At 40.0% G+C, this 288,358-nt stretch overlaps 1 protein-coding gene across 1 annotated transcript; it reads left to right on the top strand.

Moving 5' to 3' along the window:
• The first annotated feature begins 75,405 nt into the window (after positions 1-75,405).
• Positions 75,406-229,969, top strand: MAN1A1 (mannosidase alpha class 1A member 1). The gene is made up of 12 exons (XM_075747971.1): positions 75,406-76,125; positions 114,582-114,678; positions 127,768-127,883; positions 138,935-139,015; positions 166,034-166,128; positions 198,848-198,971; positions 201,287-201,380; positions 204,917-205,032; positions 218,311-218,530; positions 219,335-219,507; positions 224,867-224,982; positions 226,374-229,969. Exons 1-12 carry the CDS (start codon positions 75,529-75,531, stop codon positions 226,498-226,500), a joined length of 1,956 nt encoding a protein of 651 aa, XP_075604086.1. The 5' UTR covers positions 75,406-75,528; the 3' UTR covers positions 226,501-229,969.
• The last annotated feature ends 58,389 nt before the right edge of the window (positions 229,970-288,358 follow it).

Raw genomic sequence — 288,358 nt, 5'->3', positions numbered from 1 at the left:
GTTAAAAGTAAGCATGGCAGAAACACTCCCTGTGAAAGAGGAGGAGAGCTAGGAAATTCCTTGCAGCAGAATGCACAAAGCCAGTAAGTTCACATGGGTTTAGAGAGGGATTGGACAAAGAAGAAAATACCAAAGACATGAAGTGGTTCAGGAAGTTTGTGAACTGGAATATGTTAGAGCTTAATCTAGGGAATTATTACATTGTGCTTGCTCTTCTCTTACACACTTCCCTGCACTTTGATGCTCAAACTACAGCAGTTCTTGCATCCATTTCCATTTTTATAGGGTTGCAGAAAGCAGTTTCTTGGTTTGTCACCTTTGTAGTAATGTCAGAGTGGTTTCCAATGGAAATATTCATTTTCAGGATGCTCAAAAATCCACATATAACAAGCTTCTACTAAATGCAAGAACCTCAAGAAACCAAATGGATTAGTCAGGTTGCCACTGATTATGGGGAAGCATTGGTGAGCACAGTACTTTGCGGACATGCTAATTCCTCATCTTGCAGATCTCCAAAACAGAATGTAGACAAAGATGACAGTTCACGTGAAGCAGAATAATCTAGTGCTTGGCAATGTCTTGCAACTTCCCAGGACACTTTTGTTGTATATCCCAAACTGCAGATATAAGCAGAGTGAACTCCCATGGAGGAAATGATAACCAAAATGGGGAGAGTGTTAAAAGGTTAAGCAAAAAGAGTATCCAAGACACCCCAAGAAAGTTAACAAAAAGCTCCAGGGAAGAATCAGAAGGAGGAATTGTCAACACGTCTGGGTCAAGGAAACACAACTGTTAATGTAAACACAGCTTTCATTTGGGGAGATGAGAGAAAACTGAAAGGAAACTTTTAGCTACTGGTTCTTCCAAAAATACATGAAAGAAACCCACAGCTAAACAAGTGCAAATAAAACCTGTTCCTGGAGGCCTCTCAGTTCAATACCTCTCGAGAAACTGAACTGGCCTATCTAATTTATTAGGCTATTAACCCTGAGAAACTAGCTTTTATGGAGCCCTAGCAACCGGCAACCACTAAGAGAGGGTCTTTGCTTACATACTGCTTTTACGCCCAGGGCCTCCCAGATTTTTAAGACAGGTTTACATTAGACACACTAACGACAATCAACTGCCATCCTCTCGCCAAACCCCAGCTGCAAAAAGCACAGAGAAGAGCCCTCCGTGCAACAGAGAGGCTCTTACCTGGAAGGAAGACCTTTGGAGACAGATGAGAGAAGCAAACCATGACTGCTACTTAATAAACAGTCATCACCCTAAATCACATTAATTAGTTTAATTTAGAGTCTTGCAGAACGCTACACAGTGGCAGGAATGCAGTATTTCAGTGCACAGTAAATGGGAAATTGCAGCTAGGTTCTCGTGGGCATTTTTTCAATTCTGTTCATCATAGATCTGAGTGGATGAAAAGTGTTGGTATTTCCCTGACTGAGTACCAATGCTAATACCTTAAAAAATAAAAGTAGAAGCCATGGCACAGGAAGGCGCATGAATGGAGAAAAAGTAAAATAGGAATGAGGAAAACATTCGATTGGCTTAAACCAAGAGGACTTAGATCCTGTAACCCAGAACAAGCCTGGAGACTGACCATGAGGTAGTGCAAAACGGAGATTCAGATGGGTTTGGAAGTTTGGAGATTTATTTATTTATTCATTGTTTTGATATTGATTCAGACTGTACTTCATATGGAACCTTCTCAATCCGTAAGAACAGTATAAGCACTTGAACACTTGATTTTCTTTGTCCCATCTTTCATCTGATTAAGCTGGAAGACTGTCAAGGCTGGAAGTTAGAGTGAAATAAGTTTGGGTTTGAATTATAGGCACAACAGTTTCTCTAGGCTATTTCTGGGCTTTTCCTACATTGAGAGTATTGGGGGAGTGACAGTTTAGACTGCTCTAAAACCACACAAATGGGCTCTCAGCGTGGGATGAAGCATCCCTCTGGAAAGCTAATTGAAAGAAGCCTTCCACAATAGCTATTCAAGGCCAGATCTCTATTGGAGACAGTTTGGCCAAAACAACTGTTGACAAAGCAGCCAATATCCAAATCAGCTGCCTGAGCCAGCCTCTGGCACGCCCTGCTCTCTGCCTTGCTCAGGCTCGAATAGAGAAATTCAGGGTCCCTATGTGGTACAGTCGTTCCCCGTGCTGCATCCGTGGGGTCCCAGCACACAAACCAGCCGATTCTGGAAATGTGGCACGCTAGGAGTTGTTGTCAGTGTATTGAGAAGTCCTAGAGTGAATCTCAAACCCATAATTCTTATATATCGGGTGACATTGGGATGACTTGAGAGGTAATATCTATTGTTAGATCAAGCTGCATAGGTGGAAATTGTTTTAAAAGGAGGTGTAAACCTACATGTGTTTAGAGATTTAGTTGCTCAACTGGATGCTTGCAAAGCCTACAAATTGGGTGCTGTTTATACTGATCTAAACTTCTCTTATCACATTAGAACTAGGTCTCTGTGGGAGAATGAGGGTCCTCTTCCTTTCAACACAGCCAGCACACTTTAAGTCAAAGCAAAATGATCAGGACTTTTTGTCTGCAAAATTCCTTATTAAAGAATGTTGATGGATAAGCAAAGCAATAATATGGTGGGAAAAGGAAGAATATTAGTCCACGTATGAATTAGAATTCAAGTCCTTCAATTTACAATGATGTGTAATGTCACATCCATCTAAAAATAAATAATATAAACCTACATCTGATTAAGTGGTCTTTAAATTTTCTGTGTAAATTGGATCAGATTTGATCTGGAATTCACTGACACAAGCAGTGAACTCTAAAATGTTCTTTTCATCCAGACATTGTTCGGAGAAAAACTGCACTCAAATTATTTTCACTGTTTGGGCCAACATAAATGTCAAAAGAAGGAAGATGCAAAAGAGCACATGAGGTCATAAGGTCATATAAATTCATTTGTTCTGAGAATTCAAGATACTAATGATATAGGTAACAGCTAATTTAAGAACGAAACATACACATTTCCATCTACGTCTTTCCAAAACTACTTTTTTTACTGCACCTGACAGTCTTTGCAGTGCTCTCCACAAACTATAAAAGTAATTAATTGATTGTGGACTGTATTAAACTACTCCAGCAGGAGACATCATGTGTGCAGCTGTCAGCTGCAAAATTCAGTTCTGTCCCTCAGAGCTTTGTCTTCCACATTTACATTATGCTGCACCTGGAGGACATTTTTCACCATTACCAGACACATATAAACAGTAGCTTGAAAGCATAAATAAGCATACAGAGGAGCTACTCATTAAGACTCAGGCATCGATTACAGACAGTCCTCAGCACCAGACAGCACTAGACATACAGCAAAGGATCACTTTCTCTTCCATTTTATTAATTCTGTGAAAGTTTGCAAGTCTCCTGCCTAAAATCAGTTAAGTCTCAAATTTTCACTTCTATAACTCATTCAATTACAACCAAATGTTACCTAATTGGTGTCTGGACCTATTCCTCATGAGAAAGTCATGATCATTTAATATGTCACGTACAAATACATTGCTCTGCATTCTGCCCAGTGGACTACACCGACACCATTTGCATATGTAAGTTAGCACTGCAGAGTGTTGAAGTTTTCCCATTTGTTCAGCAGCTGAAAACGTATGGCAGTAACTCAGTCAGATTCTGCCTGCTGTCAGAAACAGATGACAATGAATGAATGGGTGACAATGGATGACATAATTTTCCTTTTCTTGCATATTGATGATCATCAAGCATAAAATCACAAGTTTTGGTTAATCTGGGGCTTCTAAAAGTCTGCTGAAACCTGCTTCAAATGAGTGCTCAAGAGACAAGGAGTAACCAACTCTTTATGGACCCAATTGCCTAATAACATGGGACCAAAACTGGTGATAATTAAGCAAGAAAAAAAAATATGTTTAAAACAAATAATAATTTAAACAAAAAACTAAGAAAAGAGTAGAAGTCTGGATTGGAACTTTATTCTACCCTGTTCAGTTAATGCATTTTGGCACTGATTTATAGCCCTGTCTCCTCAGTCAGCACTAATATTTAAACTAATATAATTCATTAAGCTATAGGTAAAGGCTGAAAAATGCTCATTATTTGGACCAGAAGACTGGTTCAAATATTTTTCATACAGAGATTGTTTTGCCCCTGACATAACCTGCCCTGAATCTAAAAACTGTTTTTTCATCAGTTTTGTTATAAATTTGCAATGCCTTCCTCTCTTTATTTCATCATTGTAGTTATTCTTATTCTGGAAGTGTGTTATTTGTTAAAAAAATATTAACCCTAATTTGCTTTTAAAGTAATTTTTATTTTAAACACAGATATTCTTTAGAAGTGGTTATATTTCAAGGTTTCATATCTTAATCCAATCTACTGGTTTAAACATTGTCATGTTCAGCACACCTTGCTCATATTTTTCAAAGTGCTTCAGACACTCTGAGAACTTTTAAGTATGTCATGCTTACTAAAATAGGCACATTTCTTTATATAATTCTTAACCTCTTCATATATCCTACACCACCTTGCTGTCCAAAAGGTACACCTGAGCTCAAACTTTTATACGTGCCTCTGCATTCAGTATAGTAAGAAGCCCTTTTGCAGCTTACCTCAACCCAGTTTTTAAAACAACTCGGCACTGTTATTCCCCTTTAATAGATAGTGAAACATGGTCAGAGAGTGCGGTGTCATAACTCTTTAAGCCAAAATACATTCGTGCTACCCGTGAATAGAGGGCTCCTTCATTTCTTTCTTTACTCCAGGTTGCATATTTCTGGGCTCAGAGGGCCACAGAGAGGCAGAGTAACTAACTCATCTGGCTAAAAAGTAGCCAAGAAAAGAACTGAGAACAAACAAAAAATTGAGACAGGAACTTTTCTTTTTATCTTTTTAGTATATATTAGTGCTTTACACAATGAAACCTCTAAGAGATATAGATTCCCCAAGGGCTGACAACATACAAACCAGATCCCATGATGCACATCCCATGCACACTGCTCCTGCACCTGGGCTTGTATATCAGCTGTACTATGCAAACATGACCACAGCATAAATGTTTAATAATGGAGTGAGATGATGTGATTGATATAACTAGAAAGCATATCCAGTCGTGTATTGACTGCGCTATTCCACTTCCCTTGCAGCCTAACTCTGGGACTTAATGAAACAAAAGGAGTACATTAAATTTGTGCTGACAACAAAAAAAAAAAAAAAAAAAAAAACCTGAAGCAGGGATCTTTTAGCTATTCTAGGAACCATCTGTAAATCTGTAAAGGTTAGTTGGCATAGATCAGCAGTAAGCCAAAATCTTTATGGGGAAAATATGTGATGATGTAATGTGGTCATCTCAAATGCATGGTTATAAAAACTTTATAGCACACCACACTTTGCAAGGCACTATAAAGATTTTATGGCCATGCATTTGGGATGAGTGCTTTGCTCATGAGTGATGGAGCCACCAGTGAGTTATGCAAGTCTTTTGCCAGAGGAGTGGCACAGAACATAACCATTTTTATAGCACTCCACACCATCTCATTACTATTTGGGGATGGACCCTTTCAGTTTCCCTTTTACTTTTTTTTTTTTTGTCCCCGTTGGAAGAGCAGTGATTAGAAGCAATGTTATATGAGGAGTGGCAGAACTCATTTCCATCAATAACACCCTTCAGTAGCCATTTATACAATGAAGTTCTGTCAATTCAGTTTGTACAGTTGAAATGTGACTTTCAGATGTTTGTGCCATTGCCATCACCACAGATGTAATGGGCATGTGATTGGGAGGAGTAAGGAAGACAGCAGTGGCCACTGTCCTGACAGACCTAACATCCCTCTTCCCCTGCAGTCTCTGCACCTCTGTGAGCACGTTGCAGAATGAAGTCTAAACCATTCCTCTGCCTTCCTTTTGCCAAGTTCTGTGCTTTGTGGAGTTTGTGTATATCAATTTATCGAGCTAATATACAGCACAGTCCCCATGATAAAATTGCCCCTGTACAAATTTAGACCCCATAGCTACACAGTGGCCTTGACAGAAGACAATTAATCTCTGTCCCCTTCCCCACCGTTCACTGGGCAATGTTATTCACAGCCACTTCCTCAGAGACCTACTTGAAAGGAAATGCTGCTAAATATACCCAGGAATTCATCTCACGTGTTAAAAGGGAACCTGGACCCACCTTCAAAGAAGTAGTTGGGAAGTTAGCCAGTCTGGAGGCCACCATGGAGAGTCTGCAGCTGATTGATTATTTCAAGCAAACAAAACTAAACCTCTAGAATTCAAAGTGGGTCCAATTTTCTGAAATTACTTCATTTATTCTTTTATGCTTGTATGTTGTATTTATCTCTCTTATGTGCAAGCATACTGGTGGGCTTCTCTGGGGGTCAGAATTCAGGATGCATTTTGCTGTTTCTTCCATGCATCCTTAAGTACAGGCAATTTGGCAAGGAACTAGTCAGTACATATTAGTCAAGCTGGCCATCGTGAACGAGGAAATTCATCAGCCAAACAAGGTCTACCACAGCCTTTTTTCAAAAATCAGGTTTACTTGATTTTTAAGAATTTTGTATTCTTTCTTCTCAACAGTCTGATCAAACTATTCACCAATAAAGAAAGACTATTTTGAATTGCATGCACTTCCTGTCATATCGCTCTCTTTGACTGCTGAAGTACTACTGCTGGGATCTCCTACCAGTTTTATTATTGCTGAATACAGGGGATTTGCTTTGTGAAAATAGTTATTTGAAAAAGACGTTGCAGCAAGCACACTTTTGCTACATCTATAATATATGTGTTGCTGTATGTATATATGTATAAAACATATTTTAGTGTTTCAAGTAAGGAAATAAAGTGCAGAACAGTTTGAACAGCAAATGTTCTTTAACCTACAGAGAGATGGGAGGGTATACTCATCAAATGGGGTGTATATTCTATATCAAGATTAGAGGGGACTACAAAAGAGTACAAAAAGAGTACAAAAGAACAGGAATAACAGGAAAAACAAGGCCAAGTAGTTCATACTGTCCAAGAATGACATGTAAAATATGAAAAAAACTAAAGCAGATTAGTTAATACTGTGTCATATGGGAAGTCGTCTTCTTCTGAAGAGTAAAATTTTGATCTGAAAAATACTACACAAAAAAAATATGACATTTCCCCCCACAGGCCTGCACCCTATGCATTCTGCTTCAGAGAGGAAAAAATAAAAATTTCTGCTTTCCATCTCTGTTTACATACCAAAAGCGGCAAATAAACACAGGGAGCTGATTTGTATTTCCTGTTGTCATGCACCAACAGAGCTGTTTAATAGGTTCCAGTCACCTGAGCAAAACTGCAGAAAACATGGGGCTTTACAGGTGGCAGTGAAGGTCCAGTTCAAAGACTATAGACTTGCTATGGTATAACTGAAGGCTTAGTTTGGCCTGTCGAGCGCTTCATTACTGGCAATTACATGGGAGGAGAAAAGAATCCAGTGTGAACTTCAAGCCCAGGTTATGTTCACGGGGGCTGACAGGCAGGAATAAAATTAAGTGCCTTTTTCATTGCTCACAGAAGATATTTGATATGGAAATAATTTAGAGATGATAGGCATGGAACCCCACAGTGCCATTTTTAGAATCATTTTTCAGCATAGAGCTGCACTTTAAACTACTGCCAGATAATCAAAGGATTTGGGAGCATTAGATGATGCTACTACTACCTGATGCTATTACCAGAGACCATTAATTTATGTCACTGAAGAGGAGGAAAAGCAAACAAACAAGACAGATGAAAAGATGAACCAATGGCTCTCTCGTTTCACCCACTGGCATGATCTAAGGGAGACCCTCAGCATCTGACTTCACAAAATGATATTAGTGGAGTCCAGAGCCACCCATACTGGCAACTTATTGCTCATCAAATTCTTTGGGACGCATTCCTGAAAACTGTGTGTCTTATGCAACACTGAAACCAGTGCTTCTTGCCTCACTTTGGACACTTTCCTGAATGTCTGACCTCCCTCTGTAACAACCTGAAAGCTTCAGCAGTGGGAGACAACTCAATCAGAGATGCAGAAGTAATGCTGGGGAAAACATCCATTAATCACTAGTCATACGGCTTCCAGAGCTACATATGGGCTGTGTATGGGTCTTATTTAGCAGAGCCTGGTATAAAAAGGGGGAGCCTCTTTCATACAGTTCATTATGGCCCTAGCAGCACCAAAGCCAATTCAACAAAGGGAGCCAGCACATGGGTAAATTGAGCAAGTCAATATTTAGAAGCTTAGTTAGAGGGCAAAGGATGGAAGGACACAGAGTCTTTCAGAGGCCTGGGAGAGTCAGTCGGGCTCTTGCATCCATACAGGCACCCTTTCTCAGCAGCTGGCAGTGGGTTCTGCTCTGCCGCTTTGAGGGAAGCTTATCTAGCTTTGTTCGCAGTGAAGCGTGAGATTAGATTAGAAAAAATATTCATACGGCTGTTTCAAAAACCTTTCTCTATTGCTAAATGACAATGGCTCTGTAGGAAGAAGTATGCTGGTCAAATATCACAGTGTTTCAGAAGCAAGGAATTGCAGGTGCCTGAAACCTAATTGGAAATGTAGGAAGTGAGGAACTCCCTGAGTTACAACAGTAACCTTACATGCTTGTTCTGGAGGTGAAAGCAAAGGGCCTGGTTTGAGCTGGATTCTTACCTTAGCATAACTTGAGTGCAAGTTAAAAAAAAACAAATAACTTTTCAGCTGTGCAGAAAAGCCTACAGAAAGGCAACAGAGATCCAACACCGAATTCACAAACATGTCTAAGAGCTCCTTCCACAGTGGTGTGCACAGTAGTAAATCAATCATCTCTAGGTGCCCAAGCATACAATGACAGGAGGTGAGTGCACCAGGTATGCCAATGCCCAGAGACTGGGTGCACACTGACACTTTTTTTAAAAAATGGGCATTTGACATTTAACAAGACTGCTTTTCAAGACCTGTTGGGTATAACACACACACACACACACCCACCCCCACCCATAGCTCATTACCATGCTTTTATCAATACATGACAGAACATGGAGCAGCCCTGACTTGCCACTGGGAGTCTGCAAATACTGTAAAATAGACTGAGCAAATTAAGAACAACACTTAAAGAGATTGATTATTTCTCAAAAAACAAATGTTAAGTGCTTTGATTGTTCAAGCCCCATCTTCTGTCATCAAGCTGTTGGTGAAAACTAAAGTTCCAAGCTCTGCGATGGGATTGGTGGTGCTCAGTGCAAGTCTTCCTTGATGTTCAAGGTGGATGACTTGCTAACCCGCAGTGCAGACCTCTGCCTTTCCACTATCTTTACATATTAGTTTAAACTGATCATTCTTCTGATAACATCCTGCTTACCTTGCCAATTGAAGAGAGATTTGTCTATTGTTATCTTGCCATTCAGAAATATGCACTTAAAAGAAGAAAGAAGATTGTCAGAACAAAAGGGAGAATGTATGGAATCAAAATTTGAAAACTTCTGTAAATATTAATCTCATTATTTAAACCAATGTGTTTTCTTCCCCTATAAAAAAAGTTGAATTAAAATACTGCTAAACTTGCTTGAGCAGGTCTAACATCCTGTGTGTTCTATCTTCTCCTTGTATATGATAAGGAACTGAAAAAAATTAGGAAGATGAGAAAGAGTTAACTATGTGTTGCCAAGCTGAGTGATGGCAGAGTTAGGACAAACTTCAAAGTAGCCTGTGAAATCCGGATCCTGTACTGAATCCAGATTTGAGATGTGGCTGGGTTGGGATCCATTGTCTCCCTTTTGGAGGCTGTGGTGCAGAAAAAGTTATGGAGGATAACACAAAGGCAAATAAGAATATCAAGCTAATATTTTTTAAAAAGATCAAATGAAAGTTACTTCTAAAAATGGAAAAATCTCCTAAAGGGGAGGGGTGAAAGGCCTTTTATTTGAGCCAGTTAATCTGCTCAGGACTGATGTTCAAGAGTTATAATCTGGCATTGACAGGGCAATGGGCTACATGACCCAAAGCTTTTCTATTTGCTATGGGCCAGTTTTTTTCCCTCCATTCACTAGTATAAATGTGCTGAAATTTCAGATTGATGCTGTTGTAACTGAGGAGAAGGGGCCCTGTAATCTGATCATCTGAGACTCTGCTAGACAGGAGTCGTACCTTGAGCTCATATAAGCTTGCCACAGCTCTCCCTCCACTGTGGGATGAACTAGACAAAATGTCACACTCCCTCAGCCCATCCCTCATCAGCTTCCAGCAGCAATGACAAACCCCTCCAGTGCCTCCAGGCAGATGGTCCTGAGTTCCCCCCAGGTTGCTGGGATTGACATGGCTTTCCAAATATCCACATGGTATTACATAAACCAACCCAAATTTGCGGTGGAATGCTAAAGGTGAATTTCAATTTGCCTGCCCCACTTCATCACCATAAATAGTAAAGCTTTCTGCTTGGCCCTGTGATCCCTCCGAGGTACAGAACCAGATATCTCTTCCAGTGTTTCAACAGTATCTCTTTATGAAAAAGAAACTGTCTTCATCTTTTGCTTAACATCAGTAGGTATTGGGCATTAAGAACAGATCTTTCATGAGATCATTCAGAAAAATGGTTGTATTCATTTTGGAATTAAATATCATATGAAAACAACAAACAGTGGGCACAGAATTGAACAAAAGAGAATCAAATAGAATTTTTCATTGGTCTGCCATCCTTCTAATATGGCAAATCGCCCTGAAATGTAGACAACTAAACAGTAATAGCACTGTGATTAAAGAAAAGTAGTTTGCATTTCAAATAGTACCAACTGAGACAGAAAACATAACCTGGGACATGTGGGCTCTTCCTGTTCTTCTATTGAAAGGCATCATGAGATCTTTAGCTTCTACCCAGTTCCAAGTCATAAACGAACAGATAAAGTGATTCATTTTGCTGTCCTATTGGAAGGAAAACATTTCCTAACAAATCACAAAGCCAAAGACGAAAACCCCGAGGCTATATCTATATCTATACTAGTAAAGGAAACATGCCAGGGCCTGTTTTCTGGCTCTCAGATCAGCTGGCACAATGCAGCCATGTCTCTTCTACTAAGTTCTCTTCACCTCCAAAACAGGGTCATCCAAACTGCCATAGCAAGTACGGTCCCTGACATGTGCTAAGGCCCACGATATGCCTGGAAACTGTTTGAGAAAATGCTAGTTATTCTGGGCAAAATGAGTGCCAGGGACTATACCAGCAAGTGCCTGGGAATGTTGTGGTGGTGTTTAATTCAGCAGCATAGGTGCAGCCTAAATCTCAATTATCAGAGCTAGATTTAAATCTGTAGAAGTAATAGCAAGGCAGGGAGCTAGATCTGGGACTTTTATATATGGGAGTATCTTTAAAATGAGTGTCTGACCCATTACAAAAAGGAGACTCACTGTGAAAGTCACAGTAGGATTAAAAATCCTGATGTTTTAGAGATGTTCAGATCTAGGTTATCTGGGTCTGAGATTATGGTTAAAGTACATCTCAAACTGAAACACTATGCTGACATCAGTTTTGAGTAATGAGTATAAGGTACTTTCCCCCTGTAACCACAACTGTAAATATTAATGCTAAAAGACTATTTTTACAATGTTGCTTCGGTACAATGAACTGATGCAGAATTTATTGTACCTGGAGAACTGCCTCTGAAAATCTTAAAAGAAGCGTGAAACTGACCTTAAATAGTTTCTTGCTTATGAATGATAATACCACCAAGTCCTTGTATACTGGCCTGCAAGATTACAGAGGCAGACCGAAGCACATAGCACCAGCACAGAATTATTGCAAACTGCCTCTGATTAGGTAGTCCAGTCTACATCCAAACATTTAATCAAATGCTGAGCAAAAGATCAAAGGGAATTAGATATGTATAGCTCTGAAAGGAAGGCCACATTTCTTTCCTTTTTGCCTCCTGTGATCCCCAATTCTTTTTAAACCAGTAGGAATTCTAGAAGACTCTTGCCAGCAACAAGAGCTGGTTCTGTCTGTGCTGCTGAGCTTCAAAAAGAAGCCGCTCTCAAAGTTCAAAATCTACACAGTCTTTATAAATCTGTATATTCACCGTGTTCTTAACATTAAACCTACTCAATGGGCAAAGTACTTTACCTGACTACTCAAGAGAAAAGCAACTCACATGGGGTAAGTAACCAGGAGCAAAGTGAACAGGGGAGCATGGCAGCTGCTAAGCACAGTCCCAGCCAGGGTGCCAGATTTGGTTCTGTCTCTCCCAAGCTCTGTGGCTCCCCTTAATTCCAGGGACTCAGCTACAGCTCATATTGCTCCCACAGCTGTTGCAGTCATGGGCACTGTCCCTGCGGCTCCTTCTACGTCTGCAAAAGGTTATGTATGAGCAAAAGGCCGCAAGGCCATCTGTTTCTCCCTTGGGAAAAATGCAATCTCGCTTCTCCTTAATGCAATAGCATTAGCATAATCTTTTAGAGAGGACTATCAATAAGGGTAGGAGCAAGCACCCTGCCTAAGCCAATATTACACAAGGTAAAAGTAATGTTTGTGTGATAAAAAGCCCAGAGACAGAACACCGGCTGAAGGACAGACCAAGGTCTCAAGAATACAGCAGGTGGAAAGCTTAGAAGTCTCATGAGGTTCTCCTCATTCACTGGGATGTCTGAATTAGGGACACATTGCCTGCCTATTGTTTTTTCCTCTCTGCCTATTTGCACTATAAATTCAAGGTCTGAAATTTAAATGGCTACTTGACATGTCTGTTTTAAGCAATTTCACCTCAATGGACTTCTTTTGGCTTTGGTTGTTTACCAAAGCTCTGACCCTTGAACTTCATTTCCTTATTAATCTTATCTTTTACAGAACTCTGTGAGGCTGACATATGGATCAGTGTCACCAGAGTGACTGAACACAGTAAACTTAATAATCCAGTCTGTGTTTTTACACATTTACATAGAGGGGTGAAGCAAATGTGGGAGATTGATCTATGTTTGATCTTAAAGGACAGAAGAACACATTGTCCTGCTTTTGCTAGATGGAGTCCTACTTTCTCTAACAGTCTCCTTATTGGAAAATCCTCGAAGTGATATAATAAATATTATTTGAAAGATAAATGAATAGTGTGTTCCAAGGCAATAGCTGTATCCTGGGCTAAATATAAACTTGATAACAAAAGGTTGTTAAATTATTTACTCCAAAGTTATTGGCAGGTTCAAGTAAGTATCTTTAAGCTTCTTTCTCTTTATTCTGAAATATTTCTGCCTCTAAATATGCCTCTTCTGCTTCTACTTCACAAATATTGAAATAATCTTGTTTCTGCTCCTGATCACAGCTGACATAAGCAGTGGAAAGAGAGAAAATGTTAGGACTGCTAGAATGAGGCAACGTTAGGCCTCCTTCCTGTCTGTGTTTCTATAGACCTGACTTCTGTTATCTTCCCATTTACTGAAGGTTAAAATGAGAAAGTCAACACTCATCACCAAAAATAAAGTGTCAAAAAACCAGTGGAAGCTCTCTCTACATTCGCAAGAAATTCAGATTAAGAAGTCAAAGTGGGAGGGCAAGGAGGTACTTTCCTCCAAGGCAAAACTTAAATGTCAGTATAGATTATCAGTTAAAGCTGTGTTATTTTGTGCTCATTCCATTGCCAAAAAAAATCCAAGCACAAGCTTAATTATAGTAACAAAAACATGGACAGAGGATAGGTTTCCAGTGTTATTTTCTTCAGGGAATTGGTATAAGCAGTATAAGCAATCTCCCTTTGCTGATAAATCTGCACCTACAGTAGAACATTTTGTCAGTACAGTTATGACAGCAAACCTTTCCCAGTGTTGGGTAAGACCTAGTTTGGAAATCAGAGGACAGAGAAATCCTTATTTATTTGCCAAAGAAAGGGCAGACAAACTACCGTGATCCCTGCTTTTAAGAAATGTTAAGCCCTTAACGCCATGTACATGAGTTATATCTGCAATCATTATTCACATATGTTAACACACAACCTCTGCCTTTTCTCCTGTAGCTGTATTCTCTAAATTCAAGGATAGTCCTGTAATCAGGCAAACACCAAGGCCTAGGTTGTGCAGCTCAGAGTTTTACATACTATGCTATAGGCTTATACTGGAGAAGAATCTGATAATTTCATTTTGCAATAGGCAAAAGCAAGGCTAAAACTTATTAACCGGTCAGACAATGCCAAGGCAACTGATCTGGCCATGTTGGTGTCCATCTGATCTGGGCACGATGCTGTAGGTACAAGGGACTACTGTGAAATACTATGTCACAAAATTACAGACAGGAATGTCCTTGTGCTTCATGTTCACCAAGTCCTCTAATGACTGACATTTCCTGAACCAGGCAGCATGGAAGAACTTGATACCATGTCTAAATCACAACTGGGCACTTATTTTTCTAAATTGTGTCAATCCCTATACTCTCACTGAGAATTAGTATCAAAACAGAAATAAAGGACTTGCATAATCACTACCTGGTTATTTCCAAATAGGCATATAATGGTTGTGCAAATCATTACCATACATTCACTTTTATCATCTCTTTCCTAGAGAATTTCCCCATATCCACTAATATATCTAATTGCTACCAGAAACAGTGCTTCCACTGTCCACCTCCTCAGTTCTTCTCAGTTTTTCTCACCATGTAAGCAAATGTCTCCCAGCCCCAAAACCCACAAACTAATTCCTTGTAAATCTTCCCTAATTTCATAATGAGAGGAATACAGCATAGGAAAGGGAGCTAGAAACCGAAAGCCTGCAAAATGCCAAGCTAAAGTCTTCATCCAAAACTAAAAAAGAGCTTTGAGTTTGGGTTCTATTTTTCAAAAACCTCCTGCCTTCAGCTTTTAATTTCCATTTGATTTCCAGTATTTTCTAGTGTTGGAAAAATACCCAAGGTCAGAGCCAAAATAAAGCAAGAGCTGGTCATAATGATATGCTCAGCACTTTTGGAAACAGGAAGTCCCAAGAATTTGGGCTTGCAGTCAGCTTAGGTGATTTGAAAATATATTCATATTCTTTAGGTGATTATCCAAACTGAAGTTTCAATGCTTTTGGCATTTAAGCTTTACCAAAATAGATACTTTCATGTTTAACTGGAACCCTAATCAACTCATATGCAGCTTTTTTTGTCATTACACGGTATTGTGGTATTCACACCAGCTTTTGCCTTTAGAGACACACAGCCCTCCTATATTTCCATAAGAGAGATTAATGTAAGTGTAAAATTAAATACCCAGCTCTACCAATTTAACACACATTCCATACAATAAATTGTTGGGCTTCAATCCCACAAACTTTTACAGAACTAAAAAAAACAGTTTCCTTGAACTATATGAAAGATATGAGGTACTTTAAAGCTTCCTCCTGCATGTTTTCAGAACCAGGTTGTTAGCCACACACTAACATATGCTCTTTATAGATTTTATAGGTAAGAAGATGGCCATTTATCACTGACTTTTGCAGTGACAGGATGTCACCCATACTATTTCATTTGTAGTAATATCTCCTTTCATGATCTCCCCTCCCCATGGAGGCTTATTTTGCATCTCTCATTAGTTTTAAACTAAAGTTCATGTGTTTTAAACAGAAGAACATCTTCCACTGCACTGCCTGCCCCTCCTTGGCACATCCCTGCCCACGGTGAGGCACGAAGGACCCCAGCACCTTCCCTCCTGGCTGCAGCAGAGCCTGATGTTCCAGTGCAAACTTGTCCATCCTGGGATGTGAACAGCGACAGGCAGGTGCCATCACATATCTGTCCCAGTGCTTGGCCACTGTTGAGAGCAGGATGTGGAGACAGCCAGACCTCTAGCCAGACACAGAGCAACTGCTTTTACCTACATTTGGTGCTCCCATGCCTCAGACAGGTGAGGAACTGCTCTCAGAGCAGAGGAGGACTTGGTGACAGTGATGTCTTAAATCACTGCAATTAGGTCTGCCCCAGCCAATCCATCATGGCACTGAGCTCCCTTTTTGACAGAATATCACTGTTCTGGAGAGTAAAATAAAAGAAAGCCACACAACCCATGGAATTAGAGCTAAAGTTTTCAAATCTGAGTGAATCTCAAAGCAAAATCTATCAAGGATTATTAGTGCCACCTTATTGCAAGGATTTCTCAGTCTCTGCTGTCCTACTTCCTTCTATCCATTGTCCTGTCCTAATATTTTAGTTTCAGAATTATAAAGCTTTGCCTCATTAACCACATCCCACCTATCAAATAATTTTACCTTCCTGGTACAGTATTTCATCATCCTAATTCTATTGTCCTGTATATATTGCTTACCATCTTTTATCAGATTTGATGGTTTTTATCCTAATTCCCTGCCTTTCATTTCTATTATGTTACACTGTTTATGCACTGTGCATGTATTTGCATTGTCCTCTGTAGACTATCATCTTGCATACACAGAATATTTAAATGAGAAAAAATTCAAGGACGAGTGAAGTTTACACAAAGTTACTCTACAGATTCAGTAATTTTCACCGAGTTAATTATACAGCTGTTAATACTTTAGAGAATCAATACAACTCCCATAGAGAACATAAAGGAAGACTTGTCCCTTGCCCTGGAAAGTTTTCTTTTAAATTATTCATCAACATTATATTTAGGATATCCTAAGGATATATTACAATGACATATACTAAAAAAATTGCACTTCAATCAGGTGGTTTCTTAGGATCCTCTTTTACCCAATTGTGCCACTCATATTTCATTCTTCAGTTTTTCTTTTATAAATTTCTAGATGATTAGAAAGTGCTGGTTTTGGCTGGGATAGAGTTAATTTTCTTCATAGTAGCTAGTATGAGGCTATGTTTTGGATTCGTGCTGAAAACAGTGCTGATAACACAGAGATGTTTTCGTTACTGCTGAGCTGTGCTTACACAGAGCCAAGGCCTTTGCTGCTTCTCACAATACCCCACCAGTGAGTAGGCTGGGGGTGTGCAAGAAGTTGCAAGGGGACACAGCCAGGACAGCTGACCAAAGGGATATTCCATACCATATAATGCCATGTTCAGCAGATAAAGCTGCGGGAAGAAGGAGGAAGGGGAGGATGTTTCCAGTGATGGTGTTTGTCTTCCCAAGTAATGGTTACGTGTGATGGAGCCCTGCTTTCCTGGAGATGGCTGAACACCTGCCTGACCATGGGAAGTGGTGAATGAATTCCTTGGTTTGCTTTGCTTGTGTGCACGGCTTTTGCTTTACCTATTGAACTGCCTTTATCTCAACCCATGAGTTTTCTCAGTTTTACTCTTCCAATTCTCTCCCCCATCCCGATGGGGGCAAGTGAGCGAGCAGCTGTGTGGGGCTTAGTTGCCGGCTAGTGTTAAACCACAACAGCAAGAGAATGATTCTTTCCAGAAGCATCTAAAATGTTTCCATACTGCAATGAAATCACGTGGTTTTAAATTATAATCTAAACTAAGTTATTGATGTTGTGTTACAGACTATCTAATCGCAAAGAAGTAGTAGATGAGGCCTTCTTCAGGCTACTGGAAGATGTCTCACACTCACAGGCCCTTGTCCTCATGAGGGACTTGAACCACCCCAACATCTGCTGGAGGGACAGTACAGCAGGAAACAAGCAATCCAGGAGGTTTCCAGAGTGCATTTTCCTGACATAGAAGAGAGGTGTTGCTGGACCGTGGGCATCGGTACATGCTGGGGACCAATTGGGTGGAAAGCAGCTTTGCCAAGAAGGATCTTGGGGTCCTGGCGAACAACAAGCTGAACATGAGCTAGCAAAGTGCCCTCACAGCAAAGGAGGCCAACAGCCTCCCCGGGCTGCATGAGGAAAAGCATCACCAGAAGGTTGAGGGAGGTGATCCTTCCCCTCTGCTAAGCACTGGTGAGATACATCTGGAGTGCTGGGTCCAGTTCTGGGCTGCCCAGTACAAAAGAGACATGGACATGCTGGATCGAGTCCAATGAAGGGCAACAAAGGTGACTAAATGCCTGGACATCTGTCAGACAAGGAGAGGCTCAGAGAGCTGGGACTATTTAGCCTCGAGAAGAGTGATCTTGCAAATTAGATATATAGACATCTGGTGGGCCAGTAAAGACAACAGAGCCAGACTCTTCTGTGGTGCCCAGTAAAAGGATGTGAGGCATAGGCACACACTGAAATACAAGAAAGCCTATTTAAAAATAAGAAAAAAATTCTTAATTGTGAGAGTGAATGAACACGAGAACAGATTACCCAGAGGGGTTGTAGAGTCACCATCCTTGGAGATATTCAAAAGCTGACTGGACACAGCCCTGACCTGCTCTAGGTGACCCTGCCCTGAGCAGCAATTTTGGACTAAGCAATCTCCAGAGGTGCCTTCCAACCACAGCCTTTCTCTGTTTCTGTGAACTATCTTTATTTGAATGCTCAGTGAGTAGGATCCAATCACCCAGCCTTAGGCACCCAATTTGCACTTCCTTCAGTGCTCCAGGTGTAAAGGTCAAAGTTCCTTCTCTAATCAATGGAAGGAAGCTAATGTCTCCAGTGGCAAATTTTATCTGACTAAGCATGAGGGGGCATCTAAATTAAAGGACAAGGTTCTTAGCTGAATTACATAGCCTGGAATTCATCCATTGATTTTTCCACTGACCAAAGGCTGCAACTCCAAATAACCTACTGAACAAGGGAATTTGACCAAAGTTCAAGTGCTGCATTTATCAGAGAGTTATTATTCAAATAACTAGAGCTAGTACAAAGGTCTCATCCATGGTTGAGTTTATTGTATCTTACTGCCATTCAGCTGACGTACTGTAATGTCTTACCCTTAAGTAAATTGTGCATGTGTCTGAGTCAGTTCCAAGTATGGGATTACATGATGCAGATGAGCCCATTTAATATTTTCTGTGATCAAAAAGGAAGTCCAAGTCCCCATGCAAACACACACTCCTGCCTATGTCATCTTTCCTACCCCCACCTTACTACCTCTAGAGCACATATGAACAAGCAGTAACCAACTCACTAATACAGAAGAAAAAAATGTTTGGTTTGGGGCGTTTGTTTTTAATTTTTTTTCCACTAGATATTGATTTTCTACTAGTTGAGCAAGTTTGCATTGACTTGGATCAAGATCAGACGAAGCACAGAGCCAGCTCAACAGAGAGGTCAGGATTGCAAGGCGAGGAGCTGTAGGAAAAAGGGAGGAAAATGGGACAGAGAGTGAGGGGGTCGCACTGCCCTGGAGGCATCACTAAACCTCCAGACTGGCTCAAGCCCTGTCACACAGCTTTACCCTTAACAACCAGCAATAATAATTTATAATGCCCCCAGGCATAAACAGGTGACAAAAATGAGATTCTCAGTCATGGATGAAGAATATGGCATTGAAAAAATGAAACTACAATGTGAGTTTTCTTCTTTAAGCACACGGACAGTGCAGCTCAGCGTACACAGGTATTCGCACCCAGGGGGACGCAGGAGAGCAAATGATCAAGGCTAACATCACTAACAGAACAGGGCAGGGACCCATGTCACATTGACAGCAGAAAAAGGCTGAGCAGGACTAAACGTGAGAGAACTTTTTTGATCTGCACAAATGGGTTGGCTTGCTATACCACAAGAGGAAGAGCCAAAAGCAGGGGAAGAAGATGTTCTAATAGCAGGTGCTTCATTTCAGGTTTGCACTCATTTCCACCAATATTGTTAAACTTTAGGCAAAGTCCCACATAATCAAAATAACTGCTGAGAACAGAATGCTGCACCAGGCAATACGTAGCTCTGGTCTATATCTCCCAGGCCCTCTCACAACAAAAGATTGTCCTTCTGGTGGTATCATGGCAAAAAAATTAAATAACATATGTAAAATAAAGAAATAAAATTTTTCAAGCTAAAAATATGAAATGCTGAATAAATTTAAAAAACAAACAGAAAAATACCCTGTCTGTTAATTTAATTCTACACAAATTTTTTTTATCCCAGATATTACAGTTGAATCACTAAAGTCAAAGAGATAGAAATGCAAAGTTTAATATATCATTTTTGTTTCACTGCCTTGCTTAAAAAGAACAGGATATTTTTTAGTGGTTTGTCTACTCTCATTTAAAACATGGCCTGGGAAGAAGCTGACAGTTCTCTCCATTTTTTTCTTGATATTCAGCTGTTGTTCTAAACATAAATCGTTCTTTGAACACTTATTTGTCCACTGTGATGAAATACTCAATTGTTACTGTTGAATTTTATTTAAAAAATAGCAACTTGTCATTACATTTTTTACTCTTCTAGGAAAATCATTGTCTTCCAATTATATGTTAGGTAAAACTTTTGGAAAACCAGAGCTTTAAAAGTAATTTAAAATAAAGTTTTCATTTGTAACAATGAAAGCAGCTTTCCCATTCAACGAGGATGTCACTGAACAGCTAACAGCGTCTTGATGAGATACATTTTCTTGGGTTTGTATATGCAAAAAAGCAGTGGCTATAGAAGTAGTTTCCTAGCCCATATGTTTGTTTTGTTTAACTATTTGAGTGCCCCTGGCATGCCTTCGTTTCATGCCAGCCAGTTCTCTCCTAGGTAATACACAGGCATGATTTGGAGGATGATACATGCTTAGGACTAGTCCACATAGATACTATGAACACAACAAACTCATCTTGGGGCAGAAGTGAGGTTAGATATGATGAGAAGAACCACGCTGTGAGGGACAGAGAACAGTCCTTGGCCTGTTTCATTAAATACATTAGAAGTGACCATAGTGTCCCTGCAAAACTACCAGCCTGCTCAGTGATGGTTGTTTGAAACCTATATAAAACAAATCACTTCACTGCAGTGACTCTTGCAGATCAGTCAGTACCTGTGCCCTATGGCAGACAGTGCAGACATAGAACAAAAAGACTATCCCTAGCTAAAATGTATGGGTTTTTTGGTCTTGACCTTCATGTTGTTATAATTTATTTAAGCATTTAGTCTAGCATCTGTTGGGGAGAGGGGGTTCCAGCTAAAGTTCACTTTCCTGAATTTATGATTAGCAAACAAGAAAACAATCAAGGCAGACAGATAAGACAACTAGAAGTAAGAAAACACCACATAGCTATAATTATATTTGTTTGCTTGATTAGATTGCAAATAGGTGTTTTTCTCTCACACAGTAATTCTGTGAAGTGAGTGAATCAATAAAAAAAAATAAATGATGGTACGGTAGAAAGGCATTATCTGCAGCATGAGCGTGGGAGGGGTGAAATGAACTTATTTAGATAGATGACATCAAACAAGTGATAACAAAACTTTTAATACCTCTCCTGCATCTTTAACTATTGGTAATTATGTGCTGCTAGACAGCAGAATCTCAGAATTTTAAAAACATGTTCACAATTTTTAGCGTCCTTTGGCAATGTATGTTTTAGTTTTCTATAGTTGTAAATCTAGGTACTCTCATTACAGCCTCAGAGAGCCACTGAGAGTTCAGTGCAGTTCTCACCAGGGTAGTAGGTTTCTTAGACGCTTGGTCATGTCATTTCATGGAAATCTCACCTTGCATTAGGAACAAGGCTGTGCGATTCACATTTGTGAAGAGCAAAGAAACACTGTGCCATGCTCCTTTCCAAAGAAAAGGGGGCAAAAAGAAAGGACTTCACAGCTGTAATAACACTTATGAACAAGTATTTCATAAAGTAATCAGATGAAGGGCTCATGATTTAGGGAACAGTTTTATTCATAATGAAACTATGAGGAATGAGTTTTGATGTCCATACAGTAATACAGAATAAGCAGGAGAAGGAATTCTTAAAGTGATTACACTTCTGATTTAATTGCTGCAAAAGACCTAGTGAACTAGTTCACTTGGCTATAACATAAACATGGACAAGTGATTAAGAGCAGCCCTGCAGAGAAGGACTTGGGGGTACTGGTGGATGAAAAGCTTGACATGAGCCAGCAAAGCCAACCATGTTCTGGGCTGCATCAAAAGAAGCATGACCAGCAGGTTGAGGGAGGTGATTCTGCCCCTCTACTCTGCTCTTGTGAGACCCCACCTGGAGTACTGCGTCCAGATCTGGGGGCCCCAACATTAAAAGGACATGGAGCTGTTGGAGAGAGTCCAGAGGAGGGCCACAAAAGTGATCAGAGGGCTGGAGCACCTCTCCTATGAAGACAAGCTGAGAGAGTTGGGGTTGTTCGGCCTGGAGAAGAGAAGGCTTCGGGGACACCTTATTGCAGCCTTTCAATACTTAAAAGGGGCTTATAAGAAAGATTGGGACAGACTTTTTAGTAGGGCTTGTAGCGATAGGACAAAGGGTAATGGTTTTAAGCTAAAAGAGGGTAGATTCAGAGTAAATATAAGGAAGAAAATTTTTTACACTGAGGATGGTGAAACACTGGAATAGGTTGCCCAGAGAGGTGGTAGATGCCCCATCCCTGGAAATATTCAAGGTCAGGTTGGACGGGGCTCTGAGCAACCTGATCTAGTTGAAGATGTCCCTGGTCATTGCAAGAGGATGGGACTAGATGGCCTTTAAAGGTCCCTTCCAACCCAAACCATTCTATGATTCTGTGATTCTAAGTACAGCTTCTACAGGAGAAGTGTGCAGAGAAAAAGAGCAGTAGATATCACTTTGTATTTGAAATGCAATTTGGGTGACAGTATATACAAAATAATAGACAAGCAGAACTGTCCAGCTAATTAAGGACAACAGGCCTGAAAAAGGTGAATTTTAAGAAATTCTGAGAGCTGATAGCTAAGATCCAATAAATCTAAAGTTCCTTAAAGAAAAGGAAACTATCTCAGTGCAGAAAATAGATTAAACCTAACAAGGGTAGGTGGGTAAATGATCAGTCCTTCAGTGATCTTAAAATCAAATCACATAGAAACTGTAAATTAGGCAGAACTGGTACAGAGGAGTTTGAAAGAGCATACACAGACAAAAGAAAAAAAGTGCAAAGACCATGGTCCAAAATGAGATACCACAAGCAAGGGAAAACAAGCATAAAATGGCGGCACAGGGAAGGGTTCCCTGCTATGTTGTAAGTAGGCATTTATGGTCCAATGTTGCCAAGAAAGAAAAAAATGCCACTCTCATGTCAGGCAGTTAGTATAACTAGCACCAGTGAAAAAGGAGTAAGAACTCAGATGCAGCAGAGGAATAACAGACTAGAATATGCTTTGATAAATTAACTGTTTTCACACCAGTTAGGCCTAATGAATTCACTCTCATGTGTGAAAAAGAAGTATCTGAACAACCTCAGAAACATTAGCAGTTGTCACTGAGAGTTCATGGAGGATGGCAAATGCAATGCTGACATTCTTCTTTCTTAGAAAAAAACTGAAGGAAATAATCGGTGTGTGTAAGCCCCTAGAAAATAACAATGAGATAAATAGCAGCCAAGAACAAATCAAGTCAAGATAATCTCCTCTCTCCCTGTGACAGAGTAATGGTTCTCACAGACAGGGGAGAAGCACTACCTTTGAAATGCTTTGATTTCAGTACGGCTTTTGACACTGCCTCGCATGACTCTCATGAGCAAGCACGGATTAGAACGTGCACTACTACACCGAAGAGTAGCATCTAATGGATTGCCTAGGGGTCTGCTCTGGGTCTTACACTTGCACAACTTAATGTTTGCACCAATGGTTTAGATGAAGGAATACATACTAGGTGTCCCACAGGAAGGGTTGCAAACACACCAGCGGACAGGATTAGAATTCTAATCTAAAGCTTCTTACCAAATACAAAAACTGGTAGGAAGAAAAAAGATGCACTGCAGTCAGGACAAATAAATAAAGGTCTGTGCTTAAGTAGGAGTAATCCACTACATAAATACAGAATGTACAATAAAAACTTCAGCAGTCACCATGGAAAAAAGGATTTGGCGTTATGAATTACCATCTGAACTTGAGTCAACAATGTCACAAATTCACCAAAATAGGCAAATAGCATGTATAAACTAAAGGCAAATAAGATCTATAAGCATGAGTATCAGCTATCGGCACAGAGACATGCTTCTTTTAAGCCAGTAGTAGTATAGTAAAGCACAAGTAGAGCATAGGGGAGGACCTTGTCATATCTTCCCATTGGAGGCTTTAAGCATAAGTTAGACAAGCACTTGTTGGGAACTGTACAGCTATTACTGATCCTGCCTTTGGGCAGGTGACCAGATGCCATGGCCTTTCAAGGTCCTCCCAACCTTACCACGTATGAGTTCTGTCATCAGTGAAACTCTCCAGAACAGCTTAAAATTGCAGCAGCACTGCTTTCACCAATACTTTGGCGATGTTAGGAAAGGTGGACAAAAGAGGTCATGAGAGTGGTGGGAAGTCCTGGGGGGTACAGATGAAGGCTTTTCTCTTTCTCTCTCTGCCTCCCCCACTTCCCATCCCACTCCAGCAGACCTCCTTCTTCCTTCCCCAGGAGGGACTAAACCCTGTCATCACCTACATTTCACCCACCCTCCAAAATCCAGTCATGTCAAATGACTCTTCATCTTCCTCTTCCCTCAGAAGCTTCGCTCCCTCTCCCAGTTACACAGCCCTTCTACCTCCACCCCCAGCTTTCCGGATGGGTCCCCCTCGCACCTCCCTGGGATGGGTTGGAAGGGGCTGGCATGGCCCCTGTTGGAAGCATGAGGCAGGGAAGGGAGCAGGGCACCAGGGCAATCTGTGCTGCCCGCAGGGGCTCCCCCTTGCACTATCCCAGCAGCAGCAATGGCAGCAGCGGAGGTCTTTTCAGGTGAAGAAAGAAATGAGGAAAGATGTTGTTCCCTTCAGCACTCTGCTTCTGCAGGCAGCTGCCCACACTGAATTTATAGAAAGCCCGTCCTGACTTGTCTGTGGGGGTGACGTACAGCAGTGCCTGCTGCCTAAATAATCTGCATTGTAACAGCTTTGCACCCTTCCCTTTGGTCTCGGGAGCAGCTGATCCCTGCCATCCCCAACCTCTTGGTTAGGATTTGCTTGGGTTTTTATCATAAAAGAGTTTTAGTCTGTAGCAAAGCCTGTATAATGGACCTCCTGATGCTGTAGACATCTTCATTGTACAGAGCAAAACAAACAGAAAGAATCTGAACAAAATCATCAAGATTATGATGCTTCTTTGAAATTATTACTGAAGAAAATCCCAAGGAAAATAAATTTAAACTTCCCAAATTCCTGTTTAATGAAATTACATAAATAGTACCTGAAGCAACAGGTACTAGAACAGAGCCGTTACAGCTAAAATAAACAGCTTACATGCGTTTTATATACAGAAATTAGAATTCTTTCCATCATTGCATTCTTGAGTCTTACACACTAATTTAGCTACAATGCAGCAGACCTCACGCTGCAGTAATAGAATATTGATTGTACAACTTTCAGAGACAAAGAACTCATGTTGCTGAACTTTATACACATGCATGTTGTTGCAGCAAGAAATCCGCATCAATATTGCTTGCCAAATATATCCAAACACCACTGTGCCTGCTGGTGATTTAATTACAAAATATAGAATTTTTGGTGGGACACAGTCAATTTCACATTAAACTAAAATGTCAGTAATGGAAATGACCTTGAGAAAAGAAAAAGATTAAATGTTTGAACCCAGGAAAGTGTGATGTTCATTTAGTTCTATTTCTTTGCTAGTTTATTAATATATAGGAATATACTTCAGAGTTGCCAGGAACTTTTGTAAAGATGAGTAATGTCCCTCATTGTGCATGTAGAGCAGATTTCACATCCCAAATCAAAATAACTTCCATTTTTGTAGGTCTTCATTGGTTTGAAGCCCACTGCTAAATGAGGGATAATGCACCAGTGGTCACTATGCATGCATTATTCCTCAGAACAGCTTCCGGATACACTTCTTCAAAACAAATCAATCATCACACAGGAGTAATCTGAACATAACACAGGCTGCTTGCCTTACACTCCTTGCTCCCACCTCTCCTACAGGCCACACATCCCACCCCACAGCTGGGGGGCAGCTCCAGCATCCACCGTTGCTCAGTTCCCTGCTTCTGTTTCACTGCTGAATCTAATCATCCTCCAAAAGATCCTCTCTTAACTCCTCTGTGGGATTTCCTGACAGTGACATGAATATAATGCCAATATCACATGTATTTTAAGGCAATTTCTATGTAACGGTAGTTACACAAAAATGTATGCATAGTCAAGAGATTTTTTTTGAGGTTTTGTTTCATTGGTGGTGGTGGAGAGAGGATTAGGCATTTATTCAGCTAGCACTGACAGCTCCTAGACAAAATACTGGACTGATGGTCTGATCCTCTAAGGCAATTTCCGTAATTTTGTTTTCTCATTTGGAAGAGAATAACATTATTCTATTTTGTTCACTGAGCAATATCCTACCAATGATGTATTATGAACATACATATCCATTGAGCATAGTCTGGGATTGTAAGTTCCTTGAAAAAGTCTTTACACTGTTAAAATCACCGGAAATAAATTCAATATGTGCAGAATACTTGCAGTAAGTTTTTAACTGTGCAATGCACAGAACTTTATAAGCAAACAACTTGCATAGTCTCACACTTTTGACTCCAGATGTATTTCAGTACCCCATGGAATAGTGTCTGCTGGCAAAATAATAGTATAGAAATAGAGTGAGATCCTGCCCCCATCCATTTATTTCTCCTCTCCAGTTATGTTTTTAATGCCCTTTCATCCTGCAGAGACAAATGTTGACTTCTAGGTCATGTGTACTGCTCCCCACCAATTACTATTTCCCACTACAATATACAGCACAGGAGCAAAAAATATTACAACCTATGTATTTGAAGTCTCCCCTGTGTTCCCATTTACTGTTAACTACAAAATTTGACTTATAATTACTGTTAATCCTTTAGAGGAGGAGAGCTCAGTACCATTAGCTGTTCAACTTCAACCTTCCACCAATAAAAAATATTTCCTTTAAAATGCTTATAGTTATTTAGAACCTAAACATGTCTTAATCTTACCTAAGAGGAAAAAACATAGTATCTGTCTTTTTGATTGGTATTCATTATGGTCTGCTATGTAATTACCTTAAAAATGTTTACAGAAGATACTGCTTGCAACCAGCTTTGTATCCTTTTGTATTGTCCCTTCAAGGCATTAGTTTCATATACTATAAAGCACAAGAAAGATACCTTTATTACCATAATTCATTAGAATGTGCTAAACAGTGCCAGATGAAGAAGCATTTTTTCATAGACAGTTATTGTTATTACCTAGTGCAATTTACATTTTGCTGAATAGAAAAAAAAAAGTTATCTTTTAAAATTAAGCCTTTGTGAAAAATAAGTTTGATTCTAAACCACAATACAGAAAAAGGCTGAAGGCTCTTTAAATTTGCTACTTAGTATTTGAAATCCATTAACCTGCACCAGGACAAGATTAACTAATCTTGAACATTTTACAAAAGTGCACCAGCCTTATCTATCATCTAAGACACCTGCATACAAAAATAAAAGGACTTCTGCTGGAAGAGCTAATTTCCAAAAAATTATCTTCCTGCACTTGGAAATATTTTTTTAGTGGATGAACAAAGGACACTTTTTAATAGAGTTTTCATTCTGTATCTCACATTTTAATAGCTGACAGGATTCAAAAGACAAATGGATTAACTCCCTCCTAAATTGTTGTTGAGCTACTTCTGAGGGAAGAAAAAGCAGTAGAAGGGCCTATCTGGAGTAGTCCACTTAGGATTTTGGCTAGTGGAAGAGGAAGTCCTGCTGCAACACAGAGAGGTAAGGAGGCTTCACATAGGATAGTGTTCTTAAACCCACTGAGCCAGATTCTCCAGCACTTGGCTAAGTGAGGGGATGATACCTTCTTTCACTGATCCAAACCCTTGTACCTGAGGAAAATTACTTCTGATAAACAGCAAGCTATCTCCTTTCATATCTCCCTGTGCGGAGTACAGAAAGAAGAAGTTGTAGGACAAGAGATTTAGTCTCAACATGGTGTATTGAGTTTGCATGACAAGGTTTTGGGGGGCTACAGGGGTGACTTCTGTGAGAAGCTGCTAGAAGCTTCCCTCATGTTTGACAAAGCCGATGCCAGCCGGCTCCAAGATGGACCAACTGCTGGCCAAGGCCAAGCCCATCAGCAACAGTGGGAGCACCTCTGGGGTAACATAGTTAAGAAGCGGGGGAAAAAAACAGCAGCAATTGCAGCCAGGGAGAGGAGTGAGAAGATGTGAGAGGAACAACTCTGCAGATACCAAGGTCAGGGAAGAAGGAGGGGGAGGAGGTGCTACAGGCGCTGGAGCAGAGATCCCCCTGCAGCCCCTGGTGAAGACCATGGTGAGGCAGACTGTCCCCCTGCAGCCTGTGGAGGTCCATGGTGGAGTGGCTATCTACGTGCAGCCCATGCAAGACCCCACACCAGAGCAAGCAGAGGCACCCAAAGGAGGCTGTGACCCCATGGGAAGCCGGTGCTGGAGCAGGGTCCTGGCAGGACCTGTGGCCCCATGGAGAGAGGACCCCAGGCTGGAGCAGGTTTGCTAGCAGGACTTGTGACCCCGTGGGGGACCCACGCTGGAGCAGTCTGTTCCTGAAGGTCTGCACCCCATGGGAGGTACCCATGCTGGAGGAGTTCATGAAGAACTGTAGCCCGTGGGAAGGACTCACACTGAAGAAGTTCATGGAAGACTGTCTCCTGTGGGAAGGACCCCATGCTGGAGCAGAGAAAGAGTGTGGGGAGTCCTCCCCCTGAGGAGGAAGGAGTGGCAGAGACAACATGTGATGAACTGACCACAACCTCCATTCCCCATTCCCCTGTGCTGCGCAGGGGGGAGGAGGCAGAAAAAATTGGGAGTGAAGTTAAGCCCATGAAGAAGGGAGGGGTGGGAGTAAGGTGTTTTTAAGTTTGATTTTATTTCTTATTACCCTACTCTGATTTGATTGGTAATAAATTAAATTAATTTTCCCCAAATTGAGTCTGGTTTGCCTATGATGGTAATTGGTGGGTGATCTCTCCCTGTCCTTATCTCGACCCACGAGCCTTTCATTATATTTTCTCTCCCCTGACCAGCTGAGGAGGGGAGTGATAGAGCAGCTCTGGTGGGCACCTGGCCTCCAGCCAGGGTCAACCCACAACACATGGCCAGATTTCTGAGCCATTTACCCCACATGCATATGGTCCACTGAGCCCAGCATTTGTTGCCTGGTCTCTTCTCCAGCACAGAGAAAGACTTTCCAGTCTGAAAGATTCTGTGTTTGCATAGGCAGAGTTCAGGGGTTGAGAGATGAGCATCATAAGACTTCAGTAAAAGGAACAGAGCAAAGTCACCATCCTTGCATTTTGCATGTGAAATCAATGAACTTTGTCCCAATAAGAATGACAAAAGCTGTAGAAGTCTCTGGAAACACTCTGAGTCAAGGAGTTCTGCAAAAATATAAAATAAGTAATGAAAACAGCTTTCTGTGTCACAGAAACAACGGCTGCAGTAAAGATGATAGAAGAACCAGACAGATTAAATTTCAGAACTTTTTAGGTTCAGTAAAAAACAACAATTCACAAATAAAAATAGCACATACCCAAGGAGCTGAGATGCTGTGACAGGATGCTTCTTGAGGACTTCCAAAGCAGGGAGATGTTATTCACACTGCGAAACAGTTGCTTTTAGCTACATCTCAAACAAAAGAAATGAAAATTATGAATCTGCAGTGTTAAATATCAAGTCAGCTATGATGGCATCATCAGAACTGAAAGTCCAGTGAACTGACAATATTCTTCAACATATGCTCAGTTGTAAGGGTCTTTTGTCGAACGTCTGAGATCAAAACCAATGGGGCGTGGAAATTATTGTGTTCAGAGAGCACTGGCTCATCCCTACAGATGCTCTTCCTGCACTAAGGTATCTGAAAAGTTGCTTACGTTTTCCAGTGTGGTTTCTCCCAGAGCCACATTGATCCTTTTTGTATTGGATGGACATCTGTATCATCTCCAGAAGGTCAGAGAAAAGAGAAACTCTGACATTAGAGGAGACCGCAATTTATGTGAGGGAAGACAGAAAAAGAAGACCAAAGAAACATGCACTAAGAGATGCCTGTGTCTGGTGAGGTATTACTGTCTTTTCAGTGACAAAGCCTTCTGCAGTTAGTTTATGAATAGAACCAAGAAAGTAACTGAGGTAAACCTAAGAGATGAGCAGGCTGGATTTAGACCCAAAAGATTATGTGTCAATCACATTTTTGCTCTAAAAATAAATACAGGAGAGAATGTCCAATAGCAATAACCACATGCCACAAATGTCAAAGTTTTAAAAAAATATTTGGCAGCCTGTTCTGTGATTGACTCTGGACCATTTTAAAGTAACATAGGGTGTCAATAAAAACAATTACCATCATCAGGGTTTTATGTTAAGGTGCAGTTTCTGTAGTCAAAGAAAATGCAGACTTGATCATTTTTTAAAATGGTGTTGAACAAGGGTGTGTTTCAGGGTTGCACTGACGCTAGATGCACTGATTGAACAAGCATGTACACAGGGTAGGCATATACAAGACTAGCACTGCCTATCTTAACTGCACATTAGAAGAATTAGATTTTAAATAAAAACATTGTTCTTCCCACTAAGAGAGGAGCTGATTTCCAAGCTTCAGCAAAAAAAAAAAAAAAAAAAAGTTAGGGTCAAAGCTATGACAAAATTTAATTTAAAATGTCCACAAAGATTTACGAGAGCACATTTTCCCCTCTCGTCTTTCCCCGAGTGGACATTTTGCCAGGCCCCTAACAGTTTAACCCAAATTAGCCTCCTCCCTCATTTGGTGCAGGAGAGGGCAGCTCCCTTGCCCTAAGTCCCCTCACCTGGAAGAGAGGCCTACTCCTCACCCAGCTCTTTCACTGCAACATCCTCTCCCAAGATAAAGTGCTCCATTAAGACAAACCCATATAACAGAAGAAATCAGATTGCATACTTTGAAAGTGACAGGATTTTTTTTTCTTTTTCCCCCAGAAGGGAAAATCATTACTAACTGGTAAGGCCAAACTACAGGCCCTCAGTCCTACTTCCAATTTAACATACTGGTGTGAAGCCTGGAAATCTACCCGTGCACAAGAAGGCATCAAAATGCCTTCAGAAGCACATAAATCAGGAAAATACCAGGCAAGTAGGAAATTAATTTTTAATGAATGTTATAGGTGGCCACAGAGTTCAACAGCTATTTCCAAAGGTATCTAGAAGGAAAACACCTGGGACATGTTAAAAAAAACACAGAGTCTGTCAATGTCAGTTTATCACTGGGCAGATAAAGGGACGTTGAGGAGGTTGATGGACAGTCATCTGTTAAACAGGGCATTGAGAGGAAACACAACTGTTTTAACAACAGATAACAGCAAAAGGATGCAGACGAGCGAACTAGCCTCAACAGCATAGGCAGAGCTCTGCCTGTGCTTAAAACAATGTTTGGCCATGCAGGAAAGATTCAGAACTGCCTATTGGCATTTAGGATAAATGAAGATTTAATTCATCACATTGCAGTAATTGATGCAATACACTGACTTGTAGTCAATTCTAGGAAGCTTCTGGGTGTAGTTTGTAACGAAACCACTGAAAAAATGGAACTCAGGAGTAGTCAAAGGGAGAACACTTGAGCAGACAATCTACTCTTGTGTCTGAGGAGATTGGAGCAAACGGATTCCAGCCTCATGAGATGTAACAGAAATTCCATTAATTTCAAAAGCATCCAATTGTCTTACAGTTGCAAAGAGGTCCCCTAGGGACAGAAACAGAAATAGGGCTCTGAACAAACAACTCAAGATCATTTTTCCTCTTTTTTTTTTTCTTTTTTTATTTTAAGCACCAAATCCTTTAGTCATGCAAAATACCACTTGCAACTTAACACAATTCCTTACTAAGGAAAGCAGTCCTCACTCTTTAAATATTTTCAAACATAGCACTCTAAAATAATCAAGAGTCACTTTTGAAGCAAATCTCTTCATATTATCTGATATATACTGACATTAAATTAATGATATTGCAGTTCTTAATTATTTGGAACAATTTTAGAAAAAGTATTTTCTATGCAATGCTATCCTTCCTACTTTTGTGTGTTTTTTCTGTAGGTCTGAATTAAAAAAGGACTGTAAATAGAACACTAAACTGACATCTTTACTGAACAATTATTTTCATGTGTTCTTGCAAATGTTGTAGATGTATATTTTTATTATGGATTTCAGTAGGTTTTGATCTCTTTTTATTAGCAACTTATTTGAATGACACATTCATAAAAAAACCATTTTTTTCTAGTTTTGCAGATTGCGCAAATTTAAAGATAATGTATTCTGTACCAACTCCCCAATAAGATAAAACATATAATGACATTATACAATAATTTGGCAGTGTGTTTCATGCCTCATTTGGTAGAAAACTCATTAGACTAGTGCAAACCATGTTTTAATGCAATAGGTTGAGACTTCTTTCCCAACTATCTCGAGTCCCTGTCTATTTTCTGTACTTTCATGCTCGAGTTAATAAATTGCACACTTTTAACTCTTCGGTTTGCTCTGGTCTCCATTACATACCATTTATTGATAGCTCTATATTTTGAGAGAGAAGGAAGAGATGAAAAGCAAATTATCCCCTTGGGCTCATGGAGTGAATTTTGCCTTCATGTAATCTTTATTCTTACAGGGCATTATATTTTATTGAGCTCTCAATTTGTGGCAGAGCATTCACTGAAACAGGGATATATGAATAGAGAAGAACACTGAAGAGCAAACATTGAAGTTTGAAACCCAAACAGAATTTTAGCCATGTTTTTAGATTTGATTGATGAAATCACTTGGAAGATCTGCTGCTAGGATCTAGTGTGTTCTAACATCAGATGTAAGTAGATTGCTAAAATGCTTGCTTTTAATGTATAAAATTACATTATCGCTGATTAATTATGTGGTCCATATGCAAGCATATGTGTGCATGTGCAGCACTATCTGTCCTACACTAGGTTTCTTGGTTAACTGAGTGACTATCCAACGAGTGGCAACTCAGGATTGGGTCCTTCAGCAACACTGTGTTGCAAGCTCCAGGACACCTAAGATACAAGTATGCCATGGCCCTGGCTCCAATGTTCAGAGAACTTACTGAGTCTAGACCTGAAAGTACATACAGTAATCAGCATAACAACGTTGAAATCTTATTTAGGTCATCCACGAAGAGTGCAGTCAGCAACATATTATTTGTGATGACAAAGCAAGAGCTGACAGGACTGTGGTTGCATCATGCACATAATAAGAGGTGGAAAACACCAATTCTAATCTTGCAGTGTAATTATTTGGGAAGAAATTTTGAAATTTTTGGAAGAGGATAAATTTACAGTCTCAAGAACTCAGCTTGGGTTAGGATCTAGAACACACAGAATAAAAACCTCTCTAAGATTACATTTTTTTCTAAAACTACATCCCTTGATAGGGTCACAGGATCAGATAATCACAGAATATTTGAGATTGGAAGGGACTTCTGGAGGTCATGTGGTCTAACACCCTGCTACGGCAGGGTTACCTAAAGCAGGCTGCCCACATCCATGTCCAGATGGCTTCTGAATATCTCCAAGGATGAAGACTCCACAACCTCTCGAGGAAACCTGTGCCAGTGCTCAGTCAATTATCACAGGATAACTTGCGCTGGATGGGGGTGTTGTCCCACTGGCTCAATGGCGATATTTTTTCTCATATCCCATCTGAACCTCTCTTGCTTCTTTCAGCCAATGCCCCTTGTCTAACTCCCTCTTCTCAACAACCTCCCCATAGGTACTAGGGGCTGCTGTTAGTCCACCAAGAGCTGTCTCCCCCTGAGGCCAAGTCAGGCCCAGTCCCTCAGCCTCTCCTCGCAGAGCAACCCATTTCCAGGAGTTATTGACTATGCATTTGTTCCCACTGAATTTCATAAAGGTCCTGTTGGCCTGTTCCTCCAGCCTGTCTTGGTCCCTGTGAATGGCAGCCCTGCCCTTGAGGTCATCAGCTGATCCCCCCATTTGCTGTCACCTGCAGACTTGGTGAAAGTTGATTCCATCATCTCCAGATAAAGATATCACTGATAAAAATATTACATGGCACAGGTCCCAGGACAGACCCCATTTGTTACCAGCCTCCAGGCAAAGTACAATCCATTAACCACTGCCCTCCAGTTGTGCAAATTGTCCCACCACATCTCAGCTACACCAACAACATTGTAGGTGTGTGACAGCATATGGTGCTCAAGATCCTCCTGCTTGTTTCCCTGGCTATGTGCATTTGTGTACATACAGTTAAGGGGGTGTTCCCCTACATAAATTCTGGAACAACCACCAGACCCCTACAGCCACTGGAATCTCTCTTATTGCAACTTTTTGACAAGGGAGGAGCAAGTAATCCACATCTCACTCCATCCCAGAGAAGTACTGAGAAAGATTTATGAGGATAAGTATATGTAATTATCTCCACTGATTTTACCAGGATTTGATATGTCACCACTTCTGATGCAAGTCGTACTTTTGCCTTGGGTTCACATGTACACAATACACATTACTGTCAACTATTAGTGAGATTATTGTAAACAAAAGGTGCTGTCACAACAGCAGAACTAGACAAACAAAATTATAGGAGAAATTTATAGGTCAACAAATATCAGAGTTGAAGGAAAAGGAAAATGACCTTGTCTATAAAAATTAGAGTTCAAGCAATAAAGTAAACATGCATAGAGGTGATGGCCAGGAGATAATTTCACTTTGTGCCTGTGATACCACCTGCACTCTTTTTGTTAATCATTTCAGAATAAAAGCACACAGCTACATGAAAAAAAAAAAATTAAAATTATCTGAGAATGCAATACTTCCTTCGTCTTTCCTTGAAGAATATGTGTCTCCCAGAACAGAATCATTCAGTTCTGGATCAGTTACAAATTTCTGAGATATACAGATATCTAATGATCCAAAAATCTAGTGGTTCTGCTAGGCATTGTTTTTCCACCTCACTCGCAGAGAATTCGTCTGGCTCCTTTGTCTTCAAATTCCAATATTCTGGTTCTCCTGCATCATGAATTATAGAATCACAGAATCACAGAATCATAGAATCATAGAATGGTTTGGGTTGGAAGGAATCTTAAAGATCACGCAGTCCCACCCCCCTGCCATGGGCAGGGACACCCTCCACTAGACCACATTGCCCAAAGCCTCATCCAACCTGGTCTTAAACACTTCCAGGGATGGGACATCCACAACCTCTCTGGGCAACCTGTTCCAGTGCCTCACCACTCTAACAGGAAAGAATTTCTTCTTAACATCTAATCTAAATCTACCCTCTTTCAGCTTGAACCCATTACCCCTTGTCCTGTCACTACACTCCCTGATAAACTGTCCCTCCCCATCTTTCCTGTAGGCCCCCTTTAGGTACTGGAAGGCCGCAATTAGGTCTCCCTGGAGCCTTCTTTTCTCCAGGCAATCCCAACTCTCTCAGCCTGTCCTCATAGGAGAGGTGCTCCATCCCTCAGATCAGCTTCGTGGCCCTCCTCTGGACTCTCTCCAACAGCTCCATGTCTCTCCTGTACTGGTGCCCCCAGAGCTGGACGCAGTACTCCAGGTGGGGTCTCACAAGAGCAGAGTAGAGGGGCAGGATCACCTCCCTCGACCTGCTGGTCATGCCTCTTTTGATGCAGCCCAGGACACGGCTTTCTGGGCTGCTAGCACACATAGCTGCCTCACGTTGAGCGTTTTATCAGTCAACACCCCGAGTCCTTCTCCTCAGGGCTGTTTTCAATCCATTCTCTGCCCAGCCTGTAGTTGTTCTGGGATTTCCCCAATCCACATGCAGGACCTTGCACTTGGCCTTGTTGAACTTCATGCAGTTCACACGGTCCCACCTTTCCAGCCTGCCAAGGTCCCTCTGGATGGCATCCCTTCCCTCCAGTGTGTCAACTGCACCACACAGCTTGGTGTCGTCAGCAAACTTGCTGAGGGTGCACTCGATCCCACTGTCCATGTCGCTGACAAAGATATTAAACAGTGCCGGTCACAGTACCGGCCCCTGAGGAATGCCGTTCGTCACTGTTCTCCACTTGGACATTGAGCCGTTGACCACAAGTCTTTAAGACCATCCATCATGGCATATGGTTTGTTTGGATCTACGTCTACATCATTGCTTATGTGGACCTAAAAAGAAATTCAGGTTGCATCTAGAGATAAACCTTATTATAAATAAAATAGCAACCTGTATGTACAAGTAGAAAAAAAAGTCTCAATAATGAATATAAATAATTTTTCTGTATCACATAACAAAGGACAGTGTCTGCTTAAGGTTTGTTTGGTATTTGTTGGGATGACCTACATAATTTAGCTTTGGCTTTTGCTTCTCAGAGTAATGCAGACATCACATACTCATGCTGATAAATTCTTTATATTACACCGTCATTTTTTCTCTTTACATAATGCATCATGCACAATTTTGGGGGGTTTTTTGTCGTGTGTTGCATACACAGTCCCATGAACTTCTGTTTTCCTGAGGGTGACGGATTGAAGAAAATACGTGAACAGAAAATAGAAAGTGTTAGCACAGCATAGCACTTACTTCTGCAGGCACACACAGCACGTGTTCTCTTTAACTTAAGCTGTGCAACAGTTGAATAATTCTGGCCCAGCACATCTGGTTTAAAACATTGGAACCACTTAAAAAGGTATACATAAAGCAGGAGAGGGAGAAACAAAAACAATATTTACTCCAGGGTCTTCAAACACTGCACATATTTTTTTTTGAGAACTACATATTCTACCAACCTGATTCTCCTTAACTTACTTTTACTTTTTCAAATTCAAAAGTTACAGGTGAAGGTCACATCTGTAACATCCTATCAGGATTTTGGAGTGAAAAGTCATCAAAGAGAAATTGTCTCCCCAGAATATGACAATATGAAGAGCAAAATTTATTTGCTTTTCTCAGTGTCCCTCCTGTGTACTCACTTTGCTTCCCTATCATGGAAAATGTTTTTCAAGAGCCTTTAAAGTACTGTGACCAAGCTGCAGTATTCTGAAACTAATTAATCTGTGGCGCATTTGTAAGAAGCAACTGCATCTCATTATAGGTATATATTGCTGTAGTGAAAGAGCAGTTTAATCTTTCTAATATCTTGTCTTACAGGGTTTATTACACAGCTTCTGGCATGCTAATTTTTCACTTTTTTGTTTCTCTAATGATTGATAATAAACATTCTTACATAGGTGCTCAGGTGAGCTCATTACTCAGTTTTAAGCTATTTAAATTGTGATTATTAATACCTGTGAAGTATAACTGAGACTAATGCGCAGGTGTGAGGCCTGGGTCAGAATCAGAGGACGTGGCACTACCGGGTGTCCTGCTGCGATGCCCCACAGCTTACTGAGTGCTCACCAGCTACGCTGAAACGTTGCAAGTGAGCGCACCAAAAATAATAAGAAAGGGAGAGATAGGACTGGTAATAAACATTATGTGACTGAGAGAAATATTAAAACAGTATCACAAATTACTCTGATTTAAGGTAAGACAACCAGCTATTTGTGACTATTGCACGGATCAGGTGCTAAAATCTGGTGTTACAGAACAATAAAACAGTACTGAGTTGTACTCCATTAATCTCACTGAAGATGAATTCTTCTCTTTCCCATATCCTCTCTTCCATGCACTAGTATTTTTCCAGTGGTACACATTAGCAACTACAGAACAGACTTCTTTGCAGATGAAGTGGAAATCTTAATTTAAAAAATGGGAGTCTACGGTTAGGTTCTGAAATCTCATTTTTTTAAAATGTTGACCTTTCAGTATTGGTGTGAAAACCCAAAGCTCAATGCAAGCACTGCCTGTATAATTCAGATTTTATATTTGTGTTCATCTCTTCATAATTTAAACAGTTTTTATAAGTGACTCATGCTGCCTATGGTACCATTTTCACAAAAAAAATCCTGAAAATAATTCTTGGTAGACTTGAATGTTTGGAAAGTGGCTGCTTTACACACAAATACCTACAACTCTCTGCACGCCTGACTATCAGTGTGTGAACAATATTTGTTTTGCACTTCTCATAATCTTGTTGTTTGAATTTTGTTGGGGTTTTTTCCCCTCTACTTGCTTTGTTTCAGTTGCTCTATTAAATGCCAGATCCAATACCATATCACAGAAATTTTTGCACATCATAAATATTCATTGCAAGGAATTGCAAACAACCATTGTACCTAACAACTATTCAACCAATTTGGCAACTAATTCTAACTGCTAAATACTTGCACAGAAATGAATGCACAAATCATACACAGAAAAGACGACTTGTTTTAGCCATAACATATTTGCAAGGAGTACAATACCCAGCTCCAATCCCTACACAAATATTTGCCCCAAATATAGTTCCCCCAAGATAGTTGTTCTTATTATTTCTTAAGTTATTTTTGTTTTGCTATCAGCAATAGCAGTATTCACAATGCATAGCAGAAAATAGCTAATTTAGGAGAATGAATCACCAAACCATTTCACAGCCTGTCAATATAATATCAATACTTATAATTGCTATTGTTTATGCCATTAACAACCCATTCAGATAAAGCTGCCTAACAAAGATACGTTATCAGGTGGGGTATGTTGCCATCGCACATTCATTCTGGATTCCAGGAGAGATGCAGACTTCAGAGGGAAATCTCTCCTTACTCACTTATCAAGCAGAGCTGTTGAAACCTTGACACTTCCAATTTGCAGAGATCTATGCAAACCTTTCCCTTGGCACGGATTCAAGCCTCCTGAATTTCACTGTGAGCTTTAGGTTTGAATTAGTCCAAACCCCACAGTAACACTCAGCCAAAATTGTTAATTTCTGCCAAATTCACAGAGCTTTGAATGGTTTCCATTTCTTGTTAAATCAGTGCTGTACAGCTGGCTTAAAAATTGGTTCAGGTTTGGCAGTGAACTCGCAAATTAAATCTGACTCAGTTCTGTACCCACACTAAATCATGCCTAGTAAGTGCAAGTCCGCATGGGAAGGGGGGGAGCAAAACTCCAACTGTGGGGAAACTCTCAGAAGAACAGCCCAGGGGCAGGTATAAGGAGCACATACCCCCTTCGGTGCAGCAAGCATCCCCTTCCAGCCTGTTCTGTACTGAAATGACTTACTGGATGCTACTAAGAGGCACTCGTCATGGCAAGCATACCCTGCTTTCTGCCACGGAGATTCCTCCTCCCCAGGCACTGTCACGTTTTCAATTCTTACATTTCACGTAGCTGTTCTGTCCTCGCTGTGATAGCAATCAATATATCCCTATCATCTAGCACTGACTACATTTCAAGGACAAAAACCTCCAGATACCATTTTTCATCGGGATTAGAACTGCCTGAGGCAGATCCATAGCTGTGCCAACTACCTGGGATTCAGGGCTCTGATCGGCAAATGAGGACTCTCTACCCTGGGACAGCAAACGCAGTTCCCACTTCCAGCTCTCTGCTCCCCCTCTCTTCCTCCACTGTAGGGGTGACAGAGACCTTCGTGTTGAGGTTATGTACCACGTACCAAGGTGATCTGGTACTCATTTCACATTGCCTCAGTACAACAGGCTACAAGCCATGGGAGCCAAACAGCTGAGCCATCCAACAGAATGGGTGAGATGATGCTCTAAAAAAGAGTGGGCTGAGCAGAAGGAGCCAAGAATGACTGTGGCTTCCCCTTACTGTAAAACTGCATAATTTCTGAAGGCAGCAAGTCAAGTGTCAGGGTTTTTTTTTCCACAAAACTTAAGATGGGTTTTGCTAAAACTCGGACACAATTTTGAAAAGTGAAGATTTTTCCAATTTTCCAATAATATTCTCCAGTATAAAACAAAGTACACCCAACTAACAAATTTAGTTTTCTGATCCCAAATAAAGCCTTTGTCTTGCTCTCAATGGGCTCTAACTGAGGTGTATAAGTTTCACCATCATGAAGAAAGAAGATATATTAAAATCTTTGCTTGTGGATTCCTAAAACCATTTCAAAAGCACTCTAGCTATAATTTCTATTTACATTATATCACAAAAAGACCCCATTGCAATAAATATATCTCCTATTTTACCCAAACTCATTTGTAAAATATTCCCTTATTTCCCCTTAATTCACAGTTCCTAAAAAACAAACCATATTTAACTTTATCATAAAGTTAGGTGGTTTAGAAAATTCCAGCTAATGCTTTGATTAAATCTAGTGTCAGTGGCAACCAACTTGAACACAGTGTGCACCCAAATCTAAGGTACAAAATCATTTGACTCGAAACAGCAGCAAAGTAATACAAAAGGAAAACAAACATTAAAAAACCTTTAATCTTTGCGTTTCCTTTAAGGGATTGCATGCGCAAAGCACATTTGGAAAACAAATTGGAAGAGGTAACGGGCAAAACATTGACTGAACGTAACTTGAGAGTGATATAGTGGTGAAGGGACTAGAGGTAGATTTTGTGTGTAGATTGTCCACTCTTGTTTGGTGTTGTGATAGTGTTGTTTTGATTTTGGTGTGGGGAATTCTTTTTCTTTTTCTTTGTTGATGTGATTAGCGTTTGTGAAGTTTTGTGTTGAATGTATATTTTAATGATAATGTTTCCAGATGTGCTTACAGTAAGCAGTGCACCTGCTTGTTGCTTCAGAGAGGTGCAATGCAGATGAACATCAGCCACTGGTCTGAAAATAGAGGGTCTTCACATATTTTTTATCATTTTTAATAAAAAGAAAAGCCAAATCTTTTCTTCATAATGGATGCCTTTTAGCAAGCTCAGCAGGCAAATCAGTGAGGAAACAGCCCTGGAAGGAGACCTGCCCTCCACCCCAGGAGGAGTGCGCTTTGCTTCACAGGGCAGACACCCCGAGTGGGTCTGGCAGGGGCACCTGCAGAACCAGCCTTGTGTGGCCTCCACATGACAACAGCTTCTGAGCAGGCAGGTGTCAGAAGACAATTTCTATCATAGGACACCTCAAGCTCTGTATGCCTGCTAAGTGCCACCTTAGTCAAAAGAGATATGGCTGATAATGCTAATAGTGATGAGGAGAACGATAAATTTTACAAGTGAAAAAGTAGACTACATTTAGGAAAAGGGTGGGGAGGAAAGAAAAGCCACGTGGCAGGGAGCTGGTGGAAGATGAAGGATCTCTTCACAGGAGGGACCATCCTCATATCTTTGTCAGGAGAAAGGGGACCAGCGAAGACACTTCATTCCCATGCTCCTTTGCTTTATGCTTATCCTCCCCCCTTTCCCATATCTATCTTACCAGCCCTCTCCTCTTCCTTCCTCTCACGCTCTGCTCTGGTACTCCACGCTTCGTCCTCAACTCTCTTGTCTTCTTTGTTCCTTTTTTCCTTCCCAGTTTCCATGTCTTGGAAACCTAATATTCTTCACAGTGGGAAAGCCTATCTTCTTCTCCATGCTGAGGATGTATGCAAGTTCCCTACCTGAGCTGCCCCATTACTCCCCCAAATCTGCCTGCACAGCTCCAGAGGGACTGAGTCCCAGAGCAGGAGCGTCCTGCTCCTGCAGAAGAGCTCCCCCAGAGACTGCCTTGCAGGTGCTGTCAGCAGATGACTGGCTTGTCGGGTGACAATGGGCTGCCGGGGGGCTGTGCTCACAGCCCACTGGAAGGATGGGCAGCAGCCCCTGAGGAGCCTCAGCTTGTCAGATTTTCAGATGTTAGAGCAAAACACTGGTCTGTGTCACTGGGATGAAAGCTGATGGAGATGCAGTGATGGGCCCTGAAACCAACACCCATTCCCAGTTACTAGAGATACGTGTTCTCCTTTGTTGTGTCTCCACGCACATCCCCTTGGGGATGGTACCAAAGGAACTTCACAGAGAGAGCCCAGCAGGGAGCATGGATCTCACGGGAACGAGCACCGAGGAGGAGAAGTGCGATGGTTTCTAAAGGGATGCTGTGTGCCTCAGCCTGCCTGCTTTTGCTGCTTACAAGTACTCCTTAATCAAATGCTTGTATCGAATGGCTCCAGATCGTCGTAACAGTAAAGTAGTGCGTTTAATATGTTCTTGGCATGCTAGGGTGGTTTCCATTAATCCTTCACATAGCATTAAGATTTCAGCAAGCAGCCATTCATTGTATTAACACATCCTGGATTTTCTAGTCATTACTTTATCTCATACTGTTTAACACACCACCAAGCATTTACCAGTTCTGCCCTAGGATCTGTTTCCTGCTTTACGCTAAACTTAAACCTTTTTCAAATTCATTTTATACATTCTTATTTCTTTTATAGAACTATTATGCTAATTTCAAGTCAATATATGATCATTTAAGGATGCAGTTGTGATAGTATAACAAAATGTTATTGTTTTCACTGAGTTGCAGTATTTACAACATAGCTACTTTTATGAGAGATTAAACACCTCCAAATTTATGAAGACTATTATGTTTTTAATGGCAAAATTAAACGATAGTGAGAAGAGATAGAAATCGATACATTCAGACCAGGAGTAGACAAAGTCTGAAATAATTGGGATGATCCTTTTGACAGAGAGAAACAGGGAACTAATTTTCTACAGTGTTGCACAAGCTTTACATCAGGATAAGCAATGCATGTCATCCAACAGAGACATTTCTGAGTTTCCCTGTTATTAAACTGGAGACAAATCAATGAGAATCTGGCCCAAGAATTTTCTTTGAGATTTGAGGACATAGTGTGTAGCTTTGGAAAAAGGACAATTGTTCTGTAATACTCTGGAAGGCTGTTCGCGCCGGAAGTTATTCAGAATAGCTTGGTTTTCTATACACTTATGTTGGTCATGTACATGTTGTATGACTGTCACTTACAGGAAAAAAAAAGAGGAAAAGAGCACAAAGGGAAGAGACACATGGATCTGTGAAACTGAGGGGTTTTAAGAAAAGTAAATATGACATTAAAAATGATGAGCAAAATCATCTGATCATGCAGGAGAGATTATGACCATCTGTGCATACGTGCAAAGGGATGTACCATTCCATGTATGCTGCAATATGGAAAATCACAGAAAAGGGGAGACGGTAATGTCTAACCGTTTATAGAGGACATTAACTAGTGCATTGCTCTTTGCACAGTCACTAATACCAGTATGCTCCCAGCAGGAAAGACAAATGGGATGAGTTGAGCAAGAGTTGTGTTACAAGTAAAAATGAAAACCCTAACTTAAAAACTCAACAGGAGCAGCAAGACCTTGCCAGTCACACAGGTGATGTCTTGCTTCAAGGAGGGGTGAGGGGGCAGCCCCTGAGCTCTGAGCGTGGCCGAGGCCGGGGACCCTGCGCATGCAGAGGCGGGGCCAGGCAGTGGGATCCCCCGGGGCTTTCTGCCACGAGCCCCAAGGCTTCATCCCTCAAAGAGAGAAGAGGATATACTACAGGCACAAAGCTCTTGGAGGCAGTCGAAGGGGGGTTTTCTTCCTTCCAAAAGGCAGGTGAGGCCATCCTACAGAAATCAAAGGATTTGTTGATTTTTCATACTTCAGCAAGAGATAGTGTGTTTTGTTTTCCCTCCAGCACTGGATGTATGAGCTATCCTAACAGAAATTCCCTTGCATCTCTTCCCTTTTTTTCCTGCTGTTTTTCTTACTCTGGTCACACGAAAGTAAATTAGTATGCAAGGTGGAAGGCAGAGGGGAATTAGGCAGTCATAGCAGATTTATAAGAGGAGACTTTGGCATCTGGGATAACGTGATGCAAACAAGAATTCTGAAGCACAGAAGGAAACTAGAGACCTACCCTGCCCAAGAAGAGCACAAAGATAACTAGTCAAAGGGGAAATGAGTTTTCTCAACACCAACCAAAGGCAAAGATACGGACAAAAAGACCTTTACATCTTCTTACAGATGGTACTATGAGTGTACAGTTGAGAATCATCAGCATTAAAGCATGAGATATGAAGGTCACTTATCTAAACTTCCATCCAGCCCTAAGCAATGTAGATGTTAATATACGCTCATTACTTTGAAAGCTCAGATGACTCATAAAATGGGAGCTAAAATCTTCATTTCCCAGCATTATTGTGGCATTTTATTAGTTAAGACTGTAATATGGAGCAAATTCTCCCCATCATCACCATACCTTTTTTTGGTTTTCACACTATTTAAGAAACAAGGAGTTAGCAACAAAAGCTCCATTTCATTATTGCTTTTTTTTTTATTAGCTGCCATGGTTTTACACTGCCCCATCACCCTGCCTCTCAATTTCCAACAGTTTATTAATAAAGAACCACCCAACTACAGTTGCTTTCTAAAATATCACAACTGTTACTTGGAACTTTTTAGGAATACCGGGGATCAAGCTTCGATTGCTTTGTCTCAGAGCCAAAGAGGCAGGACTTGTCTCCAGGTTAAGACACCTAAATGTAGTTATTTTACCTAGCAAGTTCACATGTTGACATCTTCAGTTATGTATCTTACTCTGGAGCTGAATCCCACTCTAAACCTTCACCAGTGGGATGACATGGGAGTCTGTTAATATTTCAACAGTATGCATGCCAAATTCCAGCAATTCTTATTTTTTCTAGGAGAAGGTAGTTGTACACAAGTGCATACGAGGGTCCACATGTTGATTCTGCACAAACATATGCACCCTAGAGGGTAGCAGTTCTTCTCTCTGTAATGATAAAATTAAAGGAGTTTGTACAAGTGTTTTTCTTATTTCCCCCCATGAGAGCAAAATGATAGTAGTTGCTACCTTTGCTATGGCATTACAGCTTTTTCTCTCTAGTTGCCACATTCTGCCTGTGCTGTTTTATCCTTGTCATGGACATCTGTTGCCACCTCTCTTGCAAAAAGCCACTGGCACCACTAGAAGCAAGGTTGTAACAGGTTGATTTATCACTGTCAGAGGTATTTTATTTCATTCTATCTAAAATGACTGTTATTATTAAAGCACTTTTCTGATTACAAACTATTTACATGTTCACTATTTGATACTAAGGAAATAATTTGTGGTCTTGCAAGAGAAAATTACAAGGGTCATGTAACTTTTTCATATCTTATTTTGTATTGTTAGATGGAAACACAGCACTCTCTTTCTCCATACGGAGTAATTGCCGCCTGTAAAAGGGAACATTTGCTACTCCCACTGCAAAGGTTTTCATATTGATTTATCATTTTCTATGGGCCAATTACCTCAGTCACTAGGAACTCCTGTCATTCTTTTAATGTGACCCAGCAAAGCAGGTAACCCTCTCAAGGTGCCCCTTGACTGAAAACCCACCAATGCACCTCCATTTCCCGACACTGAGCACTCGGTCCTCCCACAGGAGATGTCTGTCAAATCACTCTGGATTGCACTGACAGCTTACTTTCAAGCTTTTATATCCTCAGGGGATTCCTATAGTTCCATCTCCCCATATACAACAAAACCTCACCTACACACAGATCTCTGTGGAACTCCCTTAGTATCTTGCTTCATCGTCAAACGTATGAACTAGAGATATGTAAAGTATATACGAGTTATCAACAGAGATTGATTTAAACACAAACAAAACCAAATAAAATAATTCAGTATCACTGAGACTACAGCTTACCTGATCATCCAATGCAGCTAATGTCCAAATGATGTTTGTCTGGCTTTGAATACAAAGTCCTTTGAATGGAGACAGTCTTTGTGAATAAGGTAGACTATGTCTTGGCAACAAAGGGAGAAAGACATTTTTCCCCTACTACCAAGATTAGAACTGCATAAATCAAACACCCAGCCCTCTTGGTGAGCAAACTAACGGACTTTTTTCCACAGGTCTTTCCACCAAACTGACTTGCTTTTGATGTGCTAGGGGAAAGGTTTCCTCAATTCCCTCCCTTCCTAGGCCCTCTGTGCAAGGTGAAAGTGATGGGAGCACCAACACAACCACAGCAAATATTGACACAGTCGAAGCTCACAGCCCCCTCCCACCCCTCTCCATGCCCAGGCAGAGGACTACCAAGGTCCATAAATTTAAGTCTGGCTCCTGACAGTTTTATTAGGTCAGGACCACAGTGCTTAGTACTGCACTGGATTCAGCTGCAAGCCTGGCTGATCTCCCTGGCTTGACTCTCACCTTGAGCAAGGATGCCTCCAGGAAGTTTCAGCTCCACTTCACACTCATGCCAAGGAAATGGGCTGAACATTCAAGCTGAATTATTTTGCCTCTAACATTCATCTTCTGACTACAAAGTTGCTTTGATGTTGTTCTGCTTTTTTCTGATTTGACCCTCCCTCTCAAAAGTAGTCTTCTACCAGTATATAACCTTGCACCTGCTGACAACTCAACAACAATTAAAGCTGGCTCAGTACTGTCATTAAACTGTCATCTAGTATAGCCAAATTTGAGGACACACTCTGCATCTACAATACATTGGCTTATCTGTACCAACCAGAGGCTCCTCATAACACTTTATTCTTCATGTCAAGCCTCAGGTGGCAATCCCCCTAGCCCTGCCTTCCACCCTGGGCACTCCCTGCAAACACAGTGAGTGTCTGTCACATCTTGTAGCATAACAGGGGTTCTGAATTTCCATTTAATTTTAATTGTTTTTGTTAAACAAAGCCTACACAGGCCTATCACAAGTAATCCACAATCTAAGAAAGTATAACATAAGAACTCTGACAGAGTAGACCTGCGAATCAAAGTATTTCTTTGAGCCATATCTGTCTACACTGGTAGGTGATGGGAACATTGCACTTAGCACATGTAAGAATAGTGACTGAATCAGTCTCTCAGTGCAGAGATGGTCTTTCAAGGCCTGAAACTGTGGAACAATATTTACACACCTGAAAAAATAAATAGCATTAAGGTGATGAGTAATGGCAACAACCTAAAAGGAAAGCATTGTGATCTCCATTCCTTGATGTCTTCTGGAAATTATGCACCAATCAAAGATCTTAGCCTGGCTAAAGAACTGGAAGAAACTCATGCCTTGACTTTAATAAAAGGTGCAACTAAATGACCTACTGGTTTACTTTTGGCCTTAAAATCTAAGATTGCATGTCCATCTAAAGCCTTGTACAAGATAAAATTCCTATTGAGTGCCTTTCATATGTCAAGATGCAAAAAAGTAAGCAAAGTCCTTAACCTGCCCTTGTGCTCTGAAAGAGCGGCAGAGTCCAGTTTGATGCCTCCCAGTAACTCATTGGCTCACTCTGCAAGTAAAAGTGAAAGCACAGAGCAGACGGATTTCCTGCCTGCCAGTCCAGCACAATTTTGTCCTTTCCATCACACGCAGCAGTAGCAATGCAAAGGTTAGCAGGCCAAAGTGTGCACATGCAGGAAAAAGCAGGATCTGGTCCTTTTGCCAGGTGTCCTATCACAGCAGGGGGAACAGATGGGAAAATCAGCAAAATTTGGATGCACAGAAAAGCTGCTCCATTGGGTGGCATGCTACATATTTGATTGAAAATATGACCTTCTAGAAGGGAGCTTCCCACTAAAATCACTAGCTTAAGATTGATTTTCATCAAAAATAAGTGTCAATAAAAGAATTTGAGGTAAGCAACAAGGCTGAGACTTCTGGGTTTGTTATTGAAAAGGCAAATTTACAACTGAATCAGTCATTAGAAAGCCAATTTGCAACTGTGGCAAACAAGGGAAGAGCTATTCAAGTCGCTGTATCACCAGTAGTAGTAATGATCTTAGTAAGGAAAAGCTGATGACTTTTAACAAATGCTATCTGACACACAAGATAAATACTATTAAATATGAAAAGTCCCTTTAATTATATATGGAGTTTAGAGGTTTGCAAAAACCAAGCAAATTAGTATGCCGCCATCTCATTTACTTGTCACGGGGCAGAATAATGCCATCGCTCAGTTACTGCCAGCACCACCGATGCCTGAGCCCAGGCTTCCCGCCACACGTGGAGGCATGGGCTTCTGTTCTGGATCTTTCCATCAGGAAACTGTAGGTTCAAGGCAATTGCAAAATGAGTGTTGCGTAGTTCTGTACAACTGGGTAGTAGAGGTGCTGCAGGTTCCCAGCTAACAAAAATGTTGTCACGTTGAGACGGTTTTCACTCTGTATTTGTTTTTCCTGTGCAAGAACCTTACAGAGCTGCCTACATCATGTTTTTCTCTGAGACACTGATAGTCACAAAGGCATATTGTGTCTCTTGAAGGAGAGTTAAAAAGACAGTCTGACAGTCAATTCCTAACCAGGTTTGTAATTTAGAATTCAGCAGGCCTTTGTTTCAGTGCCCGTTATAAACACTCTGCTTAAATGCTTTTAAATGCCCGTCCTGCTTTTAACTAAGATGACAAATCTCTATTTAAGAAAAAAAAATCCTTTCCAGCCTTCACACTTCTTTAAATCTGATTTTTATACCAAAATTTAAAACGGCAAATAAAAGATGATTCTTATTCATTTTAATAGATCATATGCTTTCTTAATATTTCCAGTGATTCTATTAAGTTCTTTTGGTGAATAAAGTTTAACCTGCCCTCGTGAATAACAGAGCCACTTCCTACTATTTCTACTCTACAGCAGAAGCACAGGAGAGAAACAATTTTACAAAATTGCACCTCTAGTTACATACTCTACTCTGTCCTATCAAAAATCCCTTGTAAGAAGTCTCATCTTTGACCTAAAAAAGCTAAGCCATGTCACCCTAGTTTGGAGCGTAGGCCTGGGCTGCAAGGCTTCTCTCACAGGGAATGGGAGGAACACTCCAGCCACAGAAGGATTAAAATCTCAGATGAATAATTTTCTAGGCAGCATTTTCTTAAATAAATCAAATTTCAGTTTTGATTAAATCGGACCCTTGGCCCATTTATGTCTGAAAGACCTGTAATAATGTGATTTGTCAAAAATATGACACATAAATTAAATTTCAATAGCATATAAACAGTTATCATTAACATATTAAAAACCTCACAGTTTCATTTAACAGAGAACTAAAGTAAAAATACTCCTAAGGCAAGTTCCTCTGGACACTTGCTATCCAACCTTCTTCTTCTGTTTTCTGAGGAAGAACAAATGAGCTCCTAGCATGTATGTATATAAGATGCATATACAAATGTTTGGGGTGAGACTGTATGTATGTCCTCCCAAACTTCCTGGATTCACTCAAGTAGGAAATAATATTTCCTGATTTATTTATTTATTTATTTTATTAAAAGATGAATTCATACTTGATTGAAAACAAATTCTAGTCATGTCTAGAAGAATGAGGAAGAGAAGGGAGGGACTGGGGTAGAGAATGAATTCATGAATTATCTTCACTTCACTTACCAGTTGTTTGAAAACAAAAGTAAAACCCACTTCTCCCTGGCTTCTTGAATAGCACTTTAGCTGTATTTCCTATCCTGCTCATTTTCAGTTCTCTGCCACCAGCATTGGAATGCTTTTGTGGGGATCATTCAGCAGTGCTTTGATCAGCAATTTGGATGTCATACGGGTAAGCACCTAAGCTGACAAGCACTAACTGTGCAAACTCCAGTAGGAGCCGAGACTGTTGTAGCTCACATGTGTGATGTTTTACATGTGGTGCTGCCACTTGCTGTGGAGTCACATCTGGTTGCTTTTAATAGGATTACACAGCACCGTACAACAGACTCTTCTAATTGGCAAAAGTTGCAAGACCTGACCCTGCAAAATGCAGCGGTTTTCCTTTGAGATGTTCCTCTCTATTGCTGCTGGGAGCTGAGGACCCTCAGTACTTCCAGAAGTTGCTCAGCTCACTGCAGAATCCAGTCTAAGCCTGTTACCGTTCCCTGTGTATTAATTATCATCGCCATAGAAACAGACATAAAGTGCATTTGACTTAAGGAGGAAGCACGATTAATATTTTGTAGTTCCAATTTAAAATGTTATTAACCTTTCATAATCAGAACCAGATACTCTCAAATTTTGAAATGGTACAGTATTTTATTAAGTTTTGCAGCTGCCTCCATTAAAAACATTGGAGGTGTTAAAGACATGCCTTTGACTTTTAATGGGAACAAGGTAAACTCCTAAGTACCTGAACTAACCACAAGAATTTGCTATGAATTATGGGGTATGATGCCCCCATGAGAACATGAAGGAGTTTCACATCTTTACAATGCTAAAGAGCCTTGCCATGTTTATTACTCACTTTCTCCTCGCCTAAGCATTTGAGGCCAAAAGGGGATGCTAAGAGGAGGAGGGTTAGCAAAAAAATTCAGTATGAAAAGGGTGTGAGGATTGTCAGATAATCAAAAGGAGACAAAAAGTTTAACATATTTAATTATGGAATTTTTATGGAATTTGTAATACAAACCATTGGCCACCTTTATTTTGCCAAGCAGAATGATTGCTGCAATTCATGATACCTCTGGGACCAATCACGCTGCAGCAACTTGTTAAAAACATAGCACATAACAGTGTGTCCAAACTGGCCAACTGTATGGTAAAACCTGTCTGCCCATACCCACCTGGGTCTATCCAAGGAAGCAATTCATTGCATTACCAGAACTGTCTTTGCATAATGCTTCTGGGTGGGAACATGGATCAAACCTTTTTTCATCAATACGCAGCTCACGAGCAGCTCAGAAGCACTGTGGGAAGGACACAAGCCACCAAACTGGACAATGAGTAGGTACAGCTACGATGGCTTTAGCATCTCATTCTGAGCTCACTGTCTTCCTTGGGGAAAAATCACAGCATAAAGGCAATATGCTCTGTGGTATGTTACCGTGCATCACATCTTTGGGTGCCTTCAGCTGCCTGTCAGTGTAAATCACCAGCATGAACACACACGCACACATGGGATACGCAACATGTGAGTTGTCCTGAGACCTCTGCAGCAGCTCGGCTGACATCCTCAATGCAGTGAGTAAAGCCGGGGAAAATGTGATAATATCCCAGCATCTCAGTTCCCTTCACCTGTTGTAAAGCTACACCCCATGAGTTTAGGCAGCTCTTGCCTTGCCCAGAAGGCACTGTTGGAGGACCAGTGGAGCACAGTCTGCGCTTATTGCCACCTCCATGCCTAAATTTCTTCAAAGGCAAAACTCCTGCTGACTCCGATGGTGCAGTACCAGAGGGAAGGTGCTCCTCAATATCATCTGGTGATCTGGCCACCCTCATTACACGTAATACCACAGATGATGCACAGACTTCTGAAACAGAAACATTTTCTCTCTCAGGAAATGGAACTGTGAAAACAAAGTATTAATGGTTCATCTGGTAAAAGCTTCACAACATGTTTGATCACACAGCAGTCAGAAACTGCCTTAACTTTCTCGCTGCTTTTAGTGCAAAGTACAACATAAAGACTCCAAATGCAACAAAACCCCATGAACAGAGAAATACCTCATGCCCATATACATTTACATAGATGCATTGTCATTTACACAGACTTTGTTATGGTTTACTTTTTGTACAACCCTGCCTTAAAAATCACACCTTCAAGTCATGTGTAGATTTATAACTATGAATAAATGACACAAATATTTGTAAGCTGCATTGCAAACACAGTGAGAAAAATCAACCAAAACTTGATACCTAAAGTTATAAACTGCAGGAATATTAAGACCTTATGTGGTAACACCTTCATAGTATGCCACCCAGGAAATAAACACAAATGATTGTGAGTGTTTATTTTTCCCAGTCTAAAATAATCCATTGCGCTGTTTTTGCCTTTTTTTTTTTTTTTTTTTTTTTGGTGAAAAAACCAACTGCTCCAACAACTCTGCAAGGAAACATCAAAAGTTTAGCATACACACAAATATATACATGAATCAATCAATCAACCAGTCTCTCTCTCTCTCTCTACCTGCATGATATACAGTGTAGTTGTACCATCTTCGCTCCACTATAGAAAGCAAAGTCCCAAAAAGCAATAAATACATGCTTATTCAAAATGGAATTAAATTCAGCCCAGAACCTGTTGGCATACCTCTAGCTATACTCTTAATTTGATTAATATAGTAATATTTAGCATTCTTCCATCTATTTACATATTTACATCAAAATACATCTATTGCAATAATTGTAAAGCATCCCAGGGAAACTGAGGATATCTTACCCCTGTTTTATAAGCAGTTGGGCAGCAGAGGTGGAAATATATCAAGGAACAGTCCACGGGCACAAGATGAACCAATACTGGAGACAGAAACCAAATTCAGAGACCTGATTGGGAGGGAAATTAACCATAAAATCTTGATTAATCAAAACTGCATAATTGTTGTAGAAACATATTGGGAAAGATCTCCCAGTGTCTCCGCGGGGCAAGGGGAGAATTGGGGTTTTCATTGTCAAATTCAGAGACAGAAGAGAGCTCTGCTCCGTAATGGCTGAGCAGTTCTGTACTCATATCAGATGTGGGAAGGAAAGGGTCTTGTCCTTGAGCTAAGGTAGATTTATTGGGTTTTCAGTATCAAGTGTGAATGCCCCAAATACTCAGCTACTACTCACTGCTAGTGTCTTCACTCAAAATATATAAATAAACAAAATTAACACTAAAAGGTCTCATTTTCTTCTCAGTATGAACCAGGAAAAAAGAAGAAATCTCAAAAAATTTCATGGGCAGTAAAATACCCAGGGAAGTGTAAACTCTCAAACAGGTATTTCTTTCTCCAAACCGTGATACTTCTGTACGCTATTACTTCCATATCTTTCTGTCAGAGAAACACAGAAGCAGTAGGGCTGGGAGACGCAGCCAAGCACAGCCACCTGCAGATATTAGGAAAACCAGAAAATATTTCCTAGAACAGCAGATGCCAATGTTTATCTTGCTGCAGAGATTGAGGAGAAACAGGAGCGGGAAGGCTCAAGTAGGAGAAAAAACATGAGGAAAGCTTCTGTGCTTAACTTCTTGAAGGATGGAGAGATTAAATTAAGAGATGGCTAAATAAAAATGTAAATCTGGGTTCACATGTCTTTTCTGGGAGCTATAAAATGTGCAGAATAAGCAGGAATGTCTAGATTGTTTTTTTCCCTGTGATTCAGGTCCATATTAATATTTCTGGTCTCAGAAATCTTCTCTGTCATTGAAAATGAGGTGCTCCCTATAGAAGGAGTTTCACATTTTACAAGTGTTTAGCCTAAGGGTCAGAGCTGAAGTGAATATGAATCAATAATGCGAAGTGAAACAAGGTAAATAATGAAATCAATGGAAAAACTCCCACCAAGTCTAGCTCCCAGTGGACTACAGATCAGGCCATAAAGCAGTAGGAATATACCCAGTGGAACAGAAATCCTGAGAGGAAAATGTATTTAGGAAAAAATGTTTCTACATTCCTTTTAATGCAATTAAGAGCTATGGAAGGAATTCAACCATTTGGCACTACAATGCCCCTTGTGATGATGCAAAGACCTACCTCACCAAGGGCCCAGGCACTGCCAAGGCTAGTAGGAACGTGAGACATTTGTGCAAATTGTTACTATATTCCTTGATTGTTGTACATATTGGCAATAAACCCATATTTTCCGTCAATAAAGACTTTTAAATTTAGTTTTCAAGGTAAAAGGAAAAGAAAACACGTTCAGCACGAAAAAATACACTAGGAGGAATGAACAGATAGTACTGTAAGTAGGAAGAGGTCAGACCTTTTCTTCTACTTGCTGATTCCTTCTCAAAGGCTTCATTAGAGCAATGCCTAAAAAAGCTGAACAATTTGTAAAGGCTGATTAAAAAGCAATACGGAGTTGTCTGAGAGAAGTTGGGTTACATGTGACCACAATAAGGGAAATGAAATGTACTAGGAGTGTAAAAATATTTCTGCCTGTCATTTAAAAAAATACATCTGATTACCTCCTTTTTTTATCACTTGCCTTTTCCTGCTTTCCAGTTCAGTAGAATTAAAGGAGCTTAGTGGGTCACTTCAGCGCCATTGTTTTCTGTTTGGCCACAGCTTTTAGAGGATCCAAAAGTGCCATGTATTTTTCTGGACAAGAACTATGACCTGGGGGCTGTTTACCATCCAGGTTTCTTAGACAAAAAAAGTAAAGCACAGACTGATTAAATGACTTGCACAAGGCAATACAGGAAATCTGGAGCAGAACTGAGAAAGAAACCCACGTCTCCCCAGCCAGGGTTCAGCACCATAACACCTAGACCACACTTTTGTCACTACCTTAGTGTTATCACAAAAACAGGACAGGAATTAAATTCTGGCAAATAATCAATTATATAAGCAACGCAATTTGTCCTGGGGAAGGTACGTTTTAATCATCATTTTCCCTCAGTTTTCCCAAAGGCCTGATGGCTATGGTACCACGAATCAAGAGCTCAGATCTGGCAGAATAAAATGCAGAAAAAGATAAAAGTTCTTCAGTGCTGTGACTTACCTGCACTTCATTGAGGGTAAAAAATTGCAATAATTGTCCTCTGCACAACTGAAAGGCTAAGGCTCATTGGAAATTCAGGGGATGATTTCTGATTTCTAACTGCTTGTTGCTTCCCAGTTCCTGGTATCCTCTTAAGGAGAAACACTGCTGGCTGGTCACTTTTTTGAAATGATAATGAAAAAGTTAATTCTCTTGGAAGTAATCAGATGCTACACTCAATTCTACAATTACTCTATCGAACAAAGGTCTATCTAAAGCAAAATTACTCTAACACCTCTAAATGAATGAGTCACATGTATTTTCAGTTGTTCACAAATAAGAGATCTAGTCACCCTCTTAGCATCAACTTTTGCTGTATGGTTATGTGGAAATAGTTCTTTTCAAAACTCATAAGATCTCTGTGTCCATTTAATTTCATACTTTCTGAAGAAAGATATTAATAAAGAAAACGCAAAGATACAGAGCTCATATTGTTTCCAATGAGGACTGCCCAATAGCTGGATGAGTTCAAAGGATCCCTGTCTTTTTTAATTCAAGACTGAGTAACATTATATCTTCTTCTGAATGTGGGGCTATAAAACCATCTGCCCATACAGTTGTTCTAGATTTCTCATTATTTTAGACTGCATACTATGTGTTTGTTATTTTAAATTACAGTGCTGTAATTCACACCCACTGGCATGAGAGACAGAAACTGAAAAATCTTAATGCCTACTACAGGCTGATGCACTCAAGGGAGAGCAAGAAGCATAAGTTGGCATTAATGCCCTTGTCAGTGGTTTTGTGGTTTGGTTTTTTTTTATAGCAGGTGGGTTGAAAGTTGTGCTTGCTGATAGATATATTAAATCATGATGTCTGGAAGCATTGACTCAACACCTCCCAGTTGTAAGGCTATGCTGGCCCATCTTGTGGCTCTAACACAGTGTGCAGAGAACTTGCGCTGTGCTGTGATGCACCTGAAGATGAAGCAGCTGCTACCAAACACTGTCCCTGTGATGGACACCAGCCTAGGCACTTTGTGAATTGAGCTCCCAGAATTTTCCAGACTGATCACAATAATGCAACAACTGATATATATATACAAAAAAGCAGACATTGTGTGATCTTTCTGTTAATATCTCCTTCAGAAAGTCCCACCACATTCCTGAACTGGTATGAAATGGCCCTGGAAGGGGAGGAAAGGAAACACATATTAAAAGACAAACTCCTTGCTGGCAATCCCAGAGGTCCAGAACTGGTATAGTGATTTCCTCTGAGATTTCCAGCACAGGCGAAGGACCACTGCCTTTTTCTTTCTCACCTGCATCCTACCAAGACCCATGAAAGCATCTGCCTACAACCTTGTCACAAGTTGCTAAGAATTTTCCATAAATCTAGTGAATTAAGATATCCTACAGCAGAAACCTGATAGCCTGCTCCAACTTTCTACTGCCCCTTCCTACGTATAGTGCTGAATGTCCACACAGGGCATCTAGGCAAAATAGCTATTACATTTTTAAAGGGGCAGCTTAAATTGTTCTATACGTATTTCCTTGTGTGGGCAAGCCTCTAATTCAGGAACGTTTATACAGCGTCCCTAAATAATTGTCTCCCTACATAACTTTAAAATTACACTTCTGACAAGTGGCTAATAAGCCACTAGGGTTAGCATAAACTTTTTCCTAACAAGAATAAGCTAAGTGTGACAGAGATATGGGAACTGGTTTAATTAAATCATAGAATACCAGCTCTATTTAAACAAAGTTAATGCTGTCTGTAAAAAGTTTTCAGTGTTTAAAAGCTGGAGAGATAGGTGAAGGGTTCAATAAACTACTTGTTGCTTCCATTACTAGGCTCACAAGGGAGAAATCTGGAAAAAAACCCAAAACCCACATCTATGCAACACGCCACTACACTCAATCGACAGTAAGCTCTGCTTTAAAAATGGTGTGGAAGAACTCAGCTGGAAATTGAGTGTCGGTGTTCTCTCGCATTGACCACAACAACATATTTGTCTTAGTGCTCTGACAATCGAACAAGCAGGCATGCATGAATGATGCTCAGGGATGGCACTTGTGTATGTAACGCTTCCTAAAACCTGGTCAAGGACATGTCATCCTTGGAACACGCAATTCCTAATTCTGTCAAGTTTGGTGCCTCCATGGGTTATCTGCCAAGTAATTGTCAGTTCTTTAACCTGAAAGCGTCTGGGGGCAACTTCAGAGATCAATGGGAACACAGATATTTTGGCTTTCTCCTCTCTGCATACTCACCTCTCTTCAGCTGCAGGTTTTTTCCACATCACACCCTGCTCTCTCACATCTACATCCTCACCAAATGGTGATCCAGCCGTAACAGGGAGCAGTACAGGGCAGACCTGAGCCAGCTTACACTGAGCACTGCACAGCCAAAGTGACCGCGGTGCAAGACCTGTTACAACAAGCAAACGCTTGCGAGCACTCCTGGCCCTTGCCCTTGTCACCTCTGCACTCCTGCCTCCCTGTTGTCACACTTCCACTACTGCTTTCACCACCAGCTGCAAATCATCTGCCTGCACACATCCCTGCTCAGCCTCCTCCATCCCATCCCGCTTTGCTTGGAGGGCTCCTGGCTTCACCCCTACATGGTGCTCAATGCTGTGCCACAGCTCCCAGCAGCCCATCCTGTGGCCACCTTGCCCAAGGCTCAGACCCGGTTCTCGCTACAGCTTTGGGAAGAGGTATGCAAAAAGCACCAATTACATCCTTGGAGTACAGCAGCGCATCTCGCTAACTACTGCCTGATCACAGGACTGGACAGACCAGAAAACACGAAGCATGCCCACTGAGGGCATGGGAGGCCAACAGCAAAAAAATGGGGACCCAAAGCTGCCCTGACATCCGTAAATTGACTCCACTTCTGAGCAATGCCCTGGGCACATACACACGAACTCATCATTGGGGTCAGGAGCACATGTGCAGATCCCAGGGGTGAGCAGACATGCTCCATCCCCTTTTCAGTCCAGAAAGGGATGACACTTATCTCAGAGGGACCCGTAGCCCTGAATCACCACCTCTTCTCCGTGGTCTGACTCAGAGCACAGCAGGGTGAATGTGATCTGCATCAGAGAATGAAGAGAGACCTAAATGTATCAGCAGGGCAAGGTATTATTATGAAAGATTTGGGTGACATTTTACCCTCTAATTTCAGCTGTGACTTCCTGAGTGCTCAAATGGTATATTGTCAGTTCACTTCTAGTTGTCTGCTTCACTTACCTCACCCCTGCTTTGAAGATGCAGACGAACAGAGGTAAAAATGCTGTGCCACAACTGTAGTCTTACAGTGTTCAAACAGAATGTCATTTTTCTTATGGTAGAGAAGCAAAAATAACAAGCTTTATGCTTGTTATAAAAAACAATATGCCATAAAATGTTATTAAATGGACCTCCACCTAAATACCATTTCATCTAAGTTTCCCTCTCCCAAAAAGAAACTGAGATGAGTTTGATCCATTACTGGAAAGTGATAAAATAGCATGTGTTTTGTTCAGTAAAATTATACATGATCTCTGCAATTTCTTGTTAAGACTAGTCTCCCTGTACTGTCCCTGTAATTTGTCATTTTTACCCTGTCACTAACCCAGCTACTTGCTAAAGATGCAGAAAAAATTCCCTTTACATAGACAGAAGAGAGTTTCTCTTCACAGCCCTGGTTCTGCTTCACTGCCAGGGTGAGAGAAGAAGGGGAATGCCATCCTGGTGATGGAAATCAAGTGGTTCATAGCCAATTTCTGCACAACCCTTTTGATGAGGAGGAGGCTGCAGGAGCAAAAGATGTACCACTTTGCCTGCCTCTGGTCACTTGGGCAAAGGGGACCTACTCCTGCCGCACCTTCCCGTTTCCTCCCGCTGCCTGCATGCACACAGACTGACATGCTGTCGGGCGAACCACAGGGTGCCCCATACTGTTTATCCCACAATCATATACAGGACAAGGTGTCGATACAACGGAGTAGCTATGCCATAGGACACTGACAAATGCATTCACCGCCATGCTGTTGCTGACCTGTGGGCAGACAGGAATAAAGATGTGGCTTTCTGCCTTATTTTCTGATCTGTGGCTACAAGAGAAAAATCATTTGATCTACTTCATTCAGGAAAGGAGATTCTGTTCTTCCCAGTGGTGCTGCTGGAAATAAAGCATTTATTGGAAAGTAGAGTTATGTCATATAGCTAAAAGCATATGGGTTCTTTTAGAGAAAAAAGGCATAGTGTCCCTTCAACCTGCAAAAATAAAACATAATTGCTCATTAGTCTCAATTATTAAGGCCTTCTTATATCAAAACCTTGAGACTCAGGAGAGAGGAACATGACTACGCTCTTTATGGAACATGCCCATAGTGGATATGAGTGTGCCACCTACAAGGCCCTCCAGATCGTGTCCCTTCATGCACTGGAAGCAACCGAATATAAAGGAAAGCTGCTCTGAATGAAAATCTCTCCAAAGTTTGGGTTAAAAAGCAGATGGAAAATCCAGAGGGCATTCTATAATCTCACTCAAGTTTGCTATTAAATGCTATATATTCCAATTTCTGTCTCTTTCCAAAAAGGCTATAAAGTCATTCTGCCATCTTCCATTGTTCTCTAGAATTTTTACCTTTAAATTTATGGCAGATTGGAAAGGTTGAAAAATTAATTTAGCAGCAGATTTTACTTTGATAAAAATAAAAAATGCATTCAAAACAAGTTAGGAAGACAAGAAATGTGGGGTTTTTTTTATAAATTGGTATTTTCTGACTTGAGGGGAGTTGTGCTAATACTGGGGGCTTTTGTACAGTGGCAACACAGTAAACAAAATCCATGAAACATAGGCGAAAAAAATCTGTAGTTGGGACTGGAATTGCGGTCTCAGATAAAAAAACATTAACTAAGAAAGATAAACTCTCATGAGACATTTAGAGAAACACTTTTGCTTATCCCTTTTTTGGAAATATATCCACACAGACCTCTATTTTACCTGTGTCAAAGGCAGAAAACAATTCCACTCTACAGCTTCTAGATCAGCAAGTGCCTTCTCATTTCACTTCTGGTGCCATCTTGTTTCCCTTGTGCTCTGCTTGTTTGAAGTATCTCTTTTTTAGCCATTTGGCCAAACATCTTTTTTCTGGTTAAGGAACCCATGTGAAAAAAAAAAATGAATGCCCAGTGATTTTTAAACTGTGCAAATGAGGCATCCATCACTTTATTTTCTAGCTATTCTATATATGCTGACACAAAGTCAGCTCTTGTAGAATATAAGTTATTCATTAAGACAGTCTCATTTGCCCTAAACAATGCTCTGCTTTTAATTACATTGTCACAGAACAGCTGAACAACTCTCAGGAGTCCACTCTGAAATTAAAAAAAAAAAATAATGACTTGGTTCAGACAGGACTTCTGTTTACTGCAAGGTTGTATTTATTTAAACTATGTATCTCTATATGCAGATAGATATGTAGTTAAAGATACAGATAATAGCTCTGGTAGTGGTGTCGCTTCTTGGCTGGTGTTGCATCAAAGATGCAGTTGCCTCTGCGTACTTCTTCCTGCAAAGCAGAAACACAAGAACAGGGTACAGTTGAACAAAAAATCCCCCAAACTTAGACCTTACTCCTTCCCATGTACTTCAACACCAAATCGTATTCACTTGGACCATATAAGCCCCACTGCTATAAAAGGTGTTCAAATCTTCTGCTTCTCTGTGTCAGTTTATTTTCTCCCAGATCTTTATTTGGATATGTAAATGATGTACCTTAATGATACAATGATCCATCCTGGCTTTACCTGTACAGCATGGCAGAGGTCTTTGCTCTGTACTTCATAGTCCTGTTTCCCTAATAATGCAAATATGTTAGAGCTGTGATTTCCTTGGAAACTAAACCACAGGAAAGAGGGGTGAAGTGTGGGCATGAGGATTGTGTCCCTGCAGCTCACACCTGAATCAGCCAGCTGGGAAGAGCTCCTGGGAAGAGCATGCTCTTTCCACATGTTTCACAGTTATTTAGGATAACAAGGAACAATAATTTATTAGGTAAAGGTTTTTTTAACCTCTGTGAGACTGTGATACTGTTCAGGCTACATTAAGCTTGACAGTGAAAAATCTGTTCCCTGTAATTGCAGATATGTAAACTGTAAAAGATCTAACTTAAATTACTTTCCTCAGCTGAAAGTTGTGACCTAAGTCTTACTAGAATACTTTCATAACAAGAAGCTTCCTTATAATTCATTCAGAATGGCAATGTAATGAACAGAAAAACAAAACAGAAGACCGAGCTGTTGGACTCTTAAAGTAAAACACCCATCAACAGCCCTTCTAAAAAAGTCTATTTTCTTCCCACAAACCTATAATGCAAGAGAAAAACAGATTGGTCAGTTAGTTAAAAGTTTAAAAACTGACACTGAAACTGCCCTTAAGTTTTGCTCCCGGTGCATCACCTCAGCTGTAGAATCAGCTCTGCAAAGCTGTCTTCTGGTTAGAACCTGCCAGGATGAAATTAAGTTAGTTTCCATTAATATACTACCTAGAAACTTCACACAAGGCCCAACGTTTATTCCTAAAGAATTTCTGAGGTTTAAAAGTCTTCTTTTTAAATAGTGTTTTTAAATACATTGCTTCACAAACATTGCATGCATTAAAATATTGAAAAATCACACTATAAAATAAAGATTTTGTTAAAGAGTACAATTGTGCTGAACTTTATCAATGAAATGTTTACATGGGATTGCAATTCATTCCTCAGAGATTTAGCTGTCTGATTCTTTCAGTCACTGTTGATAAAGAGAAGAAGGAATTGTGTAGTTCTAGTTACCTACTTTTAACCTCCAAATAATATTTTCCAATTACTTAGGCCACTGACATTTGGATGCTTGAGCTTCCTTATCATAACATAGGTGGGGTTATTTACTCTTAAATCCAATTCTCAGCCCAAACCTCTTTAGTTGTTCACCAGTTTCCAGTGAAACGGCATCAGATTTTCTCACAGCTAGCAATTTCCCATGGTTTGAGTATCTCATGTGTAGGAAAAACAATTTCTTCCACTGTAACACTATCCTTTGTGTTTCATATAAAGCTGTTATAGTTGCAAATAAGCAAAGACATATTTTACTAATAACTATTCTACCTTTTCACACCTAATAAAAAAACCAGCATTACAGCACTTGCCCAAGGAAAGCCTTGGGAGGCAGAGCTTAGCCTGATAAATTCCTGCCTCAGCACAGGCTTTAGGGATATACTTTGGGTTTAAAAAGAAGAACGAGACTGAAGGTTTGCAGGAATCAGGACCAAGAAGACCAGTGCCCATCACTGCAAAGTGATGAATAAGTATACTAAGTTTGCTCTGCAATAAATGGTAGTTTTCAAATCACAAAAGACATGTGAAAATCACCTTTGTGAAACGAAAGAAGAAAGTATCTGAGTCCGGGTACTAAATAATAAATCCTTCAGGGATTCAAATGACTCCGTTAATTAGTAACAGAGTCTGAAATTTTAATCTCTAGGTCACCCATTCAAATCCAGCTAAATTCAGTAATAAAAGGTTATTGCTGTTTAATGACAGCTTCCTGAACAAGCAAAATGCCTGTGTTTAAAAGCAGCCTTAAAGAAAGCCCAAGGACAGAGGGAGTCCTTCGATTGCCAATCCAGCGACTTGAAAGAAAAGACACATTAATGCCAGCCACAACACATCAGTATTTTCCCCCACACTAAGGGGAAAACTACAGCAATATTATATTTGAGTAAGCTGGGAAGTTTTTCTCTTTGATGCCATTACATTACGTCAGTTCTTTGCGGTGATCCATAAGGAAGGATCTTCCCCCCGCGTCCAATGCTTCTGTTTGCCCGAGTCACTGCACAGGAGAGGGTTTACATGGAGATGGATTTTATAAGAGAGAAATTATTTTGTGAGGGTAATATAACAAGCAGTGACTCCAGGGAAAAGGAAAACATCCAGTGTATTGAGGGCCTGACTATTCTTTCCTACATCAGTTTTAAAAGAGCTTAACTGCACAGCCTTTCAGTACCTCACGTGAATATTTCAGAGCGCATGGGCACTGCCAGAGCAGACTATGGACCGGAGTACGGATACTCTGTTACCTCTTCACAGGGTAAAAAGCCTTGCAAAGGTAAAGGGCAGAGGATGGTCAGGACTATAGGATTCATCCCGAATAAGGGATAGATGTATACCCTTGGGGGGAAGAAAAAGATCAGCTATCAGCATTACAGTCAAGAACACTGATAATGAACTGCAGCTCAGTGCATCTCACCAAAGCTTTTGAACCAGCTCTGTGATGGGAACCTGTCAGAGTGCAATTCAGTTACTTTTCATTAAAGCAGTGACTGGAAACTGCATACAAGACCTTAAGTTTTACTCAGTGCTTGTGAGAGGACTGTAGGAGAGGAAAGCCTGCTTTCACTAATAGTTCATGCTTTATGAACAAGGATACAGAGCTACTAGCACATATTGTTGTCAGGCAAGAGTGGTCTTTCTCTTGATATTCTATTCCACCTCATTCACTTGCCTGGCTCCCCATCTTATTCAGAAGACAAAATCTCCAGAGCTTTCCTACACCTCTTGAAGAAACCACTGGTGCTTGTCAGCTGCTTCTGGACAATTATCACAGGCATTACTCCGTGAGCTCCTGGAGTTTTCTCTGTTGCTGATGGAGAGAGATCATCTCTTCCAGAAGAGATTCAGAACAAAACCCAAAGCAGCTGTACTTTATCACATCTGAAAGGGCTTTTCTTTCTCCGCTGACTACAGAGGCTGCCAAGTAAATGGCCCTTACAGGACTAAAGGTAGCCTTACACAATACTCCCCTTGTCTGCCAGAGTGTATCCTTCCCCATTACTTTGGCTTTGTTTACAAGCAGCCAGAAAAGGAAAGGGAAAACGTGACTACCTACAATTTATCTTGCTTTGTAGGCTTTGGCTTGGTTTTTTGGTCAGGGTTTTGGGGGGTTTTTTAACGTTTATTAATAAAAAATTATGTTGACAAAATATTTTTAACATATATTTACTGGACTATTTAGTGTCTTGACCTCCTAAATCATAGGCAAGAAGAACAACAACCAATAGAAGAAAAGAAACATCAACTGATTTTAATGTCCATATTAAAAACTAGTAATATTGCCTTTGGAGAGAGACTTTTCTAAGATACCAAGACCCAGAACATTTATGGAATCAGGGGGTCTATACCAATATTTTACATTTCATCCAAAAATAGCTAGAAGCTATTTCAGATCATGGAGTACAATAGAATACTTTCTGATACCTAGATTTGATTGCATCCCACATTGACTAAAGTTTATCAGTAACCTTTTAGTGTATTTTAGTCTAACATGGACAATAATTAGGGTGAGGTAAAAGAGAGGAGGGAGCAGTGTTCTTGACTACCCATACCTGGGCACAAGGGAGAAGCTGGAGATTCAGTGGGATCACAGATCAGGACTTGGTTAAGAACCACAGAAAAAAGGGTCAAGCATATATTTTCCTCTTCTTGATGTCTTTCTTCACTTATCAACATTATTTCAGTTCTGTATTGCACCATATCCTGAAAATTCATCTTAACCAAGGCCCAAAAGGAGCCAAACTCCTCTGACTCAGTAGTTGAGATTAAGTGAAACTGAGACACATTTTATCAGTCTACAGAGCACTACAGCCTGACCTCATGATCCCTTCTGATGACTACAATCAACCTGAGTATAACTGATTGCAGGATTAGATTTATGTTTGTAAACGTATGAGTTCTGCACTTAAAAAACCCAAAAAACAACAAAACACCAAAAACAAAACCAACAAGCATATTGGCTTTTCCAATCATTGCAGTTTTACGCCTTTGAAGAATGTCAACAGCAGAGTTTTTAGTGACAAGTTATAACTAATAGATTTTGATATAGTATAAGACAACTTACTTTATTAAGTCAGTTAAATTATTTATTAAATCCTTTTTTCCTTTTTTTTTTTAATTAAAAGCAAACAAAACCAAATGAAAACAAATTTTTGTGGCTTTTTGCTTTATTGTTGGACATGTGGGAGGAGATAAAAAAAAGTGAGTAAAAAGGACACCTTATGAGGGCCCAGTACCCTACCCGGAGACAAAGCAGTCTGGTGTAGTTTACTCACAGTCATGCAAGATTTGCTTAGTGAATACTACAAAGAAAAAGCCTAAACTGAACCAAAACTCATTCAAGTCTCTTTCGTGATACCTTGCTGAGCAAATATTTCAGTCAGGGAACTATGTTCTTTCCTACTACTTTTGTTTTGTTCCTATGGGAAACATTTAGGCAGGACATATTGTGTCTGTCAGGTTTGTACAGATAGTATGAGGAAGAAATTTTAGTACTGGCCAGTTGCCACCTCATAAGTCTTTCACTAGTATCAATCTAACCTACAGTAAAGGGAAAAATACTGGCAATGGAGTGGTGAACATTGGAAATATCATATGACTGGCTTAGTAATAGTCCTTCACGTGAAATTTATTTTTGTATTTTTTTAAGATTATTCATATATTATTACTATTATAAAAATATCTGGCTAGTATTTTTTAAATTTTAAACTGGTTACTTCCCATATTCCCAAATGCTTAGACTCTCTTTGGTACCTTGTCTAGTTCTCCATCTCAATGACGGGCAGCTCAGATTAAATCTCCACAGCTAAGAATTGAAGGAAAACAAAGAATAAGGAGCACTGGACAGGCCTGACACAGGACACAACTCAGCAACTTCTATTTATGGATCCACTTTCGATATCCACCCATCCTGTTTTGGGAAGGACAGTAGAGTAACCCATTTTAGACTAATGCATTAAACTAAAGCAACCCCTTCAGATTTCCTAGTTCTTAATATTATCTCCGCTTTACTTATGTATTTAGGCATTCATCTTAGTATTTAGTTCACTGCATTAACCATTCATGAGCCACTTCACAGACGAACATGGTAGCAACCCTGTTGCCCTGGTGGCTTAACCTCCAAGACATACTTATAAACAGATTCAGCTGCAGGGAACAGCACTGCTCCTGTGCAGAACTGCATAAAATGGTCAAGGCTTCAGAGCATGTGGTTGACACTTCATTACACAGATTATTTCCACATCGCAGTAAGTAATCCAATTTACTAAAATAGGATAGAATTAGGCAGTATCTAACAGCAGTAACGGTAACATAACTGGCTCTAAGAAAGACCTCACCCATAATTTTGAAAGGCTTATCCCATGTCTGCATTTTCCCTGGTCACTCACTGTGCACCATCCTGGTGAACGTCTGGATGATCACAGGTCAGTAAGGCCAAGAAATGCTGATGTATAGAGGAGGTGAGGGATAGCTGTTTTAAGGTCTCCTTCTTGCCTCTGGCTAGTGCAAGAGACGGCTACAAAGATATCCATATTCCATGGATGAATCATCCATTTGATGATGACCGTGTTGTCAGTCTTGACAGGTCAGGCCTCTGGTTTCCCCTGGTGGAAGAGAGCTGCTGGGCCAATGACCCATGCAGGACAGGCCAATGAGGCTGGCTGCAGGTTGGCAGGGGACGCAGGCTGCAAAAGGATGGGAGACTGCCAGTTGGTTGGTCTTTCAGGACGACTGGATATAGGGGTACACTGTAGGAAAGTCTGTAGCCTAAAGTCTGGCACCAGTCCATGTTCCTAATGTTCCATTTTAGCTATGAGATGCTGCTGGCCAATGGCTGAAATGAAACTATTGCCATTCTACAAGACCACAGGATGGCTGCAAGTTGCACAAACACATCAGTGATGGAATGACCAGCCAAAGGTACAAAAAGACCTTGGCGGTAAAGGTGTGGTCCCTGAGATACCTCATGGAGGCCTCTCTACAGCCCCAGTAGGACTGTTAATAGGACAGGACTGGTGCGAGGACAAGTCTTCCTCGTGCAAGCATGAGCCTTTCCCGGTGCAACAACCCTTTTGAGAAACCGAACAGAGCAGCACAGCATTGGTCAGGAAGTAGTTTCTCAAGTTTCTTTCCACTATATGCAAAGCTCTCTGCATTTTTTTCAAACATTCTGATACAACTTTGGCAAATAGGGTGTTAGGTTTTAGTACTGTTGTACAAATGGTTTTCCACTAACATTCCAAGGCAAACACTGGACTACTAATTTTTCCAGTCACCTGATTTCTGCACTATCAACTTGTCACTATGAACTGCAACAGAGGAGTAAGTGTGAGGCAACACAAGACAGAAAATCTTTCTCTGAAGAGAGATGGCAAGGTTGTAGTAAAAGACAGCATGACACCAAACCATTTCTGATAAAGATCTTTAAAGACAACTCCATCTGTTTTTCCAAAAGCAGTATGTTCCAGCTCTCGCAGAAGGCATGGGATAGGTCATGCCAGCCCAAACCATTAGAGAAACACTACTTTCCCCTGCCTGCTTGTTTGGATGGATTTATTCTTTCTTCCATTCCAACTAGAGAGAAGAATAAATTACTTGCAGCTGCTTAAATGCTACGTGGTGAACCTTGTTATCTATCAGGAAACACTCCTTACTGAAAAAGAAAAAAAAAAAAAAAAAAAATCCTAATTTTAAAGATCTGTTCCAGACCAGTTTGCAAATCAATGTCTTCCTAAAATAGATCAAACAATAAGCTGTGTACCCATGAAAAGAAAGTGCCTCTGCGCTAACCTTGGGGGGAAAAAAGGTGGAACAAGGTAAACCTGTATTTAATGGGTGATTCTAGGAGCATGACAACCTTACCCAGATGCCTTATTCTGCTCTGTTTGGAATTTGTCCTCTTTGTTCGTGTACATATGTTAACAATTAACTTATTTTTGCCGTCTCTCATCTGTTGATTCAAATACACAAGGGGAAAGACACACCAAATTGTTTTCATTTGAGCAAACTAGCTGATGCCAATGATGAGCCAAAAATAAGGAACAGACCATGAATATTTTTCAAATGTAGCCAGTTACTGGTTAACTTGAGAAAATACCAGATATTACCTCTTACAGTAGACATAATATCTAAATATATTGATGTTTAACCGGTGTTACAAAAGCTAACTATTCACTTTCCACGTTTGCAACTGCCCTGTAGGTTTATTCAAGACAAAGGCAGGTTCCCACCCTGCTGGCAGGGATGTTAAAGGAACAGACTGGATAAAAGAGAACTAGAGAAGCAGACAAAGAAGCATGAAACTATAAAAAGCTTAGAGGACATTCTCCCACTTGTACCCCACTTTGTCAATTTAATTTACATATAAATATTTACCTTTTTCTCAAGACAATACTCTACATGCATGAAGACCTTCATGCCACAGATACCAGTCCAAAAGTGAAAAATACATTCCTCAGTCTTCAGCATCTTCTTTGAGTCAGGAGGGTTTCCCTATGAAACACTTGCTTCTGACTCAATAATTTTGTTTCCTTTTCAGCCTTGGCTATTTTCCGAGTCTCATTTTAAATAGAAATCTGCCTGTCCAAAAGCTGTTTGCTGCCAATTCACTCTTGTCATTCTGGAGCCTGGGATCTCATACTGCCTGGTGCTTTTGGGGGACATAAAACACTCAGAGATGCCTTGAATTCAGAAAACCATCACACACTGCAAGCTCAGGGTTGCAGCAATGGACCAGAGCATCAAACGACATTGAAGCAATACAGCTGTCAATAAAGTAGAAGGATCAGGGACAATTGGACATATGTGGAGGAGAAAGGAGACCTGTGTTTCAGGAAGAGAGCCAAAAAAGTGAAATGAACCAGAACTGGTCTAGGATGGATTGTCAGTGGTGTACTACAAGTCCTTGGATTAGTAATTGAGCATTGAAAAGTAGGAAGATTTTAATTTCTAAGGAAAACAAAGCAAAACTTTGCACCCCAAAACAGCATTTCATTTAAGGATATCAAAGCAAAGTCCATACATTAGGTCTCACTATGAAATAGGTTAGCTCTTATTTTAGAGCTGAGGAAACTAAGGCTCGCTATCACACAGACAAAAAATGGCAAAGCCATTTTTCTTATCTAGGTTTTCAATAAGAAGCCAAACAGCAAGAGCAAAGGTCAGATTAGCTCCGATTTTTTTCTGCATCATTTAGCCCAAGCAGTAAATCAAACAAGGGAGTTTCAGTAGGATAAAAGATCAGATTTGAACTGAGGCTGAAACTCTTGGATTTCATTTAGAGAAGACAAATAATGCACAACTATGTAAGATCTGAGCAGACACGTGTGTGCTGCGTGCACACACACCAGCTGGCAGTATGCAGCTGAGAGCCACTACTCTGGGAGTGATTTTACTGAAAAAAAAATTCACACAGCTTGTCAGGTGGTGGCTGGACACATCAGATGCATTTTCACTACGTGTCAAGGTGAGTCAGAACACACGTGGCACAGACAGGAAAATTAAAAAGATTAACTCTCCATCACCAAAAGGCTTCTGCGGCTCGGGGTAAGAGAATCCATCAAGGCCATAACATTTTTGAGCAAAAGTCTGTGAAGAGGAAATGTGTAGTGGTCCTAATTAGAACCACTGGAAAAAGGTGCATCACTTTTTTTCCAGATGACAGAGCCAGTAAACAGTGGAATATTTTCAATAGGAAAGATTAACTAAGAGAATAACTAAATACATAACCTCTGCTGCTTATAGCTCCATAGCTATGTAAGACATGCAGAAAGAGAAAGTGGCTTTGAAATAGATTTGAAAATAAAGCTAAGTTGGAATAATGCCTCAGTCAATCAGGGTATAGTCAGTAAGCCACGTCTGTACTTGTTCTATTAAAATGTGCTTTTGAGCAGAATTAACTCATCTAGTTAGGGGAAAAAAAAAAACATTGGGAAGAGAGGCACAAGGACACCTCTTCAACTATTACATGAGGGCAATTTACATAATCCATGTGGCATCACACGTGGTTGGGGTGATAATAGCTCAGGAATATTTTCAGCTTTGTTTTTTTATGAAATAGCCAAGGAGCCATTAAATATGGAATTAAAATCTTGTACAAATCAAGTACTCCTAATTTAAAGAAATAAATGAATAGTTCACACTGTCCTTTGGTTTTAAGATCTCTTGTTCATACTTTCAGTCATCTATTATAGTATACTTTTTTCCTTACTACAGTTATTGAGTTAGTTATTGGGGCTATATACTGAAAGAGCCAACTTTGGTTTGCAACCAAGATGTCCAGTTATCCCCATCATCTGGCTGCTAAATACAGCTGTTGAATGGCTGCAAACCTCAGCTCCAATGGCCATGTCTTGTTCTCTGCCAACACTTCTCCCCTCTGCATCAGGAAAATGATGCCACCTTGGAAAAGAAAGTAGGTCTGTTTTCCAAGGATCCTCTCACAACTTTTTTCCCTCCTCATCTTGATTTAATCTCGTCAGAATAAACTCTAAGTTCATACCTGTAGATGTGATACATAAACTTGATGACAACCAAGAAAGCGCTGCTGGGAGAAAACAGTTGCTGCAGTCATAGTGCTGGCGTACGATATTTTAGTGCTGTTGGAGATAATTAAGACTAAAGAAAAGCACAGTAGTAAATTGTTTTCAGTCATTCACAATCCACTGAGCTTTGTCGCTTAAATATATGCCATAGCTGGTGGCCTGCTACCTTTGCTGGGGATTCTGGGTACCGAAATGGGAGACTGGAAGTAAAAGAACATATCAACCTCTGTATAACAGCAGTCTCTTCAACGTTGAGATACAAGAGAAAAGAACAGAGGGGCCTGTCATGACTGTTAATAATCTCTTAAAGATCTAAGGTCCAGATGATAGAATTTCATGGAACCTCTCAAAACAACTTCATCCTTAATTGCTATGAGAATGATTATAAGAGATGCCTATCTGAATCTTAAATGGTGAAATACCATAAACGTTAACTTCCATTTCTTAGCTCAGTAGCTAAAATTCGCTTCAAGGATGTGAGCATTGATAAACTGGTCTGGAAAGAAGGACAAAAGTTTGTAGCTCTTTTGCTTTCCTTTATTTTTCTGCGTCTCCCTTGCATACATAACACCATGGCCTCGTTTGCTTGCTCTGAGGGACTGCAAAGAGTCTATAACAGAAGCAATAAAAAAAAAAGATGAAAAGCAAGGAGTAACTTAAGTGAGATATTCTCAAAGATACCATCTGGGGTTGAGTATGATAGCTTCATGCTAGTACTGAACATGATCCTGCAAGTGGTCAGAGTTCAAATTCTAGACTCAGGCTTCCTGTGATGTTGAAGAAAATGCTTTTAATCTTTCAAGTTTTTATAGAATGAGAGTCAAATATTTTCTTCAGCCAGCATTTCTTGCAGTTCATCTTCTGTGCTTTCTGAAATCTTGGGGAAGAGAGAAAGGGCAGAGCTTTTCTGCCCTTAGCTGGACGCTTAGCTGGAGACTTTCAGCAAATGCTCCCAATAAGCACTGAAAGCTGCATGCACTATGGAGCGTTCATTTTGAGAAACGAATGATCCTGTCCCTCAGGTGAGGATGGAAGGAGTTACAGAGGATAATTCCAAAGATACTGGTAGAAAACAGACCTTTCATAGTATTGATGGGCCATGCCAAAAAAGAGTTGAAGGAGTAGAGTAAGAAGTTCTGCGAGCTTACAGCTTCATATTACTGGTACATTTCTACAGTATTTATAATGTTTGGATGTTAGCCACATTCATCTCATGTGTTTAACTAGAGGAAATGTCTGAGAAAGTCTGTCATACATTTTAATTTTCTTTCTTCTGTTTTTCTTTCTCAAATAGGAGACCAATCTTCAACACCTGTCTCACTGGGAAGGGAATAAACTGGTGTCTCCCATCTCTCAGATTACTGCCCTAGCTGTTAGGCTGTAGGCTTCTCTGGGAGTGGAGCGTTCTCACTTCGGGGCTATTGAGCAACAGTCCTTATGGAAAACTTTTCTCCTCTTTGCTCTCAGAGTCCTGCACTCCTCTCTGAGTCATAGCACTGCTTCAAAAAGAAAGGTGGGGAATGTACACGTTCTCCAGGACATTACTGCAAGGAAAAAGAGGAAAATTTGAGTCCCCTGAGACTACAAAATGTGTTGAACAGAATCTCCAACTTCATGAGCAAGTGCTCTAACCACAGGACTCCTAAATAAATGGTCAACACTTCTCCTGTCTGAGCTCTTAAAGAAAAGCATGAGGCAGTCCCTTATTCTCAAAGCACTGAAGATCAAGCAAAGTTTTGCGGCTGTGAATCACACTTGCCTCACACACTGAACTCAGAACTGCAGCACAGCGCCAAAATTGGAGAGACAGAGAGCATTTCATGCACATCTGGTCCTCAAATGGCCGAAGCCTCCTTCCAAACAACATGCTGGGTGTTATGAATCCAGCTTGTGAGCCCTGGGAACTCTAAGTCTATGTCACGCTACTTATTTACTCTATGAAAGCTGAATGTCTAACTTGGGTTTGTGAATAACATTCCCAAAGGCAAGCCTGGTAAAAGTATCTCTGAAGAGCTTGGCAAAAGTATTGTATTTCAGGAGAAAGCTCTCAAGTAATTTTTTACAGTAGTCTTAACCAGAACATAACACTGGGAACCCCTTGTAAGGGAGCGGTACTGTTACAAGCTCGCTATCCAAAAAGATACATCAGTCAGTATCTCTGCCTCAGCTCAATGTGCCTGAAAATGGGCCAACTTCCAATACCCTTCTAATCTGTTACATGTATCTTTTAGACCATGCAGGCTAATTTCCTATCGCTAGGCAAGATCTAAGGCTAGAACCATAACAAATTATGTGTAGCTGAATAAAAAAACCCAACCAACCAAAAAAAAACCCGGAAAGAAACAGTAGAGTTATTTTTTTCCAGGTCTTTCAGTCAATATGCAGCAAATTTGCCCATTCAGAACACTTATTATAGAAAAGTGTCTTGTCTCTTGATTATGCAAATCTCCCTCTCACCATCTCTCATGTATCCGTTCTACCTTTCTATAAATGTCTGACCTGTGCATGACTGTTGGAAAATGATTCCTGATCCTCCAGCTGAACCCACAGAAGAGGCATCTCCCTCCGCAAGACAGATGCAGTCCAGTGTTTTGTTGGTATCCGATCCAAACTGGATCGGACCCAGCCTTACCCAGTATAGCAAAACAACTGCCTTGGTTTGTTTTGGGTTTTTTTTTTTTTTTCCCCTTTAGCTAATGCCATCCAGGAGGTAATGCAGCTCAGTTAGGGGGAAAAAAAACCCCAAACCCAAACAAAACCAACAAACACAAACAAAAAAACCACAACGCAAAGTGTCAGCCAGCTCAATGTTTCCACTAGGTGGATATGCTGACAAAGCTGTATCCAAAGAGGCTCTTCCAGTGCAAGCCCCGGTGCAGGTGGGTGAGCTTTCCACTGCTGCCAGTAGATTCTTGCAAACACCAGGCTTCCTTTGTTCATGCTTTATTTGGATTTTTTGATACTATGTAAGCACCTATCAATGTGGTTTAACTTTAAAGCTGCATTGCCTGTTGGACCCAGCCAGCTGAAACCGAGCACGTGCAACCCTTGGTTCTACTACTTGCATTTGAGGTACTTTTCTCTGAGATACTGCCTCTATTTTCATGTTCTTTGGAATATCTTGTACAGTTCTGTATTGTGCCTGAAGTAAATTATTGACAAGAAAACAAGGGACTTGTATAGCGATGTTGGGTTGAGGCAGGTTTTTTTTTCCTTTCAATCTCCATTGCCCTCATCTTGTGAACAGCTCTGTACGCCAGTAACTTTACATACATCAATAGTCCCACTGAATAGTTCCCACGTGATTTTGCTGGTAACTGTAACATTAGGTGCTAACAGTAAGAATGCTTTGCATACAAAATTTAGGGTTCTACTCAGAGTCCGATTTTAGGGTCTAGATTATTGTTGTCTTTGAAATAATCATCTCGTCCCAGAGGCTAGAGAATTTAACAACTTCTATCTTTGCATAGAAAATATTGGTTGTTGCTTCCCACACACTCAGAAAAGGAGCAGGATGTCCCAAAGATAGTGATGAGGGTGGCAGTGAAACCCCTGGCGTGGATTTACATTTAACCCCTGGCACTTAGGATGGACACCAAAAGAAGGCAAGAGGCTGGTGAGTTCAGAGAGCTTCAGTTCAGGAAGATGAGACACAGAAGCAGAACTCCATGTGATGGTATTTCCAACTCTTTCTTCGTTAAGTTCTATAGAAATATGGCAACCTAAGGAATTACTTCAGAATACTGAAGAAAGGCAATTCTTCCAGCACTAAATTCTGCCCCCAAATATTATCATATAAGTAGTGATGAGTTTTGAGGGCAATCTGTGAAAAATATTATACACCCACATACACAGCGACTGAAACAGAATATGCTTGCTGAAGCCGAGAATGGCATTTCACCATTTAGGAAGCTTTTTCATTAGTCAACTGTCTTTCAATAGCTAAACTCCATATTCGCTACAGTAAATGTTGCTTTAAAAAAAAAAAAAAGAAAAAGAAAAAAAAAAGGCATAGATTCTTATCTCCTTTTCCAAGCAGGCTGAATTCTTCAATCCTAACCAGTTTTATCTGGGCACAGCTATCAGGCTATGTTACACATTTCTGGGAAATGTGTATCAAAATCAGAGTGCTTATTGTTTAGTTTAAGGAATAGTTTCACATCTAAATGTGGGGAAATGCAACTCGGGAAAAAAAAAAAAAAAAAAAAAAGTGGATTTAAAAGAAAACCAGAGTAAAAACTAAAGGAAATTACTGATTTCACTGGATGCAAAATTGGGCACCTGGTCCTTCAGTTTCATGTATAATCTTGGAATTTTACAGAAGCATTTGCTCGTATACTTATGGGAGCTTTGCAGGACTCAGTCCAACTTTTCTATGTAACTGTCTTCTCTAAACCTGTTTTTAATTAATCTATTACATATTCTAACTTCTAAAGAATGGGATTTAGCGAAGCACTGGGCATCAGCCTTACTTTATTCCTATTAAGTCAATGGTAAAACTCCCCTTAATCCCACTGGGAGCAGAATTAGCCCCATGCCAAGCCCATTTTCAAAATCACGTCTTCACAGCTTATGCAATGCCTTCTCCCTGCCCTTGTTTAAAGCACAGGCTTCCCTCTACCGTTTTGGTTTTTTTTTCCCCTTGCAAAACAAAGTCATGCAAATGCACAAACAAACCAACCTCAGCATCCTAACTTCTGGGAAGAACCTACCTCACTGTTTTCTTTCTGACTCTGTGGTTCACATTTTGGAGGAAACATTTAAGTTTACGGCGGTGAACCTGCTGTGAAAGTCTAGGTAGGCTCCAAGTATGATCCAAAAAAGTTGGAGATAAAGCTCTCTCTGGGTGTTGGCTGGATTCCCTTTTTCACTTAAAGTGACCCAGCATTTTATTGTGTTTCCCTGCTTCTCACATCCCCACTTTTTATTGCATTGCTCTGAAACATGAGCAAAATCATAAATCTGTATCTCTTTTTTTTTTTTTTTTTGGAAACTTTTCCTCTCACGGGAGGCTTGGAGAACTCGATGCAGCAATTTGATCAGCTATCAAATACATTTCCTTGTGCCAATACATGTTGTTTTTTCATTTGCACTAGCTTAGACGAACAGTCGACTTTTCACACTCATCTAGATATATTCCCCCTACTTCCTTACCCAAGATGTATTTTACCTGCAGAAAAATAAAATAAAATTAAAAAGCTGGTTTTCTTACAAAGAATACGGCTCCTCCTGGAACAGCCATTCTACCGCCTGGCCTGCCCGCCCGGGTAGGTGCGGTGTTGCTGCCTCCCCTCGCGTTGCCCCTAGCTCTGTGCACGTGTGAGTGTGTGTACACGCGTGCGCATGTGTGCCCGTGAGCGTGCAAGCACCCGCGCGCACCGCGGTGGGGGCACACGCGCGTCTGCACGTGTGTCGCTGTGTGTGCATGTGTGCCTCTGTGTGCACGCACATCCGTGGCGGGGGGAGGGCATGCGTGTGTGTGCACAAGTATGCACGTGGGTGCGTGTGCCTGCCTGCCGGCACGTGCGGCCACCGCCGCCGCCGCCCGCGGGGACGAAGCGGCCGCCGGAGCTGCCCCGGTCGGGCGGACCCGCCGCCGCGCCCCCCTCGGAGCGCAGGCAGCGCCTGGGAAGCCTTCCCCGGGTCTGACCCCCGGGACCCGCGGGGTCCGGCACCGCGGGAGGGCGGCGGAGCGGCGGCACCCGCGCCCCGCCCCCGGCTCGGCCCGCCCCGCCCGCGTCCCGCCCCCCCCGCCATTGGGTCGGCGGCCGCCCCGTCCCGCCCCGCCCCGCCCCCGGCTGCCCGACAGTTCCGCGCGGGCGGAGCGGGGAGCGGCACCCGCGGCGGCGGCCCGGCAGCATGGGCTGGAGCTGACAGCGCCCGCCCCGCAGACGCCGAGCGCTGCCGGCGGGGAAGGGAAAAGTTGCCGCGTCCGCCCGGGGAAACTTTCTGCCGCCGAGGCGGGGAGAGGGCGGCGGAGCTGAGCCGAGCCGAGCCGTCCGGTGCGGTGCCGTGCTGTGTGGTCCCTGCGCGGCGGCGGCGGCGGCGGGTCGCGCTGCGCTGCGTTGAGGTGGCGCGGGGGCCATGCCCGCCGCCAGCCTGCTGCCGCTTTTCGGTAGCGCGGCGGGGCCGGGGGCGCTGGGCGGCCCCGCGGGCGGCGGCGCGGGCGGCGGGGGCAGGAAGGCGGCGGGCCCCGGCGCGTTCCGGCTGACGGAGAAGTTCGTGCTGCTGCTGGTGTTCAGCGCCTTCATCACTCTCTGCTTCGGGGCCATCTTCTTCCTGCCCGACTCCTCCAAGCTCCTCAGCGGCGTCTTTTTCCACTCGGCCGCCCTGCAGCCGCCGCCGCCGCCGCCCGGCGGGCAGCCCCGCGCCCCGCCGCAACCCGGGGGCGGCCCGGCGGCGGGAGCGGCGGCGACCGCGGGCGGGGCGGGCAGCCTGGAGCGGATCCGCGCGGACCACGAGCGGGCTCTGCGGGAGGCCAAGGAGACGCTGCAGAAGCTGCCCGAGGAGATCCGCAGGGACATCCGCCAGGACAAGGAGAAACTTCTGCAGGACGCCCGCGGCAGGAAGGAGGCGGGCGAACCCGGGCTCCCCCAGCGCCTCTTCCGCCAGCCCGTCGGCGCCGTGGGGCAGGAGCCCGCCGACCCCGCCGTCCGGCAGAGGAGGGCCAAAATCAAAGAGGTGGGTGGCGGCGGCCGGTCCCGCTCCCGGGAACACCCCCGCGCGGGGCAACAGGTCGCTGCCGGGGCTGGCAGCGGGGTTGGGGGGAGTCCCGAGCCCTCCTGCCTCCTCCTCCTCCCTGCGGGAGGGGGTCTTTCTGGCCGGGCCTCGCTTGGCAGCCGCCGCGGAGGTCGGTTTCGTCGTCCGCGGTTGCACCCTCGCAGCCCGCGGTGCGTTCCGCGCCCCTGCGCGGCCGCAGAGCGGGCGCTGCCTGCGGACTCGGCGATGCTGGCGCCGGGCGCGCTCCGTGCCGGCTGCGGTCCCTCCTCTCCCCCCCCCCCCCCCCGCCTCCTCCCGATGTTACCGGTCTCCCCCAGCTGTTGCACCGAAACCCGGGGAGGAAGCAAAGCCCGGCGAGCGCCGGCTGGCTGCGGGGCGCCTCTGGGGGAGCCGGGCAAGGGCTGGGGGCAGCGGCGCCGGGGAGGAAAAGCGACCCCCCGGTAACCCCATCGCGACGCGGGTCCGCCTGCGCGCCCCGTGGGGCATCCCGGGCTCGGCCGCCGGTTCCCCCCAGGGTGCGGGGGAAGGCGGCCTCCCCGTGCCGCACCGGTGGCAGAGGAGGAGGGAGGTAGCCGTGCTGTCCTGCGCTGGCCCAGCCGGTGCGTGTCGGGATGCGAGGTGCGGCTGTTGTCCAGCGCTTCAGAGATGTCGCGATCTGTCTCGGGTTCGTGCGGTTCACTGTTCTGTGATACCGGCTGTCTAAAGAGTTGAGGGTATTTGGCAAAATGCAGTCAATTTCGGTTATAGCGGTAAAGCATCTGAGCTGTAATGTGTTTTGACAAATTCTCTTAACCGTCTTGTTCGTTCGTGCTGCTTGGTTGGTTCAGGTACTATTTTAAAGTCCGTCCTTACAGAAATTCTCCAAACTGTGTACAGGTTCAGACTGTCGTGAGCACAGCTTGACAGGGTGCTCTGACAGAAGAATTTCCTTGATAATATAGTTCAACTTCCCGTCATTACTGGCTGGTTTATTTATCGAACTGACAATTTCAGCTGCCTGCAGAGATTAAGGTTTATGAATTAATTAGTAGTATATGTTTCCTGTGCTGTGGTGATGGAAATGAGATAGGAGTGAGACTGTAACTACTGAGTATTTCTGTGTTTGTGAAACATCATTAGCCTTATTTGGACTGATTTATTTTTATTGCATGTTTGTATGGAGCTGTCTGAAAAGTGAGCGCTGGCATCACACGGAGCACCAGATAATAAGCTCTCACAAATCTCAAGTCGTGTTCTGTGCTGTGGCGTCCTTGCATCAGTTTAACTATTTTAGCAAATTGTGCAGCAGTCACCAGCACTAAGTACCAATGCACAGGTATTCTGAGGGACGAGACTCTCAGAACTGCATGGTATAGACTGCATCTGGGTGCGCAGAGGCTGTGTTCTCTTCTGTTTTAGTCACATAGCCTCCCTGAGGCATACAGAACAATTCCAAACACCAGCAAACTCTTTTCCCAGTTATTTTGAATTGCCACGTAGAAGTATTTAGAAGTAATGAGGCACCAGATCTGATGTATGCGATTCTGTAGTATAGAAGACTGCAACAAGTAAATAAGCAGGAGGAAGAAGATAAAACTTAAGTATACTGCTTTTGCTGATCCTGCTCTGTGCCAGCTAGTCCAAGTTAACTTTTAATATATATGGATACACGTGTGTATGTGTGCATATATTTGTGTGCTTGAGTATATATGTTTGTGTCCATACCTACTACCCCGGTATTTCCTAAATTTTTCTTTCTCCCTTTCCATTCCATCAGTCTTCTTTCTCCTCCCCTGCTACACACCACCGACAGCTCAGTCACTTCCCAAAGCAGATTGTTGGCTGTGTAAGCATAGGAGGTGACAGAGAGACTGCAGTTAGTTTCCAGATCTTTGTTTTTCCTTCGTATCTCAGTATAATTCCTCAATACATACTATGTGTTGTTTCTGGGAGTTTCCTTTTCTCTCGATTCAGTATGTGACCGTAACATCTTGTTTACTTAATCGCTCTTGCATTTTTGCAGTGCCTTGACTGGTTTGATTTTTCTTTTCTGAAGAATACTTCCTTTCCCCCTCCCTTCCCATTGTAAAACAATGTTCCCTATTCTGTGTTCACTTGTTTCACATTGTTTTACATGTTGGCCTTTATGTTGCTTTTCTCTCTCTATTTGAAAGCTCTTGTCCACTTTTTTTATGTTGATACTTTACTGTCAAGTGGGAATTCTCATCTGCAGTGTTTTTGGAAATAGTTTTAAATTGTAACTTTTTAAAGTGGGAGCTTTTGTACTACACTGTGTGTGCACAGAACCTGGAATTATGCTGTAAAGCTCCTCTCCTTGTGCCTGGTGGTTGCATACTGGAGGTGCAAATGTAAAGCATCTTTCTGCTTTCATACCCTTTTGAGCCTGGAATTTGCGTCTGCATTGTATGATGCACATCATATACCTAGAACGCAAAATTTGAAGCTATTCCTGTGGATATTCCGGACAGAAGGAAGCGGGCTACATTAAAGGAAAAGAATGTCAAGAAATAAGGTTGTTCTTCCCTGCATTTCTGTCCTGGAAGCGCTCTGTATCATCAACATGCTGAGGGGGGAGAGAGAGCTTAGGGATGTTTTGTTCATTTACTGTTTTAAATTTTAAGTTGAAATAAGTGTTTAGAAGTCTAGCCAGTACTAATACGGTTTGTGATTGCAAAATGATAAAACTCTATGGCTTTATAGCTTTTCTTAACAAAGTTTTGTTATAGAAATTTAAACCAATTTTTTCTATGGTGTACTTTTTTGTATTTGAACAGTGAAACTTAAAAAAGGTGGGAATGTAAAGATTCTTGAACTTTATTTAGCATCAAAACCAACATAGTATGAGAAATAACTAGAAACATGAGTTGTTAGGAGTTTATCGAGCAGGTAGAAAACTCGTGGAAACATAGAGAAGCGGCGATCATGTTGCTGTCTCTGCCTTCCGCTCCACCAGAACGGTACTGTTGCTCTCAAGATCTGTGTGCGGTGACAGTCCCACCCTGTTACACCCGCAGTGCCTGCCTGTGCGCAGGTGTGCCCCTACACGTAAGAGGTGTGGCCAAAGACCAGAGATACTAATGGGTACTGTGATATTCCTCTGCTTCTCTTCTGATGATGAGTTACAGGCAAACTCAAAAGGGTCTGACGCTACTGCCGGCAGCGGCATTTGCCCAGAACTTCCTGTTGTCAAACTGTCGTTTGCTTGTGGTTGCTGAATCTTTTAGTGGCTGACCTAACATTGCCCACTCTAAGGGTCTTCCTCATGCTGGATCCTTCAGGAAGGCTTGAGCAAAGAGGCAACGCTGCTTTTGAGTATACCAGCACGCTTGTATATTGTCAGAACTTGAGTTCTTCAGGCTGTTTCACTGATGCTCTGGTGTCTCTATGACCTGGGGCAGAGCATGGTTACTCAGTACACCTCACACTGGTCTCTGTTTTGATGTCCTGATAGGAGTCGCAGACTGTGAATGAGGAGGCTGTGGTTTGTATTCCTGCTCTTCCATTCATTGATTTGAGAGGTGGCCCTTCTTTTGAGCAAGTACCTCCTGTGGTATTTGTTCCCCATCTGTAAAAAAGGGGGAGTGGAAGGCAATGATGATTCTGTTCCATTCAAATAAGCTGAAAGTCTTCCAGTCTCTGCTCTTGTCACTGTTGGTTGTGACTGGACATCTTGATTTCTGATATCCAGGGAAGACTTGCAAGTGCATAGGCAGTTTGGAAAAGGTGATGGCTTGATATGAACAAAAAAGTGATTAGAAGAGGGTGGTGATAGTGGGAACAGGCTATGGAGGCAGGAGATGCATTGTTTAAATTAGGGAAATCTGACTTCGAGTCTTTTCCAAGTCTCATTCCTCTCTCTTACAAAAAAAAAAAAAAAAAAAAAAAAGGTTAATTATTTAGGTGTTAAGAAAATAGCAAAACCCGAACTCTTCTTATTTCAGAGGAAAGGAATAGAAAACAATGAATGAGCTAGCTCAGGTACTAGAAGCAATATAATCACATTAGTGCGGTGCTCTGCCCAGGCTAATTAATCCTGCTGAACAGCAAGCTATTGGTGTTAGTGGAGCACCATACTAATGCAGCTGTGCTGCTTTCGTACAAAGTAGCTAGCTTGGAAACTGTACGCGTTGTTGTTCAGAGCTGTTTGGACAGCTTTTCAGGATAAAAAGCCTCCTTGGTAAACTGTAATTGATGTCCGAAGAGCATGATCATGCAGTGCTCCCAATACTTGCACAGCTCTCAACTGTTGCAGTCATCTAGTAGAAGTCCCTGGAGCAGAGAATTTTATTCGCTGATTCTACAGTCATTCCTGAGCACTAGTCCTTTGGGCTCAACAAGGCAGTTGTTGCAGGTCAGCAAAACAGACTCTGCAGCTGAAAATTACTTCACGCTGTCTTTCTATAAAGAACTGAATTGAGGTTGTATTGGCAGTGTGAATTCTGGCTCTTCCTAGGTCCTCAGCACTCACTTTGTTTGTTTAATTGTTTTCTGTGGTGGCTTTTATGCAGTTTAGTTGGAAGTTAAGCAAGTTAGACTTCAGTTAAGCAAGAAGACTCAGTAATGCTGCAGAGAAGTTCAGAAGTATCTGGAGGAAAGAAAGCTTGTGAGCATGGAAATAAAGCACTAATCAGAGATCTAATACACACTTGACATAGCAGCACTTGGGCATAATCAGAACTCTCCGGTAACAAGCAGGAGTGATGGCAAAATTATAGGAGGTGGCTCACTGCTGAAGAAGGGCGGTCGGCCCCTTGTGCCTTCCTGCATGCTTCTGCCACTTGCTTTCCTACTGCCTGGTATCCTGGTGCTGCTGCTCTGGAGGGGTCCAGGACCAGGTTGGGGGGGGAGATTTCTTTTCTTTGGTGAGACTAGGTGAGCTCACTAATACTTGTTGCTGTCAAAAGAGGAGGAGAAGTCTTCTTCTTACCACTTTTGACTGCCTTCTCCCACTGTCCACGTTGTGTTAATTCCCCTGTAGCCCTTCCATAAGCTGCTTCAGCTTGCTAAACCAGCAGAAAACTGCCAGAGCAAGAGAGTTGGATAGTTTTCTGCGTTTAAGGCCTTAACGGAAGGGTTGTCTTGGTGCTAGTTTTGGCTGTGGTGAGGGAACTGCTATGTGGATGAAAAAGGTGCAAAACCTCTGTCAGTAGCCTTGTTTTACGAGCTGGTATCTGATCTTCTGGCCTAGCTTCTCCATTAAAATTGAATCTCCACAATGTGACATTTGCAGAGCAAAGGTTCAATCTACTGTAATAACCTTCCGCAGCAGGCTGAAGTGCTGTTTCAGGAGACTGTTACCTCCCAACCCCTTTTCTCAGAACAGAAAAAAGGAAAAGAAACACAGTGGCAGGAATTACTGAAGCCCCAGCTCCTGTAGATGAAAACCCAGAGTGCTTTAACTGGGAGGAAGGTTGTGGGGGCCTTTGTAGGAGGATGAGGGAAAGGGGGTTGAAATGCAGCTGTGGAAGTATTGAGTGGTTTGGGTTTCAAACAGAAAAAGCCACCTTCCCTGATGGTATGTTTCTTTGAGAAAAAGATACAGTGAAAGGCAAGGAATTGACATGTAATGAGTAAGCAATGTGGCGATTCCTGGCAACATGCTGATGATGCAATGTATTTTGAAAGAAGTTTTCATAATAGTACTTTGTGTCCTTAATGCTGACATCTTGTAGCTGTCATTCAGTCTGTCAAAGGAGTTTGAAAAGGGTCTTGTCTTCCCCCCCCCCCCCCAAGTTTTATTTTACCTTTCTATATTCTTCAGTATTTTTGTATCTGCTAGTTCTTTTTGAGTGTTTTGCAGTCCCTTCCTTCCTGATAAATACTGTTTATTGTAGTTCTTTTAAAACGGTTTTATAAAAGACACTAAGGAGGTGAATTAAGTGCCTAAATTCAGGGAATCAAATGTGGTGGGTAGGTAGGTACCTTATACCCCTAACTTAAGGGCATCTTCATGGGGCTTGTGGACACTTTCCCTGGGTTTGTGGGCAGATTTGTGCTCTTGTGAAGTGGCAGCTGGAGGTGGCAAGGGTTATCTTATGGCATCCAGAATGCCACAAAACAGTAAGTTAAATTGCTTGCTTAGGGATAATGGCACACTACAAGAGGCAGAGAAGTTTCATCTGAGTTACAAAGAGTATGATTCAGTGACTCCATTGAGCAACCTCTTGGTTCTGTCACTTGGCAGACCCTATGCAGAGCTGGTTCAACCTGCCAACCAGACAGCAAGCTACCCCCACTTTTGTTGGGTTCGTGGCCTGATGGGGTAGGGAGCCAAAATGGCTTAGTGGAGGTGTAAGCACAGTGGAACCCCACTAAGCCCATGCATTTGAAAGGAGAGCAAAGTGGAGGAGAATGGGACTGTGGCATCTTTTTGTCCATAAGACGTGAAATAGGGTATGACTTTGCCAAATTAATGTTCTTTCTGCTGGGAGCCCTTAAGGTCTTTTTAGGGGAGGACGTTGTTTCAGGTGAGCTGCTGCAGCTGCCTGTCTGTCTTAAAGTTTCTGCCATGCAGGTAAATGCCTGTCTGACTGAACATCAGTCATGAGATGGAGGGATGTCTCATTGTGTGACAATGCATTTTTGACCAGAATAGGGTGCGTTCCATTGCTAGTTCATGTTTTTCAGCCTTAAACCTGTTTTCTGTGAGCTGAGAACAATATTTAATTTTTTATGCTCAAACTTGGTCTATGTTCTCAACAGGTAAATTTACCAAAACTGACTGACTGAATGCCCTATGTAACTGGATCATGAGAACTGTGGGAAAATGAAAAGGCTTTAAATGTTCAGTGGAAAACATCTGGCTTTCACAAAAAAAATCAAGCACATGATTAATTCTTTAACTGAAAACCCACGTGTGTATTTTATATAAAAGGCAAAACCTAAATTCCAGACACATAGGACTCTTTGTTAAAGCTAAATAAGGTGATGTAAAGATGTGAGGTAAGGTTTAAAATGGAGTGTTTCCTGCATTTTGGCAGAAGTTATATTCTCATGGTGGTGATTTCATATTCAATGTTAGTATGGCAGCCGATGTCAGCCATTTAATATAAAGAAATAGAGTAAATCATAATGTTGGTGAGTACAGTTGCTTAAGGCTGTAGTTCTGTGCTGTGGGCAAACTGAAGCAGAAAAATTCCACCTGTTTATTAAAATCTACCGTTAAGGCTGAAAAATGTCCTATCTTATTCACTCATAAGAGTGGTAGACAGCCAGGCTTTGATAGCTTCTTTGAATGTTAATGAAACCACAGGACTATGAAGAGGAAATCATGGACAGATAGGAGACAGCACTTCTTGTGGTAGGTAATTAATGTCATTATGGAAGCACTTCCGTGACTGTTGGGCAGACAGGCCTTTTCTTAAAGCTATCTGAAACATACTGCTGAAAGAATTGTTGAGGGTGTTAACTTTGGTTGGTTGGTTTAGGGTGGGGTTTTTTTTTTCCCCTAGCTTGGGGAGCCAGCATAGGTGTCAATTTCTGTGGTTTTCATCTTAAATAGAATATTTTAACAAGTAGTTCTTTTATTTACAAATAATAAATTTGTCTTCCTAACTTCCTTGGCAGAATAAGAGTAATACTTCAGGAAAGTGGCTTTGATTCAGTGTTTGCTACTGTCTAACGGTGCAGCACTTCTCTGGCAAGAGGCTGCTGCCCGAGATGGTACAGAGATGATGAAACACTGCTTGTATGCTTTTTTGGTAACAAACTCAACTATTCAGATGTGTAAAGTATGTTTTAGACATTCTGTTTTGAAGGATTTTGTGGTTTGTTTCAGAATTATTTCTAGAATTGTCATTCTACAAATGAAGAAAATACTTGTTTAGGTGGGCCTATGAATGAAGCAATATGGGCAACGTACCAGGTACTCAATATACTGGTTCCTTCTTTTGTGTGAAAATTTCCTTTATCCACAAAATTTGTTTAGGGTTTTTCTTCGTTTGTTTTTTGTTTGGTTGGTTTTTTTTAAAGCATGTGATATAAAGAATGTGTGCACACTTCTAAGAAGCATCTCTGCTTTTATAATCGGGTCTGCAAGTCTGTCATGCAAACAGAATTGGTGAGTAGTACAGTGTATGCTTGATCGAACCAGATTAAATGAAACCTTTTACAGAATTGTGGTTAAGTTGCTGTTGTATTGCAGTGCTCGGCAGCCTTGCCTGCAGAGTCGTTGTGAGAAAGCAGTTCGGTTTTCCAGGGGTGAGAGGAGTCTAGTGACTTGCACAAGATTGTGCAGTGTGACGGTAAAGAGCAGCAGAGCTGCGCTACCTGGCTCCAGTCTTGTTTCTCCCCACTAAAGCAGGGGCTGTTGCCGCGTGCTGGGCGAAGGCTGTCTTTGCTCCTACCCGTGCTGCAGGTCTCTAGGCTGGGCGTGTTAGCTCACCAGGGTTAGTTTAAACCTGGGTTTTGGAACCTGGTTCATGGCTGCATGTGAGCAGCTGTGGTTTGCCACGGAACTGCTGTTTATTACAGCGGAGGCTAAACCTGAGACTCTCTGGGTCCGTGTTTAGGTCGCTAGCTGTAAGCTTTTTAAGCAATACTTGAAATCAAATGCTCTGGTCCGGTGCTGTTTTGAAGGAAGACAAATAATAAACCTCCCAGTTTGCCTTTCTCGCATCTTGAAATCTTCAGTTTGAACTCTGTTGTAGCCAAGAAATGCTTGCACGAAATAATACGACAACTTGCAATAACTCTCGGCAGTAAGCTGATTGGATTTTATAGCTGGTGTTTATGAAGACACAGGTATTGCTCATTCTGATGCCTCTAATTTTAAAAGCTTTTCAGACAGATTGGATGAGCACATAACCTGCTGTTACATTCTTATAACTGTTAAAGTTAAACATTCACAGCCCTTGTGGGAACACTGAGATATGTAGTCTCTTATGCAAAGGTAACTACAAGTGTAAAATCCACTTTCATTTGTCCTCCCACTCCCTCTTGGAAACTCTATGTACCTTGGCTTTTAAATTGTCTTAGGAATAAAGCAAGTGAATGGAAGTCTGGCTTCTAAGAAACTTGGGTTTTTTTTTTTTTTAAATGCAAATCCCTAATAAGGAGAGATGAAAGCCAATATTGAGCAGAGGACCAAAATGATGCTGTGCAATGGATGAGCTGATGACCATGGAACATCTGGCTGTTACAAGACTTCTGTGCGCATCTCAAAAATTATTTCAGAAGAATCAACTTTTTTCTCTGATGCTGGGCTGAAACAGAAATTGCAATTTTAATGTAAAAACATGCAGCTTTGCACTTATCATGTGAAGATACATATTGCTGGCATTCAGGTTAGAGGCAGTACTGTGCACTGTTTATATGAATAACACAGAAAGAAAAGAATGTCTGATACTTTTTTCCAGAATTTTACATCATCTGACTTTTGTGTAGAGGTGATCTTATTGCTTGGCAACATAAAACCTCTTTTTCAATTATTTATTCAAAGTCAGTATGTGCTTTTAAAATATTGCAATAAAATTGCATTAGATCAGTGCGGCTTGTTTCTTTAATTAGTATTCAGACCACTGTGAAGCTATTTTTTTTTAAAGTATCTGCATATTTTTCTTTCACTTAGTCCACTGCATAATAAACATCTCTGTGCCTTTTGAAATTTCTTTTGTTCAGGGACTGCTTTCTTCCAAGGAAATAGGAAGTAGCTTGTGTAAAATAATACCAAGCTAAAAACCATTTTGCTTTCAAAGTCTAGTGCTTAAGGAGATAGTAATTTTACTATTCACTGATACACATACACAGATGCAGACGCAGTCTTTAACTTCACTGTCAGATTTCTCACTGCCTTTGAGCACTGACATCTGTTGGTGCACTGAATGGTGATACTAATGATAAAGCTTTGCCCATACTGCTGTCTGTAGGGAAGTCTGCTGCTTGTTACTGTGGTTATAGTTCTCCACCCATCTGTGACTTTGTGAATTGCACTTTAAATTTTGTGTTGAACCTAAATAGTAATACTAGATTCCTTAAACTAAAGAAGAGAAATAGATGTTAATTATTTGCAGCGATGGATTTCCGCTCCCCCTCTCCCCCCATCATACAACAGAAAACCTGATTACTATTTAGAGAGTAGATGAGTTATATACATTACATATTTAAAAAGTGATAATACTTCAAAGCTGCATGCTTCTTTCTTTGTTCTGGTGAGATCATGTGAAGAATCACCATGGGGAAAAACTATGCTATGTAAAGACAAACTGCAAGTTGACTAATATTCTTGTCTTATTCAGTAAAGCTCTAGAGGAAGCATGGCACTGAACCCGAACTAACTCTTCATAGAAATGTGTGTGATCTTGTCAAGGGCTGAAGTGACATCACAGATCAAGAAGGGCATTTCAAACAAATGACCTTTCTGAAGAAAAGCCCAGAAGTCTCTTCATGCAGTTTCTTTAAAAAAAATCACTGCCTTCATATGTTGAGACAGAGATGTATTTGTATCTCTCCCCACATGTATGTTTTACATAAGAGCCAAATGTATTGTACAGTTGGTAAATGATAAATTCTGTTGTCTGTAACTGAAGATATATTTGTTTCGGGGCAAGCTCTGATCTGAATAAACACATTGAAAAAAGTAAAAGGCATAGGGTTTTTTGGTGGGGTTTTTTTTTTTTAAGTTTTTGGTTTTGTTTTTTTTTTTTTTTACATAGTCATCTAAATTGAAAAGATAATTATACATATACTGCAAGCAAAATCCAGAACATTAGGGTGGAGTAAGTAAATCCTTGTATTTCAATAATCAGTTTTGCTGAAGTTATTTTTTTTATTATATAAATCTAAACCTTGCAGAAAGTAGATGCTCTGTGAGAAAGTTTTCAGACTTCATGGAAACAGTTTTCATATGCAGCCAGATCATCTGAAAGAATTACAGAGACATGGTTGGTCTGCATTTATGCACACTGTAGTCCTGTTCTTTCTCCCAGCCTTCTGCTTACCATGTGATTTTGCTATTGAGGAGGAGAGGGATTCAGACTCACCACTGGACCTCTGGAGGCCTGATCTCTTGCTTAGAGCAGGGCTGACTTCAAAATTAAATCGGGTTGCTCAGAGTCTTGTGTACTCAAGTATGGAAAATCTCTGCAGAGGAAGATTCTGCAGCCCCTCTGGACAAACATGTTCCAGTGTCTGAAGACCCTTATTGTAACTTTTTTTAAATTATTATTGTATCTAGTTAGAATTTCTCTTGCTGAAACTTGTGATTGCTGCCTTTTCTCCTTTCGTTGTGAACCACTGAGAAGAGCTTGGCTTTTTCTCTGTGGGCATCCACTATGTCATTGAGAAGCCGCCTTCTCTAGTCTGAACAAAAACCCAGCTCTTCTTGTATGTCATGTGCTCTTTTGCTTTTTTAAATCTCTGATCGGTGCAAGGGAGCTGAAAACCAAGAACAGGGTGCCCATTTGATGAGGCATCAGGAATGTTGCATAGAAAGCGTTAACTGCTTTCCATCACTAGCAAGCACGCTTGCTAACACAGCCTGCTATATGGGTTAGCCTTCATCCCTGCAAGGATGCCTGGCTTACTTGTGTTCACCAGGACACCCAGGACATTTGTTGCAGAGCTGTTTTCTAGCTTTTAAGTTCCCATTGTGTACTGCGGCATGGGATTGTTCCACATTAGATATAAGATTTTTGTATTCGCTTTTATTGGGCTTCAGGAGGCTTGTCAGCTCACTCCTCCAGCTTGTTGAGGCCCTTCAGGTGGGAGCCCTACCCTCCAGCTTCTTGATTGCTGGAGTCCAGTGTTACCCATGAAGTTGGTGAGGGTGTGCTCTGCTTTGTTGTTAAGATTAACCCCAGAGAAATGTCACTCGTAGCTAGCCGCTAGGTAGACTTTGATGTGTTTACTGCTCTCTTGAGCTTGTCAGTCCAGCCACTTTTTTCATCAGCATTGTTGACCAGCCGTCTAGTTTATGCCTTTTTGGCTGCTATAGTGCTAAGGGGAACTGCATCAAAAAGCATGCTAAAGTCAAGGTAAATGATGTCTGCTGCTCTGTCCTCATCCACAGAGCCAATGGTTTTATCATAATAAGTAACTGGGTTGGTTGAGCACATTTTGCCTTTGGGAAATTATGCTTGCTGTTCACAAAGGTGTTTCTGTCCTTCATGTTCCTGGAAATAGATTCAAGGAGGACTTGCTCCATTTTCTTCCCAGAGTTTGGAATAAGGCTGACTGCCCTGTAGTTCCCTGAATCTTCCTTCTTGCTTTTTCCTCAGTTACCAGACCTCACTTGATCACTACAGCCTTTCAAAGGTGATCTAGAGAGGCCTTGCAATGACATCAGCCAACTCCCTCAGCACCGTCAGAAACATCTCATCTGGTCCTATGGATTTGTGTATGTCCATTTTGCTTAAGTACTCCGTCCCAAACTTCATCTTCCTTTACCCGACACCTTTCCCCAGGCGTGCGTATGCCTGGCTGGTAAAGACCAAAGCAAAAAAGACAGAGTGCTTCAGCCTTTTAATGTCCCGTGCCACAAGTTTTTTCAACCTGTTGAGCAGCAGGTCCCTGTTCTGTTTGGTCCTTCTTTTGCTGCTGATGTACCTGAGGAGGCCATTCCTGGCCTGTGGCAGTTTCTAGCTGAGCTTTGGCCTTTTCTTCCCTCCTGCCTGGGCAGCACTTCTGTACTGCTGTGGGGCTCCCCCTGCCTGCTCCTCCTCCTTGGCGAGCTTCCCTGGGTGCTTGGGCTCAGCTGGGTGCTCCCCATGCAGCCACCCTGGTCGTCTGCCATGGGCTGTTCTCATGCTTGATGATCAACAAGGTCTCTTGGGCACCTTTGCTCTGTGGGGAACTCTCCCATGGGATCCTGCAGATCAGGTCCCTGAACAAACTGAGCTTGTTCCCCTGAAGTCCGGGGTTTTATTACTTGTGGTCCTGAGTTCATTCAGGATCTTAAATTTTCCTGTCTAGCATTTAAATAGGCTTGGGGTTTAGACATTTCTCATTCATGCATTAACTGTTTTGAAGTGAGCATTTATTATGGGAGGTGGGGTGATGGAGGAAAAGGACACGTAGCCTTTCCTAGCTAATTTTCCTCTGTGTTACCCCTCAGTTCATTAGGGAAGCCCAACAGGCAACTGTATGTTAGCTCAGCAGGTATTTTGAAATTGTTAAAAAAGAGGAATGTTTACTGGACATGGTTATGGTTATGGATATGGTTAATATAGGGAATTCCCATTGAATTTTTGAAATACAAGCCATTGATGGAAAACAAAACTCTTAGTTGCAGCTTTTGTCACTTTTGTGAGTGTAAATGGGTTACTAGCATACTGACACGGGCTGGGAGACATGCCATCAAAGAACTGTTTACTGTTTTGAAGTGTCTTTCCTCTGCATATTTCTGATCAGAATATCAGTCATCTGATGTTTATACATTGCAAATACATAACTAAGGATGTGAAAGCTAATATAGTGTCAGTTAAAGATGAGAAGTTCAAAGTCTGAATTGTAACTGAAATGGATACCACCGAATTAGATTCAAATCACGGATCTGTTTGATTTCTTAAGGGTTTAACTTCATTGGTAGGCACTTAAAATTAGAAAATACTTATTGCTTACAAGCTTGTGGTTTTTTGATTAAATTTTCGTCTGTTTTGTGTGACTTACTGCATGGTTTACAGCAGGCGCTGTAAATATTTTTACAGTAGGCTTGTACTATTGCACTGCACTACCAATTCATGCGAGTCCAGCTCTTCAGCATATGATTTTCTGTCACTTTTGACATCACAAAGAGGTCTGGCTTTACAGAAGCTCGATTTTGAAAATGAAGTCTTTCTTTATACTGCCTCATGCTCAGCATCTAAGCTCACTAGTCACTTCTAAAAGGGTAGGTTTACAGCATTATAGCAATACATGAGCATCCCTTCAATTTGACATGCCTATTCTGATTTTGTGATGTGAGAAGCAAAGCTTTTTCCAGCTATAGCAGGGACTATATTATAACCTTCCTTTTGCCCCAACTTTATGATCCCTTGTTATGGGAACAGTGATCACCCATAGTTTTATTTGGCACTTAAAGCAAAAGTGTGAGAAGGGAGCTGTAAAACCTACATGAGTACTTTTGGTGGGAATAAGTTTGAGGAAAGGGCCTCTGAGTTTTGGAAAGGAGTTAAGCTTATTTTAACTTTCCTTAGACTTTTTTTCCTTAAGTTTTCTACTAAGTCTGTGCATGGAGGTTTCGTTTCATCAGGAAAATAATCATAGAATCACAGAATGGTTTGGGTTGGAAGGGACCTTAAAGATCATCTAGTTCCAACCCCCCTGCCATGGGCAGGGACACCCTCCACTAGACTACGTCGCCCAAAGCCCCGTCCAACCTGGCCTTGAACACTTCCAGGGATGGGGCCTCCACAACCTCTCTGGGCAACCTGTTCCAGTGCCTCACCACTCTAACAGGAAAGAATTTCTTCCTAACATCTAATCTAAATCAACCCTCCTTCAGCTTAAACCCATTACCCCTTGTCCTGTCACTACAGGCCCTGATAAACAGTCCCTCACCATCTTTCCTGTAGGCCCCTTCAGGTACTGGAAGGCTGCTGTAAGATCTCCCCGGAGCCTTCTCTTCTCCAGGCTGAACAACCCCAACTCTCTCAGCCTGTCCTCACAGGAGAGGTGCTCCAGCCCTCTGATCAGCTTCGTGGCCCTCCTCTGGACTCTCTCCAACAGCTCCATGTCTCTCCTGTACTGGGGCCCCCAGAGCTGGACGCAGTACTCCAGGTGGGGTCTCACAAGAGCAGAGTAGAGGGGCAGGATCACCTCCCTCGACCTGCTGGTCACACTTCTTTTGATGCAACCCAGGACACGGTTGGCTTTCTGGGCTGCAGGCACACACTGCCGGCTCATGTTGAGCTAAGTTATTTTGAATCTTGTTTAACAGTGTAAAGCATGACCAGTGGCTGCATCTCCACTTTTACATTTTTGATCTGTGACTTGAAGTAAAAATTCAGCATTTCATTTTCCAATGTAAAGCAGGTCCTGTAGTCTAAGCTATTGAAGGTCACACCACTTGGGTCTCTTGCATGTAAACAGAAACTTTAGATGAATGGTCTTCTAATCGGTATGTGCTGGACATTGAAAAAAAAAAAAATTTTTTTTTTTTTTGGTTATCTGTAGTCTCGATCATGAGAACTGAGAAGGACACGTCTATTACAAAGTTATTTTAAACACATAAATGTGAACTGCAAGATGTTACACATGTTTGTTTCAGAGTGACTTCACGGTAGCTTCCTGGTGTGCTAATTACCCATTGTGTTCTATGATAGGGGGGATTTTGTGGAGTTTTTTTCTTCCCTTCTGTTTGAACACAGTATTTTTGTGATGCCTATATTATTCTTTATTTGCCATAAGGACTTTTATCCACTTCAGATTCATGCCACTGTTTGAAAAATGTGTATGTTTTATTTTCAGAGGGAGGAGCAAGGCCAGTGGCCAATGCCAAAGGTGAATCTCAAAAACAGCTTTAAAAGTCTTCTGTGTTCCTGTGAACACTGCAGTGCAAATAAATGGGGAGGTGATCTACTACCTCAATGCCAGACACACCTACTGTCTGTTTTACCAGCCCTACCTTATGTCCACGTGGAGAAACATTTCCCTAAAAACTCTGTGGCTGGTTTTACTGCAGCTTCACCAGTAATGATTCTCTTGTACTTGGTAACTTCATGTTGCTGTTATGCCTGTATTATGTGGGGAACTTCTGCAGACTGTAAAACAAGCTGTGAATGTGCTATAATCAGAAGGAAAATTACTTATTCATAATTTCTCTTGGATATTCCTGCTGTGCTTTAATATCCAGTTTCAAATATGCTGTTTATAGGAAACATCCTGGGTGGCATTGCACATGTTGTAATGAAAACACTGAGAATTTGTTACGTGTTATCTTTTCTACCACCATCCAAAAATGCCCCATTCAAATTTCAACTCCTGTCTTTTCAGTCAAGTCCTTAACTATTTTAAGGAATTCCCCAAAGATGTTATATAGAAGGAGGAGAGAAACTTTGTGCCTTTTCTGATGGGATAAGGAACAACGAACGTATGTGAAGGAAAACTTGCTTGTCTTTCATTTGAAAACTGGGAACATCATGGATGTGCCACGTTTTACCAAAGAAACTAGCATATAAAAGAGTGTTTGGAGTGAAGTGGAGGAAGCTTTGTGTGTGTGTATGTATGTGTATGTATATATAAATACATATGTGTGTTAATGAGAAAAGACAAAAGAAAAAGCTCATACATTAATATGTGGAATTATTGCCAAAGAAGTAGAGTCATACTATAATTTTTATGATCTTTTTAAACATGGTTAAGATAGAAAAATGTGCTACAACTCCATCTGTATTTGCTGTTACTGTGATCAGCATGAATGTTTCACAGCCGTTACGGCTTGTATATGAGACGGAAACCTGGGAAAGGCTCTCATTTTGGCTGGTGAGTAGGGAGGAAGTGTTTGGCAGCTCAGATGATGAAAGGTAGTGCTTGAAACTTACTGTATAGCTATATATGAAGGTGTACTAATTACTTTATTGTATGAAGTCTAGTTAAATGTTTTATTATTCATATTATTTTATGTTTTGCCCTTTGGACTGCTGGGGAGAAATAATATTTTTGATTTTCTGAAGTGCTACTACTAACTAAATATAGACCTCTCTGGATAAGAACAGTATTTGCTTGCAAGTCACAACATGTTTAAAAATAAATTTCATTTACTGTTTTATAGCTTACCGAAAATCCTAGTCAACTGTTCTCGATCAGATTTTTATACAAGGAATTTCATAACAATTAATTTGTACAGTTAATCCATGTAGTTAATCCCTCTCACTTTGGGACATCGCTCAGCTTCATTCATGCTCTCCAGCTTTTGTGGTATGGTTAGTGTTACTGAAGTAGCCATGATCTCAGTAATACCTCTAGGTGAATTTAGAAATATTTTGGGGTTTTTCTAGCAGAATTTTCATTTCTTTTAGCATCTATCCCTAAACCTACCTTTGATTCTGTTTCTACAGACAAATACTGAAAATACACATTTTGAGGAAAACCAAATAATTTTTACATCTTCATAACCTTTTGAGATCTATACAATCAACCATTTTCCCCAAATCAGCACAAACCCATGTTCCTTTCATTCTCCCTTGGGCTTTGGGAGTACACTTAAAAAATCTAACCAGCTGTGGCTCTGTCAGATCAGAGCTGGAGGCAAATTCACCAAAACCCCAGTGTTTTTTTGGCACACACCTTGCCACTGAAAACCCCTCTTCCTTGAGGGCAGAGTGCATGTGCTGGTGTTGATCATAGACGAGATGTATGTGGACTTGATGCCAAGCCTTTTGGACTGCAGGGGCCAAATGTTTTTGAATTGAATGCGAATTGTGGAATATTTGTACTTTTTCTTGAAGCTTTGGTCATATGATGAACATGTATTCCTTTATTTGCTTTATAATGTAGACAAAAGCCAAGCTAACAAAAACTATAGTTCACTTTGATCTGTGAAAACCATAGCTTGCATGAACAAATTGATTACAGCAGTTTGCTCCCAAGAAGAATATTAGCGTACGCATATGGGATCACCAGCAGATCCCTCCAGCTGGGGCAAGGGATTAAACTCTCCCACCACCTACCTTTTAAGGACAGCTGTGACATGATGGCACGAAACTGGCTTTTCCCAATGCTTTCTTAAAGCTTTCTAATATCCCTTCCTCAATATTGAGAATGGAAACAGATAAGAACTGAGGCATTGCAGGGGGCGAGTGCTTCCTTTCTTCATGGCTGTACCTGGCAGTTTCAAACAAGGCAAATGCTACTCCACAGGGACCGGCATTCTCGAGAAAGAAAGCAGTAAGCAACTTCTAAACTTCTCTTAAAATCAATTAAAAAAAACACCAGACTGCAAACATTAAACAAGTTTTTTCAGGGCATGTGTTTTGGAGGACTGTAGTTTTTTAATTTGAGTTTATTTAATACTGTCAGGAAACTTCAAATGCAGATGTATTTCTGATGTGTTGCCTCTCTTGCAGACCCGTCTTTTTCCGTTCTGCTTGACACCCCTTTGTGTTTAGTTTGCAGTCTGATTACAGCACTAGCTTGCACCAGCCGGCATTATTGACTTTTAGAAACAGGTATGTACATTTAATGCTGGCTTTAAAACTTCCTCAAAAAATGTAAAATATTTTCTCAGTCTTTAAACTTGATAACTTCTTGCTGTGACTTCTGGTTGTTACCTACTAGCAAGTATCAGTAGCATCATATATGAGGTAGGCATGGAGTCAGCTAGAGAAATTGAAAGTCTGAGCTGTTGCATATTTTAATTACACTGATGTGTTTGTGGTACCAACAACAGGCATACTCTCTGGCTTTCAGTCATTGGCCAGAGGCCCTGCTACGAGACCATCTCCAGCAGTACCACGCAGCAGAGCAAAGCCTTCTCTCCTGTATTGCACAGCCAAAAGGCTTTCCTGCCACGTCTCGCTGCTCTTGGATGGGATGTGAAAAGCTCCAGGCTTCAGCACTTCAGCTGTGGCCTCTGACTGGTGTGACACTTCTGGAGGGGTCCGCTTTGATTAAGCTGGAGCAATGGTTAGTGACCTGTTTCAGAGTCAGTAGCAGATGAACACGCTGCCTAGTAGCTTTTGTCAAAGCTACTAGGACAGTACATGTAAAAGGACTAGACTCAAAGCTGAGTTCTCCTCAAAGAAATGACAGCCTTAAAAGAATATAGGCTATTAATGGGTACAAGTAGAATACTAGGAAATGAGTCTTTTCTGTTCAGCAGGGTAAGGCAGCGATAGAGTTGGCTTGTTTGTCTTTATGACTGACAGATGGGACAATAAGATTTCCCCTTCAGTATCCGCATCAGCATTTCATTGCCTGCCTTATCTAGTGCAGGTAAGTTTTTTAACTCTCGGTTAACTATGCCAGCTAAAGGTTTGTAAATAAGCTTTACCTGGCCTGATTGTAACTAAAAATAAATCTTCTTGAGACCTAGCCATTACTGTTAAGAGCTCTTACTGTGGCAGCAAAATCAGTGGTAGTACACTAGTGTGGGGCACAGTGTTGAGTTTCCAGGTGTGGAGTTCTGTTGTTGTAGATACAAAGCGTATCTTCCCATCCTTGGGTATGAGGCTCACTCATAACTTAATGAAAAATTTCCACCTTTAGTGATAGGCTTAACTTTTACTTAACAGACTCACAGAACTGATTTTTTTTTTTTTAAATGATGCTTTAGACCTTTAGGTTTTTAATTAAGTGACAAGCCAATTCTGTCAAGTCTGAATCTCCTGGCCGCTCAACATCCTGTGTTTTGACTGCTATTTTAGAAGATAAATTACTTGTTAGGACAAGTTCCACTTCTCTCTTAGAGAGTAGCACCTTAATTGTATAGAGGAGTCAAATTTTGATTTTGACACATGTCATTGTATTAGTCCTCAGCTCATATTTCAAATACATACAGGTTTGCTATTTCATTAAATACTTACAAGATAAGTGTATGAAAAAGGTAGAAGTGAAAGTCAGTGGACTCTTGAATTAAGTCTCCTACTGTCTGTTCACAGTAGACTAAGTTGCTTGGGTTCTGAATTAATACCATACCTCTTGATGGTAAAAAAGAAAAATACTTCCTTTACTTCTCAAAAATGGTGTATATATAGATATGTCCCAGCAATACTGCATTGCTAAAAATTAAGAGCAATGAGATATTTTAAGGTATTCTGAAGCAGTTCCTAACAACGTGCTCGAAATCAAGAGAGGACTGTTAAAATGAACTTGGATATGCCAGAACAGAGGTCTCCAGGTTGCCTTTGTAAGCCTCCACGGTCACAGAGTCCTGAAATGTTCCATGTGCTTGGCAGACCTAGATCACTGGATGCTGAGGGTGATGGGGCTTGCTTTTTTATGATTAACAGGAAACAACTAGGATACATTGTGTTCTACTGTAAACAAGTGATGCCAGACCTTCCAAAGTGTCTTGGTTTTAAAACAAACAAAAAAATTACTGTTACGGATCCAAGTTTGACATGCAGATGAGCTCGCTATGTGTGGTCAGTCATCTCCTGTACATGTGGAAAATATAATTCAGCATTTTGTGAAAGTGGGCAGACAAGACAGACTTACAGATGTGTCAGGAGGTTTTTTTGTAATAGTTTTCTTTTCAAGTGGTCATTACGGGATGGAAACCTTGGAATGAGAAACCAACGTAGCTTTTCTGTGTTAGTCTCAAGCACAGCAGCAGGGGAGCATTTGGAAGAAATAAAAAGGTCTCTCTCAAATTCTTTGATGTCAGAGTGAAACATTTCACATTTTTGTGAAAATGTAGTTTTAGAATAACAACTATTTCTTCCCCTTTCATTTTTGAAGGGAGAAGTTACGAAAGAATAAGTTCTAGGAATGAAACATATTGCAGTTTTGAGAAGACTGGAAGAAGCTGTCTAAATACCTTGATGTTTGACTTCTGTGCTCAAGAAAGGAGCTTTGTATAGTTCTGGAAAAATATAATATGGTTAGGAGGACTGAAACCTCTGTTGTCCTAAATTGTCATCTCTAAGGTATGTTAATGTGCTAAATGTTATATTTGTACCCTTAAAAGTTAAAAGCTCTGGATTTCTGTAATTTGATTCTGAAATCAATAAGGGTATGGAGACAGGGAGATGATAGGCAGGTGACCTGCACATCAGTAGGAGTAAAAGGGTGCTGCTCATGAACATGATGTAGAAACTGGATGCTATGATAACACATGGCTTTTTTATGTAAGTTCTTTATGGATGGATCTTATGAAGCATTTCAGAGGAGATGAGAACTACTTCCCCATTTTAGAATGCAGGAACTAAAAAAAGATTTAAAGCACTTTAGCTCCTTCTAATACACAAATGGTGGATAATTAGAAAGAAGCTAAATTACACATCTCTGACAGTCAGTCTGTTCTCCACTACAACAGTCTTTACCAAAATACATAATAAAAGCATGCTTTGTTTCAAAATTTTAAGATTAAATAGATTCAATGTTTTCCAGGAAAGTAATGTAATTGGGAGAAAGGTTATAAGACTACATCGATTTTTATGGTGCATTTAGTGGTGTTATTTAAGCCTATTCTGAGAAATACTCCTCTTTGTCAAATGTAGGACACATCAAATGAAACTACTAGGTGACAAAATCAGAACAAACCTGTTCTTTACACATTTACACATTATGTTGTAGAGCCCTTTCTACAGGATGTTGTGAGTATCGAAAATATACACAAGTTCAGAAAACAGTTGAGTAATTCATGAAAGAAAACTACTGGGGACTATTAATCATACAAGCATCACATCTGTCTGAAAGTCCCCGACACTTAAGCTCTGAACACTCGTATTAGTCATAGGAAGTATTTCTGTTTGCTTGTCCTGTTGCTAAACATTTGTTAGGGATAGGAAGCTGTAGTAGGTCCACCTTTTAGACTCTCATCTAGCCGTCATTTTTTGTGTTAGAGATCTTCCAAGAACTGGAATGGTTGTTGTCTGGCTTGTACTGAGAGAAATCTATTTTTGAGAGGGGAACAACAACCGAAAAAAGGCCCTGAAGACAGATGCTGGAATTATTTCAGAATGGCACAGAGTTCCTGCCTGTCTTAAATAGAATTACATTAGTATTACCCAAATGCTCAGTTAATGAGCTATAAACATGGGGAAAGGTCTGTTCCACCCTGTACGTTGTTAGGATGTCAGGAGGTCCCCTCTAGCTGTTCCCTCACCCGGGTTCCCCCTCACTGCATAAGTCAGATGCAGATATGACCAGACCATCAACAGATTTATTGTCCTGTTCTAAGATGCATTGATAATGTGCCCTCAAACACCTGATTTGTTTCCCCTTGTATTCCCTTTTCCCATTTTCCCCTTTCCAAGTTCTTTCAATTTATCATCCTCATCGCTTCCCAATTCAACATCTCGGCCCTGTTTTCCTTTCCCCACTGGCCTCAGTTCTGTTGACTAGTAAATTCTGTTAAGCTGGCACTCCCCTTCTGTTATCTCTAGTGCCTGCCTGCCCTTTCTTGTGTTGCTGTATTGTTAGTGGTGCCACAGGACAGGGTGAGCCATCTGCATATACACTACTCCCTGCTCCTCTGTTATCTGTAGCATCTGGCACTTGGTGGTGGTGTTATCTTGTTGGAGGCACCACAAGCCTGGGTGTACCGTTTCCACACTTCCCTGACATGCAGAAAGTCTTGTAGTTTGTAATTCTTTGTTCCCCAGAAAAGATTGCAGAATAATATAGTTTACATATACCTCAATGTTTACATAACTATAGATGTGGCTGGGATTTCCTAAAGTCTTTATATTGAAATAACCACAGCTATTTGCATTGGAAATCAGGGGACTTGGTAGACTTGGAAAAGGGTAGATTTGGAAAAGGGATCAAGCCCAGAGCTGGAGAGAGAACAATTCTTGTGGAAAAATTTGAGATTTAAGGAAGAAATGCGAGACAGAAGAAAATTTATTTATTTTCCAAAAATGTTTCACCTAAAAATAGAATCTTCAGAATTGACAAAATTTGCTCTTGGGCAGCCAGTAAACCAGAAATGAAAACTGATGGGACCTGTCAAGCATGCTGCTGGTGGGTAAGCTCAGTCCCTGCCTGCTCTGCCTCTCGCCCATCAGCCTGCCTGGAAGGGACTTGTCAAATTCAGCTTCCTATCCACAGCGAGTGAAGTTGATGTGGTTTTGGGTTTTTTGCTTATTTGTTTGGTTTTGGTGAGGCAAGGAGGAGCTGGTTTTTAAACACAGACAGTTCGATTTTCAACAGGGAACTTCTCCACCAGATCTACTCTACCAGCCACTTGTTTGTAGCTCAATGACTTGACATAGGTATTGTTTTTTGGAAATTATTATGATGATTTGGATGTTTTGTTTTCACTTTTGCTACATAATTGGGTTTATCTTTGAAGTATTTCTTGGGAACAGCTGCAGCAAACTCCCTAGATTATTTTGGATAGTTTAGGCTGAACTATTCAAAACAGTTTGAGGGAGAGCAAAGACTTTGTTTCTTCTGTATTTAGTTTTTGATCTCCTTTGGGGAACTTCAAATAAAGTGTGGAATCAACAGAGCTCATCTGGAAAACTTGTGTAGTTTTACTTACCTGCCTGAAAAAAGCAAGAGAATGAAGAGAAAGAGGTAGGGTGTGCTGGAAAACAAGTCCCATCCATGGTCTTTCCTTTCTCCAAGCTTGCAGGTCTGTTAACTCTATAGCTGGCTTCCCCATTCCTGCTTAGGAAGGAACAGAAATTTCAGGTAGTTGCTTGACTGCATTGTATTATGGAGGAGCAGCCCATCTTCTATATTTTTTTATGATACCTTATGTATTTGTGTGAGGCACCATATATGCTGAGAAACTGGTAAGTTTAGATGGCAGTGCAAAGCCAAAATTTTTGCCCATTGTGGGAGTAAGTCTCTACTGGGTGGGTGAGGTGGAAGATGTCTCCTCCTAATAACACTACACTGCATGAAAGTCATCGTGCCATTAGCTGTGTTACAGATAGCACAAACTGGAATTATTCTCAGTTTGTGCTGTGAAAGCTATAAGGCATTTGAAGCACTTTTTGTTAACAGCTTAGGAAATGCAGTATGAAATTTGGGCCACTATGACCATCTGCTCTCTCAAATCCTTCAGTATCCCATTAAGTTGTCACCGTCTGTATCTTCTAGGAATGATTCCTGAGTGTTTACTTTTTCAGTAACAAACCTAATGTTTGTGTGCTTCATTTTCTCCTTTTCTCTCATACAAAGATGTTCAGGAGCAGCCCTTACTTTCTGTATGCCTTTACTTTTACCTTGTTCTCTTTTTGTCCATTTACAAATTAGTAGAGCTATTTTTTCAGCCTTTCCATTGAGGAAAATATCTCCATGCCTCTTAATTGAATTCTTTCTTTTTCTTCTGTATCCTCTTCTACCAGGAAGTGATTGGAACAAACCACAAGTATTCATCTTGACTGTTTTAATTGCGTATCAGTTTTATTGGTTTTCCATTCATCTCCTTGTACAACTGAGCATCTGATTTCTTTTGCCTGCCATGAAAGCATGAGCAGAGACATTCTCTGTAAGCCTGTGACAGTTCTTCTCAAATCCATGTAGAGCTGATGATTAACAGTACTATAATTTGCTATCTCATTTATAAAGGCTTCTTTCTTAGGAACATTTGGATATATAAGAAAAATATTGTGTAAAGCATTAATATGCTATGTATAGCACTGGAAGAGATGCTACCTAAAGGTTAAATTACCTTAGTACATAAAAGCAAATTTGTGTAGAGTTTTAAGGTTGTTTTTAAATTGTACCTTTCCACAAAAGGATTCGCTGTATATATATACTTTTCAGTATAAAGCTGTCATTTCCAAGCTGTCATCCTTAACTCCAGCTTGAATGAAGGAAATTACAGAAACCAGTAGGTACATTTCATATGTTGGGCATGAGGGCAAGAGTCTTATTACTTTTTTGCAGATGTGTTTATCTGAACTGGAAAGCTAACTTACAAATCTGGTCACTGTTCTGCAACATGTACATACTATGGTAGGGGAATTAAGCAAAAGGTGTAACATCTGAGTGCCATGTATTTTGGGAACTTCACCAGCACTGGTTTTATCAGGATCCAGAGGCCAGGTAATCACATAAATGTTTCAAGAGGAAAGTAAATGCCACACAAAGAACAGTAACATTTAGCTTTACAATATCAATTTCGAATGCTGTGATAAAACTGCTTAAAGGAAAATAACTGATACACGTTTTCTGTTGTGGTGGTTCTTTCACTGTTCATACAGAGAGTGATGACTAATTTACAACAACAAATTTTCACCTTAGAAAATTTGCTACAATACAGCCCATGTTTCCTGGAGATAGTTTGAGGACTGCAGAAATAAATCTTTCTTAAAACAATTTTCTTCTGAAATCAAATGCAGCCTTGGGTAAGCTGTTTGATCAGTCCTGACCAAGACAAGTAGATGTAAATGTGAAATGGGCAGAAATCATGAATTCGTACATGAAACTGGATCTTCATCATGTTTCGCCAGGATCTGATTATCTTAATTGTTCTTCTTGAATCTTTCTGTACTAAGGCAATAAGTAGATAGCTCTTAACTTCCTGTCAGAAATGAGCTGGCAGTGTTTTGCATAGCTGAAGTAGTTTATTCAATATAGAAAATACCTTGAAATATTTCTGAAGGCTGGGAAAAACATTTAACAACTCATAATTCTCATCTGGAATATTTTGAACAGCCACAATCATGGGCTGGAATTTGACTTGTTCCCTTGTTGTTGATGGGGAGAAGCAGGTCAATTTATTTCCTCTGTAAAATTTAGGTAAATCTGTGGAATCCATACTGAATTTAATCGGATCGCAGGATAACTCAGTCTGGAGGTCCAAGGAGGTCCCTGGTCCATCCCTGCCGCAGCAGGCTCAGCGCTGAGGTTGGACCGGGCTGCTCAGGGCTGTACCCCCTCGGGGCTGGGGACACCCCAGGACGGAGCTGACACAGCCTCCAAGGGCAGCCTGCGCCTCTGCTCCGCTGGCTCCTGGGAAAAACCTTTTCCTCAGGTCCCTTCTCAACCTCTCTTGCCTGGTTGAGCTGATGCCCCTTGTCTCTCTGGCTCTCTCTTCTCGACCCCCTCTCTGCAGGTATGGGGGGTTGCTGCCAGCCCACCTGGATCCATCTCTCCCCAGGCTGAGCCAGCCCCATCCCTCAGCCTCTCCTCATGGGGCAACTGCTCCAGCCCTGACCAGCTTGGGGGCCTCTGCTGAACTCACACCAGTTTATTCATGTCTTTCCTGTACTGGGAGGCCCAGGACTGGATGCAGTATCTAGATGTGGTCTCCTGTGTGCTGAGACCAGCGAGATAATCCCATCCCTTGACGGACAGGCCATGGTCCTGCTGCCCAGGCACTGCTGGCATGTGCACGGCTCCCTGTGCACCAGAGTCCCAGCACCTTACCCACAGAGCTGCTCCCCAGCCTGCACCGTTGCCAGGGGTTATGGACTTTGCATTTGTCCCTGCTGAATTTCATAAAGTTCCCCTTAGACTGTTCCTCCAGCCTGTCTTAGCCCCTGTGAATGGCAACCTTGACTGCCAGATGGGATTTCTCTTCCCCACCCCAACTTGGTGTCACCTGTGAACTTAGTAAGGGTGCACTGCATCACATCCTCCAGGTCACTGATAAAGATGTTAAAAGTAGGAGAAAAAAAAACCAATGACCCTCATAAATTAGTATCATCTGCTTTTGACCTCTGTGTAACTGTTTTTCAGCTGTTGGGAAACAGTCCAATCCTTTTGCTCTAATTTCAGGCTATTAGGCTGAAGATAGTTCTCTGAGGGTTGTGGTAGTGATGCGGACTTAGCCCTTGATCAGTGCAGCAACTGCGTCTCAGATTAATCTATGTAAATACTTTTCAGTGAACAGGCTCTCTGACTTCTGAGAGTGCAGTTTCACCATGGCCACAATGATGATGAGCTTTAGCAGTGGCGTACTTCAGCTTCTGTAAGTGGCTGCTGGAGAGAGGAGAGGGGAGGGAGAACTCATTTGGGGCAGGGCAAGAGGAGAAAAATACTTACAGCTGGCAATTAGTGGCACATGGATAAGGATTTGATATGGTCTGGGCTGGGCTCTGGTCGAAAGCTGATGGCCTAAGGATGGGGAAAGTATTTATTGCCAGTACCCTGTATTTTGGAGAGCTCAGAGTGCTCTGTACTTTGTGAATTCAGTAGCAATGTCAAGCTTAGTAAGTTTCTTGTTAACTGATATCTAATAGTTATAACTAGTTTGTGTTTTTACTTACTGTTATTAGCTATGTAACTAGGGTGGTGATAGTCCCAAGTCTACTAATAAAGCAAGGCTCACTGTTTATTTTTTTCCTTGAGAAAAAAAACCACAAACTATGACAATTTTTTTTTTTAAATAATTGTTTCAAAAGAAAGCAATTAAATACAAGAAAATACAACTAAAGAAAAATTGCACCTAGAAAATGCATCTGAAATTTTGCCTTTCAGTGCCAGCCTGGCATTCCTATCACAGCTAACACTTCTTACCAGCAAAGGTAATTACTTTCTTGTTCTGTCCAATTTCTGATATGTACCCTGGTGGGGAAGCAGGGTTGTGGGAGGAATATAGACTCATTCTGCAAGGAGGAGAAACTTCTAGTGGGTGGTTGTTGGTGGTTTTTTTGGTTGTTGTTCCTGTTTGTTTTTGTTTTGAAAGACATCCTGGATAGGCCTGGATATACCAACACTTTATATAGAATGTGGTGGACAAGAGTTGGTTACTTACTGACTTTAGCGGCAGATTAGAACTTACAAGCATGGGAGGGGAGATGGCGAGTTCAGAATGTGGGAAATAAAAACAAACAGGTTCTTTAAATCCACCTTATTTCCTTTTTGTGGATTTTAATTGTGCTCTGAAACAGCAGCTTGAATCACCTTGATGTTAAATCACTTCATCTGGATGTGTTGTACTGCACAGCACTGTGCTTGTTTTTTATTTGCATTACCTCTGCTGAGATTGGGAACTTCAGTAGCAGCACGGCTATGTAGTACCAGGTACCTAAGGAACAAGTAGAAGATACAGTCCATGCCATGAATAATTTATAATCTAATTAGAAGCAAACCTTATCAAATAACTGTTTAAAGAACAGTAGGAAAAATAGAGAACAAAAGCATGATTGTATCATGTAGTTGTGGGAGCCTAGCTGTTCACACCGTTCAGCTTGGGAGTTTTTGGAAACTGTAGCAAGTCATCTGTAGACCAGGAAAAAAACCTCCACAATGACACTGAGTGGGATGAGTCTATGTATACCACTATTCTTCATAACGGTAGTATTTTCACAAATTGCTTTCTTTTTTTTCTTTTCCTTTTATGACATTAGTCAAATTATGCATGAACTTCAGAGGCTGCTACTAATTCTGCATAAGATCAAATACATACATGAGTGTTTTGTGCGACTCTGCAATGCTTTTCTGCTTTAAATGAAAATACTTCAGCTTTCTTTCTGGTTATTGTCAGTAATGAACAATTACCGTTCTTGCACGTTCAATTAACGTTCTTGCACGTTATCTTACAATGTGATTTTTCTCTTTTAACGAATGTTTCGCTAATGCAAAACATCCGTGTGATTTGTTTCTTTAAAAATTACCCATCAGTGACTCTCCTTAGAAAAAAACATGTTGGAGCATTGCTGATTTGTCCATCACAGAGATTAAAAAAAAAAATAAAATAGCCAAACTGCTGAAATCCTAGATTGTCTGAAGAAACATCATCTACCTCTTATGCTAGTAACAAGGAGTTAATTTTTCAGTCTATCTGTTAAAGAGTCCATCTGATTATTTTTTTTTTGTTTTGTTTTTTGTTAAGTGTTTGAAGAGGACTTAGCTTTGGAGAAAATCAATGGTCTTGAGTGACAAGCTGTAGGCTTCAGGTTTTTTTCTGAAATGCAGATCTTGGTAACAGTTGCTAAGTTGTAAGATAAGGACTGTATGGCTTATTCTTTAGACTGCTCTTTTGTTTGTAACTGGATGACTTGGATGGTTCATTTAAGATTTCCATGTTGTGTATGTATACAGATGTAAATGGCAACTGAAACAAGTTGAAAATAGAACATCTTCAACATTAATGTCAGCTGTGCTCAATTTCATAATGCTACACTTTCATAATGGTATATTGTCATTTCTTTTTCCACTGGTGTAGTTGCTGAGAGCATGTCATTGATTCCCCCACCAGTAATTGCGAGTTGGAGGCCAAAGCATTTTGAGAGCATCTTAACTGATGCTTTCAAGGCAGATGTTTTCAGGAAAAACTCATAAAATGCCTACAGAACATATTCAAATCCTGGCTTACCCAGGGGTGGGGGGGAACAAACAAACACATCATCTAAACCCCTGATTTTTAAAAGGAAAGAATTATTTCTTTCATATCTCTTTTCTTTCTATACCTTGGGCAGAAGACAGCTGAAGTTGAAGAAATGAATCTAAAATTGAGTTAAAACTTTTCTATTTTTGATCATTCAAGGTAGGATGAATGCTGTTATAACAGATTTGGGTAATGATATGGGCAAGTTTTTTGAACCACACTATTTTTCTTTCCCTGAAATTGATAATTTCATTTGACTGAAATTAGCCAGACCTTCGGCTTCAGAAAGTGCAAGGACAAGGTTCTTTGTGGGGAGGGTCGCGCATTGCTCTTGCCTTCCTATTTTTTGTTTAGCCAGGGAAAAGGTTTCAGCTAGGATGCTTCTGTGCTGCACCAAAGTTTGGTTTTTCTTGTATCTGTGGTGTTGGGATGGCCAGGTAAGAAGCAAACTGTAGATAACAGCTTGTACTGAATGTATTTGGAATATGGAGGTGGGCTCTGGTCTTCCTTCAAGTTTCTCTGACTTACCACCCTGTGACTTCTGCTAAAATGAGCTGTGCAATAGTTAAAGCACTATGGCCCAGCTCTCACTTAGAAACTAACTGTAAAACATTCTGGTATCTTCAGGTTTTCAGTAAATTTGTACTTTTAGATGTGCTTTACTGTTCAGCAAAGAGATATGCCAGTCAAACAAGCAAAACGTAGATTGTTATCATTGAGTAGTTTGGTATGTTGCACAATCATTTTCAGATGAGCTCCTTTTTTAATTATTTTTTTTATTCAGACATATCAAAGCGTCAGGGCTGCAGTTATTAATTATTTCTTACACAAAACAGTTTCATTTTTCCTGTGTGCTTGTGCATTAAATAAAATATGCGGTAACAGAATAAGTGTAGAAAAGACCTTACCTGCAAATTTCCTGTTCTCTCTACCTTTTAATTAGAATTCTTGTTACAGAATTAATAGGATAATTTATTCCTTTTAAAATGTGTAACAGAATGAAGCACTATGCAACGTCTGTCCCTGGTTAACAAATGATGCCCAGAACAGCATATGATGAATATTAGTTGGATAGTTTAATATGCTACTAAAGAGGCTTACAAGCTACTGTGAGGAGTAGAAAATACAAGAATGGAAGCTTATCTGTAACTTAACATAACACATGTGGGAATAATACTTAGCATTTCTGTCAGGCTTTCCATTTGAGGATTTTGAAGTGCTTTGCAATACAAATGATGAATTAATCCTCAGAATAGTCCTTAATGTTTTTATTTTCCCTCTTAGTTCCCTTTTTTATATGCAGATCTTAGATTTCTTGTTTTAATTTGTTTTCACAAGGAAGAAATGAATTATATGTAGGATCCTGAAATGCTGAGGAGTAGCAGGAATTTGCTCATGTATCCCTCTAATACAGAGCATTAAATACAGAACCATACAAAATATTTCATGATATGATGTGTCCGTTTAATATTAAATGGCAAATTAGTTTGGCTACCTTAGCTCTAAGAGTTGTAGGTATTTCCCCCACTCGGTGTGTGGCAGTGCCCTATGCTGTGGGTAGCGCTTTCGGACAAAGTTCTGATTTGTTATGAGTGCTTTGTTCCTATGGCAACGCGAAATAAAGCCGTGAGCTAAATGGTAAGTGCCTTAATGTTCCCAAAATCTCTAGCTGCTGCTTAGTGGAAAACAGCAACTGGGAATTCTTGTTACTGGCCCATTAACTAATACAAAAGTCTCCATGGAGGATTTGCTTGGCTAAAGTGGAAGTCCCATCAGGAAGCACTTGCCGGAACTCCTCCAGCCTGCATGGGCTTCAGAGCATGGTTGTCATCCACCTGCTAAATTAGAAATAGTGTCACTTTGGCAGTGACGGTTAAACAAACATTGACAGCGTGTAGCTTGCTTTTAACTCAGGATGATGCCATTAGGAAATGAGGTTATAAACACCAGAAACCTGTCAAGGTCCTGATTTGCAATAATCTTCCTGCTGACAGATAAGAACTGGTTTTATATATATATATATATATATGAAGGTTCATAGTGACAGGATTTATTTTACATGTCTTGAAGGAGAAAAACAAATTTCTGTTGCTAGTAGAGAAAGGGAGTATGTTGTTGTCTGTATCTTCTGTCAGATTCAAGGAAAAAAAGTAAACAGTATCCAATGAGATGAACCTTCTTTGGATATTTGAGATGGTGGTTTGTTTTGATTTTGGGGGTGGGTTTTGTTTTGGTTTTTTTTTTTTTTTACAGCTTTGTTTCTGGAATAAGAAATAGTAACTAAAAATGAAGTGCTTTAAATAAAATTATTTTGACTATAAGTGCTAATTTTTAATTTGAAATTAAACTCTAGACACAATGTTACCTACAGAAAACCTATGAATATAACCAGTTTTATAGTGAATCTTGGCCTTCAGTCAAGAAGCTAACTTTGAGTTAAATGAGCATCGAAAAGTTACTTAAAACTAATGTTGTTGGTAGTCTAGCATAACAGTAGACAGTATAACTGTAAAAAAAAAAAAACCCTAAACAAACAAACCCAACAAACCAGGTATGTGTCACTCTTACTTATATCTGTGAGTCTGCTTGGATAAGGTTATGAACTTATTAGCAAAGAAGTAACTGCAGCAAAACTGCTGTAGGGTGTTCACCCTACATCTTCACCTAGAATTTCCACTATAGAGCAATTCTGAGCAGGATAAAAAGCTGCAAATACCAGTAAGTATTACTTTAAAAATCCAATTTAATTTTTTAAGGCAATTCAAGGCAGTTACTAGTGATCGAAACACTTCCAGATGGAAAAGACATTGGAATGTGTTATGATTATATGCAGAACTGCAAGAAAAGATTGATATAAAGGATTTGAAGTACTACCAAAGCAATAATAGTGAATAATGACAAAAGTAACAAAGATCACGCTCTGAAAGAAGGGAAGTTGTCAAATGATTACAAAATGTGCTTCCTAATCTTAAAAAAAAAAAAATGTTATGTATTGAGATCTAGAGAAAAATTCTCTCATTACTTTGTGTTTCCAAGATGCAAATTATTCAAGAAAAAAATCAATAACCTCAGTTAATAACGTATGTTACTTTAGAAATACAATATTGTACTAAACATCATTATGAAGATGGTGAAACACAAATGTAATAACTGATAACTTAAAAAAGACAGACTGTATATTGCCAAAAATTACTCATTTTGATAAACAGTAGATTCTGTAAGAGTGTATGAAATTGAGCTTTTGTATATGCAGTACGATTTTATGAAAACTGATAGTGAATCAGCTCAAGGAGGTCATGCAATTTTTCACAGAGAAATCCTGATTGGTCACAGTACCTTCAAAGGTACTGTGACATTTATTAATACCAGATTTCTGGAATGATTGTGAAGTTTTTCAGCTGTACTGCAATTTGGCTGGTACTTGGAGACTGTGGAAACAGTTGGGAATAGATCTTTTGGTGGGGGTTGGGCAAGATGACCTTCAGAGGTCCCTTCCAACCTCAACTCTTCTGTGATTCTGATTCACCGATTCTCATTTAGGTTCAGTTGTTGGTTAATGGTAAAGGGAATGGAAAGTGAGAAAGTAAGGCTTTCTAAAGCTTGAGTTTTTGCTAATGGTTAATGTAATATTGGCATTAGAACGAAGAAACCAGCTGGGAGACTGTGTTGTGGTCACAAACTTCCTGCACTGGAGATACTTTGAGACATTGTGGTGGTTTCACCTGGGCCAGCAGCCCAGCACCCACACAGCTGTTGGCCCACCTGGTGGGCTTGGGGAGGGAACAGGAAGAACAGAAAACTGATGGGTCAAGATAAAGACCGTTTATTAGATGAAGGAAGGATGGGGCAGGGACAAATGATGCAAAGGCAATCGCTCACCACCTCCCACAAGCAGACTGATGCCCTGTGTCTGAGCAACAACCACCTTGGAAACCCCCCCACCTGCTTCCTCTGCCCCAGTTTTTATTGCTGAACATGATGTTACATGGTATGGAATATCCCTTTGGCCAGCTGGGGTCAGCTGTCCTGGCTGTGTCCCCTCCCGACCTCTTGGCCAGTCCTCACCCTACTTGTCGGGGGGGAGTGGGAAAGGGGCAGTAGTTGGAAAAAGAGACAGCCTTGATGTTGTACAAGCACTGTTCAGCAATATCCAAAACATTGCTGTGTTATCAACATTATTTCGGCTACAAATTCAAAACACCGTATGGGCTGCTGTGAAGGATGCTAACTCCATCCCAACCAGACCCAGTACAGCCATCAGCCACGCAAGCTGATTTGTACAGGAGGAAAGTTTAAGTGGAACGTGTATAGAGGTTTCTTACTGATTCTAAGGGCTTCATTTCCCTTGCTGATACTACGAAAGAATGAAGTTTTAGTTACAGCAACAGGAAGGAGAGAAGATTCAGGGAGACCAGACTGGGTGAACATGTAGTTCTGGTAAGGAGAAGTTTAAAAGGTGAGAGTAACTGAAATGTGTAAAAAGTTCAGTGTAAACTGAGAAAGAGAAGATTATTTAATCTAGCAATGAAAGTTTAGTGGAGATTAGACAAGCAAACTGTTACATTTTCTTCAGAGTTTGTTTGTTTGTTTTTTAACTTGTCTCTTCATTTCTTGGGTTTCCAGTACCTTAGTCACCTGCTTTACTCCCTTGTCTTGGCATGGTTTAAATGGCTCCATTGAAGGTCAGGATGGTACTATTTCATGCAATGATTTTTTTTTTTTTACTTACTTTATTATCCCAGTTCTAGAGGGTACTTGAATTATTTTCCTGATATCCTTTTTGACATCTCCCCAGCACGTATGTAACTGCTAAAAATAAATCATATTAAGTTCTTATTATTTTCACTCCACCTGGTACTGCAGTAGTTTGCATCTAAATACCACTATTATTGTGCTGATTCAGCATCGGTCTTGTTTTCTGACAATGTTTTGTGCCTGAACTCTTGGGTACTCCTGTTTGAATAGAACTGTATTTTGCACATTTCAAGTGGCTTGTGTGTCCTCTGTATACATTGTGTTAGAGTGCTTTGGAAGATTACAGAAACTAAAGTACTAACAAGTAGGAGTGCGGTATCATTATCTTTTGGTTGGCCAGCATTATAGCTGTAGAAAAGGTCTTTGCTTCTGGAGAACAATTTTTTTTTTTTTTAAATGTTCAGTGGGTTGAGAAGGATTTTAAAATCATATTTCAAAATGCTTCCTTTAGAGTTAAAGAAATGTACAGGTCCTTTTGTGCATAATGTCAGGTCTTCACCTTTTTCTTCTAAGTGACTTTGTTGGTATCAATTACAATAGCACACTTCGTTACTCTTCAACAGAGGTGGGGTAGTAAGTAGTTTGGCATTTTCTGGCTTCATAAGTAAAAATCAGTGCCCCACTTTTTTCTGCAGATGTAAAAGGAGCCAGCTTACTAGTGAGACAACAGTGTGAGCTAGTCAACCTTCGGCTGCTGCTTCTGACTGTGAGTGACCTGAGGTAGAGCTCCGTTGAAAATGGACTTTGCTAATGTAGACACGAGGCTTCCTGGTGAACTGTCAGGCTCTTCTAGAGTTTGAGGTTCAATGAACATATCTTACTAAAACTGGAAGGACTGAGAAATATGTTTATGCAAATGCTACTCTGCCTATTGACATCCTGGAGGACTAATAAGGAATTATTTGAAAGCACTCGGGTGAAATAATTTTATTAGTTATACTGTAGAGGAGTTTGAGAGTATCTGGAATCATCTGGTCAAAAGCTGTTAGACTCTTCTTCATCAAGAATTTATCTTTTTAACAAGATCTATAATGTTGTGCTGCGATACAGATGTTCTCAGTAATGGTGATGTTTGCTTAGACATTTCAAGTAATTGACAGGACTTTTACAAGTAGTCAGAGACATGATCAGAAGGGACTTTGTGAATTAAAAAAAAAGTCTGGAGATACTGATTTGGGGAAGTCTCATGCAAACATAAAGGTGAAGACTGCAAAGATAGATGGATTTCTGAAAAAAACCTATTAAAATTCATTCCTGAACTACCAGTGCTAGGAGTTTTGCCTAAGTAAAGGCTTAATTATCAGTGGGCTGGGTCTATTCAAATTGCTACTCAATATTTTAGAACTTTTTCATTCTTAAGTAGAAAAAAAAGTTATTAACAAATAGGAAATTCATTTAGTGGGAAATTTAATAGGGTTTTGTAATTTCTATGGGGAGGGAAAGTGTGAAGAGTATTTCTGATGTATTGAATTCTAGAAATTGAGACTTCTTGCTAGGTTAGAAGTGCAAACTTACTTGTCCAGCAGGCAAGTGTTGATTAAGGTGGGGTTTGTTAGATGACCATTTCTATGGGCTATTTGGACAATAAGTACAGTAACACTGAGTCCTAGTAACTTTTTGCTAGATAGATTTTAACGCTTGTTTCCTGTTGGAATAACTGCTGTCCTTTTGAAACACTAGAGGGCCCACTGATTGCTTTTGAAGTTGCATTTTGCTTTCAATGTTATGTCCATAAACCTCCAAATTTCTAAAGCAAGGATGTTCTAAAGGTGCATTTTCTTAGGAGGAAACTTACTAAGCTTGGTATTTTTAACTAAATCTAGAGTTTCTGGAAGATTTCTAAATTAACACTTTGATTAGCCAAAAGAGATGAATTAGATCTCTTGCTCAATAGGTTCTGGTGGTAGTGGTGATGGGGGTTTCCATGGAAATATTTCTTAAAGTTTTGGGGTTTTTTTCAGATTACTGGTTTCGTCTGTCTGCTTAGCTTTTTGGATTAATCGATTATAATTTCCTAAGAAGCAATTAGACAAATGTACCTGAGTAGTTAGACTTAGCAAAATGGGAGGACATTTTGGAAAAAAACCCTACAATTGTTCATTAACATGCAATAATAAATATTAGAAGGTAGTGTCTACTGTGTGGGTTAGTTTCCAGTCTTACTGACTAGGAGTTGACTAACAATAGGGTAATTGGAGTGGTTTCTGTTACAAACTCACACGTGCCTTTACAATGCAGTATGATCAAAATGTCAATCAGTTGGAAAAACTAAAGGCAACTCAGTACGTATGGGACATCTTGTAGCGTCATGCACTTTGTGACTGTATTAGTTGAACTGAACTGGGTCTGGAGCTGTTCCTGCCTTGCCCGCTTGGCAGCTCTGATACTCATGGCAATCTGACTTGGGGAATGAAACAGAACAAAAATGATCCTCAAACCAAAAATGTCATTTGCAGAAGTTTCTATTTTCCTGAAATGACTTGGTGTGGGGACAGACAAGCACTGCATCTCTTATGCAAGAGAAGGAGCAGTGTTGTGCACGGAGGGGAAAAGGAAAGGACCATGGCAGTACTGGCTTGAGCGATTTTAATTTTGTTATAATACTGCATCTTTAGGCACTTTGATTCAGATCACTTAATTACAAGTTCAAAAAAAAAAAATCCCTTCTGTGTTGTGCTCCCAGATTAAGACTAAACAAATTAAAAGATTCTGATGTGGTTTCGTGAGAAAGTAACCTTTGACAAAGCATAGAAAATGTCAAGTTCAGTGCAGGGCAGGATTTAGCCTGCTGAAATTTTTGAGAATTTGTACGTTAATATCTAAAGCTGCGCTTGCAGCTCTGGCACATGATGGCAGGGCAGAATAAATCTTTCTTGTTAATAGGCAAAATTACTGGAAAACTTGAATTGGTAAATGAGAAAACATGCCATGGCCAAATGATTGGTTTCATATGGTCTTGATCCCTGTAGCCAGGGATTGGGAATGCCCCATAGACATAAAGTCTAGCACTTGGCTGCCTATTACCATTTCTGTGTTGGGACAAAATGCGCCGTCCTTGGCGAGCTCCTAAGCTGTTTTGCAATGAAATCAAGCAAGGGACATGGCTCCTACCATCTGGCATATTGGCGCCATCCGTGGCCTGAGACCATTTCCACAGAGCCTCTTGCTGCCTTTCAGCTGAGATCTGACACCAGGCTAACCTTCTGGTTGAAAATGATCAGGTATTAAATGCAGATGCCAATTTTTGCATCTCTAAAGCTGGGCCTGTAAGGGCTTTAGGGTGAATTAACATCCCTGAATTTTCCCACAGGATAGATGCGCATTTATGCATCCACAAAAATAGCAAAGAAATGCTTATTCTTACAAGTGTAGCAGTATTCTAGAAAATCGGTTGTAATTTATTATAGTCTGGCTTAATGCAGATTTTTAATTGACATAATTTCTCTATGTGATTTGAGCAAAGGAAAGAGGAAGGAAGAAAATGCAGGATTACTATTATCAGTGTGTCCCAAGGCTGTTGCTTTTAAATTTAGGATTATAACTGTTACTTAACAGGATTATCCTTGACATGCATGGCCTCAAGAAGAGGTCTGAAAGCAAGGGCAGAGCAGTGTTGTCAGCTGACAGCCTGAAGCGGTATCTTTGAAAAGGTCTGAAATTGTCACTTTTTGTCTAGAAGATGACCTCTGGCATTCCTAAGGCTGCTTTGCCTTGTGGAAGAGGGGAGGAGGGACAACACGGAGGCAAAAATCTTTCCTTCTGTTACATAAAGTCAGGCTGCTTGTGGTGGCCCTTAAAGACGACTCTTCCTGAGCATGCATTAAGGTGGTGGTTGGTAAAGGGAGATGTTGGACCTGCTGGAGTGACGGTGGTTCTTCACCAGGCCTGCAGGGCTGTGAGCATTGTCCTCAATGCATGTTTGAGGAGGGACAGGTGGGTTCCTGGCTCTGCACCTGGACCACCCCCAAATAGGACAGTTTGGGCTAGGTCTGGCTGACTGTGGTAGTAGGGAGTGTGAGGTGTCCTTGAGTGAACCCACTGCTCCGGCTTCTGATGTAATGTCCTCTGCTCTTACCGCAGAGCTGCTGTGCTGGGTTCCCTGAGGGAGTTTACCAAAGCAGTATTTATTTGTGGTGCACCTCTTTATGGAAAACACATTTTTGTAGTGATATATTTAGTTGTGAAAGTTCTTGGCTATTTGTGCAAAATGACATGTGAAAATAGCCATAGATACATACAGTAGCATTTATAATCATAAAGATTACATCATAATAACCTCAAAACCTTTTCTAGGTGTTCTGCCTGCCCGCCTTAGATTTCTTCTTCTGTTATTAGCCATACTGAGTTTGAGCCAGCTAGTTTTATGCAAGAAAATCTCTGCCAGAATCTGAAAACTACTGTGAGCTTAGTTTTGACCTTAAAAATTCCTGCTCTAGGAGAAAAAACTTTTTAAAAAAATTTACTCCCCTTGGTTTCAGAGGTGTATGCCTAAGGGAAATTAAATCTTATTTGAATTCATATATAACACAATAAATTCCCTTCCTAAAAATTACGGTTTTTTGAGCGTGTATTGACCATAAGCGTGCAGATAACAGTAGAGGTGGATGGGACATACATGGCATTCTTACGGTAAACATCCCACTGCTACCCAGAAAACAGTGCCACTGTTACTCTGTATTGAATATTTCATAGTTCTAATGCATACAACATGAATTTAATTAAGCATTGAATTAAATGTGTTTAATATTGAGAATATTATCAAGTCAGTATTTGCTGTGGCTTCTTGCTAAATCAACATTATAATCCTGCTTTCGTTTCCCTACAGATGATGAAACATGCCTGGGATAATTATAAGCGTTACGCATGGGGATTAAATGAACTGAAACCCATATCTAAGCAAGGACATTCAAGCAATTTATTTGGTGAGTAGAGTGTATTTTTGTGCTTAGTGACGTTAGCATAAAACAGTAAATCAGCTGAAAAGCTTATAGGTGATAAATGTGTTCTTTCTACCCTCTGTCATGCAGTGTGGTGTTTCCTGCTTATGTTGTGTATAAAAAGTAACAGCAAATCAAGGTGATGCTTTCTATGACTTTTATAGATTCCCTTCTGAATGAGAATAAATGAAGCATGTCATCGCTGCATGATAAAGATATAGTTTTGTTGCTTTAAATACTGCCCTGCCTTAAACTTTTCCTGTGAAGTGGAACTCATTGACACCACATTCAATAAGCAGGAAACCAAAACTGTAAGGGGAGGGGGAAATAAAATCCTGGACAAGGAACAAAAGATACTCTCTACAGTCATGAAGGTAACTGAAGCTGTCTACGTTTCTCAGGAATTTATTTCCATTCCTTAGAAAAAACTTATTAATCTATATCAGTCGGGCTGCCTTATCAGGCTTTCTCTTCTATGAATATAATTATTATTTGCACCTCTAAATGTGGCACAGGAGATGCTTAAATAATGCTCAAGTTGTTATCATTGTAGAACAAATATGGGGCTGAAAAGTTTTAGTAGGAGAGGCACGCTGCAGAAATCCAGTGTATTGAGGCAAGACTTCTTCAATGTCCAAGTGGGACATAGGCTGGATAAATAGCAGCTGAAGAGCAACAGCATTCTGAAGAAGCATGAGAGAGCAGTCCTATGAGCTGTCATCTTCAGTTTTGCAGAAAAATGAAGAATTAAACTGTTTGACAGCAATCTTTGTATTCAAATAGCTTCTGTTTTCCAAACAGAAAGCTGAAAAATGAACTAATTTCTATAGCTGAGACAAAATCAATACATTATTTTGATTTTAACAGGAACTTATTTTGTTGAATGTTTGGAAAAGAAAGTTTGAAGTAGACACAGTTCCTAAAACAGCCTAAATACAGCACTTATCAAATCCTCAACTATACTTGGAAGTTGCTAAGAGACAGCAGTTGTGATTACAAAAATAATTTTGTAAATTCACATCTACATTGATCTTGCTGCACTGCTTGTCTACCCAAGGTAACATCAAAAATGTTACTAGGTAGTTATTATATAGTTAATTATTGGACTTTAAACATGAATTGGGTGCTTGAAACCAAAGTAGTTTGGGTGCACTTCAAGGTTAAGTCAGGCTTCTGTTTTCTTCTCTTTTCTTGAAAACTAGATTTTTTTATTATCTTCATTCATATGACTGATAGTTGTGCAATTTAATATATTTGAAGAATTCTTTAATGCAATACTGTTTTCTTTGCTCGGAGGACAACAAAATGGCACATGATGCCTTGAAAATTAAAATAGTTAATGTAGTTTCATGTGGAATCAGAAGTGGTATAAAAATTTATGAGGTTTGAGTTCTTAATGATACTGCATGGATTCACAGAAAAACCTGTAGATATATTGACTTGAAAAAACTCCTGCTGAAGAATTTCACATCAGTCCCCCTGGTCAAGGGGAAGGGGTTTGAAAGGGCCAGTCAAATCTGGCGAATCAACAAATGGTTACAGGACTGGTGCCACAGCCAGGGGTTCAGCTACTTAGACCATAGGACTTGCTTTGAGAAACCTGGTCTGCTGGGGGCTGATGGGGTCCATCTGTCAGAGAGGGAAGACCGTCCTCAGTCATAGGCTTGCCAAGCTGGTGAAGAGGGCTTTGAACTAAAGCTGCTGGGGGAGGGGAACCTCAATCCATCCCACTCCTACCAGTTTGATGCCAGTGCCAGCAATAGATTCCCAGAGCCTGGAGAAGGATCCCAAGTCAGCAGGAGAGCATCTGGAGTGCAGCACAAAGGAATTCCAGCCACTCCAGCCAGTCAGTCAGTCTCATCAGGAGCCCAGCTGAAATGCCTCTATGCAAATGCACATAGCATGGGGAATAAACAAGAGGAGCTAGGGACATGTGTGTGCCTGCAGGGCTGTGATCTTGTTGGCATCATGGAGACATGGTGGGATGGCTCCTATGACTGGAGTGTTGGGATGGAAAGGTACAGGCTTTTTAGGAAGGACAAGCAGGGGAGACAAGGAGGGAGTGTTGCCCTCTGTGATCAGCTGAAGTGCATGGAGCTCAGCCTGGGGATGGTTGAGGAGTCAACTGAGAGCTTATGGTTCAGGATTAAAGGGAGGGCAGGGACAGGGGACACTATAGTGGAGGTCTGCTGCAGGCCACCTGATCAGGAAGACCGAGTGGATGAGGCCCTCTATTAACAGATAGGAGCAGCCTCATGTTCACAAGCCCTGGTCCTCATGGAGGGCTTCAACAATCCTGATGTCTGTTGTAGGGGCAACACAGCAGGGCATAAGCAATCTAGGAGGTTCCTGGAAGGCATTGATGATAACTTCCTCCTCCAAGTGAGAGAGGAGCCAATGAGGAGAGGTGCTATGCTGGACCTTGTTCTCACCAACAAGGAGGGGTTGGTGGGGAGTGTGAAGCTCAAGGGCAGCCTTGGCTGCAGTGACCATGAAACAGTGGAGTTTAAGATCCATAAGGCAGTGAGGAGGGTGCACAGCAAGCTCACCGCCTTGGACTTCAGGAGAGCAGACTCTGGTCTCTTCAGGGACCTGTTTGGTAGAGTACCCTGGGACAAAGCCCTGGGAGGGAAGAGGGGCCCAAGAAAGCTGGTTAGTATTCAAGGATCACCTCCTCCAAGCTCAGGAGTGATGCATCCCAACAAAGAGGAAGTCAGAAAAAACACTGAGGCGCCTGCATAGATGAACAGTGAGCTCTTGGACAAAATCAAACACAAAAAAGGAAGCCTACCGGAGGTGGAAGCAAGGGCAGGTAGCTTGAGAAGAATACAGAGAAATTATCCGAGCAGCCAGGGATCAAGTTAGGAAAGCTGAAGCCCTGATAGAATTAAATCTGGCAAGGGATGTCAAGGGCAACAAGAAAAGCTTCTGTAGGTATGTTAGTGATAAAAGGAAGACTGGGGGAAATATGGGCCCTCTCCAGAAGAAAATGGAAAACCTGGTTACCTGGGATATGGAGAAAGCTGAGGTGCTCAACAACTTTTTTGCCTCAGTCTTCACCAGCAAGTGCTCTAGCCACACTGCCCAAGTCGCAGAAGGCAAAGGCAGGGACTGGGAGAATGAAGAACCATCCCCTGTAGGAGAAGATCAGGTTTGAGACCATCTAAGGAACCTGAAGGTGCAGAAGTCCATGGGACCTGATGAGATACATCTGCAGGTGCTGAGGGCCCCGGTGGATGAAGTTTCGAAGCCACTCTCCATCATATTTGAGAAGTCATGAAATTCTGGTAAAGTTCCCACTGACTGGAAAAGGAGAAACATAACTTCCATTTAAAAAAAAAAAAAAAGGAAGACCTAGGGATCTACAGGCCGGTCAGTCTCACCTCCGTGCCTGGCAAGATCATGGAGTAAATCCTGCTGGAAACTGTACTCAGGCACATGGAAAATAAGGACAGACAAAAAAATCAGTGACAGCCAACATGGCTTCACTAAGGGCAAATCATGCCTGAGAAATTTGGTGGCTTTCTACGATGGAGTTACAGTGTTGGTGGATAAGGGAAGAGCAACTCATATCATCTACCTGGACTTATGCAAAGCATTTGACACTGTCGGACACAACATCCTTGTCTCTAAATTAGAGAGACATGGATTTGATGGATGGACCACTTGGTGGATAAGAAATTGGCTGAACAATCGCACTGAAAGAGTTGTGGTTGATGGCTCGATGTCCAAATGGAGACCAGTGATGAGCGGCGTTCCTTGGGAGTCTGTGTCGGAACTGATGCTGTTTAACAGCTTTGTTGGCAACATGGACAGCAGGAGTGAGTGCATCCTCAGCAAGTTTGCTGACGACACCAAGCTGTGTGGTGCAGTCGACACACTGGAGGGAAGGGATGCCATCCAGAGGGACCTTGACAGGCTGGAGAGGTGGACCCGTGCGAACTGTATGAAGTTCAACAAGGCCCAGTGCAAAGGGCTTCTTGGGGCGATCCCAAGCACAGCTACAGACTGAGTGGAGAATGGATTGAAAGCAGCCCTGAGGAGAAAGACTTGGAAGTGTTGATTGATAAGAAGCTCAACATGACCGGGCAATGTGTACTTGCAGCCCACAAAGCCAAATGTATCCTGGTCTACAACAAAAGAAGTGCGACCAGCAGGTGGTTCTCCCCCTCTACTCCGCTCTCATGAGACCCCACCTAGAGTACTGTGTCTGGCTTTGGGGCCCCCAACATAAGGAGGACATGGAGCTGTTGGAGCGAGTCCAGAGGAGGGCCATGAAGATGATCAGAGACTGGAGCACCTTTCCTATGAAGACAGACTGGGAGAGTTGGGGTTGTTCAGCCTGGAGAAAAGAAGGCTCCAGGGAGACCTTATAGCAGCCTTCCAGTACCTGAAGGGGCCTACAGGAAAGCTGGAGAGGGACTGTTTACAAGGGCATGTAGTGATAGGACAAGGGGTAATGGCTTTAAAACGAGGCAGGATATGTTTGGATTAGTAATAACTTCTCTATGAGGGTGGTGAGGCACTGGAATAGGTTGTCCAGAGAGGTTGCGGGTGCCCCATCCCTGGAAGTGTTCAAGGCCAGGTTGGATGGGGCTTTGGGCAACCTGGTCTAGTGGAGGGTGTCCCTGCCCATGGCAGGGGGGTTGGAATTGAATGGTCTTTGCGGTCTCTTCCAACCCAAACCATTCTGTGATTCTATGAGTTCTGTGGATGTTTCATAAGAATAAATCACTGCAGGCACTATTTGGTGTGTAACAGGACAAATGTTGAATCTGAAAATAAAAGTGCATTTAAAGGAGTAAGAGCTAGAGTCAGTCTAAATGCAGTTCACTTTGTCATTGTGGTCATCTAGTATAAGATCTTATTGCTGAGGAGATTTCCTTAGAAACATTTTTGCTCTTATTGATCTTGGTGGCAAATCAAAATAAGCATTAGGTCTCTTTCTGCTGAATTGCTTTACAGAATACTAAAGAGCAGCATATCTGCAAGCAGTTTTGTCTCATAAGCTATCCTTTCCCAAATCCATCATCTCCTTTGGTTTCTTTGGTTTTTTAGAAACAAATTCTTGTTTTTGTAATAGTGTCCTGAGATTGTTAAACTGATCTGTACCTTCATGTTTGAATTCAAGAGACACCTTCTTTTTCATAAAGCAATAAAACAATAAAAAGATAATCTGGTTTGTTGTCTTTTCCTTTTTTTATTTTTTTTAATTTGTGTGTTAAATAGTTGAACCTCTTTTTCTTTGTGAAAGAACAAACAAGTTTCCTTATCTTTTTTTAAAAAAATAAGAACCAGAAACAAAGAATTGCAAATAGTTGACTACTTTTAAGGTAATTCTGAATTGAAGTAGTTGAGAATACATTACCTTCAGCTTTGTGTCCTGTGAATCTCCTCACAACCTTCAGAAATCAAGACCTTCAGTTCGCTGTCATCCATCATAACTATCCAATTTGCCATGATCATCTCTTCTTGCTTCCTAATTTTCAGAAATACTGGTTTCTGATTGTCTTAATAGCAGTAAGATATAGCATATTTCATTAGCCAGCTGTTTAATTTTGAACACTTCCCCTCCTATGAATTAATTGGTGCAGTTGTGGTACTTTACATTGGTAGGGTCTGTTATCGGATAGAGACTTTAAGTACTTCACTGTGGGGAACAACAGGTTCCCAATGCTGTAGCTTACTGGTGCTTGATGTTGTGTAGGGTACAGACAGTATAGCTCTCCTGATGCTGAAGAGGAGAGTTGTTTTCGAATGATAGTGCTTCTAAGCTTAATTTTGAAAGTATAAATGCTTCACTCCTTGCTAGCATAAGGCATTTCGTAGATTATAATGAAGGTTGTGTCTTGCAGGCAAGATACACATCACAATGTGTTTCCCTGAAACACAAAAATAAGATGGGCTTTTAAGAAATGTAATTACGCATAGATGTGACTGTTAGGCAGTACCACCATGAATTTGGCAACCATACTGACACTATTGTTAGGCTAGGGGAAGAGGAATACGGCCAGTGGGATGACAATGGGAGAAAGGATAGTGACGACTGGTGGTTCTGACCTTGGGGAAAGGAAAAGGATGCTGCTTTAGCAACTCATACAAATTAAGAGTAGTAGAGCTCTTCTGTAGCCAAAGACTTCTTGCCGAAATTTGAAATGACATTTTATTTGTCCTAAATCCAGGCCATGGAAACAACTTTTGAAGACAAGGACCTGCCTTGATCCTTGCTGGTATTCTGTGAGCAGTGTGTGTGGAGGGTGTATTTGATGAGTTGAAGGAGTCTTTAGACTGATAGACTGTAGACATATTCATGTTATGAGCAGAAGTTGCTTCCTCTCACATGTGCACAGTAAAAATAATTAACTTCTAGAGAAAGACTGAAACATTTGTAAACCTGAAATATTTGTTTCAAGCCAAAGCCAGATACTGGCCTCTGACCATTGCAAAGTCTTTTCAGCACATCCGTGTAATGTTTTGATTTCCTTTTTATTTGCCACTTCAGCTTTTACCATGTTGTCTTGGCAAGTAACTAACACTATTGTAGGCTTTTTATAGCTTACTCCAACTACAAAGAATTCAGTTACAATAACAACTATTTGAAAATGCAGAAGCAAAAAGTCATCAGTTGTTGTCTCTAGCATTCGTATTAGTTTAATTCTGTGAAGCATATGGAATGAATTCCAGCTATTTCTAGACTAATCAAGTAAATTGGAATAGCTAAATACCTGTTTGCACCACGCCTGGTGCAAAACAAGGCATGTCTTCTATGCTGGTGTGACTTCTGCTGTGAGTACTAATTGTTCTCTGCCCATACCTGGTAGAAAGTTAGGCCCTGAGTAAGTGCTGTTAACTGTTGATACTTTAAAGGTTAAAGTTTCAGATTACTGTTAACAGTATTTGCTAAAATAGAGCTTTATCCATCTGCCTTCGTAGTGTGGAAGGGGCAAAATCACAATTTTGCCAATTTTTTTCACAGCACCCTACTACCAGCCCCCCAACCCAGAAGCTATTGCTCTCCAGGTCTTCTGTACTAATTTTAAAACTAATGAGCATTGCTGCACTATCGGAGAGCTCTTTCTAGAAGTGTTTTCTGCACTTAAGTGAGTGTTACTAAAGGGCTTTTTTAATTATCTGTAACTGTATTTCTTGTCCAGTATTGCAAGTTTAATAATATTGTAACTTGTGGGCATAGTATAATTAGTCTATGCAAGTGAAAAAGGACCTTTTCTGGAGGGGAAAAGGGAGGCATTTAATAAATACTCACAATCTACAAAGCCAAAGTACTATAATTTAGCAAGATCCTATTCCTCCCACTTTGAACTGATTTTTGTAGTTTCTTGTACGGAGTATGTATGAAGATTTTTAAAGCCTGCCAAAATGTATATTCAAAACTGTCTTGCAGTGTACCACAAAGTGTATTTTTAAACAGTAAGTTTATTAATATAGCTCTAGAAAATTAATTGTATATGTATTTAAACAATATGTTAATTGAAATTAAAAAGCTTCAACATCTCCTCCTCCACCCCTTCATCTTGGTTCTCTTCACTGTTGCTGCTGGATTTCTTGGAATTTTGGATTTCAGTATGTGATCTTAATTTTGGAAGTAAGCCCAACATCTTTGACAACTAAATTAATAGAAACTTGTATAAAAGAATAACATTAGCAGATATGTGGATGAGTGACTCAACACAGCATTTGTAAGAGAAGGTCATGCTACAAAACTGGTGTTTTATCAAAGAAAGTTGGTCAGTACAAAGACAAGGAAGTTTGTCTCTTTAGATTTCCAAAAAGTTATCATTGCCCTCTCACAGGGATCCATTGCTGCTGAGGCCGTGCTCTCAAATGATTTACCACAGCGCTGGAAAATAAGTGACCAGAGTGACAGTTTGGCAGCGCCAAGTTACTCGAGGTAGCTACAGCAATGGCAAACTGCAAGCAGTTCCATGAACCCAGAAGGATTCCTCAACAGATAATAATTGAATTTTGAAGTAGGAAATGGGGTCTAACATACCTAAATTTGAACTGGCACATGGGAGATACGATTCTAAGTTAATACACAGAACTGGTGGACTTGAACTCAAGTAGTAAACATTGAAAACTTTTCAGTATAACATATGGAGGCCCATAAAAAGCAGCATAGATGGGGTGAACAAGGATTTATTGTTCCTTGTGGGGAACAATACCCTTTCTAAGTGGTGGAAATATTAAATCAGTAGGTGGCATGTTCAAACAAACAAAAGAAGGTGGTTCATAATGAAACATGTAGCTGAGCTGTAGGAGTGCCAGAAGTGTGGTGGATGCCAAAGGCTTCCATGGAAAGCAGAGAGATGAGCAATGGAGGAAAAATTAATTGAGCTCTGTTGAATGCAAAGACGCCAGAGCTCTCTCTAAAATGTACAGATATAGAAAATATTAGCGATTGGAAGAGTATTCTAGAAATATCACAGCATTGTTGCACATTACACATGTCAAAAGCTAGATCTGTAAAAGAACTGAAAGTATTGTTTCTTTTCCCACTCTTACCAGCTGGTAACAGTGACTGAAATGAAAAATGTTAGTGTTGCTGGGGGTTTGCCAGTACTTGAGTAAGAGTTTCATGTTTTGGCATAGCACGCTTTAATAATAAATCACTCTTGACACTTCAGATTGCTAATGATACTGGATAGGAACCTTTTCAGTGAACTTTAAATAAAGGAAAACACCATTTTAAAATCTGAGTCAGCTTTTGCAACAATGTTCTAAGAAACCTACGGTTCTAATCAAAACATTAATTTTGTCAAACTTATATGTATTCTTGAATATGCTGAGAATAATGTAGTTCAGAGTTGTTATTGTACAATGTATAGGCATATAGAGCTGAAAAAAATTGGATGTTTGATTTTTTTAATTGGCATATTTAATGTTACAGAGTATCTGGTCTTATTCCTCGTGTTATGAAAATCTAGCTTCCATCCTGTTATAGACAGTGCCTTAAACTTTCTTCTATGTAATGTTCTGCATGATGCTCTTGCAGATCACAAATCTTCATCTGTTTCACATATATGTATGTGTGTGTGTGTGTGTATATATAGCTCCAAATATATTTGATGGCGAGGAATATGGATGTTCTGGAGAACGACACCCCAAACTTGGTATACAAGGGACAGGAGGAAAGTTGTAAACAAACTACTAAGTGCACCAACATGTGTTGATTCTGGCATCCTGACTGTATTCTGTTTCACACTCTTTGGCAAAAATATAAGCCATGTTGAAAAGCCTGGGCTAGACAAATAAAAGCTTCTTCTGGCCCACCCTCCAAACAGTTTGGCCATAAGCCAGTTCTGGTTCTTAAACCATATGGCCACATAAGCTCAGTCACAGAGCTGTGCTAATAAGCTTGTCATCCATAGCACTTCTCCCTGCAGCAACACCCTGGAAACTCATAAAAAGTTATTAATCCTCTGATCACTTTTTTTTTATTCTGCTCAGCCTCCCCGCCCCTGAGGTGCTACTCTGTTCTCTAATGCAATCTCCTTTTCTTATTTGTGTGCACATACCTTTGCATTGTTAGATATTAAAAAGCATGCTGCTTAAATGGACCCACTGTGGTACCCAGGGGTGATCTAGTCTGCTCTGTGCTTTTTATCGCACTATTCTGAAATGCTGGGTAATCAGTCATCTTCATTAATCATCCACAAATCTTGTTAGCAGTAGGTTCTTTTTATTTTCTTCCCCATCATTGCTAAAGATTTCAAGTGTTAAACTGGAAAGGATGCTCTGTAGATGCTGCTAGATAGTCCACTTGAAGTTTCATGTTGACTGATTTCTTTTGCTTTCTCTTCAGTTAAGTAGCTTGTAGATTATTTTACGTGTTCTCTATTAATTCCACTGACATGGAATAAATGATGTTGTTAGTAAAGAGGGAAGAGAAAAACAGAAGCAGGTTTAACAAAGGAAGTAAAAGCATACATGAGTACTTGGTCTGGAGGTTTTGGTAGAGACTAATGATGTTTCACTTGGGTAGGCTTGTACATCTGGTTCTCTTTTATCATCAAAATCACTCAGTTCAAGCTTATGTTTTACAAATTTTAAGTCCATTTTCTTTACCTTGAGTATACTATTTTTGTATTATGTGCAAAACATATCTGTAATTACCTGAAGTATATGAATTTGCTCCGAGTGTTATTTGTGATATCTTCTTTCTGCCTAGGGCAACTGTGATACTCTACCATGCTGACTGCAACTTTGCTGGCACTTTTTGTAACCTAATGCTCATTGTTAATCAAATTTATAGCAATACCGTAGGTGTATAACAAAACAGTCCTCCTGTCCAAATAATCTGTGTTGTATAAGTGCGTATTGTAATTGCCTAGCAATAATCTTTGCCTCTTGTAGACCGTGACTGCTATGTAATTCCTTGGGAAAGTTGTGCAGGAACTAACATGAATGATAAACTGTATTTAAGAATTTATGTGGTGTGTTTTGAGAAGCGTTGCGTAGGCTTGTGAAATATTTGGTCTTACTCTGTAATAAGTGTTCATTTAACTTCTTTGCTTTTTTTTTTTTTTTTGTCTTCTCCTTTTTGCCCCTCCTCTTGTTTGTCTGACTGGTTATAAATGAGCTGTTCAGCTACACAATTGCCTTGACACCCTTAAGTTTGGATTATCCCGTTGGCTAACTTAGCGTAAACTGCAGTTGTTCACAAGTCATGACTCTGGCCTCTAAACTGACACTTTAAAAATGCATCCTGTGTTCTTTTATCTTTTATCAAGAATTTTGAAGTATATGACAAACTTGTCTATTTAATTGTTACAATTGCTTTATTCTGTTTTCTGGAGCCTTCAGAATACTGACAAAAGTTGTTTCAAATAAAGTAAGAACTACTTGAGATTTGTTTTCTTCTGTCTGCCTGCAGGGAGAGGTCTATGCTCTAAGCAGGCCATATAGGCCAGATTCAGGAAAAACAAAATAAAAATCGTAGTAAGTAGGTGACTCCAAGGGCAATTTCTCAATAAGGTTGAATTCTCCTATTTTTCTTCTGACTCAGTAGTGAGTTGCAGCTCAAGTACTAATCCTTAAAATTGAAAGCTCGACTGTTTAGAGGTGGTGGTAGCTGTATTACAAGAGGGTTATCACAAAAAATGTCATCGCACAGTGAACCTATCGCAATCCACTCAAGCAAATCAGGTTATAGATGATTATTCCATAAGCAGAGCTCAGTTGTAAAAGTTCACCAGGAGCTGCTTTTGTTGTACGGAGATACTAAACATCTCCAGAGCCTTCGCCGTAGCATTCTTGAACATGAGTCCTCCAGCAGTTTTCCATGGTTGCTCTTGTTTTCTCATGAGCTCAGGACAAATGCAAGTTACTTAGCCAAGTTTAAGAGAATGCTTTTCCTTTAATATGAGAGAAGGGCAGCCAAGCTCCAGATAAGCTCTGGGAAGATAAGATGTCCTTACTGAAGTACGCTGCAGTTTTGTTAGTAGAATACCGGGGGGAAACATACATATAGAATACTTCCTTCAGAGTAGGAAAGGGACATTCTAAAAAGGATGGTATAAGCAGTTAGCAGCCGCTAAAACGGAGAGCATCTTGTTCTGTTGAATGTACCAAGTAACTACTGTAATAATCTGAAGTATTATTTTGTTTAAGCTGACACAAACAGAAAATTATTTTCTACCTGGAAACTTAAGTGATGTCAGTCTTGCTGTATGGAGGTCTCCAATCACTCCATCTCATGAGGAATCAGAAAACCTTGATGGTAGTAAACACAAGAGTTGAGTGAAATAATGGATTTCCTATTTAAATATAAATAATTCAATTTTGATACTTTATAAGTCTACAAAGCTAAGTTTACTTTTTCAACAGGTATTTAAGAGGCAGGATGGTACGTTCTGTAAAGTTAGTAGTAGGTACTGTGTTGTTATTTGCCCAGTGCAATTAATTCCTGAATGAGTAGTCAACTAACCACCCCTGTCATTAGCCCTACTGGGGGGGAGAGAGATTGGACCTAATGACTTCCTCTGTTCCTTGCAACCTAAATTATTCTATGATTCTAAATGTTTCCTTCTGTAGCTAGGGTCTTCTCTAAAGAATACCTTAGCAGTTAGTTTGTATTCATAATGAAGATTGCTGGAGCCAGTAAGTAATAATTACAAAATTAAGTGGCCAAAACTGAATTTTTGACACTATTCAGTAAATAGGCATTCAAACTCTTCTTAGACAAAAATGGTGTTTTAAAGAGGTCATTGTAAATTTGAAGGAAGCATGGGAAAGTCATTTGAGCGGCTTTATTTTCTTCCCAGCCCTCCACATTACCCTTTTAGTACAGGATCACAAACATTTAATCCATGCCAAAGTGAACATACTGGTGATATTTCATCTTGCAATGTTAGGTGAAGGCGAGTAAACTGACTCTTATCCATCGCCGTAACAGAGGCAGAAGGACGCTACTTTTGCAAACAACCAGAACTTGCTCTGAAAACCGGTGTCTGGCAGTGTGTCCTGAGCTGAGAAATTCAGATGTGTGCAAGCTTGCCTTTGCTTCCCCAGTGCTACCTTGTGCAGGTTACACTGTGATGCACAATATCAGAAAAATTGTTTTTCAGAGACAGCACTTCTTAAAGGGCTTGCTTAACTGAAATGTGTTTGCTACTTATCAGCTTCTTAAAGCTTTATGTGTATTATTGAGTATAAAAACAAAAAAAGCAACAGATTTTCTTTAGTCCAAACTGGAAGAAACAGTCATTTCTCCATTTATTGAGATTTATTGTCTTTTATGAATTACATTTTACTCTGAACTCTTCTGTCAGTGTTTAAATATGCAAAATCATGGCTGAAAATGCAGTATATCAGAACCACTCTTCAAAGCTTCATTAGTGGAAGAAATATTTAAATATTATGATGCTGTGTTGTGGCATGGGAATCAAAGTTAAGGCTGTGAATTACTAGTTGCCCACTTGAATACTTATATGCCCAATTTTTAATTGGATTAATTGAAACTGGATTTTGAAATTAGAATTAATTTAAATTAATTAGATCTAACTGAAGAGCCTTCTGTTGGAAAGTAAATCACTGGATCTTCATGTGTTTCAGGTAACATTCAAGGAGCAACAATAGTGGATGCCCTTGACACACTATACATCATGGAAATGAAAGAGGAATTCAAGGAAGCCAAGGAGTGGGTTGAAAAAAACTTAGATTTCAATGTGGTAAGTAATGTTGCTGATTAACATTTAATGCTCTGTTTAGTCTCTAGGGGCTAATTGAGGAGTGAGTTCTAATATCGCAAGCACAATCATAATAAACTTACTGCTCTGCTTTTGTGCAGTTTTTCAGTCTTCAGAGATTTAGGTAGATAGGAGGCAACAAGCTGTACTGAAGGAAGGAGGAAGGTATAGAGAATTTACCATTGTAAAGTAACTAACAAACTTTTCAGCTCTTTTGGGTAGAAGAATCAGGACACTTCAGGCATTGATTTTTTTGGTTATGTAAACATTTTACATTTCCGCTTTGTGAAATCTTCCACAAATTAGACTTGCATTTAAAGAAAACCACACACCATGCATATCATTTAAGTTCCTTTGTGTATTCTAGCAAAGTTGAATCCTATGAGTTAGGCTGAACTGTTGCAACAACTGAGCTGCTTTAGTCTTATGAAGCACCAGGTCATCACAACTGCATGTACAAATCATGTTATTAACTGGTAAACATGCAGCTGAGAACAAAGTTCATCATTAACTATTTTATTCTAGAAAGGCCCTGAATAGGGAAGAACCTCTGTAAAACTTCAGTGAAATTGAGAAGTCCTGGTTTTGGTCTCTTTTTTTTGTGTGTGTGTGTTGTAATTGCTCGGTACAGAGAGCTAATGGAGTACCCTTGCTGATTGGTGTAGGAAAGTATTGTAGGCATGGTACACTGAGCACTTAAAAGCTCTTGTAGTTGACGTATGTAATGGTTGAAATGCTTTCTGAAAACAAAGTACTCTTTCTAATATGTTATGCAAAAGTCAGGATTAATTAGCTTCTCTTACATGCTTGAGAATTAATTATCATTTTAAGAAGGAGGAGTTAATAAGTGGATATTATATAGTTTATATAAGCAGCAATTTAGTGTTCATTTATGTTTACATTAATAATGTAAATACAGGATATTAAACTACGCTTCCAAGTAGTGTCAGATGTCTGAATGACATACTAACTTTATCTTGTGCATAAGATTTTTTTTTTCTAAAGGAATTTTTGTAATATTAAATTCCTGTCTTATTAGCTTAGCATTATTAAGATGTTTAGAAATGTAAGAACAAAACTTATTAAATAGCAAACTCAACTTTAAAGGAAGAGCTGAGCTGAGCTCCACTTGGAGGAACATCATAAAGCACTGTAGAGTAATTTACGTTAATAACACTGAAGTCTTTGGTTTGACGTAAATCTTGCTGTACTTTGTACTGGAAATTTCTACTTCTAGACGGTACTGCCTACAGTTTCAGCTCCTGTTGTTAATTTATGTCCATTTTAAAATTATATAGAACTTTTTTTCTCAATAATGCTTAAAAGCTATGAAGTCTTTCAAAATGTCTGAAATTTTGTGTTGTGTTAGTTGGACAATGCAGCAATCTCGCACATTTACCAAAACTACTTTACAGATAATACTGATATGCATCAAGAACGATATCTTGTTCCTGATTTTCCTGTAAATAGCTGCCTTGAGTTTGACACTTCACAAAAATTATTTTCATAATACTTCATAGTCATAGAATTGAATTTTACATTGGCATCAGTAATGAGTAGGTGAATTTTCCCAAAGTGGAACGAGGAAATGAAAATAAGTAACAGCAACACCATCTTCAATAATTGATGTCAGTTTGTTTAATGGCTGAATTGTTTGAAGCTACTTAACTTGTACTCTTGTTTAGTTTTCCACTTTAAATACAGGCTCTAGTTTCAAATGCTGCTTTGTATCTTATAGTTTAAAGTTGGACATTAATTAGCACAAAGAACAGCAGGGCCCTCTCTTTTGTGTTTAAGCATTTATCACGTGTCCAGCATTACTTGACATTTTCTGCATTAATGTTTTGTACACTCTTACTTGTTGCTGTTTTAGAAACCTTTCTCCCATGAAAAGTGATCTAGTTTTTAGTAACTGACACATTGACGTATCCTTAAGTGTTATTCCTTGTGAGTAGAATAAAACATGTTTCTGGTCATTTCCTGGGCAGTGACTGCTTAATCAGCTCTTGGGGAAGCATGTTTGGCCTTTATTTGTATAAATAGGATTAGTTTTTCCTCACCATTTAATCTTAGAACTATGGTTTTTAAATCTTAAATTTTCTTTAAGATATTCTTTATAAAAATAGTTGTGACTGTATTCCGTGGCAGAATATTTACTCTTTATATTCTATGTCAATACAGCTGGATAAAGCCAGTTTTCTCCTCAAAGTCTGTAATATGTCAGATACTCATTGTATATGTTGAACTATTTGGCCAGCACTTGGTTATTTTCATCACCTGATCTCTGAAGTTTCCAAATGTCACTTTGTAAAGTAGGCACTAGTTTATCCACATAAAAAGATTTACAGAATAAAGATGACTTAATGGGAAATGGCATCATTTCTTCACATGTTAGATTTCAGTCCCTCAATTCAATGAATTAGTTGTCAGGGTTACTTTTGTTAACTTTTTCTGAAGAAAGCAAAACTGTTTGATTTCAAAGGAAAATTCTAGATAAATGGCACCTTTCTCAGCAAACTTGTGAATATTGGTAAGCTTGAGAGTGGACATGTTTGGAAACTTCCCCTTCTGGAATATAACAAGCTTAGGCTATTTTTATTATAGCTGGGGCTGGTAGCACTGTGATTTTACAACTGAGATATCCACATTGCAATGCTTGGAGTATTTTTCTCTCATAACTGCTGAAATTCCTCATATTTGATAATCTGTTGAAGTTTCAGCCAAACTGAGTAGTCCTTCAGGAGTTATGTTGCATTTTCTGATTCTTTCAATATTTTAATAGATTTAGACGTACTCTTACCTTTGGAAAGAGTTGACATTTAGCAGTGGCTAAATCCATGGTCTTTGCATCATGGATGTGTGCATTGTTATCCATTAAATAATTTCATCTCCCTGTGGGTGTATCTTTGCTCTTCAGTTAACATAGCTGAGGATTTGGTCTGACCTCCCCATGCGTCCTGCTGCCCACACACCCTTTTCACAGTGCTCGTGCACGGCCCTGCCCAAGGCAGCGCTGGGCCACGTTGCACATCAACACATTGCAATGGAGGAAAAAAGATCTTTCACAAGATCACTAGGGAGCTTGGCTGTTTCCTAGCTACAGCTACGGATTGCTGTGTGCTTCTCTGTTTATATTTTTTTCATTATTTGCTTTAGGACCCGCACACACGCAGAACATTCATAGCTTTCTGAAAGAGTTTCTGTACCACCACCCAACTACTTTATGTTGGGGAGGAAAAAGCTGTCAGTCTCTGCAGCGCAAGGGATGAACTACAATGAATCCGTACTTGGGAAGACAGATTGAAAGAGAGGGGTCTTAATGAGACAGATTAAGGGGTCAGGAGTCGGGGAGTAGTGGTGTAGGAGCTTGAGCCACTTGGTGCACCAGTGAAGGGTTTGGAGTTATTAAGTACTGGAATTGATGGTGCTTCACTTCTACACCCAGAGACACCCAAACTTCTTTAGGATGAGAGACTAACTGATTCACCCCTCTCTTCTTCAGCCTTGCTAAACCCCTTCCCCGCAAAGGGACAGTCTTGCCCATACTGCATACTCAGAACAGTCCTTGGCCTACATGGTGTCCTAAAGCATGCCTAGATATTGGCTGGAGCAACGGGGCCCAAACCAGACCAGAAGGTGCTAACAGTTAAGTGGTATGTGGGACAGTGCTTGAATTCATGCCCTGATCTGCTGATTAGCCGTCTGGTGTGGGTGTAGTCAAACGGGACCAGAATAGGAACAAGGTATGGAGCAGGAAGCCATGTACTTGTTGGGAGAAGAGGAAAATGGTTTGTTCTACCAGAAGATTTCTTAGAGGTGAATTTGGATTCAAACTAAAATAACCTTCCTGTTGGTGATTAGCGGATTTTGCTTTGTTTGTCTTGTCCCTCTCTATTTTTGGTCAAAATGAAGGATGGCAGGAGGTTATGATTGCTCGGTCAGATGAAAGTGACAGCAGTCTGTGCAGTAGGTCTATCTACGTAGATATAATTTAGTTGACTCTAGTTGACATTTTGTGCGAGCATGGGTTCATCGTGCATTATCCGTCTCATCACAGGTACTCTCCCTTCTTAACTTCACAGGATGGATCAACCTAGGAAAGAGCTGAGGTTGTGTTGTGGGGAAAGTATAAAGAGTTTCATTATTTGCTCTTGAAGATAGGTACTAAATGAGTAGAGGAACTACAAAAAGAGAAGGGAATGAGTAAGATGGCAAGGATACGTTGAAGATTGTGTCCTGCCACCACTCTTAAGCAAAGCTGTTTACAGAGGTCAGTCAGTCACCGTATCTGATTTTATAAGCCACCCTGAAACCTGAGGGCTTACTTACCAGTTCTGATTTTTGTCTTTGTACTTAGCTTTGCAAATTTGAGTATCTCTTAAAGTAGCTTTGTGTGCAGCTTCATGCAATGTAGAAGTTTTGCATGTAATGTGTCTGCTATTTTGGGAAGTAGGAAACAGTGGAAAAGGTATAGAAACTTGAAACTAAGTTTATCTCTACTGGCACGTATAGATTAACATACCCCTTTTCCAAGATCCCAGAATAGCAAATATTATTTGGATCTAATTATTAATGCTTCCAGCATTTATCTTTAGCTCAAATCTATCTGTGGTGTGGCAGTCAGTAACAGGACAGACTTTTAGAATCCAGATTGTTTATTTCAAACTTCAACATTTACAAATTTAAATCCTACTACTCTCAAACTGTAGGTATTATGATTGACTTGTAATTACATTTAACAGTCTATAACCTAATGCTCTGGCTTGGAGGCAGATGGGGTTTGGTGCTTTGTTCTTGGTGGGTTTTTTCCCTCTTTAAGTGAGAAAATCAAAAAGTTTCCTAATATAACAATTTGCAACAGGATAGCTTTCCTTTTTTTTCTTTTTTTTATTTTAAAAAAAAGGCATGTGGGATGTGGGAGTAAATGAACTTCAAGTAAGTGTATAATGGGTCTGTGAGGAAGCTTAAGAAAGCCAGCAGTTGAAAATGGTTCTTTAATTTGTGGGACTGTTTGTTTACTAGTTTGCCACTTGTTAGTACACTCTAAATGCCAGACTTCAAAGTGACTTGATTTTGTTTTGATTATGAATAAGAAATTATTGTGGTGGACTAAAAGGAGACCCTGCAAATTCATTATTAAATGCAGTTCTTTTGCTGCTAGAGGTACTGAAGGCATTAACAAACACTTTATTTTTGTGTCTGTTGAAGATCTTACAGTTTGCATGTGGGGACTTCAGCAAGGTTAAAAAGCATGTTATGCAATAACCAGGCTTTGACACTTCAATGAAGAGGTTGCTAGAATTGATTCCCTTGTCTATGGGAACTGAGTTATTTTAGCAAACTGCCACTAAATTTCATTTGTGGAATATGAATGAAACTATTTCCCCCCACAACTGCAAGTAATTAAAATGTTGTTTAATTACAGTAGCTAAAATGAGCTATTGTAGTAATCTTTATGTCTCTATCATACTTCCTGGACTACTTGAAAATGCTAAGATTTGTTGTTGTTCCCAACCTTTGCGCTTCAACAGGGGGATATTATTATTTAATAGTAATAATTTCACTTGAAAAATGGGCCCTCTGTATCCATTTTTTTAGTCTAGAATTATGTACTTTATTCAGAATTGTTCAGTGTACAGGGAACTACTGGAAAGAGCCCAGCGGGGGGGCTACGAGGATGATGAAGGGGACTGGAGCATCTCTCATGTGAGGAAAGGCTGAGAGAGCTGGGGCTGTTTAGCCTGGAGAAGAGAAGACTGAGAGGGGATCTGATCAATGCTTATAAATATCTAAAGGGTGGATGTCTAGAGGGAGGGGCCAGACTCTTCAGTGGTGCCCAGTGACAGGACAAGGGGCAATGGGCACAAACTGGAACACAGGAAGTTCCATCTGAATATTAGAAAAAAACTTCACTTTGAGGGTGACCAAGCACTGGAACAGGCTGCACAGAAAGGTTGTGAAGTCTCCTTCTCTGGAGATATTCAAAACCCACCTGGACGCCATCCTGTGTGACCTGCTCTGGGTGATCCTGCTTTAGCAGGGGGGTTGGACTGGATGATCTCCAGAGGTCCCTTCCAACCCCTACCAATTGGTGATTCTGTAGGGTCCCTGGCATTGTCTTGCACAGCCTGTTAACCTGCAGGACACAGGCTGTTTGCAGTGGTACAGTATGATATGTGGGTGTGGGGGAGCCACTATATTGCTTGTACATAGAAGCAATAGATGGAAATGCAGATGAGGTGACTGAAGTTTTACTATGCTCTTGATGAGACAAGAACAAGAGAACTGAAGGAAAGAAAGTTTTGGAAAGAATCCGTGCAATAAAGAAGACTGAAAACAAACTATGTGGTGGGATTTGTGGCCTTATTTGGATCCTTATAAAAACTAAGAGAGTAAGCTCTTTATCAAATAAAAATTAAGATTACTTGATTACTGTGAATACATTCATCCATGTAAAGAACCCACAGTATTTTCTCCAAATGAATTATGAATGGCAGAGCAAGTACCAGTGCTGATGAGTGCCAGGTGGAAGCTGATACTAGATAAATAAAACTGAATTGTTTTTCAAATGTTGTGTTTGTAAGTGAGGTTGACTTCCCATGGGAAAACATAGATGGAAATTGTTTTGGCCTTGGTCTACAAATTTATGGAGAGGAAAACTTTCAGGAAAGAGATGTGTTAAGGAAATGATCCAGAAGAATGTGAATACTGATTTTTAGGAAGCTGGAGGAGTCCTATAGGAGAAGGGCTTCAGGAGAGCCCAGCTGACAGTAGTTTTGTTGTCTGAACAGCACTTTCAACATTAAATTCAACCACAGCAGGTTGAAGCTTCAGCAATTTACCAATTGTAGACTTAATCCTCTGGTTTATGGAAGGGTGAGGGAAGTGAAGTGGTGAGGCGCAGCTGAGATCAAGTTGGCCCTGTCATAGGTTTGCTAGTAAAATACAAATGCAGAAAAACACAAATTAGTTAATGTAACTCTTGGCACTTCCTTCCCCCCCCCCCCCATTTGGCAATTTTTGGTTTTTTTGAAGATGGGGATTCGTATGGTATAGTCAGCTTCCCTTTCTTTAAAAGGAGATAGTTTAATACGTTTAGTTAAAACCATCAGGTTCTGCAGCTTTTTGAGTGTTTCCGAGTACTGAGCAATAGTTCTTCTCTTGCTTAGAAAACCTTATTTCAGCATTTCTCTTGTCAAGACAAAATGTGGTAACAGCTGTTTTGTCCTTTGATTGTCACAGAATCATAGAATAGTTTGGGTTGGAAGGGACCTCAAAGATCATCTAGTTCCAACCCCCCTGCCATAGGCAGGGACACCCTCCACTAGACCACATTGCCCAAAGCCCCATCCAACCTGGCCTTGAACACTTCCAGGGAGGGGGCAGCCACAACTTCTCTGGGCAACCTGTTCCAGTGCCTCACCACCCTCACCATGAAGAATTTCTTTCTAACATCTAATCTAAATGGACCCTCCTTCAGCTTAAACCCATTACCCCTTGTCCTGTCACTACACTCCCTGATAAAAAGCCCCTCTCCAGCTTTCGTGTAGGTTCCCCTACAGTGAGTACAGTGACCATCAGTCACAATTTCTCTGGATCTCCTATGGTACTTGGACTATCATATCCCATTTATGATTCACTTACCAGAAGATCAAATGGTGAATGATAAATTATTGATCAAATGTAAGATGAAAGACCAAATTATTCACATCCTTCAATTAACATAAAAGCCCTGTAAGTGAAACAAAAATACGTTGTTCCCAATATACATATCACTTTTCCAAGCATCTACATACTTTCAGAATCCTTTATAAAAGGGAAGCCTCCAAAATTAGCGGCTAGAGCAAAATAATATTGCATAGGAACAATAAGAGCCTAGCACAGATGTGTACTAACAAAGATGTCAGATATTATCCTACACAGCACGTGGCCTTGCAGTCTAATTGAGGTACTAATGAAGGGACTGTAAAATTAGAAATTACATCTATCCAGTTGGTCAGAGCCATCTTATATACTTGGAATCTTACAAAAGGAACATTGTAGTAATTTTAAAATAAGCATGTCCAGTCACTTCTCCTTACAGAAGTTCCATTAGATATAGTGGAATTAATTCAACCACTTCTCAGACCTGCTATCAATGATACAATGATGGTTTGAAAGAGAAGGCTAAGCTTGAAATAAAAAATAAGATAAAATAATTCTCTTCAGCTGGTGAAGCAGAAACTTTGGGAAGTGCAGATAAAGGTTTTTCCTATATATTTTGGCACCATTAAATGGATCATAAGGTACTTGTGTACAGCTGGATCTGAGAGCAAAATAAATAACAACATTGCTTGCTTAGGATTTGACCGCTGAGTAGAAATATACAGCCCTATTTGTGCAAACTGTATGTGGATGATGATTAAAAATATGAAAAGAGGGTAATGATCAGGGTGCGGCATCTTAAATGTGTAATACAAAAAATTCAAATATTTAAAAAAAATCAAACCAGAAAGAAGGGTAAAGTTGCTGTAACAGAAATCACTACTTCAGGGCAAGTTCACTTTTCTTAACAGACTACTTCACATGAACTTCCCATGTAGAGATGAATGTTTCTTGGACATGAAATTATGAAACTTCTTTAACTGTTTTGCAAATTGCTATAATTCCTGTGCTTTCTGCGAATACTACTAGCCTGGCATAATGAGTTTAAGAATAACTATGCAGTAAGCATGCAGCTTTCAAATCTGCCATTAATGAAATGTCTGTCCATCTCATTAATTGCATCTGCTTCAGTGGCTTGCATAAAGATTTTAGTAAGAGGCGAGGATTTTGAACAAAGGTTCAGAGATGTGTGCAAGTGAAGTACTGGAAATCTGATAACATTAAAACAATGGTTAGCTTCAAGAAATGTCCTGAAAGATCACCACTTCAGCAAACGTTCAAGATAACACTGCAATTAATCTTTGTGGTTCAATAGTAAAATCTTTACTGAGATTACTTCACAGTCTTCTTTTTGTCTGTAACTGAATTCCAGAAGCAGATCTCAGTGCATACATATTGACCTTTTCTTAAAGGTATTTCTTTGCATTCCATGAAAGATAGCAATGGTTTGTGAGTTAAATGGTCGTATTAAATCCAGAAATTCAAAATGTAAGGTTCTGGAGAAAAAATGTTCAGCTCATATATCGCTCAAGTTACTTCTAGCAATTCAGAATCAAAAAGTAATTTAATTCAGTCCTTAAAGGAAACACAAGTGTCTGGAATATCTGATTTAACTCATTTCCTTGTCTAATACCTACCTCTTTACAGCTTCAACTTTCCCACATCAAAGAAAAGTTCTTGGCATGTGCTGAAGCCCATGATTGAAATGGAAAGAACCTGTACTTCTGAAGAAGGTTCTCAAGTAAAATACTATTTATAGGAGTTTCGGCTAGCTCAAGTTCCAAGGAAGAGAAGCTGCCTCTATCACTCCTTTAATCATCCTTTCTTCAGTCAGATCAGATCAGCCTTAAGTCAGATCAGTTCTTTACAAGCTGTTTTATGCATTGGATTTAGTTAAGGTAGACTTTAGTTATTGTAGAGTTCTTACATAAGTAGCTTGCTTAGCAGGTGAACAGCTGTATGCCTAGTTAGTTCAGATTTCTAGGGATTTAAATGTTTTTATATCCATCTCCCCAGGTTAACCATATAGCATGGTATAATAAAAAGAAATGCATAGAAATGGCATTAGTTAAAGCTGAAGTGAATGCCTGTTTCCCATTACTTCATTCTTCTTCTTGCTGGATTCAGCGAGACAGTGATTGAACAGTGGGAAGCAGAAATACCAGATTAATTTTGGAAACAAAAAATGAGCCTTTTTTTTTCTTTTCTTTACTTCTTTTTCTTTTCCCCTTTTCTTTTGTAGTTTCTTTCAGAAAGAATAAGAGTAGACCAGTATTGGGAGAGCACAGTGAGTGAGGAGAAGCTGCAGAGTTTTAGTACAGTTAAAATAAACTTGGAAAAATTGTGTGTTCTGAATGGTGCAAGACAGCGACATAACTTTTTCAGTTTGCGGTCTTAATGCATGATGCCAGGTGAAGCAAGAGCAACCCAGAACCCATGAAAGTAAAACACCTTATTTATGTGCCCAAAAGTTTAGAAGATTGACTGCTGGGTACCATTTTTCTACATAAATAAAAAATATAAAAAGTAGTATTACATTAAAAAGTGAAAATTAAGAAACTTCAGTAGATCTGCTTTTCAGCTGAATGCCTCTTGAGTGGATTGAATGTTGTGTTGGGATAAAATTGGCAGACTTTTTAAAGAACAAGAGAAGGTAGTGATCATAAAATTCAGATTCTTCATTTAGGTTTGAATTTTAAAAGACAGGGAAGAATATACTTTGAATTTTGAAATAGATAATAGCTGTATCTATATTGCTCAGTACAACAATTATAGTCTATCATTGGTAAAGACCAGGACAGCTTGGGAAGGGCTCTTGCATTAATAGGGAAAGATCATCTGCTTCCTAGTGAATACGTACCATGATTACATTTTTACGTGCACACATAATTGACTTATTTTAATGTTATCTCTCATTTTACAATAACCTGCATTTAGACTTCAGATAGGAAAATTCTTATTATGACATTCTAATCAAGAACTTTTTGTAAGGTGTCTGAGAAATGACAATGTGAGGTGAGGTAGCGCGGGACATAGGATCTGAGAGCACGTTTTGTGTGTGAGCGCAAAATCTGCAGGGAGGTACATCTATATGTAGATTTATGGAATGGCTTATGTACAAGTGGAAGAGATGAAAAGTTAAACACGATGAGGGTAATAGAGAGGATGCTTTGTTAATGTGAGGAAAAGAAGGAAATACTTTAAAATGCTCTAAGTTCACTTACATTGGCTTTCCCTACATCTTCTGTGTTTTGCCATTTACAGCTGTTGTAACTTATTACTTGCATGTATATATATATAAAAAATAAATAAAATACACCCAACAAAAACCAAACAAAACCATACAGAAAAGTATCAGGGAATAAAACTATGCTTGTTTATTTCAACAGAATGCTGAAATTTCAGTATTTGAAGTGAACATCCGTTTCGTTGGTGGACTACTTTCAGCTTATTATCTTTCAGGAGAAGAGGTAAGATAGTTCCACAGAGTCTGAAATATTATCATCTGGGTAAGTATTTAACTTTTAGTTTAATGATTTCGTTTATCAGAATTGAACTTGTTTAGAACTTTAAAAATGGTTTGTACAGCAGAGACCCGTGCAATGGATTTTCTTGCTTTTACTAGTGTTGCTTTGTGTTAAGTCTTGAAGTGTTAAAGCTGAAACCATACCTAGTACGTTCTTCCTGGGCTTCATGTTGGAGTGTGTAATTATGGAGTTCCTATGCCATGGTAGTGGTAGATTTGGTGTATCAGGTACCTGCTTCACAGATTGTTTTGGACCATATTCTTTAACTCCTTCTTTTGGCCTTCCTGAAGCTGAAACTTCAACTCATGTGGAAAAGACGTGTTCAGAATGAAAGGATAATTTGTAAACCTATACGTGTGAATGTCTTTAAAGCATTAATATCCCATTAATCTCTGTTGCCTGTCATGGTTTCTGGAGAGGATGAAGAAACAATTTCATCTAAGAGCTTTGACTAATGCAATTATTTCTGTGATATGTTTAGAGAAAGCTATTCTAAGTCCCAGGTACTGTGATATTTTAAATTTTTAGCTTGGCACTTGAAAAGACTTTAATCTTACTGGTTTAAATTCTTGTTCCTGTCTCTGGATTATAGTAGTGTTTTATTGTAGGATTAACACAAGTTAATACTCTTGAACCATAAGTTGAATTTATCACTGAATTTCTTTAAATGCAAAGCAATTACTGGTGAAAACTCCACAAAACCCTGAAGATGTATAATTTTCTTTCATATGTAAATTTCCCAAATACTGGGTAAAGCTCTGTTTTGAACCTGTCACTTTAAATTAACTTAAATTCTATGGTGCGTGTTGGGTTTTGTTGAAATTTATCATTATGTTAAAGCTGACTTAGCAGGTACTATTGGGTCATGTACGTGACAAAGCAGTTATAAGGAGACAATGTTCCTCTGACATTTTTGTGTCTTAAGTAGACTTACCTATTTATTTCCCACAGTCCTGTCCTGAGTGTAGGTTGTATTGGAAAGGCATTAATGCTCAAAAATGTACAGTTTTTCCTATTTTAACTGTCTTATAATTTTCTGGGGAAAAAAATTGCACTTAGACCCATTTCAAATTCACGCTTAATAGTAATGAAAATAATTGAGAGATGCTTAGTAGCTGGCTTCTTCATCTTTACTAAATATTGTTTTACCTAATGTTTCATCTCTGACTCTTGAAGGAAGTCGCTTGTCCTCCTACGGTAACTCAGCAACCAGAAATAAACATATGTAAGGATGTCTAGAATTGAAGGCTCTTCATTATGTGATTAAATAGTTGTATCTTTCAGTGCAGATCTACTTCTCTCAAACAGGAGTGAACTTTTCCAGTATAACCTATTGCTACATTTTAATTAACCGGTTCTGACAGAAGCAGAGGATGCTTCTTGCCAGACAATGAGTTAGTAGAGGACTGCACATGAGCCTTTACATCAAGCGGCGGTTGTCTGCCAAGAAATGCCTGAATCATTTGTCATCAGTGCTGTTGATTTCATGTATATGTTGATGGTTTATATCTTGTGTCTGTTATTGAAAGTAAGACTGCACATTCAGAGTATATAGTTTCTCCTAAATATCACCTAGTCATTACTTCTTAACCTTCACCTTTAGAGAGGCAGTTTTACCACCACCTCTTGGACTAGATTGATAGCAACACTGGTGTTCAAATAAACCTCTTTTGTACAAATGAAATGAGGAAGCATTTAAAACAAAATAAAGTGTTTCACACAATGGGTAATTAAGTGGAACTCTTTGCAGTGGAATATTGGTGATACTGGATACTAATGTCCATTCTAGAAATACTAGAAATAATTTCATTAATGAAAGTAAAATGAGCTCCTAAACACAAAGATGATGTGTATGATTAAGGAGGGTCCTGAGCTCTCGTAGGCTAAGACAGACACTGTCCATGCTTGCCGCTGTTTTTCATACTCTGGTAGACATCTGGTGTCCGAGACAGAATGATATTCCTAAACTAACAGTTGTCCTCGTGGCTTAGAGAGGGCAACTCGGCATGCTCTGCCTATATCAGATTGGGGGAAACCTCCCGATCTGTCCCCTAAAGCAAGGCACTGAAGCAATAGCCAGCCGCTGCCCACGGGAGGAGTGGGATGCAGCCATTCTGAGGACAGAGCAGCCGTGCAGCAGTGTGAGGTTTCCCACGTTGTGTGGGTCTGTCCTTCTCTGGTGCTGCTGACAGGTGTGGAAAGGACCGAGATCCCCAGGGGCTGGCTGCCTCCATAGAAAATATATCTTTCATCATCCATCCTTTAGTCCATTATATTAGTGGGCATTCCTAAGGAGTTGGAACAACCTGTATGCAGGCTGTTTGGAGGATTAAGCTTTCTCAGTTAAAAGCTCATTTTATTCTTTATCAGATTAACTATTTAAAAATCTTATATTTGCTGTAATCACTTATCAGTACCCTAATTAAAGCAAGCTATGTTTCAGTAAAAGGAGTGACGGAAATAATTATTGTTTGTACTTCAGAATTACATTTCCATGGGTAATGATCCAAAGCTGCAACATATTGTATGTTCCATAATCATTTGTAAGTCTAACTAATCATGATTAAAGAATATCCTATCATACTGAGTAGTTCCTAAAACATCCTGTTCACATAATAGTTCATTTAGATAAAGGCACCAATGTGAATAATTTTAAAAATGAACAAATTGAATACTTTGCCTCTTGATAACTGTGTGCAAATAGAGCTATGAGATGCATTGTATTAAACTTCCTAGAATTTCTGCCTTACTAGAGTTAATATAAAATACCTAAAAGTGCTAGAACACTGTCATACACTTTGTCACTTTTTTTTTTTTATTTTGATTGCTGTTTAAACCCAAGCTAGAAAGAATCCCAGCCAAATATCAAACTTAATTTGTAAATTAAATTTAATAAAAAAATAAAGCTACAAATACCAGAGAATTTTATTTCAAGGTAAGTAATATTTTAAGGACTGCTTTTTTTTTTCTTTGAAGCCCCTCATAGTAATATTATATGTGAATGCTTCCCTGGTATTTTTCCATGAGTCAGTGGCTATAAGGGATTATTAAAAATAAAACGGACTCCTTTAAAGCAGTGCTAGTATTTTTTTGTTTGTTTGTTTATTTGTATGACAGCATCTGGAGGAGCCTGTAATATGCTAAGTTTAAACCACAGGAACAGGACAGATTTATTTGCAAGCTTTCTTGATTGTTTTGTTTAAATTAAACCTGAATTCATTAGTAGACGGGATGCCTCTTCTAAGCAATTTGGTATGTGATGTTTTTGGATTTGTGCTGGAAAATAAGATGTCTAGTAAGGGAGAGATTTGTTTTACAAACGCTTTGTGGTACTTACTAGTCTGATGTAAAATTCTGGTATACCAGAGTCAGGAGTATGGCATGCAACAAGATCTCCTATTCTGCAGACCGAGATTTTTTTTTTTTTAACTCTTGCTTAAAGTGCACTTCCAAATGTAGTCATATAAGGAGATAATTTCTTAGCTTTTGGAGGAGGACAACACTGTGTCCTCAACATCAGCTAAGACCTTTCTTGGAACTCATGGAGATGACAAACATCATTTCTGAGCACTGTAATCTTCCCTGTTGGGAATAACTGCAATACCGGTGCTTAAAGTCATGGTAAGTGTATGGCACTGCTTGTAGAGGATATACAAGCCTAAAGACTGATCTGACTAGCTCTTCTGGTTTACTGATAGCTGGTTCTTATAGGTAGTGCCAAAGCTCTGTATGTAATAAGGGGACTGTTTCACTTGAAGGTTAGTTCCCCAGTCAGGGAATACAGTACACAGGCAGAAATAGAAGGAGCTTATAATAATTGGTGTTTGTATGAGAAGCAAAAAAGTAAATCTAAAATGCTCTGAAGTAAATAAGGAGCACATGAGTTTCAGATCCAGCTGGTGAGTTCCCAGGTTGCTTTGAAGCTTTTCCATTTTCTGAATGGGATGAGTAATTTATTTTTTTTTTTCCCCTCCAGAGTTGAAATATTTTGGATTCAGCAGCTGTTCTTCCTGCATAATATAACCTTCTCTTTTCTAGGACTAAAGATAGTTATCTTCACTGGAGGAAGACAAAATAAAGTTGATAATGATGTTCATATTGCCATTTCTCTCCATGGCATGAAGCAGAAACGTGACAGGGTTTTTTGGGTTTGTTTTTTTTTTGTTTTTTTTTCCCCACTCTTGCAGTACATCCCGTTTGAAGGAACACAAATTTATCCTGATCAGGATGAAGGAATAAAAAAACCCACAACAAACTGTTCTTCATGATGATAAATGTTGGACTTTCTGAGTTTCATCTATTACTCTACCAACTGTTAATTAGAAGTAAAAAAGAAGGAGGAAAAAAAAAAGGTAGTGACATATCACCTTATTAGTTTATATCTGCATTTAGAATAGGAGTTACAGTGCCACTATTCAACCTCATTTGATTATCCTGGCCTCCTGTCTGACTTCAGACCTAATCATTGCCCACTTAAAACAACCATCCATCAGTGGTGGTAGTGCTGTCTTATTAATGAGGAGCAGACACAAAATAATGATGCAGATGCTATTGATCTAGAGCTGTCTTTGCCAGGCTGACCACAAAACATTGCTGACTTCATATAGTGTGAAGACATTCTCCAGAATTTAGTTGGCTCTCCCTCTCTTGTAGAGGTCTCCCTTCATAGACAATATTTAAATTCCATAAATACAAAAAAAAAAAAAAAAATTCATCATTTAGCAATCTTGAATAGTACGAGGGTGAAATTTGTCACACTATGCAAAGGTATCGGGCTATTTCTGCAAATCAGGAATGTAAGTTCCAGTATAGATGCCTTAGGGATCTGATCTCACCAGTGTGAAAATTGGCTGAAGTGTTTTATCTCCTGCTTCCTTTCACTTAACTTGACACTAATTAACAAGAGGACTTTTCCTTTTATGTCTTGGAAGCTTTATTTCTAATGCTGTTTGAAACTCCAGGCATACTGTATCAGCTTGATCACTTCTTTGTGAATACCACTTAACTCCTCCTTAAGCATCTTCACAGACTGGCAGTAGAATTCCCTGTTTGGTAGAAACTAGAAGACTGCAATTGCCTGTAGTTTTCTGCAGCTCTGTTTTCAGATTTGGGTCCTGTTTGCCACCTACCATCCATCTGCTGCCACTTTAAGTGATACATCAGTACTTCAGTGGTGTCATGTTTTAGTTCTTTTAGAGCTCTGAAATGATCTTGATGATTTGTTTCATTTTTATCATGGGGTTTTTGTTTTGTTTTTGTTTTTTTTTTTTTAACTTCCATATATCAGAGAATCCTGGAGTCCTTCAGCTTGGAAGGGACCTCAAGAGGTCATCTAGTACAACCTCAATATTGGGACAGAGCATTATGCTTGTCCTTTTAAGAATCTCCTTGCATGGGAACCTTCTAGGCTCTTCAGACTGCACACTGGGTCAAATTTAGCTTTTCTACAATGGCTTTGTTTCATGCAGTGTGCTCTTTCACACAGACATCTTTTAATTGTTCTTCCTGGCTTGCTAGCTGGCCTCATGTTTCTCTTTTTTTTGGTTTTTAACTTTAAAAACTTGTTCTTCAAAATTTACTTTTAGCCTGCCTTAATAGTTTTTCATTTAACTTGTCAGACATTATCACTTTCTTTTTTCCTTAATCAGACTTAATATGCTATTGCTTTTAATTACCTTCTTTACAGTCACACTGAAAGAAGATAGAAGTCATCTGAGACTTCTAATTTGAGAATCTTGGGACTCTGAACATCATCTTTTATTCTCCAAGTCACCTCCAAGCATTTTACTCATTTGGCTTTTGCTTTCTAAGTTCATTTCAGCTCATCTTCTTGATTCTCTTTCCAAAGTTAAACATTACCAAAGTGAATCATAGAATCATAGAATGGTTTGGGTTGGAAGGGACCTCAAAGATCATCTAGTTCCAACCCCCCTGCCATAGGCAGGGACACCCTCCACTAGACCAGGTTGCACAAAGCCTCATCCAACCTGGCCTTGAACACTTCCAGGGAGGGGGCAGCCACAACCTCTCTGGGCAACCTGTTCCAGTGCCTCACCACCCTCACCATGAAGAATTTCTTTCTAACATCTAATCTAAATGGACCCTCCTTCAGCTTAAACCCATTACCCCTTGTTCTGTCACTACACTCCCTGATAAACAGTCCCTCACCATCTTTCCTGTAGGCCCCTTCAGGTATTGGAAGGCCGCTATAAGGTCTCCCCAGAGCCTTCTCTTCTCCAGGCTGAACAACCCTAACTGTCTCAGCCTGTCCTCATAGGAGAGGTGCTCCATCCCTCTGACCAGCTTCGTGGCCCTCCTCTGGACTCTCTCCAGCAGCTCCATGTCTCTCCTGTACTGGGGCCCCCAGAGCTGGACGCAGTACTCCAGGTGGGGTCTCACAAGAGCGGAGTAGAGGGGCAGGATCACCTCCCTCGACCTGCTGGTCATGCTTCTTTTGATGCAGCCCAGGACATGGTTGGCTTTCTGGGCTGCAAGCGCACACTGCCAGCTCATGTTGAGCTTTTTATCAATCAATACCCCCAAGTCCTTCTCCTCGGGGCTGCTTTTAATCCATTTTTAATCCTTGCCCAGCCTGTAGTTGTGCTTGGGATTGCACCGACCCACGTGCAGGACCTTGCATTTGGCCTTGTTGAACTTCATGCGGTTGGCACAGGCCCATCTCTCAAGCCTGTCAAGGTCCCTCTGAATGGCATCCCTTCCCTCCAGCATGTCGACCACACCACACAGCTTGGTGAAGCTTTTGTTTATAACAGCATGTTGAACTGGAGCATGTGGCCTTTGTTAGACAGTAATATGTCAAGCTAAGTGAAGACCTCATAGACTCTGAGTTTCTGCAAGAAGCTGTCATTACAGTGTATAAAAGCATGGTTTATATCCACGCTGACGTAGCACTTAACAGCCTACTCAGGGACAGAGAAGGATTTAAAATCTCCATTTCCCACAATCACAGTCTGTAATCTCCATTGGTATTTCAGTCTCTTCACCACCTTTAATAGATCTAACACTGTTCTGGTTTTGTGCTAGCTGCATCAAAATGTACTACACAACCCCCGTGGATTCACATTCTGGAGATAACCTCAGCTCCTAAGATTTTCTTTAATGTAGACTGTTCTTCTGCTGTTGCAAGCAGGCTGCCCTTCAGTCTTCTATTTCTGCCTCTTAAGTTCCTGCAGTGCAATTATACTGTTGCTGTTGATGAAACCCATCTCTGTTAAATAGATTTCTGATATTCCAAAAGCTTCCTCATTCCTAGTACGTCTGTGCCCGTTCTCTCAATGTGACTTACTCAGCCACTGTCTGCAACTCTGCCTCTCAAGCTGTCCCAACACATAACGCTGAGGAAACTTCAAAGAATGGTAACAGAGATGCTGATTGCCAGTCTTGCACTTAATTTAAGTTTTACTTCTTGGTTTTCCTTCTCTTCCCTCTCTGCTTGGGAGTTACTGATACCACATGTATGTACCGCAATGGGGAACTCTTACTCAGCTCTTAAGTACCTGAAGCTTGTGGAGACTGCCACCTGGACACCAGGCGTGCAATCAACTGCCATCACCAACAATTTTTGTGCCTCATAATAAAGACCTTCAGGCTGCGCTGCTAACGTAAAGTGAAAATAGTGGCAATTTACATTAATTCAGTGAATTGCTGTCTGCTGGAGTTCAGCAGTGGGTATGTTTCTCTTTCAGATGTCTGTCATCAGCATGAATATCCACAGCAGGGGACAGAGCAGCAATGGTGATAGCCTGCTGCAGCTGCCATACCTAAGCCTACTAGCCTGCTATGAAACCAGGAGCCAGGGACCTGATTTTGGTCTGAGAAACATGAGTTTACAACTCTGACTGGTACATAACCACATTCTTCACTTTTAGTGGTTTCTCTTTTGCGGTTTGTTTGGGGAGTTTTTTCAAAACAACAAAAATTGCTTTGTCCTATGGCAAACTTATATGGCATGTTTTTGCATTCATGCATTGACTTTAGAAATAACTGAACAGAAATTATTTATTGCTCGTATGGCATGTTTTTGCATTCATGCATTGACTTTAGAAATAACTGAACAGAAATTATTTATTGCTCGTTACATTAAACAAAAACCTCTTCTTACCTCCAGACTACTGTAGTCTGATGCTAAAACTGGTAAACTGTTAGGAGAATGGATGATAATGAGAGCTAAGTAATATCTGTTTGTGATTGTAACAGCTGGTGTGTTTGACATGAGTTCCTGAGCTATATTATTAAGTAGAATTCAAGCAGCTGAGAGGGAGCTGGTTTGTTTGTTCTGGGGATTTGGCTCTCAACCAGCTCCTGCAGTTTCACTTGATTGTGGTTCTACAGAACAGTTGGAGAGGGCATGTCTACCAGAAATACTAGTGTGAGTGGTTTTTCTTTTGAGCAGCAGCTCTAGATAGACCCCAAAGAAGATTTTTGTGCATGTGGGTTAATATACTCTGCAGAATAAATGATATGCTATTAACAGTCTGTCCAGAGTCATTGTGCATCTGCAAAGAAATTCAATCTCCAAGATGCTTGTGTCTTTCACTTATCTCAGTATTCAGTTCTGTCACTTTGCAGCATCAAATGCAATTGCAATAATAAAGCAGAATAAAAGGAGAGTAAAGACATATTAACTGAAGAGTTAGTGGGATTGTCCTGTTCTGCAAATTTAATAGACAATATACAGCATATGGTTAAATACATGGTTCTGTGGAGCCATTTGCAAGCAGTGTTGAGATTGTTGCAAATATACTGTCTAAAGAATAATCCTTATCTATAGTTTTACAGCCAAGAATCTGCCTTGTTTCTGCAAATGAAAGCAACAGAAAAATATCTCAGTCAGTGCTGACAATGGCAATAGATCAGCATTAATTTATCCTCCTTTAATTCAAGGCTATATAAAATATTTGGGAAAGTATATTCTCTCTGTGGATGTATTGTAAAAGTTCAATTAGGAGATAAGTAATAAACGTTATTGAATCATGGTACTGAATTTTTTTCCCAAAAAAAGTATAGGTAAAAATAGTATGTACCCGCATTTTACTCTGGGCATGGAGTAACTCTTCATTTCTTCATCTAAATCTTTCACAATGTTTAGCTAGTTTATGCAAGGTTCCATTTTGTGTTTTGTCTCCATAGACGGAGTCTGATCCAGAGGTTATTTTTCATTAAGTTGGGAGTTAAATAGATAATAATGTCCTCTCCTTATTAGTTTAGAGAAGATAAAGGCATAAACCATCCAGCAGAAGATTCCCATGGTTTTCATTCTATTGGCAACTACTAAGGCATTCATCAGAATCATGAATCTGACTTTAGCAAAGAATCCTACTTCTGTATCTTTCTCCAAAATTTAAATTACTTCTATTAAAGAATATGTAAGCGTTAATTAATTCTAAGTATTTTAAATACAAATCAAGTGAATAGAAGTTTATGATGAAATTTGGAAGCTCATCCAATTTGCTGTTTGAAGGATCAGATTAGAAATTCGTTACAAAACACCACTTTGTGCCACATACAAGTTCTGCTGCTTGAAGCTAACTGAAAATCATTGAGAAAATTGAATGTCTGAAATCAGAAGCAGACATCATTGCTGCTCTTGCATGCCCTTCATGCCTCCAGCAATAGGTACAGATAATGACATCTTTGCTGCAGAAGAATCAGATTTTCTTTTAGTCTCCTTTGGATTTAGCAATACATCTTGCTCAGCAGATCAAATCCGAAACAGATACAAACAAGGTTCACTGGCTTTAAGTTAGCACGAACTCTTGGGATCAATTTATGGAGAGTGTTAATTGGCCTGTGTATTTTTTTGGCAGGATCTATTGTTTGTGCTTTTCAAACAACAGAAATCTGAAAGATTAGAAAGGAAAGATAAGGAGGGAGCTTTTTACCAGGTCTTTCGGAAATTGCAGGAATCCACATGCTATTTGTTTGCCATTTGTTTGTAAAAATGCAACAGTTGAATAATGTTGATAAATGTTGTGGTTGATAAATGAGTGCAGTTCCTGTCTCTCCTGTGCCAAAAGCTTCCCTCTGCCATACGCAGACTGTATTTGCACCCTATGTGCAAATGATTGAGAAGGAATTTGGAAAAGATGTTCACATGAAAAATCCTGTGCCACTTCCAGGAAAACGGATGCCAAGGGGAATTTGGGGGTTTGGCAGGTGATTGCCCCTAAACAGAGCTGTCATGGAGCATTTGAAAGACAAATCTTTGTTTTCCTCAAATCACCAAATGTAAGGGCTCATTTTGCATAGGCCAAAGTGCACAGAAATGGGCAAACTGCACGCTTTTCTTAAGCCAGAGACTGAGAAGAGGATGAACAAAATCACTTCCATGAAGATTTGAAAGGTGAAAAAGAGTACTGTGTAGTGCCAGTGTTTTATATAAATCTTACTTGCTTTCCTCAAGGGAAAATAGTTCAGGATGTATTTAAACAGCAGATTCAGTTTCTTAGCTCACTGTTTACATTGCAAGTCTTTTCTCAACAAGTATTACACTTTTATATTCCCACAGGTGTTAGCTGGTCAGCTATCTTACTGTTTAATTTTCTAGTAAAGTATAAGATATGAGAGAGGTCAGGAGGTGGTGAGATATTCTGAAGAACTTGGATTTTGTTTGGTGGGTTCAGCTCTGATATTCTTCACTCAACACCTTTGATTTCTTATGTTAACCCACCTGACCTTGATAACTCCTTCAAATAGTAGCTAAGGCAGTACAGCATGAGGGGACTCTTGTCATTCAGCTATATAAAGGCTCAAAAGCTCAACATCCAAAAAAACCCAACCCTCTGTAAACTGAGAGAACTCTAACACAAACAAGGAAGATCATTCCAGCCGCAGTGTTACTGGAGTAGGGTTAACCTTCAATTAACAGACAGCAATGGTCCTTCTGGCACAAGGGCCAGTTCCGACATTTCTTATGATTCGAATACATTGAACTACCAAAAAGGTTCTAACTAGTTAATCTGAAGAACTAGATGTGTCTGGTTTGTTTCTTTTCTTCAGCCTTTAGGCAGTCATCTGCCTTTGCAGGCTAAGCAAAATAACCACACTAGTTGTTTTTGGAAGCTGGTTCAGTCCAGTTAGTGCTTTAAAGTCATGTTGTCCCTTGGGGGGCAAGTTGTCCTTAATTTTTGCAAGCATGACTAGATAATTTTACAGTCCAGTAGATCCTCAGGATCATCATGTGAAAAGGATATGCTGTGAAATTCATTCTCTTCCATTTTTCTTTGAAAACTCTTTTGTTTTCTTCAAACGAACAGCTGCAGAACAAAGTCAGCAGCTCACAATGCCGTTTCTTAAAGGATGCTATTTTCCCCAACTTGTTCTTAAAAACACTATTCATAGTATACAGACAATTTCAATCTTTTTCCTTTTATCATGCAAAACCAGTGAGTAACTCAAACCTTCTCATCAGCCTTTGCTGCTTGTAGAGTATCTCTTACAAACATCGTTCAGTCTGTGCTCAGTCTTTTTTCTCCGGAGTTGCTTTTATTTCCATTTATATTCTAGAGGGAAGAACAAATAATCTTCCTGATTCCAGGCAAGATCAATAACTGCTGAGATGCTCTGGGCAAACATTGCCACACTGCTGCAGGAGACTATGGGGATGGTACTCCACACGTCTGGGCAGACTTACTCCAATGTTAAATGCCATCAGCCTTTCTGATTTGCTTGAAGGTTGTGTGTTAAGTTAATATTCCAAAGGTCAAAAGTAAAGACTTACTGAGGTAGCGAGAAGAACTCCTTGCTCAGCCAGTTTTTTCTTGATGGACTAAGACAATTGGTGATAGAAGTAATGAGTGTAAGCTGGTGTTAAGATGCCCCTTTTCTAAATCATACTTTTAAGACTTTTTTATACCTAGTTCCCACTTGAAATTATGTTTAAGGCACTGTAATGTTTTAATTTACACACCTTCAAATATAAAAATAATTTAGTGAAACTTGCAAGGTATTCTCTCTAGGAATGGCTATGTGAAGTGTTCAGTCAAACAGTAACAGTAAAATAAAACACTGAAGCCATGTCATGAGCTTTGGTAAAAACAGAGTTTACATGACTGTCATGTCTTTTTTTTTTTTTTTTTTTTTCCTTCTTTCCCCGTGCTTCAAGTGGGGGTATGGAAAGCAATGTAAAGATACCTATTGATGCTAATATGCATCCTTGAAATCTTTATGAATACTAACCATTATTTCCTCCAAATATACACTACAGTCAAAAATAATGTTAATCTTTGGAGATAACATCTTATAGCTGTTTAATTATAGGAATGATTTTGAGGTTTAACTGTAAAAAAAAGTTTAACTGCAGGGAATTCAGAGAAGCAGTTGAATTGCTCATAAATTTATGACTTGGTGGCAGCACTGCTCTTCAGTCAGAGCACCTGTTTCTGACTCTTAAGAATTGCAGATGTCTGCTTGCCTCCTTATATTTTAGTCACTTTAGTTTTATGGCTTGTCCAGTAAGAGAAATAGTCTTACAGTAAACAGAGAGGAATTGAATTAGTCTGCCTGATGATTTAACTTACAACATAAAAGCAGCTTCTTAAATCATAGTTCTTCTCTCTTGAAGCCTCCTGTTTGGCTTACATAAAAAGAACTGCAAGAGAGTTCATATTTCTTATATTTAATTTAAGGAAAATACACAAGCACTTTATTTAGGCTTGTTTTGGATGTGCTGTTATTCATCAGAGAACTCGGTGCTTTCTTATTGTTGAGATTTCTCTGAAAGACGATAGTCACTGAGTTAAGAAGCCATCATAGTCTTTTCCTGCTATACGAAAGAAGTTTTTTTCTTATTACATTACTTTATATAAAAAGCCAGCTAGATGGTGTGCCAGAGGTCTTGTGGAGGAAGGAACATGCAGAGCGTGCTAAATTTTAACGTGTTGCTCTCCCATGTAAAACAACTTCTTAGGAATGCATCATCAGTGCAACTGCTAGTGTTACAAAACTCACCTGTCCCAGAGTCAAGCTAAGCTGTTTGCGCAGTTGCAAATGTAGGCTGAATTTACCCAAATGGCACCATCTCAATCCCATTGTTTTTAATGGAATTTACCAAAACAAAAGAAAGAAGTAGTTTCTATGATGTTAGTGGTTGGGATGGTCGTCAATATTTACTTGTAGTCTGGGAAACCACTGACACATTAGGACCAGAACTTTTAGTTCCTTTTCCGTATATATCAAAGTGAAACAGAAGTGGCCTGTAGCTGCTGGTGGTAGAGAAAGATCAATAAGAGAGTTTTATGGTCAAGTGGCTTGTTCCTAAGTGATCCATGCTGTAAACCTAACAGAGTGACAGTTGGCACTGTCTTTGTACTTGTGATCATTTTACTTTTTAAGATATTTATCATGTTTCCAGTATCTGAGATCACAAAATCTGGAAATTCCTGTGTCGGCTTCAATCCTAGTATAAGTATTAAAAGAAGCACTTAACTGTTTAAACATGGGACAGCCTTAAAGTACAACATTAATTTTCAGTGAATACTCATTATATTTGATATATGTTTAAAGAGTACAAGAAACACTCTAAAAGAGTAGGTTTTAATTTCTTCTTCTTGTATCCATGAACACATCAAATTAATGGTCAGTGGAATTGCCCAGGCATGAAGAGGAACAGAGTATCTCTGTTAAAGGACATTAGAATAAACTTGAATGCAAATGACACTCCTTAAGCTTTTTGTGTTTAATGAAGACTGTGTAAAGCCTGGAATTCTGTAATTCTGTGCCCAACGTCATGACTTGTTTTTAAAACTTTGGTATTCAAACTTACCAATTTGGATTTTCATCCTGTTTGTTCCTTGCCCTAATCCTTTTGTCACTTGTGTTGCATGTAGCTTGCTCTTGTTGTTGTTGTTATTAGTTTACTGCTTGCTTCTTTCTTAAAGCACTACTACCTTACAAGAGGAGACTCTTGTTGATAAATCGTTTGTTCCAGTGTCTGCTGAAGCTATAGCTTGGATAAATGTCACTTAGGACTATATTATGACACTGCCCTGTACATGCCCTAATGCTGTGCCACAATATATGTATAATATTTATATTTAACTTTTAGCAGAGACTGAAACACAGGAGGTTCCCTCTGAACATCAGGAAACACGTGTTTAGTGTGAGGGTGACTGAGCACTGCACAGGTTGCCCAGAGAGATTGTGGATTCTCCATCATTGGGGGTATTGAAAAGCTGTCTGGACATGGTCCTGGGCAGCTGGCTCTAGATGGCCCTGCTTGAGCAGGGAGGTTGGAGAGGATGACCTCCAGAGGTCCCTTCCAACCTCAACCATTCTGTGATTCTGTGAACTTTAACTCACAGCTTCAGGAAAACCACAGCCTCTTGGCTATCTGGAGCACTTTGCGTGAAAATAACAGGGAAAAGGAAAATTTTCCTTTCTCAGGGCCATGGCACCACCACTGCAGACCCATGACAATGGCTCTACTGCAATAGGGGTAACTCTCTCCAGACAGAACAAACCCTGAGCAGGCTGGAGAAGAGCTACCCTGTGCTACCTGGTCTGAGGACATGGTCGGTATACATTTTAACAATTTGAGTACTGGCCTATGAGTGATATAAATACCTGACTTAAAATACCTGTGATGGTGTCAAATTGAGACTATATGGTGATTCAGGAGACTGCCCTTTTGAGGAGGACTGGAGCAAAAAGTAGTAGTTTTTTTCCATTGGCTCAGTGAGCTGACCAGGTTTGCTCTGCACGTACCCATTTGATAGTGTTCAGTTCAGGGAAGATGGAAGAATGTGGGAAATCCTGAGCCTTGGACCCTTTTGTCCAAGGACCCTTTTAATTCCAACTGTTGAGAGTCATTTCATTAAGCTGTTATTCTGATGTTGGAGTAAAATAGTAAAGTGAGTAAAAGATGTTAAAAAATGAGTGGAAGAACAGGTAAAGTAGACATACTTGGTATCCTGTTTGTGTTGTATATTTGATAAGCATTATTTAAAACTCCATTAGCAGCTGGAGCAAACTTAAAGGTATCACATGTAACACTGGCTGGAACAAACAGCTCCCTGCTGTTGAGTTAACATTAAAAAGCAAATAGAATATCCTTTACCTACGCAGAGTGATTTTAGCCTTTTTTGTGCCTGCCACCGTGGTCTAGGAGTGTAGTTTAGAGTGAAGGCATTGCTCTAAATCACTTAATGGTATTGGAATTAAAAGATACAGTCGAATTTGTAAGGCCAGGAATGAATCTTCTGTTAGTGCTTTATGCTACATTAAGGATGTAATCATTGATTCACCATGCAAAGTTTATTAGGCTCTTCCACCCCACCCCCTGCTTTCACACAGATGGTGTTGGAAATCACCTCTCAACGGTCACCTGCTTGAAAGGAGAGTTTCATATGCAAAGTGCTATTCTTTGTTTAGATATGATAGCTTGCAAGATGTAAAATGAGGCAGCTATTTAAATTTGTTGTTACAGCACTTGGGCTGGGTACACAAGATTAAATAAAAAGAAAATTAGGAAGCAGATGCTTGTGGCTTAACAGAGGAATTGTGCTAAAAGATACTCTTCATTATTGGTGGATATGAGTAATTTTACTAAGGCAGCTGTTTCCTTAATCAGGAAAAACACAAACCTCTAAGATGACATCCAGATGTTTTCTGTATTGCTTCACAATATAATGAGTTTCCATTCTATATGCCATACTTTTAATTCCATTCGTATTTACTTACATCCAATATATTTTCAAATGATGTATCCCTTAACCATAGAAGGCCTGAGCACTAAATACACAACGTATTTTGTGCTGTTGATATCCTTGCCTAGTGTTAGTCTATGAGTTGCTTCAAGGGCTGCCAGTGTCTCTCACCAGCACCCAAGCATTTGAATATTGGACTTCTGCAGGCTTGAGGGGGGGTGGTTTTGTTGGGGATGGAGGGGTCTTGGGAAGGAGTTTTTAGTAATAATGCCTGTTCGTCCTTCAGTTGTGCAGTTGTATGGTGCCTCTTACAGTGCTGCCTGTTGTTCAGAGCAGGACATACCATAGTGTTAATACATATATAGCGGGTTAATATCCTGTTCCAGTTATGTGGATATTGGGTAAAACCAGAGATTTAAAACTTCCGCTAGCTCTTAGGTGCGGCCTCAGTCCTCTGTCATGGACTGCTGACAGTTTTAATGCCTGCTAATTTGCCATCTGCCCTTGCTAGAAGCACGTGCTTTATTTGACTGGAGACCTGGGATTCCGGGCTTCCTGTTGCTGACAGGGTGCAAGAATGGCATCCCAAATCTTTGACGCTGACGTACTGATACTGAGCTGTTTCATTGTTTATTTATTAGACGTGGTGTGGGATTTCAGTATCTTAAGATTTGAGCGCAGCTTTTGTAGGCGTGAGTCTTGTTACCTGTGGTTTGGGCCTCGGGAGCCAGCTGCCAGCGTGCAGTTCATCTGCATGTATGCAGCAAATCCAACTCATTACTCATCGTGCTTGCCGTGTGTCGCACCTCTTGTAAAATTAAGGCTGCCCTAAGTTTGGGGTGAGGAATTCACAAAGGCTTTTATACCTAACAAATTCCTTTTCTTACAGGCAATTGTTAAAGTTTACTACATTCATCACCACCTTTTCTTGAATTATCACAACAGAGATATTATTAAATGGTCAGTTCATGAGCTTTCCAGGTACTAATGGGTTGTAGCTAAGCTTTTAATTGTGCAAGTATACATAAGCTTTAAAAAAACTAATGCTTTCTTGACATTAGTAAATAAATTAGCAGTTACTTTTTCTCTTGTGGTCTAAAAGTTCTTCCTGTTAAATAGTTCTTGGAGTTTACGGCTGCGTAAGCAATCTTAAATACACATAAATAGCACAGAAGGAAATAACTAAATATAACTGGAACAAACTCTTCCTTTGTTGGGTTTTGTTTTTCTTTTTTTTTTTTTTTTGAATTCTGAAGTTATTTAGCAATTCCTTCCTTCATTATAATTTTAAAGTGCACGTCAGGTGCATATAAGTTACTGTACATTAATATTTCTTTGGTTTATGCCTTGCCTTCTTTCTGCCAGTTTGTACCATTTATTACTGGCCTTCCTAAAACAAGATTTTCAAACACAGTGTATCTACTTAGAAATTCTTTAGTTAAAAAACAACTGAAGTAATTTCATGTGTTAGCTACTGCTGATAACTTGAGGGGTTTTGTGCTTGTTGCTATGTACATTTGGATTAAATCTGGAAATCTCACTAATCCAGTTACTTCCATTTGATTAAGTTCTCTGCAGTCTTTTCTACAGGGGGAGAGTCTTCATGGTACAATCATCAGCTAGAAAAGAAAATCCATTTTCTTGCCATCAGTGAAACTATAACAAAAAAGGCTAATTGAATAAAAGAAAAGATTTTTTAAAATTTTTTTCTTTTCAAAAAATGTAATCTGATTTTTGTAATAAGCATCTTTTTAAAGTGGATTTGCTTCTACGAACTGGTGACTAACATACTGGAGTATTCTAGAAAGGGCAGTACAAATCTAAAGCTTACCCGTCTTACTTCCTCAAGTTGTGAACAAGACAGATACTGCTCTAGCAGTTTGCAGGTGAGATAGTTGCTCACTGATACCACAAGCTGCCTGAATGTTTCCAGTAAAGTTATTTGCATACTTCTATAATGGTGATTTTCAAAAGCTGGAAACTTAACGTGCACCTTTCTGAATTGCCACGTCATCTTAGGTGCCAAGAGCTTTCAAAAGGTTTGAGCGCTCTGGTGCCTGCTGCTCTCACAGCTGTGCCAAGTATAAGCTTTGGATTCCTATACTGAAGATCTCGTTATAAATACTACTCTGTGGCTGTTTCAGCCTTAGATCGGGGTAGAAAGTCCCCTTTTACTACAGAATCTATATTTTCCAGACCTTCTCCACTGAAAATCATTTGCCTTTTAACACGTTACAGCCCAGCACAGTATGATGGTAGATGCTAAGCAGGATTGTGGGAATAGCTGCAGGTTGTCATTATTTTTAAATGAAACATTCCTCCTGCTTTACACAACTGTGGTATGGTTTATATCTGTGAGGGAAAGAATTGTATGAAAATTAGCACTGCTCTGAGAATTTTAATGAGGGGAGTGCCTGAGATTATTCACCAAAATAAGTTGTTTTGTTTGGTTTTAAATTTAGTCCTTTTCCTGGGATTTCTGACATCTAACCCCAAAATGCCCCTCCGCCGTGCTGTGTAACAGCTTAACGTGTGCTCCCTCTGCCGGCATCCCGATGGAATAGAAACCCGACCAGTTGCGCTTTGCTGATCTCCAGGGAGGGGGTGACTTGTTGAAATTCTCAGTAAAATAAAATACTGCTCTGTCTGGGCAAAATTCTCAGGTGAAGGTGAGACAAACCATGCTTTGTAAAGGAGCTAAATCACGCTTGGTTCCCTTCACTGTGCTTTTAAGGAAACGCCGATTTAAGTTTCCATCACATGGCTCTTCAGTGTCCAGGCTGGCTCCGCCTGAGCTGCCCCTGTTGGTGGGTTTGGCTGGGGCAGCACAGGCACTGTGGGATGCTGTGGGGTGGTCAGTGCAGAAGCCCCCCCTTGCCTCTGAAGAGAAGCTTCTTGCATCCAACCGAGTCTCTGAGCTCCAGGTTGGTGGAACGCCAGGAGAGCCAGACCTGCTCCGCTCGGCCGTCAGTGACACTGTGGCCTTGGGGACTGAGGGTAGGCTTATTAGCTCTGAGCAAAGTAGTGCAGATGGGCAAAGGTGCTTTGGGTCTGATGCTACGCTTACAAACCAGAAAACCTTCCTAAAACTTGAGAGTACTGAAGAGCATGATGCTGATCGGTGTCAGGGTGTGCAGTCGTGCTGATTAGCCTTGCCTTGTCTTTGACCACTGTGGGTGTAGCCTCGAGCAGAGCTGCTTGGCTTTAATGCACTGGCCCCTTCTGTATCTGGTGAGAAGGCATGAGGTTGGGTGCAGCCCTGGGCTGGAGGTGGGCTCGTGAGCTGGTGTGGCATTTCAAGTGTGCTCTGCTCAGACCCAGCAGGACTGGGGCTGGCCCAAAGCTAGCAAGTTGGTCCTGGACCCAGTCTGTTTCCTGGGGAAAATGCTCAAAACGTGCTCTTGGAACTTCTGGATCGGGGTGTACAATAAATACTACTACAGCTGTGAAGGTCCTAAATGAAGTCCATTTGGCTCCTTCTGTTGGTACTGGTTACCACACTGATGTGACTCATTTCCAGAAATGTTATTAACTGTCTCCTCACCTTGTAGCACAGATAATTCATAACCGACTTGGCTCAGGCAGGAGTAAGTGAGGACAGAATGAAATTAAACTCAAAACTACCTGCTAGTGTCAAGGTGACAGTAATTGTAAAAGCAGTAATTGCTGCTGAATTAATGCCAGCAGCTGGGTAACTTATCCAAGTGCCATAAACACGGAAAATATGTTATAGGAACTGGTTTCAAATAATATGATACTTAATGGTGGTATCACTTGGTATCGAAGATAGTGGAAGAATTCAGCTTATGTTATTTCAAGTATTTTGGTATGTCAGGTGGAGCGCCACAATTTTTGTAGCATTTCCAATGTTTCATTGTAAAAATAAAACAAATGCAAACAGCAAAAATCTTGGATTATCTTTTAGCGAAGAAAATATTGAAACTAGTTCTTCTGAGAGTTCTGTTTTGTTAGTAGATCGCTTTAAACCTAAATCAACATTTGTTACGCCGAAAGGATTTCTATTCAGTGTTCTGAAGAGCAGGAAAGCAGCTTGTCCCTGTTCATTTTTCTGCTCTTGTTTCCTGCTTTTGCACTGAAATATTCATTCCTTACCCTACTGGGAAAGGCAGTCAGGTACAGGAAAGAAAGCAATAAATCTTACTTAGGGGCTTGTCAGTTTCGATCTGTAAATATGAAACAAAAATGAAAAATGCTTAATTTGACAGAATTAGAAATGTGGGGAAAATGTCTTTGTCAATTAAAAAAAAAAAAAAGACGATTGTTTCCTCTGGTGTTAAATTTTAACTTCTGGTTTCCCTCATATGGAGGACTTTTTAAAGCAGAATTCTGGCTGTTCTTTAATTTTTGGTATTGTACCGTGTTATGTTCTGTTTTAATACGTGCCTCATAGGCAATTCTAAGGTATTTCTTTGTTTCCTCTCTTTTCTTTTCTTCCTGACTAGCAACAGCAATTAAATCTATGATGAGGTAATCTAATATTTTCAAAGGGCTTTGTCATTCCAGCTAGAGGAAATGTTTTTGTTTATCCAGAGGAGATAACATTCTTGCACTATAATGAAAGCCACTGCTCACCAAATCACTGTTCTGGTCTTAGCCCTGCGGTTGCATCTTTGCAGGCAGATCCTCAATTCTCTGTGGGAACAGTTTTACCTAATAAGATTTGATAATGGACACAAGAGTCTGCAAAATCTGATTGATTGTGGGATTGGGTCTTCTAGCATGAGCAACACAGTTCTGAATGTATGATCTCTTTTAACGGTTTCTTTTAAAAGAGAAAGACTTTTTCTCTAAATCCATTTAAAAAGATCAGAAAGCACGCTTTGATCTCTACATGCTACAAGATTGTGTAGAGAATGTAAGTGATTTAAAATTATTTGGAAAACTTAGTTCATTCAGTTCACAACTTCTTTTCATCCAAAGTTTGTCTCTCTGTCCTAATTTGTGCCCTAAACCTCTGCATTTGCGTCAAGTAAGCAGTACAAAAAAAACCCCCATGCCCAAACTGCTTTTCTAAGCAAGAGTGCCTCACTGAATTAAGGTCACATTTGAGAGAAATAAGGAAATTTTTATTAGAAAAACAATTACTGTGGGAAAACTGCTGATGGAAGTACTGTGTATGTAAAGGTCGTTACTTTCCCTACCTTTTTCAGTAATAGTGCTAGCAGTCCTACTAGAATGAAAGACGCGGATTATAGTTGCTGAGGAACTGGATGAGTCTTGGCATTGGGAATCACGACCTGCATAGGTATGGTGTTTTGCAAAAGCGTATCTCCTAGCAGCTTGTGCGGTGGTGGCGTGGTAGGGGACGTTCCTGAGTTAGTTCGTTCTCTGTTACGAAGACCAAAAAATATATATATGTATTTCAAAAATAATTAAGAACATCTAATGGACAAAATAATGTTTTGCTCCCTGGCTTGGTAGGTGTGTTGTCAGTGGAATGAACAGACAGTAACAGGAAAGCTGTGTGTGTGCAGTGGTGAGGTGGATTTCTTGTTTACGTGTTACTGCGTACTCAAATGTTGCTTGAAGAATCGCTGGCTCAGAGTGATGGTGGCAGAGTTTGGCGTGACTTTTGTGTTTGTAAGGCACTTGAGATTGGTAATTCAAAGGACAATAAAGGCGCTGCTTTACTGAGCATTGAATTTATTTTAACTAACAATTCACAACCTACTAATATAAACAAAGATCTCAATAGAAAATATAGTAACTACCTTCTAATAATTATTATGTGACTATAGTAAGCATCTAATTTTCTTTAGTGATAATTTTCATTATGAGTAGGACTGAAGAATGTGAAGGAGTCTGTGTATTTATTCCATGGAGGAGACTTTCTTACACAAGACCTTCACACAGTGAGAATCAGAATCATACAAGTTTGTTGGAGATCTTACATAAACCTTTTAAAAAATGTTAATAATACTTTGAGTTTAAAAATAAGGATTATCTCGCATCTAAAATCTGTCTTCTGGCAAAAATTAGGTTAGAGAGAAATGCTTGAGAAAGCATTTAATATCCTACCTATCTTTATAGTGTTACATACTGATTATGTATTTCTGACTGGGTTCAATTATCATTTTCTTTCCTGAATCACAGTGCTTCACTTCGAATAATTTTCTTTGTTGTAGTATAGTATCTAGCTGAGTTAAATGTCAGCACAAAGTGCTGTGGTTGCTTTTTAAAAGTAGCCACAATACTTCCCCCTGAATCCTCAATTTAAAAGAAGGGATTGATGATGGAGTGGCTTACTCATTGCATCACCTGATGAAGGGACCACTGATATGTCAGGGAAATATCTCCACAGTCCCTCTTCCTTAAAAAGTATGCAGTCGAGTAAGTCATGGGGAGTCTTGGGAGTGGTTTGTAGACTTTTAGACTTGCAGGTAAATATCTAAACCATGAGAACTGAGCATGGGGTGAAGGGTGTGTGCGGGCGTGGGACCATGACAACTTCTGCCATGTCTGATCCAGCTGGAGTTACTTCAAGTCAGTAAGCCTTCATTACTGCTGGCTGAGCTTCCACAGGGAAAGACCAGGAAAAGTCCTTGAGCCTCTCAAGATAACCACTGGAATGGGAAATTTTGCTTTATTATATATAATGTCTCTTGTTTTTGTGCTCTGCCATTTCTGCCTTTACTCTGTGCATCTCAGTAATGGATGTCGTAGTTTTTGCTTACCAAAAATTAACTTTACTGAGTGATAGTGGGGAGAGATTAGGGCTTGGCAAAAAGTTGAAATTCATGTCAGCAATAGAGATATTAAGTAGAAGTTTCTATTGTTTATTTACCTTTATTATGCAAAAATTACTTTTATTATCCCTTATTATTTATTTTATTATCCAGTACAATATTTATTTCTTGTCCAATGTTAGAAGTTTCTGTAAAAGAAAAATGCTCTGAACATTGTGGGCTGATTGCAATAATTACAACACCCACCTTTCCTATTATTTTTTAACCATTAAAGCTGCAAATTGAAACATAAAATGGTTCCTTTATTAATCTTCAGCCTTTTGCCTTTGCTGAAAGAACATGATTTTGCTGCGTGAAGTTGCTGTTTATTGTGTTCAGCCATTCAGTGTGGTGCTGTATTCTTGTCATTCTTGCCTATACTGTTCTACTGAATAGATAGTGATTTAGCAGGCAGTTGTTCAGCCATGTTAAATTAACCCTAGAGATAAAATTGGATAATGTTCATATTTGACTTTTTTTTTTTACTTTGGAAGGGGAAGTAAAATCACTAGCATGCATTAGTAATAACCTGTTGACATTCTCTTTTAAACAAGTGCATCTTCACCTCAGGATTTGTTCCAAAATTGTATGATGGCTTAAAAATATTTTTTTAATTCTTTTTTCCTAGTTGACTACTAGGAAAATTGTTTACTATATTGGCAGAGGTGCATTTTGGACAAGAAAGAAGTTAGAACACCCGACTGCCCTGTGTGTTCTAATGTTGGTGTTCAGAGCACTGTCCTTATCAGGAGTGAATTACATTTTCCTTCCATATCCCTTTGTGGAATGGTATTTCCTTACTGAATTATATCAGATGTGTTTATTTTTTGGTCACCATTATTTTTGACATTTCCACGAAGTAGGCAATTTTATTTTGAAAGAAATTGGGTTGTTAATTTATAAAAGAAATACCATAGAATTGAAAAAATATGTGAAAGTTGGTGGAAATGTTTCAAAGTAAAGCATTATTGCTGTACATCAAATCTTTAATTAAGATACTAAACCACTACATTTTTGTCCAGAAGCAGTTATTGTAACAGACCATTTTCTGAGTTTGCATGTAATCTTTTTAATGATGAAGGATGAATACAGCCTGTGAGGTACAGCAGTTACTGAGCCTTGCTGCCACTGCTATGGTTAAATCTGTATGTGCTTTTTGAAAGGGAGATCTCCTCTTGTTCTTAAATACACATCTAAAAAGAGTACATATGGTGCCTTCAACCACATTCCATAAAATATACCTACTCCCTTTACGTATGGCAAAACGTAGGGGTTCACACTGCACAGTAGGTGCTTCTACAGAAATTCAGGGTCCTTGTGTGCCCATTGCTTGGGAGAATCATCCTAACCGCTTTCCTGTTAATGCTTCAGTGTTTCAGGGCAGAGATGCTAAAGTAAGCTGATGAGTTGATTGCACGTTGTGAAAGGCTGGGAAGGCATCTCTTGTGCCAAAAGAGCAAAGCATCATTTGGGTTCAACAGACCAAAGTGAAAAAATGTGGCTGTGAAGTGTAAGGAGGGGAAAGCTTGTGTGCTCCTTGGTGGGGTTGCTGTCACTGGCTCCTCTCAAGGAAACCTACTAAGAGATAATTATGTTCTGCACCAACTGTTTCTGAGTGTCCCTCAAGGTTTTAACCCCTGGGCAGACTGAATTATGTACTGGATGAAGATTGTAATCCATAACTAACTCTTCAGCAGAACCACACAACTGGTAAACTGGAGAGTCAGAATTAATGTGGATTATGAAGGGATTTCCAAGCAAATTGTTTTCCCTGCTGCCTTGCTTCAGGTTTGTGGTGGGTCGACCCTGGCTGAGGGCCAGGTGCCCACCAGAGCCGCTCTATCACTCCCCTCTTTCTCTAAACAGGGGAGAAAAGGTATAACGAAAAAAAAACTTACGGGTCGAGATAAGGACAGGGAGAGATCATTCTCTAATTATCATCATGAGCAAAACAGACCGAACTTAGAGAGGGAATTCATCTTATTTATTACTAAGTAAAACAGAGTAGAGGAATGAGAAATAAAACCAAATCTTAAAACACCTCCCCCCCACCCCTCCCATCTTCCCGGGCTCAACTTCACTCCTGGCTTCAACCTCCTCCCCCTTCAGCGGCACAGGGGGACGGGGAGTGGGGGTTATGGTCAGTTCATCACACGTTGTTTCTGCCGCTTCTTCATCCTCAGGGGGAGGACTCCTCTCATCGTTCCCCTGCTCCAGCGTGGGGTCCCTCTCACAGGAGACAGTCCTTCATGATCTTCTCCAGTGTGAGTCTCTCCCACGGGATGCAGACCTTCAGGAGCAAACTGCTCCAGCGTGGGTCCCTCACGGGGTCACAAGTCCTGCCAGCAAACCTGCTCTGGCGTGGGCTCCTCTCTCCACGGATCCACAGGTCCTCTCAGGAGCTTGCTCCAGCGCGGGCTTCCCACGGGGCCACAGCCTCCTTCAGGTGCCTCCACCTGCTCCGGCGTGGGATCCTCCACGGGCTGCAGGTGGAATCTCTACACCCCCTCATCCTCCCTCCATGGGCTGCAGGGGGACAGCCTGCTTCACCATGGTCTTCACCACGGGCTGCAGGAGGATCTCTGCTCCGGCGCCTGGAGCACCTCCTCCCCCTCCTTCTGCACCGACCTTGGTGTCTGCAGATGTTCTTACATCTTCTCACTCCTCTCTCTGGCTGCAAAAGCTCTCTCTAGCTGTTTTTCTCTTTCTTAAATATGTTATCACAGAGGCGCTGATTGGCTTGGCCTTGGCCAGCGGCGGGTCCGTCTTGGAGCCAGCTGGCATTGGCTCTGTCAGACACAGGGGAAGCTTCTAGCAGCTTCTCACAGAAGCCACCCCTGTAGCCCCCCCCAGCTACCAAAACCTTGCCACGCAAACCCAACACAAAGTTTCTCCCAGAACTCACATGTTATCCACTCAGAAAAGTTTTCTGACTCCAGCCATAATTTGGCTTCAAATTACTCAGCCTCCCTCAAAATATCTTATACTGTAATTCTAAATCTTGGACTGTTGTCACAGAAATCTTGATATCTGTGTCATATACAGAGACTGTGGGGTAGACTGGAGCTTCTTTATGGTAACATGATCATCCCAGAGTTTTATATTCTCTCCTGATCATGTATTTTTCAATAATAAAAACCTTTACTCAAAGTGACTGTTAGAAAGTGGGATTTTATATATTGTACTTTATTTGTGTGGAAAAAAATTTCTTCATGACCTTGTTTTGACCAGGAAATGTCTTTATGTATTCACATAAACATATATGCATTTTTTTCCTTCTCCAGAAATTTGCTGTGCCTACTTGGCTACACTGTGAGATGCATCAGGTGTACAGGTTGATTTCTAATACATAAATAAATAAAAATCCATCATAAATATGTCTGAGGGGAAAAAAATGACTTGAAGAGAGTCAGTAATAGAAAGAGAGAACGATGAAGGTGACTTTGCTATTTTGGCTACTACACCTGGGATAATCCCTTTCAGTGTTGCGCAGGATCCCAGTGTAATTCCAAGCAAATAGGCCTTGAACATCCACATATTGAAATCACTAAATAGGTTTCTATATTTAAGTTGGAACAATATTGCTTCTAATTAAAAAATCTCTTACTAGAGTACTCAGTGCTTGAAAAGTCAGGTTAATGTAACCTGAGTTGAGCTGGCAGTTGAAGGAGAGTAAAATTCTCTTTATTCTAGCTTTGTAACTATTACTCTGAATATAAGATTTCCTGATGTTAAATTGTTTGTAATTCTTGTGGGAACATGCTAACCAATTGGGGTCTTTCCGCTTCTTGTTTTTAAGGTGAAATCTGAAACTCTTTACGTGCTAAAGAACAGTTACGTCTCAGTTATCTGTAGGAGTATATTCCAATTTTTTGATTAATCATGGCATTGATACCCATCTGGGTATAAGTCAGCTGAGTCTGTAAGACTGTGGTGCTGCAAAAATTATTTATTTATTTTTTTTACTTGGAGAGGGGGTGGGGAGGAGGTTGTTTTTGCCGCAGGTTCCCCGTGCAGCACATTTGCAGTACGACGGGTACACGGCGATCCAGCCCGGGTTCCCACGGCACGCTGAGCCACCGTTAATAAACCTCACACAGAGCAAAGGCGGCATTTCTGCGGCAGCATCCCCACCGCTCTGGGAGGACGTGTCGCTGGGGGCAGGGACCTGCCTGTGAGCCAGCCTGGATCCGGCAGCGTGCCCGGCTAATGGCCCCCCTCCCCGACCCCAGAGCGCCTGGCAGGCACAGCGGGGAGCTCTGCGCAATCCGGAGCGGGTCTGATCATGCTGATGTTTCTGGCTTGATGCCGGTCATGCCAGACGCAGGTCATCTGGGCATCATCACTGTGAGATCCTGCTGTGTGAGTTCTCCCGCTACGGCGTGTAATGGAAAATGAGCTGTGCTACTTCGTTCCTTTGACGTTGCCCTAAAAAAGCAGGAACGCTTCGTTGCGCTGAGATAACTTATGCTCAGTGACAATATTATCTAAATTAATTTAGTGGGAGCAACAATGCGTTTTCCAACACTTTGTTTCTTCTTAACTTCCAGATTTTCCGAAAAAAGGCAGTGGAGCTTGGAGAGAAATTGCTACCTGCTTTCAACACTCCCACTGGGATACCTTGGGCATTGCTTAATATTAAGAGGTAAAACAGCTGCTTTTTGGTGACTAGAACATATAAAAAACTAATGTTGAAACCGTCTTCATCACAGAACTAGTACAATTGCTGTACAGTATTTGTCTGTCTAGCTAGGTGAAAGTTGACATAAGAACCTTGGTTCTACAGTTTAAATTAGGAAATTTAAGTAGATGTACATTGTATGCACAATAAATATATACATTAGAAATATATTTATGCACCTCAGAACTGGCAGCTTTTTTGTCAGTATGTTGCTCATCACTTTTCCTGAAGTCCTCCATTGCTTTTAGTGTTGTTTTATGTCGGGTATGGGCCAAAGGACGTGTGTTACTCTGAAAGGGTGAAGTTTCCAGCCACTTTGTACTCATGTTTTTACCCGTTCTCAAACGTAGTATCAGCGTGTCATTCAGTAGCATATTAAGGAAGAAAACTAGTATCTGCCTTAAGTGACTTGCTGTTTTGCATCCTCTCCCAAGGAGTGGTTTTTCTTTGGCCAGTTGTGCTTTGAAGACAGCCGTGTGTTTGCTGTAGGAGATGCAGGCTCTCCTGACGTCAGTCTGGCCTCCAGTATCTGACTCCAGACAGATGTCAGCAGTTCCTTGGTCTGCCTCAGGCCTGCTAGCAGTGATACCGTGCTGTCAAGAAAATGTTTTCTTTGCACTGCCTGGGGAAGAATACGGACAGTTACACCTCTGGGGTATATTTGTGTATTCGTAAGGACACATCATCTTTCTTCATGCTGTGGATAAACCCCAGCACCACCTGCCACAAGAAAGTGAGTCAAGGAGAATTGCACATGTGTGTGTGTTGGCATGGTGTTGTAGTTTTTTATGTGATTCCCTCCTTGACAGTCAGCATCTTCCTCTGTTCTCTGCTCGATCTGTATTTATGGGTACCCCTTTTTTCCAGATGGGACGTACGTTGGCACGCTTGCTGGGTTGGCTGTGTTTGCTTCAGGCTTCCCAGTGAACTGCTCAGAGCCAGTGCTACAGAAACCCCTGGCGCGTCAGTTCAGACAGGCTGATCTTCTGCCTTCCTTTCAAACAGCAGTGAGGTGGGAGACTCCTGTCTGTGTGCAGGAGCAGGAGGGAGTTAGAGCCCCCTGAACTTTCTCCTCATTGAAGGGGCTGATTAACTGCTGCCCAGTGATGACCCTTGGACTTTTACTGGTTACTTACATGCGTGCTAATGACTCTTCTGAACAGACTTTAATGACTTCTGCACAAGTTCAAAAGTCTGTTGGTTGGTTGTTTTTAAGCTGTTACAAAAACTTCTGAGTAGGAAACCCTAGCATATGTTTGTAATTGCAACACAACAGTGCCTTATTCTACTTAGTATGTATAAACATATTCAAGGTATTTAGGCTAAACATTTGTCTTATATGTAGCCCTTATTTAAATCCTTGCTTATCTACTAAATATATCAATTCCCGCCCCCCCCCCCCCCCCCCCCCCGCAAATAGTCCAAATTCTGTGGTAGGTCTTTATAATCTTATTCCCAGCTCCTCACAACAGCTGCTGTGGTGTGCTGCAGATGTCAGCCACAAACACTGCAAGGCAGTGATACAAAACGGATTCATTTCTTACCTTGCACCAAAGTGGAAGAGGATCTCTGCTGAGATAACTTCCTTTGCTATGGCAAGAAGAGTTATGTTAAATGCTGGGTTCTTGGTTATTTGTTCTGAATCCTCGCGCATCTGTCTAGATTTGACCTTCAACAGATGACTCTTCCATAATACTGTGTGTAAACAAATACGCTGTCATCCAAGCTTAGGAAATGCTAAGCCACTGAAGCCAGCATATATTACAGATCTAATACGCTTCATTTCTGATTAGTATTTTATTTGATTTTATTTTGATTTATGCTTCAAATTGGAGAAGACTCACAATAGATTGTGGGTGTCTGGTTATTTTTAAATGGCTATTTTTGATTAACAGATGAGCTGGATATTTGTTTCACTATGCAAATGTTTTTCACAAAAAAAAAAAAATTGTTTTCTCTGCTCGTCCTGTATCATAGCCAGACTTGTTCTCTTCTTGGGTGCCTCTGTGTGTAAACATACATGTGTTTTTGTCTGAGTGTGTCCTTAAATACCAAAGGCATCCACCTGAAGTCTTGTACTCTTTCTCTTCTCCATTGGTTTTCTTCATTCTGCTTCTTTCCTCGTGACTTAAGGACCATGGGACACTTACTGTCTATTTGTGGAACCCTAATTATAAAATGTATTAAAAAGTTCACCGTACTATTCTTCAGCTAAAATTATTAGGCAATTCTTGAGTGTGTTTGTAAAATTTCCTGTTGTGTCTGAAGTACGTTTTAAGTAATTAGATTGGTAGTTTGACTGAGATTTCCTTTTCTTTCGTTCAAAATGTTTCAGTTGTATTTCCATGTTCTGATGTTCTTGATATCGCTCTGCATCTTCAGTTCATCTTCAGCATCTGTTTTTTCACTTCTGCTTTTACTGCCGAATTTGAAGTTCTTTTTTACGGCTCACTTGGTTATTTGAGTAACCAGTGATGTATAACACTTGTTGACCATGCTGGCTGAAAACACTGGTACAAAGAGAGGCTGCAGAGGGAGAATGTGTATAAAGCAGTGGTGGCTTGGCAGATAGGTTTGAGTCTTCTTTTGGGGATAAGGAGCACAAGCTGGTGAAGCTGCTTTTGTTTGTTTGTTTGTTTATTTATTTATTTTCCTCTCTCACTCAAATCCTTTGTTTAGATATTTCATCTTCAGTACTTCGAAAACAGCAACTATAACAGCTTCTTGAAATAATCCTTTATTTTTTCTTCTCAGTGAGCCGTGACAATCTGACTTGTTCATGCTAAAATTTTCATTTTCCTTTCTAAAAACTTCAAGTAATTTATGACTGAGCAATCGGATTGCTTGTGCATTTCTGTAATAATGCCTCTCAGATTTATAGAAATAAAAAAATCTAAAATTATAACTTAGAGAGTTGAGTAATCTTAACAAATATCCAGCTTGCATCATGTTTGCAGGATCACGTAACCTTTTTAAAGTGCCTATTTATTTTTACCCCTGGAACTATTAAAAAGGAAGCTGTATGGGGCTTATGGGATGATGCCCAGCTGTGAAATGCAGAGAACACACATTGTTAGTCTGTTAGATCAGTCAGGAATAAACTTCTGAGTATAAGATCCTGTACGATATTTTTTGTCTTTTGCATGGAAATTGTCTCTTTATGTCACTTTTTTCCCCCTTTGAAAGTAGACCAGTATCTTTTTTTTTAGTCACTATTAGTTCCAATAAGACCACATTACTACTTTCTAATAAGCAACCCAGAAGCATTCTTATATGAAAGAATAAATTTTCCATAAAATGTTTGCTCCCTATACATTGACCAGTTGAATAGTTGTTTTAAGGTTATTTATTATCCTTTTTGTCCTACTATGTAGCAATACTGTTAGACATTAAGGTGCCTGGCTTTTTATGAAGAATCAATGTATCATATAACCTTTCAGTGCATCTGAAACTTTGAAAAATAGTTATGCCTTACCTTAATGAAAAAGTTTTCGGCTGGGCTAAATAATGTTTTTATTTCTGGAAACATAACAAAGTGGAAATGGGTTTTTTGGACGTCCAGCCGGTTTGCAAATGTTGTTATGGCTAAGGGGGATGCTTGTGCTTGTTCCCCTGGCTGAATGACAAAAGTTAATGTAAGCATTTATGGATACAGGGACCATGGGAAGTTCTGTACAGAAGGAAAAGCTATGAGGTGTGGGTGGAGGGGTCAGAGCAGGGAAGCTTAACAGACGGTAGAAAGGAGGGGTTTGAAATAAATTTGATTAATTTGTATTAAAATCAAACCACAGGGAGTGATAAGATTTACTCAACATAAACGTAGAATGTTTACTGTGTCTGATGTCAGCCTAGGATTTTTTGCCTTTTACATTTTAGCATTGATTATATGTAAATGGAGGACTTGAGTTGAATTCAGTATTACAAATTTTACAAAATGAGACAGCAGAGGCCTTGCTAAATTGTTGGAACATAGTAGTTACTCATTTGTAGGTAACTGAGGATGAAAGTGACAAAACCGCAATATTTATGCTATTGGGATATTGTCAGCAAAGTCCTCTTTTGATATATTTTTAAAATTATTATTGTTTTTTAAAATTATCGCATCTTGTACAGAATATTTAAGTTATGCCACAGGCCTTTCCAGGCCTCAAAGCATTTGAGCTTTGAACAGAAGTTTCTTGGAGCTACTCAGCCCTCGGAGCCACTGCGTGGATTCAGAACGAGAAGACAGACCCACAGCGCACCTTCAAAACCAATCTATTTTTTCTCTCATGTTGTTTGAAAAAAAGAAAACAAGGAAAAATACACCCATAGCTTTTTATTTTGAATCCTTTAAGCTAAGATTCCTGTTCCATGACAGTAGTGCCAAGCAGGATGGCTCTCTCCCACCAGCCTGGCTTGCCCAACAGACCCTGGCTGCTTTGGAGAGGGATTTTATGTTAAAATGCCACAGCGTCTGCCAGGGTGACAGAGGCGCAGGTGGTGTTCTCTTCTGGGGCACACACTCTCGTATTTCAGAATACTGGCAGTATTTTAGGTTGCGGGCATTTAAAGGAGCTTATCTCTCAGCACCTTCCACCCAGGAGGAAATGTGGCTGATAACCACTGAGGTATGAAATACTGGTCTTTAAAAAACAGAACGTGCTTCAAAATATTTTAAAGTTTCAAAGCAATTCCCAAATTTAAAACATGTTTAAGGTCTCATGTGCCTAAGTCACTTGAGGAATAGGTAGCCTTCAAGGTTCTTTAGTGTGCTACCTCATTAGAAAAACTCTGGTATTGCTAAGAAAAGATTTTAGCATATGACGGTTCCCTTTGAGTTCTAGGACTTCTTCCAAAGCATCATCATCAATGCACTTAAGAGTATGTTCCTTTTTAGTTTGTAAAGGGATCTTAATGCATTGAGAAAGTTTGAAAATACAAAGAAGAAAGGATCCAAACACATAAATTCAGTAAACCTTTTTGAACAGCCCGACTCCCCCACTTACACAATCAGAAATGCTTGAAATGTGATTGCTGCATTAGTTTGCAAAATTTTCCTAAGCATCAAGTTGTTTGTATATTAATTATATTATGTTCTTTAACAGAATTAGTGGTTCATGGTTTTGCTTGTACTAGTGACTCAACAAGCACCTTCTGCAGAGATTCAATCAGGATGGCTAATTTAAATTTTCTGGTTTACACTATTAACTCTAGTGTCTAAATTAAAAAAAGAAAAGACTACAGAGTTAAATAAAACTTATTCTTCAAATTTCACTCTCTGGCAAAAATAAACCTGTTTTTTAAAGAAGTTTTAAAGAGGAAAATCTTACATTGTTCTGCACAGTTTGTAACTGTAGGACCATGCAGAAGTTGTGTTTAGACAGAATCTTTCATTTTTATCCCTTCTGTCTAACTTGGGCATAATTTTAGAGGAAGAAATCAAAACTACCTAAGAAAAAAAAGCTACAAGTAGTCTAGTTTGCACACTTAATAAAGTTTTTTTGTGTGTGGTTTTGGCAAATGCTCCACTGATGCAATAAATTAAAGTGGTAATAGTAACAAAAAGGATTTGGATATTGAGTTAAACACTAAGATTTCCCCTGCAGCAAAACAGACCAATTGAAACCAGACTTTTTCCTTCAGGCGTTTGGATCATTGTGTGGATTTGTGTTAGCACTGGATGCAAAGAGATAAATCCTAGCTGAACTTTACCTATCTAAAAATTGTTTGTCTGGTGTTAAACGTGTTTTGGCATGGAATGATTTGCCTTCTAGAGATACTGATCTCTTTCCATTGTCTAAGGAAGACCTTAGGCAAATAATTGAAAGAACTAACTTTTGGAACTGAGGAAATTAATTCCATCCTAATTTATAAGTAACTAGTGACAAGGATGATTTCAGCAAAGGGTACATTTTTTTTAGCACTGCCATTTCAGGTGCTGGTTAACCCACTGGTTCATTGCATGATTTGTAAACAAATTAACATTTCTTGAGTCAGTACTGGATGCAAAATAAACTTGAAAAATAGTTTTATGTTTGCGATGTTTTGATATTACCATGTTATATGTTGTCTGATTAGCAATTTCATTGTTTTAGAACACAGTAAGAAAATTGTTTGCCATGTCTTTGCTTCATCTGAAATGAGTAGCCACTCTGCATTGCATGACTAGTGCTTTATATTCAATAAGAATCAAATGAGCTACTGTAAAAGTATATTTCATTTAAAAAAAACAAAACAGGTTTCCTTTTTTTTCTTTGAGTTTCCATAAATAATTCTTCCATGGTCACACATAAAATTAAACAAAATTGGTCTGAGAGTGTTATTAAAAATCGGATTTTCTGATTGTAGTATCAGCACACGTCAATGCTGATTTCAAGATAGATACTTTTGACCTGTGTCTGATTTGCCATTGAGCAATGTAAAAAATCTTGTTATAAAAATATCAGAAAAATTCCACATTAGATAGTTCAAGCAACATATCTGTTTGGTGTTTAAAAAAAAAAAAAAAAAAAAGAGCTAATAACAACATTATTTTGGTTATAGCCCATAATGTTAAGCTGTATTATTCAACCAGCAGCTTCAATTCAATATTGTAATGCTGAATTTGCATGGGAGGCTGCCCTCTGGCAATAACACAGGAAGGATTTGGGACCTATTATTGCTACTGCGAAATATCTTTCTCAGTTCAAGTGCTTTCTTTATAGCCAAAGGAAAGCGATTCTAGTCCCCAATTCTAAGTTTAAACACTCTTTTCGCAGAGTTTATTAGTGCATTGTAAAATGAGTATAAATACTTACAAGTGCATAATTATCATATTACTTATCTGTGTAAAACCCTATGTGAGTATTAGTAATGTGATTCCTCAGCATGAAATGTACAATTGCAAACAGTTATAGATCTCTGTGGTGATAACAATAGGTAGTGTTCTTTCATAAAACAAACCAAACCTTTTCACAGGTGGTCCCACAGAAGCCAGCTGGTAACAGGAAAGTCTTGGTCTTTACTTCATGGGTTTCCATCGTCCACAGCAGACGCTCTCTTCAGGGTAGCAAAATCTTCCCCAGCTATCATAAATTTTTGTCTTGATGGCTTAAAAGAAAAGGGAAATGGGGTTTTTGTGTGTTATTCACAAAGAAGATATGAAAAGTTTTCTGTGCTGGAACGAGGGAGGGATTTGAGTCAGGATAAGCAGGTTGCACTATTTTGTGTTTTGCCCTAGAAGAGATCAGGAGTAGGAAGTTCCGCCTGGTCACCTATGGCACATACCAAAAGGTGACATGTACCAACCAGGTACTTCAAATTCTCTGCTAATCCGGTTGTAAATTAACCAGGCACTGGCTGAAACACAGTGACAGAGGGTGGATAGTGATGAGTGTGGGAAAGTTGCATCAGATCCTCAATTTGCTTCCTGATAGTTAAAACAACTCTTGCTCCCCAAAGAAATCTGCCTGCAAGAGTTGGAAATTGCATTTATTGAAAATAGGATTTTATAAATTAGTATATAGATGTTGGTGTTGCTTGTGCTCTTGCTATCACCTCGATATTGGCAGATAATTAGGAGTTATTTGTATGACGTACTTTCCCGCTGCCTAAGAGATGCAAGGAAACCCTTAGTATGGAGTTGCCAAACATATTTGAGAGTTGGAGTTGTACATAAAGACGTGCAGGATGAGGCTCAGTTCAAGCTGTGACGTGTGTATGTTTTACCAGCGCAGCAGGAACCAGCTCCCGTTAGGGTCATTAGGGAGCTGGGCACTACAAAGTAGCTTGAGGAGGAGTTGTCCTGCCCTGAAATAAAAGCCTCGTGCCTGGCCCACTGAGCTGCCCGTCCTCATTGACCGCATTGACTGTGCTGGGAACTCCGACACCTGAATGTAGGCACGTTTATCTTTGGTTAAAGATCATTTCCCTTTCAATTGCTTGTATCGTGTATGTCCTAATTTTCATCTGTGCCCAGTAAATGATAATCTTATAATAGACAAAATGTGACTGTTGGAAGAGGCTTCCTTCAGAGGGAAAGGAGTCAGGAATTCGTACAGACTTCATTAAATACATACAATGAGCACAAGCACTTCTCAGGCCACGAGAAGGGGGGAGGGGGCATTTACCAATTGTTTTGCTTGTGTATTTTAGCTCAAATTGCTTTAATACTTCTACCCGGATAAACTCTAAAATGGAGCATGTCATTCTTAAAAATAGTAATTTCAAACCAGAAAGGTGGTCGTTGGTTTTTTCTCTACTCTAGTTCAAGCATCTTTATGATGAGGTGGATAATAAGGATTGAGATCTACCAAGCACTATACTCTTGACTGACTAAATTGTTGGTGATAATATGCATACAGGTATGATACCTGTTCAGCATTGCAAGACTGGAGGAACAAGATATTTACCTAGCATCAAAAATATGGACTATTTTAGATTGTAAAATAAGCACTAGTTTAAATAGGTAACTAATGTTTGTAGTTACTCTATATTTGTATTGTCCTAAGATAATGAGTGTGAGGAAGAGTTGCTAACTCCATTTTTTTCAGAAATCATTACTGAGAACAGATTCTGTTGTCCTCTTCACAGAAGACTTTTTTCCTCCTCACTGAAAAGACATTTTTCCCTTCAATACTTCTCTTAAGTACATTATAAACTTTTAATATATCTTTCATTATAGATATGCACACACACACACACACACACATATATATAGGTTAATCTTTATTCATCATTATATGTTTCTCATTGCTTCTGATATGAGAGGCTCTCTCCTTAACCTCCTCTAAACTATAACCTCCCAGCCGGACAGCTGGAACTCTACCTGCAACTGATGCAATTGCAATGCATCTTGTATATCACAAATAAATGTTTCACTTGTCTGAATTTTAAACTTCTCTTTATAGTACTTCAGAATTCTGTGAAACTTGAATTTTGTGTTTTTCAGTTTCATTATGCCAGTGCTGACAGGTGGGGTTTATGCCATTTTTATAAGCATGTTTAATTTTAAGCTGACTAGTCATAACTGCCTATGACATCTTTTGTTCTTCTGAAAGTCATGGCATATCCATTTTCATGGATACATCAGATACTCTTTCAGTGCAGTTTTCCATTTAATCTTTTAGAGTGACCTTAAAATAACAAATCAGCGTAAAATAGGCTAGCTTTTTCTCTAGAAATCAGTCCGTTAATAAGAATAATAAGAAGATTCATGCAGACTGATTTTTAGCTTTAGCTTTGTGGGGTTTTTTAACAGAAACTAAAGTTTATTATTTGTTAATTGTTCAGTTACGTTTAGTGTTTGGAGAGATTTGTGGAGTTTCTTTTCAGAAATCTTAAAATGATGGAAGGATTGTCTTCCTTGCTTGCATAATTACTGGTCGTTAGTTGGATTTTCGTAGGTTCGTGACCAGCTTCATACATCCAGCTGAATACAGAACACATCCTTGTTTTTAAATAATATTCTCGGCATTAAATACACATAGCTGAAGTGCTGTACTTCGTAGTTTCAGTTGTCTCAGTGTTAGTCAATGTAACGGTGCAGTTTTTGGTTGTAGAACAGCCCTGCTGTTTCTCGTAGTGTCTTTTCAGCATCCGGACCTTATTTGAATCCTTACTCTAAGTTGCAAGCTTTTATTACAAGCTCCTGAGATCATCCAATGCTATTTAGTTGTGTGTTTTCTGTAAATCAAGAAATATCGCAATCCAGCTTTGATCGTGTTCTAATTTATGTGTTTTCTAACCCTGCTACTCTTCTTTCATGCTTGCTGACCTCTTTCAATCAATTTTTATTTTGGAGGAGAAGCACAGCAGTGGCAGCTGATGGAAATTTTTTCTGCTGAACTGTGTTTCCACCCTTGCCCCCACATCTTCCATAGGAGGTGTCTGAATCTTGGATGCATCACATTTTCCAGATCTAGGGGTTGCTTCTCTGAATCTTTTTTCAGATGTTTCAGTTTCACAGCTTGAGAAAATTAATATTTGGGAACTGTACTGGGTACTGTCCCACATATGTCTTCTGAGACTTCTGGCTGCTTTTCAGCCCCTTCCTCTCTCCCTCTTTTTTTTGAGGTTGTTTAGTTGATCTGCTTCTCTGCCTTTCTGCAGTACCCAATATGAGACGTGCTAGAGTTGTTGCCTTAAGGTAGGGGGCGTTATGGAAGAGTTGATCCATAAATTCTACTTCTCCTAGTGTGATATCATGTTCCTTATGTCTTGAATATACTGAAGTACTTGAATATTCTGTAAGGTGTGATAATGAAGCTATTCTTAGGCATATTTCAGTATATATTCAGGGGCGTGTGTGTATATGTATACACACATATAGACGTTATATATATATAACACATGTATATAACATTTAGCAGTGTAAGGCAAATTGGGCTGTTTTAAGGAAATTTGGGAGAAAGGATTTTAAAAAAAAAAAAAAGGTTGTGCTTGGCTTTGATGCTGAAGGCTATACATTCTTTAAATATCTCTTTTCATATCTCCAGTTTCTCTCAAATACAGGATTATGTGTTTTTTACCATCCCCTGGAAGACTTTAGAAACATTTTTAAAAAAATAAGCAAACAAAAAAACCAAACACAAACCCAAAACATTTTCAACCTTCATTTGCTATTGAATATTCAGTCTTCCCTTTGTGACACCTAAGCTGGCCATGTGAAAACTTCTATTAGATCAGAATAAAATAGATTACTGCTCTTTGGAAGCCATGATGTCGTAATTCTCATATTTCTAAACTCGCTCTTTTACAGAGGAGAGGATATAAGGGGAGAAAAGAACTAATTGTTAAGCAGCAATGAGGCTGAAGAAACAAAACATCTTTCGGGCATAAATGGAAAATGAAAAAAGGCACATTCATTTTACTCAGTTCTCCTTTCCTCACAAGAGAACCCTAAAATAATCCTTTCCATTCTATAAAAACACCATGTGATGACAATGCAGATATGGACACAGGCAAATGTATGCTGCTTGAATGCTGCATTAATTATTTTTGCAGTATTTATAACGGAACGGTCTTAATCAGAATTCTGATGAAATTGAGTCTATATGTCTGTTAAAAAACAAAAAAGTTGTTTTCCTTTACTAGTTCTTAAAATTTCTTGCCGAATTGTGCTCTGCGAAGGCCAGGCAGGTATAGAGCACTTTTAATGGTTTCTAATGACAAAGTCAGCCAATAAAGAAATTTTAAAAGTCTCAGCAGTGAAGTCTTTCAACAATGCAACTACAAGTAAAACCTCTTTTCTAGGTGAAAATATGTTGACATGCTATGCACCTCTGAATTTTGTCATTAAGAAGATTCTTTAAAAATTCATTTTTAAGCTTATATAGTTTTTCTACTAACTATATTAAGTCACATAATTTATAATTTATTTTCCTTATTACAACACTTTATTAAAATGTCAGAAGATACAGCTTCTAGGCAGGGTATTACACCAAGAACTATGCATGTGGTGCTTTTCACATATGGAAATAGCTACAGCAGTTCTGTTCTGCAGCGTGAATTAACAAAGATTGATTGCAATCTGTTTTTATTAACTCAAGGAAGAAAAGCAGTGTAGTGATATTAAGAAAATTAATTATAACTTTCTAATCTGGTAATTAATGTGCAGCTGGGCATGAGTGCAGTTAGTGCAATTCAGTGATTTGGCAGTCCTGACAAATTAACATCATCTCTTTTAAAGTAGACAACTGGTTTTTAATCTTTGCTCAAATTTTTATAATCTTTTCCATTTCAAAGTGGTTTTAACAATTTAGATGTTAGATATGGCCTTTTACTGTGATAATGTGACCTGAAGTTCAATTGTATCTCTTAGGACTGAAGTTCAGTTGTATTTTCTAGAACCCTCTTTTATTCTTTTCCAGTGTTGTACTGAAGTTTCTTATGAAGCAGTTGTACAAAACAGTGCTTACTGGTAATTGACCTGCATATGTTGAATAATCTTAAAATGCTACTGAGAATTTAATGTACCCTGTAAATTGAGATGCTTCCAATTAGACTTCTTGGGATAATCACTTTCAAAACTAATCAAGTAGTATAACGATGTTACCAAAACTCTTATTGACTTAATTGTGACAAATTAATAAACCTAACCAATGCAATTACTGTAACAGTCATATTAGTTTGCATTTTTTGTAACCTATCCCTAAATGTTTTTCAGAAACACAAAGGGAAAACAGAAATTACCTGTGTATTGAATTAGCATGACAAGGTGACTTGAGTGGGGGAGTGCTTGTGCCCTTCTTGCCTTCTTTGAGGCATGAAGGTTATTGTGGATCACCCCATGCTCAGTGCCTCTTATCTATTAGGAAACCAAATGTTACCGAACAAAAATTAGAACTAGGATCCTAGCACTGGAATTGATAAGAGAAAGTGCTCTTAAGCAGTCTGACTGGTTTTGCTACTATCAAATTCAATCTCCTAAAACACACTGGTGAACAAAGTATTGTAATCTTGTCAATAAGGTTTATCTTTAGTGTTATTTTTACAACAGGATGGGAAAAGGCACGAAGTATCTATGTAAATCAGACTCTGAAAACTGTCCAAAACCATTCAATATCCTTACACTGTCAGTGAACAGATGGTTTAAAAAAACCTGCTTTGTTTACATAAGGCATACTGCTTTTTGGGGGGCTTTCTTGTCTTGTCATCTTTAAGGGCTTTTGTTGTTGTTGTTGAAGTGTTCATTAGGACTACATTAGAGAAGGCGTTCTGGGAGACCAAAAGCCAGAAGTTTTCAGCTCAGTGAATGTGTCTTTTTGGTTGTTTGATGACACAATTTCAACAGGAGAAAAGATGGACAGCCTTCGTCAGAACAGCTTCTTGTCTAGTACGTCAGACATTCTCCAGGAATTTAGCAGGTGTGGGTTTGAACCTCTCACCTGGAGGAGAGTTGAACTGAGGTCTGTCGCTTCCTGGACATGTGGTTTAGGTCCCTAGGTTATTGCTTCCTTTAAAAGAAAACATTACCTATAGACTTTAAATCAGTCTGATCTTACTGATGGATAGTGGGTGTGTTATGGCTTAAGGGCTTGTGAATAATTAAGATCAAGGAATCAATATGGTGGATGTCTTCATTAGCAGGTTAGTTCAGCTCAGGAGTGAGCTTCTGAAGCGTTTCTCCCAGACTTCCCCGCTTGCTGTGCTGTGGTTTATGGTTAAACACAAAAGTGCGTAAAAGTGGATGTTTGCTCGGCACCTTTGACCTACTTCTTCTCAGGACGTGTGGGGATCACAAACCTGGTCTCAGATACCTAAAGCAAAGCCTTCCATGTCTTTTGTTTGATCCAGCCCAAGCTGAGCAGACAGCCGGCCAAGATTCTAAGCAGAAATTAAAAGATTTGATTATTTCATAATGAAAATAAATATATAACAGATTGAGGGGAATGCGTGGGCAGCGGAGAGGGTGTTACTGAGGCTTTACTCAAATAAAAGCCTTTAAATTTTATAAAGGTCCTACTAGGAAATTTGGTTGGTTTAGTGGTAGAGAGTAAGATTCAGGCAGATCTCGTGTTGGTTTTGCTTTATGGATAACTCCTGGAGACACACACACACACACACAAATTTAACAAAAAACCTAAACACTCAAAAAACCTCAAGCACAAAGAGTGGAACTTGAAAATGGCAGAGGTCTGCTCGTTGTCATTAATGACTGTAAATACTGCATGATGGTGTTCACTGTACTACGCTGCCTTCTAACTTGTGTTTCACAGCCAGTGTCATATCAGCGGGTTTAGGATCCTGAAATATTCCATATTGTTCTCCATATCAAAAAATTGTCATTGATTAAATTAGCTTGTATTTCAAAATAAAAAAATAGGCAGCAATGTGGTTTATTGTATTAGTCATATTGAACAATTCATTTTAGAGCAAGTCAAATGAAGAAAATGTAACAAATTTGGCTTTTTTTCTTTCTATTTAGGCACACGGTTGTGAACAATTCATGTTTTCACTATTTTGGTCTGCTTCAAACCATTTTGTCAGTATCTTAAGTTTTTGTATTGTTTTATTTTCAAAATTGCTAAGTGTTTTCTTTGCAGTCACCAATGTAACACAACTTTCATGAGCATCCATAGTAATAAAGTTCAGTTTGCACATGGCAAAATAACAGTGGTTATGTGAAATGCAGCTATTTGGAGAAAGAGATATTCTGAAGTGTCTTATGTATTCTTTGAAGTCATTCTGTGGTGGATGAGGCACTGCAGTGCTGTAAATCAATTTGATCATGCTGGAACTTTCAGTTAGATCAGCTATACTTTTGTTGTGTGCTTTCATGTACTACCAGATATTACAACTGACGAAGAGCACACATTTACAGAATTAGTTTGTAGATTCGTAGGATGAAATATAACCCTAAATGATATCCAGCAGTATAATTCATTCAGCTTGCTGACAAAATGGATGGTTGCAGAACTGACGTGGGTAGCGAAGTCCAAAAGCAAATTCAGTCATACATATGAATGCCTCAAGGCTTTTTGTAGCTATCTGTGGGTTTTCCTCATAGTATTAAAAGGTGTAGAGCGTTAACCACAACACTTCAATCTATCTGTCCAGTTTTGATAGATAGGTTGTCTTTTAATGTCTTTTTTCTTTCCTTCTTTTTTTTTTTTAAACAGAAAAACTTCTAACTTTTTTCTTTCTAATCTCCTGATTGCTGACCAGTTGCACGTACATATAACTGTGTCATATCATTGGGTTTTTGCTATGACAGCCAGCATGATATTCATATTGAGAAAGAAACTGTAACAGAAGATGCTGAATTCTTCTGTCAGGAGAAATAAGGATTACCAAAGAATCTATATCTGCTGAGATTATCCTGGATTTTCTCTATGCTGTTTTGCAGTGAGTTGTTGCTAAACATCTTGTATGCATTCATATTAACTGTATGGCATTATCATATCAATGTTACGGCTGGGTGAGCGTTTCAAGTGAGTGTGCCTCTTGCTACTGGCATCTGCCAGTGTTAGGGTGATTATTGGGTTCTGTGTAGGCTGAATCTCTGCTATTTATTTTTTTCCCCTAATATTGCCATAGTATGTGGAATTAATATAGTAGAGAGCTGTTGCCTGGCTTGTCAACCTTAAGAATGAATAACCCTAAAAGCAATACTTCCATGATCGTCTTCTGCTCTGACTGACCTTTAACTCATCACGGGCTTGTGTACAGGTAGAGAACGGTGAGAATTCGCAAGCATATCTTTGTGTTGCGGAAAACAAGCAATCTGACTTTTTACTCCTAAGTTCAGTGGGTTGATGTGGACCTGTCCTCTTTAGAGATTAGGTAGATCCACCTAGCCAACATCCAAAATACATGGTGTTATCCCATGTTCTTGCTGTAGTCTCACATTAAAAAATGAATGACTTCATGTTTACTGCTTTTTGATGAGCAGACCTTGCTCTCTGTAGTACACCATAACCTAACTGAGTGGATCTGGCTTAGAGGATATGGTATAACTGAATGTAATCTGTAAAGATTTATCAGAATAGTCAGTTTGCTTTAGATTAAACAGTCTGCTGCCTACCAACAAGCAGTAATAAAATCCCAGCGGTAAGTGCCATAGACACATGGATGTTGCTGTGGGAATCCAGGTAGCAGAGGGTAGAGACACACTGAGACTTGTACAATGGTGGGGTAGTGTGACAGCTATTCAGAAGGAAATAAAAAGAGGCTAGTGAGCCAGCTAAGCAGTTTGTTCCAGAAATTTGCCTTCATTGGTTTAAACTTCAAGTTAAAATTACATTTTTATTGTTACAACACCGACACATCTTTACAAGGAAGTTAATAGGGGGGGAGCAATCTTTCAGCAAATTAAATGAAAGGCTACTATTTCCAGCTGACATCTGTGAAACTGCTGCTACATTCCTTGCAGTAGTGCTTAGAGAAATGAATGAGCAAGTATTCATTATAATCGAGCTTTAATGGTATCCATATGCTATATATCTTGTAATGGTGCTCATGTTGTGTGGTTTCTGTGTAGTATCAAAAATTGAGTATTAGTCTGTCAAAGGCCCATTAATGTAAATGTCTTGATTCAATACTTAGCCTTGGTGAGGCTCATGTGTTTTAAATATATCCCAGCAAATCGTGGTTGGTGCAGGAAATCCAACAGTCTTTCTGGTTGACCTTTCAGGTTGTCCATTCTGTATCATACAGCATACTTTCTAGCTAATGAAATCTACTGGAGCAAGGAAGATTTTAAAAGTGTTTCATTTTTAATTTAATTCTTTTGAAATTAATGTTTTCTAATGGACATTAGAATGTGCAGTCTTTCAGCAATGTTGTTTCACATCATGTCAGGATATTCTACTGAGGCCGTAAATAAACTATTTTCTCTACCTTCTACCCAGAATTCATTTTGTAAATTAACTGAGTTTTGCTTAACAATGTTTTAGTCAGCATTGTTTTAACAGCTAATAGCTTTTGGACCTGTCTTTGAAGGATCTGTCATTTTAGTATTCAGCCTGTTGTATGGTTAAGGTTTACTAGCATCCAAGGTTCTTAGGAGCAGTGCAAGTTCAGAAGCCTGCTTTTGAGTAGCTAAACTTTGGACAGTGGTTCAAACTTGCTTCTTTTTCTACACTTAATGGAGTCTAAATTGTGCGATTTTTGCATGATAGACTGGTTCTTCCGAACGACAAACCAGAGATGCTTTGATAAGGCATACCTTAAAAATTAGAAAAAGACTTAATGGGCTTTACTTGCTTCTCTCCTCCTCCTATAACGCACAGGTATGGGATGCTGTAAAATTTTTATTGCTATTTTTAAACAAGCTTAATTCATCAAGAACATATCTGATAAAGCAATAGAAAGCTAAATCATATTTTCTTGGGAAGTTTTAGAAATGAAATATCACAGAAAATAAGGCTGAAATCATGTCATCAATCCATATGTTACAATACTGAACACCTAAGCCACCATTTCTTCAAGACCTGCAACATGAAGATTCCATGCTTTTCCAAGGAAGCTGATTCCAGTGCTTCTACGTCTTCACTATTGGGAATTTTTGGGGGTGGGTGTTATTTTCTCTGATGTCTATCCTGGAACTTAAATACTTCACTATTTTGGTGAATGATTTATCCCCTTTTATATGTTGGATTATGACTATTGCCATGTCTAATCTATTATACATTAACAAGCCCACTCTTTCTCTCCTCAGCCCTGGGGCAATGCTTTCTGTGATGCTGATAATTCTTAGTACTCTTCTCTAAGCTTTCTAAAATTTGTCCCTGTCTTTCTTTAAATGTGGCTGGTGTCCAGAATTGGATGCATGTCAAGGAAGGCCTTTCCATGAGTGAATAACATACGCCCTTCAGCACCTTCATTCCTCAGTTCACATTTAAGCCGCGTCATATACCCTGCCTTGTTTGCACTTCCACTTAACAGCCTGCTAATTTCTAAAACCACTTTCCCACACCTGCTTCTCCAAGCTTTTTGGAATGCTTCTGTTAGCAAATTCTACTGCTAGGTAGTAGCTTCGTGAATTCTCCAGACCTCTTTTCCATACACATTTTTTGAGTCAGCAAAATGCTTGTCTTGTCAGAGCAGCTCTGGTGTACACTTAGCATCACTGACACTTGTTTCCCTCACTCAAGTACAACAGAAAGAGAAAACATAGGACAGAGTCATCGTACCACCATCACTTTTATGTATTTTTTTGTGTAATTCTCTACCATATCAGTGCTTGATCCTCTGATATGGGAGGCTTTATGTTTCAGTATCTCTTGAGCCTCTTTGAAGTGAACAACTGGTTTATTTTTTCCTCTTTCCTTTTATGATCCTTTGTAATTGTATAGCTTTTTGTGTGTAAGCCAGATTGGTTTGTCGTTAATCAGGCATATATTGACTAAACATGACTTAGGTGCTTCAGAGGATTAGAAAAAGACCTGTTGCTGTCCACAGAGATAGCAGCTGTACCAGAGGTTGTTCTTCACGCTCATCTGCTAGGGAGAGGAAGGGAACCTGGCCTTTTATTTTCTGTCCCTGCATTCACCCATGCATCAAAGACAATTTGGACTCTTAAGTTACTCCTAAGAGACCTAAAAATAGTTTATTTTGATGGCTTTTGAGTTCAAAGTTTCTCTGGTACCCAAAAGACAATTATGCACCTTACCAAAAATACTTATTTTGACTGACATTATCTTTCAAAAGTGTCAAAAAGACTAACCAATATGCCATATCTATCCAGAGTATACTCCATTCCTGACAAGGTCTTCATTTTAGTTGAAGAACAAGTATGGCACTTCTTACATGATGATCCTTGCAAGATACTCCATTATATACTATTCTAGTCTACAACTGGTAATACCAAAAAAAAAAAAAAAAAAAAAAAGAGAGAGAGAGAGAAAAGCTTAATATACAGATTCTTGCACAAAAGCCATTAAAAGCAGTAAGAGATTACAATGTTTAAAACCTTTGACCAAGTGTTTTGCTGCAATTGGGACAGAAACCTGATTTTCTTAAATGCTTTATAGAACTATAGCATCCTTGTTCTCACTGATAATTTAAAAAAGAAAAATAGCAAGGTACTTTTCCTGTGTACCTTGTTTTATATGCAGAAGCCTTTTCAGTGTGGTTAATGAAATAGTGTGTGTTGGTGCAGGAACAAAAAGTGCACATACTGTCTCCAGCAGGGTTCCAGAAGTGTGGGTTTTTTCTGAGCCTTTGATTGTTCTATCATTTTAAATAGTAATCCTTTCATGCTGATTTCACTTCATCCTTTATTATCTTATTTTCATTGTATTGATTAAAATCCCATTACTGTTAAGCAAAGCTTATTTGACTACTTGATGCCAGCCCCTTTATTATCTGATAATCTGGTTTACAAAATCCTCCAAAGAATATCTTAAGCGTGGTCTTGAGTATTAGTGCATGGACTGTGATCATTTTTTAAAGTACTTTTGGAAGAAATGTTTGGTACTTCTCATTTTTCTGCTCTGCCAAGGTAGCATAGGTCTTTCAGTCTTTTTCAACTCTATTGAATTATTAGGTAATTGGATGGAAAACTCACTTCCTTCTTACAGAATCATAGAATGGTTTGGGTTGGAAGGGACCGCAAAGACCATTCAATTCCAACCCCCCTGCCATGGGCAGGGACACCCTCCACTAGACCACGTTGCCCAAAGCCCCATCCAACCTGGCCTTGAACACTTCCAGGGATGGGGCATCCACAGCTTCTCTGGACAACCTGTTCCAGTGCCTCACCATCCTCACAATGAAGACTTTCTTCCTTATACCTAATCTAAATTCTTCTTCAGGATATTCACTACTTTAAAGTATCATTGTATCATAATTTAAAACATGGATTACTGCAAAAAGGTTATGGAACAAAATTACTTTTTCTTTAAAAATACAAGTCTTGGCTAATCTGACTTTACTAAGTTTTCAAGGTGATGTTTGTCCTTTTTTTTTTTCCTTTGTGGTATAATCAGATTGTCCTGGATCATAATTTTTAGTGTGTATCAGAGAATTAAGCTGTATTGTGCGGTGCCTTAACATCTGAGATAGTTGGCATCATTGGTTTCTTGTAAATAGCTCGTCTATAAGATGAGCAGCAGCTGTGTAAAAGTATTTGTTGCTTGAAGTAATAATAAGTAGACTAAAGGTAATGTTCTGGGTTTGATGGAACACAATTGAATTACTGATAGCAGAGACTTTACCACAGGAAAAGTGTAATGGGGGTATTTTCCTCAGGTGGAAATCAGATGCGTATTAGATTATGTAGGGTTGTTGGGGGGTTTTTTGTCTGCTTGCTATACAGTAGGAAATATTCCTATTTAATCATACCTTAGTTAATGAATTTGATCATATTTTAGCCATCAGTTGATTTTCCTTGATGACACAAACAATGAGGGACTTATTTAGAAATATGTGAGCCAGTGAAATCACATTTAATGTTTATTAAACCATATTGCATTACGTTTGGAGCACAGGCATAACGTTCAGAATCAGGAGCTGGTAAATAACATGGATATTGTCCACTAGCCTAGTGATATGCCTGAAACTGATGTCATTTGAGAAAAATAGAGATAGTTCTTTATTGTTAAATCGACTCGATTATACTGGATAATCTGTATCTTCTATAAAGGTATAAAGTGGGGGAAAAGGAATCTGTAAATTGCATGTAAATAAGTACTTCTTTTCTTTAAGGTAACTTACTTTAATCTTGATTTTCAAATAGTTAATAGGCATTGAAAGGTAAAACTGTGCATAAGCAAATGTGTCATGTGCTGAGAAAAGAAACCGGAACAGTGGTTTTTTTACATTGTATTACTGATTCCCAGAAAGAGAACCAGTTCCTGGTTCCCAAATCTGAAGGGTGTTAATGGAAAGGATTTATACAGTGATACTGGTGTCTCAGTCAGGCTGCAGGGGTTCTCTGTATTCATATTAACCTGTTGTCTCTGCAGTAATTTTAATGACAGGATTTTTATGCTTGATCAGTGCCTGTTGAAGCCAGCAGGACTTCTCCTGTTGGCTGTGAGTAAGGATCAAACCCTTAGTGACTGGTACTGAGAAAAAGAAATGTTTATCTGATCCCAGAACAAATGGATTTATATGACACAGCAATGTGTGGGTAAAGAGGAAGGAGAAGATAGAAGCAGACTGGAAAAAAGGGACATTGATACTTTTCTTAAAGCATTTGTCAAAACAGATTATGTCTTTAGCAACACTAGTCTGAAAAAGACTACTTCAGGGGTTTTTTAATCTGGAAAAGCTGTCCCTTTCAGTGAACCAGAATGCCATTTCAGTAGTGTTTCATACAGCTGTCACAGCATCTGTGAAAGCAGACACTGAAGAGACAGGTTTCCCTCAACAACAGTGGTGTCTCTGTAGTGTACGTGTTTAGATTGATACACGTATCTGTAAATTCATATGCAAGTATAATTTATGGCATTTGTAAGTTAATGTTATATCAGATGAGTATCACAGCTGCAAGTCTTGTGACAAGCTGTCCAGTATCTGAAACCACTGTTGAGCCAACAGCTGTATTAAAAGGAGAAATAATTGCCTGTCAGTCAGAAAGCCTTTGGCGTGGGCTCCTTGCAATGAATGGTAGCTACAAAACTGCTTAAAACAGACCTTTGCAACTTGTCAGCCAGTTATTTTTAGTAACGGAGCCATGCAGTTAGTGTAATGATTTTGATTCTCGCTTCAAACATTTAATGGTACCGCATGCAATATCAAGCACAATAAATATGGCTAAATGCTTTGAAAGACTTTTTAACTTAAATGACTGTGAATCCACTTAAAATGTTTTCTTGACATGAGAAGCTAATAAAAGCTAATTGAGTTCATAAAAGTAGAAGATTAAAATCACTTTTTGAAGTTACCATCTGGTGGTAAGGAATGAATATGATCTGAATAAACAAGAGTGATACGAGTATATGTAAAATCACTGAGATTGAGATTAGGATGATCTAGAGTATTATAAAATCAGTGCTGGGAAGTGGGAAAGTGGGAATCAGTGGCTGGGAAGTTTCATATAGCCTGTGACTTGCCATCCATTGCTTTCATGCTTTGAATCTTTACCTTGTCTGAAAAGTCTTCATCAGACCAAAAAGACCCAATACTCAGATTTTGTCCTGTCCAGAAAGCCAGTAGTGGCTTTCCTTGAAAAAGTGACTCCTGCTCTTCTGGTAGAGAAGCTACTGTTTTCACACTATTTCAGTACACTACTACTGATTGGGTTTTGAGTGTCCTTAACCTGAACTGAAGGTGGCCGCTGTTGCGGGATCTCCATCATAGAAACACATCTTGCTGGTTTCTACTTGAGGCTGTGTGGACACAAAGATCTCAACTGACTGGCAGTAGAGGGAAGAATATCTGGTACATAGAAGTCAATTGAGAGAGTAAGATGAGAGTCGTGGGACCAGAAAGAAAGAGCAGCAGCAAAAAAAACCCAACAAACATATCAAGAAGAAAAAAGAAATGAGGAAGTTCTGGGTTCTAGCATCAGTTCTCCACCCTGTATCTATGTTACCTAGTCACCTCCGAATGCAAACTGCTTAATACTCATCCTCATAATAAACTATTTTACAGACAAAGGAAATTAATAATTTTTATTTGCACTTGGACAATGCAATTGATATGACACAAGAATAATTTAGCAAAGGACAAATATCAGTTGTTAGTAAAAGAATTCTGATGTTGGACAGAAACTCACTGAAGTTGGAAGTAAATGCACTAATCAGGGTGGAGGGGGGATTTATAGCAAATTGTCAGGAAAAAAAAAAGATAACCTAGAAGTTGAATGTGGGAAAAGCGATACAAAACTGGGAGCAGGGTCTTACAGAGAGATGTACTGAGCAAAGTAAATCAAGAGTGCTGATTGCCATGGCTGTGGTGGTTTAAGGCAGTAAGCTCTCTTATTTAATGTGAAATGTAAAGTTCTGAAATAAGCTTTAGATTTAAACAAAGTTAGTTCATCTTTTAGTATTAAAAGGCATGGCAGAGAGGAAGAGAACATATATAAATGGTGTTTCTCATGGACTCCTCCAAAATTCTTACTTATTTTTGTTTCCAGTGAATCTGTTAAGAATTGGCTTCTCAGAACCAGGACTTTTGGGGGTTTTTCTTGATTTGGGATTTTGTTTTGCTTTGTTTTGTTTTTGGAGGTGGAGGGGATTTTTGTTTGGTTTTGGGAGGTCTGTTTTAGACTGTCACCAACACTGAGTTATACCAGTTGCTACAGTAGGGAATTTTATTCTAATACCTTCTTCTTTTAGATAGTCTAACTTATTATCGCATGGATAGCAGAACTGTAGACTTCCATTCATGACTTTTCATTTCCTGTTATTTTCACTTTTCTTCAGGGACCTGATTAAAAGTAGTCCATGCTGGTACTTATTATCTCTAGCCTTGCTCTGTTGTGTTGTATTCCCTCTTGCTTTTTTAGCTCTTGGAAGTGATTAATTAAACCTTTAGTGCATAAAGTAATAGGAAACATGAATTGTTTAGTTTATTCATTAGTGTGTTGTGGGAGACATGTAGGTCTGTGCTGTGCTCAGATAACTTCTATCAAAAATGATTACAGTAACAAGTACAGTTTTATTACAGTTTTAGATAGTGACACTGAAAAATTACCTTTAAACACTTGACGTGTCTTCTAGTGACAATTCAAATCATATAGTGCTTGGCTACTAATTGTCTCTCCCTTTCTCATGCTCCTCCATATGTGCGAGCTTACTGCTCCCTTGGTTTGCCGCAGGGTGCCAGTTCCACAAGCTCTGATGCCCCTTTAGAGCACCAGTAACGTGAGAGGTGTCACAGGGCAGGCAGCCGTAAGGAAAGGATTGTACAAAACCTGCCAGTAAAGTCCTAAAGAAATTCAGTCTTTTTCCACAGAGAAATGCTACGGGAATTTGACATAAACAAAGCAGCCCAACAGTCTGAATGTACTGGTAAGAATAAGATACTCTGATTATTTTAAGCATCAATAGACACAGTATCGCTAGATCCAGATGTTAAAAAACTGTGTATCAGATCACGAAAGAAGTATCTGATGGTGTCTGGTGGTTTTTGGAGCCCATGGAGGATGTGTGTTATTCTCAGCAGCTGTCAGACTTCAACGCATACAGTAAAGCATGATCTTCCCACGGGCAATTTCACTGGCCTTTGCTTATTCTCTACTGCTCTCCAGAGGCAGATGAGATTGTCTCCTCTTTGTCTTGGTTCTCTCTGGCATTTTGGTCTCCACCTGTGTCTTGGCTCTTCTGCTCCCTCTGCTGCTATTTCCATTCACTTCAGATTCCACTCACCTCAGTATTTCCCCAGGAGCCATCGTTACCCTGACCTAATCTTGAGCAAGTACATTTCACCACAGAGGGGCTGTTCCTGTTACCATGACAGTAAGTTTGATGGTGGCATTGAACAATGTATTTTTTTACCGAGCGAAGAGTACTTAGTGGGGTTTCATGGACTATGACTTGGACATGGAGCAGACATAAGTCTGTAGCCTCCCCTGTGTGTTTATACGCACACTTCTCTAACATCTCCTTTGCTGCTGACTTGATCCTTCTGGGAGCTGGGGACCTGTCCTGGCAGAGGCCACAGCACAGGTTGATACTCAAAATTTCATACTTTATGCACCTTCTGCTCGCTTCCTGCTTTTACATTAACAGTGCTCTTCAGTCTCCATTGCTGTTCTATCCAGTTTCAAGAGAAATTGCCTGTCGGATAGTCACCTTGAGGAAGATGAGCTCACTTGATAGCATTCCATGATTGTTCAGCATTTTAACCGTCTGCCTGCAAGTACAGTAAGGAAATAGTGACCATTCTAGGACAGCTTTAAAGGTTGCTGGGTAGGTTACCTTACAGAGGTGAACGGCAAAATTGTTGGGCGGAGGATGACTTTTGTTCTTGAAAAATTTAACCACAGACAGTACAACTGCTGTGCCTAGGTCTCCAAAAACAACTGCTAATCTTCAAGAACCACAAAATTATTCTGACTGGTCCCATCTTCCTAAAATTGACGAAGGGAGCAAGGAGACTGTTTCCTCTTCTGCTCTTTTACAGACGGACATCTCTGTAGTGTTTGGATCAGAAAGCGTGCCGCATACATTGCCTTTGAAGGACCTGATGAACCTCATGAAGAAAAGCAGGGATCTTGTTTTCAGATCTGTTTCATATTAGCATCTTTTTGGAGCTGTGCTGATAGTTTCTCACACAATGAGTGGTCAGCCACAGTAATCTGACTTTTCTTACTCTCATTTCCAGCCAGATGATGATGTGCATGTGCCTCCAATGCAAATGGAGGCATCTCCTGTACTGGCAGAACTGAAGTGGCCAGGAGATCAGCATATATTAATGCTGACACTGCATATGACTAAGCAAATAGACAAAATTAATGTTCTCAAACTAAAAGCTCTTGAGGCTATCTGTACCTCTTCATTATCTCCCTTGTTACAGTAAATAGCATTCATGCTGTCGGACATTACAGCATAGAAATTTTTTTATTCCCCATCATACTGTAAAATTGAGTAACCATTTTTGTTGTCTTCATGCAGCAGTTGCTGATGGTACTAATTCACTGTCTGCCTCCCCCTGCTAAGTCAGTGTCCCTAGAAATCACCTTACCAGGTAATTGCCGGTATCAGTCAGCCTTCAGAGAGGGCAGCTCAGCTGAGCAGGAAGCTGCCAGCTGGGCAGTGATTAGGCAAGGGCAGTAGTTACACAGTCATTGTCACAGCTGAAAACCCAACCAGCTGTTAGCAGTTGCCTAAAAGATTCTCCTAACAAAGAGGAATAAAACAGACATCAAAAACTACCACATAGGCCAGCTAGCTGATTTAAGTTTCTTCTTCTGCCATCTCCAGCTGTCGAGACATTGTGTGAGAGATGCTTAACCAGATGATAATCATTTTCCTTTGTCGGAAAAGGGATACTGTGGAAAAGTCAGAACTCCAGAAGGAGTCTGTCTGCCTTGGGTGATGCTGTCTCAGGGCAGAGAGGGGGTATAAGGACCACATGAGAGTGCAAAAAGTTAATTGCCATTATTGGAAGTTGGATTGGATGGTGTTTGCTTGCTACTGGGGCTAGAAATATGCAGATACTGTGATAGCTCTGTCAGGGGTTCCCCCCCATTGACTTTGCCTACAAGGTGCTGTCCTGGCTGCTCCTGCCACTACGCTTGGGTGGAAGGGTTGAGTACAGTACCAGTGGTGTGGGCAAACCTAGCATTTCTGTGTTCTGATCTTTCTTCTGTCAAATACGGGTACGGATGATTTGCCGGGTATGGGGAAAATAAAGCACATTAAATATCTCTGAAGTCTTAACAAATAAATCATTGATTTCAGTGCTTGTGAAGACAGGCTCTTACACCAAGATCCCATATGTTGTACCCTGGGGGTGGGTGGGGGTGGGTGTTGTGAAGGAAATTTAAAAAAAAAGATCTTTTGAGCATGTAATTTATCAAATACAGTAGTTGAAACTTTAGAAAGCATTGCCTGTGTGCTCTGTGGTTGGGTTTTTTGTTTGTTTTAAAAAGTATGAACCTATAATAAAATAATTTCATTCTTTATCAGAGCTTCTTTATAGATTAAATCATAAACCATATTTGTTTAGCATTGTAAACTGCAGTACTAAAAGGAGAAAGATGCAGCAGAGGAGTTTGAAGGGAACCTCTTCTGAAAAGTCCCGAGAGCAGATCACTCTTAACTTCCCCAGCCTGGTCTATGCTATTGGATTTAGCTTCTCTCTTACCAAGTTGTTAGCAAGGGATGTGTGTCTAATGATCAGCACTGGTTACGGGGAAGAGAAGCCGCCGCTCTTCATTTATTTTTGTGACACATTGACAAATGGTTCCATTCAGGGCAAAATAAAAAATCATTCTTATGAAAGCATTTTCAGATGTGGCAATCCTAAATAATGCATGAAGCACTAGATATTCTATGAAAATGACCTCTGAAGATCATCTTTTTAGGCTGTCATAGTGACTCCCTGAGCTACGGGATCACAGCATGCAACTTGTAGTATCCATGAAATATTTTCCCCCATTATTTGCTTATTTTTATGTTGGGGTGTGTGTCACAAAGTATATTTAGAACATATTCATTGTTTGGTTTTGGGTTCATTCATTTGCCTAGGAAATGCTGAAAGCATTTATTTAGCATTTTGACGTATTTTGTGCCATCTATGGCTCTATAGCAACTCAATCTTTTAAATATATTTTGTTTAAAATGAGAAATAGATACTGAGTATGTAAATGAAAACCTGACCTTTTACTGACCTCTCTCCATTTGTTCTAAGGAGACTTAGTTGACTTAATTAAATTAAAATATTATTATGAAAGACTGGTCATGGCAGAAAAGAAATAGACTGAAAGCTTTTGCAACGTATAAACACTTTATTAGAAATGCAGTGACTGGCCGTTCTGTAGTTATACTGACTATTTATAAAAGGAAGACATTTGTTTTAAAGAAAAAAAAGTCATCCATAGAAATAATGACTAATTCTGCCAAAATGGAATGTGCCCTTGGAGCTTTTTCCCACTGGATTGAAATATGGCAGAGAAAATAATAATAAATTTTTATGCATTACATCTATGAGAGAAATTTTGGACGTGATGCATTGAGTTAACTTATTTTACTAATTCACAATATGTGGCACCATCTGTATGGCTTTACCTGGCTAGGTATAGAAGATTCATGGACTTTGAGGTATCCTTTTTATGTCACAGTACTGTAGAAAGGTTTTCTGTATGTATTTTTGTAGTTTAATGTGCCAAAATTTGTCTTGCAATATTTTATAAAAAGGTCATGAAAACATGCCCTGTACAAAAAAGGACCATTAAAAATAAATTGTGAGCTAGGAAAAACCTTATTTTACAATTAAAGAATTAAAAATATAACATTACAAAACATTTATCTCCAGTCCTACTTTATGGGGGTTTTTTATATATATATATGAAAAAGCCTGTAGAGAGTTAAAAAAATTCATCTGATACCTGTGAAGCTAGTTGAAATCCTGAGGAGCTTTGGGCACCTGGCACTGTAGGTGAGACTGGTCTCCCTGGGTTTACTCTGTAAAGAGAGAGTCTTTAGCTTAATCTCCTCTGTGAAGTGATTTAATCTCTTACCTCCCTGTACTGATCACCAGTGGAGCCCTGAAGAGATGAATTTCTGTGAAAACCCTTGCAGGAGTTGCACTGCTCTCCCATTTCCCCATCTCCAAAAGTTGCACTTTTGCATTTAATATTGAAATTTCTGAAGTCTTGTTCTGCCGCCAGCTTGTGGAGTTGTCCTGGCCCCCTCCAGGAAAGGTTGGGGGATAATAAACAAACTGTCTGCAGAGACAGAAACACTTCTGCTCACTGATGGCAAGAATTTTGATTTGATAAGTGTTTTGACCCTTTGAAGTATTTGTGTGGTTTCCCTGAGGACTTGCTATTCCTTTCAGTTGAAAATTAGCTGTTGCTTTATATAGATATTTGGGATGTAATGTAACTTTTTAAAACAATCTTGTAAATATTGTTGTGCATCTGAATTTCAGTAATTTAAAAAAAAACCCAAACCTTTAAATATTTATATTTCCTCCGTGGTTCCCTCTCCTGGTACATTCTGTACATTTTAAAAGCGATACTGATCTCATACTTTCTGTTCCTATGTACAGAAGGACCAACAGCGGTCTACTGGAAAAATACTGAGTTGAGTTAACCAGCAGCACAGGTCAATCAGGCTCGTATTTCCTGAGAATGAATGACAGTAGAATTACAAACACTGTATTTCAGATTCTGTGGCACTCTTGTTCAGTAACAAAGTTTATAAAATCAATGAGAAATACCATAAACCAGTGATGGTCCTGCTTTAATATGCTTTTCTGATCCAGATCCTCACTTCAAATTTCACTTAATTACGTAATACTAGTTATAATAATATAGAAATAAGTTCTAAAGTTCTATTAATATTTTACAGAATTTTTTGGTGGGGTTTAAGTTGTATAAACTATATGATTTTAGACACAATGATTTGAGATACATTAAAATAGTGCCACATAAACTGACGTTAGTACTGGTCTGGAACTTCAAACAAGTTTAAGTAGTGTGGCTTCTTCTTCCTTTCTGAAGTGTATAGAAGGAGTTCTGTTTCTGACTCTGATGTCAGTACATGACTGACAGTCCAGTTTGTAGTGAGTATCAACATAGGAAAATTGAAAAATACAATGGTAAAGTAAATTACAGAAAGAAGCAAGATAAAGGACTGCAGCTAATAGGGTGAGTATCATACCTGGCCCTCATTGCTGTCCTCTGCCAGTGGTGGTATGTATCTACCTCTTTCTGAAGAGTGCATTTGTCAGCTCACAAGGTATTTGGGACATTAAACCATTTTGGAAGAATAACTGAGTGAAAATAAACTGCAAAAAGTTTTCAGTGCTTTACAGATTTTGCTTTGGTTGCAGTGAGTGATCTGCACATAAGTTTGTGCAGCTCACAAACAGAGCCTTAAGCCACCTTTTGCAAATCCCCCCGATCATTCAGGTTCAGATTGCTGCTGTAGTTCCTGACCTGAGTGATGGGTGCCCTTGGAAAAAAAACTGTAGGAACTTGCGATGTTATACGTAGTTTTGTTAAAACTTGGAGTAGAAATAAAACCTTTCACCAGAGCCCCAGACTTGCATGTCTTCAGGAAGACAGCCCGTAACTTCATAACTGAAGAGTAAGTAGATAGCCAGCATTGACTTTATGGCTGAAGAGTAAATAGGTACCTAGCATTGACTTTTTTAACTTTGGAAAATTTTTTGGTCACCCCAAAAATAATGTCTGAGTTGGGAGCACTGGATGTGTTGCCTCATGCACGGGCAGAAATCAGTATTTTAGTGTGCCTTGTTATTAAGATTTACTGAGCTATTACATTTATTTATTGCATGTTATTTTCTAGGGCACCTCATGTAATTTGTAAATGTACTCATTCTTCATAATCCTTGACAGAAGTCTTTTTCCATTTCACCATATCCCTTCAACGGTTCAGGTTCTCTCTTGCTTAAGGTCTGTTCTGTTTAAAAGTATACAATATTTAGGAAAATTATTTTGGGGGTGGGGTGGAAAAAGAGCACCCTCTCCAGTTTCCTTTTTTTTAAGCTAAGAGACTGTTAAATAAAAGCCAAATTCTACTTTCCCTGGGGAAAAAAAGATCAGAGAGTATGAAATCTCTCTCATTCTGTATGCTGAGAGCTTTGCTGAGTATCTCCCAGGCTCTAGTAATGTCTCTTCAGGAGCTGTCTGCCTGCATAGCCATGCATGCTGCACTATTGTCTTAAAATTAGAGTTAAATGGAACCAGAAGCAATACTGTGGCTGCTCCCGTTAGTATGAGGGAATTCCTTGCTCCCAAAAATGAAATATATGAAAGAATATCAGACATCCACAGCTGAAGGTTGCATGAAAAATAAAGGCACTGAACTGCAAATCTTGGGTTCTACCACTTGTTGAAACGAGCTTGTCAGGTTTGACTTTGAGCACCCATCTGAGACTAAACCAACAGATATCCTCATTATTTTGCAGATTTGCCAGAAAAGTGTTGATACCTTTTTTTCCCCCACACTGTCTGTCCCAACAAAAGTAGTATTAAATAGTACATAGATGCAACATAGATGTTTCTTTCTACTTTTCTTGCATTGAGCAAAGAATGCAAACTTACAGTTTTCAAACCATCTTAAGCAAGAAGAATCTTCCACTCTTGATAAAACACATTGCTGCATGCAGAAAGCCTCTTGATAGCTATGCTTGGAAATTTTTCTGGTTAAACAGAATGCAGTATATCAAAATGTTCTGACAGGTTGTGTTGATACCAGCAGACATTGTGGTGTGGTGCAAGTAGGGACTTTATTGTGTTGTCTGCCAAATTTGGTTGATGACTTGCTGCAGGAATGGCTCAATGTTTCCACTTTGAGATGTATTATGAAATTTAATAGAAAAAAAAGTGGGCTTTTACCAGTTGCACCATAATATGGTAACTTCTCAAAACCTTGAAATATTTAACTTCTTTTTTTTTCCTGGTGAGCTTTATTTACCAGTAGTGTCTTACGTCATCTCTTTTAATCTGGGTGATTTAGAAACAAGCTAAAATATTTTCATCTAGAAGTCAGCAGTGAGGGCAGTACTTGGGCCAGTGTGTCCTGGAGATAGTGCCTGTTCTTGAGTGAATAACCAGTCTGTATGTATAAGCTCTTCAGTCTGTAGATAAGAGGTTTCCAGACATGTCTGCAGTACTCACCTTGATCTTATTTTCTGTAATATCTGATGTTTTTATGTCACCATTTGGAAAAATTCTGACCTACGTTAGATTGAAGTGCAGACAGCTTGTAAGCCAGGTGGGTTTTTCTCTTTGCTTTTGTTTTCATCAAATGTTAAAAAGCAGTCTAATCTTTGTCAGATTGCTCTTAAAATGAGATATTCAGATCCCATAAAACTTGTATTCTGTTTCTGTCCTACAAATATCATATCGAAGTTGGATTGCGTGCATCTTTGCAGTACCCTGATTTCATTGTATCATTGATTTTGTCTGCAGCTATGAAGATTAGAAACCTTTTTCTCCTTTGGAGTTTTGGGCAATCATTTGCATCAGAGGATGTGTCTCAGCTTCTTGCACCTTTATGATCAGCCAGGGGAGCCTCATCTAGTCTCTTTCCTTTTGCTCCACCAAGTTCTCCCTCCACTCAGCACTCAGATAAGCCTAGTCCCTTCCATGCTCTTTATGGTCTGGGAGAAAGAAAATCGATGGCATACCTGTGGCGGGAGTATTTGACAGACGCTGTGGTCCTTCAGAAATGGGACAATATAAGTCCACCTATCAGTAGCTAATATTCTGGGTTTATTTTTGGTGGCACTTGAGTGAGTTCCAGTGGTGCCTTCAGCTCAAGGCCAGGCACCCAAAGGTGTTGCACGGTTTAAAGCCGTGACATTTAAGTAGAACACAAATGTGCTCTTTATTTGTAGCCTTTACTTTTAAAATTTAATGACTTGTTTTTATTTTGTGTGTGTGGCAGAAATCTCAAAATAATGTGTTAATGTAGCTAGTGGGGAAATAAATTTAATGGAGTCTTCATGTCACTATAGTGGTTAAACTTCAGTTATAGATACTTGACCTTTTGAAGAAGAAATTTTAGTGTGACTGAGGACTTCCATCATGATGAACTAAAGATGGGATTTCTTGGATTTTTGTTTTGTTTTGTTTTTTCATAATATAAGTCACATTTTAACTCAAGAAAAATACCCGATTTTCGTGGTTGTGCAAGTGCTAACTAATAACTGTAGTGGCTGCTTAAATGTAAAAGTAAAATTAATTTTTTATTTATATATGTATGTGTGTTTAATGCTGTTTACAACTTGAAAATAAGGAAGACATTCCAGTACCTAATAAGTGTATTTATATCTAACATTGATGCTAATAATATGCTGGTCTATTATGTCATTATTCACCTAGATGTTCCAGAAAGTTGGCTGGCTTTTCTTTAATTTCAAGGGTTTTTCTGAATATTGCTACAGGAAATTTCAAGGGAAAAAATCCATCTTTTTGTATTGAAACTTTAGCAGACTTTTCATCCTGAATCTCAACCAGCATTAGTTTCTAGTGGGGATCTAGCAATAAATGTGCTTTTCTCTACTCTCAGCACAAAACCTGAGATTAATTTTGCTGTGAAGTATCTTTAGATCTTAATTAACACTGAAGTTACTCATCCTGGTAAGAGTATCTGGTAAGACAATGCCTAAATATCCTATTCTATTAAATCCTCAGGTATTAAGAAGGAGATAATGCATGTAGTACTTTTAACTTAAAGCCTATGCTGTAGATATGCAGTAATTTAAGTTAATAAACAATTGCACTGTAGAAGAAGGAGTTGGAATTGGAGAGAGTTGTGTTAAATATGGGGAAATGAGGTGCAGTATGTTTTCTCATTCTCAGTGTTTTCTGTAATGTCTTTAAACATGATATTGTCCAGTGAAACACTGGTACAGCGACAGGTGTAACGGAGCTATTCATGAGCTAAAAGACTGGCTTGCTGCAGGAAGTGCAGCCTAAACAAAACTGGACTGAAATAATTCAAGGTCCTGTGGTGAAGTCCTGGAAGGCTGCCGAACTACGGTTTCTTACGCAGATATTAAGTACATTTTAAATTAATTATCTTCTCTTCATAACAGTATATCTACTACATATTATATTTTATTAGCATTGCCTTACAGATGCTCATGGTTATTTTCCATATTTCTCTTCCCCCCACCTTAGTGGAATCGGTCGAAATTGGCCATGGGCCTCTGGCGGAAGCAGCATTTTGGCAGAATTTGGGACTTTGCATCTGGAGTTTGTACACTTGAGCCACCTGTCTGGAAACCCTGTCTTTGCTGAAAAGGTTAGACTGTTCGGTCAAAATCGTGTTGTAAAAAATAAACCATGTGTTGGGAGACTAATATCTCTGGGGAGAGGTTTGGATTTTCCTCAGTTGTAAGCATTTGTCACAGGAGGTAGATATTTTCTACATGTTTCCCTAATCACCTTGCCATGTTTTTGTGTTATGAAGTCAAAAATCTGTTCCAAAATCATTGTGATGCATCTTGTATATAGCACTTACCCAGCCCCATAAAAAAATATCATTTCTGTTTATGTTCTAAATTATTATCACATTAAACAATCAGATCATAGAGCTTTCTTCGCTGCTTTACCTGAATGTGGTGAAAACAAAAATTGACATTAAATTGGGGGTAATATGTGATGCCTATAGAAAGCAAAACACCACGGCTACCTTGTTTGATTTCAGCAAGTTTAGCCTTCAAAATGCTGTATCATATCACTGCTATCAGTGAGGTCAGAAAGCCTTTCCACTGCACTGACCTTTATGAAATGTGCTCTGAACTTCCTTTGCGGGGAAGAAAATAACCAAAAAAATATCCTTTGGCAAAATAGTTGTTTTGGTACCATTGTCTTCCGGACACTATTTATGTAAGCCATAGAAAGTAACTCTTCTTCCCCCAGTTCCCACCCAAGCAATTTTGCTTTGCTTTTTGGTACATAAGTAGTCTATGGATCTTGTTCTTTATAATACGCTGTATTGGATTTTGTTGGGGTTTGTTGGGTTTTTTCTTCATTAAAACATCCACTTGTTTTGGTTTTGTAATCTTAATTCAAGTAAAACACACCATGTCCAACTGGCCCATATTAGCTAAAACTGATATTATCTACCAAAAAATCTAATTAATAAGAAGACTCCAAATGTTTAGCAATAGGTTTAAAAGCAATGGTCAAATCTAAAATGAATACTAATTGTAGCACACTTAAAGGACTGGATGACTTTGCTGAGATACCATTGTCAGCACTGGATGTCCTAGCAATTTGAATGAAAGACACAGCTTCTCCTAAACAAATCTGAACTGGGGCAGGTGGGCAGGCAGTACCCACAAACAACCAGAAACAAACTTATTAGGTAACTTAATTATCTTATGACATTTATGATAATTTAATGTATAACATCTGTTCTATTAAGAGACAATTAAAGTGTGATGAAATTGTGTGTGTGTGTTAAAAATCCTTGCCTATGGTTCTTTTCCAAATGGCATTGAGGTATAGCTACAAGGTGCTGGAAATCTGTTGATGTAAGCTGCTCTTAAAACCCTTTAGAGATTGCGTTTCCACAGCCCTCCTAGGCAAGCCATTCCAGGGCTGGTATGCTCAATATAGAAGAAGAAACACTAGAATAAGCTTTGCATGGAAGTATTCATAGAAGAATTCATTATGAGGTCTAGGATCCATTGCAGCCTGTGTTTGGGCAATGACTGTTAGCAATGTGGTGTCAAGATGCAGAAGGCAGTTCATGTACCACAACAGAAATCCTTCTGCGGCTTGGTGTAAGCCAATTTATCTTCTTTCTCAGCAGCTAGCTCAGTTGATCTCTAGGCATTCAGGGTGTTATAATGAAGCTCTGAGTACCTTTTTATTACAATTTCTGGTCCGTCGTGCTTAGGATCCTCATTCTCCCAAGTTGCTACGTTTGCTTTTTCTGTGAATGTTAAAATTCAGTATAAATTATTTCATGTGCTCTGCAATGGATTGTGCTGCTGGATGACTCCAGCTGCAGAGCATCTGGACTGTAATTGTTTCCCCAGGCCTCTCATTTGTAGCGAGCTCCTTAAGAGTGCCGCCAGAGCACTCAAGGCTGTGTGGGTTCCTGCTGGGCAAGCTGGTTGTATGAAGCTCAGTTCCAGCAGTGCTCTCTTTTTCCAGGAAAAACTGCTTTACAATTCACTTCTGCATCTGAACTAGGTGATAGGCTTAATATTTAATACCCTTTCTGATTTGGGTATATGAGGAATATAATGCTGAAGTAGCTGAGCTTAGTTAAGGCAACTAGCCTCTGCAAATTTCAGTATCCTGGGGAGTGGCAAGATACTCTGTATGGCAAGTCCTGAACTTTGGAGCGAGCTTCTGTTGTGTTGTTTCATTACCATCATTCAACGCAGAAACTCTTCGCAGAGCTCGTTTACGTAATATCAGCTTAGAGAATCTTTTTTAATAGTAATATGGTTGTACAGAGGTATTCAGACATAGAGTATACATGTTGAATAAGTGGTTTTTCATTTTTAGGAATATTTGCACATTAAGACTTTTGTACCAACACTGTTTTATTTTGGGGGAAAAGGGATCAGTGCTCAGTGTTTTGTACCCTTCCAATAGGTAATGAATATTCGAAAAGTTCTCAATCGACTGGATAAACCAGAGGGCCTTTACCCCAACTATCTGAATCCCAGCAGTGGCCAATGGGGCCAGCGTAAGTAGATCACTTCTTTGGTACTATGACCTGTCATCAGTGTGCTGTTTGCAGTCATTAACTTCTTTCAATCACTGTTTTTTGTGTATAAATAAAGAACTTTTATAAAGTATAAAAACTCACATTATATCTGAGGTTCTATACAATGTAAAAAAATACCATGAATATAAAAAATAATAATCTTACTTGCTGTATTTTCATGTACTTTTCTTTGATCTTGCAGTATGGCTTGTGCAAGCGGGAAATGTCTGAATATGTGTCATTTTGGAAAGGAATTCGTAGACTACAGAAGTCTTTTATTCAAAATCTAAAGTGCTCTCTAAAGTAGCTGTTTAAGGAAACATTATCAGCTCGTCTGAATCAAATTCCATATTTTTAGAGTGGTGTGGCTCCACTGAAGATAAAAAAAATAGAAAAAGTCTTTCCAGTTAATACCAGCTGTGATTTCTGTTGAAGTTTAATGCCAACAACTGAGGAAAATAACTAAACAGAACTGTGTCATGGCATTAATTCCCTTGGAACCATTACTGGAGGCACCAAAATTAGAAGGGAAATCGTATAATAAAATGCTTAAAGTATTTGAACTTCTTAGACCCTTCCTGATGACTGAGCCTTTTCTTGTTGTACATTGTTGTACATTGCCTTCTTCGATCTTCATAACATGTTCAAAGCCTACATAGTGTGCAGGATCACAATTCTAGAGAACGTACTACTTCTTTTTCCACTTTTCTAATATAATAGTTTGTTTAGGATGCAGCTGAGGTGCAAGTGAGGTTGTGGAGTCCTGGAAGTGTTGCTCCTACAGCAATAGGCACTGGATTTGGTTAGAAGGCCACCTCAGCATCTCTGAGCCAGGTCCAGTTACCTCCTTCGTTGGCTTCAGTCAGCCACCGAAACTCAGCTTTTTGGTACAGCTCACCAAAAAGCTGAGAGCAGATGTTTCTAGTGGTTGACACTGTTAGTGGCTCTACCTTATTTATTTTAAAGCAGTCAAATACTTACTCTGCCTTACGGCCTTCACCATTTCCCTATTTTTAATATAATTGTGTCTTATGTACTCCTCGTTCACATTAAATGCCAGTTTTTGTTGGTGTGTACAGGAAAACTTACAGTTTATACCAGATTTGCTTTCCAATAGCGTGTAGTATTGACAAATAAATAGCTTCCTGCATATGCAAATGATGGACGCAGATGTGGACACAGACGTGGACACAGGTCAGCCTCTAGCAAAAGCAGCAAAAGCAAATTTGATCATCTTGCATCTCTTCCGATTCAGTTGCCTCCATTCGCAGACACTGATTTTTTTTTTTTTCTTCCCATAGCAGAAGATCAGAATGTAAGACTTGAGAGATGTTTTATTTGAGATTGCTTTTCCAGGCTGTTTTCAGTTGATTACTACAGGAAAAAAAACCCTACACCCTTAATTGGTAGAAGACAGAAGTATTATCTCTCAGTCATCAAGTGGGGAGGAGGGGAGAATAGTTTCTTCTCTAGCAATGCTGTAACTGTGAAGGACACTCCTGGATCACTGCCATTGTTCCTGTAAATTCATTTAGCCCTTGTTATTTTGACAGTAAACTGACAGTGATTTGCTGCAGCGTGCGTCAATTGGATTTGTCTACTGCAATAATGTATATAATAACAGGGCTTATTATTGATGAAACTGTGCTTGTGCTATTTAGTTTGCAAATGTCAGAGGTTTCTATGGTAATTTATTTAGGAAATCGTAAAGGTCATTTAAATGCTGCTGTTCAAAGATCAGCCTTCGATCATAGGAAATGTGCTCTTTTTTTTTTTTTAGGAAGCCTCTTTTCCTTTTGGATCATGAACATTTAATTAAATAAATGGTGTATTCTTTCCAGAAATTTAATATATCTCATTCAAAAGAGGAGGGGGAGAAAAAGCCATTTATAACCCAGGTTTGATGGTGCAATGCATTTGTTAGGCAAAGGGACAGATACATTTGGAAAACTAAGTTATTTTTTGTATGTCATAGGCTATTGGAGAAAAAAGACACTGTTAATAAAGTTTGAATAGAAAAAAAGTGTATCTTCTACGTTTGCATGGCTTTGCAACCTGTTCAGTAGGCGAAAGGAGGCAATCCATTAGGAGAAGATACAAAGGGGTTTAAAAATAAATTCGCTGTGTTCTTTTGAATTCCATCAACAGAGGTGTAACTTTGAAGCTAAGATCAGAGTTAGGTGTTGGGAAGCGTCAGCTCTGTACCGCTAACCCTTCTGCATCTCGCTTCACGAGCCTGGGTCACCCCGTGCATGTTCTGCTTTTCTCATGGCCGGAATTTTGTGATATGACTCATGGATTTGCTGTGTGATATATGTACCCACATCTCCATCCTGGATGTCTCGGGTGGAATTAGCGGACCGCTTCCTGGCTGTAAAATTGATGGTTATAAATAAGTAGTCCTGGTAAAGCGCTTTGAAATCCTTTCACTGAAGACTCAATAAATGCCAAATCCCTTAATGTTTCCAGGCAGCACCAACTTAAAAAAGAAAACCTCCAGCTAATGTTCTTAGTTTAATGGAGCTTAGAGAAACACTTCATACCTTTTTTTTTTTTTTTTTTGGTAGTATTTGATGTGTTTAGGGGATCTATGCTGAAATCATATGATAGCCCATTAAAAATTTGCCAAGAATCTTTTAGGCTCTTGGGCAGCAAGTGAGTGCAACCTGGTGCAAGCAGCTGAGAGCATCAGTAACGTTCATGTCATTCGTGCAACTGACATCAAACGGGCTGACTCGGTTGGTGTTAGTGTTTGTAGGGTCACGTCCTAAACATGTGCAGTTGAATATTCACAGCATCTGTAGTACCAGATCATTTCACATTGTAAACATAGGGCAGAATAAAGCAGCATGATAGCAATAATCATCTGTAGATGTGGCAAAGTCTTTTTTTTTTTTTTTTTTTCTTCTAGAATCACTGCTGAGTTCTGAGAGCAGCCAGATGTTCAAAAATGTAATATTATTTTTAAACATATGGGTTTGGCATTTTGAAATACCATAAAATAACCTGAAATTCAACTCTGCAGTAAGGAGCGAAAACATTTTGGCCTTTTTTCACGAAGTGACTTAAATGGAGCATTAGTGAATGAAAGAGCAAATAAAAACAATGCCTGCATATTAAGAGAGGAAAGCCTTTATCCAGTTAGAGAGCACTTTCTAATTTTTTTCCTGGTTTTAAAATAAAAAAGAAGTTAGGTTAACACATTTTTGTATGGGATAGACTACATCCCTTAGATATTAAACATATAAATTCTTGTTTCTTTGCCATGAACTCCTATGGCACGTTGTGGGTATTAAATAACTATTGTACTTTAGCCTGATGAAAAAGTTAGCAGTTGAAGAAATAATTATCTGTATATACCAGTTAAGTTTTTCCTGAGGTTCCAGGCTTACATTAAAGATTGTTGTAGGAAGAGATGTTTAAGTGCATTAAATGCACTGTTTCAAACTGTAATTGTATTTTATTGTCCAGGCTGAAGGGGAAATTGCTGTTGAACCTCTTTCTTCCCTTTTTAGATCACGTCTCCATTGGAGGACTCGGGGATAGCTTTTATGAATATTTGCTCAAGGCATGGCTGATGTCAGACAAGACAGATGAAGAAGGCAAGAAAATGTATTATGATGCTGTTCAGGTAAATAAGATATTTAAATCTTTGTTTCCATAATAATCTAATCTATAATCCAAAAGAGACAGGCTCTGGGGACAATGTGAGGGATTTCTGTCTTTGCCACCACAGTGGGGTTTTTTTAAATAATTATTTTCTCTTTTAAAAAGACTTCATCAAATATAAATGCTAGAGCAATACAGATGCTGTGGGAAAGGGGAGAGTCTTGAAGTATACCTATTTTTTTTTTTAATTGAAAGTTAGTTCTCTCTAACACTGGAGGAGAAAAGTATGAAATATACAACAACAAAAAATGCATCTACAAATAGCTCTCAGATAGAAGTTAAATTCTTTTTTCCTCAATTTTCCCTAAATATATTTCCTCAGTCCTTTTTCCTTATATCCAGGAGGGAGTTCCTCTCTTGTGCTTTGACTTCATATTTCAGCCGTTAGAATATTTCTGATTGTGGTCAACACAGGGATCAATGTATTATGGTAGATAATTATAAATTAAAATAGAAATTTTTGTTGCACAATGACTTTTTGTTACAGGAGGCATATATTTGTCAGCTTCTGTGAAAGAGCCAATTATTCAAATTGGACACAGGAGGAAGTTTTCAAAAATCAGACTTGTTCATACTTACATTTCTATGTGGTATTTTATTTATGATTCTTCTAGTCTGCAATTTGCTTTGGTATTGATGGTATTTCCATAATATACTGTTTTGGGAGAAATAATGGTTTTGTGGCACGGGATTGAGACTCGGAAAGTATTAAGTTTAAATCCATATTTACAGGCTTTCCTTGCAGTCTTGGGCAAATGGCCTATTTTCTTGGTTCCTTGCTTTCAAATATATATAAAAAAAAGGATAATACTACTTCTTTTCTCCCCATCCTTTCATCAGTTTTAACTGGAAGCTCTCTAGGGCCAGGACTTATCTCTTATTAACTGTATGTATGTACAGTGCCTCTGTAGACAAGGCTTCGAGATGCTAAGCAATATCTGCTTATTCTTTCATACTTCTGGAAAAGTGCTGTCCCTAGGGAAGAGACATAAGTCTCCTTTTACTTCCCACACCAAAAAAAAGTGATGGCATTAAAAAAATACAGCCCTGGCTCATTGCAGCTTTTTTTTATTATTATTGCAGAGAAACTCTTATGTGATAATTTGGGGAGGGTGTGATCTCTGCTGGTAGTAAATTTGACGACCAAGTATCCTCTGCTAAGAAAATCCTGCCTTTAATTTTGTAAGTGGAGATTTGGATGCAGTCGGCCTCATTTTCACCACTAACACTGTTTCAGCTTCAGAGCAAAAGGTGGATTTTGAATTAGTTTAAGTGTATTTGAGGCTATAAGAACAGTGATACTGTAATAGCTCAGCCATTAGGTTGGCAGCCAAAAAGAGAGAACAAAGTGTCTGATAATACGATATCAATTCTTCTTACAATGGAAGGCATTTTGAAGCACCTCAAAGCTACTTCGGTCTCCTACTTCCACTGGTTTAATAATGTTGGGTTTTCCTTTTAAATGCATTCTTATACAGGGTAAGTGCTAGTGCATAGACACGTGTGCAGTAAAAAATGTGCTTTTGCTAGTACAGCTATTCTGGAAACCGCTGCAGGTAGAACATCCCAAACATGGTGTGACAGTCACCCTTGTCGGTGGCACCGTGAGTGCATTGAGTCCTGTCCTGCCGGCGAGCAGCAGGGGCGTGTTGATCCCAGCCGGTAACAGAGAGTCGGAGAAAGCCCAGCATCTCCATGGCCAGCACTGGGCTCCTCCTACTAAAGCTGAAGGTTCACTTTCCCCTGACTTGAGCGCAGCCGAAGCAAGGTACATCGGGAAATCTCTCTTGCCTTACACCACACGAGCGTGTGTGCCATCCCACATCAGCTGCACGCTGGCAGCGTGCCTGGTCGCTCTTGAGCCAGCCCGAACTGCCCAGCGGGTGAAGAGCTCCCTGCTGCTGGCTGCTCATCGGGGAAGAGGGGCGGGAGGGCTCCGAGGTGTGTCCGTGCGGGGTGCAGCAGCACGGCTTTGTTTAAACTCACACCTTAGCTGTACCAGGATAACAACCTCCTCGGGTACGAAAGGTACTGCAGGCATGCTGAGGTCCTGGTGGGGAGCAGAAATGGTGATGGCCACCACGCTACGCGGCCGGTTCTCCCTGGTGCCATTGAGCTGGGGGAGCAGAGTTGCCTGGTCAGCAGCACCACTGAATGCGGCAATATCAATGACAGGGTCTGAGCTCTGCTATATGTAACTAGATTTAAAGGACCTATTATCGTAATATTTTTTAGTAATAATAGCTCTTAAGCAGCCCAAGCATCGTACCTGTCCAGAATATCGGGGGGGGGGGGGGGGGGGGGGGGGGGGGGGGGGGGGCAAATGATCACTAAATACATGCTGGATTTTGCCATGCTGCTGGTTGAATGCTATTTCCAGTATTTTCTGAGCAATGGTCTTCATGTTCTCTGTTTTCTATACCAAGCTGTACCAAAGCAGAAAGTGTACAAGCCGCACGCGGAGGTACAGCTTGGCGTTATAATGTAACTTGTTCAGAAAACAGCAGGGAAGTTGCAGTACCACAGAAACTGCAGAGTGTTGGGGCCCCATTGAGATGCCAGGTTCTTCGCCAGAGTTACTAGCCTGTTTTGAAATCCGTCCTGATATTGGCTTTATTGCTATCGATCCCTTACTTATCTAAATTAAAGCTAATTTAAGTGTCTGCACAAGCTGCTGACTTTTTTTTTATGACTAAGCCTACACAGTTTGGGCATTCTGAGTCTGCTTCATATTTTCTTAGATAAATTTCCCCCGACGCTTTCAGAATCTTTTTAAAACTACGCCAAAGGGAACGGCATGATTGTTCCTAGCCGTTCAGTCCAGCACATACCTACCAAATTCTGAGAGAGTGATGTGAAAGTTTGATGCCTAAATCAATATCTTCCGCTATCCAGAAACCACAAATGAAAATATATGGTGAGTTATAGTTCACTGTGAAAAGCTGAAATTTATTTAGATAAAGCTGTGGGGTTATTTCTTACATTGTTCTGTAACTCATATTAAAAACAAAGACTTCTTTCTATTAGAATTTTTGTAGCACCTATAGATTGTTTTATGGCTTAAGTTAAAAGCAATAACTAAGATGTCAAACTAGATTTAAAAACTTTCTGCTTGCCGTGAATAACATGCGTATTTGGCTGATGCTGTTTAAAGAAGAGTTTATTTCTAATGGGAAAAGGGACAGAAATAGTCTTGTTTTGACTACCAGAGTATAATATGATTGTATTTATAAGGCCATCAGTGGGATTCATAAACTCTAGAATTTGCACAAAAAGACAAGTTGATGTATTTTTAATGTAATTTATTTTTCTCTTTTGAAAAGCAATGCATATAATGTCCTGTTTCACATAATACAGGAAGTAAGAGATCTTCTTAAACTGGTTTCAATGGATAGCATGCAACATTTAGTTACAGAACAAACATGTATGCAGCTTTTAGTCATATTTTGAAGATGTAACTGCCCATAGAATAATCTAAGAGTCTTTGCAAGTATCTGGGACAGGAACCCTCCCACTCTTTTCAGTTAATATAGTTGATCTCTGAGACACAATTGAGTAGGTTTAGCAAGAGAACATAATCTAGAGCAAAAATGGACCTTGTGGGTTCACTTACATCTAGTCTAGTAACTACATCAAATCCTCCCCTCGTGAATATGTCAGCTCTCATTTTCTAAATTGAAGGGCATTTTCGCACTACTACTGTTAATAACTTGTCTCACACTTGATGTCCAGTGGCCAGGTATCTTTTCCAAATATTCCCATTACATTTATTCATGGCCATTGCTGCAAACTTTCTGCATCTTAAATATTTCTTCTCTCTCTCTGACATTGCCTTCATCCCCTCCTCAGTGTATTTCTGGAGAAGTCTGTAAAGAGAGCAGTAACTCAGTACAGAAGAGCTTCACAGCAAGAGGGAGAGTCCCTCGCTAGCACTCCCTAAGCAGCTCGGTTCAGTGCAGGCCATGGTGGCCCCGTGGTTTCAGAGAGGTAAAGTCACTGCAGTCTGCAGTTTCACCTGTAGAAAGGGTAGTTTACTTTTAGACATTTAGATTATTTCTTTTTTAACTGGGTAACAATTGCTGAGAATATTGTAACAAGAAACTTAGCGATCTCCGGAGAACCTAGCACGTGGAAGTAGGAACAATGGAAACAGCAAAACGAAGAGGTGTTGTGAGGCAGTGCCACGGCTGCTCTCTGCCGAATTGCAACCACACTCCTGAAGTCAGCCAGCTGCAAGGCAGGGTTGCACAATTAAGGAGTGCAGTAGCCTTTTGTGGGTATCAAAAGAGGAAAAAGTCATTTTTGGCCTCAGGATTTTGAGTATTCAGACAGAAAATATATAGGATCACTTTTTAATATTTTACTTTTTTTTTTGACACATTGCTGATTTTGAGACTAACTTTGATACACTCAGTTTGTACTTTGCCAGAGGAAGCTATATGGTTTTGATCTTGTTCTGGGTGGGTTTTTTGGGTATATTTAATTGTCAGCATTAAGTAGTGAACATCACACTGAGTTGTCGAGATTTCAGCCTTTCAGATAACTAAAACAAATCCATGTAGACTCCTTTCTGATTGAAATGAGAGAGAGAACAAAGTGTTGTCAGCAAAATGAAAACGTGATGTTGGCACATAGGTCCCTCTCATCTCCAGAGTTTCATGAGGGTCTGTTTAACTGTGGTGACAGTCTGGCGGCTGGCCTGTGCTGATTGCAGTTTCCATTAAGTTGCTCGAAGTGGTTTGCTTTGTGATCATAGTGATCTTAAAAAAACTACATAACTGATGTGGACAATGACAGAACTGCAACAACTCAATTAGAATAGTTTGTCATACTGGGTAAAGCCAAAAGTATATTAATGAATTGAACATTCAATACTTGAGTGCTTCTTGGCATTGAAGGAAATACGTAAATAGGGCAGGGAGGGTGCTGCGGTAGGAGTCCATCTTCAGAATGAAACAGTTGGTGCAGAGGACCCAGCATTCCCACTGCATGCATTTTTTGAGAGGTATTGTCTATAACTTAAATGTGTAAAAATGAAGAAATATGCAGTTTATTTGTATATTTTGTTAGCTGTCGTGTTTAAAATATTTATCACCCAGCTGCACTGCTGTTCTGCACGTAGCGATAGCATAGCTGTGTTATGCAGGAACACAAGATTGATTATGCTTAACAGATGAGAACATCCAGAGGACTCGCCGCTCCTTTTATTTCCCCTCTTGATAGAAGTTTTGAGGCTCTCTACAACTGCTTACAGAAAGCATCAAGACTTTGAAGGCAGTCTTCTGCAAATTTTTACATTGTTGATGATTTACTTATAACTGCACAATGTCTATACTTTGGACTGTAGAAAGTACTTATTAAAATGTTTGCTTGTTTATGGACTGTCAGGAGAAGCAGCAAGCTATAATGTTGTTAGAACTCTTTCAGGAGAATTTTAAATAGAAAAGTCCTTTGAGAGAAATTGTCCCCTTTTTGCTTGTGGCTTTGCTCTTGTCAGAGCAGGCGTGTCCTTACTACTTGTGCTATTTTTGACAGCAAAAAAAGCTTGTCAGGAGCAATAAATATTCTTGAATATTCAGAAAAAACATAATGTAAGATTTTGAGAGTGACTTGCTTTGATTCATGCCATTCCATTAATACCGTTTTAAGAATATGAATAAATCTAGCCATCTGGTAGCAGACAGCATTAAGTACATTTCGTGCAAAAGCATTGGTGCTCTTAGAGGCACTAATAGATCTACACGGGGGGGGAAAAAAGCATAAGTAGATTTTCAGACAAAACTAAATTATCAGCTTTCCCCTAGAACTTACTCATCTTTTTAGTGATCAGATGGATAGGTATCATAGTAGTTAAATGCTTGCCAACGTTTCCATTTTAAAAACTTGGACATCTCCATTATAAGCATTCACATTTCATTTCACATGTAAGCTTGTCTATATAATGTGTCTTAAGTCCAAAAGCAATAAGTGCCTTTTTGCTTTCAAAATGTTTCTTATATATTGTGTTTAAACAAACGAAAGTTCTTCTGTGTTCAGTTTTTAGTTTTGATTTTTAAAGTGCAGTTTCATAAGCAGTGAGGACCTCGGGATAAGAAGATGGCACTTTTCTTTGGCAGAAGTATTTACACAAATTGTAACAAAGGCTTGAACTTCCTATTCCATCCTAGTTTTTCTGCCGGTATGCTTCCACGTGATTCATGTGTCTTGTAATACATATTTTAAAACATCTTAGAAAACAGAATCAACTACTAAATATAAAGCTTACAAAAAATTGTGCAATGTTTTTCTGCCATCTCCAAAACGGCTGTAATAATGGAACAATGCAAATCTTAAACTTTTCATAATAAACTCATTGGAATTTTGGATAAAGGATATGTTTGATGAATTATGAAGATTGCTGAAGAAAGCTATGTCTTGCATTAGATCAGTTCAAGAGAGAAAACATGAGGGAAACTGAAAGTCAAGCAAACAGGTAATCGACTTATACACTCACAGCACACAGAACCACAGTAATCCTGACCTGCCTGCTGTGTGCCATTGCAAAGCAATAAAATGCATTGGTGCAAGCCATAAATATTAAAATAAGTATGTAAGCAATTGACATTATACATCTTTGAATTATTGGAAATATCACATGGTAGAATTCTTTTTCATACTCACTGTTACTTCAAATCGTCAAAATATTGTTTATGAAGAAGATTCCTAAGGGAAGAAAAATATATTAAAAGTTTGAGATAATTTATAGTGCTTTGCTGTAAAGAAGCCTGCAGAGTTGTAATTATCCCCCAAACAAACACTATAAACCCTGGAAATGTAGAACTAGGATCATATTTTTGAAGTTTCAAGTTTATTAAGGTACGGAAATTTGTAACTCTGACTTGCAAGACAGTTTTATCTCCAGCTACAGTGACATCTTGAGGTGGGAAATGAAACACCTGGGTTTTGTTGTTAAAATAGAAATAGTCATTGAAATTCATTAATCATAATTAAAGAGTTATTGTAAAAGGAGAGTTAAAATGCCTAAGTGCTCGAGGAAGTAGAACTGCAGTTTTACATTGCACTTTGAGGTTTGTAATTTGTCATCCCTGCTCCTTTAGCAGAATTAACTTTTTTGTGGCGCGTGTTTATTTTGAACCGAGCAACTTTGAGGTGCAGAACATTTTTCCTGAGAAGCTTCCATCTGTGCTCTGTAGACATCTCTGTTAACATTTTTATTAACTGTCAGCATAATCCACCAAGAGAATACCCTCCCTCCCTCGAGGGAGGTGATCCTGCCCCTCTACTCCGCTCTTGTGAAGACCCCACCTGGAGTACTGCATCCAGCTCTGGGGGCCTCAGTACAGGAGAGTCATGGAGCTGCTGGAGCGAGTCCAGAGGAGGGCCACGAAGCTGATCAGAGGGATGGAGCACCTCTCCTATGAGGACAGGCTGAGACAGTTAGGGTTGTTCAGCCTGGAGAAGAGAAGGCTCCAGGGAGACCTTATAGCGGCCTTCCAGTACCTGAAGGGGCCTACAGGAAAGATGGTGAGGGACTGTTTATCAGGGAGTGTAGTGACAGGACAAGGGGTAATGGGTTTAAGCTGAAGGAGGGTCGATTTAGATTAGATATTAGAAAGAAATTCTTTCCTGTTAGAGTGGTGAGGCACTGGAACAGGTTGCCCAGAGAGGTTGTGGAGGCCCCATCCCTGGAAGTGTTCAAGGCCAGGTTGGATGGGGCTTTGGGCGACGTGGTCTAGTGGAAGGTGTCCCTGCCCATGGCAGGGGGGTTGGAACTAGATGATCTTTGAGGTCCCTTCCAACCCAAACCATTCTATGATTCTGTGAAAAATAAGCTTGTTGCTTGGGGTTTTTTACTCATTTGAACAGTGAGATTACTTCGGTTCTGTATCCTCTATGTTTCTCTTTAAGCAATCCAGTTTCTTGTCTTAAAGAACTCAAAGGATAAATGAAGGCCTTTGCAATCGCAAAATCAAGCCAGGGAGTGAGGAAGGGGGGTGGTGAAGACAGCACTTAAGCTGTGTGAAAAGCTTCAAGGAGTGAAGAACTGAATGAAGGAAAATGGGTATTTATTAGGAGGGTCCAGTTCTGCTTAATTTTGCGTCAGGACTGGCAGTATAATGTGAGGGCTAAGGAACAGGCTGATAAGCGGAGAATGCAAAACATGTATCACCTCCCGAAAGGGGGCAGGAGGAGGAGAAAATCAGGTTAGGAAAAAATGAAGAGTTTCTCTTTTGTGCTGTCAGTTACAGAGATGACACACACATGCAATGTGCAATCCTGTAACCTGAACAATTCATAATGTCTCATTCACTGCAGTTCCTTCAGTGTGATAGATAGGCAAGGGCATAATTTTAACATGCGAACTCAGAGAAAGATGTCAGGAGTAATACAAGGTGCACTTGAGTCACAATTCAAACCTTAAAAGGGACTGTTAGTGTTTCTAATTGAGTGCTCAAGCATTTTTACAGTTGCTCTATAGAAGGATAATTTCCCACAAGATGGAAAAAGAAGTAATTTAGCTAAAGGCTTTATTGCAGCAAGGACTGTAAGCAGAGCCTTACATAAAAGCACACACAAAAAAATTTGCCAAGAACTGTATCAGCCGTAAAAGTTAGTCTGGCTGTAAGAGCTTGCAGGTACACTACAAACTGTATGCCGTATCAGCTTTACACATAGTAAATTAATTTCTTTAAATATGTGACAAATGTTGTTTATTTTCCTTTCATTTCCCTTCCTTCCTCTGCTTTTTTGTCCGCTACAGTCTAAAGTCAGGTTGTCTCAATTTTTTTTTTTTTTTTTTTTTTTTTTTTTTTTTTTGGTCACTCCCAGTTAGCATCTGCTATTGCTCCCTTTGGGCGCATACATTTGCAGCCAGTTCTTCTTTGCAACCTTTTATGTCACACAGTCTCTCTGCTTTACGTTGATGGAAAGAAGTTACTATTTGAATTGCAGAAATACGTTCTGGAAAACAGTAACATGAAATTTCCATTTACTTAAAAGAAAAACTGTACCAGCTCCAAACAATTATCCATCAATAATGTATTTTCAGCTAATCAAAGACCATTCTTCTAGATTTTTGATTATTTGCAGATACTGCATGTTGGTTTATATTGAGAATATTCATTACAGTAAAATGAAATAATACTACTACCTATTCTCCTTTTATAACAACTTGTCTCGGTGACTTGATTTCCGTGCCAGAGCTGCGCCCACAGCACTGCAGATAGCAATTAGCATCTCCCTCTGGGATTGTAACCTACCTTCCCATCCTACTGCTCAAGTTCAGAGACCCTTATTATATCTTCATTTAAACTCATAGTATTTCTTCTCATCCTAGTACTTTCTCAACTTTATGTTCAAGTTTTTTTATACTTAAAACAATTGCCCACGTACTCCAGCTAGAGATTTACTCCTGCTCTGTACCTCAAGCTTATTTAAAAAGAGAATGTCTTTCAGAAAGTTCAGTCACAACCTTTGTGAAACTCACTGAAAAACATTTTGACATGCTGCTCACAGAAGTACATACCATTATGTTATAACAAAAAAAAATATTAAAAATGTGAATAGCAGTTTTGTGAATTTCCAATAGATGGCACTTTGGTGGTTTGGGTATAGGTTCAGAATTTATAATGGAAAGAGTACTGATTTTGGGGTTTTGTTTACTTTGAAAATATTTTATTATACTAATGCATTATACAAACATTATACATTCCAGAAGTAGTGCTTTACCAGTATTTGGAAGTAAATTGTGAAATTAAACTATAGTTAGGTTGGACTTGTGGGGAAAGGGAAGGGTTTACCACGTCTTAATGCTGCAAATACCAGCAGTGACAGAGGATTTCATAATTTCAATGAATACATTCATCAGTAGTTAATGTTGGAGAGTTTCTTTTTTAACTCATGCAGGTTATACTTTTTTAAGATCAAAAGTATTTACATTTTTGAGGCTTTCTAAATATGCTGATTTTTTTATAATAACTTTTTTTTTTGAGTTCCTGAAACAACTCCAAAACACCTAACAAATTCATTATAATCTGACACTTCGATGCCATGCTGGAATTATTCCAAACTTCACGCAACCTTGATACTGCAAATTCGTTAGCAAGCCTTTGGAGAATTTTGTTTCAGGGCAAGCGACTAGTCTCTCTAGTCTGGGTCAGAGAGTAGATGAATAGTGATGAGAGAAGGGAAACCTATTTCTGATGAAAGTCTGTCTAGGTCAGACTGGAAATGGCCCATGAAGAAACTTCTCAGCTTTAGCTGAAGCTTTTGAGAGTCCCACTGTAAGCTCACTGGCAGTGATGATGTGAGCACAAAAAGAGCTACCAGCCCGCTGGGAAGAGGCTCTCCTCTGCCTTTTCACGCTTTACAAAAGCTGTTCGGTTGAGGTCAGTTTGCTTAAACCATGTAACTTCTACAAATGATTACTTCATAAGCATGTAACTTCAAATGAAGTTCAGGTGTCACCAAGTTACAGTATTTGTTTTCCTGTCTTCCAGAATAAGAGTTTATGAGTGCTGGTGGACTTGCAAGTTCTGCACATTTGAGCTTGTGGCTTCTGAAGGTTATTTGTATATACTGAAGGTTATTTGGATTTCATGTCTAGGTAGAAATGATCACTTACCTAGTGTGCCGTTAATAAAGGTATATACATAGGTATAGGTATTATCTAGCGCTCAGGGACCCATGATTGTACAAAGTATGACAAGGCAATTTTAGAGTCTGTAATATATCAAATAATTACCTAATAAAAATAGCTTTAAATGAGACGCATAATAAAAATAACTTTTAATAGGCATATGTACTAGTTCTTAATAGGACCCATTTATAAAACCAAGATTATTTGCTTTACTGAACATGAATAATTAATTTGGAAATATATTTTTATTTTGTGACATTCTTAGCATCAATTAACATCAGTTTGTTAGTTTTTTAACACCAGTTTGTTAGAATAACTTTAAAATTTCCAAAGTGGAAGTCATCTTTTTTCAGACTGAACTTTAATCTTGAGCCAAAGGCGGGGGGGGGGGGACGACACACTCTGAAAGACTAATTGGTGTCTCAAAATCCATTTTCATACTACAAGAATCATCTCTGGTCTAGTTACTATAGAACTGAAGGTGCATGATCACAGTTATTTCTGCCAGGTACAATACTACTTCATTCTGTCTTTCATTGATCTTTTACTGAAAAAAAATTTGCAATATAGGTAAATGTAGTCATCTATCTATTTTTAATTATTTTTAAAAATAAATTCTGACTCAACAGATAAGTGACCTGTAGAGTTATCCACTGTTGCCAGAATGTTTGATCTGATCAGATGGAGATTCCGTGCTGAAAGGTTTAATGAAATGTAATTAAATTAGAAGTTTTTCATTTCTGAACTTGCTTTTAGGTAGCTTATTTTTAGAATGCCCAAGTAGTCTGAAAGCTATTTCCCACAAAATTGTTGTGTGTTTTAACAATAAGGTAAGGCCTCTTATTACAAAATATAAACTATTTAATAAAAATGCGAACAGAACTCTGAAAGATTCTGGAAGCTTTCCAATTATTTCTATCTTCTCATAAATTTTGCCCGTTTATGCATTGATAAATTTTGTAGCAGGTTCTTTGAACTCTGTTCTGTCAATTCTTCAATTATAAATTCAAATATTTAATAGCCAAATGATCACAAAATACATGTTTTAAAGAACATTATTTTTTAAAAAAATATCTAGGTATTCCACTACAAGTTTCCTCACCTGACAGAAAAGCTGTTTTATATGCACTTAGAATACACGACCACCAACTGGCTTGACACCAACTCAACCTCCGTAATTCTTTCATCTTTCACAGTAGGGTCTGTGGTTTGGATGCTTAAGGAAACTGTTCTCCCACCTTTCCCCTTTCATATTTAATTCCTCTTTTTATAGCTTAAGTTCTGCAGGATTTGTTTAAAGTAAGGAATCTTCATTATTTACTGCTGCTTTAAAATTTAGATATGCTTTTCACTTGGTACCTAGTGCTAAAAACATACAATCAAGGAGGAAGCAAAGGGATGGAAGAGTTTTACGAGCCAATAATGGGTCTGGAGGCAGGCAGAAAACATCCTTACTAAGTGTTTTGCACTAATATTAGTGTAGTTTTCAATGTGACATTCTTGGCATGAAAAAACTACTTAGTAAGTAAAACTTGTACAATTATTCTGCTGATGCTTCTAGTTTAGAGAAGATTTTTCATGCTTATAAAAACAACCTTTACAGATGTTTAAATGGGAAGAAATAACTACAATGTCTTCTCTTCATAATACTTTTTTAATTTTTTTTTTTAATAGTTCTTTGTACTGATATTTTATTCATGATTTTCTCCTGTATAATGCATGTTGAGTACTCCTTCTGGAACTTGTGATTTCAATAGAATAAACCAGAGTACTGCTGGATAGCTGAATGTATGATAGCATAGTTTGTCTTCTCTCCATTACCCTTTAAAGACTAATAGCTTGTTTTCTGTGTGGGCTTCTAATTAATGTGCTGTTCTGCATCTCCTCTTGTTTTCATTCTGTTTCTCTCATAAGGGAACATTGTTTTCCTGGATTTCATAATCAGTGACCATACATTGCCAACAGCACCAACTTTAATTTCTCTCTAGGAGATTTCTAAGTTTTTATTCTGCTTAGGTTTTTTTCCAGACCTTATTCTTGATTGATAACTACAGAGGAATTCATCCTGGGAGGGGGAGCGCTCTGGACTTTGGGAATGCCATATAGACTCAGAGGCCTAACATCATTCAGTGCAGTCATTGAGTCAGGTGTTTTCAATATGAGTTATGTCTGCATATAATTCTCATGAAATTATATCAATAACCACATTCTTTAAGTCCCAATTACAGTGAGAAGTATGGAAGCTGAAGTGATGGCTAATCACTATTAAAAGTGAAATTACATTAAATTGCTCAAAGTAGAAAGGGAAAGAAATAAAGAATTTTAAAATGGAATTGTATTTTTTAGGTCTTTCCAATATTATTATAAAATGTACTGCATAAATTGCTCAAAGTTGTAGCAAAACTAATCATCATTACTGATGGATGCTAATCTCTGTTCGTTTGGCTGCACCTTGAGGTTATGCTAGCTCATATTATCCATTTTACTTTATAAGCAAAGACCATATGGAGAAAAAAAAACCAACATACAAGACAACTTTGTCTTTCTCCTTCATACTTTACCAAATGGTACCAAAGGGTTTGAAATCATGTACCTTTGCAGGCCATAGAGACCCACCTAATTCGCAAATCAAGTGGGGGGCTGACATACATTGCTGAGTGGAAGGGAGGACTGCTTGAACACAAGATGGGACATCTCACTTGTTTTGCTGGAGGCATGTTTGCTCTTGGAGCCGACGGAGCACCTAATGACAAGACGGGCCATCACATCGAGCTTGGTGCTGAAATAGCGAGGACTTGCCATGAATCTTATGATCGTACAAGTAAGTACTATATTGGAGAGTTTTGACTTTCTGAAGGCAGCCATTGGTAATTTTGCGTAATGCCGAATGAAAGTTGGATGATGGTGAGAACTCTTCATCCTTTCTAAGCAAATGCTGCTTTGCTCTAAGAGCAACTTCAAGAATGGCTGCTCTGTTTTAGAAATAATTTCTCTGCACCTGAATCGTATCTACTCGCTCTAGTAATTAACATGACAGCTTTTTTTTTTTCAGTTTGCCAATTTCTGTATAGCCGAAAACAAATAAGAGAGGGAACTTGCTCATTTATGCATCAGTATAGCTATTAATCATGTTTTATGCGCAACAAATTATTTTATTCTCTGTTTTGTTGGTACCATGCTGCAAACAATAGAATTGCACAAAGAAAATGAATTTCTCTGCAGGAAATGTCTTTAGATTCTTTTATTTTCTTATAAAAATAACCCTGGCAGCATTTCAGGTCCCAGAGTGTATTCCAGTTTGATACAGAAAAGTAAATATCCTCATCTCTTAAGCAAAATTTCACATGTTGCTAGTTATATGATGTCTTCCAGAATGCAAATGTTAGCATCACTGTTCAGACTGGAACTGCTGTTTAAGACATTGGTGAAGAACAGCTTTCTCCTACTCTTAATTATTTACAAAGTATCAGAAACAGGAGGTGCTGCAGTATTTTTCAGAAATCATATACCTTTTGGGTAACCTGACTTTGTGCTACATGAAAGGATAGTTGATTTGGTAGGTTACATAATTTGAAACCTTTTTTTAATGCCTTTATTTTAGCATATGTTTTTTTATATTGACTAGGCATGAAACTGGGACCAGAAGCCTTCAGATTTGATGGTGGTGTTGAGGCCATTGCTACAAGACAAAATGAAAAATACTACATCCTACGACCAGAAGTCATAGAGACCTACATGTACATGTGGCGGCTCACTCATGACCCAAAGTATAGGCAGTGGGGATGGGAAGCTGTAGAGGTAATGTTCTATTGGACTTTTTTCTTTTTAAATCCTAATATCTTGTTAAGTGAGCTATTAAATGATATCTGAATATTGTTTAGCAGTTGGAGAGTAAATATTTAAGTCAGTAATATCAACTCAAATTTCCAGAGATTCATTTAGTAAATAGATGAACTAAGATCATTCTGAGAAGCCAAATGCTGCTGGTATTATATTTTCAAAAAATACCTTGTGTTTTCTCCTTCTTAAATACTTCTCAGATCAGGGTCATATTGTAATTGTACAAAAGTGATTTTAATTAAGGTGATGGAGGCCACGATGAAGTACTAGATAGTATCAAACATTTAAAAAATGGGTCACTTTCAAAAAGCATAGGTCATCTGGACTGAGCTCCATTAGTAGTAACGCTCTCTTCTGGATTTAAATTTCTGTGTCCCACTACCCTTTGAGCTCCAAGCAGTCATTCCAACCTAGCTACCTGTGTTTGTCTAGCACAAGCTTTCCAAGAGGGCAGCTAGTCTATACTGCAAAAATTGTCTTGCCAAATCCATTGTTCCCCTTATTTCAGTGGTTAATCACTCTTACTGTTAGAGATGAGAGCCTTTGGATTTACCGTGTTTCATCCTCCAGGTGTGGGTCCTTATTACACTTGTAGACTTCAGTTATTTTCTCCTCACGTTGATGTTGCCCTTGCTAAATTATCTGCCTTTCACTCTTCCTTTGGAATTTCTAAGCAGACTGAGATCTTACTGGAGATACACGAAGCTGAAGAACATTATTTTTGTGCTCTGTATACTTCAGAAAAATGGAAAAGAAAAAAAATAATCAAACAAAACTCTGTGCAGTATTTTGTTCACAGCAACCTCTCCTTTGCAGAGTTATTGCTTTCCACGATTTCAAAAACGTCCTGTTTGTCAGTTTGCCCAACACCTCTTGTTTCTAGGAGTGTATGATTATAACTTTCTTGGATGGGCCTACACCACTAGTTGCAGAAGTTTGCTCTATACTAACGGAAGGACATGTAGACACGTGTCATGTAATTTCTCATTCCCGAGGGACCCTAGCAGAGAGCTGTTTCTGGGTTATGACTCCATATACCTGGCTGCGACATGGTACCAAGTTACCTGGCTCCCTCAACAGCAGCCAAGATCCGTAACCGTATTCAGTATTCAGTGTGTGAGATATTGCACTTACCTCAAATGTTGTGCAAATGTTGTTGAGTGTTGTGAAAAAAGTGTTTCAAGTTTGGTAATTAGATATTCTTGAAGAATGAAATTTATGGTAAAATCTGCTTTCCATAAAAGAATAGCTGCCAGCAGTAACTATACTTTACTCTCTAACTCCTCCTTGTTTGAATATTCACAGCAATTCCATATCTGCAGTCAACACTACATTCAGCTAGGTAGACTGCAGTTAATTAGGAGATTTTATTTCCCTCCCTCAGGTGTTGGATCTCTCGGCCCTGAAGCAATATGCTTCTGAGTTAATGATTCCAAAGCAATTTTTAAAAAAAAAACAAAGCCTCTAATTTAGAGTGCTTTTCCCTTACTTTCTTCTTTGCTAACACCACTCATAGGCACAGATTTTACTACAGGAATCTTCCCAGGCAGATTTTAATTGCCATATTTACAATGGCTGTTTATGGAAGTCATCCCACCAGGCTTCAGCAATGCCAAGTGTTCCTCCTCCAAGAGATGGTTTTCTTGACTCATTGTTGCTGCCCACACTGATAACATTGTTATAAACAATTGAAATTGTTTTCTTTATTATTCTTCTTACCCTGTTGGTTCAGTTTGTGTTTATTTCAAGTTTGTACATTCATTTACCTTCTTAGTGCTCCCCATGTGTTCCTTGTTTAACATGCTTGTGGTTACTTTGCTCTGGCTCTAACGTAGTGGGTTAGAGCCCATGTGCGGAAGATGCAGCTGATCCCATTCTGTACAGACCCATCTTCCACTGTCCTGATGTGCAGTTGTGTGTTTTACAAAAACAAATCTTACAGCTTCACACAAGTTATACAGTCAGTTGAAGGTTTCAAATATTTTTTTTCTTTTTTTCACTTCTTCCTTGATGTTTATAGCCCATACAGATCCACCTGATACTGTATTTTTTTGTTCCACATGTGTCATGATAGCTTACCATAACTATTTCATAAATTCTGCTCCATCTTGCACCAGAGAGCACATCACCCTTTTGTTCTTGGGAAAGTCTCTGACCACTGACTATGCAACACCTATTGCACAAAGGGGAAGCTGAGATTGAAACAAGAAAAAAAGAGAGCGCGATCAGACCAGTTGTTGTTGCCCAAAAAAGTTGTTTTTCAGGTGTTTCATGTCCATTTTCAACTCGTGATACTGGCAACAAGAACTCGTTAGGTTTGTTTCCCAGCGCCCTTGTTGTAGAAAAAGAGGCTGCTCTATAGGTCATGATTTCTAAACTTTCCAACAAGCCCATTAATTCTTTCTCTAACTTTTATAGACTAAAAACATGCTCTAGCCTCTCCATTTTTTCTTTGGAAACTTGCTTTGCTGCTTTAATTTGAGTCCAAGATCATTCTGTATGTACTTCAGCAGCTGGAGAAAATGCAGTTATGACCAACAGCAATATCCACTGTTACTGAGTCAGAAAGGTTTTATCTGCTTAGCTCTTGCAAGTCTCCCTTTCTGCATTATAAATGTGGCACATATTTTGAATTCACAGCACTTCCTTTGTTTTTTCCCTTTATGATACTTTGAGACTGTCAGCCAATTTTCACTCTGCTTGATGTTTTCCATTACTTTAGCATAACTGATCTTAGCCACCCTCATTTTCTGAGAACTACTAATTTAAAATGTGTTTGATTGTTTCTTCCCACCCACCACTACCCCACTGTCAATGTGAACATCACTGTACTCTGAAACTGCAGGTACGGGCACAAAAGGCCAGCACTGCCAGCAAAAGGAGGGTGACAACCAAGAGCCCTTTTGTCATGCTAAAGCCAACGTGAATGTCCTGTTCCTTTAGTTAAGTGGAAAGTAGCTTTGAGGGGTGAGATGCTTCACTTTTGCATCAGGTGGATACCACCAGATAGCTAACATGGTGCAAGTTAACCTCTTAGTTTCCATCATAGCAGTGTGTTCAGGTACCTATACAGTATCTCCCTAGAATGAATTCATAAAGAAGGCTCTAACTACATGTTAGAGCACATAAACCCCAAATGCAATTTGCTTTTATTTTACCTCACCCTGTTTAGAATGCAGATGTTTCCTTGAATTAATAGTCTTATCCTTCAAGTTCTCCTTCTGCTGTGCCTTGGAAAACATAATCTTGTGTTTGACATTGAAAATCCAGACACAGATTCAGCATTTTGAATTCATTGCAGGTTGAAGCAGACAAGAGAGAAGGAGTACCAGCCAGGGGAAATTACTTGTTTAAACTTAAGTATATTTGTCACTTAGTAAAAGTGTCCAGGAAAATTAAAGAACCTAAAGACACATAAGAAAAGACAAATAGGCCTGTTATATTTTAAAGGATCTCTCCTGGAGAAAAATCCCTTTTAAATATACAATAGGCAGCTTACTCTCCAGTGAAAACTATGGAGAGCCTGACATGCAAGCTAAATATATGCAGATAGCTACAGGGACTCCAGCAAAAACAAGGACGTTTAGGATATCTACTCACAGCAAAACACAGCTCTTGAACAGCCTTTAGAGCAGGTGGAGGTGATGAATACCTCAGTAATTATTAGTGACTTTTAGTCCCACCTCTCATCAGAAAATACTTATTCTGCCTGTTTGCTTGGTTTAGACATATCTTCTGCCTTTTCGTAGCTTTTTGCTGTATGTGGTTTGAAATGCAGCATCTTTCCATAAATGAAATCTACACATCCTGTAATCACGTCAGTGATATTTGTAATAACTTCAGAAATGGAGGAACTAGTTGTCTTCCATCTCTCCATCGAGGGTTTCATAAAGCTCCAGGTAGTTCTGCCTGGAAGTTGTATCTCCACAGCAAGCACAGTGTTTCAGAGTCCTAAGTAAATGTAGTAATCCGTCATGCTTACCGTCATTTTCATTGTGAGAAGTTATTAAGGGCTAAAGAGCATTTTCTGGATTTGTTTTTGAATAATGAGTTTTTAAAAATGTAATCATCTTAGATTCTCTTCACTCCTTTATTATACTGCATGATACCGGAGAGTTATTATAAAACAGAATAAGAAAAATGAAGAGGCTAAGAATACTTTCGACCTTGTTAAATAGGTCAATTATAAAGAAAAAAAGATGAATTAATATTTTTAAACAAAGCAGTGATAAGAGAACTAATATTCAAATATGGGATAGCAGTCTATTTAAAGAAGTTATGGCTCATATATAGGCATATAGGTACCACCTTTCTAATGCAAACACTTGTCTAAAATAATGAAAAGCAGCAAAGTTTAATAAATAGTATAACAGTATATACCTTCTACGCTTCCAGCACCTGGTACCTGGGTTTTGCTCTTCTGTATACATCCTTCATCTGATCTTTTTTCTCTGTCGAAATTAGCTGATCATACAGAACATTCCTGTGGGCAGAAAAAAATTATATTTTTAGGTGATCCATGTCCTCCTTTTTATTGTAAAATAGGAATCAATCATCTGTTTTACACCATTTTGGAAACTAGTTAGAGAAAAACACATTCTTACATCTAAAATATGTTGCATTAAGTCCAGCCACATACTAGCTTTCTGTCTACTCCTGTGTAACAGACAAAGCTTTTTCAGAAAGGTATCACAGAAAAATAGTGCCTACTGCAGAAAAGAAATTCAGTCACAGCCCAGTATCGGAGGTTTCCCATTGAAAAAGGAAATAATTGCAAAAAGAAACCAAACACCTTACATAGAAAATGGAGAGTTGCCTTTCCTTTTTCAAAGCGGCTTACAGGAGGTGAGGAAAAGACTGGTCTTTATCAAAGTATTCAATTCTATCACAATCATTTTTGCACACTGAACTATGACCAAGACAGGTATACGTGGCACTATCTCTGAAGGCAAGCCTGTGAGAGAGAGGCCATTGTTATTCCTATTAAAAAGGGGAAAAAGAAAATAAGTGAAAATCCATATATTTTTACATGCATGTATCTTCACAGCTATATATCTTCGCTTCTGAAAACTGTTTTATGTACACTTTTATTAATTTATCATTTTGCTTCTCTTCCTAAATGTAACATTAGACATGTATGCTTATTTCTTTGTAAAAAGAGTTTTCTATCTGCAGCATTATCTAGTTTTCATTTCTTTATCAAAACATTTGTGAGTTTGTTTTTTTTTTTGCTAGTTTTATTGTCAAATAAAGAAAAACTGATTATTCATTTTGTTAATCCCACTGGTGGGTTTGGGTTTTTTTCCCCCCTCTGCAGGCACTGGAAAAACATTGCAGAGTAGATGGTGGCTATTCTGGCATTAGAGATGTTTATAACAATCAGGAAAGCCATGATGATGTGCAGCAAAGTTTCTTTCTCTCAGAGACACTCAAGTAAGTTAAGAAAGTTGACTTTCATTAATATGAATACATACATTAATATGTATCATCTTTAGAGATAAGTATTTATCATTAGTACCCTTGAAATTCATGTAACAAAATCTGACTGAAATAATAGAGCTTTTCTTAGGTGATAGGAAGCCAAATTGCCTTTTTGCCCCCCCCCCCGCCCCGTATATCAATAAATTAAATTCTATGACTTCTGGAAATTATCTTTACATCTGATAAAGGTACTTGTTGAGAAATTACATCTCCTAGTTTTGATATGATCTAATTATATATGCCAACACTAGTGAAACCAATTGAGTAGACAGAAGACTTACCAGTACAATTTTCACTGTAAAACAACAGACAAAGAAAAAAGAAGTCAACTTGCATGGTAAGCTCGCACAGCCTGTTAAGAGGAAAACCAAAACCTTTCATTATCTATCACCATCTTCTAAGGTTTTAATGAAATAAAAGAAGTTTTGTCTTGGTCTCTTCACCTTTTTTTGCTGTGCAAGAGAAAGTTGCAAAGATTAGAAAGAAGCATTCGTGCCATTTTAACAAAAGGTGTAATACTTAAGTAAATGAAATATCATAAATACATTTATGTACATCCTGGCTTTTTGCTGCTTCTTTTTTTTTCTTTTTTTTTTTTTTTTTTTGAGATAGTGCACTGTCTCTACTATGCCTTTTAAATTGGCCTATCAGAATTAGACCAAGGAAAGCCTTCAGGGAAGGATGGTGATGGAGAAAAAATAAAATTTTGTTTGCTAAGCAGACTTACATTTCTAAGCAGAACTTCAGTAATCGTGCTACGGTAGCTACTACCCTGTATCCAGATAAGAAACAAAATGTTGGATTTATTTATTGTTTACTGCTGGTTTTAATGAACCCTGTCTTAGTAGATGACTGCCCAAGTTTCTGCTGTAGTGTTGATTTTCTTCTTTAAAAATCCTAAGCCACAGGCTGTTCTCAGAATACAGGATTGGACTACAGTATTCTCATTCCTATACCTTGATATATGTGGGCATTCAGGAGGAAAAAAAATACTATGGTTGTATATTGTCAAAAAATACTTGTAATCAAATTACCAAGGATGAAATGGAAGTGAACTGATATTTGACCTTGATAGCCTAAACTTCTTTGTCCTCTATCAGGATTGAGGCGTTCTTTTGTTGGTCTCCAGTTGCTATTGCCCTTGAGTCCAATCTGAGTTGAGTAGCCCCGAAGCTTTGTGCTTGCTAACCATTGTGATGCTGGGACGTACCAGTGTTTAGTGTTTGGTCAGCTGTTTCCATTGATGCATTCATCTAGGGAAATCAAGTATTATGTTTTCCTGAAAAACTATTGTAGTTTCACTTCCCTGATATGGTCACATTTCCTGCTTTTTTCCTTGCCAGGTACTTGTATTTGCTGTTTTCTGAAGATGATCTTCTTCCATTTGAACACTGGGTCTTCAACACAGAGGCTCATCCTCTCCCTGTTCTTCACAAAGATGATAGGAATAAAGAAGAAAACCAGAAATAGATGAAGATTAAGTTATACTTTGTTTGATTCATTATGTTTCTTTCCAGGACTTGGGCACATGATTTCATTTTAAATTCCTGAGTTAAATTTTTAAATCAAGTGTTTTGCAGTCTGTTTTCTTTAATGGTAAATATTTATGAATGGACACCAACTGATTATCATAAAAATTCATTCCTCTTATCCAGCTGAACCACTTCTTAGAAGAGAAATAGGACATCTCTCCAGATTTTGTTAGGCTGCAGTGTCATCTTGGCCAAAATAAGCGGAGGTTCTGCATGTTAATTGTTTCCTGTTATGCTTTTAATTTGACTGCAAAATTCTTTTCTCCTCTGTGAGGAGATGTCTGCTTTAAGCTGTAATATTTTGCCATGTTGCAAAAAGCCATATTGAATTAAGTATAAAGAGCTTTTTTCTTTTTTTTTTTGTTCTGTTTGTTTTGTGTGTCATCGAAGACAAATCTTGTGACTGTGACAGCCTCTTCTTATGCGGGTCTATCATCACTTGGTAAAGTATCTGATGTATTTCCTTGCCAATGAAGTCTACATAGGAATATTTTCATCTCATGCAGACACAACTCTGAAACTGCAGTATATGTTGAAGTTAGTCTGAACTTAGTTTTTATAACTTTAGCACATCAGTTAGCAGACCTTAGTTTTTCAGGTTTTGATTAGAATATTGTAATAGAGTAAATTGTTTCCTCTCTTTTCTAAGTGGTGTTATTCTCATGTCTTTAGTCAGGCTAATATGGAGTAAAATAAGATAGTCATTTCATATTAAGAAGGGAGTCTTACCTTCTTTGTATATTTAGTCCAGTAGCTTTCATTTGGTTGGATGGTAAAAAGATGAAAAAGTACTCAATGACATTTTCCTGGAAGCTGAGAATTATACCAGAGACAATTTGTTTGGTTTTCTGGGACTTTTCTCAAACATTCAGATAGGTTCAGACTTGACACCAGACTTGATCGCTTATTGTCACAAAGCAATTTAATGTATCTACATGAATAAAATTAGATGTTCAGATGCCTTGAAGGAAAGTTGTCTTCTTTTAAAAGAAGATAATCATTCAGAAAGGAAATTAATTATCCAGTGTTGAACTAAAACTTTCTGAAAGCACCAAGTCTGTCTTCTCTAAGTTACAGAAATGCAGTGTGCTTAAACTTATTCCCTAGATTAGAGGCCTGGTTTACTAAGAAAGTTAACAGCTTTGCCAAAAATGTTTTACTTTGTAGCATCACCAAAGGGGAAAAAAATAGGCACAATTCATTTCTGTTTCTACTTAAGTGTAGCTTGGAGTGGTTTACATGATTATTAAGTCTACCTATGTTTTGATTTAATTTGAGTAGTGTGGAACACCTGACTTCCCCTCCTAGAAGCACATTATTCACCGAGTTAACTGCAGCAAAACAAATATAGTTCTGAAGAGTAATCTTCTTTAAAGGTATTCAGTAAGATAGCCCACATGTCCGGCATAGGTAGTCACAGCTGAGGAAGCACATTTGTTTAGGCATTACGGAGTACATTTTTTTCTACACTGCTAGAGGTCTGCAATGTAGTCTTTCTTAGGTAGAAGCCAAGAGCAAAGATAATGGCTTACATTTTTGTGAATGGGTCAGCCTCCAGCTGCTAAAAACTTGATGCTCTGGAGCCTGTAAAGACAGCACTGCCTCTCTGCTTCCCCTGCAGACACAGAAGATGGCACGTGCCACGTGAGTAGCCAAAGACATTTATGTAGGGAGCAAGGCAAGAGGACCTTCAGTGATGCTGGTCCTTCCACGTGCGTTCGTATGTGGAAGGTAGTGGGGGGGGTACCCTGCTGAGCCTGAGCAACCCAGGGCTGGGAGAAGGGATACAAACGTGTGTGCATCTGCCTCAGATAAAGCCTGCTTACATGGAACCCCGTGCATTGAGTCAAGACTTTCTGGTTTACTGGGTTTTTTTTTAAATTATTATTAATTATTATTTTCTTTTTTGAAAGTATGAATTCCCTCATGTCACAGTAACAGTTTTCTGAAGCAGAAGCAAGGCTTAAGTAAGTCTTGTCTCTCCTCTGTTGAAAAGCAGAATGCCTGCTGATTGTGATACCCCAGAATTTGTATCATTGGAGGACTATAATATTGCATTGCATTTCTTCAGAAACAGTATTTATAAGGGGGCTTTTTTTTCCCCTCCCCTTAAGTACCACAGAGAAATTATAGCTATGGAATAAAAACAAAAATTCTCTTCCCTGTTTAACTGAAAAGTAATAAAAATTACTTTTGCCTTAGATATGTTTACTGGGTCACCTGCTGCTGCCTACCACATGGTTGTGCATGTGCTGCTATAGGCCTCATATCAGTTAAATAACTACAGTAGCTCAGACAAAAACAGTCTTTGAAAAAATGTTTCGTAAGCCTCTTTTACATGGTTTTCTTAACCACAGTATGCTTCCCCCAAGTGTGTCTAGTGATCTTGCCTTTACTTAACAAGCTGAAGAGAAACCGTGGAGAACCAGATAGCTCTTCTTGTTTCAAGAAGCAGGCTACACACACACACACCCCCCCCCTTGTATGCTTTGGGTCCTATGTACTTAAATATAAGCTTCATGACTGTTTCCTTCTAAGACACACATTTAGTATATTTATTTTTTTTTTACTTTGGGAGTTACGATGATTTGAAGGAGCACAAATTTGATGTGACTGGTATTGGTATTCAGGTTGTATGTACAAACTGCACTATACTGTACTTTTTGTAAACTAATGTAAGTAGACGAGAAGATTGTACAACGTGTAGATCTGCCAACTGTAAGAAAAAAAACACCTTTTCATAAACTGAGAATATATTGATTTTTCTTCCTTTATTTTTTTTTAAATAACCCTAAAACACCAAAGTTAGAGCAGTCATTTTGAAACAGTCAGTACTCACCCCTGCTTGTTAGATTGCTGAGATAACATGCATTTTTATTTCCCGTTCACTTAACTGGCTGCATGGAAGTGGCTAGTGGTAGTCACTTTGTGTTCCCAGTCCTTCATAAGAGCAAAAGCAATTGCTTTACTGTTGGAGCAGGAGGCATCATCTCTGCATAAACACGCTGCCTATACTTTTTCCATTTCTTTGTAGGATAATAATGCATTTAAATCTGCATATGTTAAGTCCTAAGAGGTAAATCTCTTTAAATGGCAACCACATTGTTTCATGGGGGAAAATGTTTTAATTGTTTGTGAGATAAGTATTGCATATGTATTGATTGTACACAGATTTTTTTGCAATGCCCAATGGCTCACTGTTTCTATGGTGACGTCATCATACATATTATCCATTTCTATCATGCATTTAAATTGGTTTTGATTTGTACATAGTCCATTTAGTCTTTTCATCTTTATAATATAAAATGAAATTATGGAATACATAATAGATCAAGATGCTTAATTTTTAAGAACTTATATTTGTAAAAATTTCTCTATTGTGAATAAAGTCTTTTAATATATCTGCTAAACTTGTTATAATTTTTCCTAAGTCTGTTGCAGAAGTAGCTACAGGAATCTGCTGTGTAGTCTGGTTTGGCTGCTATACTCATGATTTTTTGTCAGCAGACTGGTTTGATACAAATTAGTACTCTGTGTATTGTTAATTAACATTAGTATATAGAACTGCTGCCACAGGAATAAATTTCTATAAAATTTTGTCAATAAAATTCATCCTACCAAATGTATTTTGTTAGAAAGTGGGCTTACTAATAAGAATCGGGAAGCTGGGAAGTCGGAGGTGGCAGGCAGTAAGCACAGTGAAGGTCGGTCACTCCAAGTCACGTTCTGCACAGTACAAGCAGGCTTCAGCTAAACACCGCTTCGGAGCAAACACCGGAGTGGAGATGACAAGGCTGTCACCATGCCCAGCGTTACGTGATCATGTAGTGAAATGCTGTCATTAGCCCATGCTCCAGAGGGGAGAGGAACAGTTGTCATAGGAACTGTAACTGTATTTTGTGTTGGAAGGACATTCAGATCTCCCATCTAAATATTGAAATACTGCTACACCTCATAGATAACCTTGTTTCCTCTGTTTAGTAGAAAGCCTCATCCAAAGAGGATAGTGAAATAAACTGCTGTGATTTTACAGAACAGTCTCAGTAGTATCAATTTCTGTCAAAGGACTTATTAGACCCACTTCAGTCAGTTTTGAGGGTAGCTCTTAGATGTGCTGTCTCATTTTTCCAGCCTGTGTGCAGCTACACAGTGCAATCCTTGGAGTAGTCAGCAGGCAGTCCCCTCCTGTAGCTGGCTCCAGGACCACGCACACTGCTACTAGACAAGTTAAACATGAACTAATGCAAATCTTACTGCAGATCCTTATTCACAAGAGCTGTAAATACAAGCCTGGGGTAGAACATTAACCAATTTGGTCTCTTAATTGGATGCTTGGTATGTTTGTTTTCTGTAGGGAAAAAGGAACTAGGATTGAATTGACAATTAGTCAAAATGAACAGGATTTGCCCCACCATCTGCACTGCCCTTTGGCCTTCTCTAGCACAAGAGGAACTCGGCACTTATATGACCGCATCTGCTATGGAAACAGCCCTTCATCTGATCTGCCTTAATCTTGGGATTAGTCTGTCCTGGTTGATCAAAAATGCAGGAGGAAAGATTATGCATCAAAAAGCAGTCTGCCAAACCCAGGAAATGCTCACCAAGGCTCAGAGTTCCTGTCTGAATACTGTGAGAAGAGATAAAACACAGGGCTTTGCTCTCTCCCGGTTTTATGCATTTGTGCATGCACAAAATGGTGGATAGAGCAAGTCACACAGCTGCAAATCCTGTTAGCGCCCAGCAGGCTGTAAGCATTCAACAGTACCTCCAAAGCCAGTGGTTTGACCCTTGGTTCTCAGGTATCTGCTTTTCTATCTGTACCAGCTCATGCTCACCCTGTAATCGAAATCACTGTAATCAACTGTCTCTTTGGAAGCCCCTCTCAAACTGACATTTTACAGGATGTTAAGGACCCCTCTCATTAGTAATGTTTTATCCCTTCACCTCAATTGTGTATTGCTTTCACACCATCAGAGTAGCACAGAAATAGTATTGGGCTTGAGCACCTCAAGTTAAAAAAAAAAAAATTTAGTAAAAGTGTCAGTGTGACTTTTTTATACTGTCACATCCTGGCCATTGATTCATCAGCCAAGGAGCATCACCCTATGACAAGGGACTTGCTAGGACTCCAGCAGCTGAGAGAGGCACTATGGTTGGCTACTCACATGACAGAAGAGCCCAAAAAGTTAGTTATTATTTCAGCCACAGGGGTAGTTAAAGGATTCTGATGCTGCAAATAGCACTCCTACAGTAACAGTAGGTTATGTGATTTTTAAAAAGTTCATCAGCACACATCCAAAGGAACACACAGACAATGGCATACTGAGGCACTATGTGTTACCCTGTCCCAGCTACTCCCAGACCTATAGGAGTCAGCCCATCAAAGGCCCATCTCCACATTCCCAGAGGAGCGCAGGCACGTGGGAACCCAAGTGAAGAATACAGATGGAAGGACCACCTGTCCCAGGTGAGCCTCAGCCCTGGTGCCCAGGTGTCCACCCATGAGGATGAGTCAACAAGAGCACACCTCCAGAGCAACTTCCCCCCCCCCCCCCCCCCCAGGGGAACATTGCCAAGCAATATGCAGGGAAAAAGCATTTTGGCATTGTGCCAAAGACTTATGGGATGTTTAGAGTAGGCAAAGGTAGGCAAAGCAAGGCATACAGGTTGATTGCTCTATTTTACCATCCTTGGGAATTAAGGCACTTGCATGCCTCACTGGCCGTATACATACGTATGTGCGCATGCCCACAAGGAATACATGCTAAGCTCTGTTACTGGCTGGACCCAGGGCACAGCCCTGTGGCAGCCTCACCATTGCCAAGCTGCTAGCTTCAGCTGCCCCAACATGGCATGGTCCAGCAGCTACAGATAAAGACAAGGCTTTGAGAGTGCCTGTGCACTAGGCAGCTATGTCACTGTTTGACCTAGGCTGGTTTGAACTTTGTTTACTAAACTACATGGTCAAAGTTTTTCAGCTTTCTTGCACTGCTGTAAAGTTTCAGTTGTAATTCTGCTGCTCTTACCCAACACTTCAGATGTTATAATCCATCTTTTACCTCTAGCTGGAAGCTACTACTAACCTCTACCTGTTAAATATTTGCTATTTAATAACCAGCACATTCCCTCCCAAACAACTTTATATATCGATGCTTGTTCCTGGAGGAACCTCAGTTGCGTGAAGCATTTCTGTGCTGCAGTCCTACTTATTGTAATTCAGCGCTTTACCCTTGCTGCTGAGGGTACCTCCACTTACTTCTGAGTACCTCAGGTCCCCCCAGGCCCTCTCAAAGGTAGAGGCTGTTATCCCGGAGTTGCATTCTCAGAGCTCGCTCCTCTGCTGCTGCTTGAATTTTACAAGTCACTGCTGCTTGCTCCTAGCATGTTAAATCCCTCAACTTAAAAAAAAAAAACAACTCAGAAGAAAAGGAGGCTCATAACCTCACTGCTTTCACATTTGCTGTGTCCAATTGTATATTCAACCCCATGGGAAAAATTGTTGCTATGTACTGTGAAGAGCTATATCCATAAGCTTCATCCCGCTCCCTCAATTTGCAATTGAAAATATTGCAATGCTCTATTTCAAAAGTACAGTGCAAAGAATTGTATAGCAGGGGGACAAAGTAAGGGATGAGCAAAACTATACCAAACACTATATTTACAAAAGGTTTTATTATAGTTCGATTGTCTTTTAGCTAGAGCCAAATGTTCAGCCACAGTTGCTTTCTATTCTATTTGCTTCTGGGTTTGATGTAATTCACAGCTTCTCTTAAATGTGGTTCAAATTCTTTTCCTCTGACAGTTGCATTTAGCTTTCCAGTGGTAACAACCAGCCATAAGCACTCCATGTTTATGAAAAAAACACCACAAACAAAACAAAAAACCCAAACAAACAACAACAAAAAAAACCAAAAAAGCCCACAGCAAAACTTTATGTTACTTTAAATATTGAGCTACAATTCCATGGTACATATGTAAGCAGAACTTACTTTAAAAAAAACATATCTTACACGTGTGTTCCAATCATTACAGTTTATACAACAGCTTCTAATCTACAGCTGCACAAGTTTGGGGATTTGTCTCAGCCGTCCTCGAAGATACCACCCAGAGCTAACAAGGGCAACAGCAGCGAATTAGTTCTACAACACTCCATAGCCATTCTGGGCAGGAGCTGACAAACACCAGAGCACAGGAGAAACCCGGAAAAAGCAAAACATAATGGCTCAAAATATCACAAAAAGAGCCTATCATACAGGCATGTTTACTATGCCCCCTGGAAGGGCAGACTCAAACATAAGCGGTGTTCCTCAGCGCGGGTGCCCCCACAGTCCTGCTGCCCACCCTCGTGCTGCTACAGCGTGGCACAGCGGCGGCTGGGCGCTGCCGCCCAACGCCTTTGGGCATACCACAACGGCGGTGCCCCGGAAGCCTCTGCTCCCAGCCCCCTGCTTGTAATCCAGCTGAACACCGACTCTAATGACTCAGATTTTTAACCCAGAATCACAGAGGTTTTGATCACTTCCAAACCTTTCCCGATGAATTTAAGGCTGTGGAACCTTCTAGTCAATGAGTGGCTTCTACTCTGTCCAATAAACTGAAACCAACTGAGACATGTAACACAAGTCATAAGGAAAAATCCTCGATTCCCTGCTGCTACATGAAAAACTGAGGGAAGTAGATTTGCTAGTTGTGAAAAGCCATAGTTCTTTGCAGACACACCAATTTCAACGCACCTTTCAGTTACAGAAGTTTTTCCTACCCACCCCACCCGCCTTGTCATCTGCTGACCAGAAATGCCATCCAGCCAGCCAGAGGCTCAGGTACTCACTCAGGCAGATGCAGATCAAGTGTCTGGTCCAATTTGCAGAGAGCCCCAAACCCCATCCTATGAGGTTGCCGAGCTGTCCCTCCGCACACAGACACCTCCTCGGTCCCGCTGAGGTTCCCACTGATGCATTGGAACAGGACCCGGCAAGAGGAGCGAGGCCTTTGGAAGTGCTCAGCTGCACCAGAGCCAGGTGTCGCTCGCAGCATCTCAGCCAAGACATGATACAGAGCCAAGGGCTGCCAGCACCGTACAGAAAGCAAGATTACTGCTATGGCTCGTCTCCTGCTGGAGTCCAGTGATTTCTCCAGAAACTCTGCAGCCCAAGAAAGATTGCTGCTTTAGTTTGTTTCAATACTTTAACACTAAGCAGCAAAATTGCCAAGAAATAGCTGTAAACATGCTTTTTTCCACTGCTAGTTATGGTGTAAAGCCAGCTCTCACCACTATGATCCCTGTGTTTGGGAGCAACCACACAGACTAGAAGAAAGCATGAACAAATCCAAACTTGCCCAAGAGCAAACAAGACCTGCCTCACTAGCAGACAACTGCACCAAGGACTTGCAATGAATTACCCACCGAGTGTTAATCAACCACCACTCATGGAAGCTGGGAACAGAGTGCTCCCCTCTCCACGGTGCCAAACTCCCTTCCTCATGCCTCAGGGTGTAGAAAAGCACAAGAGCAAAGTTCCAAAAAGCAGGAGCGCTGATTCCTCACAGCACAGCACGGGTGCTGCTTGGATGGCCCAGGAAGCTAATGCTGGTGACTGAGCTCCAGTGCAACCCATACCAGCAAAAGAGCAAAGGAGAAGGACACTTAGCAAGCTGAGAGAGCAGGAGCTTAAAAGAAAGATGCTAGAAAAACCTGAGAGTTTCTAAAGAAAAAGAAACTTGTTATTTCCTCCTTTTCTCATGAAGCGCCTTTCTACCGTGTCATCACAAGACTACAGATAAAAAACTAATTAAAAACACACCTTCACTGTCCAAAGGGATGGAGACAGAAAAAGGGAGTTTATTATCTTATTGATCACCTCTCTCCTGACACCCACAGATGCAAACAAGGGGGAGAAGATAAGCCAGGAGCTACATGATCAACCATTACCTGGGAGGTTTCCCCAGGGTCTCCCGGCAAGACCGACACAGGGCAATGCAAGAGTGCCTCTCGCAATTTCTGCGAGGGCCCTTGCCTGCTACCGTAACCACTTCCATCCTGAGAACTCTAGAGAAAATAAGTTTATGAGTGAAGCCAATTGGTGTTGCACCCAGATCTAAAGACCTGAAAAACTACATTAAATTACAGGAAATTGAGGCAATAGAGAAAAATAATCCCATTTTTCAATTTGCTGGTTTTGTCACATGCTTATCTCTGACCAAATAACCAATGAAATATTCTTTGATTTTTTGTCTTGGATCCAAAACAGGATACATTTGTCCAGTAAAATGCTATTGCTCACATCTTTAATCCAAAACCTGAACATTTCTCAATAAAAAAAAGAAAAAGTGAGAGTACAGGTAGACTCTGTTAGTGTTTTATGCTAAGATATATTTACAGATGTAAGCAATCCTTATAACTGACCACTTCTGCCATAGGATTTGATAGACTGTAACATAGATCTCAGTATCTAATTCTCATTTCTTTCTGTTCCAAGGCAAAAATCAGGAAACAGCCTCACACAGAAGTGTAAGAACATTTTCCAACTAGAGAATTATTTGGCTGCTCACAGTCACAACTTGTTTGGGGCACTAAATCTTCTATGTTTATACCCACGCTATCACCAACATGAGCTAACTGGGGAAAATTTCAGGCATCGATGAACATTTTTCTTTCTAAAAATAACTTATACAGCAAGAAAACCAGCTCCATTTAAGTCCATGGCAAGACTCTCGTTTATTTTAGTGAAGTCAATTTTTCAGTCAGAGAAAACAATTTCACAGAATTTTACATGGAGATTTATGGAGCAGATACAGCCTAAGGAACGCTCAAGGAAAAGACAACATAGGCGCTATGTCTCTTCTCCTCCTTCTTTTATTTTTTAATATCTTATGGACGATCTATTTTTCAAATATGGTTATTTTAGACAATAAGCAGTATGTCTGGATTTATTCTTGCTGAACAAACTATCCGTTTTCTTATTATTCAGACCTATATTGTACCTAGTGAAAACAAATCAGTGCCTTCAATTCAGCTGATGTTTGGCTTCTTTAATTAAAGCGTGCATGTCTTAACATGAATAGCTTCTGAATCTGAGGCTTTCTTTTCTCTGTCCTTCTCAAATGATATATCACATCTCAGGCTCTTTTTCTCTCCTTCTCCCAACACTGGTTGCCAACATACATAAAGCTGATTCTCCACCTTTCATAATTTGCATACAAAATCCTGCAGCCTCTTTCCATTTCTCAGCAAAAATTTAACAGCCAGACACAGTAGTGAGTTCCCATTTTGTGGGACTCCATTAATTTTATAAAATATGCTGCAGAACACTTACAAGCATGTCATAAATATTATATATTAAAATAAAAGTACACTTGTCAAATAAGAGACCATTTTGAGATGCATTATTAATAACAACCATTTATACTCTATAATGCCATAAAGGTAGAGCAAGTTCTACAGACACATTCTCTTCCTGAAAATTTTTTACAGTAGAAGATAAGATAAATGTAAGTCACTGGGTAATTATTCAAGGAAGAAAAGGGCATAGGGAGATCAGCAGTGGAAAGAATATGGCAAAATGAGTTGCTGAAAGCATTGGTTGAAAGGAAGGCGGTAAAGAGATGACAACGTAACTTTTACGAGCAGAAGCCACTAAACCAGGCAAGGTGAAAGGTGATAATGGTGAGATACTTCAGAATGGAGGAGGCAGCAGCAGCAGAAATAATAAGTCTCTCCCCCACTGTCGCGTAAAAGGGTACAAGTCTGATGTGTGGCTGAGGGAGGCCCTCCCATTGAGTCACGAGGTTCAGAAAGGACCCCCTTGCTTTCCAAACTCCTTCTCAGAGAGGAGCCTAGGTGCAGCTAGGTCCGGTCTTAGTCCCAGACTTGGTCAACAGTTTATGTCTAAAGGGTTATGTGTGTAGCCACTTATCAGAGTCAACGTTTGCCTGTCAGAGCCCCACTAAGGACTTTCACTGAAACAGTTTTGCAAAGTTGAAAAGAAAAATAGGTAATTTATTGAGGCGACAGATACAAAAGTTCAGAATTGCCGTTGATAAATGCACTTACTGCAACAATTTTGAGCTCAAGTTAATAGTTCAGCGCTTTTGCTAATGATAGTTTTCCCGGGGTAACATCTGACATAATCGGAGGCGCAAGTCTTATCAAAGAGGCGTTCCTGCTTGCGGAGGAGAGGTCCAGGCCCATCAACCCATCCAGATACTTGGAGTTCTCGTCCTCAAAAAAGAGGATTCTAAATGCCAGGTTTATACTTTTGGCGAGGTGGAACTAAGTCAGGTATTGTGTGCCGACTGGCCCTTAACAAGGCTGCTTGTGCAGTTGATCGGGGCTGAGGGGGAAGTGGCGGAGAACAAAGGTGTTCAGTACAGAGGAGCGGTGGTCTGTTTAGTTTTACCCAAGTTATGTCAAGCTGTGAAGGCTCCCCCCTCACCCCAGGCATCACTTAGTTGATTGAGGAGTAGACCCATCAAGTGCAGCACCTTGTTAAGATGAACAAATTGCACTGATAAGCACTGGACCTGAACAGGGGCAGGAGATGAGCAAGATAAGCAAGTTGCTCAATCCCTGCTCTCGCCCAAGCTGGACTCCTCCAAGGCCCCTTTTGCTGGCTCATAATGGCCCTGTATTCAGCACCAACAAGCCTGGACAAGTCCGGCATCCCACACCCACACAACCCCAAAACTGGGCACTTAAAAAAAAAAATCATCTTCAGACAGGCCAAGAACTGAATTATGGTGAAAGTGGCACTGCTGTCTCAGTGACTGCTGCTTTCCAGGGCTGAGACGTGCAGAGCAGGCACGCTGAGCAGGGCAGGTAGAGCTTGCCTGCTCTACATCTGCAGGGGCACTGGCTTTGGAAGCCTAATGTAAGAATCACTGAAAACATGACCTGCTAACTACAACCAGAGGAAAAAAAAAAAAAAAACAACAAAACAAAACAACCCCCACATACACATTACCCTGATACGACACTACATTGCAGACTGGCCTCCTGGCCTCTCACGACTCCAAAATTCTTCTCCCTCATCCTGGTGGGTCCACAGGCTCTGTGCTTCTCCATGGCACAAAAGAACCCAGCTACCAGGAAAAGTTGAAAATACTCGTCCACAGCTTTCCTTCCCCAAGCTTATTAAAATGCAGTATGTGTTACGTCCACTTTTTGTCTTACTCTGTGTTAAAACAGCAAAAGAAACAAACAAAACCTATAAGTTGATCATTTTTTCCCCTGTTGTAGAGATGGCAGTCACAGGTTGGTGGCTGCCCATCAAGACAAACATCACCTAGCTGTTTTTACTGATCTGCCCAGCTCTCTGCTTAGCCTTATACACCCCACTTGAACCCCTCACCGTATTTGTCCTTTCCCCAGGAGGCAGGTATCTATAGACTTTCTTCAAGTAAATCTCCTAGAGAGATGCACACAGACCTTTAAAGGTTAGCACAGGCAGAGATATCCCCAAGCTCGTACAGCTCTTTCCTGCCTACCCAGACTTTGAGCATTTGTACGGCTTCCTAAATTTGAATAGGCTTTTTAAATCCCGGTGGTAAATCACAGCCCCGGCTGCAAAGCACTAGGATTAGTACTCAGTCTAGAGCAATCACTGTAGACTTCAGCAAGTCCCAGGCCAAAGCTGTTTGTAGTGTTTAGTGAAGAGCCCCAGACTGTTATAAACAACATTATTCACAGATTTGCAGCATGATGAGCTGATTAAAAGCACAGAAATGGTGTGTATGGTAGTACAGCCACAGCGGCATCTTCAGAGTAATTTAGGGAAATGTTTTAAAGAGGCACAAGTCATCTTACTGTCTCCTGTTACCAGTGATAACATGTAAATAATTCATTAAGAAAGGGCAGCCTCTACATTATCACCATTTAGAGGAACCAGAAAGCCCATGAAAATGAAAACAGAAAACATCATCATTACATTAATTACTGATAATGTAAAGTTTAGCAGCTCCATTTTAGACTATCAGCTTCAAAAAGACTGATAGCAAAGACTTCTTATGAACCAAAATGCCAGTAAAAATAAGCCAGACTTAAAATGCTGAAAGCTACCTGGTTAGGCAGAAAATAGACATTTTGGGGTTTTAATCCATTCACACCACTAAGCAAACATTGTTTTGCATTGTGGAACCAATGCATTTTTGATAGTCCCATGGATTTTTATAAAGCATAGCCTTGAACCTTCAAATACCAGAGGCTATGTCAGAGCCAATCCAGCTTACCGTCAAACCTCCTCTTCTCTGTCCCACCTTCAAAAATAAAACACCTGCCACAACAAAACCTGTGGTCCTTCACTGTGGCGAAACAAATGGCTCCAAAGCCAATTTCTGCAAAATCTTTAGCTCATTTCATGCCTTTTCCCCACCCCCCCTTGCATCCACCTCATCCTTGCCAGCTCGCTCTCATTTCAGGCTATCTCTAGTCCTTGAGACGGAGTCACTAGTCAGCCCACACCACAGAGCAGCCCCGACCATCTTTTAACTCAGGGACTTTCACATCTCCACTAACAACAAGGGGAATTTTTTCTTGTATGGTTTTACTCAGTCTCCTTTTCACTTTGTGTTTTTAGTAGAGAAGTCTTGGGAGAAACCTTCCCAGACACTTTACTTGTGCCTTTGGTCCAAATTATTTGTCCAAGCAGGTTGGTACCTTAGAAGATCTCGTACTTTATCTGAGTCTCATAATGTCTAGCCCCACAGGCCCTAATCTTTTTATCTTACTATTATATATATCTTTAAAACCAAAGGGTATTTGCTTTTCTTTCAGGATTACATTCCGCTCACTCTGTCCCCAGGAAAGATGTGAAGGCTGAAATACACTTATGGAGCAAATACATCAGCCACAGGAGCCAAAAAGAGAGAAGGAAAAACTCTTACTCAAATCTGGCAATAGAGCAGCACCACACTGGAGTCCTATTTTCTGGTGCTTCACATGGGGAGAATAAAACCCTCTACAAACCAGCCAAGAATTAGATCTGCTTTTACAGAAGGGAGCATGTACACCAGGCACACAAAATGACTCACCCAAGGTTACAGAGCCAGGCAGTCAAACCCCCTCACAGCACAGCTGCCAATTCTCAACTCCACTCCGCTTTCCAGCCGCTAAACAATATTCTTCCTCCCACCCTCATGTAAGACATGAGCCAATTTTACTTTTATGAGACTAAATTACCTCTATTCATCTCCTGTCACGGTAAATGAGTTACTAGCGAACTCTCTCATTTCTCAAAATTTTATTCACAAAGTCTTGTCTTCATAATTCCATTTACCTGTATGTGAAGAAATACATGCTGTTTATACAAGCATGAATAAATCAGGTATGATTTCCTTCCCATTAAGTTGCTGTTTCTTTTACTGCAGGGGAAGAGATAAGCATAAGTAGTAAAAGAACAAAAAAAATTAAAAAAAGAAAAATTAGAAGTGCAGAGATTATGTCTAATATGCCTAAAATGGGAAAAAGTATTCCCAGTTTCAGAAGGCGGACTCAAAGAGATGTCACCATGAAGTAACAACCACACACCTCTCTCCCAACATGCAGGAGCGGACTCAGGACGTGTCCTGCCTCCTCTCTTTGCATTCCTATGGGGAAAGAAGGAAAAGCCATACACCACACAGATTGCTCCACAAGCACTTGTGTGCAACCAGGAGTCCACAACATAAGAGTGTAAGAATAACATTAAATAAATTAAAAGGTGCAAAAAAATACCCAAAGGGATACCAGGAGATACTTGTCTTCATCTTTCACTATGAGACATGGCAGCATGTAAATGATCATGGCCTGACAATGCTCCTGGAAAAATAGTAAATTTCTAGCTATAATCCATTTCTAAACAGTCATTTAGTTTGCCTGTGTTAGTCTGTCCCTCTCCAAGTGCTTTCTAACTTGTCAGGCTATTTCAACCAAGTTTTTCTCCAGAGATGAAGCACTCAATTCCCACTAACAATTCCATGCCTGAAAGTTCTTAAAAATACATAGTTAAGAAAAGGAGAGGGTATTTACAATAGCTACGAACTTTTGATCCTATCAAAGGCGGTGGTGTTAGCAGGAAATCAGTTGGGAATATGGAGCTACTCATTTTAGGAAAATTAGGGACCAGTCAGCCATCAGTAACTCAGGGCCCAGCAGTGCTGGCTGCTCTCAGCAAGAAGGACACAGAGAGGAGGGGAGGCAGCTGCACCCCAGTGGGAGCTGCAGCATTTTGGAGGCAGCGAGGAAGGCACCGCAGGGATCAGAGCCCTGGTTGCGCTATTCAAGGTCGGGTCTGGAAGGAAGCGTCTATAAGCAAAAACTCTCTTCTCTACACCAAACAGAGGACAGGGAGTTTCTTAGCATCTGTACCTCTATTTTCACCTTGTGGGAGTGCCCAAAGTGTGCCAAGTCCTTAGCCTAGTCAGAGGGAGGGGTGATTCATTCCATTACAATTTAGTAAAATTAAAAAATGAAAATGAAATCTCAATGACTAAATAAGCATCTTACATGCCTACAAGAATTTTCTTTTCCTGTCTTATGACCTTTTTCTGATTTCTTTTTCTTTTCTGGTAACTTGGAAACTGTAGTCACATCAGCATTTCTATAGCCAAAAGTTTAAAAACAAAAAAAAGTCCTCATGAGAACCATGTAAAGGAGATGAATATTTAACAACTGTTTCTCCTTCACTAAACAGAAATAAGCAAGGCCCTGGGAGGTGTTCAGGTTTAGTTTTATTTTAGGGCAGGGAAGAGAGGAAGAGAAGGGTCTTTTAGTAAACAGTAAGTCTACTACAGTTCAATGGACTTTGAATTCCCAAGTTTTTAATTAAAACGTGGATCAAAGTAACAATGAATGCCAGTTGGAAAGCCTGCACTCATCTGAAAACAGAGACCAATCAGTCCGGAGCTTTCCAAACCCACCGCATTCAGCAGCCCCCCAAGGGATGGGGGGGAAACAGCACAGACCTGTTCAGCCAGCTGGGCTGTCAAGTGGCTTTTATTTCCCCCTGCGAGAGAGCAGCAAAGGTGTTGAGCAGACAGATGATGAAAAGATGGGGGGGTAGGAGGGCAGAACATCAGAGGAAACAGATTCATAAGAATAATTTAATTTAGAACATAAAATTAATCCAACAAAATAGAGGAACAGATGCAAAGGGATTTGAAACTCCTTCTTGGATCATATCCCCTTAACTTTACTCACAATCTGAATGTAATCTTATTTATTCATAATATTGAAACTATATTAATTAAGCAATACAATACTCCAGGCAGCTTATTGTTAGGATTATTTACATAACATGTGTATTAAAGGGAGAGGAGAAGAAATTAGCAGCTCCATCCTGAGAGGTGACTAAACGCTGGAGGAAACAATTCCTGGCTTTTTCTAGCATAAAGGAGTCCTCTTGCTGTTGGAGCACTTGCCACAGACAATTTTTCAAAGAACTTTGCTAATTAAGATATGTACTCATACGAGCAAACATTTGGCTATCTCTGTGTTACTGTCATCTCCCCCATGATGCTGAGAAAACCAAGGCAAACACAGAGGAATAAGGAGATCTGAAATATTTCCCATCTCTGACCCCACTAAGCAGGCTAAATCAGTCATCTGCTTTAACCACGAGGTGATTAGTACAGCAACGACAAACAGATACAAATGTGGATGAGCCCTCTGGGGAGCCTGCCAAGGAATACACTGCCTTTCCAAGCAGAAGACATGCCGCTCTTTGCTCTGCCATATAACTGATGTGCGACCTTGGGCAGCAAACTACAGATCTCAAGGACACTGGTTTTGCCTCCAAGGCAGCAGAATGGAGGTCACATTGCTAACCTCCTCTGCCAGCTTCTACAAGCCAGGCCTGTCTGCTATCACAGAGCTATGGTGTGCAGGACCTGGCTGAACTTTGCCTGTACAAACAAACTTGACAAAAAGAAATTAATTAAGAGCAGGAAGGAGTTCATCAACAGACACTTACCTGAATATTTAGGCCAAGAGACAATAGAAAAGTCACTTTCTCCATGCAAAGAGAATATCTCTTACTTTACAAACCTCACACTACATTCAAGTTCAGAGGAGATGGAGCCACAATTTCTTCCAGCAGGGATTACTACGAACCTGAATTCAGTTTTGAGGGATACCACTCATCTCCTAAGTACTTAACAAGTACAGGTCAGGCCATCATGCCTGTGTAATTTACTCACAAGAGAGCTGCATCTGTGCTCCAGGTGCCTTCACTATTTCTCAATTGTTTTCCTTTGGAGAGGGATGAACCACTATCACCTGAGCTTTTCTTCATCCTTTTAGTCTTCCTAATCCTGTGTGCCAGCTATTCCCTGCAGAGCAGTGAGGAACAAGTTCTAGTTGATGCCCAAGCAAGTACAGGTGAGGGAGGAAGTTGGAACATAATGTATCTCATGGGCATGGGCTCACTGTCCATGACAAACATCAGCAGAACAATGCTTGAGAGAGCTCAAGTTTTTAATAATCTCACTGACTAACTTCAGAATAATTTTTAAGAATCTCACTGACTAAGCCCAGAATTTTAGGGCTGAGTGACAGTAAAAGAATACATCTGCAAAAAAAAAGACATTTGCTTCTTTTGAACATTTCCCTTTTCAAAATACAAAAAATTACCCTTACCTTGGGATTGGAGATAGTAAAATATTTCTCCCCGATGTCACCACTTTTACCAACCTTCTTTAGTTTGTTTGCAAGTGACTTAACAGAAAAGCTTGCTTTTTTGTGTAGATAAAAGCACCTTGTATGAGGAAAACCCAGTCATGTTGGGAGCCTTACATATATATTACGGTAGTTAAGAGTGGAAACTTCATCACTGCTGTGGACAAGCTGTTACTTTCTCCATTGTAAAGTCTGGACACATCTTTACTCTTGGAAGAGAAAACTATTTTATTGATTTCCCTTCAGAGACTAATTGAAGGAAGAAGATTTCAAAGGGTTGGTAAGAAAAAAAATGATTCAGCCACCAGGCCATTACTGACAATACGCTAGGATGCTGCAATTATTCTGTCTAGCTTTTGAAACAGCTGCTCAAAAAGATCTTCCTCCTCTGAATCATTTCCAAAGATTTTGTTTTTCTCCTCCAACCAAAATATTTATATTAAAAACTCTATTCTAGGTTGGCCTCAAATAAACATCTTGTCTATACATACAGCAACAAAGTAGTCTTACAGTCAGATTGCTATACTGAAACCCAGAAAGCCTATGTTCGGTCAGTCACAAAAAGATGTGGCTCTGAGGAATGAATAGAAGAGCTTCTATCAGAGCAGGGGATTACTGATCTAACCCAGTTACCTGGGAGGCCTGAGTCTAAAATGCTATTTTAAATTGTGTCATTAGACAGTAAGGAATTAGAATTATTCATTGTGTCTAACCTAACCTCATTACAGTCTCCACCGGGAATAATTACTTCAAAACATTTCTTGCTCTTCAGAACCTAAGGGCACAATTTTTGAGTCTTCCTGAGCTTGGCTCAAATCACTTCTCTAAATTCTGGGGACCCACTCTGGCTCACAGCACAAACTGAAACCACCAAGGAACTAATCTTATTTGCAGCAAAGAAACGCAGGTGCCTGCTGCTGCATTCATATGTCTGCCCGACCCCAGCCAACGCCATCACGTCGTAGCCCGTGGCTGTGTCCCTTACATCCCTCTCCATCACAAAGATTCATTTCCCCAGGTGGGGGAATCCCACCTTTCAAGTCAGGGTGATGGTATTGCTACCAAATTGTTACAAAGCAAACCTGCCCAAAATCAGGTGCTTTACTAGTTTATGTAACCCTTTCCTGTGGAAATGGAAGTGCGTGTCATTACATGCCATTTGCAACTTTATGAACATTTTGGAGAAACATGTCCCACACTCAACCTCTGGCAGACAAAGCTTTTCTAAAACAATGCTTCACAGGGGGCACAATACTTCATTTGCGGAAAATGGGTCATTGCAAATATTTCAACATCTCATCTGATTTGTGAAGATCGGAGTGTACTTAATAAGAAATGTGATGTCAGCAAAATAAACTGCATAAAGTTCTGGCAATAGTGTTAGCACAGCTGCAGGAGATTATCAAATTGCTGTTTAAATGAGTAACTAGAAAGACTCAGTAATATTTCAGATTCTTTTCACAAATATAAAGTACAGTTCCAATGAAAATGTGTGTTGTGACTTCTATCAGTCAGGTCTTGATTTGTCTTTTCTTTTTACACTTTCTTTTTTACTAGTGTAAATTAGCCTGTTCAGAGCTTGTCCTTTCAAGGATTTTTAATGCCTTTACGAAAAGATCTAGAGAGCTGCCATCCTAAGGGAATTGAGGTGGAAGATGCTCTCCTCTGTTTTTTTTATATTCAGACACACTGTCTGTTGAAAAAAGGCACTAAAAAAAAAGAAAGTAGTGATGAAGCTAGGAAAAAAATTCTAAAGAGTGACTGAAATCAGAAATAGAAGCGAGAGTCATCTGAAAGAGGCAATCTTTTCTCTGCAGTCTTCCAAGTCATATTGGACTTTAGTAGTCTACCAAGCTCTTCTATTGTTTAAGCGTGGGAATAATTCTTCCACAACTAAAAAGCTTTAAAAGTTTACAGAATATTACATCTTCAGCTCAGGAATGTTCTTTTGCATTATTCTGACATAAATTCATGACCAGTACAATATAGGTATAAACATTGGTCCTATTTCCCAGTGAGCTACTTAAGACTTCTAGAGATGATTCAGAACTGAAATAATCTCTCCTGGGATTATCAGACATGAAATAATTTCATCTGCACAAATAAACAGATTGTGATGCATTTCCTGATTAGCCAAAAGAGCACAGCAAGACAAGATTAAGTAAACCAACTGACGTAAAAGCAAGATACAACATCTCATCTAAGCGAACTGTTGAAGTGCTAAACAAAATGAATGAGGAGAAAGGCATTTGTAAAAGTGGCCCAGTGTTTGTGTTTATGTTTTTTCTTTTTCAAAGAAGCTGTTATTATAACGCAGGTCATAAATAAATGATATTTTACTTCTCTAGAGTTCCAATAAACCCCATTTGGTAGTTACATTTTTTATCTCAGATTTACAGTGATTTTCAAGGTACATCATTAATGCATAACACAGGTCCAAATCACATCACCAACTTAAAACAATATAAAAAATTACAATATAAACAATATAAATAATAAAATGTCACCAATTTTCAACAATATAAAACTTTTCTGTTTGAGCTTTAACCAATGTGCCCCAGAAACTTTGGTCTGTGTGTTGACAACAGTGTTGATAACACAGAGATGTATTAGTTATTGCAGAGCAGTCCTTACACAGAGCCCAGGCCTTTGCAGCTTCTCTTCTCACCTCACCCCACCCCTCCAGTGAGGAGGCTGGGGGTGCACAAGAAGTTGGGAGGGGACACAGGCGGGACAGCTGACCCAACTGACCACAGGGATATCCCACACCACATGACATCACACTCAGTAGATAAAGCTGGGGGGAGAGGAGAAAAAGGGGGATGTTTGGAGTTATGCTGTTTGTCTTCCCAAGTCACTGTTATGTGTGCTGGAGCCCTGCTTTCCCAGAGATGGCTGAACACCTGCCTGCCCATGGGAAGTTGGTTTGCTATGCTTGCGTGTGTGGCTTTTGCTTTACCTGTTAAATTGTCTTTATCTCAACCCATGAGTTTTCTCACTTTTACCCTTCTGATTCTCTCCCCCATCCCACCATGGGAGGAGTGAGCGAGCAGCTGTGTGGGGCTTAGTTGTCGGCTGGGGTTAAACCACAACAGTCTGCCATCTGAAAGCTGACCTCTCATTCAAAGCACATGAGACAAGGAGTATTCCTGTTAATGGAGGAAATGGGCAAGACTTCCTTTCAATGTGAAGCTAGCTTCTTTCAAAAAAGCTAATTTTTGACACTCATTCAGGAAACCTTTTATTAGTACCAAGAACTCTGCATGATCCTTCAGTAATTCTACTTATTGTTTTCCTCAAAGAACAAAGAGGTTTCATGAATAATGTTTTGGACATAGGCATATCCTTGTAGCACGTTATCAACAGTCTAGCACCTTCATTTCACTTAATTGGGAATGTGAGAGAGGGATAAAGATTGTACCAGTTTTTCAGTGGGGGATGAAGATCTGGTTTTGGTTTAGGCGGCCTGGGGGCTGGTGGGCTTTGGGTTGGTTTTGCAAGTTTTAGTCCTGCGCTCAGCCCCATTAAATCCCAACCTGTTCCAGCAGCTCATTAAGCAATTTGTTATCTCAGTTTCTACATGGGAAGAAAATGCAAAATTAAGCATTTTAGGGCTCCTGGAACCATGTCTCCTTCTACAATTGTGGTCCATTCCTCCTTACTATGATTCATTTGAAGGATTCTTCACTCTCCCCCTGGGCTAGAGCTGGTTTAGCCTCAGTACCACAGTCACTTGTTTACTCTTTCTTATGCTAAGAAAGGGCCTGTTTGTTATTGTCAGAACAAGCAGCAATTTCATAGTATTTAATAAGTAAAAGATCCATGACTGACCTCTTAGAGGCAAGTTTCGCTTCTGCACACATACACTATACGTGAGTTGTGGTTTTAAACTTCACTGTCTAAGCTTAAGTCAAACAATAAGATACAGTTTAAAACATACCAAAACACACCAGGCAAACAGAAGTTATTTTTGCACTGTTGTGAAGCAAAACAAAAAAATATGTACATTTCATTAGAAGCAATTGTGTGTGAAATGTTTTACACCTACTCAGAGCTACCATAGCCTCTACAATTTGTGCGGGTGAGCTCCAACAGTGCTGTGCTGCCACCCTCTGTCCTCAGTCCTCCTAAGCATCAGCAATTAATATTGGGGCAATATTAATTTCTCTTCAATCTGGGAATCCGTGAAGGTTAAAATCTACATCATACAAGCAGCTGAGGTGTTATCAGAGCATAAAAGAGAGCTTGTTTTGCTTCCCAAGCATATTAAGCCTTGCTGAGCACCCTGTGCTATCTGTAACGCTGTGGTCACAGGACCATTTGGGAAGCCTGTGGTAAGAGGTCTTGACTTGAAGGAAGTCTCAGTGAAGCAGGCTTGTGTGTACCTGCAGCTGCACTCAGCATATCTAAAAAAGGAACAAAACCTGAAGCTGCCCCCACATTCATAGGGACCACTTCTGCTCTAGTGATTTTGTTTAGGTTCTTAAGGTCACCAGGTCTGTCTTACTAGTCCACATTATTTGTTTCTAGAGGCTATTACAGAGTAAAAGTTAAGCATTGTAACATAGGTACGTTTCCTGTATTTCAGGCTGTGTTTATTCAGTATTACTCATGTTTGAAACAACTGGAGAAATGTGCTTTCCCTTGCACGTCCCAAAATGTCCCAAAGGACCACTGTTTTGCAAGGCTTGTCAGTGTAAAGAGAGGCTCAGGATCTTCCCATTGTCACCGAAATTCGGGAATGAAAGAAAACTCCTTAACAACAATTTAGCATTAAGAAGCAGGCATTTCCTTTATTGCAGCGCTGGGTGTCAGGAGGATAGTTCCTCAAATCAGGCACACCTAATGCTGGTTCTCTTGTCATATTTATACACAAATGTTACAAAGATTACAAAGTGGTACACTCCCCATTACAATAATTGGTTCATATTTCTTCGCCTAGTATGCAAACTAGAACGCATGCTCAGTTCTGTTCTCCGCCTCTATCTTTTGAGTAGGTGGTATAATTTGGGTAGGGGGCTTATGGGTCGGTGGTCGTGGGCACCCTGGCCCAAATTACCTTTCCCCTAGTTTCTCAATATTTTGGTGTTGGTAATTGTTTGCTATACGCCTCGGAAAGATAAGGATGTTGCTGGAGGCAATTAATGTCCTCCCTTTCTGCAAAGTATGTAATAAGGACCTTGCAGTGTCTTGTAGCTCCTCCTTTTTCTCATGATGTGTAGCAGGTGCTCATTCTAAGAATTGTTAGCCTTCTACCTAAAGTAATAATGAATAGTTTCTTATCACATATAATACAAGTAGGCCTTCATTACAGGCCTTTCTTCTTGGCTACATTTTCTTATTATGTCTAATATAAGCAGGCCTTCGTTACAGGCCTTTCTTTTTGGCTACACCATCACACGGACAGGCACTGATTGGCCCAGAGTAGTTTCTATTAAGTCAAGAACTAGTATTACTTTGTCCACGGAATCCTCTCCTGGACTGGACTTCTTGAAGCATTTCAACTGAACATTTGTCACTTTGTGAGAGAGGAAGGAGCACTTAATGGAGCCAGAGAACTGAAAACCAACAGCGACCCTCAACTGTAAAGGCAGAGGAGCGATACCTTAACGACCAAGCAGAATGGCAAAACAACTTCCACCCTCCTGGCCAGAGTGTGCCTGACTTGTCCTGCAACGCAATGCCAAGTAACTCTTCCAGTCCCATGTTTAGGTAGGTTCCATCAAGAAATCAGACGATAGGACAGAGAGACTAGATTAATAAACTCTGAACAGCAATTAGGTCAAATATACACCTTTGTAGCCTAGCTATGTAACAGCAAGGAAAAGAGACGTGTCTGGTGACATGGGAGACCTGAACAGAACATAAACAGCGCCAAAGTGTCCTCATTCTGTTAATCTCAGCTTTCCATAAGAACTGCCAATACTGCTTTTAAGGACTTCCGTCTGCTATGAAAGGAAGGTATAAAGCAGAACGTGAAGCTGAAAACAAGGATAAATGTCAATAAGACTTTCCCTTCTGTATGCTTTTTCCACAGGAAGGGAAAAATACAGACCTTAATCTGCTAAAATGACCTGGAGTCCAGAAAAAGCTGACTGTTTCTCAAGAAGTTGCCAAGCATTAACAATAATCGTACAGCAGCAAGCTTACATGGAAAGGATTTCACATGGTGCTAGCCATGTACCAACACTTTGTGAAGCCTAGCTTTAGGCACACTTAAAATACTAAGGCAGAGCTTTACAAACTACAGTGAGGGGAAAAGAAAAAATTTAAAAAAGCTGTATCTTCAAGTTGAGGCAAAGTCATTCCAGGGCATGTAGATATTTCTAGATGGCTTTGCACCATCCTGCTCGCCCTTCAATGTTCTGTTGTTTCTGTTTGTTTATTTTTAGATTGTCTCCCCCATGGCATTATTATGCCTTATGATGTTTGGAAGTCATAAGTGCCCTTTTGCACTCATGAAGCTCCCAGCAGAAAGTTGCTGTAAGTGTAAAATAAGTCAGGGTGTCAAAGTGTCTGGCAATAAAAGAAAGCAGAAAGCATGGAAGAAGTGCAAGGAAAACACAAGTGTCAGCCCCTCCTTCCCAGGGCAGGGGAGAGTTCATAAGTTGGCCAGGGGTCACTACACAATTGCTAATGCCAACCTCCCCTTAGTGGGCTGCTAAGCTCTGTTTGGGCGGGGAGTGGAAGGGAAGGACAGAAAGGCAGACATTCCTCTCTTTTACAGTTACAGCTCCCAGACTTGCCAAGCAGAGGGATAAAAACAATGTCATCTTACATTTAGGAAGGTCACTTTTTGCTGGTGCTCGTGGCTTTATCACAAGCTGTAAGAGGCTCAGCCAGCAGTAGACAGTTGTGTGCACATGCGTGCACTCACATACACAGCAAGAGGTAAGATTTAAATAAATACATTCTAGCTATGCCTCGACTTTTGAGACTAATGGGGAAGCTGTAGAAATTAATAGGTGTGAATCCACTTGGAGATCTTGAAATCACAGTCCTTAGAAACCCCCATGGGATGTGAGTAATGCACATATTCACATGCATCCCCACTGGAACATAAAATTTACTGCAGAAGAGAATCAACAATTTCACTTACACCAATGACAGCCTTTTTCCTAGAGGAAAAAACCCACCCTTGTATAAAAATAGCCTCTTTTCATTGACCCTAAAAAAGAAGGCAAACATTGGTTTTCTCCTCCTGTTGCTCAACAACAGCTTCAAAATAGCTCTTAGAAGACAAGAACTTTTCCAGCCCTCTGACCCAGACTGCTCCTTCATTTTTCCTCCTTGCAAATATATTGGTTTTCCAAAATAAGTACAAAGTACACCACCAGCATGAAGACAGCCTCTTGCCTTTACACTCCTTCCCCTCTGGCTCTCAACACAAGCATGCCTCAGGCTCCACTGTTCTCAAAAAGGTCTTAGTAGACACTGAACTGAAAGAAATTCTACCCTGCTTACCACCTATCTGAAACTACTACCTCAACGCCATTTTTCTATCATCACACTTACTATCTAATTTTCTCCAGTTCAGCTTTCATCCTTTTCAGCACCAAAATCCCTCCTGAAATTCTAGATAGCAACTTTCTCAGCAAAGTTTGCATTGTTATATTTTAGCTTATTTTGCCTTGTCTCATTTTTTGATTCAATTACATCCTTATTCACAAATCTGCACATACTTGGTCATGACAGTTAAGTAGGTTGCTCCCTGTAGTCCAAAAATCTGTTCACAATCTCCTATCTTCCATGAACATATTGAAAAAAAAAAACCAACCAAAAAAAAACCCCACACAACCAAACCTGCACATCTATGTAAAATTATTGGTACTTTTAGCTTCTACAACATCTGTAGCAATGAGGCCTCCATCTTCATCATACACTGTGTGAAAGACTACTATCTCCTCTGCTCTAAAGCTACTGCCTGAGTTTTATGGTGTACCCCTTACTCCTGATGAAGATGACAAAGGCACTCAAGTGAGGAACAGTTCACTACAGGAGATAACACATGCAACCCGCAGATGTCGAAATAAAAAGGACATTGCTCTTTATAACCAACTTTGGCATGAGAGCTCTTTAATTAGCATTATTTATAAGTACAATTAAGCACCCAGGTTGATTGGATATAGTAAGGTGAGTGTTTCCTTCCCTCCCAACCTGCCATCCCATACTTTGCCATTGTTTGGAGGGAACCTGTCCGTGGCTGTAGCTTCTAAGCCTGGACTTTAATTTTCTCCTAGCAGTCAGTTAGCTGGCAGAGAAGGCAACAGCCTGACAGCCTTCTGTTAGTACTAAAGCACTGTCTAATGCACCTGCTATCAGAGGTAATTTTATAGAGAAGCCTAGAGATAATTTTTCAATTTCTTGTCTAGTGAATCAATTGCAGCTCAGTAATCAAGACAACGGCTGTAAAATGCAATGTGTGGAGTGTATAAGTGGAGTGATGGTTTCACGCTGCAAATCTGAATCAGAGCAGAGTAATAGTATTTTCCCCTAAGCCTATCGAAGCCTCAGAAGGACCTCTGAATTTAAATGGGTAGAAGCAAATTGCAACTGCTGATACTCTTAAAGATTCTTCTTACCTCTGGTGAAACTAGCAGAGAAATTGGTGTAGGCAGGCTTCAGTAAAAGCAGTGTGCTGTGGAAAGGCATAGTTGAGATCATACTCTTCTATAAGAAGGACTGAAGGAAAATTTAGGACTATTGTAAACTGGGCAATACCTCCAAGTCACAGACATCATGGTTGCTCTTCACTTAAAAAATCTTTAAATGAAACACAGCATCCTAAAGTCAGCTGTCATTGTCATGTCAGTAAGTCTCATGTGAATAGTTTGGAACAAGGTTCTGACTGGACTTTTGTTCTGATTTTTAATATATGTTTGCTTGAGGAAGGAGAAAAACTAGGAGAAATATAACAGGAAAAGAAAGAAAGGCTAGGTACCTGATACTACGACCTTAAAATGTAACAAAAATTTTTTTGTGCAAAGTCCTATCAGTTAAAAAGGAATTTCAGTTATAAGCAAAGCAAGTCCTTCCCGTTTCCTCCGGTTGCCAAGATACAGGATTTCCTCTAAGACTGTCAAACTTCTAAAAGATCATTTGCGAGGCCCCAAAGTTTGGCTGTCAAAAGAAGCTTCCAATTTCACGTAAAATTAGAAGGAAGGTTCTATACACTGCGCTTCTAGAGATGGAGAGTCCTTCTGTATGCCATCACTTCCAATTCATTAATCATTTCTGGTTTTAAGTTTACATTCAATAAAACAAAAAGGTTGAAGATGTCATAGCAATCTTCTGTTTCCTTTATTCTGAATTGCACAGGTAGAATAGGAAATTACATGTCTTTCTAAAGAAGAGAGATGGAAAAAAAAAAAAAGGAATAGATAACCAATTTACATACTAATCTCAGAGTACAGGTAACTGAAAACTGTTCTGCTAGTGAGAACAACGTCCCATAGGCAAATACTATGCCACTACAGTGAAAAAAGAAAAAAAGATAATTTTTCGCTGTTTACACCAGTATGTTCTCCAGGCTTGGACGAAAAAACTCCTCACTGAAAAGGGCACAGAATTCCAACAGGAACAACACCATATGTTCAAAAGGTTTTACCTAAAGGAATCTTAAATGTTGAGCAGTTATAAAAATACAGGCTAGTTTGTTGCCTGCCTAGAAGTTGGCATGAATGTATGTTGTATGGACCCTGTAAGAGATGGTCTCTGTCCCAGAAAGGAACCTAGATGGGGAAGACAGAAAAGAAGCAATATTATTGAAGTCCCAACTGAAAACAGTGTTTAAGCTGTTTGATTTGTCCATAGTAACACAGGAAGGCTACAGCCAAATGAACAATGCTCTGGCCAGTCCTTTACTCACAAGCCTATCCTTCCTTTTAGCCCCAAAAGGAGGTTAAATATCTGAAGGATGCTTAAATATTTTTATTTTATGCTGCTTCAATGAAGCTGAAGAACTATCTGCAATTTCTTGTGGAATAGTGTAAAAATTAGCAAGCCAGGACAGATGTAGGCAGTACTACAGTTATACATGACTTATTTTGCCCATGAACATTTGCAAAAAAAAGAAACCAGATGTTTCAGTGCTTTGGACAGATGCACCATTTTTAGAGGCAATAATTTAAATTCATTGTCAGAATAAGCGTACTTGCACTTTAGCCTGGTAATTTATCTGTCTGAGAAAACAGCTTTTGCATAGCGAGCACTGCCTACTTTGTTATCGAATGCATAATAGAATTGACACTGCAGGCTGTTAAAGTCCAGTTCATGAACACACAAGATCGAGAAAGATAGTTTGGAGACTCTTCTGGTTTTATTAGTACATTGATTTGTAGAACAGCTTTTAAAATCAGATCTCTATTCTAAGAGACAAATTAAGACTAATTGATCTAAAACCACCTATTGGATTGCTGGAGCTATCTTAGTGCTGCATATTTGCTTCAGGTATATAAACCTGGAAAAAAACCCTGTATATCCAATTTAAACATTTTGTTGGCTTTGTTAACTATTTGTAAACAAGCAGGTGGGCTAGGTATCCATCCATCTGTATAAGTCCCATGACTAAATATACTTTTATGGCAAGTTATTTATGGCAAAAGGTTTTTGCAAATTAAGAAGAGCATTTCTAGGCCCTCAACGGTTGTTCCATTCATCTCCCAAGACCTCCCTTTTCTCACAGTCATCATCTGCTCCATGAGAAGTGCCACTGCAGGGACTTGTGTGAGAAAATAGGCATGGAAGACTCAAGCTGGGAATAATAAGTAGAACCTAAAATACTCAGTATAAGGAAAAAAAAAAAAAAAAACAAAACCAAAAAACAGCAAGACTATGTGGGACAGCAATTTAGGCCTGTGCGTGAGACATCATGAGTCAGTTTTGATTTTCTAGTATTTTCTCTCCAATTCAGCCTAATCTGTGCTTACTCACATACATTAAAAACCTGAGGTCAGAGCTTGTCTCTGCAGCAGGGATACAAACCCTAGTCTTTCACATCACAGGGGATGTCTCCCTGTTTCTCCAGCATAATTCTCCAATTCTCCCATTTGTTCCCTTTATATGGGCTGAGCAATATGGACTGAGCCAAATAGTTTGTTTCTATTGTCCAGCATTTCTGTCATGTTTGATATGACAACAAAAACCCCATACAACAACAAAGAAGGGAGGGGGGAAGAGAGAGTACCACTTACTTTATTTATACAAATCCATAAACCCCAAAGACAGAGCAGTCATCTGATGTGACCAGCAGGTCGAGGGAGGTGATCCTGCCCCTCTACTCCGCTCTTGTGAGACCCCACCTGGAGTACTGCGTCCAGCTCTGGGGGCACCAGTACAGGAGAGACATGGAGCTGTTGGAGAGAGTCCAGAGGAGGGCCACGAAGCTGATCAGAGGGCTGGAGCACCTCTCCTGTGAGGACAGGCTGAGAGAGTTGGGGTTGTTCAGCCTAGAGAAGAGAAGGCTCCGGGGAGATCTAATTGCGGCCTTCCAGTACCTGAAGGGGCCTACAGGAAAGATGGTGAGGGACTGTTTATCAGGGCCTGTAGTGACAGGACAAGGGGTAATGGGTTTAAGATGAAGGAAGGTTGATTTAGATTAGATGTTAGAAAGAAATGCTTTCTTGTGAGGGTGGTGAGGCACTGGAACAGGTTGCCCAGAGAGGTTGTGGGTGCCCCATCCCTGGAAGTGTTCAAGGCCAGGTTGGATGGGGCTTTGGGCAATGTGGTCTAATGGAAGGTGTCCCTGCACTTGGCAGGGGGGGTTGGAACTAGATGATCTTTGAGGTCCCTTCCAACCCAAACCGTTCTATGATTCTATGTGAGAATTCACGGTATCTAGGAAATTCCTCTGGCAGGTTTCCTATACTACTAGGGCAAGCTTTGACCATTGCCAAATTTGCTGCAATGAATCCCAGTTTGCTCTTGCCATGCTCTGAGAGACAAGCCAGCCTTCTTTCCAAGAGAGAGTTTGTGAGTTACATGTGGAATTAGGGACCCATTTATCTTTGGCACATCCTGATGCCTTGCTTCTCTGACTTCATTGGTGCCCAGCAATCCCTTTCTTAAGCATCTAACCACCACGCATTACCTGGGAAGCCCAGAAACCTAGCTTCGGGTTGAATATTCCTTTTTGGGGGGTCAAAAGGTCTCTAACGCAACAGCAGCTCCTGAACATGTCAGCCAAATCCCAAGCCCTATTAGCATACCAACAACAATCTGACAGTTTACCAAGAGTTTGTTTTCACTCCTGGAGACTAATTAAAATGAGGCTAGTTCAAAAATTAAGCTGGAACACCACATACAGAAAATGCTGTTAAAAATACCACCATATGAAGTACAGGTGACTGGCCTGTGCAGTACCCATGCAGTACTTCGAGACTTTCAGGTTGGTTACATTTTACCCTGGAGGAGTTATTAGCATTTTATTGGACCATGTGTTTCACTGTGTCAAGTTCTAACAGAAAAATGAAAGTAAAACGTTTTACTCTGTAGCAGGTCAGGAAGTATCACTGCTTATTCACTCTGTATTTAAACAGAACTGCAAGCTGTTCTGCACTTAAAACAGCAGTTCAGGTTATTACCCATTTAGCATGATCAAGGTAAGAACCTCTATAACAAGAATTTTTGGGTACTTAAGCAACTTCCGTTCAGTAGGTTAATGGTCTTCACAATGAGGACCAAGTGCTCTTCTTTGCCAAGATCGCTTTCAGGCAATAACTTGGACTTTAGGGGCTCTAATAGCCTCTCTGGTTTCCACAGAAAAATTTCCACAGATCATTGAAAAGAAAACTATCATCTCCTTCACTGACAGAATAGCAGGAGGAAGTTTAACTCCTTTGTAAAAATTAGTTTTAATGCAAAAGAGATAATAACAAATGGTGTCTCAAAAAATGATAGGTCCTAGTCAAAGAGATCTCTAAAAAGAAATACTGGCTGATAAGAAAGGCACAAATTCTAAGAACTCTTTTCGTATTTTTTTTTTAAAGAGATATAGGAATTGAAGACTAAAGTCAATCAGCACTGTCCTCTTCACCCCCAGAACAATCCTACAAAGAGGACAAGAGCACAGCACAAAGCACAGCAATTAATTAGTTGGACAAGTTTCTAGACAGCAGCACCCACAAAACCCCCTTCAGCTGGTGTGAAAGTTATACTGATTATTTAAAAGGTAAAGCAGAACATAGGATAGATGAAAAATCACAGCAACACACCACCGCAGCTTTGTACATGAAATGCTCAAAGTGGGTATACAGAAGAGGCAAAGCAGGGAAACTTTTTCCCTTGGTACCTATATTATTTTGAGTATGAGCACTGTTTACCTTGGAGTATTTGATGACTGGAAAGGCAGCAGCCATCAACCACCATTTCTCAATAGGCAAGACTGAAAACTGGCAGCATCACACCGTAACAAATGACGTTCACAGTGTACTTGCTTATACAAGAAACTCACGAGTCAGTCTGTAGGCCTCCTGGATCCAGCTTTCTGTCCTAAATCAAATCACAGAATGCTGAACTTTTAAACTGATCAATATAATCTTGGCCTAAACCTCCACTAATTTCACCCTCATCCTTCATCTTACCCGTCAAGGCAATTTGTCAGAGTTAGATACACAAATATGAATAAATTATAAATCCTTGTTTCTCACCTTCCACACAAGTGCCCTAACCATCAGCGTAGGTGAATGAGTGTAAAGACACAGTCTTTTATTCCTGGCTGAGCCACTCAATGTATAATAAAGGGAAATCAAGATTAATTGAGCCAGAAGAAGAGCACAAAAGACTGTGACTCTAGGTTGACTGTAAGCTATAGTCTGTCGGGGGGAAGAATTCATTCTCTTCATCTTCTCCACTAATTTCAATACAGAAAAGTCCTCAGAGTAAGGACTTAGAGCATCACCTTGCAAGTAAGTGACCTCATACACATTAGGAAACAGCTGAAAGAGTTTGTTACTGCAATCAGCTTCACCTTGTCTCCTGTTTTCTAAAAGACTGCTCTGACCAGAGATGTCACAAAAAATCTGAGTGGTGCCAGAGCCTATTCTCTGGCCCTGATACCTGCTGTTACAGGCCAGCCACTTCCATAGCATTAAACCTCTTTCCCTCCAGAATAGTTATGCCCAAAACTACACATTGGGAACAGTCCTTGGGCTGTGCTGGGAGAGTGCTTTTCAACCCGCCCAAGGAGCCAGACACCATGCTAATAAATTAACATCCAGACACCATTCAATTTGCTGGTATAGGCACAATTTATGAATCCTGTTCACTGATTTCTCTGCCATTCAGATATACAGCAACCCAGAGCGGTTCAGCAGACATACGCTTCTGAGCTGCTGGAAGGCTTAATTTTAGAAAGGTGGCGACTACAAGTTAGGTATTTCTGCTGGTGAGCAACATTCCAATAAACATTGCAAAGGTTCCTTATTGACTCATTTTTGGTATTCATGTCTCTTTTTGGAATGATTAGGAAAAATACACCTGGTTTGGCTGCTGTCATCAACATAATTATTTAGCTTTGTCATGCAGCTCTTAATGCTCTTTTTTCTTGTTTAGTTAGCTGTTCAGAGCCTACTGATATCAGCAAAAGATTAAAGCAAAACTTTATATATAAATGTGCTTGTTGGGAAGTGAAGAAGGCAGGGCAGGCTCTAAATATAGGATTCCCTCTTCCCCATAACTAAATACTTAACACCCCCACACACATGAAAGCTTATCAGAGGGGATTCAGGAGCACTGCCTCAGGTGGTCTCTCTCAAACCACATATTGTTTGCTATTTTGAATCACTCTTCACAACTGGGCTTCAACATTAAAAGACCAATGTTGCATAACAGGTCTCAGAGAGAAGATTTATTTGGTGGAATTCACCCTCAAACCAAGAATCTAATACACACACTTTCAACCACAACGATTTCCCCTCTCTGTACTCTTCCACACTCCTCTGCCCACAAGGAAACAGCTGATCGAGGACTACGGGAACAAACCATTGCATTCAGTATCCCATGGAGAGCACAAACCTTGCAGCAGTGTATGAACTGCTCTGATTGTACGTGCTCGCAGTCATGACCAATTCTTAGCAACACCAGTGAGGGCACATTTGGGGTTTCTAAGATGATGTTATTTAGCTTTGATTTTTGAGCCAAAACTAGGAAAACAACCATAGAAAGTCCAGTTTATCTTTAAAACTTCTACTGCAGAGAAGCCATTTTCAATTGCCTCAGGTCATTCACTCCTTGAGATTAGCTATCATAAATTCACACTACCAATGTTTTAGAATGAAGAAGGGCTTGATTTTGATAAAGATACAGAAAATTTAAAAAAAAAAATAAAGTCAAGGGACAGACAAAATGATTGGAAGCTACCTCAGCCTTAACGAAAAAGACAGGAGAGCCTCTTCATAAAACAAAGCAGTCAACCTCCATGCTTTTATAACCTGTTTCAGCACTCCCGACTCCTGAAGTATACCCTCTCTGCGAGGTGCCAGCTCGTTGCAGTCACTTCCCTATTGATCTGTCTGCTGCATCTCTGGAAAGGTCAAGTAGGATGAGGGCCCTTTCCAGTGCTCTTTCAAAGCACTTCATTCCCTTCCAGAAAGGGCGAAAGCTCTCAGGTGACAGGCTAATTAATTCAGTCTTTTCAGCTGTGCAGAACTGTGACATTTATAATTTATTCTGAAAGGAAAATAAATATAATGTAATCCTGTTGAAGACATCACCACATCCCTTACCAAAATTTTGTATTACACTGTTTTATTCAGACAACACTTGAAAGTCATTGTCAGATTAACACTTTGTACGTATTTGTATTCTGTGCTTGCCTCTTTCAAAAATGGCTCCAGTGCTACCACATACAAATAACATACGTATTTATATTAAAAAACCAAACTTACAGTATTTCACAGCAGTGCTACAAACTCGTAAGAAGAGCCATTGTAAATTATTATTGTAGCACTACTACTGCAGTATTTTCCATAAAACAAGGGGTTTAATTTCTACACGAGACTGCTGCTTCAAAACCAGTACAGTTATTTATTTCAGTTATCCATGATAAAGGTTTAGTTCATTTTATATCAAAATAAGAAATTTGTGTGTGTTCAGAAAGAGAACTGAGAGTTTCCTTCAGGAAATGTGAAGGTCATCCTTGCAAACAAGAGATGTATATAAGAACATGAGTACTGCAGAGCAGTTAAGTTTACTTTCAATGCAGTAAATAGTTAGAATAACTTACGCTAGAGGCCCAGAGCTTAGACTAAATGAAAACAGGCTAAATGCAGACAATGTTTTGTCTTGTTCAAAAGTGCCTTTGCTTTCCTTAGATGCAGAACCACACGGCAGGGCTCACTATCTCCTCAGCAGGATGGGACCCTTGTAATGGGTTTAAATGGACAAGGTTGACCCAACTATTAAAGCAGCCTGTCCTTCAGACAAAGGAATTCCTGTATACAGTCTGCCTTCTGTCAAAACCAGCAACCAGAGCAATTTTTCAGCTGAAGGTACCTTTCCCTTAGGCCAAGGCAGAACATAACCATTTACCGTGCAACTCCTCACGATAGAAGGCCATGACAGCTGTATGGACACTGATGCAGACATTTCTTGAGTCTAAGCATCCTAGATAAAAAATACCTCTTACTTCTTTCAGTGGTGCAAGATGGCCCAGATCCTTTGGAGAAATAATAGTCCTTTAATATTAACGGCATTTAAGAATCAGAGTGATTTACTGTAGCTTTTCATCAAACTGCTCTGCTTATATTTCTGGAAAGACAATGTTCCTTCCAGTCATATGTTCCAAAGTCATCAACTCTTGTCCTCTGCTGTCCCCACAGCCATATCAAATAATTTATTTTAACAGCACATCAAGCACCAGCCAAGGCCTAGATAATTTTTAAGCCCTATTACTCCTGCTGGAAAGCTATTTCAGGACTTGAACGCTGTGGTGGTTTGTAACTGTCTTCAGTGTTTACCAACCTTATACTCAGCTGTTCTGGGGCTAGCATCATATCCTGTACCTTGTAGTGGGTTGACCCTGGCTGGGGGCTCTATCACTCCCCTCATTCACTAGACAGGGGAGAAAAAGTATAATGAAAAGCTTGTGGGTCGAGATAAGGACAGGGAGAGATCATTCACTAATTTATTGTCACGAGCAAAACAGAGCGAACTTAGAGAGGAAATTCATCTAATTTATTACTAAGCAAAACAGAGTAGAGGAATGAGAAATAAAATCAAATCTTAAAACACCTCCCCTAACCCCTCCCATCTTCCCAGGCTCAACTTCACTCCCAGCTTCAACCTCCTCCCCCCTCAGCGGCACAGGGGGACGGGGAATGGGGGTTACGGTCAGTTCATCACGGGGTGTTTCTGCCACTGCTTCATCCTCAGGGGGAGGACTCCTCTCATCGCTCCCCTGCTCCAGCATGGAGTCCCTCTCACGGGAGACAGTCCTTCACAAACTTCTCCAACATGAGTCTCTCCCACGGGCTACAGTCCCTCATGTACTGCTCCAGCGTGGTCTCCTCCATGGGGTGTAGACCTTCAGGAGCAAACTGCTCCAGCGTGGGGTCCCCCACAGGGTCACAAGTCCTGCCAGCAAACCTGCTCTGGCGTGGGCTCCTCTCTCCACGGGGCCACAGGTCCTGCCAGGAGCTTGCTCCAGCGTGGGCTTCCCACGGGGTCACAGCCTCCTTCGGGTGTCTCCACCTGCTCCAGCGTGTGGTCCTCCACGGGCTGCAGGTGGAATCGCTACACCCCCTCATCCTCCCTCCATGGGCTGCAGGGGAACAGCCTGCTTCACCATGGTCTTCACCACAGGCTGCAGGAGGATCTCTGCTCCGGCACCTGGAGCACCTCCTCCCCCTCCTTCTGCACCGACCTTGGTGTCTGCAGATGTTCTTACATCTTCTCACTCCTCTCTCCGGCTGCAAAAGCTCTCTCTAGCTGTTTTTCTCTTTCTTAAATATGTTATCACAGAGGTGCCGATGGGCTTGGCCTTGGCCAGCAGCGGGTCCGTCTTGGAGCCGGCTGGCATTGGCTCTGTCAGACACAGGGGAAGCTTCTAGCAGCTTCTCACAGAAGCCCCCCCTGTAGCCCCACCCACCTCCCCGCTACCAAAACGTTGCCATGCAAACCCAACACAACCTTAAATAGGCTTTCTTCTGCCCTGACGTTTACCACCTTGATGTACTTAAAATTGTTAAACGTTTTGGTTTTCAGTCTAATCTTCCTAAACTAAGTAAGCAAAGGCCTTTCAAGAAAAGCAGCTCTCCATTCCCCCCATTCCTGATGAACTTACTGCAATTTGAACTTGTCTTTCCTGATAATGGCTACTGGACCTGTCTGTCAGTCATCTTGCAACTATATCTGCCTTTCCCATGGCTGTATTGGCACTAGTGGCCTGGGTGTGTGGCAATTAGCTAATATACCCTCATTTGATCAGTTTATTCCTTTCAAAATGCTTATTGTTCCCAGGTTTTTACATAGCAACGCACAAAATTGCTTCATTGTTAAACTCCAGGCTTATTTCTTTCTGGTCTATACACTAATCTTTCTACACATAGGCAGTATTTCCCAAATTTTCTCAGCATTTTCCAACTGTAATAAGTGACAATATTTTAAGAGTCCCAAAAATCCATGCTTGCAAAAATACACTGATAGCATCCCTTCATCCATAAATTTTGCTTTGGAAAAGAATCTTTCAAAGAACTGTAGAATTATTTAATTTGAAAGGGATCTCGGGACATCATTTGATCCCACCTCTCTCTCAAAGCAGGGTCAACTTGGACATTAGATCAGGTGGCTCACGCTTATCTCCACAGAGCTCTGAATCTCTTCAAAGGTAGAATTTTCACACTGTCTCTGGATAACCTGATCACCATGAAAAAAACATCCTCATAACATCTGTTTAGAATTTCCCTTGTCGCAACGTGTGTCCTTTGCCTTTCATCCTACCACCGTGCACCTCTGAGAATGGCCTAGCTCCACCTTAACTTCACCTTCCATCAGTTCCACATTTTTCTACTAATTTGTGTCTTCTCATGTAATGATTTACTCCCTAGCATTGTATCAAGTGCTGTACTGAATTATGGAAGGACTAATAAAAAACTCCATGTCAGCCTGACACAATCTACTGTTAGTAAACATAAACAGCACATTTCACCTAATTTTCCATTTACGTGCAAGTTCCCACACATTCTAACTTCAAAATTGGTAATAAAGGCTTCTATGTTTTGACAGTCAAATATGTCTGTAGCAATCTGGATCACATTTTCTTTGTTTAGTAGCACATGTGCTATTTTCCCATTATTTTAGGATCACAATTAAGCTTTTTAAATCAGGTAAACTTCCATTCCCAAACATTCTCATAGAAAATTTTGATTTTAGCCTCATTTAACTGTGCTCTAACTGCATTACTATATGTAACTGCATGACTTTACTAAAAACTAAGGCAAACTGTTCCCTTTGTTCTGGTGCCAGGCTAACACCACCTCTAATTGCTAGCCCATTTCTACTGCACAGTACCACTATATCATCCCTCATTCTCTTTATTTACTGTTCCTTCAAAGAAGTCGGCTACAGCAACTTTTGGCCAACTGTCAGTCCACTTAATAAGCCACATCATTAGTTGTTTACAGTTTAGGTTTATTCCCTTTCACCTAGTTCACCCTTCTTTTTATCCATCAGGTCCTGCAACTATTGTCAAAGATAAAATCCCTCCAAATACCCTCAGCTGCAAAGCCTCCATCTTCACATCAATAGACAGCTCTCAGTGTGTGAATTACCAAACCAAGCAAAACCCACATAGACAAATTAGTGTACCCTCTAGAAAACATAATTACCTCTTCAGCAAGAACAAGTTTCATCTAAGCATCCTTATTTACTGCTTTCTATTCCTCAGTCACCTCAGTAACCGCCAGCTGTTCAGCTTTCTAAAGCTTTTCCCTCAGCTGGCTCTGCCCCATTTACCCACAGCAGCTAGCTCTGAGCTATCATCAAAAGTAGGGAGTCTCATCATGTCAGCTGCAATCCCAAAAGGGAACTAAATTGCAATCAAACCACCATCATACAACAAATGAGCAAATTCTTTTCACCCAGAGAAACCAGGATGGCTCTGTCCTTACCAAGGACAACCCTTGGGCAGACTCCTGGGCTCACCATGGCTTGTTCACTGCACCCACCCTGGGAAGCAGGAGGCAACAACCAGCCAAACAAGCCCCGTCCATTCGGAGGCCCACGAAGCTGCCAGGGCAGCCGGGAGGCAGCTGGACCACTGCCAAAGCCTCGGCCGACCAAGGAGGTGGTGGGGAGCTGCCAGTGAGACAGGGCAGGAGGTGGCTATAACAGTGTGAGACATGACCACATGCAATGGACAGTGCTGCTGGGGATGGTGGGACACTGCAGGAGGCTATGTGGGAGACGTGTGAGCTACAAATGGACTTCACAGAGAATTGGGGAACTGGAGGGGAGTAATGAGGGCATTTTGGGAGTATGACCTTGCAAAGCCAACACCACATAAGTTGTTATTGTAATCAATATTTCCATAAAAGGCCAGGATCACCTAGGTAATAGTATCAGAAATAGCAAATTTGGGTACAGGTATAGCAAAACAAGGACCAATGTGGGAAAAGTAGTTAGGGGCAGGTTGAATTTTCAGGAGGACACTGGGGTAGAGAAGGGAGGGTACAAGGACAGCGAAGCAGGGGACCAGGGAAAAGGATAACGCATCGTGCTGATCATGTGCCTGGTGCTGATCAGGGAGTACCTGTCAGGCAGCCCTTGATCACTACAGCTGGAGCAGGACAACAAACGAAACACTCTGTGCTGATCATACCATAACAGTCAGGCCTGCTCCCACAGTCAGGAATGCCAAGGCAGCAGCCATGTGGGTGCTTCCCCTGCCTGTCCAGGGAGTACCTGGACACATGGATTGAGCATTCTGGTGTCACTACATTGGTGCTTGATCCAGGCCTGAGGGCATCAACAGTAGCCACCACTTCACAACATTAATGCTTCAATGTATGTCTTGTTTGCATCTCTCCGTGGAAGTACAGCTATCACTGTTCCTAGCAAGACTGGTGCTTCCAAAAGATGCTGGACTTGGTGAGCATGCACTGCAGAGTCTTAAGTTGTGTGCAGCACATGTACACTGGTTCTGAGGGGTGTCAGACTGGGTGAGCACATGCTGCAGAGCTGCATACCCAGGAAATGTGTCCAGTTACCCCATAACACAGTTGCTGCCATTTCAGACAGCTCTCAGGTCTCAAGGAGGCCTGGGCTACATGTGGAGTCTTTAGACTTCACTTGGACATGGTTTCTAGAAACGTCCTAGAAAGCAAATATGTGGTGGCCTTATATCAAGTCCCTGCTTCCCAGCCCCCAAAACTTTGGGATTGTTCAAACAAAATTGTTACATTTTGGTTCACTTGCATTTTGAACTCCCCTAGCTCCATGACAAAAAGTATTGTTAATATTCCCAAGGACATTAAATAAAGTGGCTTGAACCTCAATACAAAAGTTCTCACCATAACTTATGTACAGGACTTTTCAGTAGCCTTTAAGCTCCAACAGTCTCCAATGCTCTTCCCAGCTCTTCTATCTACTTACTCAGGTTTACATATTTTCTCCCTGTCGTGGTTTTACCCCAGCCGGCAGCTGAGTACCACGCAGCCGCTTGTTCACTCCCCCTCATCGGGATGGGAAAGAGAATCAGAAGAGTTAAAGTGAGAAAACTCGTGGGTTGAGATAAAGACAGTTTAATAGGTAAAGCAAAAGCCGCGCGCACAAGCAAAGCAAAACAAGGAATTCATTCACCACTTCCCATGGGCAGGCAGGTGTTCAGCCATCCCCAGGAAAGCAGGGTTCCATCACGCGTAACGGTTACTTGGGAAGACAAACGCCATTGCTCCGAACACCGCCGCCCCCCCCCCTCTTCCTCCAAGCTCCTTATAAACTGAGCATGACGTCATATAGTATGGAATACCCCTTTGGTCAGTTTGGGTCACCTGTCCTGTCTGTGTCTCCTCCCAACTTCTTGTCCACCCCCAGCCATCCCGCTGGCAGGGCAGTGCAAGAAGCAGAAAAGCCCTTGGCCTCGTGTAAACACTGCTCAACAATAAGTCCATAGAACAAAAAGATCTCTATATTATCAATGCTGTCTCCACCACAAATCCAAAACGTATCCCCACACTAGCTACTATGAAGAAAAATCAATCCTCTCAGCTGAAACCAGGACACTCCCCAAATCACGGGGACAGTTCTAACAGCTCCCACAACTTTTCCAGAAGAAAGGCAAGTGGGGTCAAGCAGAAGCAAAGCTTGACATTTTCTAGAGGCTGTCTATCCTAAGTTGCAAGTGGCAACAGACAAATTCTGGTAGGCTTTAGTTTTAAACTTGCCTGTAACACTTAGACCTACAACACACTCCAATGCTATCTTAGCTGATGACTTATTAATTAATATTACTGTGTTGGACGGAAAGACTTTTTTCCTCTATGTAATTTTTCCTATGTGAAGGAAAAATCACTGAGCTTTTCGTAAGGAAAGAAAATTTCTCCAATCAATCAAAAATCAGAGAACATGACCAAAGCCTGAACCTTGGATCTAAGTGAAGCCAAATTTCTAAAACACATATGCTAGGTTTATGGCAGATGTAACGCACTGAACCAAATTACAAATGAAATCTTTGCAATCTCTCAGAAAGTTCATAGCTCAAATTTTGTAGTACAGGATGTCCTGGTTCTGGCAAGGATAGAGTTAATTTCCCAAGGAGCCAGGACAGGTGAGCCAAGCTGGCGGGGGGCTATTCCATACCATATGACATCATGCTCACCATAAAAGGGGGCTGGTCGGGCAGGGGCGGGTTCGGTGTGTTGGCGTGGCTCCGGGACGGGTCGAGCGTCCGGTCAGTCCTCGGATTGGTAAATCGTTCTCTGTTATCACCCATTGTTACTATCTGTTATCAGCACTGTTGTTGATTGTTTCCTTCTCCCTTGCTGTCCCAGTAACCTGCCCTTATCCCAACCCTCGAGGCTTTGCCGTTGTTTCTCCGTTCTCCTCCCCATCCCGCCGGGGGAGGGGTGAGTGAGCGGCGTGTGGTGCTCAGCTGCGGCTGGGGCTGAACCACGTCACAGGACCAGGCAAAACATCAGCTCTAGTCACTGAAAAGTGTAATACAGAAGATAAGGTATTTCCTCATATTTTTTCTTTTATTGATAGGTTGTTGCAGGGCACTCTGAAGTACAGCAGTAATTCAAGAAACAAGCAAGCTAACGATTATTTCAGTATTTGTTTTGGTTATAGTCTTTACTAATACACTCTGGGGAAAATGGTTTGCACTATCCTTTTTTCAAGATGCAATCTGAATGTATTACAATAAAAACTTTAATTTACTAGCATAGTTTTACAAAAGACAATTTTATAGCTACATTTTTTAAGAATTCTGAATGTGCTTATCATTAGCCAAATCATATAATACAGAAGAGCTTTTAAAGGACACTAAGTCAAAAGTCTCAGAACATTTTAATCAACTAAACCTTGTAATACACTTGTTGCCCAGGTATTACTGACTTTATTGTCTGAAAAAACTCTACCTAAAATTAAACACTAAAAAGAAGTGACTTGATTCTATGACGCTATGATTCTATGACGCTATGATTTGCTCAAGGTCTCACAGTAGGTAACAGCATAGCCAAAGCTTGAGCTCCCCAATTCCCTGATGCTGAACAAGAAGCCTGAGGACTTTTGCGTATCTGGGGATTGTGAAGTCTTCCCATAAACAGCAAGGGGACAAAACGCGAACACAAGGATTGATGTCCATTCCCCTAGTGAACAGAAACACTCCCAGATTCCCTGAAATGCCTTATGACAAATTCTTGACCATATAGACAATTCACTGAAACTTGACTGACAGTGGCTACAATTTCTGACCTTGATCTTCACACAGAAACAGTTTTTTTATTGTGTGAACTTTAGGATTGCTGTGTTAAGCACTCTTTGGAAAAAGACAAGCTGGCAAAATTTAACCACTCATGTTTCATCTATGCACCATCTGCATAAGTAACAATCTCCGTTTGTCAGAAGAAATTAAGATGTTGCTTTTGTGTGACTGCAAAAACAAGCTGGCAGTTCACTCAGTGATTAAACTATAGTAATTTGATGCACTTCATGCTGATCACTGTTATATTGTACTTTTATTATATTTGTTGATAATTTAAGTACTCTAAATTGGGCAAAAGAGCATAAACTGTAATATGCAGAAAGCAAACTATTATTTGAATCATCATGTATGTTTCTCAGTTTGAGTGAAGTGTTTATGAAACACTTAAAATCCAGGGCTAGATCCTGTTTCTACAAATCAGTGCTGCTCCATTGGCTTCAGTGAAGAAACAGTGATTTACAGTCCTTTAGGATCAGACTTATAATACTTGTTCATTTTGCTATGGTTTGCAGAGATGAGAAAATCAAAAGAGATTATCATACTAGATCCTTACAAGTACAGAGATTTTTAGCTTGTAAATGTGCTGTATTAGAGAATTTAGAACCAATACCTCTGAAATGGGATGCAGTCCCTTTACTAGAGTGCAGGAAGGACTTTTAAATATTACAGAAACAAATACTTTGCTTTCAAAAATACTTTCTTACCATAACACCTCAGTAAAGTTGCTCGACTAGATTAATTTGAAAAAAAATTACAAAACTATCCAGCCATACTTAGAAAATGTTCATGCCACAACAATTTAACTATCTGTACTCACTTCCCTTGTGCCATTCTCATTCTTTCATATAATTATTCATTTATTTCTATATTTATTTGCAGAACGTGTGAAGAACCATATGAATTTCTCTTCTACTCTTTTATATGCATTATCTATAAAATGGTAAAATATATAGAAATATTAACTATATTTTTTGTAAAGTATCCCAAGTATCCTTTGATGCATCTAAATTTTTCCTGGATATTTTGGTGCCTAGAATGATTGCACTACTGTAGAGGTAAATCTTATTAAAATTACTTTTCTTATTCTGTTCTACACCAGCCCGATACATGCAGGCTTTAATGCCTTTCTGTTCTATAGTAGGATTCACCATATATCTCAATGAGAAAACCTGCTACAGTAGTATGAGGAGAGCTGTCTCACATCACCAGCTGTCCTCCTACTTTCTCTTAGAGATGAAACTGGAGATAGTCCAGTTCAGAAAAATGCAGATTTTCAACTCTCACTCCCAGACCACTCAAGTTTTGTGTTAAGGCTGGAAAGTTTCTGAAAAGTTCCTGTTCAAAGTTTAGACGGGGGGAAAACACTGGAAACTGAACAAACTGACCAAAAAGAGCTGAAGAGATGACTGGGAGGGTTTACTATCTATCTGCATTGTCAATGAACTTTACAGCCAGAAGACAATAAATAATTTTATGTAAACACTTCTTCCTTCTGCTAGAACTGGATCTTGGTAGTCAGGACAGAATGATAGTCATCAATGCTTATCTTGCTGCTTGTCTGAGATATGGTCTTTGAAGATACTGGGAAGGAGGGATCACTAATGTAAACTGGGATTAATATTAGATTTCAACTGCAGATGGCAGCAAATCCCCAAATATATTTGCAGTCTCACCCAGGTAATCTTTGATCCATATACAAAGAAGAAAAAACATGCTTTAGCATATTAGAAATAAACAAAACTGTATTAAAAAATGACAACACATTTGCTAAATCAGAGGGTGATGTAGCTCACAGAAACATGCAGGATTTTTTAGAAACATCCAAATGCCAGTGGATGATGAGAGATGACAGCTCCCTCAGTGAAGGTGCCAATCACTTACATGAAGAGTCCCAGATAAAATGACAGTGAGCATGGGCTGTAGATTCTCCCTGCCTTCTGTAAGGCCCTCTAGCAGTCCCTGCAGCTCTGCAGTTAGCAGCAGGAGGAAGGAAGTCTAGTAAAACAGGACACATACATGTCCTTGCCTCATAATTTAATTCAAAATAATCAGGGGACATCTACTGAGGACACTATTACTGAGAACAGCTAACAGCCAAAATGGAGCCAGCAAAATTTCCAGCCAGGAGACTGGCCTCGACACCTACACACTGCGAGTAGACCAAGGGGAGGAGAGGAAATTAACAGAGCAAAAACTTTGAAAGGTAATCCACATCCTGCCTTCACAGAGGAAACAGATGGTGTGACAGAGTACATGCACCCTAGCAAGGGCTTGTAATGAAATCACTGGGCTGGGGGGGGATGCTACAAGTAGCACTGGCAGCTACTGGGGGCAGGATGATCTGAATGCATCTGAACCCAGCAGCTTAGTGGGTACATTAGTGAAAAGGTGATCTTGAAGAACAAGGAAAAAGATTCACCCCGAGATACAGCCTCAATGGTGCTTTTCTAGACTGTGTTTCCAGGAAGCCTGAAATTGTTTAATGGCCTTGGGCTATGGGGACAAGCTTGTCCCATCAGTTAAACATCTGGCTCTTTGTTTCTGTACCTTCCTTAGACAACTTACAGTAGTAGAGATAGGATATTCAATTCATCACTGAAAAAAGGAGCACAGAGCAATGTAGTTGTAGACAGTGATCAGATCAGGTCTCATATTTTAACCCACACAAGGGGAATTTAGGGCTCATTTTTATTATCCTCCCACCAAGGGGGAGCCCTGGGCCCATGCATCACTGAAAGGCAGGCCAACACTTCTATTCATCCATGCTGTTGACTAAACATTTTTCATATTCAGAGAGGCCTATACAGATTAAAGAGGTAATCCACTCTCTTCTAAACTGTTAGGTAAGTGCTAGTGATCGGTAATTATTAGAAAAGTTAATTGCTATAGATTATTTGATAACATGTTTCTTTATTGTCTTTTCCATTCCCTTTTACCTCAGCTCCTACCTTTGTCTTTTATGTATGATCTTAGCTCTTTCCCTAATACAATGGGTATTTCTATTTAAACTTCCTTTAGTTTTTATTTCCCTTTCTTTCTTAATGGCTGGGAGGTCATAGGAGCTGTATTTTAATGCAACTTATCCATGGTGCAAAGCTTTATCAAAAGGCAAGTTGTGCATCGGAAATCCTGTTTGATTCCAGAAATCACATAACTGAGGGCTTTAAATTCATTAGCTGAAAACCAGGCCTATGGGCTGATCCTTAGCACTTTATGTACAGTTTCTTTGTAAGGTTCCTCAGCACCAAATACATCCTGTTATGTATAAGAAGACAACAGGTGGAAAAAAACATAGAAGGCCATACCGAAATTGCTATGGAAGTTAGTGGAATCAGTCTTTCATACTAAATCTGCAACCCAGCGACCCTCTGATGATCAGTGTAATTGCTTACTTATTTTTTCCTTCCTCAAGTGAAAGGAAAGCATGCTGGTAGAAACTCAGCAGGAGTTTGGAGTTGCTGCTTTCCAAATAAACTTTCTGCTTTTAATCCACTTCTTGTTGGTATCTTGCCTCAGTGTGACTGCTGAGGATTGAGGCCAGCAGGAGCTGAGACATAAGAGCTCCGTCTGACCATGCCTGACCAAGGGCTCTTCCCACAGCAAGCCCAACATTTCAGTGCTGCTTCTGGAACAGGAGGAGGGTGAAAGACGGAGTAGACATGTCTTTTGGAAACGGTTATTGGGGCTTAGCCTTTTCTCTAGGAGTGATGGGAAGAACAATTCAAAAAAGCTTCCTTTGGAAATGTCAGGGCTGAGGGCACCCATAGGTCTTAATGTCCCTGACTAGTCTCACCTGGGGCTCTGTCCCACCCCTGCCTATGGGCCCAGGAGCCTCATTTCAGCTCTGTGTTGGGCTGTCAGCCCTTGCCTGGGCTGTGCTGGAGCAGTGTCAATCTCCAACCTCTGTCTCTGGCCCTGCCTCCTGGATGCACATGGACCTGTGCTGTGGGAAGCCTGACTCCTGGCTGGCCCCTGTGCTCCTTCCCATGTTGCAGCTGTTTCCAGTCCTGCCTCTGGTCCTGCCCCCTGCATGAACTTTGGACCCATGTTGTAGCCTTGTCTCTGGTCCTGCCTCCAACCCTCTCCACTTTAGCTTCTGACAGGAGCCCCTGGATGCTCCCTGGCCCTGGTTCTCCACTTTCACAGATTCACACATTGGTAGGGGTTGGAAGGGACCTCTAGAGATCATCTAGTCCAACTCCCCTGCTAAAGCAGGATCACTTAGAGCATGTTGCACAGGATGGCATCCAGGCGGGTTCTGAGTATCTCCAGTGAAGGAGACTCCACAACCTCTCTGGGCAGCCTGTTCCAATGCTTAGTCATCCTCAAAGTGAAGAAGTTTTTCCTCATGTTGAGATGGAACTCCCTGTGTTCCAGTTTGTGCCTGTTGCCCCTTGTCCTGTCACTGGGCACCACAGAGAAGAGTCTGGCCCCTTCCTCTAGACATCCATGCTTTAGATATTTATAAGCATTAATAAGATTTCCATATCAAGGGCTGTCCATGAACACTGTTACGGACCCCGGCTCTGCCCACCATGGTCAGACACACCCACTAATGAGGGCATGGCCTGCCCTGGGGTCACTTTTTGGTCCCAGCTAATCCTCCCATATGGAGCAACCAGCTCTCACTGAGCCCTGACAAAAAAAGCAGGAAAACTATTTATATTTGATCATGAACAGCTAGCAATGTTGCTTCCTTACAAGTGCTCCAAGGAAAGCTTACTCTTACCATTGGAGTAGCAAGACTGTTGTAAGAAGGACTTGTAGGGAGTGGGTAATGAGAAACAAGCAGCTCTGAAGTCTCACTGGCATCTTCTCAGGCCATCTAGTCTTCAGTCATCACTGTTTGATATGGCACATTGCAGCCACAACCCAATCTGCATCTTGAATATCATCTTTAAGGTTCATTTGGGAAAAAACAGTTTCCATCTGCATATGTAGAATTGAACAAATTGGTAGAACTCTAGAGAAGCAACAAACAACTCTTTGTACTCACTGGATGGTACTGTGAGACTACAGCTTCTTGAGGATCATTAACACCACTGTCTATACATTGAACTTGCGCTATCTTGTTTTACAGGCTTTACCATTCTGCGAGCTACAGCCTTGAGCTTATTCAGTAAATACCAAGGCTCTTTTGGGAAGGAAAAGCACATATTATAACTTTTGTCAAATCTTCATACTGAATCCTGGCACTCTATCATGGCAACACATTTTTTTATTTCTTTCCTTCTCTTCCCCAATATGTGTTTTAGCAGCAATGACCTTTTCGATGTCTCTACATACTGCCTTCAAACTGCTAGGGGCCAGTGCATGAAACAATGTGGCTTTCTGGGTGCTGGACTCTTCCAAAGGTTATTCATTAAGTTGATGTGCTTTGCATTTTGAAAAATAACTTTACAATGTATTCTGCTTAGAACGCCTTTCCCTAAACTGATTAGGTGAGCCATTAATAACACAAAGAATAACGCAACCCACGTGCACATCACAACATTCCCTGGGAAAACTAAACCAAACCAGAATAAAATCTGTATTAAAACAGAGCAGAGCTGATGCAAGGTTTTTATCTGCCCTAGGCAGATAAAAATTGCTGTCCTCTTTCCTTATCAGTACTCGCACTCTTTCAAAATTTTCCACCCTGCACTGTGCAGCTGTTACCTCTTTGGGCTCTGACAGATGTCCTCTGGCAAATCTTGTAGGGAGATCTAAATTCTCAGATATCTGCACTGTCCCTGTGCCAGGGGATGCTGTTCCAGCAGCGGCAGTGGGAGAAGGGAATGTGTGTCTATGTTTCTACTGCCCTGACCCATAGTTTAAGCTGTTAGCACTAACCCCAGCAGTGGGCACCCTAACTGACCAGAATCATCAACAAAGGAAGAAATTGTGCCTCAAAAATAATAATATACCTGAAACAGTGTTAAAAACTACAGTCTTTGTCTTATTGTGTCAGGCCTTGTCCCTTTAGTCTTCGGCCCCCAGTCACCTCGTTGACTGATACATCCCTGACACGACAGTTGACGAATGCCAACCTTAGAACTGATGAAAGAAAAGGTTTCGTAACATACATAGGACACATAACAGATGTCAGGTGTATGTCACATTTGGCACAGGTAACAGATTCTGGATATACAAAACAGGTTCCCACTTGCAGATCTGCAGATTCAAAATGCAATGACACTTTTCCTGAGTTGCCACAGACTTCTGAGAAAAGTTCCCTGAAGTTCCTTGAAAACAAACCAGCTGGTTCCTTCTGAAGACTCCAGGGTCTTCATCAGAGCCTCATCACAACACAAATGGGTTTAAGCACAGGTATTAATGTGAAGAGCAACAGAAGGGCAGCACATGCCTTCCTCAGGCAACATGTTTTGCCAAAAAGTCAATTCTGATACTCCCATGTTTGTAATTTCAGTATTGTTTTACATTCTAAATACAGTCTGTGAGACTGGGTAGGCAATTTCAGGTTTTCTTTTACAGTATTTCCTGTGAAAATGTCAGTTGTTTCTTTTTATTATTATTCTTATTCTTACCACATCTTGCAATTTTTTTTCAGAAAAACTCTATGGAAATTATTTATAAGTATGAATTTATAAATAAAACAGCCTTAGGGAAAGCTGTGTTTAGTATGATTGAGACAGTAAATACAAAGAAAATATTTTCTCTTAAAATTCAGTATATCTGATATGCTTTTCAAGAGACACAATCAGATTCAGTTTTAAGCATTACTTTATACCAGAAATACACATGAAGAGGCAGAATTTTCTCTTTCCTTTTCTTTCTGTTTTGTGCTAATTTACAGTTAACTTACTCTATATGCAATTTATTTATGTATGTTTAGCATAAGCATATTTATGCATATCTGCTGGCACTTTTTAAAAGGAGGCCTTGCAGTACCAGGAAGCCACATTGCTCACAAGATAGCTTTAAAGAATAATCTGACTTATTTAAAGCTGTCAGCATTTTTATGTTCAAGGCTACATCTAGTTTTTGCCTATAGACAGTGAATGTGAAATACAGCCAGGCCTGCAGTCTGTAAGAAGGTACACAGGTCACACAGCACTTTCCCTCCCAGGACAGCAAAACATCTCCTTTACCCATCACGTTGCTCAGCAGCTGACAGCATTTATGTGTCTCAGACTGGGGTGATAGAGCTTGGAAAGGCAGGAACATGCTGGGAGGTTTTGATGTGAATGTTAACTCATGCACAGAATTCAGTCCTCCTCTTCTATGCATTTCAGTAGGCAACTGAGGAACATGCTTCTCCTGGATTATCTTTCAAGCTCAGCAGACACATATAAGAGGCCCACAAGCACTGCCTCTGGAAGAGAAAGCACCCAACAGGAGGAATAAAGCAATTCACACATTGCAGAGCTCTTGTCTCTGGCTGCTTTCACTTCCATACTCTTTCATTCAACAGAGACCTTTAAGTGAATAAACATCACTCTGAAATGCAATTCCTTGGCAGCTTAAACCAACCTAAATTGGGTGCTCATGTGACCAGAAAGGGAGCTGGTTCATGAGCTGGACCATTTGAAAATTAATCTTACTTCATAAAAAATAGTAGTTAGGTTTTGGCTGATCCCTGTACCAGCTTCCTATGCAATTTCCACAAATGTGAATGCCTGCAGGAAGAACATGCAGCAACACGCAGCCAGGAAAGAGAAGACGGGACTGCAGCAGCTTAGCCTAGGTGAGATTTGACTGCCACAAAACAGTTTTACTTCCAGGATAACTTAAGCCAGTATGAGTCAGACGCTGCAATCCTGCCCACAGCTTTGCATTGCTCTCTCATACTGCTGCTCATAGTGTTCATACGGACCTTCAGTCAGCTTGGAAGGCTCACTTAACAGAAAAATACATCAGAAAGAAAAATGCACAGTTCTCTGCCCCTTTCACTACCCAAACTAGCTCACAATGGGGTAAACAAAAATGCTGTGCCAAAGAAAAGAAAGATGAGAGTGTGCATCTGAGAGAAGGAAGGAAATGCCATGGGACCATAACAGCACCAACCTAGCCTGGCTTCAGTCACTACAGAGCTGCATACCCAAGCACTGGTTAAATGAACACCTTAAGCCAGCAGAAAATGGCACTGCTACCAAAAGAATCAGCTCTGTCCACCACCCAGTTCCTGCCCTGGTGCTAGCACAGCAAGTCTTACCAGGCAAAATAAACCTGTTAAAAAAGCCATCTTTTCCAAGATGAGCTTGTTGGATCTGTTCTCTGATCTGGTGTGCAAATTCTGAGAAAAATAACTTTTTACTCAAGATGAAAAGCACCAATTCTGAAGAGGATGTGCTTTATTTTTCATAATAAACTGCAAATTCAGCACTGAGCTGTGCAATTTTTGGTACCTCTCTAATTTTGTACTATGTCTATGAAATGAGTATATTTAAGTGGCCTCCACAGCAAGAACTCTGTGACTAGAGTTGATAACAAAACTACATCTAGTAGTACCTTACTATCTTGTGCAAGGAATATCTTGAAGATTTTTTTAACATCCATTTCCTAAAATTTAACAGCAACAAAAAAATCTATTTGGGCTTCTACATTAGAATGCAGTATTAAAAGATATGACCACATGACATTTATCAAATAATGCAAATATGTATTTGCTATAACTGTAAACATACTTGAGGCATTTTATACTGATTACTTAATCCTGAATACTTACACTAATTTCATTGTGTTATGGTCCGGATACATAGCTGCATTACTCTCAATTTCATTCCTCAAGAATGTATTTAAATAACATTAGCACAGTCTACGTACCATATATCTATTTTGTGTTAGCTACACAACCCTCCTTAGGTAAAAAAGCAGGAGGTTAGGCAGTGAACTGTGAAACTAACTTGCACAAACAGATGACCTATATTTGCCAGAAGACCTTCATTGCTCTTCTTTCTCTACAGACAATTTTAACATGTTCTATACTTTCCATCTATGTGACTTCCACGAGCACTGTGTAGGAAACAGTCCCACATAGTATTACAAGACATTATACTTTCTATCTATCATCTCAGATATGAGAAAAGATGTATATGATATTACTTAATGTCATGTGCATAAATCAAAGGGTGCATGATTATACGTACTGACAACAGGATGTGCTTTTCTTGATATCTTCATATGTAAACATACATCCTCCTTCCATATACTGATGCAAAGGATTTTCCAATGGAACTTTTTTCCCCTGTTGCCAAAGGCAGCTTTGAAGAGGAGCTTCTATGTATGAACTCAGCGTGGCTATCTGCTGCCTGCAGGAATTGAAGTCACCTCACCACAGCTGACAAGTGAGCACAGTGTCAGGCACACCTGATGAGTTTGCCCAGGAGCAGCCCCCAAACCAGCCACAAGCTGGTAGTCAGGCAGTTGTGTGGTGAGGTGGGAGGCAGAGCACACTTTATCTTCAGCCATGTCAGAGACCACTCGTTCTGCAGAATATAGAACACATAAGAAATTCATATTGATATAGGTAGACATATAAATATAAAATTCCATGATTACAGAATTTCACCTTGAAGTTCTGTATCTCAGCTCCTCAGATTTTCAATACACTTTGTAAAAGTCACTAGGTACTTCCCAAAGTTGTCAGAAAATTATTCACAGCCTCCTAACTCCTGTGATTTATAACTGTATGTTTGCCCATTCTTTCTCTAAACATCTGAACTCCAAATGCATGACCAAAAAATCTTTTTTTTTTAAACTGTGTGCTTTATTAGTTTGAATGAACAGTTAAACAGCATAAGTAACACGTAATTTTTGAAGTCTCAGCATTACTAAATAGAAATGAATGTTCTCTTTAACAAGAAAATACATTCACTAAGAATATTTCATGCCACATTTTACTTTACAATTTGAGCACCTTAACTTTATCTATACAGTCTGACGTGCTTTTTAACTTTTAGTTTTAAAAAGTTGCAAGTTAGTTACCGTCAAAAATCATTATACTTATAACAGTACATCTGTCCACTTGATGGCATTTCAGCCATTCACAAACTCAAAAAATTACTGGCATGTTACTGACTAGTGCATCTAATGCTTTTCATTTGTTTATTTATCGTTCAGCCAAAATATATACACATTGACTTAAGCCATTGCCTCTTTTTCCTAGTAGTATGTCAGAAATCAAGTTGAAGCCCTTATCCATTATTATCTTCTCTCTATATATCAGATGTGCAATTATCAGAGGACACAAATTATGTGCGTCAGTGGGAAAGGACGTTATTTTCTGTAAGAATAGCTGTAAGTGGGTGGATGGCTTTAGCCATGACTGAACAAACTAATTTGTAGTATGGTACAGCAATGAGCAAGCAAAGAGCAAATTTGGGAAGCCTCCAATTGTTTGAATTGTTTGTGCTAAAACTGTGTGGGCTGCCTCAGACCAGGGAGAGATGCAGTCCTGAATTCATAAAAATTTCTTTTTTTTTTTTTTTTTATTTGGCCACTTCTTTCAGATTTCAGATGGACCTGGTGGTTACCAGGCCTGACATGAAACTGGTTTAGAAATAGCATGTGCTGGAAAGGACTGGCAATAACCACAGTGTGAACAAGCAAGCCACGACTAGGCAGGGGCTTCATTTCAGCCTTTCCAGCCATCACATTTCAAAAAGCATTATCCATATTGTAACAGGCATTTGCAGGATGCTCACGCTTTGTTCTGGTGCTTAGGTAAAGCATCTGAACTCGGGTCATGAAAAATCAGGCAAAAATCCTCCTGAAAACTAACTAGTGATAAGTACGGATATATTGAAGTATTACAAAAACCTCTGAATGCTCCTGCGGCCCCCCCAAGGGCTGTGGGCGTACAGGAAGAAGCCAGCAGAGCCGCATGTTTTTCCACACAGACCAACTGAAGAACCCACCATCCTGAGAGTCACTCAGAAAGGATTAACGGGAAGCTCTCAAACTGTTTGAGAAACAGGTCAAGTTTTAGCAGCACTTGGCGAAACATGCGCCCTCCCGGGAGGCGGGTAACACCGAGGGGAGGGGAGGGCAGGGCCGGGCCGGGCCCACCGACGACACCCCAACGACCCCACACCAACGCCGCTCTGGCCCACCGCGCAATCATCCCGCTGTGTGCGTCAAGGCGCATGCGCGCACTTGAGGCGCTACGGAAGGGGCACAAGGGGAGCCTAGCAACGGGGGGGGTGACCATAGCCACAGTCCCGGACCGGCGGGCAGATGGAGAGCCCGGGGGCGCTGCGGCCCTGGGTAGGCCTGGCCCCGTGGCCGGGCTCGCCTGCGCCGCGGTGGGCAAGGGGTGACTGCGTTTCTGCCTCGCGGTTGTGCCGGGAGAGCCCGGAGCTCGGCAGCGGGCCGAGCGGGAGCGTGGCGCCCGCCTGGGGCGGCAGGCCGGAGGGCCTGCCCTGCTCTGCTTGCGTCCCTGGCTTTGGACAGACTCCTGTCTGAACCCTTCCTTGGAGAGGGCTGCATTAGAAAAGGACACACAGGGAGCGAACACCACTGAGAACTTGAACGCTTACAAGAAAGGGCTTGTTTAAAATGGTGTTGGAGTTGTGTTTTGTGCAATGAAACCGTTAATGTGAGTAGGATTTTATGTCTAATCAAATCCCTTGTGTAATCAAATCTCACAAAGTTCAGTGTGACATCTCCAGAGAGGTCCTTTGGAAGGTAGTTTTTCATTTCACTGCAGGTGATGTGAAGTGACCTGTCCCTAGCATGTGGGCTGGCGATGTTTGTTAGCAATGTAACTCCTGTGCAGAAGCTTTTCCATCATCCTGGGTCAGCCTATAAGGAATATATGCAGGAGAGAGCACTACCGTTTTGCTGAGGTGCTAGGAAATTTCTCTTAAAAGTTTTCTTTTAAGTCTGGTTGAGAACGTTCATATTCACAAACATCTTACGAATATTATCACCTTGAAAATAAGGACCTAAACCCTAATGTGTGGCTTTATAAGGGAAGGCAGTGTCAGGAACAGAGAAAGGTTACTTTTGCTTATAGTAGTCACTGCCACAGATACGCATTTCAGATTAGGTTGTTTCCTAAATTGCTGGCTTCAGGTACAATGCAACACTGCAGTCCTATGGGACCATAATAAAATTGTTTTCTAGACAAAGTCAGTTTTGTAACCCAGGATGCCATCATTTCTCCTACAGAGAATATAAAATGTTGTGCATTGGTGTTATACGCAAAGAGCTCGTTCTGGCTAAAAACTTACTGTGCTTCCTTTTGTCCTCTTGATGGCACTCATAGAGCTGTTCCTTGTTAAGGTAGATGGACCCATGGGTTACCTCCATATCTGTCTACTTGTTCACATAAGAATGACACAAAAGTAGACATGGAACAGAACTAAAGACTGATCTTTCTGGGACTCTCCCAGGTAGCCTTTACTGTGAAATGCCAACTGTATTCTGCTCCTGTCTCCAAAGCCTTAGTGGACTACATATTAATATATAACCAGTCTAAAATGGGCATAAAATTTCCTAAAATAATTCCTTCTATTGTCAGTCAAGGAAGGAAATAATTCATTCACCATGGCCTAACAATGTTCCCTGAGACAGAGCAAAGACAGCCCCAGGTTACTGAAGTGACCTAGTTTCATCCTATATATTCACCACAGAGCAGCATTAAAAATTCTCTGACAAGTCAAAGAAAGACTGAAATTTGAAAGTAAGTGGTAAATAGGAAGTTTTACTGCAGGAAGAGGCAGCCAAAAACCACAGTTACTTTTAAAAATTTTGTAATATTACCTTGAAAAAAAATGAGTAGTTTTTCTCACTGCAAGTGTTTGCAGTGGACAGTTCAGAGGAAAACAATAATTCTTTCACATCCCTAAATGAATGAATTCTTGCTTCTATGGGAATTAGGAACGTGAGGCTGACATGGTGCCTCAGCCAACGTTATCAAAGAACCCAGCTACTTTGTGTCAATATTTCTATTGTGAATTTCCTCTGCCAAAAGCTTAGAAAAAGAATGGAAAAAGCTTATGTCAAGCTCTAACCATTTTTGTAAGTGTATCAATACATTATTTAGTATGTTAGAAAAACACCATTTCTGGTATCATTTGGGGCAACCTGAAAAGTATTTTTTGCTTGAGATTCTATCTCTAATGGTAACATTACTATTCTCCTAGCCTTGTGAGCAGCTGAGATGTGTTCTTGGTATAACCCTGAGCATAGCTGACTTGCTTCATGGCTGCACACAGGTGAGGTTGTAGAGAGGAGCCCTCTTTTAGTTCTGTCCTGCATTCTTCTGTTGCCATGAGAGAGCACAGCAAGTGACTTTCCTGGTGCCTCTGTTGGGAAGGATTGTTTAAAACAGTATTTTCATGATGAGAAAAGTTGTATGTTGGAAACCTTAATTTAAAGGCCTGGTTTAATCTTGTAGATTCTGGGCTGTCTAGCAGACAGTATAAAGGGCACCAGTATGAAGCAAGATGTCTACAGAAAGAGGTATCTTTCATATTGTATGATGATTTTATATGAAAGTGTTTCTGCTGTCCTGATCAGCTTCACTTTGGTATCTTCCTGCACATCTGGGAGGGAAGCACTTCTTTTTGTTATATAAAATTATTTTGTGTTATACATACAGAAAGAAATCTGTCTGAGAAAGAACTCTTCCCATCATCTTTCCACCTCCCACACAGATGTGCTTAAAGGAAAGAAGCTTTCCATAAAACTTGATTTAATTGAAAGAATCCATTTTTTCCTCTTTGTTCTCCTCCTTCTCTTGTTCCTGTAACCCTGGCAATAGAATTACCTTTGTTCTTAAATTAAGAGAAGGAAAGGCATAGAAAAGTATCAATATCCTTAAATAGCTGTGTTTTGTTAAATTATTAAGACTATAATCTTTTGTTTCAGATATTGTCCTTTGCTAGGAAAAGGGAATGTTTATCACTTAGGAGGATGAGTCAGGTAGTATGAGATGTCTTAAAGGCTGCTGGATAAATACCATCTATACTGCTGGTTCATGTAATAGCTACTTGCCAAAAGTGGGGTTCAGCTGGCCCTGACAAAAGCAAGGAAACAGAAGGAGGGACATGTCAGATGATAATCCTTTAATAAAACCAAAACAAAAGCCATAAATAATGCAAGCTAGTGCTTGTTGCTAATGCTTTCTTTTGAAGCTAGTCAAAATGGATTTGCAAATGCATTGTTGGAGTATGTTTAGCCTGGAGAAGAGAAGGCTTAGGGGAATCTAACAGCAACGTGCCAATACCTACGAGGAGGTCATCACGAAGACGGAGCCTTGTAGTGGTGCATGGCAGAAGGATTTATGACAGTGGCCTAAACTGAAACAAGAGAGGTTCAAACTGGATATAAGGAAAAGCCTTCTCCATGAAGACAGGCAGGCAGCATAGCAGCAGACTGCCTGGAGAAGTTGTGCTGCCTCCATCATTGAAGGTTTTCCAGCCCTGACCAGGCAAAGCCTGGCCTCACAGCTGAGCCTGTTTGGGGTGGGAGGCTGGACTGGAGAACCCCTGAGGTCCCTCCTAACCTGAATTATTCTAGGAATGCTTAGGATTACAAACCTGTCTGGGTATGATTACTTTGTATCATAACTACTTAGCAGAAACATACCTGAAGTAAATTGTCTTTTGGTTTAATAAAGGGATTTTTAGCTGACATGGTCTATTGCCTTCATGCCTAATGTAAAGATTCCACGAGAGTTACTCCAAGAGCTATTGTAAGAGCTGTTAGTGGAATTGTCATCAGCCAAAAAGGGGTTTGCTCTGACCCCCGCCTGGCCTTCCATGTGAAACCCTGGCTTTTCCTTGCAAGTGGTATGGGGAAGTAAAATCCATGAAATGAGTTTTGCATATAATAATGCATGAAATTGCTTTCATTCTTAGACATGTTTATTGCCTTAAAAAAGAACTATGGAAGCGTAAGTTATGCTAAAATGGATTAACATAGACATATATCAATTATTTCTATGATTGATATGTAATCCTGCTTTTTAGCAGTCATTTTACCAGAAAACATTACAAGTATAATTTTTCAAGTGATTTGGAGTATAATTTTGGATACATTTCTTTAAAGCAGGTCCATGAATTTTAAGTTTAATTTTGTAGTATTTCTGTGAAATATGTTAGTCTTCAAGTGAAGACAGTGGCAGTACAGGAGAAATGTTGCAGAGGAGAAAAATAGCTTACAAAGAAAATAATAAAGAAATATTTTAGAAGAAAATTATGGAAGATTCGTTCATTACCACTGTGGGGTTTTTTTTAATATATGTGTGCAAGACTGAAAAGGGATGAGTGGCATTCTGCAGTACAGGGGCACTGTTCATACTTGAAATGTTTGGGAAATACAGAAAATATCTTAGAGAGAATGAAAGGATCCAAGAAAAGGGAGAAATCTTTGCTCCATTATATAATAGTGAGATAGTAACACTTGGGAACAAGTAATGTACAATTATTATAGGGATTTCTCACTTGTTAAGATGTCAAATCTTGATTAAATTAGTATTATGTAATTAGTCTCCTAGATCTGTTGTTCTATACACTTGTCTTGCGATCATAACACGAAACTGATATCAGAAAGAACTTCTAACAGCATTGTAAAAATAGTTTTCTCTAGGTGATACAGCTTGAACGGAAGATCTGAAACTGTCTTTGAAAGAAGTTCAGCCTCACTAGCTACTCTGGTATCCTGCCAAACAAAAAATAACCATGTCACCCATACTCTAAATTAGCTCTACACTATTAGAACTACTGATTCTTTGAAGTTCTAGGTGTCAGTAAAAGGGGTTTCTCAGTAGTATTCTGTATCAGCTCTATGTCAAAAACAATGCTGATGAGAGTTTATTTGTTCCTTCTCTAGGAAGAAATTATGTTTGTCTAAGTTTGGATCCTCTAGTCCAGGACTAGTATCTGGTGAAGCCAGCTTCACCACTATGCTCACTGAGGAGGAATAAAATGCAGAAGCTGCAGGAATTCAAACAGAGGTTAATATTATTCTCCTCAGCCATGTCAACTCCATTCCATTTTTCATACTTAGTTTCTCAAATATGGAAATAATTGGAGCTGCAGAAATAATCATCTCTCCTGAGTAAACACGCTGCTTTTTTGCATATGGCTTTCCCCTCTCTTTTATTTTTATAAAAATGGTGTGACAGAAGAACATGTTTTCAACAGCACATTGCATAAAATATTTAAAGTAATTTTTTATAAATGGATTTTAAAATTGCTTGGTGTTTGGCATTACATTCATTTCTTTAGCACGGATCTCCTCCCTGATACTGAGAAAGACAGAAGTATGCCACATAGCACACTATAGAAATTCTAAGATACATGCATAGAAGTGAATTTGTATTTATACACAGGTACAAGTACAAATGTATGATTAGCTGTAAACCTTATTATTAAAAAAATAAATAAATTTAATTCAGCTCATAACTGAAGGTATTCGTAGCCCATTCATGGCATTATACTTATTTTTTAAAAAACTCTTTTCCAGCCATCATACTTTCATAAGAGAAGTAGTTGAAAATAAGCATCTTAATATTCTTTTTAGTAGAAGTTCATTGATTTTTTTCCTAAATACTTGATCTGACAAGATTAAGCAAGTTCTCTCAGCAGCAATTTGGAATTACATTTTTCTTTCTCCAAGGGGAAGTTTAGCATGGAAGTAAATGCCATGATGTATTCCCATTGAAATGGATTTTTGTTTTTCAGCACTGACGGGATGCACCTGCACGATATTTTGGACTCTTTTAGCTACTTTGAATGACACCAAAATATTTACAACCAAGGAAGAAGAAATACCCAATTTAACTAAATATTTGTGGACTAACTAAAGTAATTGAGGACTAGGATCAAAAATAGGCATTAGTATAGTTTGCTTCATTCTTCGTGTTGAAAACAAAAAGAAATGGAAGGTAATTTACAAAGCAAACACAATGAGAAGTGCATGATAATCCTGTAAGGCTGACTAATAATTCTGAAAGAGCTGTTTTGTGATGAAAATTGAGTTTGAGTGGTAGGGCACTATTTTTGAATCAGACACCTTTATCCCTGAGTGATGTTACGTGAGAGTTGAGCAGCTGAATTATGTATTGTTATCAAATAAATATTAATTTCTTGTATGAAAATTAAAATACTCTTTTAATTAAAAAAAACAGCTGTGTATAGATCTGCCAGTAGTTTTCATTCATTGCATATCTACCAGATGACAACAAACTGTATTCTTTCCCCAAATATGAAGTATATCTTTTACTAGACTTAAATGTTCCAGATTGCTCGAAAATAGAGTAAGGATTGTGCCACAGTCGTTTTGCTACAAGGATTTTATTTTAGAGTATGAGTATCATATTCCTGTGCATGTCAAGTAGGATATAATGTAAACTGGAAATCTGCATTTACCTCTGTATTTACATAGTGTAGTTATGAGCAATAATATAAATTAATGGTTTACTAAAGTGGCCTTCCACCTAGGCAAGCACAAGTCAGTATTCTTCCCTCATACATATATGGGTTACATGTGGCCCTGCAGGTCTTCCGTAACACTAGGGTATTATAGAGATTTATCTTTCAGAATCAAGGCTTTTTCCACTGTTTCTGCAGGAGATGATCCGAGCCTATTTTTATTACAATTCCTGCTCTGGCAAATTTGACATCTCTCCAGAGTACACACTTTATGACAGCTACATGGAGTAGAATCAGTCCCTTTCTTCTCAATATCTACTTGGCCTTGCTCTCTGTTTTGGGTGAATGCCAAATTGAGAGCTACTTGCTTCTATGATGGACACATTTGTGCTGCAGCAGAAGCTCTGGCTCAGAAAAAAGCTTCTGAAAGGCAAATGATTTTGCCCTGAATTAAACCAAGTGTTAGAGATGTAAGATGTCTTTATGATATGATTTATAATATAAATATGTGAAGCTACCATACAACCTTTTTCCCCAGGTAATTTCCCAAGATCCTCTCTAGCTAGTGGTTAAGTAAAGAAGTGTAGTGTGGCATCAAAAATCTTCTGTGGCAAATAGTGCAGAAGTCAGCTGCACAGTGTATGGGAAGATAGAGCTTTCCATAGCATGGAGTTTATTCCTTATAGGAGATCTTTAAAAGAGTGATTGCTTTCAGTGAATGAAAGGTTATCCTCAGTTACTATTGCATGTGCACTGTAGTTACAGTTTTAAAATCTTATAAGCAGAAACCTTACACAGATACACTTCCTAAAGTACTTTAAAAGAAGCAAGGGAGTTTTAAATACAAACTGGACTGTCATAAACATTAGAATTACTGGATTTTCTTCAAAGTTGGGTTTGAATATTAAGTTTCATATGCCCACAGATTTTAGATTCCAAAAGATTAAGGTGTAATTATTCCGAGTAGCTTTATTCTCTTTGGGTTCAGTCTGAAATAATTCAAATGGTTCTGATAAGCTTGGCAAGAAAAAAACAACCACCACCTTTAAACTGAGATCAAGTCCTATGAATGTCATACCTGAATGATGTTAGAGAAAGCCATGGATAACTGTGGGGAAGTAATACCCTAAATTAAAACAACATCAAAACCCTTTTATCCTTCTGTAAAAACTTGGTAAATGAGATCTCTTCTGTTTAACTAGATCAGCTGGGAAGAGGGCTCCTTGTTACTAAAAGAATGAATTCTTTTTTATTTCTCTGACTGATTTCCATTCTAAAATTCTCTGAAAGTTATACTAGGCTTGAAAAACTAGATAGCAAAAATATCTAGTAGAAGTACATTTCTGCATTTGACTGGTAAAGAGTGTGGCAAGACTTTCATCAGGTGAAAGCTGATCTCAAAGCAATTCCTTGAATACGCAAAGCTAAATATGTACCTGCTGGACTGAGGCTCCAAGTTTACTCTAACTGGATGAAAACTTAGAGTGAATTCTTTTTCTTGCCCTTCATGTTTCCTACTTCAGAGACACCACATCACTTCATCACAAACTTTGACTTTAAGAAATTCTTTGTGGAGTAACTCTTGATATTCAAATGCTTGGGTTTATTACTTTCCTTGCTAAGTGTTGTAAATATTTTATCTAGTTTTATCTAGTTTTATCTAGTTCTAATCTTACAGATCAGGAAAATTTTAATGTTCAAAACATGGATTTATGTGAAAATTGATAAACTGTTCTGAGTAGCTCAGCATACAAAGAGGGGTAATAATTTCAAAATTATTCTCTTAATATCTAACAGGATATGCTTACAAGCAAGTAAAGTAGATTTTATTGTATGAGTAATTAGGGGCACTTGTAACTAAGTAGTAACATAAAAATGAACAATCATGTAAAAAATTACTATCAATGATATGTAATCTTTACAATTTTGCCCTGGTGTTCATAAATTTCAAAAGATGCTCAAGTGAGTTTTATATGCTATGTGTGGAAAAACAGCTCTTACTCGCTTTGTCAAAAATGCCTGTCCTTAAAATTCATAAGCAATAGTTTGTAAATTTGAAGACTATTCTTGTCATAGAAATCATCTGTATCTTTTCTCTCACTCTCAAGAACATTCTTCAATAAATGATTTACAACCTTTTTTCCATAATAATTAAAAATACTCACATTTCTGTGCTTATTAACTAGCTTGATTATGCACCAAACAGGATGCTATGCCCTTCCTGAAATATATATGCATGATATACCGAAACACAAGTTTATGCTGATTTTGCAAAGACTGTATTCTAGCTTTCAAAGGTAGCCCATTCTCAAAGCAAATCTCTTACCTTGGTCCAGAACCAGGCCTGTGCAAAACTAATCCTGATCCCTTCCAAAATGTTAAATATTGTTGAAGGAGCTGGGTTCCTGTCAAGAACTAGGAACCCAAAGCTGTGTTGCCGTTGATTTGAGTTTGAGCATAATGGGACGTTTTCAGGCCCACTGCACTTTAATCCAGATAACTGATGAACCCGTAGTCTTCACTATTCAAGTCAAATCGGAATGTCTGGCAAGCAGGTTTCAAAACATCACCTCTGTGAATAATAACAGTACAGTCATCAGATAATAAGTATGGTCACCAGAACTTACAGTTATGGCAGGTTATCTTCTTCAGGGCAGATAAACATTGCTCTTTTTCCTCTGCCCCTGATGGTTTTAGTTTCTGTATCAGTTTCAGAAGACTACAGTACAATCAAGAGGTATGCCTCTTGATTTTGACAGGTTAATTAAAGATCAGTAATAAACTCAAAGTGCTCTTCTTTATTCCCCCCTTAATCACAGTTTCTATGGAACACTTCTATAAAATGGAACTTTCAGTCAGCAACCTGCATATGCAAATTCATCTTAAAATACTGCAGTTTTCA

The sequence above is a fragment of the Balearica regulorum genome, chromosome 3 (genome assembly GCF_011004875.1).
Source record: "Balearica regulorum gibbericeps isolate bBalReg1 chromosome 3, bBalReg1.pri, whole genome shotgun sequence".
NCBI classification, from domain to species: Eukaryota; Metazoa; Chordata; class Aves; order Gruiformes; family Gruidae; genus Balearica; species Balearica regulorum.
The sequence above is the reverse complement of the archived record's forward strand: the minus strand, read 5'-3'. Positions and strand labels throughout refer to the sequence as shown.

Excerpts from the sequence above, each read along its gene's own strand:
- MAN1A1 (XM_075747971.1), top strand. The coding sequence starts at position 75,529 with ATGCCCGCCGCCAGCCTGCTGCCGCTTTTCGGTAGCGCGGCGGGGCCG. Across the intron at positions 76,126-114,581 it reads GGAGGGCCAAAATCAAAGAG|ATGATGAAACATGCCTGGGA; the intron begins GTGGGTGGCGGC and ends GTTTCCCTACAG. Across the intron at positions 218,531-219,334 it reads TGAATCTTATGATCGTACAA|GCATGAAACTGGGACCAGAA; the intron begins GTAAGTACTATA and ends TATATTGACTAG.